The sequence below is a fragment of the Solanum dulcamara genome, chromosome 12 (genome assembly GCF_947179165.1).
Source record: "Solanum dulcamara chromosome 12, daSolDulc1.2, whole genome shotgun sequence".
Classification (NCBI taxonomy): Eukaryota; Viridiplantae; Streptophyta; class Magnoliopsida; order Solanales; family Solanaceae; genus Solanum; species Solanum dulcamara.
In genome coordinates, this window is record NC_077248.1 from 67,371,294 (window position 1) to 67,654,137 (window position 282,844).

At 38.4% G+C, this 282,844-nt stretch overlaps 18 protein-coding genes and 1 long non-coding RNA gene across 25 annotated transcripts; 14 read left to right on the forward strand and 5 right to left on the reverse strand.

Annotated features, from left to right (window-relative positions):
- The first annotated feature begins 1,253 nt into the window (after positions 1 to 1,253).
- LOC129877878 (putative 4-hydroxy-4-methyl-2-oxoglutarate aldolase 3) lies at positions 1,254 to 4,287 on the forward strand. Its single transcript, XM_055953411.1, has 2 exons — positions 1,254 to 1,427; positions 3,579 to 4,287. The coding sequence occupies exons 1-2, from the start codon at positions 1,317 to 1,319 to the stop codon at positions 4,086 to 4,088; spliced, it is 621 nt and encodes a 206-aa protein (XP_055809386.1). The 5' UTR covers positions 1,254 to 1,316; the 3' UTR covers positions 4,089 to 4,287.
- An 82-nt stretch (positions 4,288 to 4,369) lies between these two features.
- LOC129877877 (COP9 signalosome complex subunit 6a-like) lies at positions 4,370 to 13,781 on the reverse strand. Its single transcript, XM_055953410.1, has 9 exons — positions 13,465 to 13,781; positions 13,107 to 13,195; positions 7,359 to 7,452; positions 6,991 to 7,052; positions 6,816 to 6,894; positions 6,582 to 6,674; positions 6,137 to 6,237; positions 5,805 to 5,860; positions 4,370 to 4,806 (listed from the first exon to the last, which is right to left on the reverse strand). Exons 1-9 carry the CDS (start codon positions 13,727 to 13,729, stop codon positions 4,725 to 4,727), a joined length of 921 nt encoding a protein of 306 aa, XP_055809385.1. The 5' UTR covers positions 13,730 to 13,781; the 3' UTR covers positions 4,370 to 4,724.
- Positions 13,782 to 15,397: 1,616 nt separating this feature from the next.
- LOC129876337 (peroxisome biogenesis protein 5) lies at positions 15,398 to 27,009 on the forward strand. Its single transcript, XM_055951747.1, has 15 exons — positions 15,398 to 15,772; positions 17,263 to 17,391; positions 17,472 to 17,628; positions 18,062 to 18,255; positions 19,270 to 19,518; positions 20,150 to 20,272; positions 21,125 to 21,289; positions 21,852 to 22,048; positions 22,566 to 22,812; positions 23,698 to 23,782; positions 24,473 to 24,582; positions 24,888 to 25,112; positions 25,709 to 25,774; positions 26,285 to 26,379; positions 26,472 to 27,009. The coding sequence occupies exons 1-15, from the start codon at positions 15,659 to 15,661 to the stop codon at positions 26,548 to 26,550; spliced, it is 2,235 nt and encodes a 744-aa protein (XP_055807722.1). The 5' UTR covers positions 15,398 to 15,658; the 3' UTR covers positions 26,551 to 27,009.
- A 203-nt stretch (positions 27,010 to 27,212) lies between these two features.
- LOC129876338 (probable protein phosphatase 2C 6) lies at positions 27,213 to 32,290 on the reverse strand. Its single transcript, XM_055951748.1, has 5 exons — positions 31,857 to 32,290; positions 30,259 to 30,636; positions 28,751 to 28,868; positions 28,396 to 28,619; positions 27,213 to 28,267 (listed from the first exon to the last, which is right to left on the reverse strand). Exons 1-5 carry the CDS (start codon positions 32,139 to 32,141, stop codon positions 27,629 to 27,631), a joined length of 1,644 nt encoding a protein of 547 aa, XP_055807723.1. The 5' UTR covers positions 32,142 to 32,290; the 3' UTR covers positions 27,213 to 27,628.
- Positions 32,291 to 34,571: 2,281 nt separating this feature from the next.
- On the reverse strand, positions 34,572 to 39,598 carry LOC129877105 (cold-responsive protein kinase 1). Its single transcript, XM_055952587.1, has 7 exons — positions 39,350 to 39,598; positions 38,108 to 38,231; positions 37,852 to 37,967; positions 37,540 to 37,750; positions 36,293 to 36,530; positions 35,529 to 35,679; positions 34,572 to 35,217 (listed from the first exon to the last, which is right to left on the reverse strand). The coding sequence occupies exons 2-7, from the start codon at positions 38,175 to 38,177 to the stop codon at positions 34,828 to 34,830; spliced, it is 1,176 nt and encodes a 391-aa protein (XP_055808562.1). The 5' UTR covers positions 38,178 to 38,231; positions 39,350 to 39,598; the 3' UTR covers positions 34,572 to 34,827.
- A 3,526-nt stretch (positions 39,599 to 43,124) lies between these two features.
- LOC129877283 (uncharacterized) lies at positions 43,125 to 52,758 on the forward strand. Of its 2 annotated transcripts, none has more exons than XM_055952759.1 (9): positions 43,125 to 43,235; positions 43,340 to 43,439; positions 43,567 to 43,747; positions 49,609 to 49,681; positions 49,784 to 49,963; positions 50,748 to 50,845; positions 51,104 to 51,192; positions 51,345 to 51,518; positions 52,434 to 52,758. In XM_055952759.1, the coding sequence occupies exons 1-9, from the start codon at positions 43,193 to 43,195 to the stop codon at positions 52,603 to 52,605; spliced, it is 1,110 nt and encodes a 369-aa protein (XP_055808734.1). In that variant the 5' UTR covers positions 43,125 to 43,192; the 3' UTR covers positions 52,606 to 52,758. The 2 variants fall into 2 exon arrangements, with proteins under 2 accessions (XP_055808734.1, XP_055808737.1); XM_055952762.1 differs by lacking the exon at positions 52,434 to 52,758 and adding an exon at positions 52,122 to 52,407.
- On the forward strand, positions 43,821 to 49,601 carry LOC129877284 (uncharacterized). The gene is made up of 3 exons (XR_008763512.1): positions 43,821 to 44,397; positions 44,485 to 44,886; positions 48,171 to 49,601. It is a non-coding gene; the product is annotated as an uncharacterized LOC129877284 (long non-coding RNA).
- Positions 52,759 to 56,916: 4,158 nt separating the features above from the next.
- Positions 56,917 to 58,643, reverse strand: LOC129876557 (uncharacterized). The gene has a single exon (XM_055952015.1). The coding sequence runs from the start codon at positions 58,382 to 58,384 to the stop codon at positions 57,236 to 57,238; it is 1,149 nt and encodes a 382-aa protein (XP_055807990.1). The 5' UTR covers positions 58,385 to 58,643; the 3' UTR covers positions 56,917 to 57,235.
- Positions 58,644 to 65,635: 6,992 nt separating this feature from the next.
- Positions 65,636 to 73,463, forward strand: LOC129876999 (BTB/POZ domain-containing protein At1g04390). 2 transcript variants are annotated; one of them, XM_055952476.1, is made up of 8 exons: positions 65,636 to 65,785; positions 67,372 to 67,498; positions 68,190 to 68,697; positions 68,783 to 68,916; positions 69,006 to 69,451; positions 69,681 to 70,805; positions 71,256 to 71,408; positions 72,290 to 73,463. In XM_055952476.1, exons 1-8 carry the CDS (start codon positions 65,667 to 65,669, stop codon positions 72,747 to 72,749), a joined length of 3,072 nt encoding a protein of 1,023 aa, XP_055808451.1. In that variant the 5' UTR covers positions 65,636 to 65,666; the 3' UTR covers positions 72,750 to 73,463. The 2 variants fall into 2 exon arrangements, with proteins under 2 accessions (XP_055808451.1, XP_055808452.1); XM_055952477.1 differs by having other exon boundaries at positions 69,681 to 70,795; positions 72,290 to 72,428.
- An 847-nt stretch (positions 73,464 to 74,310) lies between these two features.
- On the forward strand, positions 74,311 to 79,422 carry LOC129876501 (serine/arginine-rich splicing factor SR45-like). Its single transcript, XM_055951953.1, is given in 13 exon segments — positions 74,311 to 74,630; positions 75,496 to 75,570; positions 76,192 to 76,280; positions 76,825 to 76,871; positions 76,964 to 77,044; positions 77,145 to 77,310; positions 77,390 to 77,624; positions 77,698 to 77,763; positions 78,195 to 78,308; positions 78,636 to 78,655; positions 78,658 to 78,702; positions 78,816 to 78,856; positions 79,096 to 79,422. Coding segments are annotated over 12 exon segments (1,194 nt in total). The 5' UTR covers positions 74,311 to 74,409; the 3' UTR covers positions 78,851 to 78,856; positions 79,096 to 79,422.
- A 1,769-nt stretch (positions 79,423 to 81,191) lies between these two features.
- LOC129876327 (uncharacterized protein At4g15545) lies at positions 81,192 to 85,769 on the forward strand. The gene is made up of 10 exons (XM_055951739.1): positions 81,192 to 81,571; positions 81,658 to 81,726; positions 83,521 to 83,574; positions 84,070 to 84,133; positions 84,280 to 84,351; positions 84,436 to 84,693; positions 84,882 to 84,927; positions 85,014 to 85,092; positions 85,201 to 85,313; positions 85,393 to 85,769. The coding sequence occupies exons 1-9, from the start codon at positions 81,275 to 81,277 to the stop codon at positions 85,291 to 85,293; spliced, it is 1,032 nt and encodes a 343-aa protein (XP_055807714.1). The 5' UTR covers positions 81,192 to 81,274; the 3' UTR covers positions 85,294 to 85,313; positions 85,393 to 85,769.
- Positions 85,770 to 87,826: 2,057 nt separating this feature from the next.
- On the forward strand, positions 87,827 to 92,049 carry LOC129876046 (ubiquitin-NEDD8-like protein RUB2). Of its 2 annotated transcripts, none has more exons than XM_055951335.1 (3): positions 87,827 to 88,075; positions 89,935 to 90,194; positions 91,718 to 91,795. In XM_055951335.1, exons 1-3 carry the CDS (start codon positions 87,983 to 87,985, stop codon positions 91,752 to 91,754), a joined length of 390 nt encoding a protein of 129 aa, XP_055807310.1. In that variant the 5' UTR covers positions 87,827 to 87,982; the 3' UTR covers positions 91,755 to 91,795. The 2 variants fall into 2 exon arrangements, with proteins under 2 accessions (XP_055807310.1, XP_055807309.1); XM_055951334.1 differs by having other exon boundaries at positions 87,832 to 88,075; positions 91,760 to 92,049.
- A 3,178-nt stretch (positions 92,050 to 95,227) lies between these two features.
- LOC129877613 (transcription factor MYB58-like) lies at positions 95,228 to 96,456 on the forward strand. Its single transcript, XM_055953138.1, has 3 exons — positions 95,228 to 95,445; positions 95,607 to 95,736; positions 95,826 to 96,456. Exons 1-3 carry the CDS (start codon positions 95,307 to 95,309, stop codon positions 96,235 to 96,237), a joined length of 681 nt encoding a protein of 226 aa, XP_055809113.1. The 5' UTR covers positions 95,228 to 95,306; the 3' UTR covers positions 96,238 to 96,456.
- Positions 96,457 to 96,646: 190 nt separating this feature from the next.
- Positions 96,647 to 99,823, reverse strand: LOC129877612 (uncharacterized). Its single transcript, XM_055953137.1, has 6 exons — positions 99,518 to 99,823; positions 99,376 to 99,442; positions 98,381 to 98,573; positions 97,450 to 97,523; positions 97,192 to 97,347; positions 96,647 to 96,930 (listed from the first exon to the last, which is right to left on the reverse strand). Exons 1-6 carry the CDS (start codon positions 99,726 to 99,728, stop codon positions 96,807 to 96,809), a joined length of 825 nt encoding a protein of 274 aa, XP_055809112.1. The 5' UTR covers positions 99,729 to 99,823; the 3' UTR covers positions 96,647 to 96,806.
- Positions 99,824 to 101,162: 1,339 nt separating this feature from the next.
- LOC129877850 (nuclear cap-binding protein subunit 1) lies at positions 101,163 to 123,919 on the forward strand. Its single transcript, XM_055953385.1, has 19 exons — positions 101,163 to 101,318; positions 101,398 to 101,457; positions 102,998 to 103,054; positions 105,859 to 105,930; positions 106,577 to 106,639; positions 107,232 to 107,408; positions 108,422 to 108,553; positions 109,789 to 109,855; positions 112,611 to 112,810; positions 113,264 to 113,334; positions 113,516 to 113,600; positions 118,515 to 118,583; positions 118,725 to 118,843; positions 119,587 to 119,725; positions 120,205 to 120,702; positions 122,025 to 122,324; positions 122,435 to 122,613; positions 122,752 to 122,863; positions 123,597 to 123,919. The coding sequence occupies exons 1-19, from the start codon at positions 101,235 to 101,237 to the stop codon at positions 123,702 to 123,704; spliced, it is 2,592 nt and encodes an 863-aa protein (XP_055809360.1). The 5' UTR covers positions 101,163 to 101,234; the 3' UTR covers positions 123,705 to 123,919.
- A 532-nt stretch (positions 123,920 to 124,451) lies between these two features.
- Positions 124,452 to 129,516, forward strand: LOC129877081 (DEAD-box ATP-dependent RNA helicase 36). The gene is made up of 6 exons (XM_055952561.1): positions 124,452 to 125,227; positions 125,525 to 125,847; positions 126,811 to 127,014; positions 127,096 to 127,177; positions 128,268 to 128,366; positions 129,022 to 129,516. Exons 1-6 carry the CDS (start codon positions 124,628 to 124,630, stop codon positions 129,172 to 129,174), a joined length of 1,461 nt encoding a protein of 486 aa, XP_055808536.1. The 5' UTR covers positions 124,452 to 124,627; the 3' UTR covers positions 129,175 to 129,516.
- A 567-nt stretch (positions 129,517 to 130,083) lies between these two features.
- Positions 130,084 to 135,821, forward strand: LOC129876621 (glyceraldehyde-3-phosphate dehydrogenase GAPCP1, chloroplastic-like). Its single transcript, XM_055952103.1, has 14 exons — positions 130,084 to 130,305; positions 130,563 to 130,648; positions 130,756 to 130,823; positions 130,920 to 130,958; positions 131,149 to 131,249; positions 131,919 to 132,031; positions 132,117 to 132,216; positions 132,312 to 132,458; positions 132,552 to 132,612; positions 132,714 to 132,811; positions 132,941 to 133,083; positions 133,178 to 133,261; positions 135,299 to 135,388; positions 135,516 to 135,821. The coding sequence occupies exons 1-14, from the start codon at positions 130,243 to 130,245 to the stop codon at positions 135,568 to 135,570; spliced, it is 1,248 nt and encodes a 415-aa protein (XP_055808078.1). The 5' UTR covers positions 130,084 to 130,242; the 3' UTR covers positions 135,571 to 135,821.
- Positions 135,822 to 137,104: 1,283 nt separating this feature from the next.
- LOC129877661 (metal tolerance protein 9) lies at positions 137,105 to 139,570 on the forward strand. Of its 3 annotated transcripts, none has more exons than XM_055953185.1 (6): positions 137,105 to 137,493; positions 137,810 to 137,896; positions 138,011 to 138,256; positions 138,332 to 138,412; positions 138,823 to 139,053; positions 139,145 to 139,570. In XM_055953185.1, exons 1-6 carry the CDS (start codon positions 137,293 to 137,295, stop codon positions 139,487 to 139,489), a joined length of 1,191 nt encoding a protein of 396 aa, XP_055809160.1. In that variant the 5' UTR covers positions 137,105 to 137,292; the 3' UTR covers positions 139,490 to 139,570. The 3 variants fall into 3 exon arrangements, with proteins under 3 accessions (XP_055809160.1, XP_055809159.1, XP_055809161.1); XM_055953184.1 differs by having other exon boundaries at positions 137,107 to 137,518; positions 137,810 to 137,922; XM_055953186.1 differs by having other exon boundaries at positions 137,404 to 137,493; positions 137,810 to 137,922.
- Positions 139,571 to 149,402: 9,832 nt separating this feature from the next.
- On the forward strand, positions 149,403 to 188,152 carry LOC129876184 (protein FORGETTER 1). Of its 2 annotated transcripts, XM_055951534.1 has the most exons (32): positions 149,406 to 150,040; positions 153,019 to 153,084; positions 153,580 to 153,753; positions 153,828 to 153,958; positions 154,176 to 154,252; positions 154,864 to 155,045; positions 155,193 to 155,270; positions 160,357 to 160,489; positions 166,072 to 166,132; positions 166,207 to 166,288; positions 166,976 to 167,104; positions 167,217 to 167,360; positions 167,519 to 167,618; positions 167,695 to 167,820; positions 168,477 to 168,550; positions 168,646 to 168,818; positions 168,935 to 169,028; positions 171,522 to 171,619; positions 171,694 to 171,829; positions 172,043 to 172,149; positions 172,369 to 172,464; positions 172,557 to 172,644; positions 172,756 to 172,876; positions 180,095 to 180,206; positions 180,282 to 180,405; positions 180,473 to 180,550; positions 180,627 to 180,745; positions 183,610 to 183,663; positions 183,793 to 183,895; positions 185,035 to 185,163; positions 186,978 to 187,089; positions 187,813 to 188,152. In XM_055951534.1, the coding sequence occupies exons 1-32, from the start codon at positions 149,606 to 149,608 to the stop codon at positions 187,857 to 187,859; spliced, it is 3,783 nt and encodes a 1,260-aa protein (XP_055807509.1). In that variant the 5' UTR covers positions 149,406 to 149,605; the 3' UTR covers positions 187,860 to 188,152. The 2 variants fall into 2 exon arrangements, 1 of the variants encoding a protein (XP_055807509.1); XR_008763331.1 differs by lacking the exons at positions 183,610 to 183,663; positions 183,793 to 183,895; positions 187,813 to 188,152 and having other exon boundaries at positions 149,403 to 150,040; positions 186,978 to 187,088.
- Positions 188,153 to 282,844: the final 94,692 nt, after the last annotated feature.

Below are 282,844 nucleotides of genomic sequence, written 5' to 3' on the forward strand. Positions count from 1 at the left end.
TTTATGTGAAAATCATGCAGATGAATTTTAGATCTGTCACGTGAAATAAGTTAAGTATTAAAAAATAAAGATATTAAATTGATTGAAAAATTACTTTTTATATAAATTTAATTTAATTGATTGGTGCCAATAATTCTAACTTAAAAAGTTAAATAAAATAAAATAATAAATTATAAAATTAAATCGAAGAGTACAAATTGTAGTCCAACCCTTCCCTTCTATTGGAAAAAGTGAAGAATAAAAGGGGCTTGTGGTTATTGAGAAAGGATTATCCTTTTTCCTAAAGAAAAAAAAAAAGATTTACTCACACAAAATTTGATTGTGAAAATTAGTCATAAAATAGCAGAAGATTTGCAGTCCTGAATCATATTTTTTTTAATGAATTCTACGAAAACTTCAACAAGTTAATTTTTCCAATTTGTCTCGATTATATTATCTAATTATTATGTAAGATTTGTAATATATAATTCATATTTCCACTATGCATATTCTAACATTGTCATTCTTAAATCTAAGATAGAAACAAAATATCTTAATTTCAATTCATATTCACACAAATATCCTTGACTAATAACACTTTTGTTTGTTCAGTTATTAATTGATTACAATGGTGAACAATTGTAAATATAACATTAAACTAGTGAAAGTCAACTTAATATTGCAAAAAAAAACAGAGATGTTTAGTGTGAAATTCTCTCTTTTAATTTGTTTATATTCAACTCTTTGGAGTTGTGATTCTAGAATAAAATTTTTAATTTTTTTTTAGGAATTCGTAAAGAGTTGATTACATTCTATCTCTAATCTTTTTCAATTTATGAAAATTTTTTAAATTTGGTGGAATCCGGATACATCTCAAAACGTTCTGATACATCATTCAATGTCCTCGATACATCGCTTAAAGTATGTATCCTATAGAAAGTGATGTATTCGATCGATACATTGCGTAAAGTAATGTATTTATCCGATCGATACACCACATAAAATGATGTATCCGAGAATATGAGAGAGTAGAAAGTTTTATAATATTTTCAAATGATAGGAAATTTTAGAGAATACGATAAAATAAGTTGTGTATTTACATAATTTTTCTTCTTCTATTTCCTCTTAGATTAAAAAAAATGAAATAAAATAAAATTGTGGCTATGCTGAGCCTCTTATTTTATCTATTTCCTTTTTTAAAACTCTATCTAAATATTTCTGTTAAATAAAAGGGAAAATTAAAATAAAAAAATAAAAAATAGGGAGTGTGAAAATTGAAAATTTGTTGATGAGTGGCACAATGACCAACAAGATATGAGAGATGCCATCGTCACTGTATGAACAGTGATGTTGGATTTTTCTCTCTCTCTATATATATATATAGTAGATCTACTTTGAAATTTACAACAAAAGCTCCATTCTTGAATTTCATAAAAACTCTTTTAAAGGTAAAGTTTTTCTTCTTTTTTTTTTCTTTGTTGCTTTATATGGGTGTTTATTATATGTTTTGTTTATTAGTTTGATTATCGGTTTTGTGAATTCTGATAAATAAGAAACCAAATTTGGGTTGAGGTTAAAATTCTGAAATTAGCAAAGGTCACACACACACAATTTTTTGTTTAATAAAGGAATAATTACATCTTTGCGTGGTGGGATTGGAGCTCTCTGCAATGTGACTTATGACTAATAGGCTACCATTTTCATTTAGTTGCCTTTTAACTTCAGAATTGTAGTTGTTATTTTTCTTATAATCCTGATTTCCGGCCAGCTAAGGCTGAACTCGGATTTGAATGTTATGAGTTCGGAAATAGCCTATTTACTTTCATGAGCTAGGATAAGGTCTGCTTACACCATACCCTTCTAAGACTCCACCTAGTGGGATAACACTAGATATGTTGTTGTTGTTGAGTTCGAAATTCTAGTTTTCTTAGGCTAGTGGGATTTAAATTAATAATTTGTACATATTTAGTGGATTTTTTATGAAAAAGTATAGAGTTTGAACAAAGGTTAACTGCACTCTAGCTCCTCCCTCTGCCTGCTGCCTCTCGCCTTCCACCAACACAGGTATCGAATAACTATGTTGTTTGGACTCGTCAAAAATGTTGCAGGATCCTCCAAAAGTAGTGCCTTTTTTGAAGGATTTGATACGGGTGCGATAACATTTTTAGAGAGTCTGAGCAACATAGACCGCTAACTTTGTCCATCAAGCTTGAACAGAAGGAAAAAATCAACTAGTGTTTTTGTCCTCACTAGAATTTAAATATCAAAACTTATGATTCTCAACTTGCTTCATCGATTATAGGCCACACGCCGTAGTTGTTATTCTTATCTGCATGTTTTGTTGCTTGTGGGGAAAAGCGCAGTGGTCTTCTTATCTGCTTCTGGGGAAAAATGCTCACTTTACAAGCAAATGCTGATTCTGCTTGCTTAATGCCAATGGAGTGTCTCTTTAATGGTAGTTTTCTTGTATAGACAGCCAGTACCATAATTTAGACAAATGGGAAATACAATATATATATATATAGCAGTGAGATGTACTATCCGATCCCTTATTTTGACTCATCGAAAATCTATCTTTTGAATGCAGAGAGTTATATCTTGCAGAATGCCAGCTGAAATTAGATTTCTTGATGTTATTTCCAATATGAATCTTGCATTGTACGTATTAATCAACTGCAGTTCTCACGGAGAACCTATAGATGTTATCAACCATTTCCTTACATTCAGTATTGGACCATCCATAGCAGTAATATCTGTCCTTCTAAGTTATTCAGTTATTCATTTTGGTGATAACCTTGTTCTAGACGATCTTATTATTGGTAGAAGGGTATAAGTTTGTTTCACATCATCCTGAGCATGCGTCATGCAATTTCGAAGGATTTTCAGGAATAGGAAATGAAATTAGGAAGCTGATTTCATAGTAGAATTAACAGATTCTAGATATAATTTTACAAATTACTGGTTGCAGTAATCTTTTAACCATGTTCAACCTTTTCAATCATATGCACTGCCTTCTTATGTTAGAGTTTTGCTTGCTTTTGCCTTACTGTTTAGGCCCTTGAATAGATTTTTGTCAAAATACTGATTCTCTTGTGTCAACTGCCTTGTTTTATATTTGCTGTTATGCCGATATTTATGGGTTCTGGCTACTTATAGTTGATTTACATGAAGAGTTTACACACGGTCTCAACGTCTTTCTGGCTCCTATGAGTCCTATCTTAGCAGATTTACACTTTTGTAATGAAGATATAACTTTAGTTCTAACAATTCTTTTGTTCTGATTCGTCCTTCTGACTTTTGCTCTTCAAGCTGACAACTTAAGATATGATAACATCAATAGGACTGTACAAATATATGTTTTCAGGCCAGCCACATGATAGATAAACGATGCAATAATAACTACCAACCAAGTTGAGGTCGATTATAATATCAATCATGTCGCTCCATTTACCTACTCTCATTCTCAGGTCAATATGGAGAATAAAATAAGTAACAGAAATTCTCTGCATCTTTTTACTGACATATGATAGATAATGGCTGCTGGGAAAGAAAATGAACTAATTCAGTTACTAACATTTTACAGTTTTCAATACTTACAGGAGAATAACATGGCTTCTTTGGCAACAGCAGAAGTGTGTGATGTGAATGCAGGGCATCTGTCAAATGGCGATCTACGAGTTTTGCCACCAATCTTCAAGATATATGGTCAATCCCGAGCTTTCTCCGGTCCCATTACCACCCTTAAGGTGTTTGAGGATAATGTGTTGGTTAGGGAGCTTCTTGAAACTAGAGGTGAAGGTAGAGTCCTTGTCATAGATGGTGGAGGGAGCATGAGATGTGCTCTGGTAGGAGGGAACTTGGGACAACTAGCCCAGAATATGGGTTGGGCAGGTATTGTAGTTAATGGCTGCATTCGAGATGTAGACGAGATTAACGGCTGTGATATTGGTGTTCGTGCATTGGCATCGCACCCTCAGAAATCAAACAAGAAAGGCCATGGCGAAAAGCATGTTCCTATTTACATCGGATGCATGCTGATTCGCGAAGGAGAGTGGTTATATGCAGATAGTGATGGCATCCTCGTATCAAAAAACGAATTATCGGTCTAATTTTGAGAATCATGAAGTTATCTGCTCCAGCTCGTCTTTAGATTTATCATCAAAGCCATATAGCAGGTAGAATTCTTGTTTTTCGTCTTGTTCTATTATATAGTTTCATTCAATGTAATCTAATAAGGGCGTACCAATTACTATTTTCATAACTGGGTGACCTTTTGTACCAAATATATGTTCGTGTTTCATACTTGAACTATTGAATGTTCGTGTTTCCTACTTGAACTATCACAAACTATTTATCAAAACACATCTCGAAGCTGAATAGAGTAAGCCTCAATTAGCTCATTTTCTTAGACACAAAATTCTCTATATGCTCTATATTATATTACGACAAATGGAATAAATCCTTACACACAAGATGTTACTACTACAGGGAAGGAAGCAGGAAAATGCCATAGTGCTTAATTAAAAGCTTCTCTACCCAAAAAAATCTGCATTTTCTACATATCTATGATAGCACCACAAGAATCAAAGAAAATGAGTAGACTAACACTAAGGAGAAGCAAAAGAAAAATGAAGCTACTAAATGATTCCTATATCCTTATGAATGGGATACCTAAACTCGCCGATGCTGTAACTACATAGGGAAAGAAATGGCACAAAAAGGCAATATTGGAGATATATTAACTTTCAGATAAAAGCAGTTCTCCCGCCCCTCCTACTATGCCGTTCATATGCAGTGTTGAATTTGTCAACCAACTCGTTCATTGTACTGCAACGATGAAAACAGAAAAATATTAGATCCTGTTATATTTGATTCTTTATAAACGGGATTCAAACAAACAAAAAATATATACAAGAGATGGCCAAGGGAACCATTTTTCCTGCTTGTCAATAAATATAACTAACAAAACTCCTACCAGCTTAGGCTACCCTAAGCTTATATAAGGTATCTTGACTGAAAACGAAAACTTGTCGTCAAAAAAAAGGCAATCAATCAGAAAAAAGAAAAAATATGGAAATAGTGGGCTGTTCAAAACCGAACCGAAATCAAACTGAAAAAAAGTTATTAGTTTATCGGTAATGGGTTATTGGTTTAGCGATTTCGGTAATGATTTTAAATTTTTTTATTACGGGTTATCGGTTCTTGACGGTTTAAGATTTTTTCTTAACAGGTCAACCGATAACCCGATAGCAACTTAATAATTTATATTTATTACCATTCGATATATAAAGTCCTTCACTTAGGGTTTAGTTTTCATACTTTTATTTCTTGCTGTCTCAAACTCTTGATTGTTATACAATGTTTTACATTTGCTTTTGAGCAAGACGCAATTTATCAACTCATGTGCATGGTTCATTTGGTTTAATTTTTTTTTGTATCAAATCTTAACTGTTAAACCGATAACCGAACCAATAATGATCAATAATCGATAAACCGATAACCAATAAGCTAATATCTTAATGGTTCTATAACGGTTTGGCATGTCTATAAGCCGATAACTGATAAACTTCAAAATCGAACCAAACTGACCGATACGCAGCCCTAATCTTAACCAAATTCACAGGACACCTCAATTTTATTCTGTATTCCCACTTAAACACAATGCAACTTCGAAAAAACCATTATTATCTGAACTTTAGCTCTATTATCTACACAATAATCTTGGATATTTCTTTAATAACAATGAAAAGGAGAAAAAGGGGAAGAAGAGTTGACTACTTTTACAAACTCAAAAGCATTAGTGCAAGAAGCCTTAGACATCATACCTAGAGCAGTTGGTGAACATGGCAAGGTAACAAACTAACAATGTGTCATTATATTCCTGCACACAAGAAAAGAACAAATGAAGTGATAGAATCAGAAAGTGGCAAAAGCGGATTGGTGCACCTAGAACAAACATGAAAATTTCTGGTTAGCAGTTTCCACCCAACATTCAATTACATTGTAACTATTTGAAGCTGATGAAGGTTTTATTAGAGAAACTCTTTAAAAATATCCTGTAATAAACATTTCCACCTCCAAAGGAAAAAAAGAATACTAAATAGGCAACATTACTATAATCATATGAACTCCAATAACAAGGTCAAAGAACACCTACCATCAAGAAATCATCTCGAAATTTCTCCGACTCAATTGTTGGCAATCTTCTTAAAAGACTGGAGACCTGCCTGAGCAATGAATTCTCACAAGGAATTTCACCTACACTCACAGCAGGGAAGACATTAAAACTCTAGAGCACTGCACCATGAAAAAATATTCTCTTCCATTTCCATGTTAATTGTCGAAAAAGTTTGTGACACTAACATTCTCCAAAAGCAGTTTCAAGTAAAGATACATTCTGCTTGACTAGGATAGTTCATGAGGCTAAGCATCTTAGACTTTCAGATGCAAGATATATATGTTAGCCTGTATCCAGGTTTTATCTAAAACTATATTTCAGTTTCTCCCAGTAAATTTGAAAGCATCTTTTCCACTATAAGTATAAGGAACTTCTTCGACAATCAACTAGAATGTAGCTTGAACTTCTAGCCAAAACTGGATACCTTTTTGCATAGCAAGAAGATAATGATGTAGCACTCTAATTCTGCTGTTCAGCATCTTGATGGCACTATGTGTGCCGGTAAGGTGTGCAGCCACTGCACAAATAGAACTAATAAATAAATAATAGACAAACCTTGCCACTAAAAAAGTTAGGGCAACGGTAAATCATTCTACTTTGTATAAAGCATCAATAAAAGCTGAAGCTTTGCGAAGACAAATGAAGTGAAGGTGCTCACACTGAGTTGCAGCAGAGCCTCCATCAGATGGCTTAAGATGTGCAACATGATCAACAGATATCCGTTCAGCTTCAACGGTCTAGTAAGAATCAGGTATTGCAAGTGGGAACGAATTTATTAGATGTTCTGAAGAATTTGTGGAAAAAAATGATATGATAAATGAATAAGGAGATACCTCGATTGTGTAGCTTGCTTGGACAAAAATAAGCTGTGGGATGCCATCAATGATGTGCAACTCTTTGAGTATCAATAGATAGTTTCAAACCCAAAAAAAGGAAACCAGTAAATTCTCATTGTATCAGTAACTTTAGGAGCACAAAAGATGGACACAAGAAGATATTCTAATTGGAAGTTCTGCAAAGTTTATGAGTCATGGTTTCGCACACAAGGCATAAAACCCAAAATCATTTGACAAATGGTGAGAACAATAATGAGGGCCGTGGTGGAAGGCTCTGTATAAAATATGTTATCTGCCACGCAGAAAGGAGATAATACAAGCAATATGACAGAGCATCAGTAATATGACAAATAATATATACACACCACTTTCATAGATAGTGATTGGCAAGTCCTTCTGTGCATGATTGATAGAAGGATTGAGAAGAACGTACAAAGGACTTTCATTGATATCCATCAACTGATACAACAAAATATGCTAGTGTTATGCCTTGACAAAAACTGAAGGGAAAAACCAATGCTCTATAGGAAAAACAAATGTAGATTATTCATCTAGAGGGAAGAATAAAATTATACTTGAATCATGGGCCTAGATGCCATTCTCAACACATTCTAGAAAAGGAGATGTTATAACAATTTAAACTAATAAGATATCACAAGCTGGACCTAGTCACCAGATTATAGGCAGCTAGTATCACACAAAGAACAAGTATGCATCAAAGAATTCAGAAGATCTCAAGGAGAATACAGTTGAAAATATGAAAATTGAATTAGCTTATAGCATTCATTTTTTAAGAAACATACAGCACACATGTAGCTCATTCCCCAATGCACAGTCTGCACAGAGTACAAAATATTCCTCAGGCTTTTGAGTGTCAAGACAGCTTATCCACCTGGTATGGAGTTTGGATTGTATATGCTGCTTCAATGCTTTGATAGAGGATGCTTCCAGCTTATAGATTGAAAATTTCAACAATTTATTATTTTCAGCCTTTTCCAGAGTTCTGGGGAGGTTTTTCCTCGTTTACTCCTTGGCTGCTTTTCCGTCACATGGTTATTTGTACCTCACACCGTCGATACATTTCTCTATGATCAGTAAGATCATCACAGCCACTTTCCCTGTATCGACCCTTTCGGAAGGATGCCACTTCTTTTAAAAAAACTAATATAATACTTGCGATATTTGAAAATTTGCACTTGTAATTTAAGGAATTGTATTGGGGTATTTACATAATATACTAATTATAATTACCTATAACTTGATAAAGGGAGGTGAGATATATATATGTATGCATTTGGGCAGCCAACATACTTTTGGGCAGACACCTTTCCAGCTGTGTTAAGTGATATATATCACTTTTGTAACATATGTTTTCACACTTAGTCTATAAAATTCATTTTGCTAAAGGCTAAGCAACCTTGAGAACTCTCTCATAACCATCTTAGTCCACAAAAACCACATGAAAAACTTGTTCAGTTTGGCTGAAACTCAAGACACGCCCTACCTTTTGGTAAGTAATCAAAATCTGTTTTTGAACTATGAAGTGTTTAGTATTGTTAGCATATCTCGTTGTGTAGAAATCTGTTTCAAGTGAATAAATACGATTTGGAAAGCTAACACATATACCTACAACTCTTATATTTATGTTGAAATCTAAATTTGTTGTTATGTATTCAAAAAAGGAGACGCAATATAGGACAAGTTTTGTCCAATTTTCCGATTTAGAAATCCCCTAGGTTCAACTTCTAGTGTTATGTTCAACTTCTAGTGTTTTGATTATATCTTTTTGTACAAAACATATTTTGCGGTGATTCTTCACTCTTTGCAACCTTAAGGCATATACTTACATCTTTTATAACAACATAAAGTATACTTTTGACTTTTCAAAACTAAGTTAAAAAAGATGAGATACTGGGATTGGCCAGATTTACTATTTTGGGAACATAGTGTTATTTATAGCAGACTTGGCTTACTTTTGATGATAATTTTGTTTTATATCAATATGATGGAGCTACTAGAAATTAAAGAGGGTATTCAATTGTGTTTTCAAGTTAGTATATACTTGTGTACAAGTTGAGGAACTTGATACGCTATTTGACCTACGGTTTGGATTCTTGAAGTTGTGTTTGACCATTTGTGTGCTAAAAGGCTAAGGTTTGTGCCTCTCATGTGTGGTTTGCGAGCTATTGCATAGGAGTGGGGGTTTTACCCTGTATGCACCAAAAGGGCACCGGCTATAGATTTCCCTTGTCATAAAAAAAGGCTAAGGTTTGTGTATAACTTTGTACTTATACTCTTGTTACCTACCGGTATATCTGAAAAGTTATCTTGGTACCTTGGTTAATTCTTGTTACTTTGTATGGTCGTGTTGGTATCCTTTGAGACTTGCAAGGCACTTGTTTAACTCGTCCACTTGGACGAATTGATCGATCACTTAGCATTCTTGTTGAGACTTTGTCCTTCTTGTAGCTATGACTTTGTCACTATAGGCATGCCTCTTGATTCGGATCTTTTTGACATCTTGACTCTAGATTTTTTATTCATCTTAAGTATGGAAGTTGTCCATTTTAAGTACAAACTCGAAAGCCATTTTTAATATGGTTCTTGGTTCTCTTGATTATTGTGTTTTGACCCTTCTTAATACAGGGCTTCGATCCTTCTTGATACTTGATTATGCTTGGCGTGACGGCATGATGTACATATTGGGCGAAACTGATTATTTTACCTCTTGAAATGGCGCTATGAGCTTTCTTTACACTTGAATCTTTAAATATCGAACTTGATATTCTTGACATGCTTGTTTACTTGATCTATTTATATATGTTTCAATTGAGCTGCCCACAACTTGAGAAAGGTAAATCAAAGATCTAATGGCTCCAAACCTATAGTTTTTACACCACTAAGTTTTATGCTTAGTGATAGTTGTTTCTATTGTAGGAAATGTCCGAGAATAGAGTTTTTGGGAGCTTTATGGAATATCACATTTGCATAAAAGCATCTATATTTTGTATGCATATGATCCAAGGGTTATACATTTATATATGTTTTTGAAGGCTAGTTTGATCATGACACCATGCTTTGTAACTTAAATTTGGTGTCATGTTTTGTTGTTTTGGGGTGTGTAAACCCAAGTCTTGTAATGTACTATATTAACTATTTGTTTTGGATGTTTGTATAAAGCATGAATCAGTGAATATTAACACTCAAAAGTTTGGTATTAATTTACAATGTAAACTTGTAATAGTATGGAACAATGCATGGAATCTCGTAAGCCACTTGCTTATTTATTTTGAAAGGTAATTCCTCCATAAATCGAAGCTCTTACTTTGTTTAAACCTGAGATCAAATGAATTTCTAAATGAAATTATTTATACTTTTAACTATTTTGAATGGGCCTAATTTCGCTACTAGATTATAATTAAAATGTCTTATGTAAAGCTAATTTTAAATGTCACAAGTATTATATTAGTTTTCTTTTTAAGAAGTGGCATCCTTCCGAAAAGGGTCGTTACAAGTGTTGGCTAAACAAGATTATCATCAAAAGTAAGCCAAGTCAGTGTAAATAATACTATGTTCCCAAAACAGTAAATCTGGCTAGTCCCAGTACCTCATCTTGTAACTTAGTTTTGAAAAGGCAAAAGGTAAAACTAAACTCTATCGTTCATGAAAAATGTAGGTATATGTCTTGAGATTGCAAAGAGTCAAGAATCACCACAAAATACGTTTTGTACAAATTATAATCAAAACACTAGAAGTTGGACATAGGGGATTTCTAAATCGGAAAACTGGACAGAACTTGTCCTATATTGCATCCCTTTTTTCTAATACATAAGATCAAATTTAGATTTCAATATAAACATAAGAGTTGTAAATATATGTGTCAGCTTTCCAAATCATATTTATTCACTGGAAACAGAGTTCTACACAACAAGATATGCTAACAATACTAAACCCTGCACAGTTCAAAAACAAAATTTTGATTACTTACCAAAAGGTAGGGTGTTTCTTGAGTTTCAGCCAAAGGTAAAAGTTTCTCATGTAATTTTTGTGAACTAATATGGCTATGAGAGAGTTCTCAAGGTTGCTTAGCCTTTAGAAAAATGAATTCTATAGAGGAGGTGTGAAAATATATGTTACAAAAGTGATATATATCACTTATCACAGTTGGAAAGGCGGCTGCCCAAAAGTATGTTGGTTACCCAAATGCATATTATATCACCTCCCTTTATCAAGTTATACATAATTATAATTAGTATATTACATAAATACCCCAATACAATCCCTTAAATTACAATCGCAATTTATGGTAAGCAAATTTTCAAATATTGCAAAATTTCTAAGTTCCTCTAGTTATCAAGGAATGTTCTATCGATATTTTGGGGTGTTACATCCCCCCCCCCCCCCGAAGAACATTCAAACACTCTGATAGAGGCTAAGTGGTGAGGATACCATTAGCCAAGAAAGAACTCCTAGAAAGCGCAATCCTATGGTATCTCGTATATATATATATATATATATCTAGAAGGCCTATTACTTTTCCGGGGATATGGGTGTCGGCATCTTTTACTCAGCATGCTATTGATATCTTACCCTAAGGATGACTTATCAAAGAAAAACTGCATTCCCATAGGAATAGATGGGCAGAATGTTTCTTTATTTTTACAGATATTGTGAAGTATTAGCGTGTATACTCCATGTAGTGTCCAAATTCATATCCTATTCTCAATTTCTGCAACTTCACTTGACCGAATATAAACAAAACTAACAATAAAGGCATAGCACATACCCATGTCTAAGATACATAATTCTTCTAGTTCACAAACATAGCCTCCTAAAAAGCATCATATTTAAACAATTAAGCCTTACATAGCTACTACTACATTTAATATCTAATGGTTGTAGTAGTTGACGACCTTAGTGTAGACAACTAAGTAGTTCATCCAATAATTGGGAGGCAAACCCATTCCGTTTTTCTCTAAGAGAGATATTCACTTGACAGGAATGAATACATGCACACCAGATGGATGGACATTAAAGTCTAGAATCTAGATGATGAAGAATCAAAAACATAAAAAGATGGTTATAACATGCAGAGTTAGTGCTCACTCTCACCTCTCAATTACTGAGCAAACACAACCAAACAGAAAAGAGAAAAACACAAGAAATAACTTGAATATGAGGCGATACTTCCTTCCCAATTCTATCACATAATTGTACATTCTTTCCATTTTAGGGCGTCAAATTCAGTTAACTATACCATTCAAATTTTGTTGTGTTCTTTTCTTTTATGAAACTAACTTTTCAACTTGTTTATAGGAAAAATCGTTATTTCGTTTAACAATTGAATTTGTGAAAAGAGGTCATAGGCAAGTGTGTTAAGGCCGATCAAGTTCAGTCCCTTTAGGCTAAAAGGACCAAAGCTGTGATTTAATTCAAGAATAAGATCTTCCCAAAGAAGATGGATAGTACATGAGGGGGGGGGGGGTATTAAAGTCTTTCATGAGAGATACTTAAAAAGGGGAAAAACAAGTTAATAACTACAAGCTTCTTGGGATTTTTTCTGATGTCTTCTATTATCTGCAAAGTCTCCTTTTATAGGTGTAAAAACTGAACCTTCGCCTCAATGTGAAACGACGGCAGGCTTGAGTACTGAAAAAGTTATCTCATAGCACGAGCCTATGCTCAAATGCCTCGCTTGAATTTGATTGGGACATGTGGGCATGCAGATAGAGATTGATAGTTGGGCTCCAAGGTTAATTATGATGGCTTCCAAGTGTAAAGTGGTCTTCTCTGGGTGAGGCTTCACTCGGATGTCCGGATACGAGATGTCCTGCTAGAGCAAGTGTCCAAGGCTACTTGTACCATACCTGGGAGAATCTTCTCGGTTCTCCCCCGGATCGCCCGGAGATGTTCCTTCGTATATTCGGTCTCACCACGTGTCAAGGTGTGATTCACTCTTTCCGCTAGATCCGATATTGCCCCATACACAACTATTAGTTTAATATTTCATTTCACCACCAAAAATGTAACATCTAAGTAAAAAAATGAATTCCATATCGAAATGAACTTATGCATTTGATAAGCACTACTTTAAGCAAAGAAAAAGAACTCACAGCTCTGTGACTGTGCATGTCTGATTCCTGAGCATCACTTCCTGTTGAATACCATCCCAATATATAGAAATTTGGAAACACCTTCTTATCTGCTCCAAATTGCCAACATTAGTATACCAATTATATCAACAAAATAATCCAAGGAAACTTAGATGGAGTGGAAAAAATCTAACATCACTTTGTTGGAGCTGTTTTCCGCCCATATATTATTGTTTAAGAGAAAAAACAATGAAAATATATCATCCAAGCGCAACTTTAAGAGAAAATTTGTTTATGCAATAAGAGAAATCGTCCAAACTCCACCTAATTCTCCTTGCATAGATAGAATCATAACATTTTAAGGAAAGAATAAACTGACAGAGTTCCTGCTTCTTCTCTAGGAAGGCACGGTCAAGGGATTGAGTGGATGGATCATAAAGAAATTCGAAGCTGTTGAAGATCTCAACAGTTCGTCCTCTCTGTACGCCTATGACGCAACCAAATACCCTAGGCGGTTGCGGAGGGGAATCGGCACCGCTGTTGACGATGAACTGAGATTTGACCCGAGTGTAGTGATCGGATATGTTGAGTATAACGAGCGGGTGGAGCTTGAACGTTAAGCCGCTGCTGGATGATGACGCCATTGTAGAACTACTCTTTTTACTCTTTGGTGGAGTCGATTGTCGAAGAAAGTGATAATTACACCTTGTGGATGGTTTTTAGTATTGCATTATATTGTTAATTTAAATATATTATTTATTTAAATTTTATTATATTATATTATTTAAATTTATCGGTAATGATGAAAAAACTTACTTTATGTAACAACTGATTTGATACGTTCGATCGTTATCTTAATATTTTCTTATTATTTTATTTTTATTTATTATTTAATAATTATATTTCATTTTTTACCTTACCTTTTTACAGTAACTTTATTCCGTAACCTATTTTTCTTGTAAGTTTTATCATTCAAATCATGGATGTGTGACATTATGTAACGATGGAGAACGATATAACAACTATCCAAACAAAGTGTATAGTCCTATATAGACGTGGCTCAATAGAATACGATGCTTATCGCATAACTAATACATGTATTATCTTGGTTATGGTAGAAGAAATAACTAATTATTGTATGCATAATTAATACTTGCATGAAAAAGACATAATACTAATATATACATGACTCTAGCCAACTATGAAATGACCTAGAAGAGTGTAAAAGAACATTGAATTGTTAGTGATTGAATAATGATTTGATGGGTATAATGACTAGAATACAATTTATAACTAAATGTTAAGAATAATTTTTTGTGAAACTTCAACCTCACGAAGACTCTCGGTTATTCATATGTGTATTTATTGACTAACTATGGTTGTTAGAGATACAAACACTATTTATAAATTGCAGTTGATAAGTGTAGATATCATTTATCGATGTTTCATTACACTTTCATAACTTCTTATTGTCACGAATGAAATGATGTTTTCTCAAATAATTATATGCCCTTTATTCAAAATCAAGATGAACCAATACACGAAGGAATGCAATATAAATGAGCCCTTGTAAGTATTAATAACAAATGCTACTTACAAGTTAGAATTCATTGATCGATTATTGGTCAAAATCAAATTAATTTAATTGATTTTAAAATTATTAAGATCAAATCAAATATAATTATGTACATTTATCTATTTGGTTATCAATTTTAATTCGATTGTTTTGGTTATTAATCATACATTAAAAAAATAAACAATTCATTCAAAACGAAAAATAACTAGAATGATTGACGTTACAAAACTTTCGATCATTGAATTTACTATGAATAACACTTCACAAATTCACCACTTTTAAGCTAGATAACAAAAAATAGGACACTCTCAATTCGATCAAAAGCTATCACAAACACACCCACATACATGAAACCAACGAAAATAAACGTTCTTCTTTTCATTTAGACATCCATGTCTATTCGCAAACAAGTAGTCAGTAGCAATTCACCTCATTGTTTGTTTTAAGACTTTGTCGAGGAGCAATTCACCTCATTATTTATTTTAAGACTTTTTACTTTCATAATAAATTATAAATAAATTTTTTATTATGTATATATAATTATAAAAAATATATATATAATTTATTGGTTCAATTCAATTTATTTTTTTAAATCAAAATCAAATCAAATAATACTAATTTTTAAATATATAAAATCAAATCAAATCAAAATCAATATAATTCGATTCTTATCCAAATCGTAAATTTCACATTTACAGTCTAGTGTATTTTATTTTTTATAGGGCCAATGACTAGAGGCTAGAGCTGCCGGTCACATTTCCCAATAGGGGATAGAAACGACCAAACCCAAATCTCTGGCCATCACAAATATTAATCACGACTCCCTTCCTTATATAGCCCCACGCAATCACTACACAACAAAATTCACACCTCCCCGCCCTTGTCCTCACCGTCTCCTCCGTCGACCCTCGTCTTCCTCACCGGCGGCACCATCTCTTCGTCCTTCAATTTTGTATAATAACACAGAGTAAAGAGGGAAGAAAACTCGATCAAAGTCATGGCGATGAGAGACTTGGTCACCGGTGCTCCCAGTTGTGGCGAACCTTCTTCTTCTTCTAATCCACTTGGTGCTCTCGCTAACGCACTCATCGGCTCTTCATCTAAGACTCAGGTACCTCACAACTCTTTATTCCTTCGTGAAACAGCTTATGAATACTGAATTCCGACCGAAATAAATGTATATTATTGGAATTAAGATGATGTTGTACTTGATTGATTGATGTACAATCTCATATTGTTCATCCATGTCTTTCCAGCTACTTGTTTGTTTACGTTTTTCCTGTAAATTGCTAACAAATTAGTTCGATTTGCTAATTGAGTTGAGTTTAGTTGTTGAAGCACCTATAGATTCTCAACGGAGTAAATCTCGACAAGGTTGTTGTTTAAAGCTCTGGTATTTTTGAAGCATATAAGCAAGCAGCTTATTAATACTGATGAATTCAGAGTGAAATGGATGTATATAATTGGGATTAAGATGCGGTTTATTTATTGATATATACAGTCTCATACACGAAGAATTTCATTCAAAAATGTTTTTCTAGCTGTTTGTTTGTTATGTATTTCCTTTAAATTGATGAAGAGTTAGTTTGGTTTCTAATTGTGAACCTGTGTGGATCTTTATGTAGTTGAGTTTGGTCCACTTTAATAGGCACATCATTTTTTCTATAGCTTGAAGCACCTATAGATTCTCAGCTGAGAAAACCTCGATAAAGTTATTGTTTGATTGCTCTTCGGATAATTCATGACCGGGAAGTGATTACTGTGCTAATTTTGAAGCATACAAGCTAGCAGCTTATTAATACTGAATTAGAGGAATAGATATATATTATTGTGATTAAGGTGCAGTTGATTGATTGATTATTTGATATCCAATCTCATACATGAAGAAATTCGTTTACATGTGTTTTTTCTAGCTGCTTGTTTGTTACATATTCCTTTAAATTGCTTACAAATTTGTTCGACTTGCTAATTGCGTATCTGTGCAGATGAGTTTAGTCCATTCTAATAGGGACACCACACTTCTTTCCAATTACTATTTAGATAGAGCTATACAAAACTAGTATGCTACTCACGTTGCGAATAACTTAAATCAGAGCCTCCGTGGTTTGATTGTCCACCTCTATTATTCATGGGAGAATCAAACTGATGTTTGGAAGTCACTCCTCTTCTTCCTTATTGGTGTGTGGAGTACACATCGAGCTTGATGTCTTTTCTACTAATCCATTAACTTAAAAGTTGTGATGGTTTAATACCAAAGGCATTTATTACCTGGTAGTTTTGCTGGTTAAAGGTAGCAAGTACCAATGTAATAGTTGAGATGTGTGCAAGCTAGCTCAGACACCTCCTTTATCCTTCCAAAAAAAATAATCTGAAGGAATAGGCGTCCCTAAACGTCTACTCTATACTAGCATTAGCATAGTTGTAAATTGTATTGGTTACACAGATGCATCTATATTGAACAATTTTGTGGACAGAAATAGCCGGAGAAGGACACAAATTTAAGTTTGGATGGCTTAAATGACATTTCAGGGTCAAGGTGTATTGTGTGTGGCTGTGTTATGGACTTGCATTAACTTGATTAATGATTCATCTCTCTTACAGGAAAGGCTAAAAGAGATCCCTACATCAGTAAGTACATCGTCCAATGGCAACTTCCTTGCGGGTGTTGAAGAACCACTTGTCTCACTTCCAGGATCAGAGTTTGAACATCCACTTCAGCCGAATATTCAGGTTAATGTATACAGATGCTTGTTGGTTGAGGAGGTATCCAACTTTGAGTGTATTACTCACTTGTAATACAACTTTCTCAGGGTTCCCAATTCCTTCAAGGGTTTCGTTCTGCAGATCAAAATAGGCTCGCTGATGCTTGGGATGAGATACAAAGGCCTCAACTTCCTTTTGCTCATGGAAGTCAGAACGTGACAAACATCCCTTTGGAGCATGCCCGGCTTCTACCAGATTTGAATGGTAACTCTGAACATTCTCTTCAATCGTTACGTGTATTTGTCAATATGGCACTGAAAAACTGTAGTAAAAGACCCCGGGAGGAGGGGGGAATCATACCCTTGATGAAGGATACTCATATTTGATTGTTGAAAAGCCTATACCAGTTCATTTATTGTGCTTCAACTTTTCAAAGGACATGATAGATATCCATATCTTCTACCATCTAGGTAAAAGGCACATTTGAAAAAAGGATTGAACTTGTTTCTATGGCATTTCACATTTCCAACTTGGTGCTTTCCTTTTATTGTTGGATAATTAGTGAGTATCAATAAGTTTATGTGGGTGGTGATTGCAAATATGTGTGAAGAAAAAAGTAAGTATGACGCATGAGGAACTAATTTCTCAAACTTTGTTGTATGTTCATATGAGTTTGAATGTCTTTTCCCCAATCTAGGGCCTCCACAACAAGTATTGTCAAGCTTTCTGCACTCGTTTGTCAACAGTAGTCATGGTGGCGTTCCGTTTCGTCCTGCTTCACTGCCATTATTGGGTTTATCAGAAGGTGACAAGCAATGCATACGGGACCGTAGCACGATCATGGCCCGGCATTTTTTTGCTGATAAAAGTGAAGACTTCATAAATGGACAGGTTTGCTTTCTAGCTATGTAATGCTACTCAATTAATGACACGGAGGTACTAACATTCAGTCTTAGTTTCCAAACTATTTTAGATGTCCATGAAACAAAAATCCACCACTCTAGTAACAAATTTGACCTTTTTTCGAATTGGAAATCTGATATGGTATTAAAAGGAGACACTGGTTTTGAATGAAGATACAAATAATAACTATCTCTTCTGTCTGGTTGTTCAAAATAAATATCCAAAACAAAAAAGTAGCTTATGTTCTTTGGTGATGTGATGTGTGAATAATGACGTTTGCGAACTGTATTTTCCATCCACTAGAATTCATTGTTAGTTGTCAGATTTTCTATATGCATTTGCTAAGTGATAGACTTTCCGAACTTGTCGCAGTTACTAAAAGTCTAGTCTCATCTCTTTTGAAAAGGAAATTGATACGGCATGGAATATGGTTCCACTTGCGCTAATGTGGGTTGTTTGGAGAGAGAAATAGGAGAGCTTTTGAAGGTGTAGAGTCAAGTTTTTCTCAGTTAAAAAAGCAGTCTTTGTTCCCTTGTTTTCTTTTTGTGCTCATAGAAAGTCCCTTGTTGTATAGAGGATTGGGTGGAGTTTGTAGATAATTATATCTTTTTGTTAATTCTCTCTTTTTGGGATATGTCTTGTATACGGTCGTTATGGCCATGTTTATGAATGAAAATTATTTTACTTTGATTAAAAAAAGGAGGAAATTGATAGACTTTTCATAACTGTAACTAGGAAATCCAAACAGATGTGAGGACCGAGAAGATTGTGTATTGGTGTTTATGAGCAAGAAATAAAAATAATTGTTGTTTCAATTCCACAGACAGAATACTATAGTTTGACGAGCGAGTGGAAAGAGTGTTGTTTCAACTGTACTGTGTTGCTTTGGTCCTTCAGTTATTCAAATGTGCCAAAATACGTCTGTGCTCTCTGTTGTTTATCTATTTTGTCTTCCTATAACTATTGTATAACTAACCAGTAACCAACTGTCTTATTCATCAGGTTAATGCTCTATTGTCTTCTTTAGAAATTGATAATCATGTTAGGGCAAGGGGCCCTGTGCCTGGAAGATATCCCGAGCTTGAGGAGTACTGGAATGAGTCATTAGCTATGAAACCTGCGCCTCATGTTGCAGATGGATGGATTAATGAGTTTGCACAGAACCGAGTAGGACATGCTGACCCAAATGCTTGGGTCCAATCATTTGAACAACAACATGGTGCTAATGGCTGGGCATCTGAATTTGAGCATGTAAGAAAGTTTTGTTGAACTCTTGTATAAGATATAAGGTGGAGTTGCATTTTTGTCTAGAGGAGAAATGAAAAAGGGAAGAATCTACCTTTATGAATATTGTCATGCTCGGTGGAGATAGATTCATCATAGAATAATTTGAATCTTTACTGAAAAACATCCCGTATAATTTGGATATGAATTCTTTTAAGCTGTCAGAATAAACTTCTGAACAAAATGCATCCAAGCAGAGTAGAGAGAACAGTTTTATGTAGATGGACACACGAGGGTGGGGGGTGGGGGAGAGAGATCATGCTAATTATGTTTAGAGCATTTGTATTCTATAACAGTTATGGTCTAAAGCATCCTTTATATAGAAGCAAGAGAGAACATACATGCACTCCTACACGCACACAAAATCATGGAGAGAGGAGAAGCACAGACTAGCCTGTATTCAAATATCAGGGAGAATGCACAGAGAACACGTTAAGGCTAATTGTGTTTCATCTTTTAATTTGATGTGGCTGATATAACAAACATGTCAGAGGGACTGATGATGTCTGCTACCTCTCTCTCCAGTTTCCCTTTACCTCACTCTCATCTTTCTTTGTTATTTGTTGTTGTTTATGGATACAATTTTTAACAATTGTAGGAACAATCCCAACTTGGAATGGTTGGTCAAATGAGAGGTGCAAATATTCCCAACCTAGCAGCCATGGAACAAACACGTATGTTGGCCCACACATTAGCTCAAAACAATGACCCAAAATTTCAGGTTTTGTGCTAGTTCTTAATATGATTGTTTTTTTATATTTGCTTGAATAAATGTTGTCATTCTTCTGTGCGCACTATGACCGGTTATCAACGCATGTGGGGTAGTTGGGACCACCCGCAAGTTAAGGGCATAGTATATTGCCAGAACTGATCAACTGTTAGGTTCATCATGATTAATCGACATGTCACCTTTCATTTTCCTTTGCCTTATTAAAAGCTTCATATGTCTACACCTTCTTGTGCATGGAATGGGGACGTCTGAAGTGTTGTGACATTACAATAAAGTCATGCTTTTGGCAAACTGTATTTTATGTGTTTCCCATTCCTTTCTTTCAAATTGTCCACCAAATACAGGATGGAATTATTCTCCACCACTTCTTCCAGCACCTTAACAGATCTGCTGTATGCTCAGGCATTTACCAGCTGGTCTCTGTTAAACTGAGGAACAAAAACCACTACTGTGAGGAGTGAAGAAATACATGATTGTTTGTCTCTCCTGCCTCATTGCACAACAAGCACCTAGAAGCAATTTGAAATCCCGTTCTTTGCAATATCCCATGACTACAAACCTCCTTTTCAGGCTTGGGATTGGCTATGTGAGCTACCTCACACAGGTGGCGTTCTGCCTGTATCAGGACATGGTGACTACTTACTATAAAGTAAATCAGAAACTGATTGCTAACCTGAACCATCACAAGGGACATACTTCCTATCTAATGAGGATTGTTTAACAAATTGAGTAGAATATATCGAGTGGAGGAGATGTCAGCTAAATATTTCTGTTCATTTTTCTACGTCTGCTTATTGCATTTGTACCTGCAGTAGTATATGACTACTTTAACAATTCATGTAGAATTCCAAATTTCTCCAATTTGTATCCAAGATGAGTCGTGGTGAAATTTCTATTGAAGAAAATCAATTCAAGCCTGCTACAATTTCTTCTGGGGATTGGGCAGCAGAATATGAACAGCAGCATAATGGAGGTCAAGCATGGGCTGACCAGTTTGCACACGAGGAGGCAAGTACAAGTTCATTGCATGTGTTGATTTTCTTTTTTTTGGATGTACGGATTAAAGCGTTGAATGTGTTGATCTTATCCTAGAAGTTGTGGGTGCATTGAATGTGTTGATCTTATCCCAGAATTTGTGGGTTATGTCTCGTCTATGATGAGTATGAGATGCGCTCTGTTAAAAGGGCAGCCCGGTGCACTTAAGCTCCCGCTATGCGCAGGGTCCGGGGAAGGCCCGACCACAAGGGTCTGTTGTACGCAGCCTTACCTTGCATTTCTGCCAGAGGCTGTTTCCAAGGCTTGAACCCGTGACCTCCTGGTCACATGGCAGCAACTCTGTTGAACCTGGAATTTTCTCACCTGTGATGCTTTGAGCTAATCTAAGCTTACTATTTCTTCTTGCTAATAGACTTATAAATTGTTGACTAGTTTTGCGGCAGTTGTTATTACTCTGTGTGGAGAACACCTAATACATGCGGTTTGAAACATGATTTTGGTTGCTGAATTTCCTTTAACATGTTATGAGGATGTCCTTCCACATTGATGTGTACACTTCTTCTGTTGTTTTCAGCTTTCTCGTGGACCACAAGGGTGGGTGAATGAGTTTTCCGCTGAACGTGAGCAGCATGGATCTGTAAATGATGAGTGGGTAAGTGAATTTTCAAAGTTGAATGTGAATGATGATTGGGCAGATGAATTTGGGCGTCAAGTTGCCGAAGGAGCGTTTGGTGAAACCTCTGCTGATGGCTGGGCAGAGGCTTATGATGAGTAAGTTTAGCAATACTCGAGAAAATATGAATTATCTGGTATTCCATTCTTGATAATATATGAGACTTTCCAAATACTAATTTCTGTAACACTTTATTTTTATTTTTTCATAGTATGAGTTTCCAAAATGAGCCCATGAATCACTTGTTTTTAAAGAATCTCTCCTATTATTTTGTTCGTCTTTTTCTTGGTGATATTATGCTTTTCATCCATCATGTCTCATGTCTGTCTTTTCTTGTTCTTTACCTTTTTTTAAAAGGAAAATATTTTTTGAAAAAAGGGGAACTCTATGCCCCTCCTCCTTTATCCCCTAAAATCCCTGACAGTACCTATCTCTTTCTGAGGCTTTCCCCCTATAATTTCCCCTTTTTTTCATTTTATCTTTTTTTACCAGTCTTTACATGGCAGAAATTGGCAATTCTATTCATATATGTTGTTTCTTTTGCTTTTTCATACCACTATGCAAGGCTCATGCATTTCCCTGAATTATGTGCTTAGTTTTACCATTTCCCAACAGGTATATGAACGAGCAATCTGCTCTCAAGCAGCAATCAGACGCATCAAGGGGAGTTTATGTGTTCTCTGATCTGAACCCTTATGTTGGTCATCCTAACCCTCTAAAAGAAGGGCAAGAATTGTTCCGTAAGGGTCTCTTAAGTGAAGCAGTTCTTGCTTTGGAGGCTGAAGTCTTGAAGAACCCTGAAAATGCTGAGGGTTGGAGGTTACTTGGCATAGCACATGCTGAAAACGATGATGATCAGCAGGTTAATATTAGTTTACTCATTCTTCATTCACTAATCTTTCTGCGTCTTTTTTGAATCATTTCCATATGTGTATTAACTGCAAAAGGATCAAATTCCTGCGAGTGTTTGATGAACTGTAACTGCATTTCTATTCTCTCAGTGTTTCAAATTAAAGACTTCCTATGCCAAGAAGAGGTTATAAAACATTGACTGCTTGATTACAATACAAGGTCTTTTCATTATTAGTTATCTAATCTTTTTTTCAGATTTTGCTTTAGCAGTTTTGATACAATCCGGAAGCCTCCTCTAGGTATCCTGAGATAGTTTTTTAAAAAAGCCTAAATAGCCTGTCTGGTTCTTGTTGAATGATAAAGTACCGTACATATGATTAGATAACATTGTAAGAAGGGTTCACCAGCAAGTTTTTGATCCTTTTTTCTTGATACAAGTTTACCTTCAATTTATTTGTTGGGTTGCCAAATGGTATTTGGCATAAAAGACCCTTGAATCTACTGGAGGTTTCCCTGAATCAAGCTCAAGCCATTTATCTGTTCTACAATTTTGATTCTTAATCTCTATTAGACCATCTTACCAATTGAACTTGTGAGTTTAGTTGTTTCACTGTTATAATGGTCTGTGATGCCTGAAGAATTGTGTGAATTGAGTTGTCCCATCTTTTACTGTTTGAATAGAGATCACCTTATACTGAAAATAGTTGATTTCCTAAGTAGCATTAATCATTTCATTTTTTGAAGCAAATGTGAGGAGTTGGTGCTGAAACCAATGCAACAATGATGCATGTTGATATGCTTAATGGTTCTGAGTTCTTTTCTGTCTAGAGTTCCTTGAGTAAAATATGCTCAACTGAATTTGTTGGTAAGGCATAACATCATAATCTATTCACAGGCTATAGCTGCTATGATGCGGGCACAGAAGGCTGATCCCGCAAATCTGGAAGTTCTTCTCTCCCTTGGAGTAAGTCATACAAATGGTAAGTAGTTAGTTCGATAGAGATTTCTTATTAATTCAAGTGAGAAATTGTGGTGGATGAGCCTAATTTTGATAAGTGAGGGAAGCATAGTAGAAAGGACCATCCACCTTCACACGGGAGCAAAGTGGAAAAAAGGCCACCGTTGACTCTTGGACGGGAGGGTCTGGGGTTCAGATTTTGAAAAAAAATAAGATCAGCCTAAATTTTTATAGGATACTGTTTTGATGGGGCTTGGAGCTTCTGCTATGTTTGAACTTTAGTGCTGCTACTTATGTTATATAGGTTCCTAGTAATGATTGCTAAATGTAATTTAGAAACCTCATAAATAGAAGAGCAAGAGTATTATTGTTTAGTTAATTTGGTCATGTTATTATGACGTGAGGCATTGAGGCAACTTTGTTTGATTGGGGCTTTAAAGTTTGATCACATTGGCATTATCATTTGGTCCTCTAGATTTGTTTCTTTTTGTAGCCTCAAACTGAGTTTTGAAATGTTTGCTCCATGATAAGTAAACAGCATATTGGGCAATGGACATTCTCCTGAGGAACACAACAACATCAAGAGAATGATTCTTTTATTAGATTTTGTAGTTATCCCGATTTTACATGTAGTCTGTAATTTTTATTTGTAAGGATTATTAATTCTAGCTTATTCAAAAAGATATTATTTTCCTTATTTGTAATTGTCCAGAACTGGAGCAACAAGCTGCATTGAAGTATTTGTATAGTTGGTTACGCCACCACCCAAAGTATGGGAGTATCGCCCCTCAGGAGCAGCCCGTTTCTTTCTATCATGCTGATGTAAGACTCTTTATTTAGCTTCTCTTCCTACCTTTCCCCTCCTGTCTTCTTCTTCCCACCTGAGGTGGATACGAAGCTGAAGTATACCAATTGCTGAATGTTGTTAAGGGTTATTTAAACGCGAAAGTCCTAGAATGTAACTCTAGTTTTCGCTATTGTGGCCAATCTACTCATTCCGGCTCTTTCTTGCCTTTCTTCTTCGTCCTCTTTTTCTTTTGTCGGGATTGGAGAATGGAAGGAGGCTATAGCATAGGACTTGTAAATGATGGGCAACTGACTGGGATGTTTATTTTTATGTGATACAGGTAGCTAGATTGTTTACAGATGCAGCTCAAATGGCACCTGACGATGCTGATGTACACATAGTACTTGGGGTGTTATACAATCTATCAAGAGAATATGACAAAGCTATAGAGTCTTTTAAGACAGCATTAAAGCTCAAACCTAGGGACTACTCACTCTGGAATAAGCTTGGTGCAACACAAGCTAACAGTGTGCAGAGTTCTGATGCAATATTGGCTTATCAGCAGGTATTCTTCATTCACCTAATGAATACTCATTTTCCTCTATTTTGGACATCCGATGGTGAATCTGCCTGGATATGTTACTTTGTTGCTTATTTACAACCTTAAAAGAAGTCACCTATGATTTGCATATTGACCCTGCTAATACAAGTTTACTTCTATAACAATACCGTTAGGGAGTGTGTGCATATTGTTAGCGCTAACTCTTTGCGATTCTTACAATGTAACTGCCCCGGGATTGATAGCAGTATGATAGTGTGTTGAAATGAAAGATATTACCGATTAGATGAGCTTGTTGTGGCTATCGAAACTATATCTTGTAAAGACGTGTTTGAATGTTTCTTATTCACTTAGATGTGTACTTGAACTCCTTGTAGATGTATTAGTCCTATAGAGCAAGTATATAGTCTTAGGTACGGAGCTGTGACTTTTACTGTTTTGAGATAAGGAGAAGTTTTTGGTAGATCTCCACCATTAGTTTTTGTCACATATGCTGGCTTCTGCTTTTGTATCATCCATCTTCTTTGTGTGTGCATATATCCATATCTGTAGATTTGTCTGAAGAAAAATTGTTTTATTGACATTTCAATTTTAATTCTCAGGCGCTAGATATAAAGCCTAACTATGTACGTGCATGGGCAAACATGGGCATCAGTTATGCCAACCAGGTGATATTCTATGCCTTTGGAAGTCATAAACCACACTTGTAGCACGTTTATATGTGTTGTCAGGTTACACTTCATCCCCAAGTTAATAGTAGTAAGCATGTTTTTCAAACTTTGGTTGCTATTCTGGTATTATCTGCGCGGTTGATCAGATCATGTGGTACCATCTGTTTATTGCTGTTCTAGATGAATTCCTCATAATCCTGTGCTGATCAGTGCAGAAATACCAATCATGAAGTTGTTTCACCCATCCCCCCCCCCCCCCCCCAAAAAAAAAAAAAAATCTAATCGTGAAGTTGTTTTATATCAATAGTCTCCCAGAGCCAAAGAAGGCAAAGAGACATCTGATTGCAACATTCTCTCTCCTATTCCAGACTGTTATTCGCAATGCAATGCTGTGTTCTGTTTTCATCTAAAAAAATAAAATTTCTTTTATATCTCAAAGCCCAATTTGTTGCAATTGATTATTGAAGTGCATGGCGTATAATTTCAAACATATTCTTTTGCATACAGGGTATGTATGAGGATTCCATCCGTTATTATGTCCGGGCACTAGCAATGAATCCCAAGGCAGACAACGCCTGGCAATATTTGAGAATATCTCTGAGGTACAACATCACATGATGGAAATTCCATATGTTGCTGTATTATATTGCAGTTTCATTAACTGAGTTTTTTTATGTCCTATTTTGTTTGGCAGCTGTGCATCTCGAAATGATATGTTGGAGGCATGTGACTCGCGGAATCTTGATGTTCTTCAGAAGGAGTTCCCTCTGTGATATACATTGGGCTTAAAATGCTGATATGAGAGTAGAAGTGTTCGATTTCCCTCTTGTTAGAGAATACCAAGATTCACATCCTCTTTAGTCTTGTGAACTTGATTTGCATAATTATATTCCCTGCTTTTGTAGCTCATTGGATCCCTCAATGCCTGCAAGCTATAATATTGTTTATCCCCTTGAGATCAGAACTTAGAAGGTCAAGCATCACAAGAGAGTGAAAATTAAACCGGACTTGACAATGGTCCGGAACTAGCATAGAGTCAAAATTATACATCTGCCATCATTCAGTCATATTGTATTGTAGGAATGACGATGTAATGTAATGAATAATAAACTTTTGAGAAGGTGGGTTGGGTGGGGGTTAGAAGATATAAAGCTGCAAAGAGAACATAAATAAATGTAATAACTACCAGTGTAAAGTTGTCACGTCTCGTGAAATGTCATTTCCTTGGGAAATTCGTTGGTTCTTTCCTGTTATTTGGGAGTTGACGAAAACCTTCACCAAGCCAAAAGAGTTCTTCCATTTTGTTGTTCAAAACACACCAAACTGAAGTGTTAAAATGTTCCAAAAGTTGCTCTTTTTCGATATTTAAAATACAGGATCAATGGCCAGAAAAACAAAGATATGCACTACCAGGAGTGAATCAGAAGCCCATAGCTGAACAAAAGGAAATCAATTGAAGTAGATATGACGAAAAAAAGGGAAAAGGAAAGCAATACTACACAAACAAATACTAGTCATTTCCTACTGAGCCCGGTACATAAATTTAAGCAGCAAATCCAACTTTTCCTACCAAAAAGAATTGGCAATTTGGACAGTCCACAAGAACAACAATCCGTCACTTTAGGCCTATGTTGCTCGACTCTTCAAAAATATTGTTCAGATGTGTCGGATCCTTCAAAAGCTACCATTTTTTAAGGATTCAGAGCGGAAGCTGCAACATTTTTAGAGGGTCTGAACCCATCTAATTTGACAATTTAACTGAAAAGCTATACTATTACACCTATCAGTTTCATTTACAGAATCTTTGACAACAGCAGCAGGGGATACCAATGACATCGAGGAGTTGATGTCTCATAACCATTTTGTTCTCCAACTGGTAGACCTTTTTTCAGCAGATAAGAATCTAGGAAGACTAAGAAGACTGTTAACCCTGGTAATTCCCTCAAGGGCCGACCATTCATCATCTTGTGCAGTTGAGAGGAACTCAGCAATACTTCTCTTAGACTGGCCAAGACCCTTATGCAGATGTTGTTCTTCCTGTGACTCAACGACTGGAACTATCTCACTGTCAGCCTTGGTAGTACTGAGATCTTCATGACCGGCAGTCTGAGAAGTTGAAATAGCTTCAGTATTTGATCTTCCAACATGTCCATATATAGTATTTGTGTTGATTTCCATTTCAAGGGAATTTTTCAGCTTAGTTTCCACTTCAGGGGAGTTTGTCAGCTTCTTTATATCTATAGTATTTGTCTTAATTTCCGCTTCAGGGGAATTTGTCAGCTTATTTTGGCATTCTATCATCTTGACATCAAGTACAGGTGTGGAGTTTAGGTAAAGACATACTACAGCACAGTCATCATTCTTTGATGTTGGATATTTTAGCCTCCATGCTCTGGTAGCACAGTCAACAAGAGCTCGGCCAGCTGTTGCACGACTAGGAGCAGAGGCCACAATATCCACAGCTTCCTTATTAGAAAGGACATCCCAAACCTACATCGCGAAAGCCAAAATATTGAGAAACATAAAATGTAAAAAATGTGGTATAACAAAGAATAAGATGTTGTATGTTTTCTGTATGATTGAGAGAGGATTAAACAACATGAGATAAAGAAAAATACCCCATCAGTTGCAAGGAGGACAAATTCATCCCTTTCAGTAATGTGGTGATAATACACATCCGGTACAGAAATTAACCCAAAATCTTTGAGACAAAAATCACCAAATGCTCTGGCCATTGCCAAACCTGGAGAGTCACAGTTCGGCAACCACACACGTGCAACTTCTGGCTCATCTTGCAGTGCAAAAACCCTTCCTTTACATTTATGGATTCTAGCAGCTTCTCCTACAAGAGGAAGAAAAAAACTACTGAGTTCAAACAATTGAAATAAATTTAAGTGATTTCAGCTTCAGCTAATGTGCACTGCATGTGTTGGGTGGGGCGGGGAAGAGAAAGAGATAGACAGACAAACAGACTTGGAAGATTAGGCTTCAAATCTACTGTCAACTGTACAGCCATTAAGGACTTGTCTTTATCTCTTGTCGCCAAAACTGCTCTCGAGTCACCAACATTACCAACAAATATATCCTGGCCCTGAGGACATTCAGAAGATTGGTTATTATCCTCTTTAAAGAAGCTAAGAAATTAGTGATGCAAATAGAACCATGCTAAAGCAGAATCATGTGCAAACCTTCCCACTCAATCGTTATTATTTTCTGAAAGTATAATGTTTCAACATCATATCCTGGTCAACAGAGATATTCATCAATCCAAAATTCTACATGACTTCACATAAATGCAAAGTCACGAACAGTTGATTAAGGATGAATCACAAATTAAATTCTAAATAAGTCAGGACAAAAACTAATTAAACATGCAATATGATGTGCAAGGTAAAGAAAAGGCCCTGCATTCTGACAGTAAGTGAGAAGCACTAAAATGCACTCTCCAGTTTACAAGAATATTATTGGAATACATATACCGGTCATAAAACATGAATTCAAAACAGTAAACTTATTCTGGAAAGATTAACAATGATAAGAAAAAAGCTCACATCAAACACTCTGTGTAGTAGTTCATCTTAAGGTGCAAGTCACTAAGACTATTTACAGCATCATGCTGAATGAAATCTTGCCCAGTTCAAACAGAACGTGGAAGAAGAAGCATACTGTAAGAAATCATCAAACAGAAAGAGAGAGGAACTTCTATAGAATGAAGGTCCTCCTCTATATAGTGAACTCCATCTAATGTTGATTCATAATACCAGTGTGTAAGGGGTCTTTAAATGTAAGGAAAAGAGAAGGCGAATCAATAAACTATGGCTTCATGTTTAATCCAACCTATGCAGCATAGAATGGACATCAAAAAAGAATATTTTCTTTTTCAGCCCAAAGAAAAAAAAGACAAGTAAAAGTGATAGGCCAATTATAGGTGAGTAAAATGGTTCTTTTACTGTCAGCTCATACTATAAAGTACTAAATGCTATTCAGCCAGTGCAAGCACAAATGTCGCCTTGGAGGATGATCTGGAAGACTACAGTCCCAACAAAAGTTGCCTTGTTTGGTTGGTTAGTGTCTCACAAAGCATGTCTAATGCAAGAAAATTTGACGAGGAGGGGCTGGATGATGAGCAGCAGATTCTATTTGTGTGAGAAAGCTTGTGAATCTAGGGATCATATTTTTGTGCATTGTGAATTTACTTGGCAGGTATGAACCATGTTCATAGCTAACTTTGGCATAACTAAGATTTTGATACTGAACGACTTACTAGAAGAGATATCTGGTTGCAACATTCTCTCTCCTATTCCGAACTTGTCGCAGTTACAACATTGCAACATAATAGGTTCGCTGATGCACAATGATTCAAACCATGCATATCAGACAAGTATGGACCACACTGCTTTTCCAGCCTCAATGAAGTTACACTAGTTTTAAATGCATCAATTCCAGCTGAAGCTAAAAGAAACCAAGATTATGGTAACTACCTGCATTACCAAAGTAACAGCAGTTGACCCGCTACAGAAACAGTCAATTGAGGGGTGTAACTTCAGTTCCTTATCCATTGATCTAAAAGCCCTTAATATTGACCTCTTAATTTGCAGATGGATTTCTGGGAATTTTTCATTGTTCTCAGCTTCCACTGATTCGACCAAATCATCATCCACGATGTCATCAAAATGTAAGCCTCCATTAGTATTTCCATTCTCGGATACAGCAATTTGATCACCACAGGATTTAGTTTCCCACTCTGATCGCAGCAAAATTGGAAGATAATCTCGAACTTTACTTGCAACCATATGACCATGAGGACCATGCCCATCAAATACCCCACATAGGGTTGTATCGCTTCTCGAACAATAATTCTATTGTAGAAACATTCCAACCAAGTCATAAACTGACCCAATAGACAAGAGCAAATTAATTTATCGTTTTTCAAATAACAGATTAAACAAAACACAAGAGATAATAACTATGTTTTTTTAATTGGAGAAGATAACATGTTCCAGTGTATTATAAGAATCTTCACCACAAAGTTTGTGCTGGAAACCAAAGGAAGTGTTTACAGCAAAAATTAAAATTACAATCCTTGCTCTTCTTACAAGGATAATAACTATATTTCCTAATACATAACTTTTGACGCTCAACAATGTTAGCAACGAGATGAAGCAGAACTCAATTAAAATTCCGAAGATGGCCTGGGGATAAAGGTCTTCGAGCAACTACCATTTGGTATAAGCAGTAAAGTTGTTTTGCTAAGACAGCTATCCCAACTAACGAATCAAAGGAGCATAGGAACAAAAAAGCATGGGTAGACAGTTAAAAGATTCAACTTTTAGATTCATGACGTCCAACATAATGCGGTCTTTGCTGCCACAATCCAAAAGCAAATAAAAAGGTACTACGAGAAACAGAACAGTCTGGAAATTTGAAACGATAAAAGCTAAAACAAAACTCAAGAACCAAAGGATGCTACTTAAAGGGAGCTCATGCCAAACTAAATAGAGAGAAAAAAAATATCCATCACAGGGAAGAAAAAATAAATTCAAATTGATCCTTTTTCCAGATTATTCATCATTTTGCTCTTCCCTAATCAATCTTTGACAAGCTCCTACGAAGATTCAACTCTTGACACTAAGTGGTATTCCAATTATGACAGCATAGGCGGTGTAAAGTCTGGAGAGGGTAAGATGTACGCATCCTACCTTTGTAAGGTAGAGAGATTGTTTCCGCTATACCCTCGGCTTAAAAGGGTATAATTTTAAGCATACATATCAATCTAATTCATATTCGACACTAAGTATCACCAAAATTCGATTTCTACATACACATTTAGGTGTTAGGTAACAAATAGCAGATTGACATTTACACTCAAGGGTACATCCAGACTCCATACTGGTGGGATATAACGGGTACGGGTTGTGAACCATGACTTCTCAAGTTCAAATACCAGCATAGAGACAAAACAAAGTTACCTGGTGCTTGTTGCTAGTCCGAACACCGCGATTGTCGAAAAAAATTTAAAAAATGAGGAAAAATAACACACATGCACCATTTTATGATCCATGGAGTTAAGTAAACAAACCTCCCAAATGATCATGGCATCTTGATTGATACCTTTTTTTCCTTGCTGAGTATATAAACAACCAACATTACTAGCACCATTCCCAATTAACCTTCCCGGAATCTGCTGAAGCCCTCTCTCTTCAGCTCCTCCTCCGCCGCCGCCGCCGCCACTCAACTTGCTGATAAATGTACTGAAATCACCATTAGAAGAAGTGTTCTTTCTCAACTTCAAATCAATTTTTTTACTCTCATTTTTACTATCACATTTTCCCTTCCCTTTACTTGAAGAATAACAAATTCCCATTTTTTTCCCTCCAAAAACAAAAAAAAATCTCAAAATTTAATACAAAATCTCAATTCACATTCTGATAATCAAAATTGTTACAGAAACCCTAGAAATCAACGAAGATCCAATGGAAAAAAATAAAAAAATTACAGCTAAAAAAATCAGGTGAGGGCGTAAAGTATAAGTAGGTATAAATTTTATGAACTGTTTATATAATATTAAATTTGCAACCATAGGTTATATAAATAAATAAATAAATTTATTTTATTTTGTTTTTGTTTTGCTTTTTTGCAATAAAATATTGAGTTGGTCGTGTGTGCTGTTGAAAAAGTTACTATTTGAAATTGAATGAAATTTGGAATTTTGTTCTTTGGGTCCTTAGTCCAGTCCGCCATTTATTTATGTTTTAAAAATTACAAAGACGTCCTACTAGTTTATGTATTTAGGGAAACGTCCTTTTTATATTTTTAGCTTGACATTTTGCCTCCTCGCTTTTATAATTGGAGATGATAATCGAATAACTTTTTTTTTTCTTCTTTAGGTGTTGTTACGTGGATATTATGTAAGTAAATTATTGACGTGATCTATATATATAGCGATTGTGGAATCTTATGAAAAAGGCGTAATGGCAGACAGATAAAATAACTAAAATAGTAAAAAAGATCAGAGACGAATTTAGCGGGAAAAAAAATTTATACTTATTTTTGACGAAGGAATAGAGAAAGGGACAGGATTGCGGATGTTAGAAATAGGCAGTCATATATAACTAAAAACATTAATATTTATGAATGATCGGGATTAAAATGTCAATTGATAAGATGAACCTATAAAATATTTTAAGTTTATTACTAATGTTTATTAAAGTTAAGAAACGAATTTTATATGCTACATTTTATGGTCTATTTTGATCATCAAATCTATTACTCTTAACATTTATGTGAGTATAAAATCATAATATATAAATATAAAGAAAAGTTCTTTTTAAATTGACTAAAATATGTTATATCCCATAAAATTTGACCTAATCAATCTATTATTATATGTCATTGTAAACTATGACAACTTACTTTTCGGTCTATCTTCAAAAATAAAGAAGGTTTAGATATTGAAATCCGATAACTCAAAAAAAAATTATTTTATAAGTGAATTTAAGATTTATTTATATATACTATATAAATTTCTTAATATAATTATAAATTTTAAATTAAAATTATTCAATTCTATCGAACTTATAACTACACACCACTACAGACTGAGTTGGCAATATAATTTTGTAATTACTACTATGTGATAAAGAAATTAAAGTATACAGTGCATGACAGCAAGAAATAGATCATTCAATGCATATTATTATTATTATTATTATAAAATAAAAATATGGTTCTGAGACAGCAAGAAGAGTGTCGACAAGAGAATCTATCAAGAGACCCGACTGACCTTATAACAAACAGAGAATCCAAGGACCCAACTTAGTCATGCCCCACATTGTTTTTTTTTTCAATCAAAGTATTTTAAAAAGTTACAGAGTCAAGATTTTAAATTTTATGAAATTTGAGGTCAAACAAAATTGATTTTATATATATATATATAAATAATTGAAATAATAATAAATTATTAATTTGTGATTCAAAAACTTCAAAAAATCGATGTTTGTCCTTGAGAAACAATTAGTGTCATTTATAGAAAATCACGGGATTCATAAAATTTGTGATCGAACAGAGTCAGTCAGATATATTTCAAAAATTTCATGAACTAATACACAAAAAAAACTGAGAAAAATTGTAAATTTCCGACTCAAAAATTCCAAAAGAAAGCGACTTATGTCCTTAAAAAACAATGAATATCATTACTAGATCGTCATGAATGCAGCCACAAAATTTGGGATCAAACAAACTCGATCGGACAAATTTCAATGAATTTCGATCGGACAAATTTCAAAAAATTCATTGATTAGTCTATATAATCCAAACTAATCATTTTGAGATTAAAAAGAAGGTAAGAATTTGAGCTTTATATTGATTGATGATAAAAGCTTATAAGTAAATTGTTCAACTTTAGTAACACGGGGACTGCTATACAAATAGCTAATGAAAATTTATTTTTTTAAAAAACATAATACAGACCCTGCTACTTTGTTATAAGAAATTGGTACACTAAATTTACTGCTAAAACATAATGATCACTTAAAGCTACTTTTTTCGATCGATAACAACATAATCAGTGTAAGCTCACTATTGGAGTATAAAAAGGATGTGTGTACGCAACCTTATCTTACCTTAAATGAACCTAGAGACTTTTTTCGATAGATGCTCAAATGGACACACAGCAACTTTGATGAAGATTAAAGATTAAGGTACAAAATACCCTTGACAAATTGTCCTTTTTTGGTAATGGCAGGTTTCAAAATAATAAATATATATGATATAATACTAATAAATAGAAAATAGATTGATAAGTTTACCAACTAGAGGAAATTACATTTCTTGAATTCAACACCTCAAATTTACAACATAAACTATTTCTAACAACATGTGAACAATTTACATATGCTGATCAACCCAAGATACAAGAAAGAAAAAAGACAAGTACAGAGGGGAAAAAAAGGAAAAGAATAAAACAAAGTTGAAAGTAATATTCAACAAAATACAAACTATTTACCTCCCTCCACCACTCCAAAATTTTCGAATTCATTGCAAAATCTAGCTCAAATGCTTTGATCATATGCAACAGTTGTGAACGTAGAGTTACCTTGAGAAGAACTCGTGGATGGTAAAGTTGTCGAATTGTCTGAAGATAACACATAATCATATGCTGCATTAATTTGTTCAGGGCGAAGTTTAGGCGCATTATTTTTAATCTTGAGATCCATGAAATCAGAGATCAAGCCTGGTTTTGTTATCTTATTGCCATCGACAACCACCTCACCGGTAAGCATCTTGAGAATAGTAGACATGGATGGCCGCAGCTTTAAGGCATCTTGAGTGCAGAGGAGACCAATCTTCAAGAACTTGCAGGCCTGTTCAGCATCAAAATCCCCGTCTAGAGACGTGTCTACTAGCAATACCAGCTCCTTTCTTTCATAAAGTTGCCATGTCTGTAACACACACACACATGAAAATAATTAACCACAGCTTTCAGCATATTCATTTAAAGATTATAGACACAAAAAAGAAGAGAAGCAAAGAAAATGATTCATTCCTCTTTTATGTTCTACGTTGATCTTGCAGTGAAGATTTTCGTTGTCACGTGGAAATTTCATATTCTTCCAAAAGATTAGTTTTACAGTTTGTGAATTCATGAATCATTTAGTATCAAGTTTCAGTTTTGTCTTGTGTTCTCACCATATGCAATGCAGCAATCATGCAATCCTTAAAATGAATGTATCTATGGTTTGAAAAGTCATACCCTTTCAAGGAGATATTGTTCATCAATAGGTAAACGTGAGTTTGTGTTGCATCTTCCAGTGACGATTTCTATCAGAAGAACACCATAACTGTAAACATCGGATTTACGTGTTGCCTGGCCTCTAATTGCATACTCTGGTGCCAAATACCCACTGGAAAAAAGATGTGGATTTGAGTGAATGAAATTAGATACTCACTACTCAGAGTATTCAGCAGAAAAGAGCAAGTAAAATTGGGGAAAAAGGAATGTGATGATAGAAGAAAAACTGGAGTAAGTACATGGATTTTCTTAACAAAAACTACTATAGCAATAGCATACGATTATATTGAACAGCAAGTAACTTGATATGTCTTTTTTAATGGTTAGTTGTTCATAGTATTCCTTGGCTGATTTACATATAAGAATTTAGTCAACTCTATAAAGGTGAAACATATAAGTATTTGCATAACGCAAATCGATAAGTCACATAGAAAGTAGATTCAAGCAAGGTGATATTACCATTATTACCTAAAAAGTAACATGCTATTTCATGAAGCAGCCAAGAACATATCAAAGGTCCAAGAATCAAGTTATAAGAGGAACATTGATTTCTATTAGGAGTTGTCTGAGACATAAAAAAATATACTATTCAATTCCTTTATTCACATCAACATCGATCTAAAAAATTGTACTACTAGCATGCTTTTGAACATGAACTTGAGATGGAATTTGAGAACAGTATGACAAGAAAAGAAATCAGCAGAATTTGCAGATAGGATTCTTACATGGTTCCTGCCACGCGTGTACTAACATGAGTAGCATTGGGGGGAATGAGCTTTGCCAAGCCAAAATCTGAAATCTTGGGCGTCAAGTCTTTGTCAAGGAGAATATTACTTGCTTTGATATCACGGTGAATGATATGTGGCTTCACTTGCTCATGAAGATAAGCTAGCCCCTTTGCAACTCCAATGCAAATTTTAGTCCTTGTTCGCCAACTGAACTGGATGCTACTGTGTCCTCCACCTGTATGCAAAATATCCAGAAGAATTAGATTTGAGTGTTTAATGATAGAACTACAATGAACTAGAACATTTGTATAACGTGATTAGAGGATAATGTTTGTTTATTACAATAACATATCCAAATGATATAACTCAACCATTTCTACGGTCCATGGAGTGTAGAGGATAGGGAGGGAGCCACTTATAGCACAATCTTATTTAACCCTCTTGAAGTATTGGTTACTGAAGTAGCGCAAGATACTTGAAATTGTGGAGCTTTTAGTATAACTCAAGTTATAACATAGTAGTGGAAACAATATCAAGCATTTCACCTAATCTAAAGCTGATAGGAATTGGAACAACGTGTTTATCTAGTTTGCCTTCACAAAATCACATCAGGAATCTGTATGAATTGATTGACAATATAGAAATCACAAGGAGCAAGAGATAAAGCGACAGAATTCTTCAAGATTCAGTAGGGACGACAGAATCATTTCACTCATTTAACAGATAGATTATTCAAGTCCATGCATTCTACATCAACTTTATGCTGATGAAGTGCATAACACTCCTTAGTCTTCTCGACTTTTTCAAACATCTAGTTACAAGAGGTCATCTTGATAAACACTCTTCTTAAATCCCCACCCCGTCCACCCCACAAAGAAAAAAGAACACCTTGCTTAAGGACAACTTTAAATGCATTTGCCATGTTATAAGCATAAAAGAGACTCCAGTCAAACATTTGAAGATGATGATTGACACAATCATCACGAAACACTAATTGGCTCTTGCTACAAACAAGAAAAAGGTTATTCGGCAATGCAATTTGTTAATTTGTTAATGTAAGAAATTAACAATTAGCTTAAAAAAGAAAGAAGTTTGCACCCATCCAACAGTGAAAATTAGGTTCAGGTTCACCAAAATAGTAGAGCTATACATACAAAGGAAGATAAACTGACATAATATTAGGTCTAAAACACTTAGTGCAACATCTAAAAGTACAGCTGAAAGATCCAGAAAAATAAAATTACCGAGAAGCGTTTGAGCAAGGCTGTTATTTTCAAGATAGTTGTAGACCAATATCCTGTGATCATCTTCTATACAACAGCCATAGAGTTTGACTAGATTTTCATGCTCAACGTCTGAAATTACTTTAATTTCTGTCAAGAACTCCCTGACACCCTGCTTTGATTCACTTGAAAGAACCTTTATAGCAGCCATCTTTCCACTTTTTAGCCTTCCCTGCTCGTAGCATCGTATAGTAAAAATCCATAAGACTTCTTAAAGACATAATATTTGAACCACCAATTCATAACAAGGTAGAAGGAGACAGTTGTCATTACCTTATAAACAGAACCAAATCCACCCTCTCCAATTTTATTCACGGGACTAAAATCATCTGTGGCCATTCTTAACTGCTTATAGGAGAAAAGAGTGACGTTCTTGATGCCAGAGAGCTCTGTTGTGAATCAACTTATTAGAATATTTTCAACATACAGAACAAATTATACGTGGTATACAAAAAGACAAAAGACTGTTGAATGGCACAAATATTAAGAACATCCAAAAATTGTATAAATGGCGGACCTTAGTGCTTACCATCATCAAATTTGGATGCATGCCTAGTTGATGAATGATGTTTTCTACGGAATAAAGGAAAGCAAGCCATAACTTTAGTATGCACCAATGACCTTCTGTATATGATATAAACCAAAATCAGAGCCTGCAAAATTAAAGAAAAACCTCACTGTAACTGCCCAATAAATGGGAAAATCATAGTTTATTGGAAAAGCATTACTATATAAAAGGATAGCATAAAAAATCATGATTTTAACATGGGTATAAGAGGGTTCTTCATGCCTAAAAGAAGTCGGGCAGCGCAAACCAACATCAACTTTGAGGGGGAAATTAAGTCCAAACTGCTTATTGTAGTTAAGTGATTTAAGCTCAGATTTACTATTCTTTTGTTAACTTGTAATTTACGGTAAATCTTCAGAAACAAACTATAGTGAGATGCTCATTCATGACAATGGATGCATGTTTATGTCAACCCATCCTCAATCGCTTTCCTCTAAAGCTACGATTTGTTTTGTTCTTTCCTTCTTCAATCCAAGCAAAAGGATTTCTGCTCAGTTTATCAACTTGACAGGGCATGGAATGTTAAAGAAACAGACCTTTAGTCTAACTCAACCCGGAAAGGCTAGCTCATGACACGTGGATTTCCCAAGACCATATAAGGAGACCACTTTTACCCTATCTACAACCAAAGTGGGACTATTTTGATTTGGAAGCACACAAGGCTAGAAGAAATGCACCTAAGAATGGCTACTGTCATCAAAGCATCATGATTACTTTCCAATAAAATGTTAACTCAAAGCAAATTGAGGACACAACAACAACAACATGTTAAGTGCAATCCCACAAATACAGAAAATATAGCATATACACAATCATGGTTTATATAATTGGGCAGAATCAACCTAAAAGCTGACTTTCAAGGCTCATGTTGAAAGTACTCTCAGCTCAATATTTGTTTCAAAATCAACCCCAATAAAATCCAAAAAAAGAAAAACAAGAAAAATACGAAGAAGAAATTTAGCAGCCCAAATTACAACTATGAAGTCCAATATTTGAAGGGATTTTCATAAAGATTCAAACTTTGAGAAAAAAACAACTAAATAGTGACATCAAATAAGCCCTTTTTTGCAATTTCTACAGAAAAGATGAGAGAATCAAGATTCATAAAAGAACAAAAAGAATACTTTAAAAGGAAAAAGAGGAAAACCCCATCAAAGAACAAGTCATTAAGAAGCAAAAACATATAACTCAGATAAAAAATACCTCAAAATAGCAGAAACAAAAACAGGTGATCTTGCTGTTTTTTGGGTTGGTTTTTTTTTGGAGGTTTCTGCACTTCCCAAAGAAATGAAATGGGATAATCCCAAGAATCTTGATAGTCTTATGGAAGTGTTTTAGAAGGAAAAATTCTTGTTCACACTAATAATTGCAGACACGCACCAAAAATAGTACATTGTACGCAGATGAAGAAGGAAGACTTTATCTGGTCATATGAGGCTACGAGGAAAGTGAAATTTAACAATACGTAACCTTGGGCTTACTAGTCAAATAAATTTAATTTTGCATCAACAAAAACAATATGTGTCGCAGTCTGGATCTTATTTTGTATCTCATCAAGTTAAATAAATTGTTTTTGATATAATCTTATCTTAAGTAAAATTATTTAAATTGAAAATGAGAAATAATCTTACTTAATTATAACTAAAATCGAAATTTTGTATCTTAAAGTTGTCTTTTATTTGCTAATCGAATGCATGTTATCTTTTACCAACATACATTAATTTTATAAAATTTTAAAACCTCATAATAGTAATTACTCCTAAAAAATATTTTAATTATGTAAGTCTTACCAAATTAGTTGCCATCAAGTTGCCCATCCGTTAGTAGTTGTTGGCATAGCCATGTCAAATATTTTATATGGTGCCAACACGTGTCTGGGACCCATGGACACACCTAACTTAATAAAATTGCATTAAAAAAAAGTTAAAAAATTAAAAATATTTCACAAATCAAATTATTTCGTGAATTAATTTTTTATTGATCATCTATGATTTTATTGTTATCAAAAATTCTCTCTATCTTTTAAGATAAGAATAATATTTGCATACCACACTCACACTTGTAAACACTAAATATTTTATTGTTATTCATGATTTTATAGTATGTGCTCTTTTTCAAAATTGTTTTAATTATATTATCCTTAGAGAGAAGTTTTTGTAGTAACTAAAAAATATTGACCAAAATATCAATCTTTTAAAAATTGAATTTAGAATTGAGCAAAAAGAAAATTTCAATAATCATTGTTCTAGCTTATACTTCTTATTATATAGTAATATATTATATACATGATCAAATTTTTTGTCTGTAGAGAAAAAGACTATTCACACTTGAAATGAAATATATAACAGTAGTTGCAACTTGCAAAGTGAATTGATTACAATTTGAGGGCTATAAATTTTCAAAAGTAAGCAACTTGATTAAAATATTGGTAGTTGACTAAGCCTATAAAATATTTTTTTATTCTAAACAGCCTCTTTAATCACTTTATTCTTAAGACATTATGTCAACAATTACAATTTCTTAAATGACCAACTAATGGCAACAATAATGACCAAACTTCAAAGTGACATAAGTTTAATTTTAGCATGTACGTAATTTGACATTTTTGAATCAAGAGTTTCAAAATTGTGGAATTTTTTCAGGCCAAATTAAAAAATTGAGACTTTTTGACTATGTAATAAATCCAATTTCAGTTAGTAATATGTATGAAATAGGAAAATTATGACGATCAAGATAGGATAACATAGAGTCATAACATAAATCATTCAAACTATTATTTTTTTAACCCGGAGCTTTCACCTATTTTACTCTTTTGGTGATTCGAACTCATAACATTTGAATAGAAAGTGATGGGTCCTTATCAGGAGCTTCCACCTATTTTGCTCTTTTGGTGATTCGAACTCATAACTTTCTAATCGAAAGTAATGGGTGTTTACCATCCGAACAACTCTCTCTTGTCCAATCATTCAAACTAAGATCTCATTTGTTTGCACTTAATGGAGGTCTGAATCCTAATCAATCAGATTCAGCCCATTAAGTGCGTTTGAATTTTAGGTCTGAATCTCAATGACCATTAAGTTCATTTATTTCTTTTTTTAAAAAACCTTTAATGAATCTGAAAAGATCTAAACAAATCAAATCTGTAGGAGAGTCTTAACAACATTCAGACTTATTAAATATGATTAAAAAAAATAAGGTCTCGCCTCTCTGTTCTAAATAAGGTCTCGCCTCTCTATTTTTTGTACGACTTTGCTCTCACCGCTATAAACTTTCTTCCTCTCTTTTCTCAATCAAACACTAATATTTCCTCTTGAACCGGTAAGTTTTCATAACCTTTATAGATATTTTTTTTAATATTAACAAATTTTATAGGATGTATTGATGTTTGCCAAGAACTCTTGTTGCAATAATATTTTTGGTGGATTGATGTTTATCAAGTTTCTGAGTGAAAAAATACTAGCTATGATTTGTATACATATTTGAGGTTTCTTATTAGAAATTGATCTTAGGCCATTAATTTTATTAATAATCTTTGATCATCAAATCTACTTGTGAAATTACACTAGATATATTATTGTTGTTGAACTATGTACATATTTGAGGTGTTTTATTAAAATTTTGATTTAGGCCACTAATGTTTTTGAGATTTTGTATGATCAAACCCTCTGTGTATCGTTGTTGAACTATCTTTGTTTAGTTATTTGTTGTTGCATCTGTTCACATGTTATATTTATTATATTTTATATTTCAACTATGGAACAATCTAGTGAAAATTCAATAGTGATTTAGAAGAATTTGGAGGTAGGTAAGATTTTTTTAGAAAATTGTATTTAAACAGGAGATTTGGAAGTAGCTTGAAGCCAGACTCATGGAATAAGGTTAAAATAGTTTTGTTACCCAAAACAGAAGAAGAATCTTTATGATTATCAAAAAATAAAAAATAACAAGCTTGATTGCCAATAACTTTATATATGATCCAACAATCAATATTAGTCAGATGTCTAATAGTGAGTGGGATGGGTATATAAATGTTGGTATTATTTAATAAATTTTTTTCTTCATTTTGTTGTAAAAAAAATTCAATTTCCTATGCACATTCAGTTATTAAAAATAAACAGTCTTAATCATTCAATGTTCAAATCTAGAATCCACATTTAATATTCAGATGTGTATTCAAATCTAAACATCTTGATCTTAACGTACATCTTAATATTCAGATACTTATTCAGATTCAGACCTCTGAATTTTAATGTAAACAACTGTGGAAACAATTGAAGCCTAACTCTTCATCTTTTGACTTATCCTTAATAGTGATCATCTATCATGCTAATTTCATATGAATTAATATTGAGAACTATATGTCCATCACTTCATCAATTGCTTCGAAAATGAAATAAAGATTCCTTTTTATAAGAGGATTCAAACTTAAAATGGCGCGATTAAGATTCAAACAAATTTTGAACACATTTTACCATTATATTAAAAATATTTCCTTATGTCAAGAAAAGTTAATAGTTTATGTACAAACCTCCTTCTCTCGCTAGCTCTGTTCTTGCTTATATGGATATATTCACAATTCTTACGTGAACAAAAATCTTTATTTAAGTAATAAAATACAAAAAATTAAAATTGTGTATGAATGAATGAATTTCACCTTTTTTATGGGCTATATGTCTTGCTTCTCCCCCATACCCCCTTTCAACAATGATTATCATGGCCTCCAAGAATCCTCGTTCGACCTCTGAGGATCCGTCAAGTTCTCTAATCTAGAATAGCCAAAATAAAAGCAGGAGCCTCCTCGGATTCGTCACAAACACAACATCCTAATATTTGAAGAATATGATACAATATCAAACAATATTAAGACATTAATAAAGTTATTTTAGAAGAGCATTTAAAGCACAAGGCACTCCCCCCCCCCCCCCCAAACCAAGTATATGGATGTGGATAAATAACAAATGCTACTTTTTCAATCATTTATTCTTTAATTTCTATAATATATATATAATTTCTCCCTTTCTTCCCTTGGTATTGGAAGAAAACATCATGGCAAGTGTTGCTGCCAAAGTTGCCGTCATTGGTAGTGGAAGTAAGCACCCCACACCCCACACCCCCACCTCCCACACACAAAACATAAACCAAAATTATGAATATTTCTGTGTAAACTGATCAAAAGGGGTTCTTTTTCCTCAGTTTCAGGAGCTGTTTGTGCATCCACTTTAGCCAAGAATGGAATTTCAGTAACCCTTTTTGAATCTGCAAGAGGCCCAGGTGGACGTATGTCTCAAAGAAGGTAATGGGGTTTCTTCTTCTTTTTTTTTTATAAAATTTTTCATGAATTATGTAATGGGGTTTTCTTATTTATGAAAATTTTCATGAATTATGTAATGGGGTTTCTTAAAAATCGAATCTTTAATTAGAGAAATGACAGAAGATGGAAGGGAGCTGCATTTTGATCATGGGGCTCCTTATTTCTCAGCTAGTAATCCTGATGTGTTGAGACTTATTTGCGAGTGGCAATCAAAGGGACTTGTTGCTGAGTGGAAAGAAAAGTTTGCTACTTTTGATTGTGCCTCTAAGCAATTTCTTGAAATTGAACAGGTTAATTATTTCTACTGTTTCTAGTAGTTTTGTTTTGTCTTCTTTGTATGTTCTGGAATATGCTGACTGAAAAAGCTGAAGACAGAGATGAGAAATTTTCTGTGTTCTTTTCATTATTTTGTACACCTATTTATACATGAGAGAAGCAAAGCTTTTCCTAAAAAGAATTCTACCAGCTGGAATTCCATCTACTATACATTCTAGAAGCTAAATAAAAAATGCTTCAGCTGATCCTTTTTGCTTTGCTTTAGTTTCTTTTAGTTTCTTCATCTGAGAGCTTCTCTTTTTCTGTGAGCAAACCAGAGGTAATGTTGATAGGATTGACATTTTGGGATGAAATTCCAACACCCCCCCTCAAGGTGGAGGGGAGTCCGACGACACCCAGCTTGCCCATAGCAGAGTGATGAGAAGGGCCGGATAAGGGCTTAGTGAAAATATCTGCCAACTGGGAAGAAGAAGGAACAAAACACAGTGAAATAAGACCGGACAGGTATTGTTGGCGCACAAAGTGACAGTCCAACTCAACATGCTTAGTCCGCTCATGAAAAACAGGATTTTTTGCGATGTGAAGAGCTGATTGGCTATCTGAGTGCACCGGAACTGGAAGAGACGGTGGAGCGGATAGATCATCAAGCAAACGAACAAGCCAGGTTAGTTCTCCAACAACCCGACGCATAGAACGATATTCTGCCTCAGCGGATGATAATGATATTGATGATTGTTTCTTTGATTTCCAGCTAATCGGAGACCCACCAAGGGTAATATAGTATCCACTAATAGAACGACGAGTATCCGGGCAAGACCCCCAATCGGAGTCACAATAAGCCAATAGTTCAAGAGAAGGATTGGTGGAAAAGAATAGACCCTGTGCTGGAGCTAGTCTAAGATACCTAATAACTCGCAAAGCAGCCAAAAAATGAGGCAATCGTGGTTGCTGCATAAATTGACTAAGATGCTGCACCGTGAACGAGAGATCAGGACGAGTGTGAGTTAGGAAATTCAATTTTCCTAACAATCGTCGATAAACAGTTGGTTCGAGAAGCAAATCACCCTCATCTGAATTCAGCTTGATGGTAGGATCCAAAGGGGAATTTGCAGTAGCTGAAGTTTGTGAGTCAAATTCACTCAATAGTTCCAAAGTAAATTTCTTTTGACTCAGGATGATCCCCTGTTTTTCTCTGATGACTTCCATCCCTAGAAAATAGTGAACTTCCCCCAAATCTTTAACCTTGAATTCATTATCTAAAAACTGTTTGAGATCATTCAACTCACTAGGATTGTTACCCGTTATTAGAATATCATCAACATACACAGCCACAATTGATATGAGATCCCTCTCTTTTTTATAAAATAAAGAGTAATCATTTAAAGAAGAAACATACCCTTTAAAATTGAGCGCAGCTGTTAGTCTGGAATACCATTGTCTGGATGCCTGTTTCAAACCGTAAATAGATTTTTTCAGTTTGCAAACTTGATTAGGAGAAGAGGGTTGCATCCCTGGAGGAAACTTCATGTAGACTTCTTCTAACAATTCTCCATGGAGAAAAGCATTGTTTACATCTAACTGAAGAATTTCCCAATTTCTCTTTACTGCAACAGCAAAAAGGGATCTGATAGTAGTCATTTTAACAACGGGAGAAAAAGTTTCATTATAGTCAATTCCCTCCCTTTGAGTATCCCCTCGAATCACAAGTCTAGCTTTGAGTCTCTCAATACTCCCATCAGATTTATGTTTAACTTTGTATACCCATTTGCATGGTAATGCCTTGTGACCTGTTGGGAGTTCCATAACTTCCCAAGTCTGATTAGATATCAAAGCTTCAAATTCAGTCAACATCGCCTGCTGCCAGCCAGCATGTAGTGAGGCCTGGGCATAACTGGTTGGTTCTGTGACAGAGGAGATGGAGTTTAACAAGTTCTGATTAGAAATAGAAAGGGCTGAAAAAGGTAGAATAGATGGCTGAACAGGTGGAATAAAACAAGAAGAAGTGAGTTGTGTGAAGCATATTGCATTACACACATAATCACTGAGATAAGAAGGCTTTTTAATTACTCTTCCAGATCTGGTAGCAGGAACTATAGTGGTAGTAATAGTAGGTGCGAGTAAAGGAGTATGATGAATAGGAGCAGAAGAAGTGATAGGAGAGTGAGGATCCATTGTGTTTGAAGATGGAGTAGAAAATTGTTCTGATGTTTGAGGAGATGGACATTCATCTGTCCAAACATTATGATCAAAAAAATAATCAGAATGTAAAAAATCAGAATTGATGTAATCTTGATCTTGAGGATAAATAGGAAGAGGGGGAATAGGAGTAGAGAAAGGGAAGATAGATTCATGGAAGATGACATTTCTAGAAAAAATGATTTTTCTAGTGTGAAGATCCATGACTTTGTATCCCTTTTTCCCCATAGGATATCCAAGAAAGACAGCTTTAATAGCTCTAGGTTCCAATTTATTCCTGTGAGCTGATAATGTGGAAACAAAACATAAACACCCAAAAGTCCTTAAAAAAGTATAAGAAGGTTTCATTTTATGAAGAACTTCATAGGGGGTTTTAAAATGCAAGGCACTGGAAGGGAATCTGTTGATCAAGCTTGTAGCAGTAAGGACGCAATCTCCCCAAAAGATAACAGGAACTTTGGATTGATGCATAAGGGCTCTACATGTTTCAAGAAGATGCCTATGTTTTCTTTCTACAATCCCATTCTGTTGGGGTGTTTCTACACAAGACGTTTGGTGTAGAATTCCTTGAGTTTTGAAAAAATCAGAGGTTAGAAGACTAGTTCCCAATTCTAAAGCATTATCAGATCTAACGACTTTAACTTTGGTATTAAATTGTCTTTCTACCATATGAAGAAAAGATTTAAGAGCAAAGAAGGCATTACTCTTGTTAGATAGCAAATAAGTCCAAGTACCTCTACTAAAATCATCTACAATGGTTAAAAAATACTTAAAACCATCATAGGTAGGAGTTTTGTAAGGTCCCCAAATGTCAATGTGAACTAAATCAAATATGGACTTTGACTTAGTTGAACTTGAAGCAAAAGGTAATTTACTTTGTCTTGCCAAGGGACAAATATTACAAGGAAGAGTAGAATGAGATTGTAAATTAGAGGAAATAAACTGAATTCTTTTCATTGATGAATAAGGTAAGTGACCCAATCTCTTGTGCCACAAAGTTACATCATTCCTATCTATTACAGAATTTGAAGAAATAGAGGAAGCAACATTCTGACTAAAAACTGAAACTGGAGTACTAAGGCACCATCCTTGATCCCTCTTAGACTTACATGAAGGAGATTTGAGGAGATAGAGCCCATCATGACAATTACCAAGAACCTGAGGCCTCTTCATTGAAGGGGCCTGTAAGAAACAAGCAGCGGAAGAAAAAATTAGATGACAATTATACTGAGTACAAACTCTTGTGACAGAAAGGAGATTATAATTGAAATCTGGAACAAAGAGAACATTTTTTAGCACTAGATTAGGCAAAACTCTTACAGTCCCTTTGTGTGTTACTGTTACCTTGTGAGAATTTGGTAGATTAACAGTTAGAGGTTTAGGGAAAGGAGTGAGATCAGAAAAAATAGAAACATCAAAAGCCATATGTTGAGTAGCTCCTGAGTCTATTATCCAGGAATTGAACTTTATATGAGTAAAACAAGAGAGGAGGTTATGAATAGAATTAGTTATACCAGAACACACTACATTGTTGACAGCAGCTTCTGCTTCTGAGATTGAAGGTCCTGATTGTCCAACTTTGACCTGTTGAAGAAGATGAATAATCTGACTGAACTGTTCCTTTGAGAATTGTTGATTGTTTCCCTTACTGTCGCTATAGTGATTTTCCTCTGCTAGGACTGCATTACTGTATGCTTCTCCTTGGCTTGTTCCATATATCTTCTTTGATCTAGTGAATTTGAAATCTGCAGGAAATCCCACGATTCTATAACACTTGTCTAAAGTATGTCCAGGTTTCCTGCAGTGTGAGCAGATCAGAGTGTTCTTTCTTCCATCAGTTTTTCCTTTTCCTTTGTAATCATAGTTTCCAGCTCTCTGAATAGTTTGATTTACAACAGAAAAGGAAGATTCTCCAGGGTACTGATGGGTCACATAAACTTCCCTTTGTTTCTCATCCTGAATTAGCATAGAATAAGCCACATTGACACTAGGCAAAGGAGTGATCATGAGGATGTTTCCCCTAGCAGAGGCATAAGCTTCATTTAAACCCATAAGAAAGTGAATAAGTCTCTCATCTTGCAAAGACTTAGTGAGTTTATCTTTTCCACCACAGTTGCAATTACAACCACACCTCATATTTTCATTTAAAGTGTCTAGTTCATCCCATATTCTCTTTATTTTTGTAAAATAACCAGCTATATCACTTGTACCCTGAACTAAATCATTCAGTTCTTTTTGTAGGTGGTAAAGTTTTGCTCCATTTGGTTGTCCAAACCTATCTTCTAGGTCTGTCCAGAGGTTCCTTGCAGTAATGGAGTATATGACACTAGAAGAAATCTCTTTTGAGAGAGAATTAAGAAGCCATGACAAAACCATGTCATTACACCTACTCCAAAATTTGAAATCTGGAGAATCTGAAGCAGGTGCAACGCAAGTCCCGTCGATGAAGGCTATTTTATTTTTGGCCGAAAGGGCAATGAGGACTGACCTACGCCAACCTCCATACCCTGTGCCATCAAAACTGGTATTGACCAAGTTCATCCCAGGATGATCTGAGGAATGCAGAAAATAAAGGTGGCTGGGATCTATAGAAAAAGATCCAGCACCTTTAACTGCAGAGGTTTCTTCCTCTATAGCCATGAAGAAAGCAGAAAGAGAATGAAAAGCAGATGAGCAATTTTTATCTAACCTGCTCTGATACCATGAAAAAGCTGAAGACAGAGATGAGAAATTTTCTGTGTTCTTTTCATTATTTTGTACACCTATTTATACATGAGAGAAGCAAAGCTTTTCCTAAAAAGAATTCTACCAGCTGGAATTCCATCTACTATACATTCTAGAAGCTAAATAAAAAATGCTTCAGCTGATCCTTTTTGCTTTGCTTTAGTTTCTTTTAGTTTCTTCATCTGAGAGCTTCTCTTTTTCTGTGAGCAAACCAGAGGTAATGTTGATAGGATTGACATTTTGGGATGAAATTCCAACACTGACTGTTATGATTTGCTAATACTTTGAAGACTATATCTGTGTAGATTGTGTTTTGCCTGCTTTCTTTTACTTTTTTTTGTTTATTAAGTACTATTCTTCAAAATGAGTTTTTGATGGATTAGTTGGTACTTGGTAGGTTGTGTTCACATTGTTAATATTTTAAGAAACACGTTCTTTTTGACTATGCATGTGGATTGCTATAGTTTATAGGTATATAGATTTATTTGATTCATTCACTGGAGGAAACTTTTATGCACATGTCATAACTAAGGGATTATTCAATGTTGTCAGCAGTTTATCTTTGAAAGTTCTGAATAAATGACGAAATTAAGATTATTGAGATAAAGAGTATTAGGTTATGTATGGAATCTAGCTATTAGCAGTGATATTGAGTTACCGCTACTCGTCTTATTATGTGGTTTATTTTTGGAGGGTATGTCACGAAGTGTTCTTATGCCTTACCTCGCATAAAAAGGTCAGGCGGCTTAATTAAGCGTCTGCAGTTAGTATATGGTGTTGAGAGAACAACTTAAGTAAAATGTCGTGAAATGGTAAAAGTCAATGTGTTTCCTCTATGGAAAATTTGCATTTTACTGTGGTTGCAATTTAATATTAGCACATAGCCACAGGGTCACATGCATATAATAATGAGGTTTTACTGGTAGTGTTGTTGCTTACTCTTATTTTAATATAGGAAGATTTGGACAAGAAATATATCGCTGTTCCAGGAATGAATTCAATTTGTAAATCATTATGCCAGGAGCCTGGTATGCGACTAATATTACTGAATTTCATTCTTTGAAATGTTTTTTCACTAAGATGAACTACTATGGTATATTTACTTTTTTTTTTCTATTTGAACTATGTAGGAGTTCAAAGTAGGTTTGGGGTAGGCGTTGGGAGGTTGGAGTGGTTGGATAATGAAGATTCATGGTCATTGATGGGTTTAAATGGTGAAAGTCTTGGTTACTTTAAGGGAGTGGTGACATCAGACAAAAGTACATTTTCAGAAAGGTTCACTAATGTAACAGGGAAACCTGTACCTATTGGTAAGACATATCTCTACATTGTTTTGTTGGTTAATAATTTCATTGGGTTGACCTTATCACCTTAACGGTTAGTTGATTACAGTTGCATTTTTTCAAGACCTACATAATAAAATGTGTAGTTGTCCTGTGAGATATGTCACCTACGTCCCACCAGTTTCTTCGAGTCTTTTACTCGTTCATTGACAATCTGCTGGTGTGAACTTTCCTTCTTTTAATGGCTCAGGCTCTAGCAAGATAAGTCTGAATAGATTATCTAAAAGATCAGGTGTATGTGTTGTCAACTGAGGTCAAGAAGGGATGATATGAGAGTTTATGTTAGGTGGCTGTGCAAATATGCGAGTCTAATACTATACAGCATACTCAAATAATAGCCTTTTTTGTTTTTATCAAAACTGTCCATATGCTTGGAGATTATGGACGGCCATTGTATCAAGTTGTTGCGACATCTTTCTGATGATGTTATTTACTGAGTTTGTTTATATTCAAGCGTCGCCACTCCTTGCTTTTGTGTTACTGCTACATAAACTTTGCCATGCAGAACCTTTCAGCATCTGTTCTTTTATACGTTAAGCTCATATTGACATATATCTATTCATACTGTTGGTTTGTTTGTCGCTGTTTTACTTTAATAATGTTGGCATTCGTTGATAAGTTAACAAGATTTGCATTTAAGCAGACAATTACTGTATCATGTCTAATTTCTTTTCCAGTAAAGATATGTAACCTTTCTTCAATCAAGACATGTCAGCAACTTTATCTATTAGATCTTTCTTCTTTCATGTAGACATGGGAAAATTTCCAGAAATACCATTGAAGATGACAGAAATTCCTGTTAATCCTTGCTTTGCTCTCATGTTGGCGTTTGAAGAGCCTTTGACAGAGGTAAGATGTGCTCTTTAACCATGGATTTCATTTTGGTGAAAGTCGGAAATCTTTTAGCAGACATGCTAGTGCTTCCCCCACCCCACCCACACACCACAACAAGAAAGAAAGAAAGTAATCCCATCACTTGATCGAAATAATAAGTGGTTTTTTTCCTATTTAGCCTACTAGCTGATACTGTTGACAACAACTTGTCTTAATGGCTATCATACCTGAAATTTCCTGATGGAATATGTCTCTCTTCCTATCATATTTGAGATACCAATACGAGGCTTCTCATTCAAGAGCTCAAAAGTTCTACATCGGGCATTCTGTGACAGCAGCAAGCCAGGGCGTCCACGCAATAGGTATATGTTGTTAATGAGCTGATCAATATTGTGTTTGACAGAAAAAAAAATTGATGCAGTAGATGAATATTGTGAGGAAACTTGAACATCGTATTTCCACCTATACTATTGCTGTATTTGATCATGTTGTTCATTTCTTTCCCCCAATAAAGTGAATGCTGGGTGTTGCACTCTACGGCGGAGTATGCTCAGGATGTTATTGCCCAGACAGGGCTTCAGAAGCCTTCCAGTGCAACATTAACGAAAGTAGCTGAAGAATTATTTCAAGAATTTCAAAGCACAAACCTCAGTATACCTCACGCTTTTTTCAAGAAGGCTCATCGATGGTTGGTATCTAACATATACACATGCTCATTTTAGTTTCAAATTTTGTTAGCTGCATGCATTCCTTTATTTGAAACAGACAAAAGAATATTATTAAAAATTTACAGACGCGACATTTCTTGTGGGGAATATGCTCAATGACCATAAACAATGTCTCAAGTTTCCTGATAATCGTACTGTTGCTTGGCATATCCATTTGGTAGTTTAGAACTCTTCTAAAATATCCTAATAAGGCCTAACAAGCTATTCAATCACCTACCAGAACCAATTATAGGTTATATATACCTAGCTGTGAATAATCACTACTTTATCGACTTATTCTTTGAAAATTCTCGCTTTATATTGTTTGGGGTTGAGGCTTGGGTTTCCTTTTTGTATTTTTTTTCCCGGTCCCTGCTTAGGATTGGTGGGACTGTGCCTGTAGTGTACTTCACATTTTGGGAAATATCATGACATTATCAGAATACTGATTACTTAAACCCAAATTCGATGATACTATAAATTTCATCATTGTACACCCAAGGGTGTGGCCTGGATTGGTGACTATGGTCTGAATCTCGGGGAGAGATAAAAAAAAGTTAGCTGATATCATTCCTTCAGTCTAGGCCATGAGACCAAGTTACTCGGTATCTATATTAGGAGGAAGATACACGTACATGATGGAATAGTGGAGGTAAGTTTCTCAAGCTAGTCAAGACACAACCATTATCCAGAAAAGAGGGGGAAAAACATAAGATTTTAACATCACTGCAAGTTAATTCTAATGAGGCATCAATTAAATCTGAATTATATCATCACTATTCCGCCCTCAAAAAACAAATAGAATGAATTATTACGACACCTTCCTTTCCTTTTGCCCCTTGTTGTTCTTACATTTCATGTCATATTTATGTCTCTATCGCGTGTGAATCTATTAGGGGCAGTGCATTCCCAGCAATAAGCGTAGCAGGAGATGAGAAATGCCTTTGGGACGCGAAGAAAAGGCTGGCAGTATGCGGAGACTTTTGTGTTAGTCCAAATGTTGAAGGGGCTATCATTAGTGGCTTGGCTGCTGCTGCAAAATGTTCTGAAGTTCTCTGTCGCTTATAATAGAATCACATATTTTCTGTGTATCATCAAATAGTCATTTTACTGGTTTCATTATACTTTGACTGAGATTATAAAATTGCAACAGAAACCAGAAATAAACTGTCATTCTACTAAATTTGTCCAATATTCATATTTGACACTTACAGAGGTTAATTTCAAGTGTTGTAAGCTATACTAAGGAATTTTTGTTTATGTGAGATTTGTTTAGGATGACACATGTGTATGCGTAGAGCTGTATAAGTGGATGGAAAAGATGCAATCAATTTGGATTCTTGTTAAACAAAAAATTGATGATCACATACATGTAGTGTCCTACTTATATATGTTTCAATTGAGCCAAAAAAAAATTTGGCTCAATCCATAGATAGCCCTTTAAAGTTGGCACCAATTTTTATTTAGACATCTCAATTAGGCTATTTTCATTTTAGACACCACATGTCATGTTTTGTTGTATCATTTTAATACTTTTTTTTTATAATCAGCAAAAATATATAAGAAGTGTGTGTTAAACACGCGAATGACATGTAAAGTGTCAAATCAAATGATTGTCATTTGTGTATAAAATAATTCTTAAATAATTAATTTTGAGAATAACAAAAAGTAGCCAATGGATTGCTAACACATGGCATCTTTGTCCACATAATTTTTTTTTAACCAATTAAAAAAACTACTTATTTTGCGGCCTTCTATTGTCTTCTTCTCTAAAATACCTATTTTGCAGACCCCCCCCCCCCCCTTCTTGAGCTTCTCAATCATATACCAAATGCAGTTCACAAGACATAAAATTTCAACTTGAACATATAACATCATCTGATATTTATAATATCTGTAAAAATATCAAATCTTGAAATTGAAACTCTTACATAAAAATTTAATTTGAATCAATTCAAATAGAAGCAACCTATCAAATCATTCCTCACAAAATAATAAATTTCAAAGAGGAACAAAGCTAAACCGTGGATTCGGATTCTTTCAAATAAATAACAAAGCAGCAAAATTGAATTGAAATCATCAAAATTAACTAGGAAAAAAAACACTTACAATGAAGCAAAATGTGAAAGCCAATAAAGGTAGAAGCATGAAAAAGGAGAGAGAAAGGGATCTTAGGAAAGTTGAAGGAATCAAAAATCAAATATATTCTCATATGCAAACATTACATTCCTTCGAGAAAGAATCTCATGATTATTTTTACATTTAAATCTTAAAATAAGTCTCTTCCTATATTTTTAAAACATTCACCATGAATTGAGTTAAGTTTGAAAAAATAGTGGTTGAAAAATGAGGGAGAAGATGAAAAAAATAATTAAAAATTGACTAAATAAAAATTTTTCACTCGTGCATAACGAGTGTATTACACTTTCTATTTTATGTAATCAAAAACCTTAAATAAAATGTTTAAAATAAATAAAATTTAATTAAAATATCTAAATAAAAATTAATTTCAATTTTAAAGGAGATTATCAACTTTTTATACTAGTAGTTTACAAAGAGAGGAACAAATATTCAATACTATAATGTGTTCTTTGCAACCTCTTGTCGCTGCTTTTAATTTGTCCCCTGTGATATATATATATATATATATATAAAGAGCCAAAGACAGTTCAATTCACTGTGCAGTCACAATATACAAATAAAAAATTAAATAGGAAAAGACAAAAGAAGCAGATTCATAAAATCATTTCAAGGCACGCTGGAGCTGTCTAGCTAAGACTTTGAACTGCACAAACTTTAATTTTTTCGTCTCATGTCCAACACATTCTGAACCCTTTTAAATTCTGTGTTTTTTTTATTATTATTTTTTAATTTCTTACCCGATATACAAAGCCAATATTAAAGCCATAAACTAAATTTGTATCGCGCACTGTAGGATTCATTTGATGATGACGCTTCCAACATAATTTTTTCTATAGCCAATATTCAAATCTGAAATTTTTGATTAAAAATGAAGCAATCTTACCGCTGCACCATAATTTATATTGATAAATTATGTGTTTGTTGCTTTGCAAAGATTATATATTAACCACTCAGATCAATCATTTCATCACGCCATAACTATGTTGTTTACCTTCTTAAAGTGAGTCCATCAAATGTTATTCACTTACTATTTTATTTTTGTAATAACTCGCAGATCACACACACAAAAATTAATTCCGTACAGCGGCCAACCCTTAGTTGTTGTAGGCAAGGATTTTTGAACCTGAGAACTTTGTTATAAATGTCCCAAGGCAAAACTATCTGAGTCACCTCTGCATTTCTTGTTCCGAACATATGGTGTAACACTTTTTTTTTTCTTTTGTTTGATATTTGATATTCATAATAATTATACCAGATTAAATTTAAATTTACGATTCAAAGTCCCTCATTAAGGAAAAGTGCTCCAAGAGCGTTCAAATCTAAAAACGGTAACTCTTTATTTGAAATGACAGTTAATTAATTGTACACAAACGGCAAGCAGTTATTTCTGAGTTGAAAAAATAAAATGGTCCAACACATCATTTATTTCACAGTTGCAAGTACGTTGGCCAAGACATTTTTACAGTGATCATTCATTACAATGGACCGTATATATAACAGACACCACATGAATGATCAATAATGATAAAAAACATCAATCATGCAAACAAATTATATAAAGGAACTCTGATTATTGAAATACATTCAGTACGAACTATCGATTATTAATGTAATCTTTTTCTATAGTACAATTTAAAGTAACGACAGTTTAACTTCAAAAATTATTCTGTGTCTATGTATGTTTGCCGTTTGAAGCAAGCATGTTTTAGCGTTAAACAAGCACCCAACCTATATGCAAATAGTTATAAGAGCTTTCTTGTAACCTCTTAGTGATCCGTCAAGTTCTCAAGTGTAACATAGTCAAAACATAGCAGGATTTCTCATTATATTTTTTATTTTCTTTTTTTACTTGGAGTTCTTGATAGGACTGGTCCACTAATTCATAATTTATAACTAACTCAAAATACATATATTTTTTGCTCAATTTTTTCAAAATAAATAAAGGAGCGGCTGCCCCAAAATATGTAGCCAAGTGGTTATAAATTAAATTTAGAAGTGAGAACCATAACTGGTAAAGTTGTTGCCATGTGACCAGGAGGTCACGGGTTCAAGCCTTGGAAACAGCCTCTGGCAGAAATGCAAGGTAAGGTTGCGTACAATAGACCCTTGTGGTCGGGCCCTTCCCCGGACTCTGCGCATAGCGGGAGCTTAAGTGCACCGGACTATCCTTTTTTTTAAGTGAGAACCATAATTTCAGGAGACAAATTTGGTAGCTAGTCAGGGTCTGCAAGTATGTTAGTTACGAGTGAATATATATATATATTATGCAGAAATTAATTATTCTTTCTTCTATTTTTTTACATAAAATAATAAATAATTTTTTTTATATATTAGTTATGCGCATTTTTAAATTGTTAATCAAATGTAGTATTAAATTTAGAAAGAAATATTAAAAATACCTCCGAACTTGGCGTAAATTATTTGTTTCGTCCCTGAACTATTGATAGGCTTAAAAACACTCCTCAACTTGAAAACCTAAGCTTACACCCCACCCATTTCATACACCAAAATATGTCATTCACGCGCCACACGTGAAAAATTTAAGTTTAGTTCGTCAACATGAGTAGTGTTTTTAAACTTGTCAATAGTTCAAGAACGAAATCAATAATCCGCATCAAATTCGAGGGTGTTTTTGATACTTCTCTCTTAAATTTATTCATAAATCACTTATTTCTTTATTATTAATTATAATTATTTTTTTATATACTTTTAAAATTTATAAATTAAATAAATAAAAATAAACATCTAACAAAATGCTCGTTGAGATATGGGCCGGGCGGGTTGATGGAAAGGGGCAGAGACTGATGCCAAAACTATGGAAAAATTACTTAATTGAGTATTTTTTAAAAATTAATTATTGATTTTGACGAAATTTTTTATTTATTATAATTTATAGCAATATATAGCAATATTATGATAAATATACACTTGTATTAAAAGTGAATTATGCATACAATATAAATGTATTATAAGTATTTTAAAATATATATTATGTTTGTGTAGTAAGAAATTAAAATAATGTATTATAAATTTATTAAAGTATGTGATAAATGTATTATCTATCTATAAAACTTGTATTATATATGTTTTATAAATAATTATCTGCAATATGTATTAAAACTGTATTATAAATATATTATAAGTGTTCACTGGAAAAAAAAATTATTGCTATAGATAAATATTTTTTTTAATATTGTATATTTACGTAAGTTTCCCAAAAATAATGCATGACCCGATTAAACAATGCTACAGTTGTCAAGCAAGCAAAAACACGTGCTTCCCAACACCATCATCATACAAACTGAAAGAAAAAATTTATTCAACTTTTTCTAAAAGCACTGAATCACAGAATTGATTCCATAGCTTTCAGGTAAAGAAAGAAACACTTAAATTCAACAACACTAATACTAGCTTTCATCATCATTGTTAGTTATAGCGCTAAACGAAGAAAATTATCCATGTAATTAAACAAGAGTTAATTCCCTGCATATTTACATAATCCATGTAACTGAAATTGTTCTTGAAAGTTGAGGATTACATTACCAGGCAACTTCATTCATTCTTTGATTCGATCGGTTCTGTTTGGCCTGTTGTTACTATGGTGTTTCTTGTTTACAGCTCCGCTGTCTTTTTTCTGATGCGAAGAAGAAGAAGAAGAAAACAGAGGAAACCCAAATACCCCAGATTTAGAAGAACCTCTAAGAGAACTGCATACTGGAACATTCAGAACCGTAGTAACACGAACATTAGCTGAATAAGACCTTTCCACGCCGCCTCCATGTTTGTATCTAGGTCCACCATTGAAGCTGCTTGGACTACTTGAGCTTCTTCCTAAGTTGTGGAAAACTATCTTCCCTGAAGAATTCATGCGAGGACTATCATCAACGGAGAGACCCCGTATAGTACTTGTTGAATCAGCTGGTTGTCTGTGTATTGGACTTCCAGCTGCCAATCTAGTGGGGATAGGATTTTCTGACGATAGAGCTCGATGTTTTACTAATCGTATTCTAGGAGGATTAGGATTACTTGGTTTATCAGAATCAAGGGAAAGCCTAGGAAGATCATCGTGTTCATGGCCGGAAGAGGAAGACGATGAAAGAGATAATCGGGAACTAGAAATTGATATGGACTCGTTATCTGTATCCTTATTGAGCAACGGAAGGTTAAGAGACGAGTCATCAGTGGAGGATGATTTTGAGCTGAGATTGAGGAAGTTCTTCAGAGATTTATGAGCGTTGGAGCTATTGTTTTGAGCTTCGTGCTTATCATTAGGAAATTTCTTCAAGCCTAGAATCTCCCTCCACCGACTAGAACACCTTGGAGCTTTCGGAGAGAATAGATACGGGTCCGTACGAGAAATCTCATTATTTCTCATACGAAGTTTCGGCGTCTCCGGCGACCTAACACCGGCTGATGTAGACGCAGCCACCGGACGAACCGTCGGGAGTAGCTGAGGCACGAGTTTTCCATCAGAGAAAAGCTCATCCGCCGGTAACATTTTCACCGGATCTTCAAGTCGAAACTCGAAATCCACCTTTTCATTGACGGAAACTTCCGGATCTAATACTTCCGGCTTATCCTCAGCTGTTTTCTTCTCATTGAAGATTCTAGAACTCAACCAGCCGTAGGACTTGTACTTTTTCGGAGAACAATCGAGAAAATTCTCCGGCGACATACCGACGTTGTTTACGCAAGCTGAAGCCATTGATTTAGTTGCTTCAGTGAGTGAAAAAAAAAACAAAGAAAAAATACCCAAAAACAAACTCAAATTTTGCAGTTGTATAGAATGCCGAGCAGCTTCAAATATATGGAGTTGCAGAGAGAAAGCTAACTAGCTAGGGTTTAGAGAGGGGTTGTGAAATGTGAATATTATGGAGTTTCGTTAAAGCTAAGCATAGCATGTCCATTAATGAGACATCACTAAAGATAGATGCACATTAATCGTCTCGTTTAAAATTTTTACTAAATACATATAGAATTAATGTTCTAATCAATAAATATAAAGGGCAGTCCGGTGCACTTAAGCTCACGCTATGTGCAGAATCTAGGGAAGTACTCGACCGCAAAGGTCTGTTGTACGCAACTTTACCTTGCATTTCTGCCAGATGCTATTTCCAAGACTTGAACCCGTGACCTCCTAATCACATGACAATAACTTTATCAGTTAGATTGACTGTTCGAAATTTGTCTAATGAATAAATATGAAAATGTATAATTGGTTGGCTCATTCGGCATATCATGGCGATTTGGACACCATTTTGCATAAGTTAGATTGCCTGTTCGAAATTTGTCACCTATATTTTTGTCAACTAAAAATGAAAATGATGTTGCATCAAAGGTTAATTGATGTCACGCAATATCATCTCATGTGAAAATTTTACTAAATAAATATAAAATTGATGTTTTAACTAATAAATATAAAATTCTATAATTGGTTGGCTTGTTCTGCAGACCATGGCGATTTGGGCACCACTTTGCATAAGTTAAATTGCGAAATTTGTCACCTATATTTTTGCCAATTAAAAATGAAAATGATGTTGCATCAAAGATTCGAACTGGAATCACACTCCGCTGGTGAACTATAAAGATCTGTTTAAATATATGATAGTTTTTCTAGGTATTTACATATATATATTGAATTCTTTTCGAAGTTAACGTGTATTCTCAATCCATCATGTGGGTCCGTCTTTGAGTAGTGTAGTGTAGTAGTAGACAATTCGATGCACAACTCATTTCATATTCATATAAATTTTTTTAAAAAATTACATTTCAATGGATATATGAACATGAAAGTTTGATAAAGGATCGCACTTCAAGAGATATGATATCGATAATTTATCATGAAAAATAAACTGTCATAGGAAAATATAATTCAATGAGGAAGGAAAGACGTGATAAATTAATATAACAATTAGTTGAAAAACGTTACCTAGCTATGTTAATACGCAATAAGTTTCCTACTAAAATTAATGCATGATTTTATCTCAATTCATGATGTTAAGTGTTGGATTAATTTTCCTACTAAAATTAATGCAATCCTCTCATTTAATTAGATCATTAATGTTCGGAAGAAAACTTAAATATGTTATCAAATTTTGAGAAATTTTTTATTTATATCACCGTTAAAATTTTAACTCATTTAATTTATTTTTGTTTGAGAAAAGGTTTATTCATAAGATTATTTATTAACTGACATGTCATAGATGAGTTAAACTTTTAACGGATAACATAGATAAGCATTTTTTCAAAATTCGATGGACATATTTAAACCTTTTTCCTTTTAAAAAATAATTTAATTAATGATGTGGCAAAATCGTAATTGACCACGTGTAAAAATTAATTTTTCAAAATCGAAAGTATTTTCAGTTAACAAATAATGACATGGATAAGTCTTTTCTCAAATGAAAATAGCATGAATAAGCTAAAATTTGAATAGATGACATAAATAAACTTTTTCCGTAAGATTTGGTTCAAATACTAATATAATTAAAGTAAATTAATTGAAAACAAAAGACTATTAATTTTACATCTTTAATTTTTATAAAGTTAATGGGTAAATAATATAATTATGTCTTACATATATTTTTACATGCCATTTTTAATTAAAAGTTTCTCTATTCGAATTCTCAAACTCGAAATCTATGTGAATATGATCAAATCATTCATTAAAATATGGATAAATTACATTAATAGTATGGTGGGGGAGTCGAAATGTGGATATTTAGTCAAATAAAAGGATGTAATTTTTATTTTATTTTATTTTAAAAGATGGAATAACGAAGAATACAAAAATGAAACTAAAAAGAAAAAAAAAATTAACATAATTAGAGGAGGATGGCTCTCGGAAGTATCTGGATGGTGAATATAAAATATAAATGACAGTGCTGCCATAATTTATTTATTTATTTATTTTGGTTATAATAAATTTAAATCAACGTGCTATGGAATAATTTTACCCTCTATCCAAGATTTTTTTCCCCCAATTTCGAGGTAAATCTTGCATCGTATCTCATGTCTTCAAATCTTGTTTGTCATAAGAAAATTATTTTAATATTTGACTAGTTTAATACATATTTTTACATTTGAAATAAAATTAATTTCATTCTTTAATAGTTGATGCATTTAAAATCATAAGTTTTTTTTTTTGAAAAAACTAACCTTTTTAAAATTTATGCTTGGTTAAATAATATCATATCCAAAAAGATAAAGTATTTATAAATATTGAACTATTTTAACATGTACAAATACTAAAGTTCAGTAATTGTAATACTAGTTTGATATTCAATAATGGTAAATACAGAATTTGGTATTTGAAATTGTTAGTAGAACACTTATTTGATTATCATTACAAATTAAATAATTATTTTTACTTTAAAGAGTTCAAAACTTTTCAAGTACTCCCTACGTTACTATTTTATTGTCACCATTTTAAATTTTACGCTCCTTAAAAATCTAGGTAAGTTAACTATTATATTCTTATTTAGTGTTTTCTTGGAGTCAAGTTTTTAATTAATGAACATGAGTTATAATTTATTTTAATTAATTAATTTGATCAATGAACATGAATTAATTACTTAATTTTTTTTATGTTGGTGAAAGACACATTTTCAAGGCTAACTGCTCTCACGAGTAAAATAGGAAGGCTGTCATATATGCATTAATTTTATGAAATAACAAGTACTCAAAGAATATCTATTTTTAATAAGAATTACATACAAATAAAAATGGAGGGAGTACAAACATAGCCATTCATAACTTTCTTTTTTTAATTTTTAAACTTGAGACTATCATTTATGCATTAATTTTGTGAAATAATAAGTACTCCTTTATTTCATATTAATTGAATTTCTAAGGTAATGCACACATATTAAGAAAAACATTTAAGGATAAAATTTGAATTATATTTTTCCCTATTACCCTTTTGTTTAATCAGCCCTATAAAAATGATTAAATATAAAATCATAAATACAAATAGTCTCTTATTGAAGTATAACTTTATAAGTAGTGTAGTTTACCTCATAGAAAATTATAAAACTTCATTAATGCAAAGGATAACATGAAAAAATATTCAAACATTTCTCTTGAATTTTGAACAATTCAACTATCTTGAATAATAAAAAAAAAATCTAAAAATTTAATTAATATAAAATAAAAAAATATTAAAAAACATATAATTTTAGTAAATACGATATATAAATAAAAATGGATAGATACAAACATAGCCACTTATAACTTTCTTTTTTTAATTTTGAACTTGAGAGCATCATTTGGATAACGACTTGTAAAGTGTTGGAAAAGACTACTTTTCACTTGTACTTTGTCTTTTTTGTGCTTTTCTTGAGCCCGTATGACAAATAGTGACCAAATACAGATAATTTAACATACAATTGTCACCTAAAATACTGTTACCTAATCCACTACAAATACAATAGTTGATATTATGATAGCGTTTGGCCTTAAAGTAGTTTTTTAAAAAAAATTAGGAATTTATGTTTGTTCTAATAATTTGTAATTACTTGATAAATATTATCAATAAAATTCCCAAGTTCTAAAAAAAATAGAATTTGAGAAGTTTTAAAAATTTAAAAATATCCCTAAATTTTTATATTTTATAAAAATATCAATCATTTATTAATTTTAACTATATATTTATTTACCAATTTGCTCCATTAATATGATCAACCAAGATTTTATAAAAAAATAGTTTGTTATTACCTCCTCCGGAAAAAAATAGTTTGAGTGACAAGATTTGCAAAAAAAATTATTTTTAATTCGATTAATGTATTGCTCTTATCAATTATGTTATAAACTTTTTTTTAACGGAACATGTTTATTATAAAATGATAATACAAAGTTATGGTATTTTAAATAATTTTTAGAACTTACGAGTATAAAATAACATTTTTTAAAATTTCATCAAAACTTGGAAAAACTTGGGGCCAAATGAATAGTGCAATTTCACCAAAAATTCTCCAAAAAATAACTTGTCAAGAATATTTGGAAATTTGGAGCCAAACAGGGTCTATATTTGTTATAACAAAAAAATTAGTATTTTTATTTATAATAATCAAATAATTAAAGATTTAAATATTAGATAATATTATAGATATATGATAATCAATCTATGTATTATAGAGAAATTTGATTATATAATTTAGAATATAGATATTACTTGGTCCTAACCTAACCATCTAATCTAACTATTTATGATTTCATATCAAGTTTTTACTTTTTCTCACTTTAAATGTGTTTAATAAAAAGACGCAAGTACAATAGTAGTGATTGAGATTTTTCAATAGACTATCAATTTTCATATTTCAAAAGTAAAAAAACAGCACAACTATGAAAATTGAAAAGTCAGTGTTCAATTTAATTCAGTTGAAATCATTATTGAGGAAAGTCTAACTAATCATTTAATTTAATTAAGAATAGTCATTCATAATTTTCTCCTTACTTCTGTGGAATAGAGAGAATAAGAGGGACAAAGTTAAGAAATAGTTACCCAAAAAAATATTATGGGAGGGGTAAATTAACAATAACTTTTAACACATGTTATTAAATATTTCAGTGTATTTAAAAAATGCATTAACTCTGTCTATTATTAGCACTTTGTTTGATACATTTTTTAGCCTTAATTATACACTCTATTGTATATTGAGGTATGTATTACTAATACATGTATCACTAATACAGTAATATAAAGGATTTCAACACATGCATTATATTGATTAATAATATAACTACCCCTCAAATCCATCTCAAAATGTTTTCTATTTTCCAAAACTAAAGAGTGTGGAGGGTATTTTTGTAAATATTTTTATTTTATTTTATAAAAGTTAAGCAAGGCTTGTTATTTCTAACACATAAAACGAAATAATATATAAGAAATAATGTAATGATAACTAACATCAACATTATTAATACACTAATTTAATCAATTTTCTTATACATTCTGCCAAACGACCTTTTGAGTCTGTTTGATTGACTTATTTTAAGTGTTTTTAAATAGTTTTGTAATATTTGAACATTTTTTTTTAAAAAAAAAACATTAAGCATTTTTTTAAAATTAAATTATAAAAATAAATCAGAAGTCATAAGTTATAAGTCCGTCCGAACAAACTTTAAATGATATTGGCCAAACTTGATCCATAATTCGAATTCAACAAATGCCTTTTATCAATGACATTTCAGAAATTAATAAATGTCTGTGTATGTGCATGCAAGTTAGTATAATTATTATTATACTTTAAATTGATTTGAAATAATTATTTACAAAGATCAATTATCACTAATAGTACTATATGATAAAACTTTTAAGAGTCGCTTGGTAGAGTGTATAAAAATAATGTTAATATAGTTATTAGTTATGCTTGCATTAACTATACATATAATATTCTTATGCATTATGTGATTTGGTATATTAAAAATAACATGGATTGCATAAAAATATTTATTTATAAAAAATATTCTCAACAATTATGGTGGAAAACATGTCAAAAGGATTTTAAGGGGTAATTAAAACCATGCTAATACATGAATTAAATCCCCTTGTATTAGTAATACATACCTTAATACACAACAGAGTGTATAACTAATGCATAATATATATAAAAAAAATTAAATATAGTATTACTAATAATTGAGTTAATGTATACATTATTTTTGCTTATACACTCGACCCCTTAGATAAGTAATGTGGCCATTAATGCTAACATTGACGAAAACGAACAAGGTATTGGATTGGGCTTTTTGTTGCTGTTGATGAAAAAGCCTACTACGTGAAGCCCAAATTCAGCTGGAAATTACTGGACTTATCATCCAAAAAACATTGAATGTGGCACTTGCTAATTCATCAAATATTCTTCATTGCCATATAAATACATTATTATATTTTGAAAACAATATATTCTGTATTTTACGTTGCACACAACTATTTATAGTGTATTTATCGGTGTTTTAAAAGGCATTTATGGGGCGAGCTTCAGAGTAAGGCATAAACAAAATGTATTCGAACAATTAGTATTTAGTAGGAGCGACGGCATTGTGAGGTCTAAGTTTCATCAGTCCAGTTGTATGTTTAAATGTTGGACCTATTTTTGTTTGGGCTAAGCCGAGTAAACACTCTCCTAGATTTAAATTAATATTGCTAAATAAGTACTTAAATTAAAACTAAAAAAAACATAACATTCAACTTGTAGTTAATTTTAAGAAGTTGTTCTTTTCAGTTTTTCTACTATTTAGCTGATCAACTTAAAGTCATTTTATGTTTAAAATAAATCAAAAAAAATAATTAAATTTGTTTGAATTAACTTAGAAAAATTTACATAAATATACTATATTAAGAAAATATTTTTCATTGATAGCAATAATATTTTTTTCATTGGACACTTATAATACAATTTTAATACATATTAGCGAGAATAATTTATAAAACTCATATAATACAAGTTTTATTTATGGATAATATATTTATTACACTTATAATACATTTGTGTCAATTTTCTTACCAAACAAGTATAATATATTTTAAAACACTTATAATACATTTATATTGCATGCATAATGTTAACTAGAGAAGGTAGTTAGGCAAGCTATCATGATCAATTAAGCTAACTAAGTTTATTAAAAGTTAGTTATGATTAGTTCTATAATAGCTTCTAAATATAATCTATAAATACACATCCTATTCATATTGGATGAGTTAACATGATCTAACTCAATAACTATTTTCTCTCGTTAGTTTCTCTTCTCTTCTCTCTTATTTTCTCTGCTCGTTCATTACTTTACAAGCTCCATCAATGAAGTTATCACACAATTTACTTTTAATACATGACTCATATATCATAATATTACTATATATTACTATAGATAATAATAAATAATAAATATTACTTTGTAAAATAAATAAATTGGGCGATCCTTTTAGCGATTACAAGTACAAATTGCGCGTGTTTTTTCTCAATTGAAAAACTTTTGAGTTTGCAGAAATGAGGTCATCTTCTTCTTCATCATCGTCAAAGCAAGCTGCAGATAACAGTCGTGGTATTAATGGTCACATCTTAACCCTTCATCAGCGCCTTTACAATGCTCTCAATCTCGGCACTAGGTAAACATAACTTCATATATTTTTCTTATAAGCTTTTTCTCTTACAGTATTGAAATGTGTTGGGTCCTGATTAGGCGTAGATTGATGATTCTTATGAATTATTGGGACTCCGATGTTTCTGTGAGATTTATTTTTCATACAAATAGTAATGTATTGAATCGAAGCTCCTAGAGCTTTGGTTTGGTTCAACTGCACGGGATGTGTCGGTGAACCTAAGTGTATGGGCTCATTATCTGCTGAGTTTCCAAGCTGGAACAATAGATTTTTCGGTCATAAATATAGTAGTGAAATCGGTTTTGGATTTCTCGTCAGCTTTTATTGCGAACGTTACACTGTAAGGAATCACAGGGAAGAAACAATGGCCTTGGAAGCGAGTTTGAGAAATAATGGTACCTCTCGAGGTGGCTATTGTAACAAGATGCTTGTTTGACTAGCTAGAAACGTTGCACTGAGCAGCAGATCGTTGAGCCGGTCTGTTGGGCAAACAATTTTGGCTATAGCCAAAGGTAGGAAAACACACAAATCGTAGGCAGTAAAGAAATTAAAAGGAATTTAAAATTCTGAAGCCTAGTAAGCATATTATTTGCCCCATTGAGTTGTTCCAAGCTAAAGAATTCCTGCAGACTCTCATTGTCAACTGCATATATATTGCTTCATCCAGTATCCCCTCAGTGTTTGTTGGAGCTGCTGAACCCTTCTTTTTTTTTTAGTTATCGAAAAGGGTTCAGCAGCCTATTGCCACTGCTTGTAATTCGATTAAAAGAACAAAATGGACAAACAAGTCTGTGCATTGGCAAAGGGGAAATTGCCAATTTGATTTGTTTGAGGGTTGGGCGTGAAAGGGGAAGTTATTAGGCTATAAGATAGACTTAGGAAAGTTAATTAAGGGTAAAAGGTCAAGAATAACCTTTTGGGAACATAAGAAGACCATAAAAATAAAAGAAAACAACCTTTTAATAAATTCCGTTGGCCAAATCATCGATCTGGAGGTCTCCTCGCCAAACTATTCAGCGTGTCGCTGAAAGGGTGCTTTAGATCGCCAAAATATTGTGAGTCTGAAGGTTTTCAGGCCAATTCAGTGATGTAGTTCGGCGATACACCGAACTATTCGGCGAGTCACCGAAATGATAGGTGAGCTCGCCGAATTTTTCAGTTCGGACATGCTCCAGTAAAACAACCATAACTTTCTACTCTGAACTTCAAATGATGCAAACTTCGCGGCGTTGGAAAGAAGACTCATAGATCTTTAATTTGATAGGTCATGGTCACCTAACTCTTTATATGATGAGAGATATAGTCATTTGAAGTTGACCATTAGACGAACTTATGCAAAGCCGATAGAAATGTTTTGAATTTGACTTGATTTTAGAGATCCCTTATGACCCTAAACCACATCTAATAAACTTCAAACACTTAGGAATTGATCCTAACACATATATACAATTAGAATACGCATATGAAGAATGGTTCGGGTCTTAGCTTAAAAAATTTCGGGGTGTTACATGATAACTGCATGTTTCTATTGGGGTGACAATTATTCGAATATGACACATCATATTCTTTACTAATTTGCTAGTTTCTTGTAGATATTGCGATGACAAGGGTCAAAAGTGGCATTATTCTGATATTGAGATACAAAGACTTGTGGTTCGTTCAGTTGATGCATTTCTTGATAGTATATCTGCTGAATCATTACAACACCAAGTTGTGAAGGTAATTCGTCTTCCACCTACCAATCTTGTATAAATTTGGAGAGCACTTAATCTCGTATTTTTATCATGTGGATCGCCTATTATCTGTTGGTAAGAACGTGCAGGAGATGGCAATGAAGTGCGACTTGGAGATGCATCATGTTCATGCATTTTTTTTATTTTGCCTTTGTTATGCAAAAGATATTTTATGGAAAACTTTAGCCTTCCTGAATAAATTTAACTGGAATAATAGATCCATGTGATGAAAATCACACTGAAGGGCAATCCCAGTGCTGCTATGTGCATCTGGACCCCCTCTATTTACAAAAGAGAGTGATGAATTTAGGTTGTCTTTGAAACAGCGAACTTTGATGTTAATTTTCCGATTGTGATACCCAACCTCGTAGATGTGAATAAGGATAATTAGACTCCAGATATTTGATTTCTTCCGATGAAAAGCACATAGTTGCGAGTATTTTAACTTGTAGATACTGGTACTTATAGAAGAACCTTCTACCAATACTTGCCTTCTCACTATTTACCTTTTTTTCCTTTTAAAAGCATATATCGTAAGTAATTCAAATTCGCTATTTTATTTTTTGGAAGGCAATATAGACTTGACTGGTACTATTTCCTGTTAGTTGTGTGTATCTCTTGCACGGATCAACCTGTTTGAATAACTTTCTACCTCCGGTATTTTCTTTCCACCCCAGGAATCAGTTGGTGACATTGTTGGAGCTGTAGGAAGTATTCTAGCATCAAAAAGTGAAGCCACAATGAGATTGGCCTCAGATGTAGCTGTAAAGATCATCCGCATGATACCAAGTTCAATGCTTCAACCTCACTTTTCCAATCTCATTCATCCTTTATCATCCTTGTTAAGTTTCCGGCAATTACGAGTCGCCATATCTTGTGCCTCTGCCTTGAATTTGATTTTATCAAATCTGAGTTCTAAAAGAGAGAAAGAAGTTTGGGAGATCTTAAAAACCACAAATGTGGTTGGTGATCTGGTTGAGAATGTAAAAGGATACTCCATTGAAAATAAGGCAACTGAGTATTTCCAAGAGATGGCTTCTCTGCTAAGTAAAATTTTGTGGCATTGGCCTCCTTCTCGTTTTCATGTTTGGACCGATAGGAAATTGTTTAGTATCTTAGATACTGTCAAGCTCAACCCTGATTGCTCCATCAGAATTGCAGTTATGCAGCTATTTTCTGCTTTAGGTAATCATATATCCTGCAAATTTTTCACCTTTCTTCTCTCTGTGCCTTAAGAGTCATGGTATTGCATTCTTACTTTTGGTGGCAGCTCTATGTGGCAATGGAACTAATAAGCTTTTGGAGGATAAGGAAGGTCTTGTAAAAATCATGGTGGACAGTTTGGACAGTTCAAACCCGTATTCCGTCCAGATAGAGGGATTAAGACTTGCTCAATGTTTAATGGTAGCAATTGATACTAACTTTATCCTTTATCCTGTTTAGGAGCTCAAGTTTTTTTCCTTCGCTTACATTGAAATATTTTAATTTCTCAGACAAGTGAACAAGGATGTTCAAAAGTTATTAAATTATCTTGTGAGCCCCTTGTGCAAGCCATTATTACCTTAATGAGTAACTGGAGTTTGGATGCTGGAAAGCTTGCTAAGTGCCAAATGTCCGTACTAGTCGAGGCATGCCGTTTAGCTCTGATCACTCATTGGGAAGGGGACCACCACTTCTATTTTTGGAAGGCAGGAATTGATAGGGTTCTTTTTAGACTTATCATTGGAAATTCTGACACAACTCAGCAGTCTCTACATAGCTCATCTCTACAAGAACAAATCATCAAGTTAGAAGAGGTTTTTGATACAGAGGCTCTTCTTCCACTGAGACCATATGTTTGGGATATCCTCGGATGCCTTGCAGCAAATTGTATGGAAGATTTCTTTCCCAAGATGCATGGAAATGAGACTGTTTTTGATGTTCTCGTTGTTTGTGCATGGTAATCGAACCCAAGATCTTGGTACAATTTCAATTTTCTTCAAGTTTATCTATATACACACACATACATCACATGTACACATACATATTATATTACATAGATATATGTGTGTATGAAGTTATTTTGTTTACAGCATGAAAAAATGTAGAATCTCCTAGCAAGTGTATTGACATGAAACATTTTCCCTAATCACCGTGCATGTGCTTCTGTTTGTTTTTGTCTTTGAAAGCTTGGCCTTCGTGGACTCTATCCTCACCTCTCGCCAAATTTCTCAAGGGAGTGTTTGTCATTCTTCAGAGTGTGAACCGGCTTCTAGAGCAGTCCTTATGATGATTTATTCTCCCAGCAAGTACATTTCTTCCAAAGCAAGATTCATCCTATCTGAAGTTCTAGCACTGAAGGGAAAGGACTACGTGGGATATTTACTGGATAGTTTGAAAGCCGCATCTTGTGAAAACAGGTTTGGAATACCGACTAATTTTAGACTTGTCATAAGCTTGACAAGTCTGGCATGTTATTCAGCTCTGCCAATGTATCAGAAGCATGTAATTCAGCATGGAGGAATAGACACGCTGTTGAGGTTCATTAGTTGGTGGTTAGACAATCCTGTCCATCTAAATAGATCTAGTGTGGCTTCTCATGTGCAAAACCTTTTCAGTGAACGGACTTGTTGCTGGCCTTCTTCAGAAGATTGGGAAGGTGAAGATATGCTTTTGCTTTTTGGACTTGTGGCCCTTGGTGAATTGATAAATGCAGAAAATCGCTGTGGCATCTTTCATAACCGGATGGAATTGCGAGCTGCTTTTATAAGAGACCTCCAGGATATCTGTATAAACAATTCTTACTCTGGACCACGATGGTACGCTGCCTATATTCTTCGACTTCTTGGATTATATGGTTTTCCAAGTAAGTTTGGGAGAGCATTTCGGGAACTCCTTACTGACAATGAACATTCTGATGTGGAACTTATAATTAAAAATCAGGAACCCATGCGTGTCCATGGTGTTATTCTTCTGGTTAGATGCCCATCATTGTTACCTCCTGAAGAATTGCTTAAAGAGAAAGCATTTGATCCTTCTTTTAAGCAGGATTCAGATTCATGCAATAGGTTAATCACCAAAGTTCGCCTCTCAGCTCATGTTGATTGTCAGTCATTGACAAAGTTACTAGAGTATATTTATTCGGGATCCTTTGAAGCAGGAGAAGACCTTGTGAAGAAGTTGAAAATTTTAGCCAAACATTGCAATTTGCAACCTCTAGTACATTTGCTCTGTGGAAGGAATCCGAAATGGGGAACTCCATTCCCAAGTTTTGACTTTACCTCTGCTCTTGGGCCAGCTAGACGTAATTTTTCGTATGAATCCTTTTTCACAATTCATTTTGGGCACTCGTATGTCATGTTAGACTTAGAGACAGTGTTTGTGTCTTTTTGGTTTAAATTCTCTTCCAGAACTCATTTTCAGGCATTTTTATGTTGGGGTGGATGCACTGAGTTGTTTTGTCTTTATGTAGATACAATGGTTTATTTGGCATGAGTCTGTTCACTGGCTAACAGCCTGTAGACTTTATAAATGGATAACATTTGAATCTATATCCTTAATGTGTGAAGTATGTTATAGATAAATGCTAAAGATTTCCTAATATGAGCTGTTGGAATTTTTCATTGACTTCTCTACTGTGTTAGCTATGTAGAAACATCTGAACGTGTTATAACTTTTAAGCAATATGCTTTTTGTATCTTAATTTATGCTTTTTGGAAAGTCTAAGATATGACAATTTTTGCCCTTTTTCTTTTGGAAATCAGGGATATTATTTTGGAGGCTGAAACTTCCGGACCAAGTAATCAGGACTGCAGTTCTTGCTCCAGATCTGTTTTACACCTGCATGTTCACAAAGTTATACTGTGGCCAAGTTGTGAATACTTACGGGCCCTCTTTCAGTCAGGAATGCAAGAAAGGTATTCCAAATAGGTTGCTTTATCATAATATGGATTCATAGTATCTCCAAATTTATCTGACAAGCTGGGATGAAAATAGTGTGTTCAAAGATCAAATTTTATCCTTTGAGTTTAGAGTAAGTTGACGTGTAAATATATTCTGTTTCTTATCCCTCTTCCAGTGTTCCATCTCTTTTCCTATCAAAAATATGATTTGAGAAACCGCTTAAAATTCTTGTAAGAGGAAAGTTTGAGCTACCCAACTCATAGCTCAACCTCTTGAGGTAAATATACTGCTGTCACATGCCTACCTCCTCCCAACCCACAATTCAAGAGGAGAGAAGTGCAGAAAGGAGAAATGTGGGAGGAATTAACAATGGGTCCATCTGCTTTGCTAAAACAATTTTGGGCTGTGGACCTCTCCATCCTTGCTGCTCTGCAAGCATCTAGTCATGTCTTTTTGTTTTGGGATCACACTTGCTACAGTAATTCCAAATAGCTACCATGTATATGATGGTAACGACTAGAGAATTGTAGCAAAGCTTGAGCACTAGGAAGCATACTTTTTTCTGTCCAAAATTTCCTTGTATACATGTTCAGATTAATTACATGTGGAATCAGCTGAAGTGTCATTTGGCTAAAGGTTGTGAAGCATATGATAGTGGCTCTAAAGAATTTTTTTTGACTAGAAATGATTATGGATTTGTTGAGACTATTTTCTCCTGTAGGCACAGATGCTAGGTTTGGTATTTTTACTGAACCTAGTTCTACCAAGTGCCATATGATTCCGTTTTCTAAAGTTTAGAAGTAGTTTTGTTTCTTTATTTTTGTTGCTACATATCTTTCTCCCCTTTTCTCCCAAATGTTTAGCTGATACTTAAATTTTTTTGGTTTTGTTTCAGCCATTCATTGACCATCAAGGTGCCAGTTTGTTGGGATTCCTTGGTTAAGTTAGTCAGCTGGTTCTATTCTGGTGAGTTGCCTAGACCAATATTTGGCTGTCTATGGGATAATCTGAGCAAGGAGGAAAAGCTGCACGAACTCGAGCCCTATGTAGAACTATGTTCGCTTGCTCAATTCTGGCTCTTAGAAGACTTGCATGACAAATGTTTTAGATTGATTGTATCCATTTTGGATTCCTGTCAGTACTTGTCTATAAAAATTATCCGGATGGCTGCTAACCTCAATCAGTGGAAGCTAGTCGAAGTTGCAGCAGAGTATCTAGCCCCTATGTATCACCATCTACGTAACTCAAACGAGTTTGATGCGTTGGATGAGCATCTCATTGAAATTATCCGTGCTGCCTCTGTTAAGTTTTCTCAAAGAAATGGACACTTACTCTCATTGACGCGATGTTTCTAGTCAGATTTTAGATAATACTACTTTTTGGACACGGACAGCATACTTTCCAGGCTTTGACAAGAATCAAGATTGGTTGGTTAAGGTGTTTAGTAATAGCTTGAAGGATGTGATGGCCATACTTCACTATCTGTCCCCTCAAGGTATTGCAAGCAAATGGCTTGATTTAGTCTGTCGAAGTCTTCCAACTCAATCAATCAATATTTAACAAGCAGTCATGATCGATTCTCAGCAACCGTGTGTTTGTGCGGATATTGGAACTTCTCTACGAGAAATATACATAGATGAGTTTTACATTGTACAGCTCTGTATCTGTCAGTGGAAAAACTTGTTTGGTGGTAGACCTTGCTCAGTTTTGCTTGGTAGAGAGCATATTTTTTAGAGGAGCTTTGATTCAGTGCGGATAGAAGCCTAAGCATTCATGCATATTTTGCTTCCCCTGCTTTGATTATACAAATTCATCTGTTGTGAGACGAAATTACGCGTGGTGTTAGACCTTGTTCATTTTCGCTCAACCAGAGTAAGGAAACATCATTTGAGTCATTGCCCCTTGTTGCTGTCCCTGCTTTGATTGTATATACCATAGTCCACATTAAGGAACTCAGACAATGTATATATAATGGCTAGTGTGCTGATCTTTGTTGTGTGTCAAAATTTGCTGTGTATGGCTGTCATTAAGTTGATTTCCTATAATTCAAGTTTAATTTCTCATCCGATGTCCGAAACCTTTTTTTGACTGTCATTAAGTTATGATTTCCTTTAATTCAAGTTTTTTTTTTTAATTTCTCATCCGGTGTTCGAAATCTTTCCTCAAGAAAGTTGTCTCTTAACTATCTCGAACTTTTAAATTTATGTTACTTGCTGTATACAACACGTGGACTGTATTGCTAATCTTTACGACTCAAAAGTTTCAACATTGTGTGATATGCTAATATTAAACACTTTTTAATTCTGAGTTGTAAAAACAGTGGCAGAGTAATGGAATCAATTTTTTAGTGAAAAGTTTAATGCTAAAAATTGTATAGATAATGATAAACATAGCTATTTACAATTTTAAACATCGGCACCTAATAGTGTTACCTTTTGACGAATTAAGAATGTTGAGAACGTGAAGTTTCAGCTTCATATTCTAGTAGATATAAAGATATTAGGTGGTTTCTTTTTATTTGTTCAAGTTTTGATAAATAAAGCTAATAATTAATTGAATTACATATGATATAATTAAAATTAAAAATATCTCGTGATATTAGTCTAAATGTATACTAACAATTAGTCTAATTGTGTATAAAATAATAGATACTCGTAAAATTAGTTGATGTTGGAGGTTTCAAATTTGAAACCTCTTGTCAGCAAAAGCAATGGATTTGCCTTCTGGATTGAACTTATCACACTGAGCTTGCCTAGTGTGGGTTAACTCTCTTGTGTGGTTTGCGGGATTTTATCCGTGCACATCCAAATAATAGCAACGGTGGATTTCCTTCCTCCAAAATAAAATAAAATTATAGTTAATGCTCTTTGGATCAGTTTACCTCAACAGCCCACTCGGCCCATTTTATTTATTTTCTCTGCCAGAAGCAGATAACCTTTTGCCCAAATTTACTCCCTCGACGTTTCTCTCTGGTGTTAGGGTTTATCACTGGGGGTTTCTGAGTAAGCTGTTCCAATGGCGAAACCAGGCCGAGGCCGTGCGGCTTCACCGTCAGGCTCGTCTTCTCGTTCTCGTTCCCGGTCTCGCTCTTTCACTCCTTCAGACTCTCACTCCTCCAGTTCGCGTTCTCCATCTCGATCTAGATCTCGCTCCAGATCAATTTCTTCATCTTCTTCTGCTTCCCGCAGTGCAAGTTCTCGTAGCCCCAGCCCACGCCTTCCTGCTCATCGTAGAAGGTTCTACACTCTCTCTTTCAAATATCTAGTAGTTGCATAATGCAGTTTTATAGTCATTTTTAGCTTATTTTCCTGTTTTAACGTTATATTCGTTGTTTAGAGATTTGTATGCTAGCTAAACGTCTAGTGTCGGTGAGTTGACTGACAAACTATAGAGTACTGAATGGTACGGGCCAAATTTATAGTAATGATTCGTATAACCAAACTCAACTTCCTTGAATTGAGGTATAGTAGTTGCTGTTGTTGGTTAATGTGCACCTGGCTGCTCGAATTATGTTAGATTCACAAGGGTTTATGACATTGAAATGTTTAAAGGTTGTCATGCTGCATTGCATGTTTAGCATGCTAAAGTTCAATCATGTTGATGATTCATTAGGAGTGTTTGGTTATTGCATCCTTAGATATCTTAGCTGGTTAAAGTTTTCACATATTTGAAATCAGTAGTTAGAAGAACATTATTAGGCACTACATCTTTCCAAATTTGGGTATATTGGGCATAGAGTAGCATGAATTCGCATTAAAATTGCTAGTTGCTTTTGCTGTTGCTAAATCTGAGTTTCGATTGTTGGCCGGTTAGATGTAGAGTGGATAGAGATTCTGTAATTTTGCATTCCCAATGTTATATAGGTCGAGAGGCTAGTTTGAGGCTTATAAGATATCCTCTGTGGTTGGCCTTGATTTTGTCATCATATATTTTTATTTATTTGTTATTGAGCTTAGACAGGTTGGACTAGCATGAAAATTTCTTGAAATGTTGCTGTTCTTTTAGTTTTCCATCTGGAGAAATAGCTAAAGTTCTGCTCCAGTCTTCGTATTTCTGAATGATCCTAAACCCTATCTTTTGTTGTTAATATGGTTTTGTTAGCCCTGCTGGAGTATCTAAGCGAGGCCGCTCACCACCACCACCCCCAGAGTCTAAGAAAGCTTCTCCACCTCCAAGGTAATGTTTGTTTTTTAAGCTGAGATCGGACTTCGGTTTATTCATGCAATAACTACATACAAACCTCTTCCAATAACATCCCAATTTCTGTTTTTTGGGGGAATTGCTCTCTTTTTCTTTGTTTTTCTCCTCTTCCAAATGAAAATAAACATACACAAGGTGGTTGGAATATTATGAGCCACTTTGAATGTGGACTCGCTTGCATTCATCAAGATCTGTTCTTGGAGAAGCATTGCAGCTGACCAGGATTGTTCAATAAATGATTTCAAATGTCCTTCAGTCTCTTTCCATCACAAGCACTTACATAGACGCGTTTGCTAGTGGTGCAACATTCAGCTATGCGTCACCCCTTCTACCTCTGTTGTCTCATGGTTTGATGAATGATGTCACAGTCAGAAAACAAATGACTGACCTTCATTTGTTGGAATTTGATTGTCTTTCTCTTTGCAAAATTATTTTTTTGGTAGGCGGGACAAAACGTATCCATTTTGGATGAAGTTGGTAAAGCTAGATACTAACACCAAATATCTTTTGATAATGCAAAAATGTAACTGCATATAGCACTTTTGATGGATGCATATATAGGCTTTTTGATGTGTAACACTTGGGATTTGATTCCAGGAAAGTATCTCCTATACCTGAGTCGCGTGTGATTCATGTGGATCAGCTCAGCAGGAATGTCAATGAAAACCATTTGAAAGAAATATTTGGTATGTTCAGCACTTCTTTCTGATCACTGAAGTGTTTATTTGCTTAAATTGTAGAAATTCTAGTCTGAGCTAAATAGTCCATTATATCAGGCCCATACCGAAGAACCTAGCCGAACTGAAATTCAGTTCGGTATTTGGTATGCACCATGGGAAGAACTGAACTCCCACCTCTAGTTTGACCCATTATTGTGAACCTGTTATCACACCATAAAGGTCCAACCTTTTACTGATAGATTCTCTTCATTCTGCTTATGTAGCCAGTTATATGTCATACGTTCTAGTCTAACCCTGTTATTGCAAGTTAGTAACAGTTCAAGTGAAGATAAAAAAAATTAACTGTTATTTTGGAAGCCTGGGTATGCTTGGTATCCTCATGGCGACTTAAGTGGGTAAACGGGAATTAAAGAATGGAACAGAATTGCTCTGAAAATAGAATTCCAGGCTTACAGGAAATGTTTGACTGATGCCATCGGTAATTTGATGTTGCTCTGTCCATCTCATGATCATCATGATGGTTAATGTCTCCAACTTTTCCTTTTTGCAGGTAATTTTGGTGAAATTCTGCATGTGCAGTTGGCCATTGATCATGTTGTAAGTTAACAAGTGCCATATCATTAGACGGTGTACAACTTATGTGAATTTTTTTCCTTTTTCCTTTCTAATATAAGAATGATATGTTGCAGGTTAATCTTCCAAAAGGGTTTGCTTATGTTGAGTTCAAGACTAGAATTGATGCTGAGAAAGCCCAACTACACATGGATGGTGTATGGTTTTAAGATTTGTACATTCACTTGGTAACTGTATCCAATCATTTTTTTTTTGAAATGGGGAATTAACTAAAATGTTTCGTTGGTGTTAATGCAGGCACAGATTGATGGTAAAGTAGTTCATGCCAGGTTCACCCTACCAGAGCGAAAGAAGGCTGCCTCACCTCCAAGGCCTGTTGCAACTTCCTCAAGAAGAGATGCTCCAAGAACTGATAGTGCTTCTGTTGATGTGGAGAAAGATGGACCAAAACGGCAACAAGAGTGTATGATATCCTTGTTATATTAGGGTGTTCATTTGCTGTATGATGCATTGTTTAATCTGGTGTACTTTGATATAATCAGTATCTCCTCGTCGAAAACCTGCCTCTCCCCCTCGGAGGTCTCCTATAGGACGAAGGGGATCTCCTAGACGTGCGCCAGATTCTCCTGTTCGTCGACGTGTTGACTCTCCTATTCGCCGTCGAGCAAATTCTCCTTTTAGGCGCGGCAGTCCACCGCCCCCAAGGAGGAGGCCTGGATCTCCCATTAGACGCCGTTCACCATCCCCTCCACCAAGACGTCATCGGACACCTCCAAGGTTGGGAATTTCACATTTGCTTTTGAAATCTTGGAATTTAGATGTGGACCTTTACTGATTAAGTCTTCAGCAGGGGCTCTCCCAGAAGAATTCGTGGCAGTCCTGTTCGAAGACGTTCTCCCCTTCCGCCAAGGCGACGGTAAATTAGCATTTTGATTTCATAAACTTGAATAGCTGAAGTAAACCATGAAAATATCTTCTCCTTTGCTCCATAACTAGAAAGTCCTTTAATGATTTGTATAATTCTGTAGCTTGTAGCGATAAACCTGATGTTACATACTTTAAAGAGGTTTTTGTAATTGTTAAACCTGTGTGGTAGCTTAGATATGTGATAAATATATACTTATAATGATGTTGAATAGTTGATTTCTGCCATCAGTTACTGTCAAAACAGTGTTTTCCATGATGGTGGCAATTGCTTTTCTAGCTAGTAGTTGCAGTACTTGTTATGTTAAAAATATAGTTAACTGTAGCCTGAACTATTTAAACAGCTTTTTGTGTTAACTAATGTATGTTTATAACTGACAGTGGTAGTTCATGCTATCTTTGTCTCCTTGTCTTTGTTTGTAGTTCTCCACGACGTGCTAGAAGTCCACCCAGAAGATCTCCGGTTGGTCGTCGGTCTAGCCGTTCACCTATTAGGAGGCCTATCCGGTCACGATCAAGATCCATTTCTCCTAGGCGGTAATGCATAATTTTGGGTCATCTTTATCACTTAAATGTCTAGTGGTTAATTTTAGCAAATTTTGTGTTGTATCTTTGAATTACTGGTCTGTTGCTATTTTTGTGGTCTGTAGTTTTCCTTTTATGCCTCTATTACTCATTTTAAACTTGCTTACTTTTTGGCACTTCCTACGCTGCATGTTCTGATGCCTGGTTTCTTTCTCTTGGGTGTATTTAATCTCCACGACCAAAATATCAGAGAACATAACGCTATTAAATTTCTGAAAGAATGTCATTTTACTGATTATATGATAAAACAATACTTATTTGTGAATGCTTCATGTATAGGGGAAGGGGTCCAGCTGCAAGACGTGGGAGGTCATCATCCTACTCTTCTTCTCCCAGTCCTCGCAAGGTCTGTGTTTGTGTATCTAAATTAACAATCTTATCCTTTAGATTGATTGTTTTTTTCCTTTGGGTCAACCCATTAGATTGTTTGATGTGGATATAATTTGCTTATTGTTTTAGGGACCCCGCAAGATTTCAAGGAGTCGCAGTCCTAGAAGAAGGTGGGTTCCGTGTAATCTCTTACTATTGTTTTGGATTCTGGATTCTTGCTTTAGTTAATCATTCATATCGTAGGTTTTTCCTTGCACTTGGAGAAAGCTGAACTCTAGAGCTAAGACTCTTTGCAGACCGTTTTGCAATTTGAATATAGAAATGGCCGATTTACCGGAAAACGACTGAGAATTATGTTTGTGTTGTTATGTTGTCGGATATGATATGCTGGTGCTTTATGAAAATGCAGGCCTTTAAGAGGGAGGAGCCCCAGCAACAGTAACAGCAGCAGTTCGCCTCGGAAGCCCTAGGTTTGCTCTTGCAAGGAATCCCGACATGGACGCTCCTTAATGGATGAGCTTTGTAATCTTAATTCTGCTGGAGAAAGAAGTCCATTAGGACACACTGCACCTCACTTGATTATTTCATTTGAACGTATGAATGTGAATGCTTTTAGTGATTGTATACTATTGTCCAAATTCACATTATTTTGTTTAGAAGCATTGCTGTTCTGATGATGTCTTCCTACGACAGTTTAACATATAATTGAAAATGTAGGAAGAGAAACATCAGAAAATGATCCTTGGTAGCAATATTGTCTAGGCTTCCATGCGTTAAAATTAACCAAAAGTTAAAAAGTTAATCTGCCTAACTGTAAATCTCTTCTCGTGTCAGCACTTTTAATTTGATTAATTACTTTACATTATTACTTGCATGTTTTCTTAACTTAAAATACTTGTTTCAAAATAAGAACTCCTCCATTCTATCTTCGTTGTTTGTTCTTAGATACATTTTAATCATTTAAGTGAAGAAATGATTGCCATCAATTAAATTTGTGTTTAAATTATACGGGTGAATTGTGTAATTTGATGATTAACACTTTGCTTCTATAATTGGAATGAGTTGTTAGCCGAAGCGATTGAGAGTAATGGTGACTCGATCTATTGATTGACAATTTGACATTACTAATCCAAAACAGTCTAGGAAAAAAAAGTAGTAGAGGTGCCAGAAATATCAGATAGTAATAAGACATTAATTATAACAACATAAAAAGATAGTCAAATTACAAAAAATAACATATAGTGCCAAAAATTAAAGAACAAATAACTACATGAGCAATATTATAATTACTGGTAAGGGTGAAGAACAAGACGCAGAACGTACTGCTACCTAGTAACCTTCTATCTCGATTCGTGCCTTCCACAACCTCCTATCTTAAGGATTTATATTTGCATTGACTTAATAGAAAATTAACATGGTTAAATTTCATACCATTATGTATTAGTGACATATACCTATATGATTGGGGCAAGTTACAAATTTGACCGATTGATCAACAACAACAATAACAACATATCTAGTGAAATCCCACTAAGTGGGGTATGAGAAGGGTATAATTTATGCAGACCTTACCACTACCTCAAGGGGGTAGAGAGGTTGTTTCTGATAGACCCTCGGCTAAAGTGCATCAAACTCCAGTACAAGAAGAAGAAAAAAATGAATAAACATAGTCGTTAATAAGAAAAGCAATATATAGTTTACAAGAAGGAACAATAACATCAGCAAATAGTGTGATAATTAGAACACAATAAATAACATATGACAATAACTACAAGGAACCTTCGCAAAGCAAAACAACACTCCACCCCTACTAACCTTCTACTCTAATACAAGACCTTTACTCCTTATCTAGAGTCATTTCCTCGGTAATCTAAATTTGCATCATATCCTGTCTAATCACCTCCCCCTAATACTTTTTCGGCCTACCTCTATCCTTCCGCGTACTCCCTACCACCAGCCTCTCACTCCTCCTCTTCACATGCCCAAACCATTTCATTATCTCTTCCCTCATCTTTTCCGCCACAGAGGCCACTCCACCTTCTCTCGAATAACCTCATTCATAATCTTGTTGCTTCTAGTATGTTCACACATCTATCTCAACATCCTCATCTCCGCAACATATATTTTTTGAACATGTGAGTTCTTGACCTATCGATCGAAAGTAAATAAATTTACTAGTCAAATGTATAAAAATCATATATATTTTGTCGGCTATTATTTTGATGGTAGTAAAAATCTCATTTTATTTTTCACTATTGGTAGGTAAATAGTCAATTTAGAAGTACAGTGCTAGCATAGGGTCCATAGGCCCAAAGCGGACCAAACCGAAAAGGACGCTTAAGCTTTGGAGGGAAAACCAAAAATAAATTCAAACCCAGAAATGAGACAAACCACCGTAAAGCGGTTTGATTATTAATTAAGCACTTTTAAATTTAAATAAAAAAGCACAAGTCAAACGGAATCAAATTAATTTAATTAATTCCAATTAACTCATTGATAACCTCATTTCTTCTGTTCCAGCTCTCCATTGTATTCTCCGTAATCCAAAATTTTCAACGTTCAGCGTTAGGGTTTTTGGAAATTCAGAGATGTCGCTGACTAGCAGCAGCGATAGTAGTCGGAGTGCCGGGCCGGACTTTCATCTTTCCGATGAAATACTCTCCGTCATTCCGACGGACCCTTATGACCAGTTGGATCTTGCTAGGAAGATTACTTCCATGGCTATAGCCTCTCGTGTTACCAAACTGGAGTCGGAGACGGGGAAGCTTCGTCAGAAGCTTCACGACAAGGATCGGTTCATCGTGGAGCTCCAGAAAAAGGTCTCTCAGCTTGAGCAGGCTTGTCATGAAACTGAATCGCGGTTGAAATTCACTTGTGAAGATAATGTACTGCTTGTCTTTTCATTTCTACCTCTTGCATTTGTTTGGAATGAAAAGGCCTTAATCTTACTTTTTTGGAAAAAAAATGACAGATGAAGCTTACGAAGGAGAGGGATTCATTGGCTATGACAGTAAAGAAAATGGGGCGAGATTTGGCAAAGGTGATAAACTAGTTATCTCTTTTAAACTTGTGTTGTTGAACTCATGCTGAATTATTGGAATTTTGTTCTGGACATCGAAAAATGTCTTAATTTAAGCTACGTTGTTTGATGGTCTTTTTAAGAGGTTTATGCTTTAATTAGTGTTGGGTTAATGCTACTGCTTGGCACTCCATCTGTCTTATTTTATAGTAATGTAATATATACGTCAAATTAACATTTTAAGCTCAACATACAGTGTATATTGCGCTTAATTTGGCGTTTATATCATATTAGTGATAGTGAAGAGAATGTTATAGTAATAACTGGAAAGCTAATTTGATTGAAATATCACCACACCAAAATTTAAGTTTGAATACTTTGAAAAATTTGAATTCTATGTGAAAGTTACAAAATTACACTACTGTTATATGAATGTTTTCAAATATGTTGGGATGTCCTAAAATGTAAAGACTATCATGTAAGTTGGTACAAAGAGAGCACTGTTTCTTGAGGGAATTTATATCCCTTATTTAGAAGATATATTTGATTTTCAAGTAGATGACTATGCAACCTCTATTCAGGGGAAACTAGTAGATTGATTTTCTATGCTGCTGTGCCCCTTATGTTATTTTTACTAGGTTATCTGATGAAAGTAAGACTTGTTACATCGAGTTCAACTTAATTGGTTGAACTTTGAAGTCCCTTGTTCCAATGTGTTGGACTCCCTCTGATTTTTCATAGGCATTGCTAAAAACATTATTTTCTTTTTGGCATGAAACCTAAAGTTACTCTAACTAGGTTCTATGAAGAAAACAAGATTTTTCTACCGGCTTAGACCTTTTGATAAATCCAAAGTTGCTCAACAGGCTGAGGTTTAGGTCTTGAGCTTAGAGCGTAGGCTCAACAATATGAAGAGAGGGGAATCCACGGGTTATGAGAGAAGGCTCAGCAGGTTTAAGATCATGCCTGGAGCAAAGAGATTTGGTTCTACAATTGGAAGAGTAGATTTGTAGTTGAGAGAGAAGGCTCAGCAGGATAAGGAAGAATGGGTCTGCGTTTGGACCCCGTTGTAATGAATAACAAGGAAAGAACAGTGCATGATAAAAGTAATGAGGTTATTAGGGAACGCAACCCAATGCGAAGTATCTTTAAAGCTTAGCCCACTGGCCCATTTTCAAGGCTGTAATAGTCATACCTCCATCATTCTTAGATTTTCCTATCCCTTGAACCAACTATTGGACCAAAAGAAAGTTATCAATAGCACTGGTGCTATGTATAAAACTACATTGGAAGGGTTTGAACAATTTGTCACAGGTACAATTAACTTTTGGCCAAGACTTTGGTCATTATTCTATAATCATCAATCACATTAGACTGAGAAATGGGCCTAAATTGGCGTATATAGTGAGAATTTTCCACCTTAGAGATAAGTGATTCAGGTAATGTTATGCTCTTCCTCAAAGCAGCCAGATCCATAGTTTGGTGTATGAGCTGATAGACCTTCCCATTAAGAATGGCATTATTGTTGTATTAGTTCTTGTTAATTACCCGTGTCAAATTCCATATCTCTATCTTGTGATGAGAAAGCAGTCTCACCTTTCAATTTTCTTACTACTTTGTTGGGAGCCGCATCCGATGATAGAGTCAGGGCATTGTAGGAGAAAGGGATTTGTCAATATATCCTCAACCTGACGTAGTGGTTTCCATGGCTCTGACTGTTTGATTGGAATCTTAGTTATAGCTTCCGCCTCTACTATATCATTTATTGCTTACTTTCATTGCAGTGGCATAAACTAGCTTTCTTTATTTTGGCAGTTGGAAACTTTTAAGAGGCAATTGGTGCAGTCTCTGAGTGATGATAATTCATCTGTAAGATTTCAGAATCTTAATATCTTCGCATTTCATTTTGGGAAAATCATGAAGAGAGTAACTTAGGGCCCATTGGACATACAATTTTTCCTTCTTTTTTTCTCAAAAAACTGTTTGGTCTTACATTGTTGTCAATTTTTCACTTCAACTTGAGGTTGAGTCTTTCAAGTTTGAAAAAGTGGTAGTAAATCTTTTTCCTGCACAAAACCTCAACATTTTTTCAAGTTAAATGAATGTACAAACAACACAACTCCAACTTTCAAATACCCCTTTTCAACTTAACTTCAAAATAGTACTTTTTGCCAAATATCATCAAATTCATGTCAAAATGCCTGCTTAAACTTCCTAAAAGATTTTTTTGTTTATAATGCTGGAATTCAAATATTTGCGCTAGTCACATTTCTGACTTCTTGTAGCAGTAGAGCAAGGCCATTTTCTTTTTCTGTTCTGTGCTTCCGCTAGACTGAACTGCCAATCTTGTTTCTGCATCTTCAGCAAGCTGAAACTGTTGATATTGGGACTTATGACCAATCTACCCATAAGGCCTATTCTGTAAAGGGTAAGTCTTGGCTTCAATTTATGTATTTCCTCTGATGTGTTCATCTGGTCATGCACAAGATTTTATGTCACACTTTTGGCTTCTTCAAGATGTGGTATTCTATCTTTGACGTTCTAAAATTTGGTTTTGATAATTATATCCTGCAGAGGAGGTGAACAGCTATGCAGTACACCATTCTTTTAGTGGTTCTATGGACAGCACAGTAATTAATGATGATGGTATTTGCACATTAATTTTGCTGCTTCTTATAATATCATAATGTAGCAAAAGAAGTTAATTCTGTTCCATTTCCTTGGATCCAGCCTCAAAGCGAGCTTTGCAAAGATTCTCCATGACACCTTACATAACACCGCGTCTTACTCCAACTGGAACTCCCAAAATAATCTCCACTAGTGCATCTCCTAGAAGATATTCTGTTGCTGGATCTCCTCAGAGGACATCTGGCGCCAACTCTCCAACACACTCTCAATATGAGGGACGAGGTTCAATGTCATCTTTTTTCCCGTCAAGTCAACAGTCATCAGCAGCTAACTCTCCTCCTAAGGCACGCCCATTGCCAGGTTCCTACTAACTGACTTTTCAATTTTCTTTTTGTGAGTTTCGCAAATATTACTTCTATCTGCTGTATTGGACTTATGGTGTTGCACATTTACAAAGGCATTCTTGCTTGAGATCTTTTTGAAAAATCATGTTACTGACTGGTTTATGTATGATCCTCTAATCTGTTTTCCTTATTGCAAATTACTAGGTCAAACTCCTCGAATTGATGGGAAGGAGTTCTTCCGACAAGCTAGGTGGATAGCTAAACTACTTTCTTTCTGTATAATTTTTTTAGTAAGGAAGGATCTCACCTGACAGTATCTGCATGTTGTTTATGTAGGAGTCGTCTATCCTATGAGCAGTTCAGTGCATTTCTGACCAACATTAAGGAACTAAATGCACAAAAGCAGTCGCGTGAGGTGATGAGCGTTATTCGTTGCATTAGCTAGCATCCTATGAATTCCTCCTATTTGTCTACTCAATAACTGAATGCTTTCTCTTATTCCTTTTTGCATTTATAAATTTAGGAAACTTTGAAAAAATCAGAAGAGATTTTCGGGACGGATAACAAAGATCTTTATCTGTCATTCCAAGGTTTGCTTAACCGTAGTGCTCGGTGAAAGCAATGGATTAAACACAGGTATGTGTGATTTCCCATCGTATAAACTTATGGCGACATTTTGTGTCTAAAGTTGACCAAAGGCATGGGAAATTTTCAGAGCTATGGTCCAACTTTAGTACAAGCACTTCAAAAACAGAACCAGCACTAAGAGACCTTCTTCACCGCAGAAGAGTGCTTAGGGAATGCAGAGTATGCTCCAGCTGATGAATGATTGATGTCAAGTTACATTTTCACTTTTTCATAGACGCATTTTGTAAATTATTGCTTTTTTCTTTCTTTCTTTCTATTTCATCGTACTACATCTGAAAGCAGTGGGATTAGCAGATGACAACTTGTATGAGTTTCCAAGTGTATTTCCTTCTTTTTCCGCCAACAGGTTCTCTCTCTCTCTCTCTCTTTCATGCGTGCACACACGCACACTCCAACAGGTTTGTAACTCATTTACAGTGAAATGAATATCAGCAGTATTGCCAATGTGTTGTTTGCTGTAGATATGAAACAAAAGTACTGTTGTTGATGTGTTGTTCCCTTCAATCTTCATGTATGGATTTCTACGCTTGTCTGACTGAGAATGAGTACTTCCGACATCCAAAATTAGAGAACATTCAAAGTAAATGTTTTGCTGTATAGTTATTACAAGTGAGCCACACGATATCATGCAACATACGACAATTTTTAAGTGCAACAAATGTAAAGAAACTAATCTTGGGCCTAACCCTAACCCTTAAAATGAGCTTATGAGAGGAGGATTGTTCAAGTCTATTTAATGTGAGACTCTTCAACACCCCACTTTAGGATATTTAGTGGGTGGTCAATTTAAGTTGGGGCCATCATTAGTTTAACATTAATTAGGATGAATCATGCTCTAATATCATGACAAATTAGGTTTTTGAGTCTAATTCAAACCCCAAAAATAAATTTAGAGGGAGAAGGATTGTCCAAGCATTATAAAAAATTCAGGATTTTTTATTTGGGGTTCCATTGTTCGGTCTAATGCGTGCACGTTCATGAACTGGGGTATTTCCACCCCCACAACTGTTTGTGAAAGGAAACATAAAGGAGAAGAAGGTGGAGCGTTGGCATAAGATTGAATTTCTTGTAGAAATACAATGTAAAATTGTGTAGAACAAAGTCCAATATGTGGTATTCATGATGACTTTTACTTGTAGCTAGACAAATAGCACATTCGGAGAATTTTGCGACGTGTTTGGCTATGTAATTGAACTTTGAAAACGACTTGAGCACCTTCTTCTTCAAACCTTTATTAGCCGAAGGTAACGAAAAGATGGATTTTCTAGTGGCTATGATGGAGATCCATCAGATCCAGGCACAACGAGCAATAACGACAAACCAAAAGGTGAAGCAAACACCATTGTGGTGAGATACCGGACTAGCCAGGGATGAAACTGGAAAATTTCAATAAGCGGAGATTTACACATGTCTCGCGCACATTATTGATGTGTTTGACACGTTATTGATGTAAATGATTATATGTTTCTAATTTTTATCAGTGTATATGTATATGATAAAATATACGCATGTATTGGAGATCTACGTATGTATCTGACATGTTATTGATGTATCTGACACATCATTGAGTTAAGATTATACGTATCTAGTTTTTATCAGTGTATCTGATTAAGTGTATATGTATCTGACTATACACATGATTCTGAATAAGAGTTCATGAATCTAAGTTAAGAAGTCTAAACTTAGTGAATCGCCAAAAAAGAAGAATTTTAATTGTTTTGATTTTTTAGGAGCTATGGTATGTCCTCTAAAATCGTTACCTGTGTGATTTTTTTCTTAATTAATGACTTTCACTGATATCTCTTAATTAGACACACTCATACTAATTGATATGTATATGTCTTACATGTATCTCAGATACATGTATTTGGAAGAGGCAAATACACGTATTCGAGGCCTAAATATGATAAGAAACGTTATGTTGCAAACTAACGTGAATAGTGGGATTGTGTAAGTTACCCGAAAAAAGAACCCACAAATTTTGGCATAATACATACACTATCTTTTACCTTGGCCTCGACAGTAGTAGACACTTAAGTTATCATAAAGTTAAACACGTAGATACATACATCTTTGACAAATTATGTGAGATTTGTCACTAAGGACATGTATCTACTTGTGCACCCCAATTACTTAATAAAGTTATGTTCTTGTATTGAATAGTTTCAAATTGTTTCCGAAGAGCTAAAAACTAATCAAGAATATAGATCTTTTAACCATATACAAAACCAAAATAAAAAAGGCAATAGGTTAAACAAACAATCTTATTTTTGTTTTTTCATAGAACTCGAAATCTCTCATTAAATATAAGAGTCTGCTTGGATAAGTTAAATTATTTTATTGGGCTTATTTTAAACACAAAATGAATTTAAGTTAGTAAATTAATTATTCAAAAAAAACTGGCTCATAAGCTAATCCAAACAGGCTCTAAAAATGTTACACTAATGTATCACAAGTTACGTTGTTAAATAGTGTCTTGTTAGCTTAAGGAGGGGGAAAAAAAGGAATATATTTGTTAGGGTCAGAAATTTGTTTGTTTTGGGGCCAATAGAATAGAACAAATAAATTGGGGCCCGTTTCTATTCTTATTCTTCTTATTTCATCCCAATTGCTTAGCGTAAAAGGAACGAGTTCCGCTCTGTTTGTGTAGATCAATCATGCAGATCTTTGTGAAAACCCTAACCGGAAAGACTATCACGCTCGAGGTGGAGAGCAGCGATACCATCGACAATGTCAAAGCCAAAATTCAGGTTTTTTTTTTACTTAGGGTTTTGAAATTTTCGATTCTTCCTTATTAAGATAAGATTTGCTTGTTGTTTCTATATTTTTCCTTTCGATTTTTGTGGGGTGGGGTGGGGTGGGGGGGATTGATGATTCATATAATAGCTCTACGTGTTTGGCAGTTCATTATGTTCTTCTGGGATTTACAAGTTGAAACTACCAAATTCACGTGATGTTAAAGATTAAGTTTGCAAACGATAGAGAGAAAGTCTTTCTAGAGGCAAAAGATTTACTATAAACTGCAATTCAGTTTGATTAATGTGATTTATTGCTTGTAAGTTGCATTCTCTTAATGGGATTTACACATTTATGAAACTCCCATAAAATAACACATCTTATGGTGATTTTGAGCAAAAAATTCCAGGCCACAGCTATACAAGAAAGGGGGGAGGGGGGGGGGGGACATTGAAAAGTGATAAAAGAATGTATTATCATCAATTGCTTGCACACGAGCAAAAAAGAAAGAACGGAAAAGTTCTGCATTGGCAGAGTTGGAAATACATAGAAGGAAATTCAATAAGATTATTGAAATTAATGAGTTAATTCCCGAGGATAGCTTACCGAGGACATGACCTTAGATAGGAGGGTGTGGAGGACCACATTAGGGTAGAAGGCTAGTACATAGTCTCGTTATTCTTCCCTATTCGTAGGCGCATTAGCACATTACAATTTCTTGTGCTCTCATTTCTGGTATTTCTGTTATTATTTATTACTTGCTGTACTTTGATTACTCTATTTTATCTGCGACGCTTTTGTTATTTAGTTTCCTATATCGCTTTGAATTTTTAACCTTATCTGACCCCTTTTTATGCTTTTTTTAAGCCGAGGTCTCTCGGAAACAACCGTTCTATCTTGGTAGGAGTAAGGTCTTGGTAGGAGTAAGGTCTGCGTACACTCTACCCTCCCCAGACCCCACGTTGTGGGATTTCATTAGGTTGTTGTTGTTGTTGTTTAGTTAATTTCCTAAATGGTCACCCAAGTTTTGGGAATTGCTTTCAAATATCACTTTTGTTTCTTAGGACAAAAATATCACTCAACTATCATTGTTTTCCTCAAAAATACTTAACACCTCAAAATCCCCACCAGTACTCCCGACAATCGAAGTAGGACTTATCGAGCAGATAAAAATTGCTGTCACTGGCTTCGTTGTCATCCTCCAGTAAAGGCGGCCGGTACTCCCGTCAAACTCATTTAACTAAAATTATAATCTTATTAATTTTTTTTAAAAAAAATACATTGTTTATTAAGAAGAAATTTTCAGTTCTTTTAGCTTGGACGGGGCCATTCGTTACGGAGGGAAAAGGATAAGGTGTATCCAGATGCTAGAGATCTATGCTCGCTAAACCATGTTTTTTTTTCTATTTTTAAGGCTATGAGGGACCTGATCAAATACAGCTCAGCCTTTTGCTTAGTTTTTTTACTTTCTAACTAGTTTATTTGAAGTCAACCTTAATACTGTAAGATATGCGCATTACCAAAATATGACCTCTAAGAAGACCTACGAAATGTAAGAGTCCACCATAATCACAAGGAAAACCTCTTATCTTTGAATTATACGGGCCTTGTCAAAGCTATGGTCTTTGAATTACAATTGTACATACATCAATTGCCTAAAATATGTTATTTGCTGCATGTTGTATGGTCAAGTGTTGCCTTCTGTTTAGTTTTCTCCCTTCTTCTGCTATATCTGCCCTGACCTATCCTGGGTTTGTCCACTTCTCTTCTGTAGTATTTGTTAGTTGGCATTAGTGCAGACATGTAACTGTCAATCCTGTGTTCTTTTCATTTTACTTAGAGCTGACAAGTTGATGGATGTGTTGCTTACCAGGATAAAGAAGGCATACCTCCTGATCAGCAGAGACTGATTTTTGCTGGGAAACAGTTGGAAGACGGTCGAACCCTGGCTGATTATAACATTCAGAAAGAATCAACTCTTCACCTTGTTCTGAGGCTCAGAGGAGGAACTATGATCAAGGTGAAGACTCTCACTGGAAAGGAAATTGAAATCGACATTGAACCCACTGACACCATTGATCGTATTAAGGAACGTGTCGAGGAGAAAGAAGGAATTCCTCCTGTCCAGCAAAGGTTTGTATTTCTTCTATTTCATTCAAATTGTATACACTAGATTTGTGGTTTCCAGTGTTGTTTTTTCTCCCTTCCCCATGCCATACTGCTTCCTTTCCCCCACACTATGAGACTAAATGATCAGTGATGATGTATGTGTGATGATCTGTGCCTGACCTACAAATCTTTTTTGGAATTCTCTGTAAATCTTCTCTGCAGGTTGTCATGTTTATGTTCCCTGGTATTTCTAGCGTCGTAATAACTGTACAATTTTTAAAGTACTCCTTGTAAGGACTTAAAGTCTTCTATTATGCAATGATCTACTATGCCAATTTCCTTAATTGTAACCATCCGTTGCGTAGACCATAGTTGTGTCAATTGAATGCCACATATGATTTGGTTAGATGCAGTATATTTAAGGATAAAGGGAATGTGAAACCCTCGTGTCCATTTTGAGGGGATTTTGGAATATACAATCACTCTGTTGTGTGGTTTACTTGACAGCATAAAATTAAAGACTTAATGACTTGGAATATATATCAGCAAGTTCTTAAAAAAAAACTGGTTGTGCTGTAAGCTTAAGAGCATTGTAAATATTCAGCAGGTCTTGCATCTGCAATCCTGCTTAAGACATCTTCTAGAAAATTCAGCAGATCTGATGAACTTTATAGATCTTGCATCTGCATCTGCTCTTAATCTGCAATCCTGCCGAAGACATCTTCTAGAAAATTCAGCAGATCTGATGAACTTTATAGATCTTGCATCTGCATCTGCTCTTATTAGTTCTCTTCCTATTTCTGGTGTAAAATTTCATTATTTTTTTTTTGGGGATAATCATGAAATCCTTGGGGGCTAGTGGTGTTACGGTTTGAAACTTGATCGATAATGTTCTGCCTCTCTACCCTTCTCCACTTAAATACTAGGCTTTTGTCTTTGGCAGGATTCGAACCCAAGACGTGCACCTAACCCCACATCTATATTGCACTCTTACCACTAAACCAAAGCCCTAGAAGAGACATTCAATTCTATTTTTATTCTTTTGAGAGAGATTGCTCTCAGTCTTGGCTTCTTAAAAGGAATTTCTTGCAAGTAGACTGTTAAAATGCAGATTGTTATAATAATTTGGACAGTTTTGCTTCTTCCTTTTCTTATCAGTTACAGTGAACGCCAAAAAAGAGAATTATATGAGTAAGCCCCCAGTCTGTGTGCTCATATCTTATCTGATTGAAATAACAGAAAAGATGAAACTCTCTTCATTAACAATTTTGGCAGACTTTTTGTTGTCTATCAGTATTGTTATATTACTATAGTACATCAGGATATGGCTTTTACTGGAATACCATTTCTTAGTTTATGGAAATCCATGGTATACTAATTGAGATGTTCTAGGATTTCACCTTCATCTTATGGGCAGAAGGTGAACAGTGGCTCGGAGATATTGAAGTTGTTGATATGTCTATTTTTGTGAACTACCTACCCAATTTATCTTTATGCTATGTGATACAAGTTGTGTGTTCATAGTTTGTTGTTATTTGTGTTGGCAGTTTGAGACTGGATATACCCTTTGTACTTTTGGTGTAATGCAGGCTTATCTATGCTGGAAAACAGCTAGCAGATGATAAGACAGCTAAAGACTACAATATTGAAGGCGGTTCTGTTCTTCACCTTGTTCTTGCACTAAGGGGTGGCAGACTCTAGGTTGCACTTAGATGTCCTGTCTTTATTCCATGAACTTGGGATGAACATTTCTTCTCTTACCCTTTTTTGGTGATGTACGATTGGAATAAACAGGAAAACTTGTGGTTGAAAATTTCGTGATTGTCTGCCCCTTATGTTGAATTCAGAGTTAATTTGCTATATATGGTTTTTTTTCTTTTCCATTTCTTGCTTCAATGTCAGGAGGCTTTTTACTTCCTTTAAATATGCACATAATTGCTCATGCCTTCTTGTGAGAGACTAATCAAGCTTTACCAATGATTCATTCCCTCTTCCATCATTGTCATAGCTGTTGGTAAAGACATTGGATTCTTTAGCAGCTTGTCAAATAATGCTGCAACCATAAAGAGCTGCGGCAACAAAATTTTGTCAAACATGGTCTCATTTTTTCTGCCGTCCTTTCACCTATTTGGATTCTACCTAAAAGATATAAATTGGAGCCTCCCAATTCAAAAGTAGAGCAATCTTGATAGTGCACGGATCCGTTTACCTGCCAATGTGTGAACACTTTGAAATTCTCATGTGCTTTCAAGTTCAAACCACCAAATTCACGTGATGTTAAAGATTAAGTTTGCACACCATAGAGAAAATGTCTTTTAGAGTCTATGATCGGTTTAAAATCGAATTGAAATCGAAATCGAAGAAATAAAGTTATGAGTTTATTGATAATGGGTTGTTTATTTAGCGGTTTTTGTGATGGTTTAGATTATTTTTATTATTGGGATATCGATTTTTAACGGTTTGAGGTTTTTTCTTAACGGGTTAACCGAAAATCCAATAGTAAATTAAATAATTATATTTATATCATATGATATATAAAGTTCTTGTTTAATTTCATACTTTAATAATTTTGTCAGTCTCAAAGTCTCAGTTATTCTACAATATACGATGTGATAGTGTTTGTTTTTAAGCAAGATGCAATCTGTCAAATCATAGTATGATTTATTTGGTTACTTTAATAATTTTGTCAGTCTCAAAGTCTCAGTTATTCTTCAATGTACGATGTGATAGTGTTTGCTTTTAAGCAAGATGCAATCTGTCAAATCATAGTATAGTTTATTTGGTTTGTTTCCGTATTTCTAAATGATTTTCAATGAATATATTTTTGTGTCAAATCTTAACAGTTAAATCGATAATCGAACTAATAATGGTTTTATAACGATTTGACATGTCTACAAATCGATAAGTCAACTCGATAAATTTCAAATCGAACTAAACCGACTGATATATATCAGAATGTGATTAGCTTAGTTCAGTTTGATGAATGTGATTTATTGGTAACACCATCTCCCATGTGTCTGTTATATCTGTTCGTATTAGTTGCTTGTAAGTTGATGCGATTTACACATTAATTTTGAGCAAAATACGTGTAGTTGATTTATTTGCGAATCAGACACAGACATAGATTTAGCAATATTGTTTTTAATTATAAGCACTTAGGCTAATATAGTATTAAGAATACTTAATTAATGTATACTATAAGAGGAGCTTGAAAATATATATACACACACGTGGCAACACAAGTTTGATGCGTGTCAAATATTACGTGCCTTTTGTCAGCTGCTCACCCTCCTAACCAAATTCAATACATTAAATAACCACATATATATATAGTGCTCATGTAATGCATGCATGATACAGATACTATTATAATAATATTATATTTCGTGTAATCCTCCAAAATAAAATATATAAAAAATTATGCATATATAATTTTGTTTTTAAAAAAATTATTTATGATAGAGTCTCGAGTCAAATGTTATGTTTATTTACAGAACTTCGATGAAAAGTATACCAATATTATTAGTACTAGTATATGACTGGGTGTATGATTAGGAAATGGCATTAATTGTGATGGTTCCCAAGTCCAACTATAGGTGACTTTTTATCAAATTTACAAATCCACTATGCTTAGATTAATCATATCGTGTCATCGTGTCATAGAAAAACACAAATTGCAAGTGACACGTCAACTATATTAGGCAAAAAATAATTAATAATATTAAGATGTGGCATTTTGTGTTAACCCAAGTGGCAACTCCCTACGATAGCAGGCTCCTTAAACTATTTTAGTTATATACAATTTTTTTATAAATCGAGCACATCATATCTAAAGCTAGACAATGCAAACAATGCCGTAATTCAAAAAAAGAAGAAGATTAATCTAAAAACAATATTGGCATATATATATATATATATATATATATATATATATATACACAAACACAAATGAGGCAAATGCTAAATGCATGCTGCTTCTAATTCCTTATCCATTTTCATTATTATGTTTAATTAGTATCATTTTAGAATTGTGAAACCGCCTGGCCTATGCATGTTTTTTAATAATTAGAGTAGATGGTCATTCGGTCATTTTAATTATCAAAAAAAAACTATTCGGTGTATATTTTATGTATAGAATGTATAATTCATGTATAAATAATGTATATTAATGGTATAGTCAGTGTATATTTTCTATGACTTTTGACAAGCTATATTTTATAATCACTATATATTTCCTATAATTTTGGCTATTTTTTTATGTAAATAAAAAATGACTATATTTGTTGTAAACTAATTAGTTTATTGTATATATTTAAAATTATTTTTTTAAAAAAAAAAACAAAAAACAAATCCATAATGTACTACTGTATATCACATAATTTAACTTTTATTTTCAAATGCTTCTTCACCTTAGCTTTCTGTTTTTCATTAAAAAACAAAAAAAGAACAACACAACTTTACCACTAGATATGTGAAAAAATAAAGGAGTAATATTTCTACAAAAGGGACAAAAAAGATATAAATATATTATTTTCAACGCTTTAGGAAATCTTTACCAAACTAACTGTGACAATATTATATAATTCACTGTGTGAAAGGATATGTCCACTCTTGGTCTAATGTAGGTAAGAAAATCAACTCTAATCTTTCTAAACTATATAATATATATGTTTTAACACGTGTTCTTCTTTTGATTTCAAAAGACAACAACATACCATAAAATCTAGTGGGATTTAAAAAAGATAGAATGTTATGTAGAGAAATAGCAATGACGTTGTTTTTTGAAAGACTCATCAAAGTAATAACTAAAAGAAAAAAGTGATAAACTAATGAAAATGATAGTATTAATAGAAAATGCTTGATTTGTTAAAATAAACAAGTAAAAAATAATAATCTATTTATAATATAAGGATCAAGTAAAATGAAACTGAGAAAGTAGCTGTGAATATCTAGGGTCCATATGAAATTCTTGGGAGGACCCCACTCCTTATTAGACATCTTAGCTATAAAGTTATATATATATATGTGTTGGTTCATGAGAAAGAAACCAACATAACATATATGTGAGTTGCAAAGGATTTATAAGAGATTAGTTGATCATATAATATATACAGAAATAATATTGTGTTAAATAGAATGGGTAAAGGAAGAGCAGCTTGTTGTGACAAAACTAAAGTGAAGAAAGGGCCATGGACTACTCATGAGGATTTGAAGCTTATTTCTTTCATTCAAAAACATGGCCATGCCAATTGGCGTGCCCTTCCTAAACAAGCTGGTACTTATCTATATATTCTCCCTCAATGGTTTTATATGTTGTAGCGTAGCGCGTTTCATTAGTTTTATTTATTTATCTTTTGTGATCGATATGATTATATTGCTATAATTTTATATTCAGTGTATAGAAGTTTAACTCATTATTATATCCTGTGTGTATAGGGTTATTGAGGTGTGGGAAGAGTTGCCGGTTGAGGTGGATTAACTACCTAAGACCTGATGTAAAGCGAGGGAATTTCACCCCACAAGAAGAGGACACCATTATTAACCTACACCGGTCTTTTGGGAACAGGTATATTATATTGTATGTATTAACACACGCATGATTGATTTAAGTTATATATATGTCGAGAAATTAATTTCACATATATGTATGTGTAGGTGGTCAAAGATAGCATCTCATTTGCCAGGAAGAACAGATAATGAGATTAAAAATGTATGGAATACGCATTTGAAGAAGAGATTAGTAGTGATGAAGAAAGAGGAGTATAATTCTTCTTCATCGTCAACTTCAACAAGTAGTCATGAAGGGCAATACATGGATAGTAGTAGCACTACTTTCTCTCCCACTTCTTCCAAGGCCAATGATCAAGTGATTGACTTTTGGGAATACATGTTGGATACTAGTAGTACTCCTACTAGTATTAATAATTTGGACAGCTACTCCAAAATGGCCACTATAAGTACTACTAGTGAACATCATCCTCAGCTAGCAGATGAATATGAATGCCAAAAGTGGTTGACATACTTGGAAATTGAACTAGGACTAACAACAAATAACCAACAAGAATAACTTCATGCAACTCTAGTCTCTCTATAGAGTTTTATACACCATCTGTGTATGTAAACAACGTTAAATTTACATATACTAGCAATGTATATTACTTGAGGAGCTAGGAGTAATATTTAGTACCTAGCTAAGTAGCACAAAAATTCATCGTAAGTTCAGCTAGAAATAATAAATAAAGGCATGTGTGCATGTTCATATAAATACAAGTCTCAGTTTTGGTTATTTCTGTTGCTAGCTATATAGTTGTAACTACTACGATGATGATGCATGAAAAGTTGAGATTCTTACCATCTTCAAATAACAAACTATGGAGTAGCTAGTAGTTCACTGGCATAACGAAGAATCATCAAATATAAATACATTGTTCTAGGTCCTCCTAGTGATGTTATCATCTTAGAATTTGAACAGAGTATGTCAAATCTGGGATTGTATAAACAATATCAATGTCAGTATCTCTCTTCTTTTAATAGACAAACAATACCAATTGATCTGATCAAGTCAATTTCGGTATATCTTTACAAGTCATGGATACATGATATCAAGTCTCATTTCGGTAACACAAAAATCCTGTCCTATCTTTTGAATAAGAATATCAGCATGGGAGCTAGTGGGCGATTTACCGTATGTAGTTTGCAACAGTTCCAACTCTCAACCGGTAGTCTGGAAGCAAAACCTTCAATCTTCTCAAACTCCTCCCTACATGATAAGCAAATGTAAATATGTATCTAACATAGTACTATAAACTAAACCCATTGCAAATAGAATACCATTACACACGTGATAATCTTACAAATACTTTCCTTATACAGAGGTCATTAGGAAAGTTAAGCTTTTCCAACTTACCTAATCAAGATGCTTGAACAGTTGAATGTATAGTCAGCAAGTGGATATACAATGACTCTCAAACAACAGATGGGAACTTTCAGCTGAAAATGAACATAAGGTTCAAGAATTTACCTCCCACCCGGATGGCCCACATAAGTTACAATGCTGATGAGTCCGCCAGGTGCTAAGATTCTCTTAGCAGCCTCTAATGCAAGCACAGTTGTTTCAGACCTGGTAATGATCTTTTTGTCACCTCCAGGAAGGTAACCCAAGTTGAAAGCAACTAACCTGACACAAGCATGGTGCAAAATAACTGGACGCAATCATTCGGATGCTACGATCATTCAGAATTTAAGTCATTAACATCCTTTAATTGAGAAACAACAATACCTTACAGCCACATCATTTGGAACAATGTCCTCCATTTGACTATGAGACATGACAAATAGCTCAACAAGTTCTTTCTGCATGAAGAACAGCAGATGTACTTCAAATGTATGTATAACTGATGAAATGGGAGAAAAACTATCATTTTGAAAGAAAGTAAATTAAAGAATTGTCAGAACAATGGTCATTACAGAAGCTGCATTTGAAAATAATTAGTAAGGAGAAATAGTTGAATGTCAAGAAAAGAAAACAAGTGCTGCCATTTGACTCTTTCTGGATGCTCAATCCACTTTATCACATGTTCAAGAACTATAATGAAAATGTAGAGGGCATCTAGCCCACAAGACATTGGCAAGGAGAGTTAAATCCATTCAGCCATGTGTGAGCACTAATGAGATTGGGTCTTGCAAACTTCCTAATGAAGTCTTATGGTAAGCCTCGCTGTTCCATAAGCACAATCGTGAATATTTAAACTACATCTTCTCCCAGTTGTCTTTGGACTAAAAGAGGCACAAACGTAGAGATCCCTGCATAGGTTAAGTTTAGTATAACAGACTATCATTAGTGACGTTTGCCTGGTTCTGGTAATTTTGGAGTTGGAAGTAGAGTTACCAGACAAGATGTCGAAACCTGTCTTTTGAAGTGGGAAAGTGGAAGTTAGGGCTGAGACCAACTACTTCAGACTTTTAGGCTGGTGTTATATCTTAGATTTGGATTTTTATACAATAAGAGCAAGCGACTATATGCTATGTGCTTATAGCATAAGGTATAGATAGCTTAAACCAAACAGAGTGACAGCTTTATGGAATAATGCATCCAAACCACCATTCTATCTAGCTTACGGCTAAATAGTTGGGATGGTCTATATGTTGGTATCATCATCGGTAGTCTTCATTAATTAGGCCCCGAGATACAAAATAAGCAGCAGCAGTACCTCATCTGGACTAGCAAACTGGTCCAGTAAGGATGAAGTGCTTTCTAAAGCAATTTTCTGAACATCCATGCCATAAACTCGACCTTTCTGTGTCTGATCAGCAACCAGTTTCAACAGTGCCAAGGTATCGTAACCATTTCCACAGGTGGCATCAACAACTGCATCCCCCTTCTGAACAACATGCTTCCAGACACTGCCAGAAAAGGAGATAATACGCTAATAAAATTATATAATACCCTTGGTGTTACCCAAATAGAGAAAGAGGTAAGCGATCATTTGTAGTCTACTATAGTCATACAGCTATAAACTCAAAACAAGGCAATGCATTTAAGCTTTAACTTGTATATCTCTAATAATTGTAAAAAAGAAGCATTCGCTGAGACATTTTAGTAGTCAAAAGTTAAATATACAGAGTAAGGAACTTTTGAACAGACTTAAGAGTTCAGAATTCTAATTGATTAGCTGAAATATATAAGAAAAACGCAACCAAGATAAATTAGTCACAAGCAATTTACCACCTTTATTATTGAAAACACTTCATTGGAATATACAGAGTAAGGAACTGTCAAACAGACTTAAGAGTTGAGAAATCGAAAATATATAAGACACACACTAACATGAGAAGTTAATTACAAGGAATTTGTGAAGTTTATCACTGATAACACTTCATTTCGAATATACACAGATCATATACATCTAGGATTCGCTCAGAGAAGATAAAAGACAAAAGGGTTAATCCCAGAGAGCAATTTCTCTCAGCATAAAGGAATTACTCTTGTTTGGAAGTAGGTTCAAAATCGTGCCTTTCTTGATGACAAAAATGGTCTCTCGTGTTGGGAAGTAGGATCATGTTTGCAAGTATAAATCTCTACGTAGTAATATATATCACTATGACATAAAGAAATAAGAAGTATTTTGCACATTGCATGGAGGAAAATGTACCCAATTAACAATGAACCACAAAAGTAATTAGCTCTGAAGAAAAAGGGACCTACTAGTGAGCAACTTCAGTTGCTTTTTTTCTCCCAAAAACATATTCCACCATTACTTGCTCCATAGACCCTGAGCAAAAAATTAACAACCACTGGATGAAATCTGCAACAATCAGTGTGAACAATCTGTGGAAAAAGCGGAAACCTGAAATTGGGGAGTCGCGGCATAAAGGGGTCGACCAAGAACTGTTGGGTTCAGCTACTGAAATGGAGGCTCCATTGAGCTCCGACGAACACGCAAATGCTCTTGTATTTGTGTTGGGTGAGAACAGTAATGGAGGAATACAGTATTTCAGGTTCCATTCGGATTTCACCATTCTCCGACCTAAAACCGAAGAATATGAATAGAGTTTCATTTGCAGCGACTCCACAGACACTCTACGGCGTTGCCGGAATAAACTCGAAATCACACTACCGGCATGTTAAGGCAGCGTTTGTATAAAAGATATATATGGAATATGTCAATAAATTTCATTTTGATATTGTAATTATGTTACGTTTGAATTGAGCAGTTGAACATATGATAAAATGCTCATATTTTTTATTTAATTTTTAAAGAAATAAATTATATTTATTATCAAATCTTTATTGGATAGATCACATTTATTTAATTACGCATATCAATTTTAATTAAAACAAGTCTGAGATTTACAATTTATTGAGATTAATGCATATAATTAAAGGGGATATTATATTTTAAATCATTAGTTTATCTACTAAATGAGCACTTGAGAAGAGGAACATCAATTAATCTATTGAGTTGAATGTAAGTTGCATTCAGCTTGATGGATTACTTCTGCACCAGATAGTTCTCAGCCACAAGGTTGTCTGAGAAACAATAATTTGAGTAACATTAGGTGTTGTGATTAAAAAGAATAATTTAATGGCGTTGGTATTAATAAACTGAAGATGATTGACAAAGCAAAAGAAGTTCACTTGAATGTCAAGAGAGCATAAAATTTTACAAATTTGTTGACGCCCGAGTAAAATTTTTGATATGTAAAATGTCTTACATTAACCCTCCTATGCTATTAATCTGGATTGTTTTAACAATTAGATATCACTCGTCAAAGCATTGTAATTTGAATACTTTTGTGGATAAAATTAGACACTTATATTATAGATAACAATTAGTATTATATTTGTGGTCAATTAGATTACAATTCGTTTTGTGTAGAATACAAATTTTGATCTATGCTGAAGTTGTTTTTATGAATCATTCACATTTTAATTTATCAAGTGCATTTGTCTTTTTTTATCGTCATTTATTTAATTGAGTATATTAGTTTATTTATATCGTATTACTGATTCATAACATTAATAGACATTTTGATTCATTTAAATTATTAAAAAAACCTTTTACTAGTACAAAACGATCAATCAATGATCCACCCCAATCATATTATAAATAAACAAATAGGCTAATGTTCATTTTCTTTATAAATAATAATACTACAGTTAAATCATTATGACTGATAAAATATATATGAAATATTAATTTAGTTAAAAATATCAAAATACATATCTATAAATTTATTAACTCACAATGAATAAGAAAGATATAGCAATACTATAAATGATCGGATATAAAACACTCGTAAAAAACATCTTCTTTTGACGTATTCTTATGCATTCAAAGGGAATACATGCATATATTTAAATTCTCAAGTTTCATAGTTTAGTTGGTGAGCCAAACAAGCCGTAAAACATTTTTCGGAGCTTGATTTGATTCGGGTCGGGTCTTTTGTAAGAGTATATGAGTGGGAGTGAAGCCCAGTAGTGAGTACAAAACCCTGCCCGCCTTCCTTTTTTCTTCATTTCATCAGTTTCGGTCGTTCGCTGTTGCAATTTGTTTGTAAGGAATGAGCAGTTGGAGAAGCTTGCTTTTGCGTCTCGGCGAGAAGTGCCCTGAGTACGCCGGAAATGCAGACTTCAAAGATCAAATTGTCAGTACTCTACCCTTCTTCTTCTGCTGTTGTTCCCAATTCAAGCGGTTTGAAATTCTCATCCTTTTTGGTATTGCAGGATTCATGCCATAGTGTGGTTCGACGAGAAATAGAGCATTCTGGAGACGATGTTTTCCCAGTAAGAATCTCATTCTGTTTCTTAATACTCCCCGCAACCTCTCTTGCTCAACTCTTCTTTTTCTTTTTCTTTTTGTTTTGATAATTGAGTGAGTTAGTTGGATTTTGCTCGTAAGTTAGAAAGTATGAGCATACGGTTTCAGGTAGTGGCAGAACTAGTGAGATGCACCTAATCCATACTTCACGTTCTGTGTCCTTACCATTCAACCAAAAGCCCTAGGGAGGACTGCCTTTTATTGTATTGTTGTTGTGTATGAAGCACCATCCTAGTTTCTGATTCATCTCCTTTTCTCCTTCGTGATGTATCAAATTGAGCATGTGAATCTAGTAGCATGGGGCAAATATTGTGGTAATCAACCCTATACTTTAGAGTTTAGACCACATGTATGTAGAATGGGACGGGAGATCAAAAAGGTTTCTCCTTCCTGTAATGACCAAATATGCTGTGATATTAGAAAAGAAATGGTCTGTGTGCCCCCAAAAGAAACGTCCACGTGAAATTTCTGTTCCTTCTCCATAGGCTTGTTATATGTGAAATGTTCTTGCTCAGCTGCTAGGCTGTTATCCTATTGGTTATCATTGGTTCAAATAATAGTTAGATGTTGATGCAAAAATGAGGAAGTTGGATTCAATGCTACTGGAACTGCAGATGAGGTCCAAACTTCAATATATTTAAAGCAATTGCGTTTCAGACTGTATGGTTTCAATTTAAGCATCTTCTGCAACAATAACAACCCAATACGATCCCACAAGTGGGGTCTGGGGAGGTTAGTGTGTACGCAGACCCTAAATCCACCTCATAAAGGTAGGGGGTTGTTTCCGATAAATTTAAGCATCTTCTGCGTTAACATAAAAAACTTTGGATTAGTTTCTTATGTGTAATAAACTAAACTTATAAAACTGTCAACTCATCCCCCACTCGGCAGATCTGCTAGTTTTGATAAATTTCAAATGGATACTTTTTACCTATCAAACAAAAAACTAGTTTTGATAAATTTTCCTGGCATATTGACCTGTCTTAATAATACAGTGCTTTTGGCATTATCTTTTCATTGGGGTGTATTCATATAAAGTAGCTGAAGATTTCGGCCTTTTGGCTCTCTCAAGTGTGTCCCATCACTCTCTTCATTGAAGGGTTATCCCCCTCTCCAACCCACTTAGAGGCCGTTTGGATTGGCTTATAAGCTGTTTTCAGCTTTTTTTGAGTGTTTGACTGACCAACTTAAAGTCATTTTGTGCTTAAAATAAGCCCCAATAAATAGTTGGGTTTATTTGGATGAACTTATTTTAAGCAGTTTATAAGTTGAAAATAACTTATAAATCAAAAAAAAAAGTTGGCCTGCACCTACTTTTTTTTTAAACTTATAAGCAGTTTTCAACTTATAAGCTGCTTAAAAATAAGTCAATCCAAACAGGCTATTACAGTAATAGTTTTGCACTATTGCCATCACTAATCAAGAGTTATGCTTACAAGGAGTCTTAGTGTTATACTATGGAATTGTGTACTGAATTATGTACTTTATTTCCCCATACCTCGGCAGTTCCTTCTTCAGTGTGCTGAGCAATTGCCTCACAAGATACCTCTGTATGGAACACTGGTAAGTTATCCTACATCGCCCTTTTCTCGTTTGAGTTCTGTTTAGTGCATGATTTTCCTTCTTGATCCTTATGTCTATCCTCTTATTTGTCTTCTTCACATACTTATGAATGTGTATGCGGTGATGCCATATATAGACAATTGATAGTCAATAAATCTATGTTCTTTAAAGGGACATCGGTTCAGCATTCACAATTGAAGCTTAAGAAAAATGTACAGCTGATACAGTTGTTGAAACATTTTTCCAGCAAGGCTCAAGGTTCTTTTGGAAATATGTATTTTGATTCTGCTAGTCAGGGATAGACATACTGTAGATGAATCAGGAAAATGATCCAATGGGAAAATATGATTTTTTAATGAAGTAAGAATATTAATAACAAAAGGGCGTTAGCTTGCATGTATACAAGAAGTATTGTTTTGGCAAGAAATTCTATACATAATTGGATAATCAATAGATTTTTTTGGAAAGAAATTCTATGCATGTTAGGGGAAGTGAGTCTCAAAGTATTGTTTCCACACCACCGATGACACCAAAAACTCACCCTACTCCCCTTACTCACCCGTAAAGATGTATTCTCATTGAACTCTTGCCGTCCTTTTTAAATATTCCTCCGCCCACAACCGTTTGGGAGTGGGGCATTTTTAGTCCTCCCCCCCCCCTCCAAAGCCCCATACTTCTCCACAATCACCCTTACCTCTACCTCAAATCTCCATAACCACTTTCCAAGATGTGCCTTATCATAGACTCACTTTCCCTAACCATGTGTAGAGTTTCTTTCCATGTATACACTTTCCTAGAAGTGCCACCGTTACCGGGAAGGCCTAAATGTTCTTCAACACCTTGTCCTTTACAGTAGCCCAAAACCGCTGAAAGAATGCCAGAGTGAAACAATCAGGTCCTGGAGCTTTATCTCCCACACAACTGTCGACCGCCTCCTTCACCTCCTTTTCCCCACCACTCATTCTAGTCACCCCTTTTTTCTTCCCCTATTTGATTAAATTCTAATTCCCACAATCTAGGTCTCCATCCCGCCGTCTCCTCCTTAAAAGGAAAATATGATCTAGTACCAGGCTCAAATGTTAGTGTCAGTTACATTTTTCCTTTAATCTTTTTAAATTATACATAGGGCAAAAGGGGAGGGGATCTTTTGGTGGTACATACGATTGCCCTGATCGACTTAGATGGAAATGAATAGCAAAGGAATTGTTTCGGTAAAATCTGTTTACTGGAACCTGAATCAGAGAGCCCCTATTAAGGTAAATTGGCCTTGGAAACAAGTTTGGAAAGTAAAAATTCCAATGAAGGCGTCTTGCTTCTTTTGGTTGGTGATTAGGAAAGCATGCCTAACTCAAATCAGCTTACAAAGAAGAGGTTTTTTGATTTGTTCAAGATGTCTTTTATGTGACCTGGAGGTTGAGAGCAATGAACACCTCTTTTTACACTGCAAGACAACTATAAATCAGTGGCACATGTTCTTTTGTATTTTGGGGATAAAATGGGTAATACCTAGTTCTACTTCTGGGCCTTCAGAGCAGATGGTGGATTGTAGGGTACGGAGGAGGATTGGTGGAAGATCATCCCTGCTTGCATCTGGTGGAGTGTGTGGAAAGAAAGGAATTCTAGATTTTCTGAAGGCACTAGCAGTTCTATCCATAAAATTAGGATAATTTGCCTTAGTTTTTTTTTTTTGGTGTAAACAAAGTATATGGGGGGGGGGGGGGGGAGTAAGTGACGTAGTTGATTTAATTGACAATATATCAGAATATAGGTTTCTGGAAAGTGGTCTTTTGTACCTTTTGGTGGTTTTTGTAAAGATCTAAACTTAGCACTATTTTTTGGGGTGTCTAAATTTTGTTTAATAGAAATACAATTGTTACCTTCCTCAGGAAAAGGGGGAGGGATATGAGTGAGTGGATTACAAGGGGATATGAGTAGGGGTAAAGTGTTGTCCTGTCTTGCGAGGTTTAGTGCCTGGTGTAGTACTAGTTGTGCACTTGCAGTTCTTGCCATATGTTGTTTATTGTATTTTGATTATCACGCTATTTTGCTGTTGTTATGTTTCACTCCGGTAGACTTTATATTGCTTTGCTTATTAACCATCATGTTTTCTCCACTGTTTTTTTCTTCGCTTTTTTGGGATTGATGCACTTGAGCGATGGTCTTTCGAAAACAACCTTTCTACCTCCACGAGGTAGTGATAAGGTCTGCGTACACTCTACCCTCTCCAGACAGTACTTTGTGGGATTTCAGTGGGTATGATGTTGTTGTTGTTGTTGAGATCAGACGCGCTCCATCTAGGTGGAAGCTTGGTGGGGATCGGACCCCACCATCAGGGCTACCATGTTTCCTTAGCCCTTATTTCCCCAGCCCAACTATATTTCTTATCACAAAGAATCTGTATAGGTTTATTTATTTATGTGGCTACTCTCACATCAGGGCCTGTGCCGGGCAGGAGTCTATATTTTCATTCCGTGTAGGGCTATTTGAAATTTAGAGAGCTTCTTGTTTTATGATTCCCCTTAGTTGTCTTACAATCAAGATTATTGGGCTATGGAAAGAGATGGTTTTCAAATAGAGTTAAAAGGATATATAAGATTCATACAATTGACTTAAAGCAGCGTTGGGTGGGGTATATTTGATTAATTGATCAATCAATTCATGTATTGATATATTTTACATTTCGCATTACATGGTTATTACTTCCGCTTATTAATTTTACAAATGTTTCCTTTTTACTTTTTATAATTGTTCTGTTATTTTCTTCCCCCCTTCTCTCTGCATTTACCATATATGTCTATCTGCAGATAGGCCTTTTGAATTTGGAAAACGAGGAATTTGTCAGGAAACTAGTGGAGAGCGCTCAAATTAATTTACAGGTCAGCAAGCCCCAATATTTGGTTATTCTTGAACATTGGGAATAGTGGTTTTGCCTTTCTGGAAAAGATTATTTTGTGATAAATGAAAGTGGCATTTATCTTGATTTTGCATCTTTAAACTCCATATCTGTTATTGCATTCAGCTTAAGTCTTGGTACCCTGAGGTTATCTGCAACATTATTGTTTTTTTACACTATAAAATCAACTTGCCAGACTGGATTCATTCTTTTAATCTTCTTCTTACCTTTTCACTAATATTGCAGCAAACCGGTGCTTAAATATTTAAAATATGGTACGCAAAGGCAGTTCCAGGATATGAAATCTATGGGTTCCTTTAGTAATCTCAAATTAATGTAAAATGATAACTGGGTTCAGAATCAAATATTTATAAATTTTTAGTGGATGTTTTAATATATATTGTATACAGTGTATGGGTAGAAGCTACTGGTTACCCCTAGTTTTGATGCTTAGAGAGTTCTTTTGTTTATATGCTTTTGGTATTTCCATCGCTTTGTTGAAGAAGTGGTGTGAGAGGAGTTAAAGGAAGTTCCATCAATGTTAATTTTGCAGTCAAACTTGTAATATAGGCTTGTATTACTCTGGATGAGGTGTCCTTTTGACAATTGCTGTTTTCCTATCGTTTCAGGATGCATTGGAGATTGGACAGTGCAACAGGATCCGTATATTGATGAGGTTTTTGACTGTTTTGGTATGTTCTAGGAATCTGCTACTTTTGCTGCTTTGATGTTATATTCCAACTAAAAATCCTCTGAAGTTTGTCCATTCTGATCTTTATTTGAGTTTGAAAACTTTGTGGTTTGAGAGCAGGGTGTTTGGTGGCCTTTTGGTTAAGGTGTGGAGATATTTGGAAAAGAATGGAAGTACGCATAAAGTACATTTACCAAAGTTATCATCTGTGATTCCTATCTTTGTTGGTGAAATTATCCCGGCATTCAGACATTCCTCAAGACCAAGTTCATTCATAGCCATAATTTGCATCCTTCCCTCTCTCTGCAACTTTTTTATGATTTTACTCTATCAGTTAGGATTGAGTGCGACATTCGAACATCAAAGTGACTTTTTTTTTGTATTGGACTCACCCACAATATTATCATCAAATTGAGTTCATTCGCTTCTTTACTCAGTTTCTGCTTAAACTGAAACCTTGCATCACATTTGCTTGTGTCCTCACAGACAATTTTGAGTATGATCTGATGTAGCAAGTTAATTGGTAGACGAAATCGTCCTGTTTCTTGTACTTTCAATTGTTAGTGAGTTTAATATATGGTTTGTGTTGTTAGATGTGCAGCAAAGTTATCCAACCGAGTGCATTAGTGGTTGTTTTCGAAAGTTTATTATCATCAGCTGCGACTACTGTGGACGAAGAAAAAGGAATTCCCTCTTGGCAAGCACGTGCTGACTTCTATATTACTTGTATTTTATCGTGCCTTCCTTGGGGTGGAGCTGAACTTGTTGAGGTAACAATATGCACTTGATCAAAATGCCAAACCTTTACAATTCTTGCCTATTGGCTGACAAGTTTTTTTTTCCTGCTTCTACTTTTTCTGGTTATTTTCTTTTTCTTTCTCGAATCAGAACGAAAAATGTATGAATCTTAGAGATTCTTCATAGCGAGGCCTTTCTGCTGGTTTCCTGGAGCCAAAATTGTAACTAAGCTTGAACTGCTCATGTTGGGGTAGGCAGATTAACTAGGGAAAATTATCCAAAAAAGGAATTAGGTAAAATATTTATGGCAGTATCCCAAGTATTTTGACATTGAGGCGTAGTTGATTGATCTCAAAATTAAGACATCTGTTAAAAGGTGCAAAATGTGGGAATGCATTTCTTTTTCTGTTGCTTACACTTGTAAGTTCATCACACATACATTTTTTTTTTGGAAATGGTAAATATTTCATTACACATTGAGTTAGGGTTATATTGTTGTTTATGAGTATATACTGCATACTTGTAGATGCCTGAAGTCATGATCATGAAGGCTTTGAGGCTTGTGCCTCAGCTTATTATTATTGTTGCTGTTGTTGTTGAGATATCCCCGAGGAGTCAGTGGCGCTCGGTTCCAAACTCATTGGATAATGAGCCTGCCCCTCCATGCTTCTCTACTTTTATCTGTTACGGGGTTTGAATTGTGACGCTTGCCTAATTCACACATCACGCGGGTGCTCTTTCCACTAGCGGGAGGTTTTATATTGTTTCATTGTCGTTTGCTTGGTTCTTACCGTCAAATTACTTTTTTGTTACGAAGACTTTGCCTGAGGAGTAACTGAAAGTGTCTTGAAGACTGTCAACCATTTTGGTTTTTGTGCATTCACAGAGAATATATAAATTTTCTTGTTATATTTGTGGTTTTCTTTTAGTTTTGTAATGCGCCAATTTCTTCTTTCCCTTTACTAAATCATATGTTTGCTTTCTTCTTATTTACTTCATCCTTCTCAGCTAAAGCTGAATTACTACCTCTCATGTCCATTTTCAGCAAGTTCCAGAGGAGATCGAAAGGGTTATGGTTGGCGTAGAAGCCTACTTAAGCATTCGAAGACGTGTGTCTGACGCTGGGGTTTCTGTCTTTGAGGATATTGAAGAAACCAATAATGCTGTCAATGAGAAGGTATATATTTGTAATAGATGTGAAAATCCGTTTATGTTATACTAGCTTTTGTGTCTTTTCACTCTCTGGTTATTTTTTTCCTTTTAAGACCTTCAACATCATATAGCATATGTTATCAATCATGGCATTAGTATCATAGAGACAAAAGTTCAACATTAGTGGGTGCCATGAATTTCTTATCTATATACTTGTCCCTTGAACAAATACAATTATCAGCATCAATTCAAAGATGTAAATTCTTCATTTGTTCATTTTCTTTTGTTGTTTCTGCTTTAATTTTATTTTACATCAAGCAATTATGAACCCTTTCAACATATCCCTACCGTAATCAACTCTCTTCCTCTATGAATTTGCCAAACTGAATGAGCCTTCTCTAAATTGATTGATCCAAAAGCTGCATTATCGGACAAAGTGATGATGCCTTGTTGTAAATCTTTTCTATTTGGGATTTGTCACATGCAGGAACCGTGGATGGTTTCATACAAGCTTCACTCCTTATGAATAGAACCCTGTGATCCTCTTGAAAATAAATCACCTTCTCCCATCTTTCTAAAGAAAAGAACTTAGGAATAAGGTGGAAACTTTGCGAATGTGATTCATTGGTGTTCACAAATAGTTTTTTTAACAAGTTTCACTCCTCATGAATAGGATCCTGCTTTATCATTTTGAAATAAATCACCCTTTGCCTTCTTCCGAAGCAAATAATTAAAGAAAAAACAATGAATTAAAGGAAAAAAGTAGGAACTTTGGAACCATGCCCTAGTGGTGTACACTGAATTGACACCAGGGGCAGCTCGGTGCACTAAGCTCCTACTATGCGCAGGGTCCGGGGAAGGGCCCGACCACAAGGGTCTATTGTACGCAACCTTACCTTGCATTTCTTCCAGAGGCACCCTTATCTGAAAAGGAAATTACTGAAAAAGAACGTGATTGAATGTGTATGACGTGGTGTCTGATTGTTGTCAGTTGCCAGTTTGAGTACAACTTGAATCAATGTGTAGCCTTGGGTTTGGTGTCTCTACTACATATAGTATCCTTTGTGGTTCTTGATGTTTTTTCTCATAATATTATTGGATGGACTTGAGTGATAGAAATTGCTAAACATGAGAGATTCTCCATATAAGCTTAGTGAAGATGATCTTAAATCAAAATAGTCTGTTGCTCCCATCCCTCATCATTTATTTGTCTATGCAGCAGTGTTTGTACTATTAAGAGCTGAAATATTTGATCTACAGGATTTCTTGGAGGATTTGTGGTCTCGAGTTCAAGATCTTTCTAATAGAGGGTGGAAACTTGATAGTGGTATTCTTACTTCTTATATCTTAAATTTGTTTTGATCCTTTCCACTGTCAACATTACAAACTGTTCCTCTATTGATAAAGAAAAGCTTTCCACTGTCAACATTACAAATAATGACTATTCTTTCTTCAGTGTTTTCTTCTTCTTTACTTGGGTTTCATACACTTGAGCCAAGGGTCTTTTGGAAACAACCTCTCTATCTCCATGAGGTAGTGGTAAGGTTTGCGTACACTCTATCCTCTCCATACCCCACTTAGTGGGATTTCACTGGGTATGTTGTTGTTGTTGTTGTATTGATAAAGAAAAACTGTCTTTTGTCTTCTCCAACGAAGGCAAAACACTCGCCCAAGAAAGAATGGGAGAATTAATGGATATGAATCATCCATTTCTATTGTTCCTTACGTAAACCATATCTTTGAATTCATCTAGGGATGTAAAATGAGCTACGCTAAGAACTCATCGTTGATGGAGTAGAATATCGTGTTTGAGAGATATGCGTTTTCCATAGATTGGACCCAAATGGCTAGTGATTGCTGTCCTAAACCTAAGAGATGAGAGGACTTCGGGTTGACTCTTGGATAGATATTATAATTTTCTTTCTGTCGAAAGGAGAGATTATGTTTTGGTCTTGAGAGGAGGCATTAGGATTTCAGTCCTGCCATTTCTTCTATACACCTAAAAAAGGTAGTTCGGTGCACGAAACATCCCGCGTTCACACTACGTCCAGGGAAGGGACGCATCCCAAGGGATTGTGATGTAGGCAACTTACCCTGAGACAAGCATCAATAACTATTCCATAGCTCGAAACCATGACTCACGGGTCACACAGAGACAATTTTAACGTTCTTCAATATATTTATTGATTTTCTTTTTTGTTTTTCGAGGTAAGTGAACCCCAACATGTGCTGAATATGTACTAGTTCTTCTACTTTTTCTTGAGCTCGATATGAAGATCAGGTAGGATTGGAACAATATATTAAAGAGAGTAGGCGAGGCCTAGATTGATTTTGTGAGCCTTTTGAGCATATCATGACTCATGGGTGTTCTCACATTGGTGAGGGAACATGTTATTGTCTCCATATTATCTTGGGCAGTCCTCACTTCATGTGCTAGCTTTTGAGATTGAGTTAGCTGCAAGGTGAATTTCTTTACAGTAGAGGTTTAGCTCCAGTTGAAGACATTCATAGTTGGGCCTTCTTGAGCTTGGGATGGGTAGCTGGGCCAAGCCGTGCCCAAGTAGCTTGCTGGATAATCTTGGTTCACATGTACCCTTACTCCCGTTACCGAGGGAAAAATGTAAATTTAACCTGAATAGGGGTAATTATCCAATCTTTATTCCTTACAATAAAATTTGACACTATGTTCCCTTGATTGTTTGGTAGGTCATGTCTTGTCAATTAGCGTTTTATCAGGTTAATGATAGTTCTTGTATTATGCTAATAATTTGATGTTGATGGTTGTCAACTAACTATGGATAAAAATTGCTTATACCTTGATTTTCAAACTCTCTGTTGCTAAAATAGGAAATTCTTATATTTGCTTGTACGTAGTCTAGAGTTTGTGTATATTAAGTTAATGGAAGTTCTTGTATTGTGCTAGATGAATTTGACATTGGTGTTTACAGCGGTTTCCAACTAATTGTGGATAAAAGTTGCATATACCTCTGTTATATATCTTTTCGTTTCTAAAATGAGACAAATGAATTGTTGTAGCCTTGAGTGTTTCTTTGATAAAGTTGTTATTGAAGTGATATGAAACATGAATCATGCTGAATAAAGATCCGATGGAATAACTGATGAATAGCGTTAGTGAGTGTTAAGCCCACTTGAAGAGGAAGGTCTAGTGATTTGGTATTTTGATCCTTTTATATCCCAGTGTTTTGGACGGCGAAAGACGGCAAGGGTCTGCCTCACATTGAGTGACAAAGCGCTCGCCTTTTTGAATTGAGGCGTCAATTAATACCAAAATCTTAAAATATTTAATTGCATATATAAATAGCCAAAATCTCAATAGCAATAACATATATTAGCAAACATTTGAATTCAAAAACTAATAGTAGATACTAAAAGTCTAGAACTTGAATGACTCAATAATTCATAAGACTAAATTGAGTCGCCTTTTTGAATGTCGCCTCGCCTTGGCTGTAATAGGCGAAAGGGCTTCGCCTCGCCTCACCTCGCCATTCGCCAAAGGCGCAAAGACGCTCGCCTTTGAGAACACTGTTATATCCTTCTCTTTTTTAGAACAGAGGACTTCATTTCCTTTGATCTTTTTTTGAATTCAAGAGTTTGGACATGATAAACGTTGTTTGTTGTAGCACTATATTTTGTCTGCCTGACATTAAAGTGAGCTTTTTATCTGTCTTTCCTCTTCTACTTTAGTTTATGCCTAGAAGCGGACAGGGAACAGTTTCTCTGAAAATGGGTGTGAACATGAATGAACAATTTTTTTGTACCAAATAGGTTTTTGATTGTAATTCAGTTCTTATATGGAGATTCAAGTTTACTCTTTTAAATTGGAGAGATGGACTTGAAACCGATACTAGGCTATTGTTTTAACTTGATTGTGCAATTTGACTTCTTTTAGTCAAGTGTGAACTTTGTCTTCTGCATATCTGGACTGTTTGAGCATATATACTTGCTCTTAACGCATGTCTTTACAATTCTTTTTTCTCTTTTCCATTATGAATTTAATGTTAAAAGTGTGGCAGTTTATCTTGTTTTGAAGTTCATTTTCTTTTTTATTTGGAAAAAAATAGTTCCCAGACTGCACCTATCTTTCGAGGCACAGCTGGTTGCTGGTAAGTCTCATGATTTGTCTCCAGTAAGCTGCCCTGAGCAACCAGGTCCTCCTGGAGCTTTATCTGGAATTGCCTTCGGCAGACAAAAGCACGAAGCTGAGTTGAAATATCCTCAAAGGATAAGGAGGCTAAATATATTTCCTTCAAATAAAACTGAGGTAATTGATTAGTTTATATTTTGATAATTGAATTGATCCTAGCATAGTAAAACATGGTGGCTGATCCGTTGATAGAGGTCTGGATTTGCATGTATCCAGGCGTGTTAGATATGGAGTATGTTCATATTTTTTTGTATTTTTAGTCTTCTTTTTTGTGCTGCCAGTTCTCCCTAGAATCTTCCCTCTCGCGTTCATCCTCCTCTCAGAAAATCTTCTACCAATTGTCGCAATATATCAGTGTATATTGTGTAATTGAAGGGATTTACTTGGCCTAATGGCTACTATAGAGCCTGCATGTTGGAGTTTAGTCAACACTAGTTAGTTTCTATGAACAACTTGGTTTATGTCGATGATACATTGTTCAAGAGTTGAACTTAATTTTTGGGGATGCGTTACTTTCACTTGTTATTTTTACTTGCTGATCTTGCCTTCTCTTTTTGTTATGAATGGCAGGATCTTCAACCCATTGATCGCTTTGTTGTGGAAGAGTATTTGTTGGATGTGCTTTTCTTCTTGAATGGATGGTTTGTTGACTCTCCTAATTTTGGTTCCATTAATTTTCAGTTCATTGTGTTTGGGTGTAGGGTTTAGGGTTAGAGGTGCGCTTGTGTATCTATGCTGCGCCTATTTGCTGTGTGCTTTTGTAGTATATGCTGAACTTGATGATTTTTCTTATTCCTTTTCTTTTCGGTTGATGCAAGCTAGTCGAAAGGAATGTGCTGCGTACATGGTTGGGCTGCCCGTACCATTTAGATATGAATATCTTATGGCTGAGACAATATTCTCTCAGGTAAGAACTGTTGCAGTTGCTTAGTTATAAAGGAATTTTGGTCCCATGATATTATATCTTTTCCAATCAATCTGATATGGCATCAGCCAATATAGAATAAAGACTTGTAATAGGTGGGCTTAGAGAATATGAAACTTTAGCAATCCTATTTTCCTTCCTTTCTTAGTTACTTGTTGTCATAGCTCCTAGACACCCCACCCCCTCTCTTTCCCTCCCTTTTAGAGCCTGTTTGGATTGACTTATCGTAGGCGTTTTAAAGACAAAATAGCCTTTAAGCACTTTTGTAGTGTTTGGATAAGATAAGAAGTGTTTTTTAAGCACTTGTTTTCAAGTCAAAAGCCATAGTTTAGGATTCCTAACTTATGCCTTATGCTTATAAGCTATAAGTTATAAGCCCATCCAAACATGCTCTTATACATTATATATATAGGTAACTTCTGAATTTTCTCCCTAGTGACTAATCCAGATAAATAACTTGTAGTGCCATCACCTTCCTCTTCGTATGCTTCCTAATTCATGAATATTTTGCACATCTCAATTGGTTTTGGTATATAAATGTTAAGTCTTGCACCACTTTGAACCAAATTAATGTCCTAAACAACGGAGAAGGGTCTAAAATGCCCTCAACTATTCGAATTGGTACAAAACTACCCTTCATCCACCTTTCGGCCCCCAAATACCCCTGCCGTCAACCTTTTGGCTCAAAAATACCCTCGATATTAACCCTTTGGCTCATATTTGCCCTTATTTTTAACAACTCCCCTAACGTAAAATCATTAAATATTTAGTTATTATGTTGCCTAATCTAATTGGTCCAAATTTAAACTATTCTCAAATAAATAACAAAAATCACATATAATTCATATTTTGACCTAATACGCTTGAAAATAATATTCAAAATATTAATTTCAAGATATCTTTCTATTGGTCTATTTTAGATTAATACCCAATTCATTATAACCCAATTCATAATTGGGGATCCATCTAAAATCCGCGCATGAATGACCATTTAAAAAGATATTATTATATTTTATTAACATAAAATTTTCTATTAATTATCCAATTGTTTTGTTCATTTCCTCTTTTTATTCTTTTTTAATCTCTTATTCTTAATTAGGATATCAGAGACTCAAACTTGAAATGAACCTAGATGTTCATATTCTTTTAATTTATATTATTATCATGGTGGGGTAAGGGTTGGGATAGGAGAAAAGATTTTTTTATTCGTTTATTTTGAATTTTGGGTACACACAAAAGAAAAGATGCTATTAAATTATCTTCTATAGAACTAATTATTTCTATATGAATGTCTTCATTATTTTTTTCCTTTTTTCTCCCTTATTTTGTCATAAGTTTTTAAAAAATAAAATATAAAATTGTGGACAAGATTCCAAGAAGAAAAATAAGTTTTTAAAAAATAAAATATAAAATTATGGACAAGATTCCAAGAAGGAAAAAAAAGTGGATGAGAGATGAAGTGAAGAAGTGGAAGGTGATTTTACTATTCAATGTATAAGGGCCTAAAATATCCTTGAACTATGGGATTTGGTACAATATTGCCCTCCCATCCACCTAATGAGTGTGGGCCGTTAAAAATAAGGGTATTTTTGAGCCAAAAGGTTGACGTCAGGGGTATTTGGAGGCTAAAAGATGGACAGAGGGTAATTTGTACCAATTCAAATAGTTGAAGGGCATTTTAGGCCCTTCTCCGCCTAAACAAATGTTGAAGCTTTCTTACTCATGGTACACAAGTATTGCAATATAATCATTCTTCCTCCTCTTCCGCTCACCTGCACAAAACCCCACAAGAAAGCTAGTGTCTCCATCACAATAAAAAGAACAACAGAGATGACCTGTCTGTCTTCTTTTTGGGCCAACTGCCGTGCACCTCAGCTAGTTCCACGGGGTATGCCACGTCCCGAAATATCCCTTATACGTTACTGGTACCCAACTAACATTACATGCTAGGCGAACCAGCTCATACCATGCATGTAGCTTTTAGTCAAGACTCAATCGAAATAAATGCAAGTTTCATCACTCCAATAATTAAATATGAATAGTTAATGACCCAATTGTTCCATAAGTATTTGCAACAATAATAAAATGAAGGAACAAAACTCTAGCCCAACATCCCACACTAAACCAAGGAGCATCTAAATGAATTTCAGAAAGACTCAAAGTCGGGTCTGATAACTCCTTTTTGGGAGCCACCACGAACAATGCGGCGGCTCACCTCAACTACTGGATCAACTATAATGAACTCATCGGCTACTAGCTTCATCCTCAACAACATCTGCATGGACATGCAGGTAAGGAGTTAGAAAATACAAATACACTCTGCACAGGAACTATATCATTACATAATATCTAACGAAGTCCAAATAATTGTTTATCAAGAATACTATATATTCAACACAATTCACACTAAAGACTTGTCATAAATGAAAGTTAAAACAATTAATCAACACTATGAGTCCCCGACAGCATACAAAGCGCAATTATATCAAAGAGCTTACACAATATCCAGTAATGTCAAGAAGCATATAGAATGCTCAAGGAAAGTGGGTATGGAGGTTTGGGTTGGAGGAAAGTGCTTTTTGGAGGGGGGTTGTAGCGGAAACATATGGGCAGATGGAGGGAGTTTGGAGGACTAGAAACATTAATAACTCCATTTGGGTGTGGGTTGTGGAGGAGTATTATGAAGGGGTGGGATGATTTTGTGGGCATATTGGAGATGGTAGTAGGATCAATTTTTGGGCTCAGAAGTGGTGTGGGGAGTACGAGTTGAGGGAAGCCTGTTCAAATATTTACCTTGTTTCCTGCCAATGACAGATGACAGTGCAGCAAATCCACAGATCTCTTGAGGGGGGTCTCCACTGGCAGTTAAGATTCAAAAGGAACCTTCAAGATTGGGAGATTGGAGAAGTTCACTGTTTCATTGAGCTATTTATGGGCTAGGAACTCCTAACAACTTATTGGATGTATGGTGATGGAGGGAGAGTGGTGATGGCCTATTCACTGTTAGCTTTTATTATAGTGAGTTACTAGTGAGAGATGAATGTACCTTCCCTCATGACTTTATTTGGATTACTAGAGCATTGAGGAAGGTATGCTTCTTTGTTTGGTTGGCTGCAAGCGGGTTGATGTTTACAGCTGAAAACTTGAGGAAGAGGAGGATCACTTATGTCAGTTGGTGCTTTATGTGTAAGAGTGCAGGTGAGAATGTTGATAATCTTTTATTGTCTTGTATGGTTGCTAATCGGTTATGGAGGGTGGCCCTAAACTTGTTTCGAATGTAGTGGGTGATGCCGGGCATCGTGAAGGAGGCTTTGCTAAGTTAAGACTCATAGGAGGGGGGAGAGAAGCCTAAGAGCAAGGAGTGCTGCTTCCTTAGGAATTTTTTGGGTCATTTGGAAAGAGAAATAGGAGGTCATTTGAAGGGGTGGAAAAAGAGTTTTGAAAGTTGCAAAATTTTATTTTGTCTGTAGTTTTTTTGTGTACTTACGAGTCCCTATTTATATAGAGGATTGGATCTCTTTTGTTGAGAATCATATCTTGTTGTAGGTTCTCTTCTTTTGGAATATAGCTTGTATGCGGGGATTCCCCAATTGTTAATAAAAGTATTTACTTTTATTTCCATAGTAACAATTTCCTTCTTGATAGAGGCGAAGTACATTATTGTGAACCAGTAGAAGTGCTCGAGTAAAGCACCTCCTATGTGAGTCATCAAAGTATTTGAAAATGGAGGGTGACGTATCCTCTAGCGGAAGCAAAATGTCTATCTTAGAACTCTTTAGTCACATTAGAAGATAAAAGTGGTGAAAATGGTGTTTTCTTTCTGTTTTTTAGAGGATAGCTGTAAGACCCACATTATCCCATGCATTATTTTTTTGGACTGAACATTTTGAATTTCAAGTGCATATATATGCTTTTCATATCGGATCAAAGCAAGATATCCTTCTTATGCTTTCTGGAATTTTAGTGAATATTTTAGTCACTGGGGTCTGGTGTCCAGGATATCTGCTTGTAACTTTATTTGCTGCACATTTGGATTAAGGAATGCTTGTTAGTTGTTATAGCCATGACTTTGAGCCCGTTTGGATGGGCTTAAAAAAAGTAACTTTTATGTATGAAGTACTTTTAGAACTTTGAAGTGCTGAAAGTTATTTTTATAAATAAGCAGTTGAGTGTTTGGATAAAAGTGCTTATGTTGAAAATAAGTGTTTGAATTTTAGGGTTAAAAGAATAAAAATGGTAGTTTGGGAATTTAGTTAAAATATAAGGGATATAAAAGTAATTTCCATGGTCAAACAAAATAGCTTTAAGCATTTAGAAAAAAAAAAGTTAGAAATCCTAACTTTTCATTTTTGACTGACTTTAAGAACTTTATGGCTTAAAGTTAGGATTAGGCAAACACGTCCAAAAGCTAAAAAAGGGCTTTAAGTTGGTTTTGACCAACTTAAAGCCAATCCAAACGGGCTCTTTCTCATCTATTGCTTTCAGAAGAGAAATATATGTAAATTGCTGCACGGAAACTTTTTTTATTTGAACTGGTAAAAGCTAATTGCTGCAGTTATACTTGCTAAAGGTTATTGGTTTTATACCTACAGACCTTAACTCTGAGAAATCATATCTATAGGCGCCTCTTGTAGACACCGTTTCTGATGGCCATCACCTGAACAGGCAGAGTTGGACCTACATTTAGGATGAAGAACATCTAGTTATTTTATTCTCTTAAGGGGCTAAGTTTTACATTACCATACCAAGCATAGAAGAAGTAGAACCTTATTATTGATAGTGTGTATTCTCAGTTTACCTTTTGTTCCTTAGGATGTTGCTTATTTCATCATTGAGGCATGATAACTTTACGGGAGCTTCTTCTTCGTCTCTCCTGATATCTTTTAAATCTTGCAGCTTCTCTTGTTACCCCAACCACCATTCAGACCAATATATTACACATTGGTTATCATTGATTTATGCAAGGTAATCCATTACCTTCTTGGAGTTGTAAGCTAATTACATATATGTTTCATAAAATTCCTATCAACTGTTGCGGAACTCAAAATTTCCATTTCAAGATGTTTCCACTAATTAGTCCTCTTGATTGCGTGTTTCTCGTTTTAGGCTTTGCCAGGGGCCTTTCCGGCAGTAATAGCTGGAGCTGTCCGTGCTCTTTTTGATAAAATAGCAGATCTAGATATGGAATGCCGGACACGTCTTATCCTTTGGTTCTCACATCATTTGTAAGTTGAAATACTACAGTTTTGAGGGATGTTCCATTATTCACAGCAAGCTCTTGTTGTTAACAGTTAGGCCAGTAATGGCTCATTGCTTTCATGAAGAGTTTACTTGATGTTGCTCAAGTGGCATACTATGGTTACTTATTGGTGTTTTAAGCTTATTTGCGGTAGTTAGTGTTAATTCTGAATTAACTGTTACCTTCTACCTCTTTTGATGTTGAAGTGTGTGATCATCTTTAGATGAGATGGTCACACATTCAACATGGTATCGTAGCTAGATCTATTCCAATTCATGGTTTGCTGGATGTTATGCCCCATATTATATTGTCCACGCTCCAGATGTCTAGTCTTGGGTGTGCGAGGGGGTGTTGAAGTCCCACATCAGTTACGAAAATTGACCTCCTTATGTAGTCCTGGGCATTCCTCACCTCTGGAGCTTGATTTGGGGGTTTAGTTAGTCCTAAGATCTATCTTTTAACTTGGTATAGAGTAGGTAGAGGTTCTGGGTTCGAGTCTCACTACCAGGCTCCAGCCATTAGAAAAAAATGAAAGACAATTTCCATGTGCTTGACTCATGAAAAAGAATTAAGCCTGGAAGTGAGGGGGCGTGCTGAAGAGATTATTAAATATTTAAAAAGTGTGCTCTCTAACAACTTAAGAATTTAGATGTGATGGTCACACTCTTTAACAATTGAGTCATGTTTATGTACAAACAATGAGATCACTCTGTTTGAAATGTGTTGCAGGTCAAACTTTCAATTTATCTGGCCATGGGAAGAATGGGCACATGTGTTAGATCTCCCAAAATGGGCTCCACAACGTGTGTTTGTTCAAGAGGTTTTGGAAAGGGAAGTCCGTCTTTCATATTGGGACAAAATCAAGCAGGTATCTGGTTACATTGTTGAAATACGAGCTTATTGCAGATTGTTTTTGAGTTAATTTTGTCATTTAAGTTCCTCAAATGAGTAATACCACACTAATGGGGTGCTGATACTTGTATTTGACAAATCCAAAGACTGAATTGCATGAAGTAATAGTGAATAATCTGTATTCTATGATACTAATGTTACTTCTATGAGTATCAATTTAGAAGTAGATATACTGTAAGTTAAAGTAAAAGGTTTTTGCTTTTATTTGGGCTGCTTTTTGAAGTACTATTTGTACATGTTTTCTGGAAAAATATTTTTAATATAATCTTTTATTTTACCTCTATATATCATTAGATAGTTTTTTAGATGGAGTAAACACTAGAAAGAAGTTAGTGATCTCGTCTCCTTTTTCTTGGGAGGAATTTATAATCTATTTTCTTATGCTTCTTTTAATGCAATTTATTTTATATTTCTTCTTTCATTCATTTTCTATAGAGCATTGAGAATGCGCCTGCATTGGAGGAGTTACTTCCGCCAAGAGGTGGACCACAATTTAAATATAGTGCGGAAGATGGTACTGATCCAACTGAGCGTGCACTTTCTTTAGAACTTAAGGACATGGTGAAAGGTAGGAAAACTGCCCGGGAAATGATTTCCTGGGTAGAAGAAAATGTTTTTCCAGCCCATGGTTTTGATATTACCCTCAGAGTTGTTGTTCAAACACTTCTTGACATTGGATCCAAAAGCTTTACTCATTTGATTACTGTCTTGGAGAGATATGGCCAAGTCATTGCAAAGATGTGTAATGATGATGATCAACAAGTTAAGCTGATTACTGAAGTAAGTTCTTACTGGCAAAACAGTGCTCAAATGACAGCTATTGCCATTGACCGGATGATGAGTTATCGGCTTATATCTAATTTGGCCATAGTGAGATGGGTTTTCTCTTCACCGAATCTTGATCAGTTTCATGTTTCTGACAGTCCATGGGAGGTAAATCACCTTATTTAACTAGTGCGAAGTCATTTACTTATGGGCATATTCATTTTCATTCTCTTCTTGAAGATTTAAGCGTATGTTCGCTTGCTAAAACTTACCCCACGTACTTTTTGCATTGATGTGCTTTGTAAGCTCTAGTTTCTAAGTAATATAGACCCCTCCAACTTGCACAGATTTTCCTTTTACACACCGTCAATACATGAGCGACATTGTACACACACATATATTGTAGCTAGTACCCGATGGTTTTACCTTGGACACATTTAAGTTTGGAAGTGCATGACACGCCAATGCCAACAGGACACTTGTGATTACGTTTGAAAATTGCTAAAGAGCACTCCCTTGCTCGTAAATTTATTAGTTACAATTGACCCCATTTTTTTCTTGCAAAATTACCATCTTCCCTCTCTACCACTCCTTGCTCTACAATAGTTACGTCTTCCTCTTCTGTGACTGAACTTCCCAGGTTTACAAACAGATATAAGCTTTCTTTTTGTTCTTGTATGTCGAAGATTCGCTCTTACATCTGGTCATGCCTCCCAGTGCAATAGAAAAGTAATATGGTCAAAAGGCTTTTAGTTGGCTTATCTTGATGTCATCTTCACAGTTGGATGCATTTCTATGGTTCTTTGTTTATGTGGGTTTCTGGTCTGAAAGAGTGAATAGATGTCAATAAAAATATTGGGGTCTTTTGTCTTTTCTTGATTTGGAGGATGTGATCAAGGTTTTGGTGGTGGTAGAGGCTCGGGAGAAAGGAATGGAAGAGGGTGTGGAACTGGTATGGAGTAGGTGTAGACCACTCGATCAAAAAATAAGAAAATGAAAAAGGTTTAGACCATTTGATCAAATTTGAACCGTTGAATTCGGCTCAGATTCTTTAAATTTAGCCTTTCAGAAACTAGAAGTTATGGGAATAAACGCACCTGCTATGTGGTGAAATTGTGGGGTATTAGTTATGGATTTTGCAAGTAATGGCGTGTATAAGATTTGCCTGTGTATTTAGGGTGTGTAAAAGGAAATTCCCTAAGTTTGTATGGGGTTGGTTGGGGTGGGGGAATCGTATGAATTAGCCCTCATTTGTAAGTTGGGAACTCTTTGGGGCTCAAATGTTTTTATCCTTTCCCCTTATTGTTTTTTCCCCGTTCTGTATTTTAATGGAAACCTGTAATTTGTTGTCTTGCCTGATTATTGTGATACACAATTGGGTTCCCTCTGCATTACTAGTTTCTTTTTATTTTTCCTCTCCAGCACTACTTCCGGCATTGTTATGATCTAGTTTGAGTTATGAACCATGATTAAGTGTTTTGTGGCTGTAGATCCTTAGGAATGCTGTCAGTAAGACGTATAATCGTATTTCTGATCTGAGGAAAGAGATTTCATCCCTTGAGAGAAGTGTTGTCTTGGCAGAAGGAGCTGCAGCTAGAGCCAGAGAAGAGTTAGAATCTGCCGAGTCTAAGCTGAGTATGATAGATGGGGAACCTGTTTTGGGTGAAAACCCTGTAAGAATAAAACGGCTGAAATCATATGCTGAAAAAGCAAAAGAGGAGGAGGTATCTGTTCGTGAATCTTTAGAAGCAAAGGAAGCTCTTCTTGCTCGAGCAGTTGATGAAATTGAGGTATTTTATGTTGGTCATGGATATAGATAATAAGGAAATTGACTTGTATCATATCTGAATATCTTGGATCTGGAATGAGGGTTCAAGTGCTGACAAATATATTGTTACAGGCTTTGTTTCTTTCACTGTATAAAAGCTTCTTGACTGCTTTAGCGGAACCCCTTCATGATGCATCCAGAGATGGAACCTTGCGGCCCTCTGGTCAGGCAGATGCAGATGATATGACCATTGACCGTGAAGATTCTTCAGTAATGGAGTTAGACAAGGATGACGAAAGACCAAAGAAAAGGTGATGTATCCATTAATTATACTCTTCATTCTGATGTTTCTATAGGACGAGATTTTATCTTATGTTGTTCTTTCTTTTGGTTTCCTTTTGTCCTTTATGATTTTTAAATTATTTCTCTCTTATGTGGGCGAGTTACAGCCATCCTAATGGGAGCAGAGAAAGAAATGGCTATAATCTTGATGAAAAACAGCAATGGTGTTTAACAACTCTGGGTTACCTCAAGGCCTTCACCAGGCAATATGCTTCAGAGGTAATTGCTTGTCATGTAACAATTACCATAACTGACCTATTTCTGCCTATTTTGCTCAGACTCTTTTTAAAGTGTTGATGGGTGTTTGTCGGATCCTCCAAAAACAGTGTATTTGTGGAGGATCCAAGCTACATAGATGATACCTGCTAAGACTAGTTTTGTCAGCCAAAGTGATGTGTGAGCCCTTTTCTTGTGAAAAAAATGCCTAGAGTTGTGGTGAAAAGTGAAAAGAATAGGAGGGGGTTCAAAATAATGCTAAATAGAGTGCATTAATAATTCTTGTATTAGTTATGCTTGCATTAATTATACATAGATTATTTCTTATGCATTGTGTGGTTTGGTGTATTAAAAATAGCCTGTATTGCATAACATATTTATTTACAAATATATCATCCACAATTATGGTGGAAAAGATGTAAAAAGGATTCTGAGGGGTAATTGGGTCTTTAACCATGCTAATGCATGCATTATGTCTCTTTGCATTACTAATACCTAGAAATCCATGGTATTAATAATACACACCTTAATACACAATAGAGTGCATAAAAAAGTGTACCAAACAAGGTTTTACTAATACACATAGCTAATGCATGCATTATTTTTGTCAATACACTCTATCAAACGACCCAAGAGAATCCAATAACTGCAGCTACTTAAAGTGTGCTGCAACCTGCAACATAACTGTTACAATTTGTTAGCCTGGTTTTTGTTTAATTTGTTTGGTGATGTACAGATATGGCAGCATATTGAGAAGTTGGATGCGGAGGTACTAACTGAAGATACTCATCCTCTGGTTCGAAAAGCTATATACTGTGGCCTGCGAAGACCTTTGGATGAATGATTTATAACGTTGCCAGTTTCTTTTTATTTTCTTCTTTTGCTTGTTCCTGATGAGTTTTGTTGGTGTATCATGAGTATTAGATTTTGTTATGTAGATCAGATGTTCAATGTAGAAATAGTTGGAGCAAAAACAAACAAGAGTATTAGGAAAAATCATGTTTTATTCATACTATTGAATTCGTTTCGTTTAATGATATGGAAACTGGTTCACCCTTATGTCTTAGCATTTTTGGTGATCTTCGCTCAAATGTAATTCTCTGTCTTTATTTTCTTAAGAACCCAAATTTTTATTAATTTGATTAAATCATGACATAAACGAACAAAGACGATGAAATAGTAGCCAGGTACGAGACCAACATAGTATGAGACAGTGCCTACAAGTAATTAGAGTAATTATAAGATGCAGATGGATGCTACATCATTAGTGACCGCACCACAAGTACACGGCGTGGCTATAAATTTGAGTAGTCTCATGTATTTTCGTTAATTTTGTCACAATTTTTTTGTGTGACATTTATTCGTAGCCTATCGTAGTTTGAAGACTATTATCCTATACATAGTTTATGTCTGAGATTATATATGTCTAAGAAACATAATTGGGATCGTTTGGTTGGAAAGAAGTTATCCAAAAATTATTTGTGAAACGACTGTATTTCATTTTTCAAATCAGTATTTGGTAGGTACTTATGTCATAAAAACCAAATGGACTTATTTTGGGCTTTTCCAGATCCAGCCCATTAAATAGAGCACTGAATGCTAAAAACAGCCGTCTTCCGTCTCTGTCTCCGGCACTGTCCAACAAGTTAGCTTTGATAAAAGTCTCGGCTCTTCTCTCGCAGCTTTCAATCTTCTCAGAGTTTAGGGTTTATCAGAATTTTTCCTTGAAGCCCAAAAAACAGTTACCCTAATTGAGCTCTGTATACAATGGAATACGAAGAAGCTCAGGTGGATCAAAACTTCCCCTTATTCTCCCGGAAAACTAAACCAACCACCAGAAAATCCCTTCCTGCTCCAACCTCCATTGACGAAAACCCCAAGAAGCTTGACAAGGAGACCAACTCTAGTCCCACCCCTAGTCACATCACCTTCTCCGACTTAGGCCTCGCCGGGTGGGCTGTCCAGACCTGTAATGAACTGGGTATGAAGAAGCCCACGCCGGTGCAACACCACTGCATTCCCAGAATACTCTCCGGACAGGATGTGTTGGGCTTAGCTCAGACCGGTAGCGGAAAAACAGCAGCATTTGCATTGCCCATTCTTCACCGTCTAGCTGAAGATCCATATGGAGTGTCCTGTCTTGTGGTTACTCCGACACGGGAGCTTGCTTTTCAACTTGCCGAGCAGTTTAGGGCTCTGGGATCCTGCTTGAATTTGCGGTGTGCCGTGATTGTGGGAGGAATGGATATGATAAACCAGACCAAGACTCTGATGCAAAGACCCCATGTGGTGATAGCAACTCCCGGAAGGATTAAGGTTCTCATTGAACAGAATCCTGATATTCCCCCAATTTTCTCCAGAACTAAGGTATAAAAGCTCTTTTCAATTCTGATGTAATTATTTTCTGCATCGAGATACTATAATGTGAGGTCAATGGAGGATTTCTCTAGAATTCCATTATTGTAGCTAAAGAAGCTTTTCTTGAGAGGAAAGAAAAAAATGTAGATGAACTAATGAACAAGGTTCAAAGGGTACATTTTTAAGGAGATTCCATTTAAAGGTGTCTGTCGAAAGATTTGGATAATTAGTGCACTTTCACAGTACTGAAATGCCCAGAATGTATCCTTTCCATTTGTGAACTCTTATCTGTATGTTGCCTTTCAGTTCCTCGTCTTGGATGAAGCAGATAGAGTTCTAGATGTAGGGTTTGAAGGGGAGTTAAGAGCAATCTTTCAGTGCTTGCCGAAGAGTCGACAAACTCTTCTGTTTTCTGCAACAATGACTAGCAACCTACAGACGCTACTTGAGCTCTCTGCAAACAAGGCATATTTCTATGAAGCATACGAGGGATTCAAGACTGTAGAATCACTTAAGCAGCAGTACATTTTTATTCCCAAAAACGTGAAGGATGTCTATCTGCAATACATTTTATCCAAAATCAAAGATATAGGTGTTCGCTCTGCAATCATTTTTGTTTCCACCTGCAGGTAGAATTTTTTCTGAAACCCTACAGACTCAATTTACTAATTAAATTTTTATTCTGTAGTCATACAATAGACTAAAGCTATGGTGGATATAGAAAGATGTTCTCAATAAAGAAGTCTTAGTTCTATCTCAGGAGATCTTTTCTTGAGTATTATTCAACTTTAAGCTGGCATTCACCTGCAAAACAACAAGAAAGCAAAAGTAAAGGATTACCATGAGGGTTATCTTGTCAATCCAAATAAATATTGAACAGTCACATGCTTTATTTGGGTGCTTTGAGTAGCTTGCATGTATGATAGGGTAATCAAAGTATTATCTCTCAACATTGTTCTTTTGGTGGTAACTATGCATAGGGTTAAGAGCTTAATTATTGATTGATGATTGTGATTGTAGCTTATGTGAAGGTCCAATTGTGATGTTGAAAGTTTCTTTTGTTTTTGTGACTCTGACCTCTCTCTCTTGGCAAATAATATGCGCATTGTTCTGTTCTTTTCATTTTTTCTGATTGAATATCTCTTGCTGATAAAAGATAAGATAGGATTTATATAGTCATTGACTAATTGGGTGTAGAATATAAAATGGGTACTCTGATCTACCGAAACCAACAACAACAACACACCCAGTGTAATCCCACGAGTGGGTCTGGAAAGGGTAGGATGCACTCAGAGGCTATTTCCGATTCTACCAAGACCAACTATTTCACCAAAAACAATAGATGAAACAAAAAAGATCTTATCACACTTCTAGCATGTATTCACTAATCTGGAAGGTTCTCGTATACCATTAATTCCAATTAGTGAAAGTATGTGCAGCACTAAGCTATGTAAACTAATTTCGAACAAGTATCATAATCTGTAGAGGTGACAGTACTCATTGATGCTTAATTTATTAATCTTAAAAAAAAAGAAGGAACACCCTGTAATGCTTTTCTGACATTCACAGTTCTGTTTTACTATTTTGACTAGGAGCTGTCAACTTTTGGGTTTGTTGTTGGAAGAACTCGAAATTGATGCTGCCGCATTGCATTCATACAAGTCCCAGTCACTGAGGCTTTCTGCACTTCATAAATTCAAATCTGGGCAGGTCCCAATATTGGTTGCTACTGATGTTGCGAGTCGTGGTTTAGACATTCCAACCGTTGATCTGGTGGTAAATTATGACATTCCAAGGTGTGAATATGATTGGATGTTTCCATTACAAGTTAATCTAAAAGAGTTTAATGATATAAATGTAGCGATTGTTTGCTGCAGGTATCCACAGGATTATGTTCATCGTGTTGGACGTACTGCAAGAGCTGGACGAGGTGGACTTGCTGTCAGCTTTGTTACTCAGGTGAGAAGTCTTACTGAATTAGCACTATCTAAAGCCAATACCAGCCCTTTATTCTCTTCTTCACATTTTCGAAGTTGTTGCCTGAGCTTGCCATGAGCATCCTCCAGATGACTGCACTGTTCCTTCATTTTAGTTGATCCACGGGCTTCCTGTTGTCATCATCCATTTCCAGTAGCATTCATAATTGTTTCTCAGCTCTTTTCTTGCTTTGGCTCTCCTATCAGCTTCTGATGACTTTTTCTTCTGTGAAGTCTCTGCAAATTTCCTTAGCCTCTCAATTTCTTGTTTGATGGAATGGATATCTTGTTCTTGGTTGATATTGGTTCCATTAGCACCATCTAGGGCCAATGCTGACTGTCTATTCTCTTCACATTTTCAAAGCATTTCAGCATAGTCAGCACTCGGCACGAAGCTTTTCAATTTAGCTTAAATGGTTGACAGTGTCTCCTTTTCCTTTAGTTTTGACTCGATTGCTTCGTAGAGTTGTTGCGTGACATCAAGCTTATCTTCTTTCCGAGTCAATTCATGAGTGAGCTTCTTTACTTTCAAATTTGCCTCCTGATTTTTGGTTAGTAGCTCATTGTGGGTTCTTTTCAAGTTTTCGGATGCAACTTGGCTTTACTTTGATAGCGAGTTTGTCCTGAGCTTTTCAGTCTCAAGCTTGGCATCATCTGGTGCTTCATGTCGTGTGTCCCTTTCATCAATCCACTATAAGATCTACCAAAAATACCTGACAGTTAGATTTTGGGTCGTAGTCCATCCAAAAAGGGAGAAGAAAAGAAGTGGTGTTTAAGTTGGAATGAAGAAATTGAATTGACAAACCTTCAGTTGTAAGACTCTGTTGCTAATAGTGTGATTCAGTATTAGTGCTGCTTTTGTCTGAGTGAAGTCATTTCCTCTTCCTTTTATTTTTAGTCAAGCTTACTTACCCATATCACGGAAAAGGTGTTAGGGATATGACAATAATGATGTTTGCTGCGTTTTTATGAATGTTTTTCTTTGTCTTGGGACTAATCAGGAACTTCTAGGACTTGAAGCTTTTAAAGTTTCTTTTCTTTTGTTTGCTTAGTTTAAAGATTATTTCTTGCAGAATGATGTGGATCTCATTCATGAAATAGAAGCCGTGCTTGGGAAACAATTGGAGAAATTTGATTGTAAAGAGAATGAGGTGCTAGATGATATCTCAAAGGTAAGACAGATCCCTTCTTTTACCTTTTTTGGAAAAGTCTGGTCAATTTAATAAGTTTAGAATATGTCATCATTTATCAGTTTTCACGTGTTGAATACCTTAAATTACCTGTATTGGATACTTCTACGCAATGAGTATCCCACAGGATTAGAGGGTGTGTTTGGTATGGCAGAAAATATTTTTGAATACCTGTATTGAGTACCTTGATGCAATGACTACCCAACAGACTTAAAAGGTGCATTTGGTGTGGCAGAAAATATTCTTGAATACCTGTATTATATATTTTGATGCAAGGGTGTGTTTGGTATGACAGAAAATATTTTTCAAAACATTAGTTATTTTCTGATATTAATACTTCAGGGAAAATATTTTTCTCCGAAAGAGGGAAAATGACTTCCTTTACTTTAGGTGAAAATCATTGTTTTTCACAACTATCACATCTCTCTTAGATTCATATCTTTGCCTTAACCAACGGTTATATTATTGTCGTTCTTTTGTACTCAAAATTTCATCAAAGCTCTTGTTATTATTATTGATAATTAAAATAATTTCCGCTCTCCGACGAAATACACCCAAAGTGTTTAGTACTAATTTTAGATTCCTTCGATTGGTTGAAATTCTTACAGCTTGACGTGAATTTTTGTGGCATTTGAAGGTTTACAAGGCAAAGCGTGTTGCATCAATGAAGATGATGGATGATGGGTTTGAGGAGAAAGCAGAAAGTCGTAAAGCTCAGAAACAGAAAATGCAAAACGAGAGAAAGGGAAGGAACAAAAAGCAGAAAAGAGAGAGGGTAGCAGAAGTTTGAGATGTGCTATAATTGTGAATAGTGGGAGAGTTTTAATTTTGCACAAGCGGCTGCAAAAGGAGTTTTTGAGTTTTTTCTCCACTCATCAGCCAAAAAGGATAGAATTTCTACCTTCAAGTGAGGACCGTGGAATGTGGACCTCTCTTTTGGGAATGAATCTGGTCGACTCTTGTAATGTTCCTAGTTGATACTTGCGAATCTTTGACTATTTGGAAATCTCCTCATGAATTTTGAAATTTTAGACAAATTGTAGATGACCTGGAGCCTGGAGGTGCTCGCAAACCGAAGTCCAACATTTCTGTGATAGTTTGTAAATAGAAAATGTAAGCAATTTTGAGTATGGACAGTCAATGTACTAGGTATAAATTATGATAGTTAGAAAGTAGAATTATTTTGCGGATGCAAGTTGTAATTTGTAACATGCAAATCCAACATCCACCCCCACCCCCCGGCACGTGTTGGTGGATGCTTTCAATATACACCAACACGTGTTAGTTTACACGCGACTTGCTTTCCTTGTTTCTGCCGCCTCTCCTACCTATCTATCTGGCTTTCAAAGTGTATAAAAATAATGTTATATTTTTAATACACATTACCAATCAAATGGTGTTTTTGGACTTAGTTGTTTACCAATCAAATGGTGTTTTTGGACTTAGTTGAATACAACTCCCACATGAGAAACATGAGTTTTAATCCATCCGCATTTGAAGTTGACAAGTCAAAAAAGGCAATTAAATGGACAGGAATGCTAGCCCAGTCAACGCAGATGCTTATTCGGCCCGGCCCATTATGGACTCCTCGGCTATTCACTTCCCCCTCTCTAGTCAACGCAGATGCTTATTCGGCCCGGCCCATTATGGACTCCTCGGCTAGTCACTTCCCCCCCTCTCTTCCCTCGGTTAGGTGTGTAATGTAGAATACAATACTCAACAGAGGCCAGCTTATTATTCTTAAGAATCTCCGCTCCCGCAACGCTACTTGTCATTTTACTAGTAATATATATATTTTTTTCTTTCTTCAAACTTCTCTCTAGGGTTTTTTGCATAGAGAGATTCACCAAGCAACACAATGGCTTTCTCTTCTCTTCTCAAACCTACCGCCTCCCTTGTTCGACCTACTGATCGCTTACAGGTAAAACACTAAATATAACTAATATGCTCTTATTTAGATCCCTCTTTCATTTTCGTCAACTTTGTTTACTCTTGCGTTTTTCATAATCTTTTACCACTCGATCTGAAATCTATGCTTCAGCTGCATTTGATTTTTTTTTTACATTGTACATAACCTTCCTGTACAGCAACGACAAGGCATATCAATTGTCCTTGTGATTTTGATCAAGTTTATCTATTAATTAATGGAAGCTTTTGACTTTTTATCAATCTGTTCAGGCATCATGTCCGGGTCTTCATTACAGTACCAACTCTGTCAAATTACAAACCGATGCTCTCTCAGTCATGCAATCTTCCTCCTTACAGTTGAGTCAAAAACCATTCTCTTAATTGTGTTTTTACTATTCTCCACTCCCCGATAAATGAAATGCAAACATTTTTCATTAGCTGATATAAAATTGTAAACTTGCAGAAAATCTGGTGCCTGCAGCATTCAACCCATCAGAGCAACTGCTACGGAGTTGCCTCCAACAGTTCCAAGTAAGGCTTCTTATAATTCTAACTTTAAACCTTGTGTGATTTAATGATCAAACGGACCGGTTGCTCAGATGCTTGAATTTGTTTGGTATTGCTCAGGGTCAAAGACCGGTGGGAAGACGAGGATTGGTATAAATGGTATGTTTCTTTGTTTTGCTTTGCTCTGTATTACGTATTTTTCTAGGTTACAGAGTTGAATACATTAGCAGCTTCATTTCTGATGTCTCTCAATTTTCTGTCCCTCGTAGAAGTTTATCAAGTTTCTTGTGTGAACATATACAGTTAGTTACCGCAGTAAATACATGTCTAAGATATTAAAGCCTTGCAGGTTTTGGACGTATTGGAAGATTGGTATTACGAATTGCAACATTCAGGGATGATATTGATGTGGTCGCAGTTAATGACCCATTTATTGATGCTAAGTACATGGTAAGAATATATCCCATGAAAATATGGTGTTTGATTCTGCATGAAATTGGAATTGATGGAGAAAGTCCCCCGGTATATAAGCTCGTAAAGAAATATTGCATTGCTAGGACTTCTGCTGATCTTATTATGTCAAACTCAAGTATTGACACCTACCTTAATAGGAAGGGTTTCCAAGTGAATGGACTTTCCTGATATAAATAAGGATTCATTTAAAAAGCACCGTCATTAAACAAATAGTTGACACCGTCTCCAAACAACTAGAGTGGTAAAAATGGCAACCCTAGCTTATGATCTGCAGATCCTTATTTTGTTTTTGATTTTGTTTTTGTATGTATGAATCACTTCCTCCTCCTCTTGTGGTCTCTATTTGATGCTTTCATCTTCTGATGGAGCCACACCTTACTTTCTGCAAAATAACTCCATTCTCTGTCACTCTTTAAGAATTTCTGTGAGAAGGTTTTTAGCCTTCTAAGGTATGGCTGACAAGGGAGGGATAGCCTAGTAATGAATTAATGAAGAGTCTCTAGTTGTAATTTATCACCAAGGGAGCAAAGTGAGAAAGGTCATTGTTATGCTCCTGCACAGGGGTTTTGAGGAATAGAGTTTATCATATCAAAAGAAGAAAAACCTTCGCTTAATGATGTAACATTTTCTGTTTGTTCATTTTAGGCCTACATGCTCAAGTATGATTCCACTCACGGAGTCTACAGTGGATCCATCAGTGTCCTGGATGACTCTACTTTGGAAATCAATGGAAAGCAGATTAAAGTCAATAGCAAAAGGTATGGTAGTTAAGTTACAAGTAAAGCAATAAAATAAATCAAGTTAGTTTATTGCTATCACTCATGCAAATTTCTCTTGATGCAGGGATCCTGCAGATATTCCATGGGGTGATTTAGGTGCAGATTATGTTGTTGAATCTTCTGGTGTCTTCACAACTGTTGAGAAGGCCTCCGCACATAAGAAGGTTGAGAAAATGCCATTGATTGCGTTAAATGCTCTTTCTTTGCCCACCTTATTCATACAGCTCTTCGTGTTGATACTTTTTGATTGATTGTGCAGGGTGGTGCAAAGAAGGTTGTAATCTCAGCACCATCAGCTGATGCACCTATGTTTGTGGTAGGAGTGAATGAGAAAACTTACAGAGCCAACATGGATGTTGTTTCTAATGCTAGCTGTACTACCAATTGCCTTGCTCCCCTTGCCAAGGTTTGACTTAAGAACTGGCTTAATTGAACAGGCATACATGATTTTCTTGTTGTCCACTTTTGAGGGTCTTTACCATGCTGTTGTTCATTGTAGGTGGTTCATGAAGAGTTTGGCATTGTTGAGGGATTAATGACTACTGTGCATGCAACAACAGGCATGTCTCTTCTTGTTTAACACATGCGTAAACTATTTCCACCTTCTCCTTTGTTTGTTTTCATTCTCCCTATGTTGAATTTAAATTGATGTCATGGTCAGCTACCCAAAAGACTGTTGATGGGCCATCAATGAAGGATTGGCGAGGAGGCCGTGGTGCAGGACAGAACATCATCCCTAGTTCAACTGGTGCTGCTAAGGTATTACATAAGTTCTAAACATATTGTTTACTTTTTCTGTTTCTCTTTTCTTTTTTTTGTTATTGGGGCGGGGGGAGAGGGGCAAGTTCATGGTTGTGATGGAAGACAAATATTCCTTTTTGATTATAGGCAGTAGGAAAAGTTCTGCCAGAATTGAATGGGAAGCTCACTGGAATGGCGTTCCGTGTGCCAACACCTAATGTCTCTGTTGTGGACTTGACTTGCCGGCTAGATAAAAATGCTTCTTATGATGATGTGAAAGCAGTGATAAAGTATGCCTTCTATATGCTCTATACATCTGGCTCTTGTTTTATGGACAATTGTGTTTTTGGGCTACTTTGCCTAACTTTGCTCGCTTTGCTCTAGGTATGCATCAGAGGGTCCACTTAAAGGCATTTTGGGTTACACAGACGAGGATGTTGTCTCAAATGATTTTGTTGGCGATTCCAGGTAGATTTGCTCATTCTTCTCTTTTGATCTCTAACACACTAATCTTAGGGAATATGGGTCGTGCACCTACATGCCTTTGAGGCTTTTACACTATTATAGGGAGATCTAGTGTGCTTCAGAAGTTGATATTCTCTGACTGCTTCCATATATCTGTTTCCTGTTTCACCTTTGACCAGATTAAATGTAAAACACGTTAATGGCAGTGGAGAAATTATCACTCCATTATTGCCCCTGGGCAGATGTGCTGCTCAAAGAGTTTCAGTTTCATGAGCCCAAAAGAAAGCTAAAACAAAAAAAATCAAAAAATTCTGTAAAAACAAATTCACACGCACTCTGTAGTCCTTTTCTTGAATATGTTTCTGTAAAATAATTCATGATCTGCCACAAGGGCTTTTGTGTAGTGGTGCTAAGAGCACAACAGTTGATGTATGGGTTTAGGCGTATGTCATGAGTTTGAACCCTGCTGTAGTCAAATTTGGGTATTTAAGTGGGTAAGAGTAGAAGAGGGCAGGCCAATTATTGACTGAGTCTCGAACCTTGCACCGCTAGCCCTCGGGAATTTCTCGGTTTGAAATAATTTATCTGTGATCTTAACTTCTCATTCTAAACCTTCATAAAAGGTGGTCACAGTGAAACACTACTGGAGGAAAGCAAGATATGTCCTGCTATGTGCGGAGATTGTTAGTGGAGTTGCATGACAGTTTGTTCTCTTTTTCTACTCTGCGGAAGGGGAATATTTCTTGCTACAGCTCATTAAATTATGCATGCAAGCAGAACGTTTGTCGTCTTTAAAAGTTGGCTTAGATATGGAAGAGGACATAGGTTGATATGCTCTCCTCTTCTCGGCTACATAACTAAGGAGGATATGATGATATGGGTGCTTGAACAGGCTCATCGGAATGGAGGAGGATAAATTATCTGAGTTTCTGGTGCTCTTGTATTAGACACTTTTGACCTTCATCTGAATAAAGGATGATGAAGTAATATCTGAGCTTCTGGTGCTCTTGTATAAGACACGTTTTACCTTAAGGGGTTGTTTGGTAGGATGTATTAGAGAAAATAATACATTATTAGCCTTGGTATTATTTATTACTTTGTTTGGTAGTGTTTTCAAGGTATGTATAACTAATACATCCTATTCAGTAGTATTATATGGGGGTGTATAATTATAGTAGCAACCCATAGTGTTAGCATTATTAGGGTTATCATACATGGATGGTTAAAGACAGAATTGTCATTGAATACACCAAACAATGGATGAGGAAAAATTCTAGGAAAAGATGGTGGAAAATCATCCCACACTGCATATGGTGGGATGTATGGAAAGAGAGAAATAGCAGAAGCTTTGAAGATAGGTCCAATTCCCTTCATAAAGTTAAATGGAATTGTATTGTATCTTTTTGCTTTGAAGATAGGTCCAATTCCATTCATAAAGTTAAATGGAATTGTATTATATCTTTTTATTATTGGTGTGAAGAAATAGAAATAGATGAATTAGAACTAGTAGATTTGTTAGGATCTCTGTAAGTAGCTTCTTCTTACTCTCTCTTTTTGCTTCTTTTTGAAGGTCTCCATCATATCCTTAATGCTGAAGAATACAACATTACCAATTTCAAAAGAAAAATAATGTTAGTATAACTAATCCCAACAATATTAATAGACCTTATCAGTACAATAAACCCCAGTGTAATAATATTTTGGAGTAGCCAATATCTCAACTTTTGCTGAATAAACAACACATGCTTTAATATGATGCCAGATTGATTTATTAACAATAGAAAATTCCTCCTAAAAAGTAACGGCACTTGTATGAGTTAGTCATTTGGCAATGCTTTCATTAAATGGTACACTAAAAGTATAATTATCCAAAGAAAAAAGAAGGGTGGTACTATAAACTAAGCACACAAGTATTAGAGGATAGTGCCGTGTAGTATACAAGTGGACAGAATGCAAATTGTTTTAACTGTGAATGATATACTACTTCAACTGCTGATTTGAAGCTATGCTGAATTATTAATTAATTGATCTGATATGTAGGTCGAGCATATTTGATGCTAAAGCTGGTATGGGCCTGAGCAAATCATTCCTGAAGCTTGTCTCCTGGTATGATAATGAGTGGGGTTACAGGTAAATCTCTGAACCAATTATCCCCGACAAGAAAATAGGCAGTGACAAAAAAAGAGTTGAAACCTTGTCCATACTACTATAGCACAGAACTGTTGACAAAGTTGTACTGTACTTTAAATCTTTGCAGCAACCGAGTGTTGGACCTCATAGAACACATGGCGTTGGTAGCAGCCACCAATTGAAATACAAGATAGGAGCTACTGCAGAATTTAGCGCAAGCAACAATTTGTATTTGAAAAAGTTGTGGAGTTATAATGCTCCGTTTTGGTTATGGATTGAGTTTCATTACTGTCCTATTTGAGTTTAAAATAATGAAACAGTTGGACATGTATGATTATATACGTGTTTTCATATGGATGTAATTTTGTACACTTGCTGCTATGGAGAGGTGGCAATTTTTTTGCCTTAAAAGGAGAGCATAAAATTTGCATCAGGCGTTGCATTATTAGAGAAAATAGAGAAGAACTTGCCTATTATGCTAAGTGTTAACTAAGTACATTTGTTATAACCTCATCCAGTTAACTTGCCTATTGCTGCCAAACTTAATAGATGACATCTAACTGTTGCCAAACTTAATAAATGATATCTAACTGCTGCAAGTAGGCTCTTGATTCTCTGATTTATCATGTTCTAGGAGTTTGTCACGGTGAAGGCTTGAGTTATCAAAAGCTAAATAGTTTAAAAATAAGTGTTTCTGATTTGTACTCTACTTGTAATTGAAAAAAATCTCTAGTATTAGTGCTGCTCCAACTTGTACTTTAATGAAGCACTTGGACTAGGAAAGGACAAAAAACACACAAGATTAGTGCGTATTCTTTTTTCACTTTCAGGCATTGTTTTTTAATGTATAATGGAGAATGACGCAGCATAAAGCAAGTAAAAGAAGAGGAAGACTGCAAGATTCATGCAGCAAAGCTTTGAGGAGTAGTTCGGTTTTGTTGCCAATTATGTTTGAGTGCCACGTACTCCGTATTTCTTACATGATAAGACATACTAGCAGTTGCGAAACAAGTATTTTAAGTTTGTGGATTCGAAATTCTACTCCAGAATTTTAAATTAATAATATATACATTATACCAACAAATTTCTTGAGATAAATAAATAATTTTGACCAAATTTATTGAGTCTGGTCAAACCATAATTCATATACTAGCTCCGCCTCTGGTAGCAGATAAGACATACCAGCACTCTAGCAGAAATTAAACTACTGCCAGTACTATCACTTTGTCATTATTGAAGAAGAAAGAATCCAACTTAAATTAAAACTAAACAGTCACTAATGACGAGTGAGGCTATTACTTAAGTGGTTAATCACCTTCATTATCTACCGAGTAAGTTGAAAGTTCGAGTCATCGGAGTGGGGAGAGAAAACAAATGGTCACTCATGCAGTATCATGTGGCTCTGCGCTGTTGGCCAACGTCTTAAGAAATTAAACGGATGTGAATAGATGACTCTTGTCGTGGTGCAATGGAGTAGTTATCAAATGCATGATGACTGTCAAGTGTCAAGTAAATCAATTTCTTATCCTATTCTATAGGCGCATGCGGATTTGGACGAACTAGCTAATAAATTAATGTATAAATATTAAATTTAAGATTCAATTAAAATCGTCATTGTAAAATTGAAAACTCTTACCATTGAAATTTTTGATTCAACTTGTGACCATACTAACATGCACTAGGATAAGTTAATTTATTTTGTAAATATTTTAATGCCTTTTCTTTTCCTGAGGTATTTGACACAACATTCCAACAATTATAACAACTGATTTTATCATAAATAAATTGTGGCAAACAAAAAGCATGACATGATGACTCCTACCATATAAACAGAACATTATTACTACATTTTAGAAGCAGAGGAACTAATTGTTGAATATCAGTACGTAACTACTACTCTAAACATGGAAATCAGTCGGAGTAATGTTGGTGGCGGCAGCAATGACGGCCCTTTGTACGACAGTTTTAGGACGGAACTGCTGTCTCCGGCTGCTCAGGCGGTGGTTGATCAGATTCAGTCTTCATCTTCGGCGTCATGGAGGCTTAACGTTAGCGAATTTCATCTTCCGGAACGCCGCCGCTCCTCCGATCATCACTACTTCAGTGTCCGTCGTCTACTTCCTACTCCCAGTATGTATATGTAATATTTCGCAATCTCTCAATTTATGGGGCACAATTCGAATTTTGAGAGTCCGATTAATTTGAATCTCGAAATCTGAAAGGTGCACATAAATTGGGACAGAAGGAGTATGATATATCCCTCAGTACTTGTCTTTTAAAGCCATTTTATATATGTATGTAAACATCTTCGAGGAAAATGAGCAATTTTTTCTCTCTTTGAACTAGCTTTTAGGGCGAGTACATTCATATAATAAATTCATTTTTCTAGTCTCAATTTCTGTTCTATTTTGTGATTTATAGGGAAACAGGGCAAAATTGCTGAATACTACAAAAGGCAAGAAAGGCTGGTTGAAGGATTCAATGAGATGGACACTATTAATGAATCTGGTTGTTTACCTGCAAGCCTAACTGAGGTTTCTTTCTTGTTAATTGATCGAGAAGGAGTTCGTCCGTGTCAGAAATTAACTCTTTAACTCTTGCAATCATTGTGTACTTTGTCAGGACGAAATGAAGCAGCTTGCTAAGAGTGAAAGGATGGCTATTCATTTATCAAACATGGCAAATGTGTTCCTTTTCATTGCAAAAATCTATGCATCTGTTGAGAGCAAATCTTTGGCTGTTATCGCATCAACGTTGGATTCCCTCTTAGATCTCTTATCAGGGTTTATTCTGTGGTTCACTTCTCATGCCATGAAAAATCCAAACCAGTATCACTATCCTATTGGGAAAAAGAGGATGCAACCTGTGGTGCGTGATCACTCAGTTTAAGCCATTTGTTCTGTTGTTGTTGTTTTTAAAACTCATTTGTTGCTATTTGTTCAGGGTATTATTATTTTTGCATCTGTAATGGCAACACTAGGATTACAAATACTGTTCGAGTCTGCAAAAGAACTCATAAATAAGGTATGTCAATTGCTGAGAATGAATTTTGCACCTATATATGGTTATGATCATAAAGTTTTGAAAGTTTGAATTTATATTTCTGGAATAGTGTTTCGGTGCTGTAGAGTTCAATTGTTAAAATGTCCTTTCTCCATGACAAATATAGAATGAATCATCGACATTTAAAAATGCAATTTATAGGAAACAAAAGGGTGAAAAGAGGTGTTGCGCTTCTACTGAAATGAAGTTGTCAAGCCAAAGATGCTTACAAAAGATAAATTAGGCAACTGTGTTTGTATATATATATATGTACCAATAAAAAGGGACTGTTTTTGGCACTTTTAAATATTGCAATTTCACTAGCAACTGCATTACACTTGACTTGTTAATCTGCATATGTTGTTTGGATGGTTCTATGCGTATGAGATCAGTCTCGCCCTGAGATGAACCTTGAGAAGGAAAAATGGACGATTGGGATTATGGTCTCGGTCACAGTGGTCAAGTTTCTGCTTATGGTCTACTGTCGAAGGTTCAAAAATGAAATCGTAAGAGCCTATGCCCAAGACCATTTCTTTGATGTCATCACCAACTCAGTTGGATTAGTGACTGCTGTCTTAGCAGTCCGATTCTACAGGTGGATTGATCCTACGGGAGCTATAATAGTGAGTTCACAATCACAACTTTAAATTATTGTAAGACATTGTTTCACGCTGCTGATAATGTTAAGTGTTTATCTATGTTTTGTATTTTCAGATAGCTGTGTACACAATTAGCACGTGGGCGAAGACGGTGGCTGAAAATGTCTGGTCACTCATTGGAAGAACAGCTCCGCCAGACTTTCTTACGAAATTAACTTATCTTATATGGAATCATCATGAAGAAATCAAGCACATTGACACGGTCAGAGCATATACTTTTGGCGTGAATTACTTTGTGGAAGTTGATATAGTGTTGCCAGAGGACATGTTTTTGCACCAGGCACATAATATTGGTGAAACACTGCAAGAAAAATTGGAGCAACTCCCTGAAGTTGAGCGAGCTTTTGTCCATATAGATTTTGAGTTTACTCACAGGCCAGAACACAAAATCACAGTGTAATAACATACAAGACTGGTTTCATCAAGTATCCTTACTCAAAATAATATTCATGTTCATGAGTTGAATCTATGAATTATTCAAGATCATTGGCTTAGTCCAAATGAAAGAAATAATCTGCTTAAGTTTCTTTGTTTGATAAGGTAACAATTTTATTGGGCAATAAAAACAATTGTAAACAAGAAGTATACCAAAAAGTAGAAAGGTTACTAAACAGAATGATTTTCTACAAACAATCTTATAAACAAAAAAAAGGGAATATCATGGGTGCATCAAAAGGAATGAGGGACAAAAGGCAACTCTTTAACTTGATAAAACTCATCTCTACACCTTTAAAAGCTCTCATATTTCGTTTTCTTCACACAAACCCACATAAGTGTGCGCAAGCTGGGCCACCCGACCTCTTACACATAAAACAACAATGGATTTCCCATCACAACCTATAAGGCGTCGAATCAACAAAGGATTTCCCATCACAACATTAAAACCATTGGCCAATGGATGTGAAGGTGATCAATATCTTCACCCGACCTCTTACACATAAAACACCAACTAACATAAGTGATTCTCCTCTTTCCAAAGTTCTCAGGCGATTTTCATCAAGATCTCCCCCTTCACAGCTTTCACGGAACTTTAGGATCCAAATCGAGAGAATTTGCTCAAGTTTCTCTGGTTATTGTATGTCACATATTTAATAATTTCCGTTGTCTGGTGAGCCACAATTTTGATCACACGGACTAGGAGTACTTGCTATTCATTCAGATTTTTGGTGAGTCCACAATTTCGCTCGTGGCCTCCGTTGATTCTTTTATTACTATACTAGATTTTGGGTTGCGTCTTGAATTAGTTATATTTTTTCCTCATACAAGCTTTCATAGATAGACACTTGCACTGGCAATATTATTGTATAAGCCATTGCTTCACTTATTTGGCATGTTGTCATGCTTAGTTGGCACATATATTATCATTTTCGATTTATATATGTTGATTAGTTCGTATAATTATATATACTAGTTTAGTGATCAAAGTGCGCATGTACCTTATCTGTCAATAAATATTATAGAAAAAAAGACTCAGATATAGACTTCATCATTACTCAATTGTCAAATTACTTGTAGTTATTTTTTTCTAATAATTCGATACTAATTCACCACTAAATAGAATAAGCGATAAATTTTAACTTATTGTTTAACTTTTCGTCGATAATTCATATTTCTTTAGCTATGAGATATATATGTTAATATATCAAAGAATAGTGAGATTTTTCATTTGTTAAAATTATGAACTTCTGCAATAAATTATATTGTTCATAAATATTCAAAGAAAGGCAAAAATAGTACACGAAATATAGGCATAAAAAGTAAGAAATTTTACATCGATAATACTAATACTAATGGATAGTATAAGTTTTAAAAAACCCTAGCAATTGTTAAATCAAAAGTCCGCAAGTAAAATTTCCTGCTTTTTATGCAAATATTTCGTGTACTTTACTAAATATTAAAGGTTAGAACTTTTAATATAGTTTAAATAAGAAAAGATTTAATAAGCAAAATTTTATTCATTTTTAAGTACTAAATATAAGGAGCTGTTACCTATTGCAAATAAATAAAGATATAATAGCTAGATACCTTAATAAACAAAACCTTTTACCTTACGAATTTATTAAATATTTAGGAATTGACCAATTATTTTAGGATTTGTATAATAGTGAAATTTTAATATCATTAAAATGATAATATAATAATTGAAGGAAAATGGTGAAAAATTGTCTAAAGCGAAGCCTTTTAATGAAGGGTAAAAAGTTCAATCAATATTTTAAGGGTCTTCGTGCTTTTAATATAGTATATAGATTATTTTGACTAAACTATGCTAATCAGTTTAAGTAATAGAAAAATAGGGTAATGTTAGAATATTCTGTCTTTATAATGTGCTTTCGATGTGGTAATGTAGCATCGAATGCATGTTACGTTAGGGTAGGATTTGAGATATGATATAGAGATTTTAAAAAAAATTGTAAGAATATAATTAGACATGATGTAAAATTACGTTAACTTAGTACATGCCCCTAAATAAAAAGATACGAAGGTGAATGATTATGATTGAATGTTGTGGCAATTTAGGTGGAGAGACAAGGGGCTAGCCCATCTCTTCTCTTTCTCTATATTCAGTAACATGTAGTTTATTATTTTTTAATGTGTTATGTGTTAAGTGGAGTGTCCACATATTAAGTGGAATGTCCACTACATAATATATTAAAGTGGGGCCCACTAAAAGTGGGCAGCCCACTAATTATTTTCTATCACTAATTTTTTTATATATATTGCCATGAATTGGCAATGTAAGGGTGTAGAGACATCCCTTCTCAATTCTCTTCTAACTTGCTCTTATTTCCTTCCTCTTAAATTATTAAGTTAAGCTCAGTTTTATAACACGTTATCAGCACGAGGCTTCGGCTTTTTGTTTTTGAAGGTAACAAAAGTGGTAAGAGTTTTATTTAATTTTATTTTTATAAAATGGCAAATATTTCCAAAATTGAATTTACTGGTCTTGATATCTCTGGAAAAGGCTACTCATCATGGGCACTTGATGCCGAAATTCATTTAGAATCAATGGGTCTGGCAGACACCATTAAAGATGACAATATGGCATCCAATCAAGACCGCGCTAAAGCCATGATATTTCTCCGTCACCATCTTGACGAGGGGCTAAAATTACAATATCTTATATTAAAAGACTCCCTTAAATTGTGAAAAAATTTAAAAGAAAGATATGACCACCTGAAGTTGGTCATGCTTCCACAAGCTCGTCATTATTGGCTAAATCTGAGATTAATGGATTTCAAAAATATAACTGAATATAATTCTGCTTTATTTAGAATTATAGCTCAGTTAAATTTATGCGGAGAAGAGATCACTGAGCAAGATAAACTTGAAAAGACATACTCCACATTTCCACCCGCGAATATGCTCCTGCAGCAGCAATATCGCGAAAAAGAATTTAAAAAATATTCTGAATTACTTTCTCACCTTCTTATTGCTGAAAGACATAATGAACTATTAATGAAAAATCATGATAGTCGGCCAGTTGGTTCTTTGCCACTCCCTGAAGTGAATCAGGCAAATTCTAACCAACGGGAAAGAGGCCATGGCCCCAGTCGTGGTCGTAGTCAAAGAAAAAATTTTAATCATGATGCTCGGCTGACACCGAGAAATAACCAGCAATATAAAAGGCAGGGTAAAAAGCCAGAAGCTTTACCGAAGAATAATTCAGAAACAATATGTCATAGATGTGGAGGTGTGGGGCACTGGTCGCGGATTTTCCGGTCGTCAAAACGTCTGGTTCAGCTATATCAGGCATCGTTAAAGAGGGCAGAAAATAATCCAGAGACAAATTTTATCTTTGAGGACAATATTGAGCCCATGCATCTGGATGTAGCTGATTTCTTTAATTTTCCAGAGGTAAATATGAATGTTGATAAGTCCGATAATATTTAAACAATTCTCTTTGTTGTTGTATGTATTAAATATTATGTTTGTATTTTTCTAGATCCGTGTAATAAAATAAAATTTTGTATAATAAATTATGTATTAATTATAATATTTACTTTCTTTCTTTGTGAAGAAAATATGGAAATGCCTCAAATCTTGTTTGAATCAATGATAAATCACGAGGATATTTGTGTAATTGATAGTGGAACAACCCATGCTATATTTAAAGACGAGAAATATTTTTCCAATTTACTTAGAAGAAAAGATAATGTTACTACAATTTCTGGTAATTCAAAAATGATAGAAGGCTCCGGAAGAGCTACTATAATTCTGCCTAAGGGAACAAAAATTATTATAGAAGATGCACTATTTTCTTCTAAATCCCCAAGAAACTTGTTAAGTTTTAAAGATATCCGCAGAAATGGATATCATGTTGAGACACTAAATGAAATAAATATTGAATATCTTGGTATAACCAAGAGTGTTTCAGGCCAGAAATATATTTTGAAAAAATTACCAACTCTGTCATCTGGCCTATATTATGCAAAAATTAGTGCAATTGAAGCACATATGATCGTAAACCAGAAGTTTACTGATCCAAATACATTTGTGCTATGACATGATCGAATAGGTCATCCTGGATCAATAATGATGAGACGAATTCTTGAAAATTCAACTAGACATCCGTTAAAGAACCAGAAGATTCTTACAAATGATAATTTTCATGTGCTGCTTGTTATCAAGGCAAATTAATTGCCAGACCATCGACCTTGAAGGTTGGCATCGAATCTCCTGGCTTTTTAGAGCGTATACATGGAGATATATGTGGACCTATTCATCCACCTAGTGGATTGTTTAGATATTTTATGGTCCTAATAGATGCATCATCTAGATGGTCTCATCTGTGCTTATTATCATCTCGCAACCTAGCGTTTGCAAAGTTGTTAGCACAAATAATAAGATTAAGGGCGCAATTCCCAGATTATCCAATTAAGACCATTCGCCTTGATAATGCTAGAGAATTTACATCCCAAGCTTTTAATGATTATTGCTTATCAATTGGGATAAAAATTGAACATCATGTTGCTCATGTTCATACTCAAAATGGCCTTGCAGAGTCATTTATAAAGCGCCTACAATTGATAGCAAGACCTTTACTAATGAAAACAAAATTGTCAATTACTGTTTGGAGCCATGTTATCTTACATGCAGCAGCACTTGTACGTCTCAGACCGACACATTATAATAAATACTCTCCGTCACAATTAGTATTTGGTCATGAACCAAATATAGCCCATTTAAAAATTTTTGGTTGTGCGGTATACGTGCCTGTAGCACCACCACAACGTACAAAAATGGGCCCTTAACGAAGGTTGGGCATATATGTTGGGTTTGACTCACCCTCCATAATTCGATACCTTGAACCTTTGACTGGAGATTTATTCACTGCTCGATTTGCAGATTGTCGGTTTGATGAAATAATTTTCCCGCCATTAGGGGGGAGAAAAAGGAACCCGAAAAAGAAAAAGAAATTGCGTGAAAAGTTTCATCACTATCACATTTTGATCCACGTACCCGCACATTTGAACAGGAGGTCCAGAAGATCATCCACTTGCAGAAAATAGCAAATCAAATGCCAGATGCATTTACTGATTTAAAACGGATAACTAAGTCACATATCCCTGCAGTGAATGTACCTATCCGGATTGATGTCCCAAAAGGACGATCTACAAGTATCATAGCTTCTGAATCCCAAACACGCCAGAAGCGTGGTAGACCGTTGGGTTCAAAGGATAAAAATCCTAGAAAGAGAAGCGTGAGAAATAATAAAGATGATACTACAAAAGAACCTCCTGAAGAAGGTCAAGATTTGAGTAATCTTGATATTCCTGAAGAAATCAGTGAACCCGAGACTCAAGTAAATGAAGAACTTTCAATAAATTCTTTCGATGATGAGATAAATTTAGATCGATCTAAAATCACGGTTGATAATGTTTTTGCATATAATGTTGCACTTAACCTCATGCAAGATAGTGAAAATCTTGAGCCTAAATCTGTCGAAGAATGTCGACGTAGATGTGATTGGCCAGAATGGCAAAAGGCAATTCAATCAGAATTAGACTCACTTGCTAAACGTGAGGTTTTTGGACCTGTAGTCCAAACCCCTGAAGGTGTAAAACCAGTTGGCTATAAATGGTTTTTGTTAGAAAACGAAATGAGATAAATGAAATTGTAAGATATAAGGCACGCCTTGTTGCACAAGGATTCTCTCAAAGACCCGGAGTCAACTATGAAGAAACATATTCACCGGTTATGGATGGAATAACATTTCGATATCTCATCAGTTTAGCTGTACATAAAAATCTTGAAATACACCTAATGGATGTGGTTGCAGCTTACCTTTATGGTTCACTTGATAATGAAATTTACATGAAAATCTCAGAAGGATTAAAATTGCCTGAAACATGCAAAAAGTCTCGGGAAGTATACTCAATAAAACTCCAAAGATCATTATATGGTCTAAAACAATCAGGGCGCATGTGGTATAATCGCCTTAGTGAGTACTTGATAAATGAAGGCTATATAAATGATGTCATTTGTCCATGTATTTTTATTAAGAAAATGGAATCAGAGTTTGTTATACTCGCCGTTTATGTTGATGACATAAATCTCATTGGAACCCCTGAAGAGGTCCAAAAGGCAATTGAATATCTAAAGAAAGAATTTGAAATGAAAGACCTTGGAAAGACAAAACTTTGTCTAGGTCTGCAAATTGAATATTTAGCAGACGAAGTTTTTGTCCATCAATCTGCCTACACTGAGAAAATCTTAAAAAGATTTTACATGGACAAAGCACATCCATTAAGTACTCCAATGATTGTTCGATCACTTGAAGTGGAAAAAGATCGATTTCGACCTCTAGGAGAAGATGAAGAAATTCTTGGTCCTGAAGTACCATATCTCAGTGCTATTGGTGCACTTATGTATCTTGCTAACGCAACTAGACCTGACATAACATTTTCTGTTAATTTGCTAGCAAGGTATAGTTCATCCCCAACGCGAAGGCATTGGAACGGTATCAAACATATTTTGCGATACCTGAAGGGTACTATTGATATGAGTTTGTTTTATACTAACAAAGGTTACGCAGACCTTATTGGTTATGCAGATGCAGGTTATTTATCATACCCACATAAAGCTCGATCTCAGACAGGCTATCTGTTTACACACGGAGAAACTGCTATATCATGGCGATCTACAAAGCAGTCTATAGTTGCTACTTCTTCAAATCATGCTGAAATAATAGCAATTCATGAAGCAAGTAGAGAATGTGTGTGGTTGAGATCGATGATACAGTTCATCAAAGAAAGATGTGGTCTGGAAAATGATGTTAAAGTACCCACAGTTATATTCGAAGATAATACCGCATGCATAGCTCAATTGAAAGGTGGCTTCATAAAAGGAGACAGAACGAAACATATTTCACCAAAATTATTTTTCACACACGATCTTCAGAAGAATGGTGAAATTGATGTACAACAAGTTCGTTCAAGTGATAATCTTGCAGATTTATTCACAAAGGCATTACCAACATCAACTTTTGAGAAATTAAGATATAAAGTTGGAATGCGCCGTCTCCAAAATATCAAATGAAGTTTTCATCAGGGGGAGTAAAATACGCGCTGCACTCTTTTTTCCTTAACCAAGGTTTTGTCCCACTGGGTTTTCTTGGTAAGGTTTTTAATGAGGCAGCAATCAAGGCGTATTACCAGATCTGTGTACTCTTTTTCCTTCATTAGGTTTTTCCCACTGGGTTTTTTCCTAGTAAGGTTTTAACGAGGCACAACATCAGAATAACTTAGTATATTATTTCTTGTAAAGTGTTTTTATGTAAACACATTACACGTGGACATCCAATGGGGAGTGTTAAGTGGAGTGTCCACATGTTAAGTGGAATGTCCACTACATAATATATTAAAGTGGGGCCCACTAAAAGTGGGCAGCCCACTAATCATTTTCTATCACTAATTTTTCTATATATATTGCCATGAATTGACAATGTAAGGGCGCAGAGACATCCCTTCTCAATTCTCTTCTAACTTGCTCTTATTTCCTTCCTCTTAAATTATTAAGTTAAGCTCAGTTTTATAACATTATGTTGTTTGTTGATTCATTTTTTTTTGTATTCAGATATTTTATTATTCTTTTTTGTTTTTTTGCAATTCTACTCTGAATAACTTTTCTTTTGAGTCGAGGGCTATTCATAATTAATCTTTCTATTTTATCCTCTGCAAACTTCACTTATTATATTACATTGAATATTTTATTATTGTTGAGTTATCAACTAGATTTACCGTCATCATTTAAGTTGTTAGATTATTTTACAATAGCTACATGAATTTATTAAAATTTGCCACGTATATAAAGCAACATTAAAATTAAAACCCGCCAGTTTTATTTAACAATTCAACCCATCTGACCGATTAACCTGTTCCCTATAGCTCATTCATGAAGTTCTATCATTAGATCAACTTCCTTTACTATTCTTTTTTGATCATGATAAAAGATCATTTTTATATTGTTTTAGTTTAATTTCCAACTTGAAAAAGAGTTGACCAAATTCTCTTAGATATCAACCATAAAATAACACTTTACCTAGATTTTATTTTTGTTTTTTTGTTAGAGAACCAAAATATAAATATAATTCTTTTTAATGTCTTACTTCTATATTATTTGTCTTTTCATCACTCAATTCATGTTGATTTCTAAAAATAAAATAAAATAGAAATGATATACTTACCCGTATGAGCCCGTTTGGATAAGCTTAAAAAAGTAACGTTTATGTATGAAGTGTTTTTGGAACTTTGAAGTGCTGAAAGTTATTTTTATAAATAAGCAGTTGAGTGTTTGGATAAAAGTGTTTATGCCGAAAAATTGAGAAAAATAAGTGTTTGAATTTTAGGGTTAAAAGAATAAAAAGGGTAGTTTGGGAATTTAGTTAAAATATAAGGGATATAAAAGTAATTTTCATGGTCAAAGAAAATAACTTTAAACACTTAGAAAAAAAAGTTAGAAATCCTAATTTTTCATTTTTGGATGACTTTAAGAACTTTATGGCTTAAAGTTAGTATTAGACAAACATCACAATAAGCTAAAAAAGGCTTATAAGTTGGTCAAACCAACTTATAAGCCCATCCAAACGGGCTCTATGTCTCTTTTATTCCTAATTGTTGTTATTTTCTCCTTTTCTTTTATAGTTTGATTATTTAACTCACACAATATCGATTTTGGGATTACTATTTAAATTATTATTTTTATGTGAAGTCTGGATTAGGCAGTCCGGTGCACTAAAGCTCCCGCTATGCGCAGGGTCCGAAATTATTATTTTTATGTGAAGTCTGGATTGATAAAATGATTTTTTTTAAAACTTTAGTATCATAATTACCAAGAGTTATTGGTGGGAATTACACAATTCTAATATCGTTTTATGTTTATTAGCTTGTATAATTACAATTGTAAATTATATTTTAAAAGTTATTTAGGAATTGCAAAATCCTAGCAATCAGATAAGGGATAAGGAGATACCATTGGGGTGACCCATTGGTTTGGACTTGAGACTTTCATGTTGGAGGTCTCAAGTTCGAAAACCCTTGCCAACAAGGGATTTGCCTTATGGGTCGGGCTTACATCAGACTTGCTTTTCGTGCTGATTACATCTCTTATATGTTTTGTGAGCTATTGCATAGAAGCGGGGGGTATTACTCTGTGCGCACCCAAAGAATATCTATTGTGGGTTTTCGTTGTTGTAAAAGAAAAGAGAGAAGGAGATAAAATCGCGAGTTCAAGCTCTTAAAAACCGAATCAATGAGTTAGGCTAGTGGGATTAGGTGGGTTTCGATTTTAATATTAATTTATACATGTGACAAGTTTAAAAATGCTCCCGTTATGAATATTTTATTTGATGGGGATGTCCATTAAATGTAGTCTCTTCATCTCCCCATTACTATTCACAATTATATTCCACCTCTTTCATTATCTCTAATCTTAATGCCATGTCTCCAACATTCTTCATAGCCTTTCTCCTTATTGTCATGTTTATGACATTCTCTTTATCTACCTCTACATAATTCTATAAATTGAGAAACGAAGTCATATTATAAATACACGCTAAAGATAGAAGAAAGCTCTTTTTTTGATCTCTATATACTTTGTCTATATTATGTTTCTTATTTTATATTGCTCTATTTTATAAAACAAAATTCCATGATTATTAATTCTCAAATTTTACCATATTTGATGTTTTTGTTCCCAAAACCAACGAAAAAAAAGGTTTAAGGATATTTTTAGACAAAAAAATTAAGAGAGGACAGTTATGTGTCATTCTGAATACATTAGTGGTAACTTTAGCCCTTTTCCGTTCTTTTATGGACCAAACAACTCAAATATAAACTCATCCCACTCGCCGGAAGCGGGAGCATGAATTAAGGGCAAGCCAAACCTCACCGGACATCGCCGGCCTCCTCCGCCCGCCGGCTGTTAGTTGACGGAATTTCTATTTTGTTATCGTCAATTACTGTTACCACTAGTGTACCATTTCAGTGATTTCAAGTTTGTTAATAATAATAATAATATGGGACAGCCGAGTCCTTCAGTTACTCTTCCATCTCTACCACCACCGCCGGCGAGTAGTTCTGATAGTGCGGGAGGTTGCCAAGTTCGATGTGCTGGTTGCAAGATGATTTTGACAGTCGCTTCGGGACTGACAGAGTTTGTATGCCCTACCTGTCAATTGCCGCAGATGCTGCCTCCCGAACTCATGCCTCAACAACAGCGCAGCAGTACACTGGCTCATGGCATTGATCCTACCAAGATCCAGTTACCCTGCGCTCACTGCAAGGCCATACTCAACGTCCCTCACGGCCTCTCCCGCTTTTCCTGCCCTCAATGTGGGATCGACCTTGCCGTTGATATATCTAAGATTAGGCAATTTCTTCCTCACTCATCTCATCCTGCTGCTTTCCGCCCCCCTGCGCCGCCACCTCTGCCTCAGGAAGAAGTCAATGAGGTTTTCAGTCAAAACTCATCCTCCTTCCCAACCCCATTTTATTCTATTCTTAAGAAACATAACCAAAATTTGAACGCAATGGTTGTCAACTTCCCCACTTGTGGGATTACACTGGGTTGTTGTTGTAAATGGTTTTCAACTTTCATAGCAGTGTTCGTGGTTCCTTTTCTGCCACGATGAGACTAGTACCTATTGGATTTCTGCCTATATAGTAGATGTTGAATTCCTTTGGCTTCTTTGTGTGTTTACTTTCTTTATTTTGAATCCCCTTAGTGAAGATAGTGGCTCAACAACTTCTCTAACATACCAATCTATTACATATCTTTGATGTTCATCCCTGTAAGGGTGGTGTAAAAATTGGAAAGAATGCAAGGACCCTCCGATGGAATGAACATGGGAGGTGAGGAAGTATCATTTAGTCAAGTGGGAGATCGTGGCATCTCCTAGACTAGTGACAAGGGATTTGATGGTGTTCAATAAAGCATTACTTTGAATATGGAACATTCATTGGAGAGTAGAGTGATCTTCTGCCCATTTGGGAATTTTCCTCTCCCCCACAACTTTTTCAGCTGCCCCAATAATGTTCCTAGTAACACTCTCAGTTGAATTGAAAGAAAAAGAGCAAAGTTCCCACAGAGACTCTCCCCTTCATGCTAAGACTTCCCTTGTGTTCCTTGGCATAGACCACCAGATACCCCTTAGGTTGATGAAATTCTACCCAACCTCTTTTGTCCAGACTAAGCCTTCTTCTCTTGTAGTAAAGTCTTGGAACTGTTCAAGAATGTTATATGATTCTGTCAACCTATCAACCTCCCAGTCATTTAGAAGTCTCCTAAACCTGAAATTCCACCCCAGGTTATCCCTCAACTCCTTGACTGTAGCCATTATCTGCAGGTTCAAATTGTACAAGTCAGGGAACATAGACTTCAAAGTATGGTTGCAGCCCAGATATCCTCCCAAATAAGGTCTTCCCTCCATTACCTACCTTGATTTTGGAGTTACTAATGAGTTTGGGCCACAAGTTCCTAATAGATCTCCATACACCAGTTCCATAAGGATGTATTACTGTCTTGCTAGTCCAGAAATCCTCCATTCCATATCTTGTCTTGATGGTTTTTTGCCATAGGGATTGCTCATCAGAATTCAGAAGCAAATCTCCACAACCATTTCAATAGGGGTGTTGGGATGTGCCGATAAATGTATATTATGATATATAAAGTATCTATCTTAATTAGCTAAAGCTATTGAACTAAAACTAATAAAATTTAATTCCGTATAAACACCCAGTATTTTATTCATAAGATCTCTTGTGCAATAGCAAAACATTCTCATATTTTATATGACTCATATATATACATTAACCCAAAAATCAAACCACATACCCAACCAATCTATACTTCTCGCTTCGGTCATAGATGTATTCAAGGCACCCGAGGTAAGTTGACCAAATCCGGTGTGGATCCCACACCCACAGCCCTGTTGTGTCGACATGGAGTCTTTCCTCTGACATAAAAATCCTTTCAGATTTTTTTAACTTTTCCCCCTTTCAGAATTGTGTTGTCAAATGATCAGTTATCAATATTGTCCTTTGTAGGTTTAGTGATAGTTATTGTTTCCTCTAATCTAGATTCTAACAGTGTATATTTTATGGGAATCTCTATATGTACCCTGTGATGCAAAATTTTTTGCTTTTTCTGATGATCAGGTAAACAATTTTATTTCATAAACTAAAAGGCCAAAATTGTCCGTATTCAAGAAGTATACCAAAAAGTATAGGTTCTTTACAAAAGACACCCAATCCTGTATAGATCCTGGTAGCCTGATGTTGATGATACCCAGTCAGAAGCAAAAACTCGATTTCCGTATCCAACATCTATCTGGTTTACCAATGCCCACAAATTATCTCTAGCACATTGGATCAATTCAACATTAACTCATAAGAAAGAAAAGCAAAAATTACACATAAAATTAATTTAGTGTTAACATCTAAGAATTTCTTTAGAGACACCCAAACGGAAACAAAAGAAAAAATTAACCTTTTGGGAAGAGGGGGATGCATGGAGAAACTGAAAAAACTCATAGAGAGTTGACAAAAATATGAATCGAACGCTGAAAATAAATAATAACAGACAACACTGTGTCAAAGAGGAAAACAACATGACCAATAAAGATCAGGTGTATCGTGTACTGGAAACAGTTGACCCTCACCATAACACTATTGATCTTCAGCAAAATCGATCAATAAGCACAAACTAATTTAGTGTTAACAATTGCAACAACTTCTTGTTGAGGAATTTTGTATCCTCTGCTTAAAAAATCAAATAGTATAAGAATTAGTGACAGCAAAAAATAAAGATGTAAGTGAGAGAGTAGAAATAGAAGAAGGCACCATATAAATTCTACTATACAAAGAACCATCCACTGAAGAAGGAAAAAAGAAGCAGAAGGAAATGGGAAATAAAAAGGTAAACGCATGTCACTCAAAAGAGGAGAATGAAGTGTGTATAAGAGGAGAAAAGATATTCAGTACCAAAGACATATGTCCAAGTGTGATAAAAAAAGAGTTAGGTTCAAGTGTATAATTCAAGTGTACAATTTACAATACTTTGGGTACATTTTCCCAGTGCAATGTTCGTACATCCCCTTTGTAAAATATTTGTTACTTTTGGTACAATTGTGCAATGCAGTGTTCATCCTCCCCTTCCTCATTTATATATAGTAGAAAAGTAAAAATCTAAGTAGCATTTTCCATATCACCAGAATAGTGGTCTAATGAGAAAGGTTGTGCTCAACAATTAGGAATTATGGAACAATTTTTGATGGATCAGGCACAATTATTGCAAACTCTTCTGGTTCAAATATTTCTGCCACTCTCTTCTGATCAGATGATGTGTATACACCAATTGACCTTATTTATCTCGTATAGGAAACTTTGTTTCATATTTTTCAGTTCTCTACCTTGCATCGTGATGCTTCAGGTGGCCATTGAAGTAGAACGTGAAGAAGACGAGGGTGGCATGGTTGGAGAAACTTTTATGGACTACGTATGTTTTCTTTGCAATCTCAGCTTTTACTCCTAGTAGTGTAATTGTGGGAGAAATATGTGTTTGCCCTTCAATTATTTTTATTATGTAAAATTCTGTAATGTTGGAGAAGAGAGAACGGGAAAACATGAAAGATCTGTGATAATGGCTGTAGAGAATGGGAGATTGGAGTAAAGAGAGATGGGTATGTTACTTTTGTTACAATGAATTTATTAACTGTTCAAATTTCTTTGCTTGTAAGGTGATTGTAAGCTTATCATTGGAGAAACTTGTGACAACGTTTCGTGGATGCCAACTCCAAGAATCCCCTAACCCCCCCCAACCCCCCTCCCCCCCAACCCCCCCAAAAAAGCTCCAAGAATCTCCTCCTCTCCCTATATGTGGTAGCACATAATATCATCATTGATTATAACCTTTTGAGATTTTCATGTTAGTATGTTTCAAGTTGATGGTTGATCCTCTTCATAATTGTTTTATTCTCCTGATTCAACACAGCGGCCTCCCAAGCTATCTATTGGACCTCCGCATCCTGATCCTATAGTGGAGACATCTTCCTTATCTGCAGTACAACCACCTGAACCCACCTACGATCTTACAATCAAAGAGGACTTGGAAAGCTCAAAAGCATTGTCCTGCCTGCAAATTGAGACATTGGTTTACGCTTGTCAGGTTGCTATTCTACCTCATGTTACTCGACTCTGTTAGTAGGCTCTTACCTTATGGTTACTGTTTTCCTGTAACAGAGACACCTTCAGTTCCTTCCAAATGGTACTAGAGCAGGATTTTTTGTAGGTGATGGTGCTGGCGTGGGGAAAGGACGGACAATTGCTGGACTAATATGGGAGAATTGGCACCATGATAGAAGGAAAGCATTGTAAGTTCTCAAATAAAAGAAGTGCATTATTGTACTTACCACTTAAAATAAGTGCATTATTGAATCTGAACCTATTCTAACATCCATTTCATGGTTGTCTCCTTGTTGCTAAAATGATGGCTGTGCTCCTAAAGGATCTGTTTTTCTTCGTTTATGATCAAACACATTTTAGTTTCTAAAATTAATTTAATTGTTTACTCATAATGCTTTTCCCCAGGTGGATCTCTGTTGGTTCGGATTTGAAATTTGATGCAAGACGAGACATGGATGATGTGGGCGCTATCTGTGTAGAAGGTAGTTAGTGAGAGTCTTCAATATTGTCTCACGTTAAATGCTGCATGTGATCTACCTATTCCTTTCTCTGTTTGTATATGTTAGTATGTGCTTTTGTGTTCGTTGATGCTTACCTATTCCTCAAGCTTTTGAAGTTTAAGGGGTATAAACTGCAAGCACCTTTGTGCTTTCAATGTTCTTGTTTCTGGGAACTGGAGAGATCAACTGATAACTCTGGGAGCCTGGATAGAGGCTGCTGCAATGAGGCGTTAACTACTCTATTTGAATCGAAGAAAAGGAAATACCGATAAGATGTTGACTTTGTAGTTTGGGACAGTGATGAATATCTTTCTATATTTGTTCTTGGGCTATCTTTAATTTTGGGTCAATTCATGATGTATATGTACCACATTCTACTGTTTTCTGAGGTGGGCTTGTACCTGTCGCATACAATGAATTGGTTTTGTTGGTGGAATGCTACTTAAGATTTTTATGAGTTATCAACTGTAATGTATGATATGGTGAAATAATGTATGGGTTTTTATGCAATTTTTCCTTTTGTCATTTACGATTCCAAATGGTTAATGACTGAATCTATTTTGTAACTGGAAATTTATAACTTTCTCTTGTAGTGCATGCTTTGAACAAGCTACCTTATTCTAAGCTTGACTCGAAGTCTGTTGGCGTCAGGGAGGGAGTTGTTTTTTCAACATACAGCAGTCTGATAGCATCTTCAGAGAAAGGTCGGTCCCGTTTGCAGCAGCTTGTACAGTGGTGTGGGCCAGAATTTGATGGTCTCGTCATATTTGATGAGGTATAATTTTCCTTTTGGACCAAGTTCGGTATAGTTTGCACCAAGAATTGTATCCTTGTAATGGATTCTTATCAGTTGTGCAAATTCTTGAAAGAATGAGACATCCAATTTGTTGCACTTAGCTATACTTTTATTGTTTATTTGTAGTGTCACAAGGCAAAAAATTTGGTCCCTGAAGCTGGGGGACAGCCAACACGAACTGGTGAAGCTGTACTTGAAATCCAGGTTTGTTTTTCAAATTGAGTCATTGAATTTCGGTATGATGTGGTTTCCACCCAAATTGAGTCATGAATCTCATGTTGTCAAAAAATAATAATAGGCGTCTTATAAGTTAGTTAAATAAAAACAAGAAACATGTGTTATTTATATTTGAAAAGAGCGAGCCTTATAAGTTATAAGTTAGGCAAGTGAATGCATATAATACAGTGGAAAGAAGTTAAGCTGAAGATTTGCACTCTCAAAAGCAAGTTAAGATCTCTTCCCTGCATTATGTCTTAATCCCCACCCCAAACCCAAGAAAACAAAAGAACAGCTGGTGGAAAGCCATCCTCGGCATCAACAGTTTCTGGATCCAGTTGTTTTACTTGCAGTTGGAGGTGTACGTCTCATCAAAAAAAGTTTGTGAAAGTTGATAACTTGTGATTAGAAGCGCTAGTATTTTGACTTGAAATATACTTTCAAACTGTTTTTTCTATATTTCACTTGAAGTTCATATAGTAAGGTTCAATATTTGTTAATATTCATGGCCAAACGAGCATATACTGAAATAGTATTTATCCTCATACAAACCCAACCTTTTGGAGTTCTAGATTACGTCTGCTGTCTGTATTTCCTCTTTCTTCTTCCCCATTCTCCTTTGATCAGGTAAATAAAATCTTCATCGAAGTTTGGGCTAGAACAAAAGTGTCCATATACAAGAAGTATACCAAAGAGTAGAAAGCCTACATAAAAAAATGATTTTCTACGAAAGACACCCAATCATCTATACAACAAGGAACTTCATGGGTGCACCAAAAGTAAATAAGGGATATGAGGCTACTCCTCAACTAAACAAAACTCATATCTATCACTTCAAAAGCTCTTCTATTTCTGCCCTTTGTCTAAAGATGTGGTGCCACGAGATATTCGATTTGAGAGTACCTTCTCATTGGGGCATGCCGGCAACCTTGCGGCTGAGAACTCTCCAAATAATCCACATGAGTGCAAGTGGAGCAACAAGTCCATGCCCCGTGCCTTTTCCTCCTATCCCCACAATTCCAGCTGAATTTTTTTACAGTGTTTGGTATCACACACAAAATATCAAACCAACAAAGAATTTCCCTCATGGTTCCCAACTGTCACACTTTAGTAGATGACATATTCAAGAATTTCCCACACTATTACAGGGTTGTATCTTCTTTTGTAGATGACATATTGCTATCCTGTGTTACACATGGTTCCCAACTGTCATATTTGAGGCAGGTACTCATATGGTTCCAGGCCTCAAGATTAGTTATGAGAGAATTTATGTGTTATTTTATACATGTATTAGTTATGTAGGTTTTAGTTATTCATGTATTACTTATTCCATCTTGTATCTTGCATAAAATAATACATAGATTCCTTCATAACTTATACATGTATTAGTTATGTAGATTTCTAAATTGCAAACCAAATATCGTATTAATTTTATACATGAATAACTTACCTCCTAACCAACTACCAAATGACTCCTTAAGATTTATAAATTAAATTCTATAATGAAATATTCTTTTTGTCTCATTTTATAGTTATGGTATTTGACTGTGTACGATTTTTTTCTTAAATTTATTGTCCAATACATGCCTTAGATATTTGTGCGACTTTAAACATAAAAAGTAGAAGGTTTAAAATTTAATTATTTTTAAATATAAAAAGCAACCTTTTCGAGACATACTAAAAATGAAAGTGAATATTAATTATTCTTAATTTCTTATATTACATATAGTTTTGTGATACATTTTTAATCATAACTATAACTTAGGTGCAATCGTGTTCTCCTTTTTGAAATTTTAATTTATAAGTTAGTTGTACATGTACAATAAATTAAAGCATCTAAATCAATTTTAGAAATTACCCTTGACACTTGGGCACAGGTGTTACTCCACTAGTATATATATGTATATGTATATATACTACTTTATATAAATTTAAATGTATTTATTATTATATTAATAAAATATTGGAAAAATCTTAATATAAGCAAAAAAAATCATTATGTGATAATTTTTTTAAAAATATTTAAAGTAATAAATAAACATAGTATTTTTCATAATAAAAGGGCAGCCCGGTGCACTAAAGCTCCCGCTATGCGCGGGGTCTGGGGAAGGGCCTAGCCACAAGGGCATTTCTGCCAGTGGCTGTTTCCAAGGCTTGAACCCGTGACCTCCTGGTCACATGGCAACAACTTTACCAGTTACTCCAAGGCTCCCCTTCAGTATTTTTCATATTAGGAACTATCTAAATTACAAATTAAAATTATACATCAATAAAAAATACTCAACCAAATAATAATAATAAAAACTTGTTCCACTATCTTATTATCACTAATCAGATTGAGATGTATAGGGGCTTCAATCATTCTCTCAGAATACAAATTGGTTATTTTGATTAATTAGAGGAAAACATTAAATTTAGATTTAAAAAATAACAAATATATGAAGATCAAAGAAAAAGGGATGATAGAACAAAAAAATAGATCTGTGGAAAGAAGCTAGACTATAGTACTGTAGTCATCATTAAAGCATAATCCTCGTCTCTATGTTCAAAACTAATGTTTCCACAATTCAATCTGTAAATTGAATGAAGAGAAATCTTTGCTACATAACCGTGAATTTATTACCGAAAACTGATGAAAAATCAACTCTGAAATTTAAATCACAAAGTCAAAAACTATGTCTAAAAGCTCAAAAACATTGGATTTTTCTCTGGAGAAGGATGCGTTGAGTGCTTGAAGGAAGAGCACGTTGCCAATAGCTGGAGAGAAAGATAAGGTATGGGGGGGGGGATCATTTTGCAGGAAAAGAAAGTAGCTTTACTTTTCCAATAAAAGCGCGTGTGTTTTAGAGTCTGAATGGTATTAAGACTGCTGTAGATCCGATTCATTCAGATGTATTCAAACCTATTAGATGTTTTAAAAAGAAAAACAAATGCACTTAATAGGCTGAAGTATGAACCATTCGGATTATGACCTCCATTAAATGCAAATAAATGAGGCCATAGATGGACTAATGGAATGATTCTGACAAGGGTCCAAGTTAGGGTAGGACAGTTAAAATGCCCTGCCAGTTTGGGTTGAATCTATGATCTAGATTTGATTATTTGAAAAATAGGAGGCTGGCTCGAAGAGTGGAAGCTAGCGATGTAGATGATTTGAGGCGATGGCTCACATAACAAAGGAGGGATAAGTTTAGTATGCTATCTCACATTTTTTTTGGTTGAAAAAGACGCCCAGGTCCCAAGGTTGTTATCCTATGGTTCTCTAATGTTAAAGGAAAAAAGGTGGTCCGCCTCTTCATAATTTTAATTCAAATGCGACAAATGTGTTTTCTAGTGCCACATGCCAATGCCGTGGGAGAAGGATTTAGCTTTTATAACAGATATGGGCCAGTTAGATATCTTGGGCCAAAAATAGATTTAATATAGGAGCCTCAAGTAATGACCATATGTTAAACAGATTTCAGGAGCAAAGAAATCCTAATGACAGAAACACTCCTGCAATTAGCAATAAAAACAGACTAGCCCAACCTAACTCAGCCCAACCTTATGAGGTCGTGGGCTAACTAGGGCTATGCTTAATAGCAACAACATACCAGTGTGATCCCACAAATGGGGTCTGTGGAGGGTGGGGTGTACACAGATCTTACCCCTATCTCTGTGGTGTAGAGGCTGTTTTCAATAGATCCTCGACTGAAGTGTTTCCAAAACACGTTTGAGAAATACACAGAGTAAAATAGTTATGGTGAAAATGTCTGAGGAAAGAAAGTATTGACAACAAACGTAGTAAAGGTAACCAAAGTAAAAGAAACAACTATATGATAATGATAGAATAATAATAAATCTTCAATATGCAGATGACACCTTAATTCTTTGTGGTGCTGACGAGGATCAACTCAGAATCCTGAGAACTATTTTGGTTCTATTTGAAGGCGTTTCTGGTTTACATATAAACTAGAAAAAGAGCCACTTATACCTAATCACTGCAGTACCTAATATGGAGGGTTTGACTATGATTCTGGGTGGAGAAGTGGGTGCACTGCCTACCACTTATCTGGGGAGGTCTTTAGGTGCCAAAGCAAAGTCCAAGAATATCTGGAACACAGTGATTGATAAGTGTGAAAAGAAGTTAACTAGGTGGAAATCACAATATTTGTCACTAGGAGGTAGAGTCACTCTCATAAATTCAGTTCTGAATGCACTCCCAACATATATGATGTTTATCGTAGACAAGCTTAGAAGGGATCTCCTTTGGCAAGGAAATAAGGACAAGAAAGTAATCCATCTAGTCAAATGGGACAAGGTTCTTGTGGGGAAAACGCATGGTGGATTGGGCATCAGAAACCTGAAGCTTCAGAGTAAGGCTCTTAAATTGAAATGGTTGTGGAAGTACTCTCAAACACCTCAATCCCACTGGAGTAGCATTATCAAAGCAAAGTATGGTAAGGAGAACAAATAGAAGTCTAAAAGATCTTTTCCCCAACATTCATGGGCTGACCGAATATATTCCTTTAACATGTATAGTATATCTTGATCAGCTTTTCCCTGTTGGCATATATAGTTTGATGTTTTATTACTTAATGAATGGATGGATACAACAACATACCTGGTGAAATCCCACAAAGTAAAAAGGAAAGAAGGTTAGCTAACCCTAGCATGAAAACTGCTTTGTCCTAAACTTGATACCCTTAGTTGTACGTTTTACCATAGGATTGTAAAACCTTTATCTAAGATTTCCTCTTAACGGAATCCTTAAGTTATCCCAGCCTTTGAGTGGTATAACCTCCATGAGAAGCTAGAGAACACAACCTAGTCTGATCAACATTAACACCTGCAATATCCCATTTAGCATGTTTATATACAGTAAAAGCTTGTCCTTTCTAATATGTTTGCATAATCATTGAATACAGTTGCTATGTTGGGTTTATTTTTTGACCCATACATTATTGGGTCATTATACCTGCTGGTCCTGATATCTGCTGCACATGAACAACTATTATGATCGATCAAATTAGTTTTTCTTTTCTTGTTTTCTTGGTAAGTTAGATTCATGAGCTAGTTGCATTTTGTATAACAGGCTCGTCTTCCTCAAGCTCGTGTTGTTTATTGTTCAGCAACTGGTGCTTCCGAACCTCGCAATATGGCCTACATGGTTCGCCTTGGGCTTTGGGGAGCTGGAACTTCTTTTCTTAATTTCCGTGACTTCTTAGGTTAGCCTTCTGATTGCTAAACCTAATTGTTTCTTAGCATAGTTCTTTTTATTTTAAAAATAACATTGATCAGTAAGCAAGATACATTATAGAATGAACAGAAAAAAAAGCACTAAAGAGGTGCTAACCTGCACTAAGGAGGTGCTGGTATTTTTAGCATATTTTTATCTATGCTTATTATTATTAAAAAAGTCTGATCATGATGTTATAACTAGTGAGTCATCTTACTTTCAGTGACTTCTAAAAGTAATTTTATTCTAATGTACGAAATGCTTATATCTTACTCATCGCGGCACAAGAAGCAAGAGAAAAAGGTAGGAACTTGATGATAATATATGAGTGGTTGTGTTATGCAGTGATAGAGTATTGATTGCTTTATCTGCATCTAGAAATGCTAAAGTTAATACTTGTCTGCTTATTTTTCTCAAAATAAAAGTTAATACTTGTCTTCTTGTGTGGCTAGTGGGAATATCATAGTTGAAACTAAATGTTGTGGTTAGTTCAGCAATTCTTTGTGGAGGAGGTGAACAAGTATATCTTAATTACTTGTTGAGAGAGCTATTAATCTAGTGTTTAACTAGGCAGCTAGGCTTGTGTCCATACTTTAATATGAATTAGCTCACGCCTTTTCAACTCAAACAATGGAGTTATTGGCTTCTCATCGTTTTGTTTTTTGGACAAGGCATGCATGGGGAATTTTAATTTTGCTTTTCCTCCACCTGAATGCATGAGACAAAGACTATAAATATAAATATGTATAAGAGATGTTCCAGAGAAATAACTAAAATTTGAATCGTGTTTAAAATAAGAGAAGAAGAGAGAAGAGGATTTGGGGAATTAGTTGCTTAATTATTCCCTCAAGCTATTGGGTTTAAATAACCTTTACAAGGAGTACAATATAAGGAAAGAGAATAAAAGAAATAATTACATTCCTACAAAATCTCTTAGAATTTGGGAAGCTTTCTCTATTTACATAATATTTTCTTTTGCCATATTTATCACTTAACTCAAGCTGAAGCATACATATCATACGCTCCTAGCGTGCCACAAATATAGTCAATTCTGGATCCTCAAAAGTAATTTTGTGAAGACAAGCAAGCTGGTGCTTTTAGTTGTCAAAACTCGTTACAATGCAGCCCAGCCTCAATTTTCTGCCTAATAAAATGACAATCTATTGCTATGTACTTCATCCTAAAATAAAACATTGGATTTGAAGCAATATGTATTGCTGCTTGATTGTCACAAATTAAATTCATTGGTTCAACTCCGTAAGTCTTCAATTCTTGAAGATGTCTTAGCCAAATAAGCTCACAGGTAGCCAAAACCATAGCTCAATATTCAACTCTTGTGCTTGATCTAGCCACAACATCTCGTTTTTTAATTTTCCAAGATAGTAGATTTCCTCCGATTAGAATACAATATCATGAAGTGGACCGTCGAGAGGGAGATCCTGCCCAATTTTGCATCAGAGTACCCACCTATGTGTACATTTCTCTTGTCTTCGTACAATAAACCTTTCCACAAAGAGCCGTTGACATATCTTAGGATGTGAATTACTGCATTCCAATGACTATCACAAGGTGATCGGAGAAATTGGTTAACCACCTAAGTTGCTTGTACTCTTCAAAAACAGAAAAGGATCAAATACACCCATGTACTATCAAAAATAGTTTAACTATATCCCTTGTTATACTTTCGGTGCAAATATACCTTTTCTGTTATACTTTTCGTCCAAATAAATCGCTTTTATACTTCGGCACAAATTTGTCCTTAATTTTGACGGAGGGACACGGGTCAAGCTTATAATCAAATGACCCACCCCAATTTTAAATACCCAATTTTGTAGAAACCTACCCGTTAATCGGACCCGAACCATTTTTTTCTTTCATCTTCTTCTCCTTGCAATACCCAAAGTTTTAAAACTTGCTATTTCATGGTGAATTTCATTTTTTTTCATACTTTTAAAAAGATAAGAAAAGTTTTATTCTTGGATGCATTCTTTTGCTCTCTCAGCTTCTGCATTCCACTGATCTTCATTCAACTCCTCAACTTTCTTGCTTCTTCCTCTTAATTTCCTTACCACTTTGATTCCTATTGTAAATATACATACATGTAAAGGTTAATTCAGCAATAACATAAAATAAAGACTCGGAAATTACCAATATGGAGATAAAGAGAAATCGAGACAGCAACAATCATCCATTTTTTCGAGGAGTTCGAATGAGGAATTGGGGGAAATCGGTGTCAAAAATTTGCAAGCCGCGTAAGAAATCACAAATTTGGCTCTAGACTTCCAAATCAAGAAATGGCAGTTAGAGCTCATGATGTGGCAACGTCAAGCATAAAAGGTAATTCAACTATTCTCAACTTCCCTGAACTGGCCACTTTACTTCCTAGACCAGTTACACTTAGCCTCTGGGATATTCAAGTAGTTGTAGCTAAAGCAACAACAATGGACAAGTTTGATAATTCTATGTTCGTCGGCGAGGGTGGCAAAGGATATGGGAAGGGTTTGGTGGGTTTAGAAGTTGTTGCGTTTTGAAAAATTTGAAAAGAAATTTAAAATTCACCATGAGAACAAGCTTTGAAGCTTTGGGAATTGAAAAGAGAAAGTAGAAGATGAAAAGAAAATAGGCCGGGTCATGTTAAATGAGTGGATTTCTAAAATAATTGGGTATTTAAAAATGGGGAAGGATCATTTGATTCTAAGCTTTCCATGTGTCCTTCTGTCAAAGGTAAGTACAAATTTTTGCCTGAGTATAATGGGAATGGTATATTTGGAGCGAAAGTATAACAGGAGGGGTATATTTGGACTGAAAGTATAACGAAAGGTATATTTAAACTATTTCTGATAGTACAGAGGTATATTTGGTCCTTTTCTGCTTCAAAAATGCCACCATCTGCGTGACGGATACTCGCAAAGTAGCCACAACATTTTTGAAGAGTTCAAACAAAATCACCAACCACACTAACAACAAATGAGATGTCTGGTTGTGTGATCGTAAATAAGTTGAGTTTGCCAACAAGTGTCTGTATTTACTTGGATTCTTTAAATGTCTCTTTGTCCTGAAACAAGTTTAGTATTTGGTTCCATGGGAGTGTCCACATATTTGCATTCAATATACTAGTGTCTTCCAAAATATCTAAGACATATTTTCTCTGTAAAATGACAATGTCACTAACAGACTATGCCAACTCAATGCATAGAAAATATTTTAGCATGTCCAAATCCGTAGTCAGGAATTGACTTGAAAAATGTTTGCTTAAGTTGGCAAATACCTTCATGATCATCACTTGTAATAACAGTATATCTATATAAACAACAAGGAAGGTATGTTTGCCATGAGATGAATACCGAGTGATCAACTTCCATCCGGATCATTCCAAATGGTTGGATAATAGTTCAGAAATGTCCAAACCATGCTGTAGAGACTGATCAATGAGGTGGATAAACCATGCTCTTCAAAATTAGCTTGTAATGCCTCTTTTTCAACATTTGTGGTAGTTGGATGGTTGCTAATATTTTCTCCATTATTCAGTTTATGCGTCTCGGAAACAGCCGCCCTACCTTTCAAGGTGGGGGTTAGGTCTGCGTACACTCTACCCTCCCCAGACCCCACATTATGGGATTATACTGGGTTTGTTGTTGTTGTTGTTGTTATTCAGTTTATGCGTCTCTTTGATTCTATTAGGCTGAACTGTAGCCTCTTCATGTACTACAATTAGGTCAATGTGATTATATCTCTGGTGAGCATTAGCAGTCTAGTGGGAAAAGTTGGTGTTTCTGTCCCCCTCCTTGAGCCATAAAGCCCTTGATCTATGTCTTTAGGCCACTTCTTCGTTCTTTAGACACCCTTCATATTCTATGAACAAATTGGCTTCTTAGCACTTTCCTCCTCTGTCAATGCTCTATTATCCAAACTAGAATCTAGTTCAGCCATCTGGCTAAGTAATTTATTCTTTTGAAGCTTCAGATTGCCCTTCTCTATTCTTTTAGCTTTCCTTTGAGATCTTTGAGTTTACAGGCTAGAATGTAATCTGGTTTCCCAGAAAAGGCAAAATCACTCCACAAGTTACGAACTCTATCAACAAAACCTCCTGAGTTTAACCACCAATTTTCAATCTTAAAATACGACTTAGATTGTTACCAATGTCCACAGGAGAGCAATTGGAACATGATCTGAAATCACTCTCTGTAAAGTAGATTGCTTCATGTTACTGAACTGGTTATTCCATTCTGTGGAAACCAATATCCTGTCTATTCTCGAGGCAGTGGTATGATTGCCTCCTTTAAACCAAGTGTAAGTACCACCATCTAACTGTAAAATCAATGAGCTCCCTATCCTCTATACAGTCTGAAAATTCCTCCATATCTCAAGTTCTCCTAACACAGTCCCTTTTTTCATAGGGGAATCTACACACATTAAAGTCACCACATATAGCCCAAGGTCCCTCCATGAGACCTCTGACATCATCTAATTCCCCCCATACCAATCTTCTTTCCAATTTCCTATTAGGAGCATAAACACCAGTGATATGACATTCAAAATCACTTAACTAGGCCTTGAAATTACAAGATAATATGTAAGCTCCAACCTGTAAGATCTCCCCTTTCCATAGTCCCAAAGTAAAAGAATTCCACCTCTGTTTCCTCTAGCTTCAAGACATGCACTTATGATCCATATCCCTGCCCAAAGGTTCTTGATGGTATCCTGCTAATTCCCCTCTAATTTTGTTTCTTGGAGGCAAACTATGTCTGCCTTCCAATCTTGAACTAAACTCTGCACAATTCTCCTATTCCCAAGTCATTTAACCCCCTAACATTCCACGATATCAATTTGAGCTTCATTGGACATACTGTAGACTCCTCTTCCCCTAAGATCTTTTCCCCTTACTTTTGAATTTAACATCAAAGGTGATAGATTCTTTAACTCTTGTCTTCCTTTAAACCTGGTTCTTTAAATATCCATTGTTTGCTCCATTCTTCTTGTTTCCCTACATGCATCAATCTGCTTGGGAAGCTCAAGTGCTTCCTCGTCATGACACTGAAAATCTACTCCAAACATCTTGTGTAGTTTGAGTAAATTTTGCTGAACCCACACTGTAGCCTTCATCTCCTTATCAAGTAGAGATTCTTGGTGATGAATAAGAAGAGGTTCGACCTCTTGAACACCCCAGATTTCCCTAGTGTTAGCCATCTTCAATTGTGAATGTTGATTCCCAGAAGCAATTGTTTGGTTAAAATAAAAAAGTGTTTTTAATCAAATTGTTTTAAAGCCAAAAGCCATAAATTAGAATTCCTAACTTATGGCTTTCAGCTTGTAAGCCAAAAGCTATAAGCTCATCCAAATAGGCTCTTAATAAGATCTGGATGATTAAAATTAAGACGTTGATTAGGTGCAATACAAATGAGACTTTAGACCATTGGTTTTCCTGATTAAAAAATCAAATGAGGCCTAAGACTGCCTTTTATGATTTTTTTTCTCAAGTCCTATTTTAATATGTGGTGGTTTAAAATGTAGATGTCTAAAACATTCTGAAGCTGATTTTTTTTTACCCCTTTTTCTCTTTGGATATTACAGGTGCTATGGAGAAGGGTAGTGTGGGGGCACTTGAACTTGTTGCCATGGACATGAAAGCAAGGTTTTTTCTGGGCTATCTATGTCTAAGTTATCAAGTCACTCTATCTCTATACTATTAACCTCTTGATGTCTTAGGGGTATGTATGTGTGTCGTACGCTTAGCTACAAAGGTGCAGAGTTTGAAGTTGTTGAAGTACCTTTAGAGGCCAAGATGCAGGTATGATGTGTTTTTTATTGGATGATGATTGAGAAGATGTGATTTCTTGCTCACATTGGTCCAGAATGAAATCACACTAGTGCTATAAGGTGTGAGAATTGTATCCGTCTTCATAAATTGCAGCGGCTGAATAGTGTCAGACCTAGGTGCTTAGATGCCTTGCATTAGAGCTTTGTATTCCTCTAATGGGAGCATGTGAGTCTTTATTCGGTCTGGCTTGATTCTGATGTCATTTACTGCTTTGTATTTCTTAATACGATAATTTCCTGTGGGGTCCATAATTTTATGGACCCTTGAAAGAGAACAAAAGTAACAATGTATTTGGTCTTTACCGTGCAGACAATTTTTTCAAATATGCAGTTGGTGTTTTGATACTTCATTTGTCTATTTTATGCTTCAAATCGGGAAAGTGCATTTTTACTTCTTTAGCTTATCCATGGGCGAAGAGATATGAAGAATTGAAATTGCCAATATATTCTGCCTCTTTCTTCGTGAATTGTGATAGTAATTTTTTACTTTAAGCTTCAGTATGCTTGATTTTTCGAATATTTTAAGGAAGTATGTGCTGCTTTGTTGGTGCATACCCCTGACCATAATGAAAATCTTTCTTTATGTTTGATAACCAAATATTCTTATTTTTCTGTTTGGGCATTTTGTCCATTTGACTTTCATTATATTATGTTTCAGGACATGTATAAAAAGGCTGCTGAATTCTGGGCAGAGCTTAGAGTGGAATTGCTGTCAGCTGGTGCATTTCTCACTGATGATAAGCCCTCATCTAATCAGCTCTGGAGACTTTACTGGGCTAATCATCAGGTTTAAGATCTCCATGTTTTGTGGCTCAAAAGCTACTTTTTGCAAAAAATGTCTTTATGTTATAACAGATATACATCTCAGTTACCTCCTTTTTTTCTGTTCTAAAATGTAGCGCTTCTTTAGACACATGTGTATCTCCGCTAAGGTGCCTGCAGTAGTTAGAATTGCAAAGGAAGCATTGACTGAAGGTAAATGTGTGGTCGTAGGCCTTCAAAGCACTGGAGAAGCAAGAACTGAGGAAGCTGTTTCAAAATATGTAAGTCACATGTCTTGCATCATGTTTCTTTTCTCTGTATTTACATGTATCTACATTTTCTGAAATACTTCTTTTATTCAGGTTTGGAAATAAGCTGAGTCATATATGAAATTTGTGTTCCTTAACCTATCTTCTTGTGTTTCTTGATATCTTGATAGGGTCTTGAACTTGATGATTTTGTTTCTGGACCTCGTGAGTTGTTACTTAAATTTGTAGAAGAGAATTATCCATTGCCTGAAGAACCTGAACCAATTCCTGGTATGTGCATCTATAATGGCTTTGTGTATCTTCCTCCTATGGCATCCCGTTTGCTAACTTTCTAATTCATGCATAGATGAAAGTGTCAAAGAGCTTCAGCGAAAGAGACACTCTGCAACACCTGGTGTATCATTTAGAGGGAGAGTGAGAAAAGTTGCTAAATGGCAAACGGGTGATCAGAGGAGTGATGAAGAATCGGATAGTAAATCTCTTATCCTTAAATTCTGTTTTTTCCGCTGTGTCAATTATGCCTTTCTCTTCCAGTTGAGTAATTTGGTATTTGAGGTCAGCTGGCAGTAATTTGCTATGTATCACGTTTTGCAGTTCAGCTGTTAATTAATTTCCAATGAATTTCTTGCAATTAAGGAAATTTTGGGAAATAACTTCCTTCCATGTCCAAAATTGATGGTTCTATATTTATATATATGCTAAAACTTTTCAGATTCAGTATTGATACTAGGGTGGTGGTGGTGGTTATTATACATGCATTTAATTTCTTATAGTATGTATGCATGCAGCTATGTGTAATATGATATAAGCTCTGCGTTCATCTTCAAAATGTCAAGACCTCTGGATCTTTTTGAAGCCCTCTGGTTGTAGATGATATATTTTTGCTAGAAATAGATTGAACTCTACACAACAATTTTGTAATCACAGGATTCACTACTAGTGAAGGTTCCATAGACATAATTATTTCTTCCCTCTTTAACAGTTAAGGTTTTGAAATTGGATTATCTATTGAAGTTATCCCGAATTCTCTTAGCATTGTTATAATTTGCAGAGTAAAATACATGATGCTTCATAGAGTTTGCTCTTGGCATTTTTCTCGCTGCTGATTTTTTTTTAAAATAAGTACAGCTGATTCCGAATATGAATCTACCGAGTCCGATGACGATGAATTTCAGATCTGTGATATTTGTAATTCGGAGGAGGTACTAGTCTCTGAATCTTGACGCTTCTATTTCTCTTGGTGAGTTTGGTTCTTTTGTATTGATCTTCCTACTGCTATCGGTGGTCATCCAATTAGGAGAGGAAAAAATTGCTCCAGTGTTCCTGTTGTAGCCAACTTGTACATCCGGCATGTTTAGTTCCACCTGTTGTGGAGTCAGTTTCTGAGGATTGGTGTTGCCATTCTTGCAAGGAAAAGACAGATGAATATATACAAGCACGACATGCCTATGTTGCTGAACTATCAAAAAGGTGGAACATGTGAAAATGTGATTCTTGTCTGATTATGTTCAATTTTCGCTTCATCATAGATCATCTCAGTCAGTGTTTGTGGAAGGTTCAAAACTAACCACCTATGTGATGTTAAGGTATGAAGGAGCTCTGGAGAGAAGGTCCAAAATTTTGGATATAATTCGTTCTTTGGATCTTCCAAACAATCCGTTGGATGATATTATTGATCAGGTTCTTCCTATTCTTTATTGGTAATCCCTTCTATGTGTTGTGTCCCTCTGTGTACTTCTAAAAAAATGTTAAATATGGTTAAGCAGACTAGCACAAAGATTATACCTGGTTATATCCCCATTCCCCTAAAACCAAAATCGAATCCCAGACTTTCTATACCCTGTAACAGGGTTTCAGCATCATTTACCAAATCCATTTTACACCCCAACAGGAGATTAAAAAGGTACAGTCAGATTTCATCTGTTTAACACCCCAACTGGCAGTGCCGTCTTGTCTATCAAAACACCTTCCATTTCTTTCCCTCCGGAGACACCACCATATACATGCTAGTATTATGATCCATGTGGTCTTCACTACTTTTTGCAGTCCTGCTCCAGCACATAGGGTGCTCAGTGTACTTTTTCCGAATGTTGTGTTGTTTAAAGTAAAACATAGTAGAGAGTGGTTCTCTTTATGGCTTCATGTTTTTAGGTGTTTGCACTTTAATTTTGGATATAGGTACTTTGACAGTCTTTTCTACTCAATTAAAAAAAAGGGAAGAGAAACAGTCTTTCAATTTAAATGATTATGACTAGACAAATTCGTCAATCTTGTAGAAAAAATAAACTAGGTTCATCTCAAGTGCATGAATTTATTTAATTCATGTATTGGGAAATTTATGAGGATGCATATATGATTTTGTTCATGAAGTAGCCAATCTAAAAAGTTTTGTACTAGACTAGGTGCTGCTAGAAAAGTTCTATAGATACCTAGGTATTACAGCCATTTTATGTAAGCAAGTTAGTGAAGTAAAGAAGAATTATTTCCCACTTGTCTTCAAAGAGAATTTGAGTTATTTGAGCGTCCTCTCCTCCCAAATTTCTGATATTTGGTATCAGAGACACTTGTCTTGAGGGACCTTTGTGGAATCCCAATTTGCAAAGATTTGAAAGAATGAGTCTTCAAAAGTTATTCTGAAGGATTTTGCTGACGCCATGGAGCCCAACAAGAGTGTCAACCCTGCTGAAGTAGTTGCACAACAGCGAATCTTGAATAGACAGGTAACAAATGATACTGCTGCCATGAGAAGATGTACATGAAAATCTACACTCTTCTGTCAAAGGATTAGTGAAGAGATGTCTCATAAGGAAAAGATGAAGATGATGACAAAAATGATAATGATGAGGAGAAGATATGAAGATGATTTGAAGGATGTTCAGGTCGGTGCAAGAGTTATTTGATCTTTGAATTTACGATTTAATTTTGTGGTGGTTGTTGATGAGTCCAAGGGTTTGGACATCATGGCCATAGATGAACTTAAGAGTTATTTGATCTTTGAATTTACGATTTAATATGTGGTTGTTATTGATGAGTCCAAGGATTTGGACATTATGGCCATAGATGAACTTATTGGATCTTTGCAATGAAGAAAGATCAATCATCAAAGAAGTCGGAACAAGAATTTGAACTAGCTTTGCAATCAAAGCTTTCTTTGAAGGAGACTCCCCATCAAAGAGGCCATGGACATGGATGAGATAGAGAAAAATCTAAGAAAGAAATCGAGCTCAAATTTTTGAAGTAACAAAACCAAGTTGTGGATGCCTCTACAAGCCTTAAAGATTGACGTCTTCCAAAATACTTTTGGACTGATGAATCTAGTTTAAAGGAGAGTGTTGAAAAAATAAACTAGATTCATCTCATGTACATAAATTTCTTAGTTCATGTATTAGGAAATTGATTAGGATGCATATATGATTTTGCTCATGAACTAAGAAAAATAGTTTGGAATTAAATTTAGGTACATCTACTAGACTAGGTACATGCTAGAAAAGTAATATAAATACCTAGGCATTATAGCCATTTTGTGTAAGCAATTTGAGTGAAGTAAAGAAGAATCATTTCCTCACTTGTCTTCAACGAAAAATATGATTGATGGAGAGTGTCCCCCCCCCCCCCCCCCCAAAAAAAAAAAAAAGGAAAAAAATGAACACCTCCACAGTCCCTCTCAATTATACAAGGCTCTTTTCTCCACACTCATACACAACATCACATACCTCTTCAAGATCCTGTAGCATGCACCATCCTTTCTCCCTATAGCCATCGGAACCAGCCTACTTCCAGCTCTCCTGTCCCCAAACTAATGTAGCCCCCTTTGGTCTCCCTATTCCACTCTTCTGGCATACCTCCTTCATCTTCATTCTCTTTTGTCCTTATCCTCCTCCCTTTTTTCCGGTATGTTTTGTAGCTCCTACTATCCACCTTACTACTCAACCTACATTTTAGAAGGGGAAAGGGTTAAATTTACAACTTTACTTTTAAAAATAGTTTATATTTGGCCTTCGTTATGCTTTCTGAACAAAGGACTAAAAGACAAGTTATTTTTAACTTGAAGAAAGATTCTTTGCACCCAGTTGCAAATTTCGAGGCATTGCGAGATTCCACATTTGCACCCAACCAAGCGCTTCTTGGAGGTATTATATAATCACAGATTTACATATTTCAAGTCTTATGCAGCTTGGGGGCCCAGAGAAAGTGGCAGAAATAACAGGGAGAAAAGGCATGCTTGTGAGGGCCTCTAATGGAAAAGGTGTCACCTATCAGGCGCGAAATACGTGAGTTTGCTATGTTTAAATCAAATTATAGATCTATTTTTCTCATTAGGCTTAGCAATTTTTTCTTGCTTCAGGAAGGATGTAAGCATGGAAATGGTCAATATACATGAGAAACAGCTCTTCATGGAAGGGAAGAAGCTGGTAGCTATAATATCTGAAGCTGGATCAGCTGGTGTTTCTCTGCAAGCTGATAGAAGGGCTTTAAACCAGGTAGCTTTTTGGTTTTTTGTTTTCATCATTTAATGCATGGCCACTTCAGTGAAGATAGTAAAAGATATCATCTCTTATATGTATATATATATGTGTGTGTGTAAATGTACTAGACATACTCTTTTCTATATTTATCTTCTGATCCTTAATGGATTAGCTGCTTTTGATAGTTGTTTTCTGATTATGTTGTTTGAATTCCTTCCCTTGTGTCAGAGAAGAAGGGTCCATTTGACTCTGGAGTTACCTTGGAGTGCTGATCGGGCAATTCAACAGTTTGGAAGAACTCATCGCTCAAATCAAGCTTCAGCACCTGAGTATAAGTAGGTACCGTGTCTGGTTACATGTGAATAATGGTTGTGCAATAAGATGGCAAACCTGGTTTAACAAATTGCCATTGTAACTATTTGATGGCGTGCCTGGAGTGTTACAAGTTGCTATTAAATATGTTTTTCGTACTTGCCAGAAATTAATTCCCCTGTATAAATCACTTGTTTCATATTTTGCACATATGATATTTTTCTCTCTCTCAATATATACAGGCTACTATTTACTAATCTTGGTGGTGAACGGCGGTTTGCATCCGTTGTCGCCAAGAGACTTGAATCACTTGGGGCACTGACTCAGGGAGATCGTCGGTGAGTGCGATATTGCTTAGCATATGTTGCAAGTCTGATTATGATAACATGCAAAGTGTCGGCTCTTTTCAATTGTTCTGGATATATTGCAGAGCTGGACTATCTCTTAGTGCTTATAACTACGATAGTTCCTATGGAAAAAGGGCCCTTGTGATGTTGTATAGAGGGATCATGGAGCAGGTGTCTTTGACTTTTGCTCGATACTGTCATTTTTTATCTTGTATTCCATTCATTTCCCACTTTAGCATGTATGTGTACAAGTGAAAATTCAACATGCTAAATGGTTTGCAGGATCCTTTGCCACTTGTACCACCGGGTTGTTCTGCTGATATACCAGATGCTATACAGGATTTTATTTTGAAGGGGAAAGCTGCACTTGTTTCTGTTGGAATAATAAGAGACTCAGTTCTTGGTACTACATTTAGTTTTTAAAATGAATCAATTGACAGAATTATTAGTGGAGCAAAATGCATGCTAGCATAAGAAGTTTACCAGGGCTATCTAAGTCATCACAGCCTCTTGATCAAGTATCTATGACTCTGGAAAACTTCTTTAAGCAAAAAAAAAAAAAGGAAGTGTAGAGGATGTCCTGTTAAACCATTCGATTAAAACTTAATGGCTACTTGCTCATTGTATCTGCCTGCTATACATGAAGTTCTTTTGGCTTTCAATTGGATTAGTACGGTATGGTCTAGTCCCCTTTCTTGTACTCCCTCTGTCCACTTTTACTTGTCGACTGTACTATGATGTCCACTTTACTTGTCCAGTTGAAAATCCAGAGAACTTGTCACTTAGTTCCTTATTGTCCCTTATTATTAACTATAGTTGTTTCCCAAAGCATTGAATTCATTATATTTAAATGGTGATGTAGTAAAATTCTTATTCTATTTTTGCTCCTTAAGAGGTGTGCCAAGTCAATACTAGCCAAGTAAAAATGGACGGAGGGAGTACTTCCCTACAACAATAACTTTGTCTCAATACCAACCAAGTTGTTGTTTGCTATTTGAATCCTCATGTTTCTGAATTAAATTAATAATAGGCCAACAATTTACAAAACAAAAACTAAAAATATTAGAAGCTCTTTATATTTCGTACTGGCATAAAAAATTGTAATAGGGATAGATAATTGCTATAAAGCATAAGACCTAAGGTAAACATATTAACATGACCAAAAAAAATTTCAACTAATCGGTATTTGCCTATTTAAGCTTTTTTCCCCATTGTGCCCTATCTTTTGCAGTCTGCATTGATTCCAAGTGACTATTGGTTTTTCGAGACAACTTTCTTTCATGAGATTTTAGGTCTACCTTGGCCAGTCTTAAAATCTTCCCTCACCGCGGTTTCACATGTGCTAAATAGTGCATCTAGAGGTCAATTGAAAACGTGATGAAACCATCTCAAGCGATGTTCTCATATTTTATCCTTAATATGTGTGGTCATTTTTAATCTTGTATAATCTTATATGTCTGCACATCTATCCTAGAATTCCCATTTCTGCGACATCCATCTTGTGGATGTGCAGGACTTTAGCAGTCCAACATTCACTCCATACAATATTGCTAGTCTTATAACCATTTGATTCTCGTGTAACATTTTCATTTATCATTCTTTCTCTTGAAAAACGAGCGTAGATATCTAAATTGTTTGCATTTAAGCTTGAATTTGTTTTAGATTCACCTCAAGTGAGGATTGACTCCAGAGGCAAGCCTCCATTTTAGCTATGCCATACCAATATGATGTGTGACATCATCGTTAATTTCCCTATTTCCTTGGATTAAAAACCCAAGATACTTAAAAGTTTTTCTCTTGGGGATAACATGTGTATCAATCCTCACTTCCATGCATGCCTCATGCGTAGCATTACTGAATTTGCACTCAAGTATTTTGTTTTAGTCTTGCTCAACCTGAATCGTTAGACTATAGAGTTTGTCTCCAAATCATCAACCTAGCGATGACTCCGTCGTGAGTCTCTTTAGTCGGTAGATGTCATCTGAAAATAACATACATCATGGCATCTGACCTTGAATTTGTCATGACAATCATCCATCAACAGGGCAAATAGAAACGGGCTAAGCATTGATGGAAGTGCTCTCTCCCCTACTGTTTTTATCCGGGTCTTGGCTCCATCATACATGTCCTTCATCACCCTAATGTAAGCCACTGTTACACCTCGAGTCTTCAGGCATCTTCATAGGACTTCCTTGGGACTTTGTTGTAGGCTTTTTCTTGGTCAATGAACACCATATGTAAGTCCCTCTTCCTTTCCTTATATTTCTTCACCAGTCTCCTACAAGATAAATGACTTTGTAGTTGATAGCCTCAACATGAATCTGAACTTGTTCTCAAAAATGGACACACCCCTAGTCTCCACCATCCTTTCTCAAACTTTCATAGTGCGGCTTAGTAGCTTAAAACCTTTGTAATTGTTGCAGTTTTGGATATCACCCTTATTCTTGTACTACAAAATCATTGCTACTTAAAAATGTCATTAAACAACCGAGTGAGCCATTGCATACTTGCCTTGTCTGTGCTTTTCCAAAATTTCATTGGAATCTCTTCTGGTCTGTTCTCTCTCCTCTCGCTCATCCTACAATTAGCACCCTTAGCCTCCTTAGCCTTAATACACCTACTATACCCAAAATCTCGATGTCCCTCAAAGTGCTCCAAGTAAACCAACGCAATATCTTTGTCCCTTCTTCGTTCAAGATTTTATGGAAGTTTACTTGCCATCTTCGTCTAACGAGTGTCTTTCATCAGCACTTAGCCTTTCATGTCTTTGATACAATTCACTTGATCCATGTATCGAGCCTTCCTCTCTCTCACCTTGGCGAGCCTGTTCAACTTCTTATATCCGCCTTTTCTCCCCTAGTTCAAAATACAAGCATTCGAAAGCTGCTCTTTTTGCCGTCCTAATCGCTCACTTCACCGCCTTCTTATACCTTTCCTTATTTGTCCACTTTTCCCCCTCATCCTTCCTCTCAACTAACTTTGCATAAACAACCTTATTTGCTTCCGCTTTGCCTTTGACTTCTTCATTCCACCACCAATATCCTCGATGACCACCGAAGTTACCTGTCGAAACCCTAAGCACCTCTCTAGCTGCTTCCCTAATGCAACTAGTTGTCCTACCCTTATGTTGTTTGCATATTCACTGCTCCCCAAGCTCCCTCGCAGTCAACTTCTCCCCCATCTCCCCTGTCAGGGGTCAAGCCAGCCTATTTGATCCTTTGCCGGTCATACAAATTCCTTTTCATCCTCTCCCTCTTAATCTTCAAGTCCATAGCCAAGATCTTATGTTGGGTAGTAAGCAGTGTTCTGAAAGGTGCTCGCCTCTCGCCCAAGGCGACATGGCAAGGCGAGGCGATGGCTTGTCTCCTTTTCTCTGCGTGGCGAGGCGAGATCCAAAAGACGACGCAAGGCGACAGAATTGCGAGAGGCTACCAGGCGAGGCACGGCGAGAATGGCGCGCCATTTGTATTTTTTTTAAAAAAACGAACTGATTTAATAATTAAAAGAAACATATTAGTTTTTTTTTGGTTATTTTGACAAATCTGCAGTCCTGCACTCTATTCTCTCCTGCGAGAGACAGCCGCGATCCTGTTCTCTCCTTCGCAGTTCGCACAAGTCGCGACTTTCTCCAGTTCTTGTTTCTTCTTTCTTCTTCAGCTGCTCAAATATCAACTCTCAACAGGTACGTTTCAGTCTTCATCTTCAGTTCTTTTTTTTTCCTTCTCTTCTTCTTCTTCTTCTTCTTTTCTTCAGTCGACTCAGCAGTCAGCAGAGTGCTCTATTTTTCTAGTGCCCTGTTTTTATATTTTTGGACTTTAGAGCTACTGAGTACTGAGTCACTAACTGTAACTGCAATGAGCAATCTGCCAATAGTTTTTTAATTTTTTTTTTAATTCTTCTATATTTATTTTTATCATAAATAATTAACATAGTATTTATTTGTCCATAAATAGTTATTTTTTAAAAAATAATAATTTAATTCTTCTATTTTTATTTCTGCAATAATAAATTTAATTTTATACTAATTTTGATAATCTTGAAGAAGAATAGACTTTTAGAGTTCTAGTATTGTTTGTCAATTGTCTTATGAATTATTAAATCATTCAAGTTCTAGATTTTTAGTATCTACTATTAGTTTTTGAATTGAAATATTTGCTAATATATGTTATTGCTACTGAGATTTTGGACATTTATATATGCAATTAAATATTTTAAGAATTTGGTATTAATTGGCGCCTCAATTCAAAAAGGCGAGCGGCGAGCTCCGCGTGGCGAGGCGGGCCCTTGTCGCCTTTCGCCGTCCAAAACACTGGTAGTAAGATTCTCACTTGGGATAACCTTGTTGTCCCTACAAAGGTCTCTATCGCCATTTCTGAGGAGTAAGTAATCTATCTAAGCCTTCTAAGGTAACAAAATGGTCCTCCTTCGGAAAATACGAAATAACTATCATTAACTCAAAAGCTTTAGCAAAATCCAGGATTGTCTCTCTTCCTCCGTTTCTATCCCCCAAACCAAAGCCTCCATGCACATCATCGAAATCACTTGAAGTTGCCCCGATGTGACCATTGAAATATCCACCAATGAATAGCTTCTCGGTTAGCGCTGTACCCCTCACCACCTCGTCCAAATCCTCCCAAAAGTGCTACTTGACCTCCTCAGCCAAGCCCACTTGCGGGGCGTGTGCGTTAATAAAGTTCAAAGTAAGCTCTCCATCGACTATCTTGATAGTTATCATGATCCTTCTAACCTCCACCACTTGCTCCCTTAGGTCCCCATCTACTAAAATGCCTTCTCCATTAGTATCCCTCGAGTCTCCTAAGTACGACAACTTAAACCCGTCCACCCACCGACCATTTGGTCTCCTAGACACACACAATATTAATCTTCATCTTCTTGAGAATTTTCACTAGCTCTATGGACTTCTTTGTCGATGTCGCTATGTTCCAAGACTCCACTCTCAGCTTGGAAGAACCTTTAACCCACTTACCACTCCCGCCCCTTGCCCCCAGCCCCGACCGAAGATATGGCTCTAGTCTACCATCGTTCACCAGAATTGCTAAAGTAAATGCAAACTAATCGGTTATAGAATAATCAAGTGTAAAATTATTAAGAGCACAATAATCACACACGAAAAAACACAAAAAATAATAATAAAAAATGGGCAACTTGTAAATCAAAAACTCCAAATCTAGATAGTGATAGACTGATAGCCACGCAATACAAGGAAGAAATAAAAGAAGCAAACTGAAGGATACCAGATCAAAGTAGGAGCCAAAAATGTAGTAATATTTACGATGGTGCAGCAATAAATTCATGAACCCAATATCTGATTTAAGGAAATCAGTTTACAATCAAGTAACTATAAGGGTCTGTGCAATCTGTTAAGGAAAGAAAAGAACGGAGGTGGTGGATCGTACTTGGGAGTCGATAGGAATAGAAAAACTACTTTGGGCAGGTTTGCCGAAATCCGACAAGGTCTGATGTACCCCTTGGTCCAACGGGCACCGGGATGGGGTCGCTGGATTCTTGTTGATCGGTGTTGACAGTGCAACAAAAAAAAAGAGAGGGGGAGAGAAAGGGATAAAGAAAGAGGGGCTGGGGAAATCATACGTGGTCGCCGGTGGTGGAGGGTTGTCGTCAGGGCAACGACGTGCAATGGAGAGTGGTGGAATTATTTTATTGTTTTGCTCTAGAGAAAGAGAGAGAACACTAGGATAGAGAGGGAACATTAGAGGGGTAATATTGACAGTGAAACATCTTAGGATATGATAGGTTGTCTGCATAAGCTAATGTTTTCCTTGTAAGGAGGCAGGGGAGGACGTGGATCATATTCTGTTACATTGTAAGTTAGCCACGAGGTTGTGGTGTGATATCTCTAGATAGTTTGACGTCTCATGTGTAATGCCACGATCTGTGAAATAGTTGATGTTCAACTGGAAGAGCGGAGCTAGGAGATGAAGGTACAAGTCGTGGAATGTTACTCTTGTCTTAATGTGAGTCATTTGGAGAGAGAAATAAGAGGGTTTTGAAGGGGTAGAGATGAAATTTGGTCAATTAAAGAGTAATCTCCATTTCCTTATTTTTCTTTTAGTGCACCCATGTAGTTCTTGATTGTATAGAGGATAAAGTGTCTTTTAGAGAGAACCATATTGTGTGTAGCCTCTATTAAGATGAAATGTTTCACTTGGTTGGTAACCAGCAGAGCTTGCCTGACACATGATGCACTTCAAAAGAGGGGAAGAATTATTGCCTCGAGATGTTATCTTTGCAAAGAGGCCCTAGAAACCGATAGTCATTTGTTCCTCCACTGCAAGGTAACAACAAAAGTATGTGCTCTATTCACCAATTTAGCTAGCATTAATTGGATTATGCCAGAACATACAGCAGACCTACTAAGTTTTTGGGTCAGAAGGGGAGGTACCAAGAGCCAGAAGAGGTGGTGGAGAACAGTACCAGCTTGTATCTGGTGGATCATATGGAAGGAGAGAAATCAGAAAATTTTTGTAAGGAAAGAATGCACTATAGAGAAGATTAAGTGGAAAGTAATTACCACTTTAGGTTTTTGGTGTAAAGAAATGAATATAGAAGAAGAAATTCAAGTAGTGGATTTCATAGGAGCTCTGTAAGTTTTCCTATTTTCTTTTGTTTGTTCTTTCTATGTAATTAACACTTTTGGAGGTGGCCAGCATAGCCCTTAATGCTGAGGAATACAAAGTTACTAGTTTCAAAAAAAATATTGTGTAGGTCTCTCCTTTTTTGGTATACCTGTTGTATACGGCCAAGTTGGCATTGTTATTATTAATGAATTCTTTTTCTTGATTTAAAAAAACACCATAGTCTCATTTAATCTCACCTCAGTCTCACTCTTCTTATGCTGACTAACTTGCAGTGCAGAACCCTTACTCCCCAGAGTTTTTCGTCATAGTTCAAACTTTTGGTTGACACTCTTACTAGTTTATTCAATTATCACAATATCATCAACAAATAGAATACCCTTGGGACCTCATCTTGTATTGTATTGGTTAGCTCACCCATAACTAAAGTAAATAAGCAGGGGCTCAATGTTGACCCCGGGTGTAAATCCACGGGATGGAAAACTCCTTTGAGTCTCCTATTACTGTTACACCACTGATGGCTTCTTCATACATGTCCTTTATGGCATTTATATATTTAGCATGACTTCCTTTCTTTTCCCACACCCAACAAAGAACCTTTCTTGGTACTCTTATCAGATACTTTCCTCTTTGAGGTTTTATAATTTTAATAGAAGGCCACACAAGCTGCCTGACTAAGTGGTGTTTGATTTTCTTTGCTTAAAAATGAACCTTATAATTTGCTTTCTTTAAGTTGGAGGGCTTTTGCTTGAGACTCTTAGGAATTTGTAGCTTCTATGCCCGCACACATGCTTGTGCATACATTCATGCATCTTAATTGCCAGTGGTGTTTGTTCTTGTTTCGTTGACTTGGTAGCAAGAATTATCGTCCATTGTTGAAAGCAGCTAAAATTGCCTTCTTAAAAGAATAGTCAAACTTGTTTGTGTTTGGTGACTACTATTTCTGTGTTTATCCTCTCGTCCCAAACTTACCCTTTTTCCACTCTTTGCTTTTGTTGATTGTTAAGGTAATGGAAAGGACTCTGGAAAGCTTTCTGGCCGTATAGTTGATTCAGACATGCATGATGTTGGGCGTTTCCTTAACAGGCTCTTGGGGTTGCCACCTGAAATCCAAAATAGGTCTAGTCTCTAACAATTTAAATATTGATGCTTGTTATCCATGTCTATAATAATACAAGTTTTTTTTGAATTCAGGCTATTTGAGTTATTTGTCAGCATTCTTGATCTTTTAGTTCAGAATGCACGCCTTGAAGGACATTTAGACTCTGGAATTGTTGACTTGAAAGCTACCTCTGTTGAACTACAAGGGACGCCAAAGGTTACGCTGTTCCTATTTTCTCTTTGCTTTCTTACATAAACTATCTTGTGACATCAATGTATTACAGACTGTTCATGTTGACAACTTGTCCGGGGCTTCAACCATATTGTTCACTTTTACATTGGACCGGGGATTGATGTGGGAGGTATATTACCATTATAAACTTGATTAGATAGTTACCGTCCAATTTTGCTTTGTAACCTTTTATTCTCTACCTGTAGTGTGCTTATGCGTTGCTTGAAGAGAAGCAAAAGGATGAGTCTAGTTCAACTAATAATGGATTCTATGAATCCAAACGAGAATGGTTGGGAAGACGACATTTTTTATTAGCATTTGAAGGGTATGGAAATTCTTGGTCGGTAGTTTTCTATTTCTGTATGTTGATAAATTGGTTTGCAAGTGCAGTCAACCTAATTACACTTGGTTTAATGCACCAGATTGTATTTCTTTTGCATACACAATGAATTATGTCTAGATCAGTCAACTACCTTTCAATCCTGTAGAATTTTGAGAGCCCGTTTGGATGAGCTTAAAAAAAGTAACTTTTATGTATGAAGTGCTTTTAGAACTTTGAAGTGCTGAAAGTTATTTTTATAAATAAGCAGTTGAGTGTTTGGATAAAAGTGCTTATGTTGAAAATAAGTGTTTGAATTTTAGGATTAAAAGAATAAAAAGGGTAGTTTGGGAATTTAGTTAAAATATAAAGGATATAAAAGTAATTTCCATGGTCAAACAAAATGGCTTTAACCACTTAGAAAAAAAAGTTAGAAATCCTAACTTTTCATTTTTGACTGACTTTAAGAACTTTATGGCTTAAAGTTAGCATTAGGCAAACACGTCCAAAAGCTAAAAAGGGGCTTATAAGTTGGTTTGACCAACTTAAAGCCTATCCAAACGGGCTCTGAGAAAGAAGAGAAGGCTTCATTGTATTTCAGTACATCCAATGAGAAGGGGTATTTATACAAGTAAATCCTAACTAATTAAGGAAAGGCAATCAATTACAATAAATTCTATCCTTATAATTACGCTAGGAAAAGGAAAAATTAAGTTTCCGAGTGTTGTTATTTTCTTCCATGTGATGCCTAAGGGTACTGCAAGGTTCCTTTACAAAGTCCTTTTATGAGGCCATCATGTTTTTTCCTTTGACTCCTAATATCGTTGCTTATAGGTGAAATATTGTTTAACTTGCAAGGTAGGAATCATTCTTAGTTACAGGCGACTTGCTGTTAATTATGTTAAGACATTGATTACTTTTGCTAGATTCTACAAGGAATTAGCACCCTGACAAAACATTAGCTTCATAAGTGTAGAATTTTTTGATGAAGTAATTAGTTCTATTGCAGGCATCAAGTAGATGCATAATAGTTACAAAAGCAAAGTAGCAAAAAGTCAGCTCTCCTTTACATTGTTAGTTAAGAGTCAAGGAGTTGACAAAGTTAAGTGTAGAATTTGAGCAGGAAAGAAGAAAAGACTTCTTTGTATTCAATATGTCTTTACATTCCACGAGAAGGGGTATCTATAAAAAGTGAATCCTAACTGATTATGGAAAGACAATAAACTACAATAAAAGAAAATATTGTATTCATATAATTACGCTAGTAAAAGGAAAAAATAAAGTCACCTTAAATCATGCTAATTAATTAACACAATCAACAAATCCTAATCCCAAATCAGATGGTCTATATGTATGGATTTATATCCTTTCCCCTCTATCCAAGCCCATTTACCTGTGCATAGCGGGGGTTTAGTGCACAAGGTTTCCCCTTAATACAACTTTAGGATTTTCTATATCTCACTCTTATGACTTTTGCTACACGGATAACTAGTTTAATCCCAACTAGTTGGTAGATCTTATATAGATCCATTTTTTTTATATTTAGCTAAGTACACATTTATTTGCAGAAACTCTAGGTTTTGTATTTTCTTTCCATGTGATTTTCTGTCTTCCTCATCTAATTTTAAGACCTTACATAATCATATTCTACGTAGGATAACTAAACCATCTCTTGCTATCTTCTCATTTGAGCCTCTATTGTTGCTGCTTATATCTGTTATATGTATGTGATCATTGTAATCTTGTCCCATCTTTAATTGATTGTATATCTATTTTAACCTTCGCATACAACAACATTCATCTATGTTAACATTATTAGGCATCTTCCAATCTCATCATGTACCCTCATATAGAATTTTATCTAATCTTCATGTTATTACTTTGATGAAGAAATAATTTAATGGGAAGACCCCATTATACAAAGCATACAAAAGAGGAGAAAATAAGGTTTTTTTTTGAAAACTAAGAGAAAATATGGTTTTCAACGAGTGGCATTCAGTCAACTAACCTAATAGACCTCGTGGGCGGTGTGTATGCAAAAAATTCACAAAAAAAGAAGATAACCCTTTAACTTTACAAATTCATTTTCTTACTCAGGCGCTAGACAACTTTGAGTTTAGTTCTTTCGTGTGTTTGGGATTAATTGGGTCATGCTAAAGAGGATCTTCTGACACTTTGGGGATGCCTTTCTTTCATGAGATATTGTTACTGTGTGTGAGAAGCTCCTTCAAAGAAATTTTTTAAGGAGGGGATGAATTTAGTTCCATTAGTAGAGTTGTAGACAAGATGTTGTACCACAAAACAAGGGGCCTACAAATCAAAATTCTCTATTCTCGATAGATGTTTATGTTTGTTGGCATTCTGGTGTAAACTAGAGGATGTACCTTTGTATATTCCTCCCTACTCCTACTTATCCTAAAACCCTTACTCGCTGTAGTTTCAACTTTTCGTTAGTTCCTTGCTTGTTTCATCAATCAACACAATATTATCTACAAACAATGTGCACCATATATACAATGTGAAACTTTGAAGTAAAAAATGTACCACTCAAGCTTTCATGTAGCAATTTAAAATTTTCGTATTAATTGGAAAGATACGTAGAATGATGTTTCTCTTGCTGCCTACTTTCACAACTAAAAATATCATGAATTATTGTGGGAGCTGGAGGTATCTCTTATTTCCTATATGTTGGTTCCAACTAAGTGCAGGCTCATGCATGGTCTAGGTCTTTATCCTGTAGTTGTATTTTTTTCGTCTTAAATGTTCAATTTTGAGTTCTTTGAAGCATGCAATGTTAATTTTTTTTTCATATAAGTGCCTTTGGTACAAATGCTCGTGAATTTGATCTTTCTGTTTCGTGATTGTTCCAGTTCTGCTTCAGGAATGTACAAGGTATTTCGTCCTACTGTTGGAGAGGCCCTTAGGTACTAAAGGCTTTTAATTTAGGCTTTAGGTTACCTTCTTCGTTTTAGGAATTGACTGCTTTATCCTCTGCACCCTACCCTATCTTCCGCTTCCTTGTGTATGCCTTACTTAACACTCTCGATGTTTAGGGAGATGCCCCTAGTAGAATTGAAAGACAAGTACCGGAAACTATCATCCTTAGAAAAGGCTCGTCGTGGATGGGAAGACGAATACGAAGTTTCATTGAAACAGGTAAAATTCTTTATGATCATAGCTTGCAGGATACCCTGATGAAAAGTGTACTGGGAAGCTTCCTTGGTTTTTTATGTGAAAGGACATATAGTCTTATCATAATTATAGAATCAGCATTCTAGGGTGTTTTCTGCATCCTACTTTCACTTATAAACTAGTCCCTTAATCATTACTATAAATCTTCTCTGCACAACTTCTTGTGAATTGGTCATCTAAGAGCAAATAAAACTCCCATTGAACTTCAAGTTTTGCTGCCCTGATATGGGAGAGTTAATCTGATAGAAAAAAGACCTGGGCAAAAAGGAATAGTTTAAATTGCTTCATTGAGAACTATTAATTCCCATCCTCCTTTTTGACATAATCTCTTCTAGAATAGGAACTAGTGTAGGATTTTCAGCAGAATTCAGTATTTCCTGGGGACCTGATGAGGAGAAGGCTAAAATCTATTCTTGAATTGAGAGAACTCAAAGGCTTGAATGCATGAAGAGGAGGAAAGACAATGATGTACACTGCTGAATAAAAATATTGACCTTGCTAAGTAACTTTGTATTTGTGTTTGTGGAGAGTACTAGGTAGGATGTGGATTGAGCTGGAATATTTTTTAGGTTTCAGTGTATAGATTTTGTATATAAGCTGTTATGTCTTGATTTGAACAGATGCATCCCTCCTTATAATGTGTTTCTAGTATACCTTTATTTGCCCGTAAATAGTTAAAAATAAAATAAAATTAGAGCAATTTGATGTGAAGCAAACATATAGTCTTTTTTTTTTTTGATTACTGTGGTTCCGAGCCAGCTTGTGCTCACCTCGGCTATTTCAACGGGGTATCTACTATCTCCCACCATCACAGCTACTGTGTAATTCTTTCCATCAAGGCTTGGATAGATGGGAAGTGAAGCAAACTTGTACTTTCAACACGAAAATGTCGATTCCAGCTAGGCTTCATAGAAAAGAAAACAAGAGGATCACCTTTCAAAGTTTCTAGCAGGCCATGATTGTTAGTAAAAGGAATGCTCAGAGAGGGGGCTTGCCTGATTACTGATAATGAAAATATCCTTGTCGTATTTGGGAATTGGTTGTTTCTGATATTTTTGCAAGCATCAGATGCTTTCAGAACTCACTCTGGGTTTTATCTGCAGTGCATGCATGGCCCGAACTGTAAGCTTGGCAGTTTCTGCACAGTCGGTAGAAGAGTACAGGAAGTGAATGTGTTAGGTGGGCTTATACTTCCTGTGTGGGGAACTGTTGAGAAGGCGCTCTCTAAGCAAGTAAGATATTCTTCATTCATTTGTTTACCAATATCATTTTCCTATATTATATTCTCTGATATACCTTGGAGATGTGTTACACTAGGGATACATGAGCTGAGAAAGCCAAAAAGATAACTCATCTTTTTCTTCTGGATGACTATCTAACAATCCATGAGTGCTAATTTCGACTAGGAATATGCAAAAAATAGAGAGTATCTCGTGATACACAAGAGCTGGAGAAAGTCTGAAGATAAGAAAGTTTATAATGAATAGAGTTCAGAATCACTCTCCTTTTGTGATTAATTAATTGGTCTTTGTCATATGAATTTCATTTGTCTAAATTTCGATTTTGATTTTGATATCCCTATTTTGCCATTTTGTGGCATTAATCTAGACTCTAACCTGAGAGCAGTTTTAGCTACAAGGAGCTCAAAAAGGTGGGAGATTTACTAGACTAGTTTAAAAATGGTGTCTGCTCAGAATAAATAAAGACTGTGAACATCTTCTCTTACGGCTACTAGAGTTTGTTGCATGCCCATTGAAACATCTTCTCTTCTCTCATTCAATAATATCCAACCAAAAGCAAAAGAGTAACAGCTTTCCACAATTTTTGTACTTCCTTTGGTACTGGATATCCTTTCCACATTTTGTAACATCCGGCCACTGTTAGGCATAGTCAAGTGGAGCTCCTAGAGGTCAAGGAAAGCATTCCTCAATTGACTAGCTATCGTACAGTGAAGAAACAAGCATGTCTTTGTCTCTTCCTTCTTACTACTCATGTGGTATCTGTAGCACAAAGTGTAAGGCTACTTTTTGAATCCTGTCCAATGTCACTAATGCCTCCCTGGTTGCTAGTCGGCCAATTGGATTTCACTGAAAAACTGTCCTCTGTTTTTTTTCCTGTCCTCTGTCAATTGATCAACTTGAGTCTGGATTTCTACCCAACCTCTCATGCCTATTCACTAACCATATTTCCCAGTCATTACCTCAGTCTTGAGTCCCAACATTATAGTTGATTATGAAGCTCTTATGTTGTTTGCAATTGTGTATTTTTCATCTTACAGCCTATGTTGCTTGGACTCTTCAAAAATGTCAACGGGTGCGTGTAGAATTCTTCAAAAGTAGTATATTTTTTGGAGAATCCCACACGGGTGCGGCATCGAAATTGAAGAGTTCGAGCAACTTAGCTTACAGCCACGTTAAACAAATCTTGGAGTTCTAAACTCAGAGGTGTTCGTCCATCAAACCAACAAACAATTTCTAGGTACCCCACACCAACATGACCATGTCTCCATCCCTACTGTTTTCATAAATTTGTGGCTGATTCATTTTAAATGGTTATCTTCTGATCTGAAGGTTCTGGGTTTTGGCTCTTCACTTTTTCCCTTGACATGTACTTTTTCCGTTTTTCATTATGTAAAATAACACAAGTGAAGTTACCAATGGATTAGATAACACATCGTGCCAGTCTTTGGATGGAAACACTTGCTTGTAAATTGAGTTGATTTATCAAGGTTCAACTACAGTATTTTAACTGTCAAATAGCAGTACCATTATTTCCACACAAAAAGGGAGTTTGAAGGTTTAGAGTGAGAGAGCTCAATCTGAGATTTTGAGATTTTCCAATGCAATAGAAGTTTTTCTCAAGATCGTCTGTGCTTTATTTCTTGCATAGAGAAAGATATCTATTTTTAAAAGGGTCGTTGCACCAAACTCACTCGTTTATTGGTTTTAATTATTGTTAGGTACAGGCTCGCCAAAGAAATCTATTTTTAAAAGGGTCGTTGCACCAAACTCACTCGTTTATTGGTTTTAATTATTGTTGGATGCAGGCTCGCCAAAGCCATCGAAGAATTCGCATTGTACAGATTGTAACAACTGCTGACAATCAACGGATTGTAGGGTTGCTTATACCAAATGCAGCAGTAGAAGCAGTGCTTCAAGGTTATATTCTTGATTCTCTCCTTTCTCAATTTTATGGTTGTCTTCCTCCATTAAGTAATGGGCCACACGGCCAACTTGAGAGCTGAGGGTTTGATTCCTTGTGTCAACTGTCCCAAATTGGGGGAGGGATGGTTTATTTGTCTACTTAAATGATTTTGGTTAATCCTCACTTCATGAGCTATCTTTTTAGTTGAGTTAGGTCCAAGGTCTATTTCTTAACATGGTATTAGAGGAAGTACCATCCCTGTTATTGTGTTTCCCAATGTTGGGCTCCCATTTTATGTTATCCATGTTCTAGTTGGCATGCATGGGCGAGGGAAGGGTTGTCTTTCTTCTTATATGACTTTGGGTAATCGTCACCTCATGAGCTACCTTTTGGGGTTGAGTTAGGCCCAAAGTCTATTTTTTAGCACCTCTAGACATGCCCTCACGTCAATTGGCATTTAATAAGAAAAGTTTCATTACTCTTGCCATTTTATCTTGCTGGATTGCAACCAAAATAATATCTTGTTGGAACCATCTTTTGTGCATGTTTCCCAGGTGACACATCCGCAATAGTAATGTTTTGTTTGTAAATTCAGAGTGCTATAGTGATTGATTCAGTAAAATCCATTATTCTTCACTTGTCTGGTTGCCTCACTATTAAGACGATAACTGCTATATTTTGTTAATGATATGCCTTTATTTGTTAAATATGATTCGTGTTGGAACTTTTGATTGCAGATTTGGCATGGGTTAAAGATGTTGACGAATTAAAGAAGTGCAATTAAGGTTTTTTGTGTTGCAAATTTTTTTGGAATAGCCTGGCAATGTGCTGTTGTCTTTATACACTTTCAGAAAGAAGCTATAGCCCCTGCATTTTATGGTGGTAGAGAAGCAGTCTTAGTTACAAGGTCCATGGAATGAGATTGAGCACTCTCGCATAGCTCTCAAAATTCTTTTTGCATCATTTTTTTTGGATATCAATTCCTTGTAAATCAGATTTAAGAAAGATATTATTTTCCTTGATCAATTTAATGGAGAAGGTATAAATGACAATTTAAATTTGGGAAAACAACACCTATACATCAAAAAGGAAAAGCGGCGAAAATCATATTCACCTCCCAACTTTGCTTTTAAAATCAAATTCCTCCCTCAACTTTGAACAATAATCAAACTCTCCCCTTTATCCTATGCATTATCCATTTGACCTTTGTTATATCACATTTATTTAATCTCTCTTTATATTATATATAATTTATTTTTTAACATAGATATATAACATTATAAGTGGAGTAATATTTTTAAGAATTTATCACAAAATTTAATATTATTCTTATGGCCATTATTTCAATATAATATGCATTAAGTGTGTGTATATGTATGCATATGTGTATTTTTTCGTTTCTTCACTCTTTTAATCCATGCGTTTCAAATTACCCGACTCTTTTTGATATATATGACATCCCTTAAAAAAATTAATTAGAGGTGTATTTTATTAAACTAACATTATTAACAATATTTTGAAACTTTCTATTTGACTATTACTACTTTATCAGTTATTTAATACTAAGGGTAAAAATAAAAGATTTTTTTTTTTAATTTCATAAATTGGACAAGTAAATTAAAATAACTATTTTTAGAATGAGAGTCAAGTAATATAAACGGCGATGAGTATTCTCTTCTATAAATAAACAAGTTTTGATTGACATTGATAGAGTATTACATAAATTATAATCTAAAATAATTTAAAATCTAAATAATACAATCTTTAAAAATTTGTTTTTAATTAAATTATTTGTTTGTATTTCCTACATTGAAATATATTTGTATAGTTATTATTCTTTGCTATTTTCACTTTTATCAATAAATATTGGAGTTTTGATTATTATTAATAAAATTAATTTTTTTCATTATGCTAATTTACTTCATTATAGAACATCATTAACTTATCCGTTCCCCAAGTTGTTATGGATGCCACTATAGAAGAATCCAAGAAAATTCGACTCGGACCCCCGGCACCTAAAAAATTTGTGGGCTAACACAAATGAAAAATTGGCAAAATTGCCTAATTTTTATTGCGTCGCCAATAAAATGCTCCTAAGCCCCTCTAAAGCGCTGCTAGGGCTACTGGAGTCGATTCCCAGGTCGTAACAGACGCTACTATGGAAGAATACAAGAAAATTCGATCCGGACCCCCGACACCTAATAAATTCATGGGCTAACACACAAAATTTTTTTGTCAAATCGCTTAATTTCTGTTGCGTCAGTAATAAAATACTCCTAAACCCCTCTAAAGCACCACCGGGGCTACTGGAGTCGTTCCATAAGTCGTTATGGACGCTACTACAGAAGATTCCAAGAAAATTCGACCCGAACTCCCGACACCTAAAAAATCTGTGGGCTAACACACACGAAAAATTGGTTAATTCCTCTAATTTCTATTGCGTCGCCATTAAAATGCTCCTAAACCACTCTAAAGCGCTGCCGGGGCTACTAGAGTCATTTTCTAGTCGTTACGGACGCTACTATGGAAGAATCCAAAAATTTCGCCCCGAAACCCAGACACCTAAAAATCTTGGACTAACACACAATAAAAACTGGCAAAATAGCCTTATTCCTGTAGCGTCGCCAATAAAATCTGTCTAAAGCCCCGCTAGGGATACTGGAGTCGTTCCCCAGGTCATTACAGATGCTACTATGGGAAAATCCAAGAAAATTTGATCCGGACTCTCGGCACCTAAAAAATCCGTGGGCTAACACATAAGAAAAACTGGCAAAATCGCCTAATTCAAATTTATCGCAAATAAAATGCTCCTAAACCCCTCTAAAGCACTGCCGGGGTTACTGTAGTCGTTCTTCAAGTCGTTATGAATGCTACTATGTAAGAATCCACGAAAATTCGATCCGGACCCCTGACACCTAAAAAATCAATCGGCTAACACATGAAAAACTGGAAAAATTGTCTAACTCATGTTGCCTCGCCAATAAAATTCTCCTAAACCCCTCTAAAGTGTTGCCGGATCTACTGGAGTGGTTCCCCAGGACGTTACGGATTCCACTATAGAAGAATCTAGGAAAGTTCGACTAAGACCCCCGGCATCTAAAAATATCCGTGGGCTAACACACACGAAAAAGTAGCAAAATTGCCTAATTTTTATTGCGTCACCAATAAAATGCTTCTAAACCCTCTAAAGTGCCATCGGGGCTACTAGAGGCGTTCCCTAGGCCGTTACAGACGCTACTATGGAAGAATCCAAGAAAATTCAACCTGAACCCCCGGCACCTAAAAAATCTATGGGCTGACATACATGAAAAATTGGCAAAATCATCTAATTTCTGCTGCATTGACAATAAAATACCCCAAAACTCCTCTAAAGCACCGTCGGGGCTGCTGTAGTCGTTCCCCAGGTCGTTATGGATGCTACTATGGAAGTATCCAAGAAAATTCGACTGGACCTCGACACTTAAAAAATCTATTGGCTAACACACATGAAAAATTGGTAAGATTTCCTAATTTCTGTTGCGTCGCCAATAACAAGCTCCTAAACCCGTCTAAAGTGCCGCCGAGGGTACTGATGTCGTTCCCCAGGTCGTTACGAAAGCTAATATGGAAGAATCCAAGAAAATTCAACGAGGACCCCCATCACTTAAAAAATCTGTGGGCTAACATACACGAAAAACTAGCAAAATTGTCTAATTCCTATTGCGCCTGAAATAAAATGCTCTTAAATCCTTTTAAAGCACCATCGGGCTACTGGAGTCGTTTCCCAAGTCGTAACGGACGCTACTATGGAAAAATACCAGAAAATTCAACCTAAACCCTCGGCACCTAAAAAATCTGTGGGCTAACATACACAAAAAACTAGCAAAATCACCTAATTTCTGCTGCATCGCAAATAAACTACTCCTAAACCCCTCTAAAGCACCGTTGGGGATACTGGAATCGTTCTCCAGGTCATTATGGATGCTACTATGGAAGAATCCAAAAAATTTCACCCGAATCTCCGACATCTAAAAAATCCGTGGGCTAACACACATAAAAAACAGGTAAAATCGCCTAATTCTAGTTGCGTCACCAATGAAAAGATCTTAAACCCCTCTAAAGTGCCACTGAGGATACTAGAGTCGTTCCCCAGGTCATTATAGACGCTACTTTGGAAGAATCCAAGAGATTTCGACGAGGACCCCCAACTCCTAAAAAATTCGTCGGCTAACATACACGAAAAACTGGCAAAATCGCGTAATTCCTGTTGCGTCTCTAATAAAATATCAAATCGGGTCAAGTTATACTTGATAGTGATACGAACAGCTAAGCCTTATTTGGCCACCCCGGAGCAACTGTTCATGGCCATTATTGTAACACCCCAAAAAGTTTTTTTTTGGCAAATACCTAAATTTTTGATTTAGAGTATTTTGATAGTAAGGATATATTTTATGTTTGCACTTCTTGAATGTGAACTTGATGACATTTAAACTTGTTGAAAGTGTTATGGTGTAGTTATATAAACTACTCCTACTATGATTATCTTTTTAAATTATTAAATGGACTAGATATTTACAAAAGTGGGGAAACTTCCTTTTTTGTTATCATTTATTTTCTCATTTCTTTAAGTTTCTATCCTTTCCACCTTATCCTCTCCACCAACCCTCCAATTTCGTTTTTTCTTCAAGAAATACAGAAACCAAAACCTCCCTTCTCTCACATATTCATCCACCAAATCGATCATCAAGACTTTCCTTGGTTGATCCCCAAACAAACTCCACACGATTGAGGTAAGCTATAAACCCGTTTTTGGAATTGACTGTTGTTAGTGTTTTTAGCATAATCTCTTATATAAAGCTTTGTTTTAAGTGATTCAAGATGTTCTAGAAAGATATTTCATATGTTTACAACTTTCGTTCAGCTCTCAAAACTCAACTCTTCATGTATTTACTTGAAACTGGGCGAGGAAGTATATGGCAAGTGCTGTCCAGAATTCTGTTTATGCAAACTCTACTTGTACTGCTGTTAGTGTTTTGACGATATCGTTTTGTACAAAATGAATTTTGAGTTTATTTCTGTTGGGTTGGAAACTAAAGACATAGATCTACAAGTTTGGTGAAGGGTATAAAGTCCATTTTTGCCGTTTTAAGTTCCCAAACTTAGATACAACTGGACAAGTATGTCTGTCCAGATTTTTGATTTTCAAAATTTATCATGTGTACCTGTTAGTATTTTGGGGGTATAGCCCACTGATTTTTAGGTGCCGGGGATCCGGGTTTATTTTTATTAGATTCTTCCATATAAGTGTCCTTAACGACTTAGGGAACGACTCCAGTATCCCCGACGACATTTTACAGGAGTTTGGAGCATTTTATTGGCGGCGCAACAGGAATTAAGCAATTTTTCTAGTTTTTCGTGTGTGTTAGCCCATAGATTTTTAGGTGCTGGGGGTCCGGGTTGTATTTTCATGGATTCTTCCATAGTAGCCTCTGTAACAACAAACGACCTAGTGAACGACTCTAGTATCCCCGACGACTCTTTAGAGTGGTTTATGAGCATTTTATTAGCGATACAACTGGAATTAGGCGATTTTGCCAGTGTTTCGTGTTTGTTAGCCCACATATTTTTTAGGTGTCGGGGGTTCGGGTCGTATTTTCTTGGATTCTTCCATAGTAGAGTCCGTAACGACCTGGAGAATGACTCGTGTAGCCTCGGCAGCGCTAAAGAGGGGCTTATGAGCATTTTATTGGCGCCACAACAGGACTTAGGTAATTTTGCCGGTTTTTCGTGAGTGTTAGCCCACTGATGTTTTAGGTGTCGGGTTGAATTTTCTTGGATTCTTCCATAGTAGCATCCGTAACAACCTGGGCATGACTACAGTAGCCATGACAACGTGTTAGAGGGGTTTAGGATCATTTTATTTGCAAGACAACAGGAATTAGACGATTTTGCTAGTTTTGCGTATGTGTTAGCCGATAGATTTTTTAGGAGCCAGGTGTCCAGATCGAATGTTCTTGGATTCTTCCATAGTACCATCCATAACGACTTGGGGAATGACTCCAATTGCCCTAGCGATGCTTTGGAAGGGTTTAAGAGCATTTTATTGGTGAAGCAACAGGAATTATACGATTTTGCCAATTTTTCGTGTGTTAGTCCACAGATTATTTAGGTGCCGGGAGTCCTGTTTGAATTTTCTTGGATTCTTCCATCGTAGCATCTATAATGACCTTGGGAATGACTCCAGTAGCCCCAGCGATGCTTTAGAGGGGTTTAGGAGCATTTTATTGGCGACGCAACAGGAATTAAGTGATTTTGCCAATTTTTCGTGTGTGTTAGCCCACAAATTTTTTAGGTGCAGGGGCTCTGGATCAAATTTTCTTGTATTCTTCCATATTAACATCCATAACGATCTGGAAAATAACTCTAGTAGGCCCAGTGCAGCTTTAGAGTGGTTTAGGAGTATTTTATTGGTGAGACAACAAGAATTAGGCGATTTTGCTTGTTTTTCGTATGTGTTAGCCGATAGATTTGTTAGGAGCTAGGTGTACGGATAGAATGTTCCTGAATTCTTCCATATTAGCATTTGTAATGATCTGGGGAATGAATCCAGTAGTCCCAACAGCTCTTTAGAGGGGTTTAGGAGTATTTTATTGACAACGCAACAAAAATTATGTAATTTTGCTAGTTTTTCATGGATGTTAGCCCACAGATTTTTTAGGTGCCGAGGTCCGAGTTAAATTTTTTTGGATTATTCTATAGTAGCGTCCGTAATGATTCTAGTTGCCCAAGCAGTGCTTTGGAGGAGTTTAGGAGCATTTTATTGGCGAAGCAATAGAAATTAGGAATTTTTTCCAGTTTTTCGTGTGTGTTCGCCTACAGATTTTTTAAGTGCTAGGGGTGCGGTTCAAATTTTCTTGGATTCGTCCATCGTAGTATCCATAATGACCTTGGGAAGAACACCAGTAGCGCCAACAGTTCTTTAGAGGAGTTTGGAAGCATTTTATTGGCGATGCAACAAGAAGTAGGCGATTTTGCTAGTTTTTTCATGTGTGTTAGCCCACAGATTTTTTAGGTGGTTGGGTACGGGTCAAATTTCCATGGATTCTACCATATTAGCATCTATAACGACCTGGGGAATGACTATAGTAGCCTTGACGGTGCTTTAGAGGGGTTTAAAAGTATTTTATTGACGACGCAATAAAAATTAGGCAATTTTGCCAGTTTTTCGTATGTGTTAGCCCATGGGTTTTTTAGGTGTCGGGGGTACGAGTCAAATTTTCCTGAATTCTTCCATAGTGGCATTCGTAACGACTTGAAAATGACTCCAGTAGCTCCGGTGGTGCTTTGGAAGGGTTTAAGAGCATTTTATTGGCGTAGCAACAACAATTAGGCAATTTTGACAGTTTTTTGTGTGTTAGTCTACAGATTTTTTAGGTACCAGGAGTTTGGTTTGAATTTTCTTGGATTCTTTCATCGTAGCATCCATAACGACCTTGGGGAGAACACCATTAGCCCCAGTGTTGCTTTAGAGGGGTTTAGGAGCATTTTATTGGCGACGCAATTGGAATTAAGCGATTTTGCCAGTTTTTCGTATTTGTTAGCCCACAGATTTTTTAGGTGCAGGGGGTCCAGGTCAAATTTTCTTGTATTCTTCCATATTAACATTCGTAAATACCTGGAGAATGACTTTAGTAGCCCCGGTGGTGCTTTAGAGGGGTTTAGGCAATTTTTCCAGTTTTTCGTGTATGTTAGCCCACAGATTTTTTAGGTGTCGGGGGTTTGAGTCAAATTTTCATGGATTCTTCTATAGTGGAATCCGTAAGGACCTAGGAATGACTCTAGTAGCCCCGGCAACACTTTAGAGGGGTTTAAGATCATTTTATTGGTGAGGCAGAATGAATAAGGCAATTTTGCTAGTTTTTTCGTATGTGTTAGCCGATGGATTTTTTAGGATTCAAGGGTCCGGATCGAATATTCTTGGATTCTTCCATAGTAGAATTTGTAACGACCTGGGGAATGTCTCCAGTAGCCCCAGCAGCGCTTTAGAGGGGTTTAGGAGCATTTTATTGGCGATGATACAAAAATTAGGCTATTTTACCATTTTTTCGTGTGTTAGTCCACAAAGTTTTTAGGTGTCGGGGTTCTGGGTCAAATTTTCTTGTATTCTTCCATTGTAGCATCTGTTACGACCTGGAAAATGACTCTAGTAGACCCAGTGGTGCTTTAAAGGGGTTTAGGAGCATTTTTTTGGCGACGCACCAGGAATTAGACAATTTTGCCAGTTTTTCGTGTGTGTTAGCCCACAGATTTTTTAGGTGCTGGGGGTACGGGTCAAATTCTTCTTAGATTCTTCTATATGAGCATCCATAACGACCTGAGGAACTACTCTAGTAGCCCGACGGTGCCTTAGGGAGGTTTAGGAGGATTTTATTGGCGACGCAATAGAAATTAGGCAATTTTGTGAAATTTTTGTGTATTTTAGCCCACTGATTTTTTAGGTGCCGAGTGTCCGAGTTGAAATTTCCTTGATTAATTCATAGTGACATCCGTAACGACCTGTGAAACAACTCTAGTAGCTCCGACAGCATTTTAGAGGGGTTTACGAGAATTTTATTGTGAGACAACAGGAATTAGGCGATTTTGCCAGTTTTTCATTTATGTTCGCCGATAGATTTTTTAGGAGCCAGGGGTCCAGATCGAATGTTCTTGAATTCTTCCATAGTAGCATTTTCAATGACCTAGAAATAACTCCAGTAGCCCCAACGGCGTCGCCAATAAAATGCTCCTAAACCACTCTAAAGTGCCGCTGGAGCTACTAGAGTCTTTCTCTAGGTCGTTACGGACGCTACTATGGAATAATCAAACAAAATTCTACCCGGACCCCCGACACCTAAAAAATCTGTGGGGATAACACACACAACAAACTGGCAAAATCGCCTAATTTCTATTGTGTCGCCAATAAAATGCTCCTAAACCCTTCTAAAGCGCCTTCGGGGCTACTGGAGTCATTCCCTAGGTCGTTACGGATGCTACTATGGAAGAATCCAAGAAAATTCAACCGGACCCCCGGCACCTAAAAAATCGGTGGGCTAACAAACATGAAAAATTGGCAAATTCGCCTAATTCCTATTTTGTCACCAATAAAATGTTCCTAAACCCCTCTAAAGCGCCTACGGGGCTATTGGAGTCATTTCCTAGGTCGTTACGGATGCTACTATGGAAGAATCCAAGAAAATTCGACCTGGACCCCTGACACCTAAAAAATCTGTAGGGCTAACACACACGAAAAACTGACAAACTTGCCTAATTCCTATTGCATCGCCAATAAAATGCTCCTAAACCCTTCTAAAACGCCGTCGGGGCTACTAGAGTCAATCCCTAGGTCGTTACGAACGCTACTATGAAAGAATCCAAGAAAATTCAACCGGACCCCCGGTACCTAAAAAATCGGTGGGCTAACAAACACAAAAAAATGGCAAAATTGCCTAATTCCTATTTCATCGCCAATAAAATGTTCCTAAACCCCTCTAAAGCTCCTCCGAGGCTACTGGAGTCGTTCCCTAGTTCGTTACGGACACTACTATGGAATAATCCAAGAAACTTCGAACCGGACCTCCGGCACCTAAAAAATCTGTGGGCTAACACACACAAAAAACTAGCAAAATTGCCTAATTGCTATTACGTCGCCAATAAAATGCTCCTAAACCTTTCTAAAGCGCCGCCAAGTCTACTGGATTCGTTCCCTAGGTCATTACGGATGCTACTATGAAAGAATCCAAGTAAATTCGACCCGGACCCTCGGAACCTAAAAAATCCGTGGGATAACAAACATGAAAAACTGGCAAAATTGCCTAATTCCTATTGCAGCACCAATAAAATGCTCCTAAACCCATCTAAAGCGCCACTGGGGCTACTGGAGTCGTTCTGTAGGTTGTTACATACCATACTATAGAAGAATCCAAGAAAATTAGACTTGGACCCCTGACACCTTAAAAATCTATTGGCTAACACATACGAAAAACTAGCAAAATCGCCTAATTCCTATTGCATCGCCAATAAAATACTTCTAAACCCTTTTAAAGCGCCACCGGGGCTACTAGAATCGTTCCCTAGGTCGTTACGGACTCTATATGGAAGAATCAAAGAAAATTCGATCCGAACCCCCAGCACCTAAAGAATTTGTGGGCTAACACACACGAAAAACTGGCAAAATTGCCTAATTCGAATTATGTCGCCAATAAAATTCTTCTAAACCCTCTAAAGCACCGCCGGGGCTACATGAGTCTTTTCCTAGATCGTTACGGATGCTACTATGAAAGAATCCATGAAACTTCGACCCGAACCCCTGGCACATAAAAAATCTGTGGGCTAACAAACATGAAAAACTGGTAAAATCTCCTAATTCCTATTACTTCGCAAATAAAATGCTTCTAAACCCTTCTAAAGTCCCATCGGGGCAATTGGAGTCGTTCCCCAGGTCGTTATGGACGCTACTATAAAATAATCCAAGAAAATTCGGCCTGGAACCCCGGCACCTAAAAATTCCGTGGGTTAACACACACGAAAAGCTTGCAAAATCGCCTAATTCCTATTGCGTCACCAATAAAATGCTCCTAAACCCCTCTAAAGCACCGCTGGGGCTATTGGAATCGTTCCCTAGGTCATTACGGACGCTACTATGTAAGAATCCAAGAAAATTCGATCCGAACCCCTTAGCACCTAAAAAATATGTGGGCTAACACATACGAAAAACTGGCAAAATCGCCTAATTCGTATTATGTCTTCAATAAAATGCTCTTAAACCCCTCTAAAGTACCACCGGGGCTACTGGATTTATTCCCTAGGTTGTTACCGACGCTACTATGGAAGAATCCAAGAAAATTTGACCGGGACTCCCAACACCTAAAAAATATGTGGGCTAACACACACAAAAAATTGGCAAAATCGCCTAATTTCTATTGCGTCGCCAATAAAATGCTTTTAAACCCCTCTAAAGCGCCACCGGGGCAACTAGAATCGTTCCCTAGGTCGTTACAATCCAAGAAAATTCAATCAGACCCCTGGTACCTAAAATATCCGTGGGCTAACACACACAAAAACTGGCAAAATCACCTAATTTCTATTTCGTCGCCAATAAAATGCTTCTTAACCCCTCTAAAGCGCCTCCGGGGCTACTCGAGTCGTTCCCCAAGTCGTTACAGACGCTACTATGAAATAATCCAAGAACATTCAATCGTACCCTCGGCACCTAAAAAATCTGTGGGCTAACACACACGAAAAACTAGTAAAATCGCCTAATTCTTATTGTGTCGCAAATAAAATGCTTCTAAACCCCATTAAAGCACCGCCGAAGCTACTGGAGTTGTTTCCTAGGTCGTAACAGATGCTACTATGGAAGAATACAAGAAAATTCAACTCCGACCCCAGTTACATAAAAAATCTGTAGGCTAACACACACGAAAAACTGGCAAAATTGCCTAATTCTTATTTCGTCGCCAAAAAATGCTTCCAAACCCCTCTAATGCTCCCCCAAGGCTACTAGAGTCGTTCCTCAAGTCGTTACGGACGCTACTATGGAAGAATCCAAGAAAATTAGACCTGGACCCCGGCACTTAAAAACTCCGTAGGCTTACACACACAAAAAACTGGCAAAATCGCCTAATTCCTATTGCGTCGCCAAGAAAATGCTCCTAAACCCTTCTAAAGCGCCGTCGGGGCTACTAAAGTTATTCCCCAGGTCGTTACGGACGCTACTATAAAATAATCCAAGAAAATTCGATCTGGACCCCCGACACCTAAATAATCTGTGGGCTAACACACACGAAAAACTAGCAAAATTTCCTAATTCTTATTGCTTCGCCAATAATATGCTCCTAAACCCCTTTAATGCGCCTTCGGGGCTATTGGAATTGTTCCGTAGGTCGTTACGGACGCTACTATGTAAGAATCTAAGAAAATTTAACCCGGACCCACGGCACCTAAAATATTCGTGGGCTAACACACAAAAAATTGGAAAAATCACCTAATTCATATTGCGTCGCCAATAAAATGCTCTTAAACCCCTCTAAAGCTCCGTCGGGGCTACTAGAGTCATTCCCGAGGTCGTTACAGACGCTACTATGGAAAAAACTTAGAAAATTCGAACCGGACCTCCGGCACCTAAAAAATCCGTGTTTTAACACACACAAAAACTGGCAAAATCACCTAATTCCTATTTCATCACCAATAAAATGCTCTTAAACCCCTCTAAAGCACCGCCTAGATTACTGGAGTCGTTACCTAGGTCTTAACGTACGATACTATGGATGAATCAAAGAAAATTCAACCAGACCCCCGACACCTAAAAATTCTGTGGGTTAACACACATAAAAAATTGGCAAAATTGCCTAATTTCTATTGCGTCGCCAATAAAATACTCCTATACCCCTCTAAAGTGCCACTGTGGCTACTGAAGTCGTTCCATAGGTCGTTACGGATGCTACAATGGAAGAATCCAAGAAAATTCAAATTGGACCCCCGGCACCTAAAATATCTGTGGGCTAACACACATGAAAAATTGGCTAAATTGCCTAATTCTTGTTGCATTGCCAATAAAATGCTCCTAAACCTCTCTAATGCACCTCCGGGGCTACTGGACTCGATCCCTAGATCGTTACGGACGCTACTATGTAAGAATTCAAAAAAATTTGACCCGTACGCCCGACATCTTAAAAATCCGTGTGCTAGTAAACATGAAAAACTGGCAAAATCGTCTAATTCCTATTGCATCGCCAATAAAATGCTCCTAAACCCCTCTAAAGCATCACCGGGGCTACTGGAGTCTTTTCCTAAGTCTTTACGGATGCTACTAAGGAAGAATCTACGAAATTTCGATCCGAACCCCCGGCATCGAAAAAATCCGTAGGCTAACACACACGAAAAATTGGCAAAATCGCCTAATTCCTATTGCATCGCCAATAAAATGCTCTTAAACTCCACTAAAATGCCGCTAGGGCTACTGGAATCGTTCCCTAGGTCGTAACGTACGATACTATGGAAGAATCCAAGAAAATTCAACCGGACCCCCAGCACCTAAAAATCCATTGGCTAACACACACAAAAAACTGGCAAAATCGCCTAATTCCTATTTCGTTGCAAATAAAATTCTCCTAAACCCTTCTAAAGCGCCTCCGAGGCTACTCAAGTCGTTGTCTGAGTCGTTATGGATGCTACTATGGAATAATCCAAGAAAATTTGACCTGGACCCCCAGCACATAAAAAATATTGTGGGCTAAGACACACGAAAAATTGGTAAAATTACCTAATTCTTGTCGCATCGCCAATAAAATGCTCCTAAACCCCTTTAAAGCACCGCTAGGGCGACTGGAGTCGTTCCCTAGATCATTACGGACGCTACTATGGAAGAATCTAAGTAAATTTGACCCGAACCTTCGGTAGCTAAAAAATCCATGGGCTAACACACACGAAAATTTGGCAAATTTGCCTAATTCCTATTGCCTCGCTAATAAAATGCTTCTAAACCTCTCTAAAGTGCCGCCGTGCTACTAGAGTCATTACCTAGTTCTTTACGGACACTACTATTGAAGTATCCAAGAAAATTTGACCTGGACCCCTGGCATCTAAAAAATATGTGAGCTAACACAAACGTAAAACTGACAAAATCGCCTAATTTCTATTGTGTCGCCTATAAAATGCTCCTAAACCCCTCTAAAGAACTACCGGGCTACTGGAGTCGTTCCCTAGGTTGTTACAGATGCTACTATAGAAGAATCCAAGAAAATTAGACCCGTACCCCCGGCACTTAAAAAATCCGTGGACTAACACACACGAAAAACTGGTAAAATTGCCTAATTACTATTGTGTTGCCAATAAAATAATCCTAAACCTCTCTAAATGCCGCTGGAGCTACTGGAGTTGTTCCCCAGGTCGTTACAGATGCTACTACGATAGAATTCAAGAAAATTCAACCCGGAACCCAGGCATCTAAAAAGTTTGTGGGCTAACACACACGAAAAATTGGCAAAATTGCCTAATTCCTATTGCGTCACTAATAAAATGCTCATAAACCACTCTAAAGCGCCGCCGTGGCTACTAGAGTCATTCCCTAGGTCATTACAGATGCTACTATAGAAGAATCCAAGAAATATTCGACGTGGACCCCCGGCATCTAAAAAATTCGTGGGCTAACACACACGAAAAACTAGATAAATCGCCTAATTTCTATTGCGTCGCCAATAAAATAATCCTAAACCCCTCTAAAGCACTGCCGGAGCTACTGGAGTTATTCCCCAGGTCGTTACGGACGCTACTACTAAAGAATACAAGAATATTCAACTCGGACCTCGGCACCAAAAAAATTCATGGGCTAAAACACACGTAAAATTGGCAAAATCGCCTAATTCCTAATGTGTTGCCAATAAAATGCTCCTAAACTCCTCTAAAGCACCGCCGGGGCTACTGGCGTCATTCCCTAAGTCGTTACGGATGCTACTATGGAAAAATCCAAGAAAATTTGACCCAAATCTCCGGGACCTAAAAAATTTCTAGGCTAACACACACAAAAAACTAGCAAAATTGCCTAATTTCTATTGCATCGCCAATAAATTGCTTTTAAACCCGTCTAAAGCGCCACCGGGGCTACTCGAGTCATTCCCCAAGTCATTACGGACGCTACTATTGAATAATCCAAGAAAATTTGACCTATACCCCCGGCACCTAAAACATCTGTGGGCTAACATACACAAAAAACTGGCAAAATAGCCTAATTCTTATTTCGTCGCCAATAAAATGCTTCTAAACCCCTCTAAAGCTCCCCCGGGGCTACTAGAGTCATTCCCCAAGTTGTTACGGACGCTACTGTAGAAGAATCCAAGAAAATTAGACCTGTACCCCCGACACTTAAAAATTCCGTGGGCTAATACACACAAAACACAGGCAAAATTGCCTAATTCCTATTGCATCGCCAATAAAATATTCGTAAACCCCTTTAAAGCACCGCCAGGGCTATTGGAATCGTTCCCTAGGTCGTTACTGACGCTACTATGAAAGAATCGAAGAAAATTCGACCCGAACCCCCGGCACCTAAAAAATCTGTTGGCTAACACACACGAAAAACTGGCAAAATTGCCTCATTCATATTGTGTCGACAATAAAATACTTCTAAACCCCTCTAAAGCACCGCTGGGGCTACTGAAGTCGTTCCTTAGATTGTAACAGATGCTACTATGGAAGAATCTAAGAAAATTCGACCTGACCCCCGATACATAAAAAATCCGTGGGCTAACACATATGAAAAACTGGCAAAATCGCCTAATTCCTATTGCGTCGCCAATAAAATGCTTCTAACCCCTTCTAAAGCACCATCGGGGCTACTGAAGTCGTTCCCAGGTCATTACAGATGCTACTTTAAAATAATCCAAGAAAATTTAACTTGGACCCCCAACACCTAAAAAAATCTGTGGGCTAACAAACACGAAAAACTGGCAAAATTTCCTAATTCTTATTGGATCGCCAATAAAATGCTCCTAAACCCCTTTAATGCGCCTTCGGGGCTACTGAACTCGTTTCCTAGGTCATAAAAGATGCTACTATGGAAGAATCCAAGAATATTCGACCCTTACCCCAGGTACATAAAAAATCTGTGGGCTAACACACACGAAAAATTAGCAAAATTGCCTAATTCTTATTTCGTCGCCAAAAAATACTTCTAAACCCCTCTAATACTCCCCCGAGGCTACTAGAGTCGTTCCCTAAGTCGTTAGGACGCTACTATGGAAGAATCAAAGAAAATTAGACCTGACCCCCAACACTTAAAAATTCTGTGGGCTAACACACACAAAAAACTGGCAAAATCGCCTAATTCCTATTGTGTCGCCAATAAAATGCTCCTAAACCCTTCTAAAGCACTGTTGGGGCTACTGAAGTCGTACCCCAGGTCGTTACGGACGTTACGATAAAATAATCTAAGAAAATTTGACTTGGACCCCCAGCACCTAAAAAATCTGTGGGCTATCATACACGAAAAATTGATAAAATTTCCTAATTCTTATTAGATCGCCAATAAAATACTCCTAAACCTCTTTAATGAGCCTCCGGGGCTACTGAACTCGTTACCTAAGTCGTTACAGATGCTACTTTGTAAGAATCCAAGAAAATTCGACTTATTCCCCGACACCTAAAAAATCCGTGGGCTAATGCACACGAAAAACTGGAAAAATCACCTAATACCTATTGCGTCGCTAATAAAATACTCTTAAACTCCTCTAAAGCGTTGCCGGGGCTATTGGAATCATTCTCTAGGTCATTACGGATGCTACTATGGAAAAATCTATGAAAATTCGATCCGAACCCCCGGCACCTAAAAAATTTATGGTTTAACACACGCGAAAAATGGCAAAATCGCTTAATTCCTATTTCATCGCTAATAAAATGCTCTTAAACCCCTATCGCCGGGGCTATTGGAGTCGTTCCCCAGGACGTAACATATGATACTATGGAAGAATACAAGAAAGTTCAACCAGACCCCCGACACCTAAAAAATCTGTTTGCTAACACACACAAAAAACTGGCAAAATCTCCTAATTCCTATTGCGTCGCCAATAAAATGCTCCTAAACCCTTCTAAACTATCTCCGGGGCTACTTGAGTCATTCCCCAAGTCCTTACGAATGCTACTATGGAATAATCCAAGAAAATTCGACCCGGATCCCCGGCACCTAAAAAATCTGTGGGCTAAGACACACGAAAAACTGGCAAAATTTCCTAATTCTTGTCGCATCGCCAATAAAATGCTCCTAAACCCCTTTAAAGCGCCGCCAGAGCTACTAGAGTCGTTACCTAGGTCGTTACGGATACTACTATGCAAGAATCCAAGTAAATTCAATCCAAACCTTCGGTACCTAAAAAATTCGTGGGCAAATTTGGCAAATTTGCCTAATTCCTATTGCATCGCTAATAAAATACTCCTAAACCCCTCTAAAGCGCCGCCATGCTACTAGAGTCATTACCTAGGTCTTTACGGACGCTACTATTGATATATCAAAGAAAATTCAACCTGGACTCCTGACATCTAAAAAATCTGTGGGCTAACATACACATAAAACTGGCAAAATCATCTAATTTCTATTGTGTCGCCTATAAAATGCTTCTAAACACCTATAAAGCGCCACCGGAGCTACTGAAATCATTACCTAGGTCGTTACGGACACTACTATAGAAGAATCAAAGAAAATTAGACCCGTACCCCCGGTACCTAAAAAATCTGTGGGCTAACACACACGAAAAACTGGCAAAATTGCCTAATTCTTATTGTGTCGCCAATAAAATGCTCCTAAACCCACTAAATGCCGCCGGAGCTACTGGAGTTGTTCCCCAGGTCGTTAAGGATGCTACTACAGAAGAATATAAGAAAATTCGACCCGAACCCCAGACATCTAAAAAGTTTGAGGGCTAACACACACGAAAAACTGGCAAAATTTCCTAATTCCTATTGCATCGCTAATAAAATGCTCCTAAACCACTCTAAAGCGCCTTCGGGGCTACTGGAGTCGTTCCCTAGGTCGTTACAAACGCAACTATGGAAGAATCCAAGAAATTTCGATCCGGACCCCCGGCACCTAAAAAATCTGTGGGCTAACACACACTAAAAACTGAAAAAATCGCTTAATTCCTATTTTGTTGCCAATAAAATTCTCTTAAACCCTCAAAAGCGCCGCCGGGGCTACTGGAGTCGTTCCCCAGGTCGTTACGGACGCTACAATGGAGGAATACAAGAAAATTCGACCCGAACCCCTGACATCTAAAAAATTCGTGGGCTAACACACACGAAGAACTGGCAAAATTGCCTAATTTATATTTCCTTGCAAATAAAATGCTCTTAAGCCCCTCTAAAGCGCCGCCGGGGATACTGGAGTCATTCCCCAGGTCGTTACGGATGCTACTATAGAAGAATTTAAGAAAATTCAACCCGGACCCCCGGAATCTAAAAAATCTATGGGCTAATATACACAAAAAACTGGCAAAATAGCCTAATTTCTATTATGTCTCCAATAAAATACTCCTAAACCCCTCTAAAGCGCCGCAGGGGCTACTGGAGTCATTTCCTAGGTCGTTACGTATGATACTATGGAAGAATCTAAGAAAATAAGACCTGGATCCCCGACACCTAAAAAATCATGGGCTAACACATACAAAAAACTGGCAAAATTGCCTAATTCCTATTGCGTCATCAATTTAATACTCTAAAACCCTTGTAAAGCTTCGTTAGGGCTAATGGAGTAGTTCCCCAGGTTGTTACAGAGCTACTGTGGTAGAATCGAAGAAAATTCGACCCGGACCCCTGGCACCTAAAAAATCCATGGGCTAACACACACGAAAAACTGGCAAAATTGTCTAATTCCTATTGCATCGCTAATAAAATGCTCCTAAACCACTCTAAAGTGCCTTCGGGGCTACTGGAGTCGTTCCCTAGGTCGTTACAAACGCTACTATAGAAGAATCCAAGAAATTTCGACCCGGGCCCCCGGCACCTAAAAAATATGTGGGCTAACACACACTAAAAACTGGAAAAATCGCCTAATTCCTATTTCGTTGCCAATAAAATGCTCTTAAACCCTCAAAAGCACCACCGGGGCTACTGGAGTCGTTCCCCAGGTCATTGCGGATGCTACAATGGAGGAATACAAGAAAATTCGACCCGAACCCCTGGCATCTAAAAAATCCGTGGGCTAACACACACGAAGAACTGGCAAAATTGCCTAATTTGTATTTCCTTGCCAATAAAATGCTCTTAAGCCCCTCTAAAGCGCCGCCGGGGCTACTGGAGTCGTTCCCCAGGTCGTTATGGACGCAACTATAGAAGAATTTAAGAAAATTTAACCCGGACCCCCGACACCTAAAAAATCTATGGGCTAACATACACAAAAATCTGGCAAAATAGCTTAATTCCTATTGTGTCTCCAATAAAATACTCCTAAACCCCTCTAAAATGTCGCAGGGGATACTGGAGTCATTCCCTAGGTCGTTATGTACGATACTATGAAAGAATCTAAGAAAATAAGACTTGGATCCCCGACACCTAAAAAATATGTGGGCTAACACATACGAAAAACTGGCAAAATTGCCTAATTTGTATTGCGTCACTAATTCAATACTCTAAAACCCCTGTAAAGCTTCGTTGGGGCTACTGGAGTAGTTCCCCAGGTCATTACAGAGCTACTGTGGTAGAATTGAAGAAAATTTGACCCGGACCCCGGCACCTAAAAAATCCATGTGCTAACATCATGAAAAATGGCAAAATAACCTAATTCCTATTGCATCGCAAATAAAATGCTCCTAATCCCCTCTAAAGCACTATCCGGGCTACTGGAGTCATTCCCTAGGTCGTTACGAATGTACTATGAAAGAATCCAAGAATATTCGTCTTGGACCCCCGGCACTTAAAAAATCTGTGGGCTAACATACACAAAAAATAGGCAAAATCGCCTAATTCCTAATACGTCGCTAATAAAATGCTCCTTAACCCTTCTAAAGTGCCGTTGGGGCTACTGGAGTCGTTCCCTAGGTCGTTACAGACGCTACTATGGAAGAATCCAAGAAAATTTGACCCGAACCCCTGACACCTAAAAAATCTGTGTGCTAACAAACAAGAAAAACTGGCAAAATTGCCTAATTACTATTGCATCGCTAATAAAATGCTCCTAAACCCTTCTAAAGCGCTGCCAGGGCTACTAAAGTCATTTCCTAGGTCGTTACGGATGCTACTAATGAAGAATCACAGAAAATTTGACATGAACCCCTGGCACCTAAAAAATCTGTGGGCTAACATACACGAAAAAGTGGCAAAATTGCCTAATTTTTATTGCATCACCAATACAAAATCCAGAACTCTTGTAAATTGCCGCTGGAGCTACTAGAATCATTCCCTAGGTCGTTACGGATGCTACTATGGAAGAATCGAAGAAAATTCAACTCGAACCCACGACACCAAAAAAATACGTGGGATAACACACACAAAACACTGGCAAAATCGCCTATTTCGTATTGCGTTGCCAGTAAAATGCTTCTAAACCCCTCTAAAGCACTGCCGGGGCTACTGGAGTCGTTCCCTAGGTCGTTACAGAAGCTACTATGGAAGAATCCAAAAAACATTGACCCAGACTCCGGTACATAAAAATTCCGTGGGCTTACACACCTAAATAACATGCAAAATCGCCTAATTCCTATTGCGTTGCTAATAAAATGCTCCTAAACCCTTCTAAAGCACTGCCGGAGCTACTTGGGTCGTTCCCCTGGTCGTTACGGACGCTACTATAAAATAATCCAAGAAAATTTGACCTGGACCCCCGGCACCTAAAAAATTTTTGGGTTAACACACACGAAAAACTGGCAAAATTGCCTAATTCTTATTGCATCGCCAATAAAATGCTACTAAACTCCTCTAATACGCCTTCAGGGCTACTGAAATCGTTCACTAGGTCATTCGGATGCTACTATGTAAGAATCCAAAACAAATCGACCAGGACGTCCGACACCTAAAAAATTTGTGAGCTAAAACACACAAACAACTGGCAAAATCGCATAATTCCTATTTCGTTGCCAATAAAATGCTCTTAAACCCTCAAAAGCGCCGCCGGGGCTACTGGAGTCTTTTCCTAGGTCTTTAAGGATTCTACTATGGAAGAATGTAATAAAATTCAACCCGAACCTCCGGCATCTAAAAAATCTGTGGGCTAACACACATGAAAAATTGACAAAATCGCCTAATTTCTATTGCGTCGCTAATAAAATGCTCTTAAATCCTTCTAAAGCGTCGCTTAGGCTACTGTAGTAGTTCCCCAAATCGTTACGGACTACTATAAAATAATCCAAGAAAATTCGACCTAGACCCTGCCACCTAAAAAATCTTTGGACTAACACAAACGAAAAACTAGCAAAATTGCCTAATTCATGTTGCGTCGCCAATAAAATGCTCTTAAACCCCTCTAATGCGCCTCCGGGGCTACTGTAGTTATTTCCTAGGTCGTTACGGATGCTACTTTTGAAGAATCAAAAAAGATTCGACCCGTACCCTGACACCTAAAAAATCTGTAGGCTAACAAACACAAAACTGGCAAAATTGCCTAATTCCTATTGCGACGCCAATAAAATGCTTCTCAACCCTCTAAAGCACCACCGAAGCTACTGGAGTCGTTCCCTAGGTCGTTACAGATGCTACTATAGAAGAATCCAAGAAAATTCGATCCATACCCACGGCACATAAAAAATCCATAGGCTAACACATGAAAAAATGGAAAAATTGCCTAATTCCTATTGCGTCGCTAATAAAATGCTCCTTAACCCTTCTAAAGCGCCGTCGGGGCTATTGGAGTCATTCCCTAGTTTGTTACGGATGCTACTATGTAATAATCCAAGAAAATTCAACCGTACCCCCGGCACCTAAAAAATTTATGGGCTAACATACATAAAAAACTGGCAAAATCGCCTAATTCCTATTGTGTTGCTAATAAAATGCTTCTAAACCCTTCTAAAGCGCCGTCGGGGCTACTGGAGTCGTTCCCTATGTCGTTATAGATTCTACTAAAGAAGAATCGAAGAAAATTTGACCCGAACCCCCAGCACCTAAAAAATCCTTGGGCACACACGAAAAACTGGAAAAATTGCCTAATTCCTATTTTGTCACCAATACAATACTCCAGAACCCTTGTAAAGCGTCACCGGGGCTACTGAAGTCGTTCCGCAGGTCATTACGGATGCTACTATGGTAGAATCCAAGAAAATTTGACCCGAACCCCCAGCACCTAAAAAATCAGTTGCCTAACACATATAAAAAACTGGTAAAATCGCCTAATTCCTATTGCGTCGGCAATAAAATGATCGTAAACCCTTCTAAAGCGCTGCCGGGGCAACTAGATTTGTTCCATAGGCCGTTACGGACGTTACTATGGAAGAATCTAAGAAATTTCGACTAGAATCTTCGGCACCTAAAAACTCTATGGGCTAATACACACAAAAAATTGCAAAATGGCCTAATTCTGTTGCGTCGCCAATATAATACTCCTAAACCCCTCAAAAGCACCATCGAGGATACTGGAGTTGTTCCCCAGGTCGTTACGGATGCTACTATGGAAAAATCTAAGAAAATTCGACCCAAACCCCTGGCACCTAAAAAATCCATGGGCTAACACATACGAAAAACTGGCAAAATCGCCTAATTCTTATTGCATCACCAATAAAATACTCCTAAACCCCTCAAAAGCGTCATCGGGGATACTAAAGTCATTCCCTAGGTCATTACGGACGCTACAATGGAAGAATCCAAGAAAATTTGACCCAAACCTCCGGCACCTAAAAATTCTGTGGGCCAAAACAAACAAAAAACTGGCTAAATTGCCTAATTCCTATTGCGTCGCCAATAAAATACTCCTAAACCCCTCTAAAGTGCCGTCGGAGCTACTTGAGTCATTTGCTAAGTCAGTATGAATGCTACTACGGAAGAATCTAAGAAAATTTGACCCAAACCCCTGGCACATAAAAAATCCGTAGGCTAACACACACGAAAAGCTGGCAAAATCGCCTAATTCCTATTGCGTCGCCAATAAAATGTTCTTAAACCCTTATAAAGCGTTGTCGGGGCTACTGGAGTCATTCCCCATGTCGTTACGGATGCTACTATGGAAGAATCCAAGAAATTTTGACATGGACCCCTGTCATCCATGGGCCAACAGACATGAAAAACAGGCAAAATCGCCTAATTCCTATTGCGTCGCCAATAAAATGCTCCTAAACCCCTCTAAAGAGCCTCTGGGGCTACTGGAGTCCGTCCCAGGTCGTTACGGACGCTAATATGGAAGAATCCAAGAACATTTGACCCGAACCCCCGGCACCTAAAAATTCAGTGGGCTAACACACACGAAAAACTGGCAAAGTTGCCTAATTCCTATTGCGTTGCCAATAAAATGCTCCTAAATCCCTCTATAGCACCAATGGGGCTACTGGAGTCGTTCCCCAGGTCGTTACGGACGCTACTATTGAAAAATCCAAGAAAATTTGACCTGGACCCCCGACACCTAAAAATTCAGAGGGCTAACACACACGAAAAACTGACAAAATTGCCTAATTCCTATTGCGTTGTCAATAAAATGCTCCTAAATCCTCTAAAGCACCAACGGGGCTACTGGAGTCGTTCCCTAGGTCGTTACGGACGCTACTATGGAAGAATCCAATTTTTTTTTACCCAAACCCTTGGCACCTAAAAAATCTGTGGGCTAACACACAATAAAAAATGGGAAAATCTCCTAATTCCTATTGTGCCGCCAATAAAATGCTCCTAAACCCCTCTAAAGCACTGTCGGGGCTACTGGAGTCGTTCCCTAGGTCGTTACGGACGCTACTATGGAAGAATCTAAGAAAATTCAACCCGGACCCCAGCACCTAAAATATCCGTGGGCTAACACACACGAAAAAGTGGCAAAATTACCTAATTCTATTGCGTCGCCAATAAAATGCTCCTAAACCCTCTAAAGAACCACCGGGGCTACCAGAGTCTTTCCCCAGGTCGTTAGGACGCTACAATGGAAGAATCCAAGAAATCCAAAAAATCTGTGGGCTAACACACATGAAAAACTGGCAAAATCGCCTAATTCCTATTGCGTCTCTAATAAAATGCCCCTAAACCCCTCTAAAGCGTCGCCGGGGCTACTAGAGTCGTTCCCCAGGTCGTTACGGATGCTACTATGGAAGAATCCAAGAAAATTTGACCTAAACCCCTGGCACCTAAAAAATCTGTAGGCTAACACACACGAAAAACTAGCAAAATCGCCTAATTCCTATTGCGTCGTAAATAAAATGCTCCTAAACCCCTCTATAGCGCCGCTCGGGCTACAGGAGTCGTTCCCCAGGTCATTACGGACGCTACAATGGAATAATCTAAGACAATTCGACCCGCACCCCCGACACTTAAAAAATCTGTGCGCCAACACACACGAAGAACTAGCAAAATCGCCTAATCCCTATTGCTTCGCAATAAAGTACTCCTAAACACATCTAAAGCACCTCCGGAGCTACTAGAGTCTTTCTCTAGGTCGTTACGGACGCTACTATGGAATAATCAAACAAAATTCTACCCGGACCCCCGACACCTAAAAAATCTATGGAGATAACACACACAACAAACTGGCAAAATCGCCTAATTCCTATTGCGTCGCTAATAAAATGCTTCTAAACCCCTCTATATCACCGCCGGGGCTACTGGAGTCGTTTCCCAGGTCGTTACGGACGCTAATATGGAAGAATCCAAGAAAATTTGACCCGAACCCCCAGCACCTAAAATATCCGTGGGCTAACACATATGAAAAACTGGCAAAATCGCCTAATTTCTATTGTGTCGCCAATAAAATGCTCCTAAACCCCTCTAAAATGCCGCCGGGGCTACTAGAGTCGTTCCCCAGGTCGTTACGGACGCTACTTTAGAATAATCCAAGAAAATTCGACCCGGATCCCTGGCACCTAAAATATACGTGGGCTAACACACACGAAAGAATGGTAAAATTGCCTAATTCCTATTGCATCGCCAATAAAATGCTCCAAAACAACTCTGAAGCGCCGCCGGGGCTACTAGAGTCGTTCCACAGGTCGTTATGGACGCTAGTATGGAAGAATCCAAGAAAATTTGACCCGAACCCCAAGCACCTAAAAAATCCGTGGGCTAACACACAATAAAAAATGGCAAAATCGCCTAATTCCTATTGCATCACCAATCAAATGCTCCTAAACCCCTATATAGCGCCGCCGGGGCTACTGGAGTCGTTCCCCAGGTCATTACGGACGCTAATATGGAAGAATCCAAGAAAATTTGACCGGGACCCCCAGCACCTAAAAATTCCGTGGGCTAACACACACGAAAAACTGGTAAAATCGCCTTATTCCTATTGCGTCGCCAATAAAATGCTACTAAACCCCTCTAAAATGCCGCCGGAGCTACTAGAGTCGTTCCCCAGGTCGTTACGGATGCTACTTTAGAATAATCCAAGAAAATTCGACCTGGATCCCTGGCACCTAAAATATACGTGGGCTAACACACACGAAAAAATGGTAAAATTGCCTAATTCCTATTGCATCGCCAATAAAATGCTATTAAACCCCTCTATTGCGTCGTTGGGTCTAGTGGAGTCATTCCCCATGTCGTTACGGATGTTACAATGGAAGAATCCAAGAAATTTTGACCCGGACCCCTGTCATCTGTGAGCTAACACACACAAAAAACTGGCAAAATTGCCTAATTCCTATTGCGTCGACAATAAAATGCTCCTAAACCCCTCTAAAGCACCAACAGGGCTACTGGAGTCGTTTTCTAGGTCGTTACGGACGCTACTATGGAAGAATCCAAGAAAATTTGACCTGGACCCCCGGCACCTAAAAAATCCGTGGGCTAAGACACACGAAAAACTGGCAAAATCGCCAAATTACTATTGCGTCGCCAATAAAAGGCTCCTAAACCCTTCTAAAGCGCCGCCAGGGCTACTAGAGTCATTCCCCAAGTCGTTACGGACTCTACTATAGAAGAATCCAAGAAACTTTGACCCGAACCCTCGTCACCTAAAAAATCCGTGGGCTAACACACACGAATAACTGGCAAAATCTCCTAATTCCTATTGCATCGCCAATAAAATGCTCCTAAACCCCTATATAGCGCCGCCGGGGCTACTGGAGTTGTTCTCAAGGTCGTTACAGACGCTACTGTTAAATAATCCAAGAAATTTCGACACGGACCCCTGGCACTTAAAAAATCCGTGGGCTAACACACACGAAAAACTAGCAAAATTGCCTAATTCATACTGCGTCTCTAATAAAATGCTCCTAAACCCCTCTAAAGCGCCGCCGGGGCTACAAGAATCGTTCCCAAGGTCGTTACGGACGCTACAATGGAAGAATCCAAGAAAATTCGACCCGGACACCCGGCACCTAAAATATCTGTGGGTTAACACACACGAAAAACTGGCAAAATTGCCTAATTCCTATTGCGTCTCTAATAAAATGCTCCTAAACCCCTCTAAAGCGCAGCCGGGGCTACTAGAGTCATTCCACAGGTCGTTACGGATGCTACTATGGAAGAATCCAAGAAACTTCGACCCGCACCCCCGACACTAAAAAAATCTGTGGGCCAACACACACGAAAAACTGGCAAAATCGCCTAATCTCTATTGCGTCGCAATAAAATACTCCTAAACCCCTCTAAAGCACCTCCGGGGCTACTGGAGTCGTTCCCCAGGTCGTTACGGACGTTAATATGGAAGAATCCAAGAAATTTTGACCCGGACCCCTAGCATCTGTGGGCTAACACACACGAAAAACTGGCAAAATTGCCTAATTCCTATTGTGTCGATAATAAAATGCTCCTAAACCCCTCTATAGTGCCGCCAGGGCTACTGGAGTCGTTCCCAGGTCATTACGGACGCTAATCTGGAAGAATCCAAGAAAATTTGACCCGGACCCCCAGCACCTAAAAAATCCGTGGGCTAACACACACGAAAAACTGGCAAAATCGCCTAATTTCTATTGTGTCGCCAATAAAATGCTCCAAAACAACTCCGAAGCGCCGCCGGGGCTACTAGAGTCGTTCCACAGGTCGTTATGGACGCTACTATGGAAGAATCCAAGAAAATTTGACCCGAACCCCAAGCACCTAAAAAATCCGTGGGCTAACACACAATAAAAAATGGCAAAATTACCAAATTCTATTGCATCACCAATAAAATGCTCCTAAACCCCTCTATAGCACCGCCGGGGCTACTGGAGTCGTTCCCCAGGTCATTACGGACGCTAATATGGAAGAATCCAAGAAAATTTGACCGGGACCCCCAGCACCTAAAAATTCCGTGGGCTAACACACACGAAAAACTAGCAAAATCGCCTAATTCCTATTGCGTCGCCAATAAAATGCTCCTAAACCCCTCTAAAATGCCGCCGGGGCTACTAGAGTCGTTCCCCAGGTCGTTGTGGACGCTACTATAGAAGAATCCAAGAAAATTTGATCCGAACCCCCGGCACCTAAAAAATCTGTGGGTTAACACACACGAAAAACTGGCAAAATCACCTAATTTCGATTGCATCGTCAATAAAAAGATCCTAAACTCCTCTATAGCGCCGCCGGGGCTACTAAAGTCGTTCTCCAGGTCGTTACGGATGCTACTATTGAAGATTCGAAGAAAATTCAACCAGGACCCCAGCACCTTAAAAATTCGTGGGCTGACACACACGAAAAATTGGCAAAGTCGCCTAATTCCTATTGTGTCGTAAATAAAAATCTCCTAAACCCCTCTATAGCACCGCCGGGGCTACTGGAGTCGTTCCCCAGGTCTTTACGGATGCTACAATGGAAGAATCTAAGAAAATTCAACCCGCACCCCCGGCACCTAAAAAATCTGTGGGCTAACACACATGAAAAACTGGCAAAATAGCCTAATTCCTATTGCATTGTCAATAAAATGCTCCTAAACCACTCTATAGCGCCGCCGAGGATACTGGAGTCATTCCCTGTTCGTTACGGATTCTACTATGAAAGAATCCAAGAAATTTCGACATGTACCCCTAGCACGTAAAACATCTGTGGGCTAACACACATTAAAAACTGGCAAAATTTCCTAATTCCTATTGCGTCTCTAATAAAATGCTCCTAATCCCCTCTAAAGCGCCGCCGGGGATACTGGAGTCGTTCCATAGGTAGTTACAGACGCTACTATGGAAGAATCCAAGAAAAATCAACTCGGACCCCCGGCACCTAAAATATCTGTGGACTAACACACACGAAAAACTGGCAAAATCGCCTAATTCCTATTGCGTCGCCAATAAAATGCTATTAAGCCCCTCTATAGCGACGCCGGGGCTACTGGAGTCGTTCCCCATGTCGTTACGGATGCTACTATGGAAGAATCCAAGAAATTTCGACCCGGAGCCCTGGCATCCGTGGGCCAACACATACAAAAAACTGGCAAAAACGCCTAATTTCTATTGCGTCGCCAATAAAATACTCCTAAACCCCTCTAAAGCGCCTCTGGGCTACTGGAGTCATTCCCCAGGTCGTTACAGACGCTAATATGGAGGAATCCAAGAAAATTTGACCAGCACCCCCTGCACCTAAAATATCTGTGGGCTAACACACACGAAAAACTGGCAAAATCGCCTAATTCCTATTGCATCGCCAATAAAATGCTATTAAACCCCTCTATAGCGCCGCCGGGGCTACTGGAGTCGTTCCCCATGTCATTACGGATGCTACTATGGAAGAATCCAAGAAATTTCGACACGGACCCCTAGCTTCCGTGGGCCAACACATACGAAAAACTGGCAAAATTGCCTAATTTCTATTGCGTCGTAAATAAAATTCTCCTAAACCCCTCTATAGCGCCGCCGGGGCTACTAGAGTCGTTCCCCAGGTTGTTACGGACGCTAAAATGGAAGAATCTAAGAAAATTCGACCCGCACCCCCGGCACCTAAAAAATCTGTGGGCTAACAAATACGAATAATTGGCAAAATCGCCTAATTCCTATTGCGTCGCCAATAAAATGCTCCTAAACCCCTCTATAGCGCCGCCGGGGCTACTGGAGTTGTTCCTCAGGTCGTTACGGACACTACTATGGAAGAATCTAAGAAATTTCGACACGGACCCCCGGCACGTAAAAAATCTGTGGGCTAACACACAAAAAACTGGCAAAATCGCCTAATACCTATTGTGCCTCTAATAAAATGCTCCTAAACCCCTCTAAAGCGCCGCCGGGACTACTGGAGTCGTCCCTAGGTCGTTAATGACGCTACTATGGAATAATCAAAGAATATTTGACCCGGACCCCGGGCACCTAAAAAATATTTAGGCTAACACACACGAAAAACAGGCAAAGTCGCCTAATTCTTATTGCGTCGCCAATATAATGCTCCTAAAACCCTCTAAAGCGCAGCCAGGGCTACTAGAGTCGTTCCCTAGGTATTTACGGACGCTACTATGGAAGAATCCAAGAAAATTTGACCCGAACCCCCGGCACCTAAAAAATCCGTGGGCTAACACACATAAAAAACTGACAAAATCACCTAATTCCTATTGCGTCGCCAATAAAATGCTCCTAAACCCCACTAAATTGCCATCGGGGCAACTGGAGTAGTTCCCCAGGTCATTACGGATGCTACTTTAGAATAATCCAAGAAAATACGACCAGGATCCCCGGCACCTAAAATATCTGTGGGCTAACACACATGAAAAACGGGCAAAACAGTCTAATTACTATTGCATCGTAAATAAAAAGATCTTAAACCCCTCTATAGCGCTGCCGGGGCTACTGGAGTCGCTCCCCAGGTCGTTATGGATGCTACTATTGAAGATTCTAAGAAAATTCGACCCGGACCCCCGGCATCTAAAAAATGTGTGGGCTAACACACACGGAAAACTGGCAAAATCGCCTAATTCCTATATCGTCGTAAATAAAATGCTCCTAAACCCCTCTATAGTGCCACCGGGGCTACTGGAGTCGTTCCCTAGGTCGTTACGGATACTACTATTTAAGATTGCAAGAAAATTCGACCCGAACCCCCGGCACCTAAAAAATCTGTGGGCTAACACACACGAAAAACTGGCAAAATTGCCTAATTCCAATTGCGGCGCCAATAAAATGCTCCAAAACCCCTCTATAGCGCTGCCGGGGCTACTGTAGTCATTCCCCAGGTTGTTACGGACGCTAATATGGTAGAATCAAAGAAAATTTGACCCGGAACACCGGCACCTAAAATATCCGTGGGCTAACACACACGAAAAACTGGCAAAATCGCCTAATTCCTATTGCGTCACCAATAAAATGCTCCTAAACCCCTCTAAACCACCGCCGGGGCTACTAGAGTCGTTCCCCAAGTCGTTATGGACGCTACTATGGAAGAATCTAAGAAAATTTGACCCAAACCCCCGTCACCTAAAAAATTCGTGGGCTAACACACGAAAAACTACAATGGAAGAATCCAAGAAATTTCGACACGGACTCCCGGCACGTAAAAAATCTGTGGGCTAACACACACAAAAAACTGGCAAAATCGCCTAATTCCTATTGCGTAGCTAATAAAATGCTCCTAAACCCCTCTAAAGCACCGCCAGGGCTACTAGAGTCGTTTCCCAGGTCGTTACAGATGCTAGTATGGAAGAATCTAAGAAAATATAACCCGAACCCCTGTCACCTTAAAAATCTGTAGGATAACACACATGAAAAACTGGCAAAATCGCCTAATTCCTATTGCGTCGCCAATAAAATGCTATTAAACACCTCTATAGTGCTGTCGGGGCTACTGGAGTCATTCCCCATGTCGTTATGAATGCTACTATGGAAGAATCCAAAAAATTTCGACAGGGACCCCTGGCACGTAAAAAATCCATGGGCTAACACATACAAAAAAATGGCAAAATTGCCTAATTCCTATTGCGTCGCCAATAAAATGCTCCTAAACCCCTCTAAAGCGCCGCCAGGGCTACTAGAGTCGTTCCCTAAGTCGTTACGGATGTTACCATAGAAGAATCCAAGAAAATTTGACCCGGACCCCCGGCACCTAAAAAATCCGTGGACTAACACACACGAAAAACTGGCAAAATTGCCTAATTCCTATTGCGTCGTAAATAAAAATCTCCTAAACCCCTCTATAGTGCCGCCGGGGCAACTAGAGTCATTCTCCAGGTCTTTATGAACGCTACAATGGAAGAATCTAAGAAAATTCAACCCGTACCCCCGGCACCTAAAAAATCCGTGGGCTAACACACACGAATAACTAGCAAAATCGCCTAATTCCTATTGCGCCGCCAATAAAATGCTCATAAACCCCTCTATAGCGCCGCCGGGGCTACTGGAGTCGTTCTCCAGGTCGTTACGGATGCTACTATGGAGGAATCAAAGAAAATTTGACCCGGACCCCCGGCACCTAAAAAATTCGTGGGCTAACACACACAAAAAACTAGCAAAATCGCCTAATTCCTATTGCGTCGCCAATAAAATGTTCCTAAACCCCTCTAAAGAGCCTCCGGAGCTACAAGAGTCGTTCATAGGTCATTATGGACGCTACTATGGAGGAATCAAAGAAAATTTGACCAGGACCCCCGGCACCTAAAAAATTCGTGGGCTAACACACACAAAAAGCTGGCAAAATCGCCTAATTCCTATTGCATCGCCAATAAAATACTCCTAAACCCCTCTAAAGCACCGCCGGGGCTACTGGAGTCGTTCCCCAGGTCGTTATGGACGCTACTATGGAAGAATCAAAGAAAATTTGATCCGAACCCCCGGCACCTAAAAAATCTGTGAACTAACACACGAAAAAATGGCAAAATTGCCTAATTCCTATTGTGTCGCCAATAAAATGCTCCTAAACCCCTCTAAAGCACCGTCGGGGCTTTTGGAGTCATTCCCCAGGTAGTTACAGACTCTACTATGGAAAAATCCAAGAAAATTTGAGCTGGACCCCCGACACCTAAAAAATCCATGGGCTAACACACTCGAAAAACTGACAAAATCGCCAAATTCCTATTGCGTCGCCAATAAAATGATCCTAAACCCCTCTAAAGCGTAGCCAGGGCTACTGGAGTCGTTACCCAAGTCGTTACGGATTCTATTATGGAAGAAACGAGGAAAATTTGACCCGAACCCCCAGCACCTAAAAAATCTGTGGGTTAACACACACGAAAAACTGGCAAAATCGCCTAATTCCTATTGCGTCGCCAATAAAATGCTCCTAAACCCCACTAAAGCGCCGCCGGGGCTACTGGAGTAATTCCCCAGGTCATTACGGACACCACTTTGGAATAATCCAAGTAAATATGACTCGGATCCCCGACACCTAAAATATCCGTTGGCTAACACACACGAAAAATGGCAAAATTGCCTAATTTCTATTGCATCGCCAATAAAATACTATTAAACCCCTCTATTGAGCCATTGGGGCTAGTGGAGTCATTCCCCATGTCGTTACGTCGCTACTATGGATGAATTCAAGAAATTTCGACATCGACCCCTGGCATCCATGGGCCATCACACACGAAATACTGGCAAAATTACCTAATTCATATTGCGTCTCTAATAAAATGCTCATAAACCCCTCTAAAGTGCTGCCGGGGCTACAAGAGTCGTTCCCCAGGTCGTTACGGACGCTACAATGGAAGAATCCAAGAAATTTCGACCCGAACCCCCGGAACCTAAAATATCTGTGGGCTAACACACACAAAAAAGTGGAAATATTGCCTAATTCCTATTGCGTCGCCAATAAAATGCTCCTAAACCCCTCTAAAGAGCCACCGGGGCAACCGGAGTCTTTCCCCAGGTCATTAGGACGCTACAATGGAAGAATCCAAGAAATTTCGACACAGACACTCGGCACGTAAAAAATCTGTGGGCTAACACACACAAAAAACTGGCAAAATCGCCAAATTCCTATTGCGTCACTAATAAAATGCGCCAAAACTCCTCTATTGCGCCGCCGGGGCTACTGGAGTCATTCTCCAGGTCGTTACGGACACTACTATGAAAGAATCCAAGAAATGTCGACACGAACCCCTGGCAAATAAAAAATCTGTGGGCTAACACACACGAAAAACTGGCAAAATTGCCTAATTCATATTGCGTCTCTAATAAAATGCTCATAAACCCCTCTAAAGCGTCGCCGGGGTTACAAGAGTCGTTCCCTAAGTCGTTACGGATGCTACAATGGAAGAATCCAAGAAAATTCGACCCGGACCCCCAGAACCTAAAATATCCGTGGCCTAAGACATATGAAAAAGTGGAAAAATTGCCTAATTCCTATTGCGTCGCCAATAAAATGCTTCTAAACCCCTCTAAAGCACTACCGGGGCTACCAGAGTCTTTCCCCAGGTCATTACGGACGCTACTATGTAAGAATCCAAGAAAATATGACCCGAACCCCCGGCACCTAAAATATTCGTGGGCTAACACACACGAAAAACTGGCAAAATCGCCTAATTCCTATTGCGTCGCCAATAAAATGCTCCTAAACCCCTCTAAAGCACCTCCGGTACTTCTAGAGTCATTCTCCAGGTCATTACGGATGCTAATATGGAAGAATCCAAGAATATTTGACCCGGACCCCCAGCACCTAAAAAATTCGTGGGCTAACACACTTAAAAAACTGGAAAATCGCCTAATTCCTATTGCGTTGCTAATAAAATGCTCCTAAACCCCTCTAAAGCACCGCCGGGGCTACTGGAGTAGTTCCCTAGGTCTTTACGGACGCTACTATTGAAGAATCAAAGAAAATTTGACCCGAACACCCGACACCTAAAACATCCGTGAACTAACACACACGAAAAAATGGCAAAATTGCTTAATTCCTATTGTGTCGCCAATAAAATGCTCCTAAACCCCTCTAAAGCACCGTCGGGGCTTTTGGAGTCATTCCCCAGGTAGTTACGGACGCTACTATCGAAGAATCCAAGAAAATTTGAGCTCAACCCCCGGCACCTAAAAAATCCGTGGGCTAACACACTAAAAAAACTTACAAAATCGCCTAATTCCTATTGCGCCGCCAATAAAATGATCCTTAACCCCTCTAAAGCACAGCCAGAGCTACTGGAGTCAATCCCCAAGTCGTTACGGAAGCTACTATGAAAGAATCCAAGAAAATTTGACCCGAACCCCCGGCACCTAAAAAATCCGTGGGCTAACACACACGAAAAACTGGCAAAATCGCCTAATTCCTATTGCGTCGCTAATAAAATGCTCCTAAACCCCACTAAAGCACCGACGGGGCTACTGGAGTAGTTCCCCAGGTCATTACGGACACTACTTTGGAATAATCCAAGAAAATTTGACCCGGATCACCGGCACCTAAAATATCCGTGGGCTAACACACACGAAAAAATGGCAAAATTGCCTAATTCCTATTGCATCGCCAATAAAATACTATTAGACCCCTCTATTGTGCCGTTGGGGTTAATGGAGTCATTCCCCATGTCGTTACGGATGCTACTATGGAAGAATCCAAGAAATTTCGACAAGGACCCCTGGCATCCGTGGGCCAACACATACGAAAAACTGGCAAAATCGCCTAATTCCTATTGCGTCGCCAATAAAATGCTCATAAACCCCTCTAAAGAGCCTCCGGGGCTACCGGAGTCGTTCACAGGTCGTTATACACACAACTATGGAAGAATCAAAGAAAATTTGACCCGGACCCCCGGCACCTAAAAACTCAGTGGGCTAACACACACGAATAACTGGCAAAATCGCCTAATTCCTATTGCATCGCCAATAAAATGCTAATAAACCCCTCTATAGCGCCGCCGGGGCTACTGGAGTCGTTCTCCAAGTCATTACGGACGCTACTATGGAAGAATCCAAGAAATTTCGACACGGACCCCTGGCACGTAAAAAATCCGTAGGCTAACACACACGAAAAACTGGCAAAATATCCAAATTCATATTGCGTCTCTAATAAAATGCTCATAAACCCCTCTAAAGCGCCGCCAGGGCTACAAGAGTCGTTCCCTAGGTCGTTACGGATGCTACAATGGAAGAATCCAAGAAAATTCGACCCGGACCCCCAGAGCCTAAAGTATCCGTGGGCTAAGACACATGAAAAAGTGGAAAAATTGCCTAATTCCTATTGCGTCGCCAATAAAATGCTCCTAAACCCCTCTAAAGAGCCACCGGGGCTACCGGAGTCTTTCCCCAGGTCGTTAGGACGCTACAATGGAAGAATCCAAGAAATTTTGAAACAGACCTCGGCACGTAAAAAATCTGTGGGCTAACACACACGAAAAACTAGCAAAATTGCCTAATTCCTATTGCGTCGCTATTAAAATGCTCCTAAACCCCTCTAAAGCACCACCGGGGCTACTGGAGTCGTTCCCCAAGTCGTTACAGATGATAGTATGGAAGAATCTAAGAAAATGTGATCCGAACCCCTGGCACCTAAAAAATCCGTGGGCTAACACACATGAAATACTTGCAAAATCGCCTAATTCCTATAGCGTCGCCAATAAAATGCTATTAAACACCTCTATAGCGCCGCCGGGGCTACTGGAGTCGTTAACCATGTCGTTATGGAAGCTACTATGGAAGAATCCAAAAAATTTCGACAGAGACCCTTGGCACCTAAAAAATCCATGGGCTAACAGACACAAAAAACTGGCAAAATCGCCTAATTCCTATTGCGTCTCTAATAAAATGCTCCTAAACCCCTCTAAAGCACTGCCGGAGCTACTGGAGTCATTCCCAGGTCGTTACGGACGCTACTATGAAAGAATCCAAGAAAATTTGACCACCCGGCACCTAAAAAATATTTAGGCTAACACACACGAAAAACTGGAAAAATTGCCTAATTCCTATTGTGTCACTAATAAAATGCTCCTAAACCCCTCTAAAGCACAACAAGGGCTACTGTAGTCGTTCCCCAGGTTGTTACCGACGCTACTATGGATGAATCCAAGAAAATTTGACCCGAACCCCCGGCACCTAAAAAATCCGTAGGCTAACACACACGGAAAACTTGCAAAATCGCCTAATTCCTATTGCATCGCCAAAAAAATGCTCCTAAACCCCACTAAAGCGCCGCCGGGGCTACTGGAGTAGTTCCCCAGGTCATTACGGGCGCTACTTTGGAATAATCGAAGAAAATTCGACCCGGATCCCCGGCACCTAAAATATCTGTGGGCTACCACACACGAAAAAATGGCAAAATCGCCTAATTCCTATTGCGTCGCTAATAAAATACTCCTAAACCCCTCTAAAGCACCGCCGGGGCTACTAGAGTCGTTCCCCAGGTCGTTACGGATACTTCAATGGAATAATCTAAGAAAATACGACCCGCATACCCGGCACCTAAAAAATCTGTGGGCTAACACACACGAATAACTGGCAAAATCGCCTAATTCGTATTGCGTCGCCAATACAATACTCCTAAACCCCTCTAAAGCGCCGCTGGGGATACTGGAGTTGTTCCCCAGGCCGTTACAGATGCTACTACGGAAGAATTGAAGAAATTTCGACATGGACCCTCGGCACGTAAAAAATCTGTGGGCTAACACACACAAAAAACTGGCAAAATCGCCTAATTCCTATTGCGCCTCTAATAAAATGCTCCTAAACCCCTCTAAAGTGCCACCGGGGCTACTGGAGTCATTCCCTAGGTCGTTACGGATGCTACTATGGAAGAATCCAAGAAAATTTGACCCGAAACCCTGGCACGTAAAAAATCCGTGGGCTAACACACACGAAAAACTGGCAAAATTGCCTAATTTCTATTGCATCGCCAATAAAATGCTCCTAAACCCCTCTAAAGCGCAGCCGGGGCTACTGGAGTCATTCCCTAGGTCGTTACGGACGCTACTATGGAAGAATCCAAGAAAAATCGACCCGGAACCCCGGCACCTAAAAAATCCGTGGGCTAACACACACGAAAAACTAGCAAAATCGCCCAATTTCTATTGCATCGTAAATAAAATGCTCCTAAACCCCTCTATAGTGCCGCCGGGGCTACTGGAGTCATTCCCCAGGTCGTTACAGACGCTAATATGAAAGAATCCATGAAATTTCGACAGGGACCCCTGGTACGTAAAAATTCTGTGGGCTAACACACATGAAAAAATGGAAAATTGTCTAATTCCTATTGCGTCTCTAATAAAATACTCCTAAACTCCTCTAAAGCGCCGCCGGGGATACTGGAGTCGTTCCCTAGGTAGTTACGGACGCTACTATGGAAGAATCCAAGAAAAATCAACCCGGACCCCCGGTATCTAAAATATCTGTGGGCTAACACACACGAAAAACTGGCAAAATTGCCTAATTCCTATTGCGTCGCCAATAAAATGCTATTAAACCCCTCTATAGCGCCGTCGGGGCTATTGGAGTTGTTCCCCATGTCATTACGGATGCTACTATGGAAGAATCCAAGAAATTTCGACATGGACCCCTGGCATCCGTGGGCTAATACACACGAAAAACTGGCAAAATCGCCTAATTCCTATTGCGTCGCCAATAAAATGCTCCTAAACCCTCTAAAGCGCCACCGGGGCTACGAGAGTCGTTCCCCATGTCGTTACGGATGCTAATATGGAAGAATCCAAGAAAATTTGACTTTTACCTCCAGCACTCAAAATATCCGTAGGCTAACACACACGAAAAACTGGCAAAATCGCGTAATTCCTATTGTGTCGCCAATAAAATGTTCCTAAAGCCCTCTAAAGCACCATCGGGGCTACTGGAGTCGTTCCCCAGGTAGTTACGGACGCTATTATGAAAGAATCCAAGAAAATTTGAGTTAGACCCTCTGCACTTAAAAAATCCGTGGGCTAACACACACGAAAAACTGACAAAATAGCCTAATTCCTATTGCGTCGATAATCAAATGCTCCTAAACCCCTCTAAAGCGCCGCTGGAGCTACTGGAGTCATTCCCCAAGTCGTTACGGACATTACAATGGAAGAATCCAAGAAAATTTGACACGGACCCCAACACCTAAAAAATCTGTGGGCTAACACACATAAAAAACTGGCAAAATCGCCTAATTCCTATTGCGTCGCCAATAAAATGCTCCTAAACCCCTCTAAAGTACCGCCGGGGCTACTGGAGTCGTTCCCTAGGTCGTTACGGACGCTACTATGGAAGAATCAAAGAAAATTTGACCCGAACCCCCGGCACCTAAAAAATCCGTGAACTAACACACACGAATAACTGGCAAAATCGCCTAATTCCTATTGTGTCGCCAATAAAATGCTCCTAAACCCCTCTAAAGCACCGTCGGGGATTTTGGAGTCATTCCCTAGGTAGTTACGAACGCTACTATTGAAGAATCCAAGAAAATTTTAGCTGGACCCCCGGCACCTAAAAAATCCATGGGCTAACACACTCGAAAAACTCATAAAATCGCCTAATTCCTATTGCGCCGCCAATAAAATGATCCTAAACCCCTCTAAAGCGCAGCCAGGGCAACTGGAGTCGTTCCCCAAGTCGTTACGGATGCTACTATGGAAGAATCCAAGAAAATTTGACCCAAACCCCCGGCACCTAAAAAATCCGTGGGCTAACACACACGAAAAACGGGCAAAATTACCTAATTCCTATTGCGTCGCCAATAAAATGCTCCTAAACCACACTAAAGCGCCGCCGGGGCTACTGGAGTAGTTCCCCAGGTCATTACGGACGCTACTATGGAATAATCCAAGAAAATTTGACCCGGATCAGCGGCACCTAAAATATCTGTGGGCTAACACACATGAAAAAATGACAAAATTGCCTAATTCCTATTGCATCGCCAATAAAATATTATTAAACCCCTCTGTTGTGCCGTTGGGGCTAGTGGAGACATTCCCTAGGTAGTTACGGATGCTACAATGGAAGAATCTAAGAAAATTCGACCCGCACCCCCGGTACCTAAAAAATCTGTGGGCTAACACACAAGACTAACTGGCAAAATCGCCTAATTCCTATTGCGTCGCCAATAAAATGCTCCTAAACCCCTCTATAGCGCCGCCGGGGCTACTAGAGTTGTTCCCCAGGTCGTTACGGACGCTAATATGGAAGAATCCAACAAAATTTCGACATGGATACCCGACACTTAAAAAAGCTGTAGGCTAACACACACAAAAAACTGGCAAAATCGCCTAATTCCTATTGCGCCTCCAATAAAATGCTCTTAAATCCCTCTAAAGCACCATCGGGGCTACTGGAGTCGTTCCCTAGGTCGTTATGGATGCTACTATGGAAGAATCCAATAAAATTTAACCTGTACCCCCGACATCTAAAAAATATTTAGGTTAACACACACGAAAAACTGGCAAAATCGCCTAATTCTTGTTGCGTCGCTAATAAAATGCTCCTAAACCCCTCTAAAGCGCAACCAGGGCTACTGGAGTCATTCCCAAGGTCGTTACGGATGCTACTATGGAAGAATCCAAGAAAATTTGACCCGAACCCCCGGCACCTAAAAAATCCGTGGGCTAACACACACGAAAAACATGCAAAATCGTCTAATTCCTATTGCATCTCCAATAAAATGCTCCTAAACCCCACTAAAGCGCCGTCGGGGCTATTGGAGTAGTTCCCCAGGTCATTACGGACGCTACTTTGAAATAATCCAAAAAAATTCGACACGGATCCCCGGCACCTAAAATATCTATGGGCGAACACACACAAAAAAATGGCAAAATTGCCTAATTTCTATTGCGTCGCCAATACAATACTCCTAAACCCCTCTAAAGCACCGCCGAGGCTACTGGAGTCGTTCCCCAAGTTGTTACGGATGCTACAATAGAAAAATCTAAGAAAATTCGAACCGCACCCCCGGCACCTAAAAAATCTATGGGCTAACACACACGAATAACTGGCAAAATTGCCTTATTCCTCTTGCGTCTCCAATAAAATGCTCCTAAACCCCTCTATAGCGCCGCCGGGGCTACTGGAGTCGTTCCCCAGGTTGTTACGGATGCTACAATGGAAGTATCTAAGAAAATTCGACCCGCATCCCCGGCACCTAAAAAAACTGTGGGCTAACACACACGAATAACTGGCAAAATGCTTATTTCCTCTTGCGTTTCCAATAAAATGCTCCTAAACCCCTCTATAGCAACGCCGGGGCTACTGGAGTCGTTCCCCAGGTTGTTACGGATGCTACAATGGAAGTATCTAAGAAAATTCGACCTGCACCCCTGGCACCTAAAAAAACTGTGGGCTAACACACACGAAAAAATGGCAAAATCGCCTAATTCTTATTGTGTCGCCAATAAAATGCTCCTAAACCCCTCTAAAGCACCGTCGGGGATTTTGGAGTCATTCCCTAGGTAGTTACGGACGCTACTATTGAAGAATCCAAGAAAATTTTAGCTGGACCCCCGGCACCTAAAAAATCCATGGGCTAACACACTCGAAAAACTCATAAAATCGCCTAATTCCTATTGCGCCGCCAATAAAATGATCCTAAACCCCTCTAAAGCGCAGCCAGGGCAACTGGAGTCGTTCCCCAAGTCGTTACGGACGCTACTATGGAAGAATCCAAGAAAATTTGACCCAAACCCCCGGCACCTAAAAAATCCGTGGGCTAACACACACGAAAAACGGGCAAAATTGCCTAATTCCTATTGCGTCGCCAATAAAATGCTCCTAAACCACACTAAAGCGCCGCCGGGGCTACTGGAGTAGTTCCCCAGGTCATTACGGACGCTACTATGGAATAATCCAAGAAAATTTGACCCGGATCACCGGCACCTAAAATATCTGTGGGCTAACACACATGAAAAAATGACAAAATTGCCTAATTCCTATTGCATCGCCAATAAAATATTATTAAACCCCTCTGTTGTGCCGTTGGGGCTAGTGGAGACATTCCCTAGGTAGTTACGGATGCTACAATGGAAGAATCTAAGAAAATTCGACCCGCACCCCCGGTACCTAAAAAATCTGTGGGCTAACACACAAGACTAACTGGCAAAATCGCCTAATTCCTATTGCGTCGCCAATAAAATGCTCCTAAACCCCTCTATAGCGCCGCCGGGGCTACTAGAGTTGTTCCCCAGGTCGTTACGGACGCTAATATGGAAGAATCCAACAAAATTTCGACACGGATACCCGACACTTAAAAAAGCTGTAGGCTAACACACACAAAAAACTGGCAAAATCGCCTAATTCCTATTGCGCCTCCAATAAAATACTCTTAAATCCCTCTAAAGCACCATCGGGGCTACTGGAGTCGTTCCCTAGGTCGTTATGGATGCTACTATGGAAGAATCCAATAAAATTTAACCTGGACCCCCGACATCTAAAAAATATTTAGGTTAACACACACGAAAAACTGGCAAAATCGCCTAATTCTTGTTGCGTCGCTAATAAAATGCTCCTAAACCCCTCTAAAGCGCAACCAGGGCTACTGGAGTCATTCCCAAGGTCGTTACGGATGCTACTATGGAAGAATCCAAGAAAATTTGACCCGAACCCCCGGCACCTAAAAAATCCGTGGGCTAACACACACGAAAAACATGCAAAATCGTCTAATTCCTATTGCATCTCCAATAAAATGCTCCTAAACCCCACTAAAGCACCGTCGGGGCTATTGGAGTAGTTCCCCAGGTCATTACAGACGCTACTTTGAAATAATCCAAAAAAATTCGACACGGATCCCCGGCACCTAAAATATCTATGGGCGAACACACACAAAAAAATGGCAAAATTGCCTAATTTCTATTGCGTCGCCAATACAATACTTCTAAACCCCTCTAAAGCACCGCCGAGGCTACTGGAGTCGTTCCCCAAGTTGTTACGGATGCTACAATAGAAAAATCTAAGAAAATTCGAACCGCACCCCCGGCACCTAAAAAATCTATGGGCTAACACACACGAATAACTGGCAAAATTGCCTTATTCCTCTTGCGTCTCCAATAAAATGCTCCTAAACCCCTCTATAGCGCCGCCGGGGCTACTGGAGTCGTTCCCCAGGTTGTTACGGATGCTACAATGGAAGTATCTAAGAAAATTCGACCCGCACACTCGGCACCTAAAAAAACTGTGGGCTAACACACACGAATAACTGGCAAAATGCTTATTTCCTCTTGCGTTTCCAATAAAATGCTCCTAAACCCCTCTATAGCAACACCGGGGCTACTGGAGTCGTTCCCCAGGTTGTTACGGATGCTACAATGGAAGTATATAAGAAAATTCGACCTGCACCCCCGGCACCTAAAAAAACTGTGGGCTAACACACACGACTAACTGGCAAAATCACCTAATTCCTATTGCGTCGCCAATAAAATGCTCCTAAACCCCTCTATAGCGCCGCCGGAGCTACTGGAGTTGTTCCCCAGGTCGTTACGGACGCTAATATGGAAGAATCCAACAAAATTTCGACACGGACCCCCGACACGTAAAAAATCTGTAGGCTAACACACGCAAAAAACTGGCAAAATCGCCTAATTCCTATTGCGCCTCCAATAAAATGCTCCTAAACTGCTCTAAAGCACCGTCGGGGCTATTGGAGTCGTTCCCTAGGTCGTTACAGATGCTACTATGGAAGAATCCAAGAAAATTTGACATGGACCCCCGGCATCTAAAAAATATTTAGGCTAACACACACGAAAAACTAGCAAAATCGCCTAATTCTTGTTGCGTCGCTAATAAAATTCTCCTAAACCCCTCTAAAGCGCAGCCAGGGCTACTGGAGTCGTTCCCAAGGTCGTTATGTACGCTACTATGGAAGAATCCAAGAAAATTTGACCCGAACCCCCGGCACCTAAAAAATCCGTGGGGCTAACACACACGAAAAACTGGCAAAATCGTCTAATTCCTATTGCATCGCCAATAAAATACTCCTAAACCCCACTAAAGTGCCGTCGGGGCTATTGGAGTAGTTCCCCAGGTCATTACGGACGCTACTTTGGAATAATCCAAGAAAATTCGACCCGGATCCCCGGCACCTAAAATATCTGTGGGCGAACACACACGAAAAAATGGCAAAATTGCCTAATTTCTATTACGTCGCCAATAAAATACTCCTAAACCCCTCTAAAGCACCGCCGGGGCTACTGGAGTCGTTCCCCAGGTCGTTACGGAGACTACAATGGAAGAATGTAAGAAAATTCGACCCGCACACTCGGCACCTAAAAAATCTGTGGGCTAACACACACGAATAACTGGCAAAATCGCCTAATTCCTATTGCGTCGCCAATAAAATGCTCCTAAACCCCTCTAAAGCGCCGCTTGGGCTACTGGAGTCATTCCCCAAGTTGTTACGGACGCTACAATAGAAAAATTTAAGAAAATTCGACCCGCACCCTCGGCACCTAAAAAATCTGTGGGCTAACACACACGAAAAACTGGCAAAATTGCCTTATTCCTCTTGCGTTTCTAATAAAATGCTACTAAACCCCTCTATAGCGCCGCCAGGGCTACTGGAGTCGTTCCCCAGGTCGTTACGGACGCTACTATGGAAGAGTCCAAGAAATTTCGACACGGACCCCCGGCACGTAAAAAATCTGTGGGCTAACACACAAAAAAAACGGGCAAAATCGCCTAATTCCTATTGCGTCGCCAATAAAATGCTCCTAAACCCCTCTGTAGCGCCGCCGGGGCTACTGGATTCGTTCCCCAAGTTGTTACGGATGCTTCTATAGAAGAATCGAAGAAAATTTGACCCGAGACCCTTGGCACCTAAAAAATCCATGGGCTAACACACACGGAAAAATGGCAAAATCGCCTAATTCCTATTGCGTCGCCAATAAAATACTCCTAAACCCCTCTAAAGCACCGCCGGGGCTTCTGGAGTCGTTCCCCAGGTCATTACGGATACTACAATGGAAGAATCTAAGAAAATTCGACCCGCACACCCGGCACCTAAAAAATCTGTGAGCTAACACACACGAATAACTGGCAAAATCGCCTAATTCCTATTGCGTCGCCAATAAAATGCTCCTAAACCCCTCTAAAGCACCGCTTGGGCTACTGGAGTCATTCCCCAGGTCGTTACGGACGCTACTATGTAACAATCCAAGAAAATTTGACATGGACCCCCGGCACCTAAAAAAACTGTGGGCTAATACACAGGAAAAACTAGCAAAATTGCCTAATTCCTATTGCATCTCCAATAAAATGCTCCTAAACCCCTCTATAGCGCCTAATTCCTATTCCCCAGGTCGTTACGGATGCTACTATGGAAGAATCCAAGAAATTTCGACATGGACCCTCGGCACGTAAAAAATCTGTGGGCTAACACACACGAAAAACTGGCAAAATCGCCTAATTCCTATTGCGTCTCTAATAAAATGCTCCTAAACCCCTCTAAAGCGCCGCCTGGGCTACTGGAGTCATTCTCCAGGTTGTTACGGACGCTACTATAGAAGAATCCAAGAAAATTTGATCCGGACCACCGGCACCTAAAATATCCGTGGGCTAACACACACGAAAAACTAGCAAAATTGCCTAATTCCTATTGTATCGCCAATAAAATGCTCCTAAACCCTTCTAAAGCGCCGCCGGGGCTACTGGAGTCGTTCCCCAGGTCTTTACGGAAGCTACTATGGAAGAATCCAAGAAAATTTGACCCAGACCCTCGGCACCTAAAAAATCCGTGGGCTAACACAAACAAAAAACTGGCAAAATCGCCTAATTCCTATTGCGTCGCCAATAAAATGCTTCTAAACCCCTCTAAAGTGCCGCCAGGTCTACTAGAGTCGTTCCCAAGTCGTTACGGACGCTACTATGGAAGAATCCAAGAAAAATTGACCTGGAACCCCGTCACCTAAAAAATCCGTGGGCTAACACACACGAAAAACTGACTAAATCACCTAATTCCTATTGCGTCGACAATAAAATGCTCCTAAACCCCTCTATAGTGCTGCCGGGGCTACTGGAGTCGTTCCCCAGCTTGTTAAGTATGCAACTATCTAAGAATCCAAGAAAATTTGACTCGGACCCACGGCACCTAAAAAATCTGTAGGCTAACATACACAAAAAATTGGCAAAATCGCCCAATTCCTATTTCATCTGCAATAAAATGCTCCTACACCCCTCTAAAGCGCAGCCGGGGCTACTGGAGTCGTTCCCCAAGTCGTTACGGACGCTACTATGGAAGAATCCAAGAAAATTTGACCTGTACCCCCGGCACCTAAAAAATCTGTGGGCTAACACACACAAAAACCTGGCAAAATCGCCTAATTCCTATTGCGTCGTAAATAAAATGCTCCTAAACCCCTCTATAGCGCCGCCAGGACTACAGGAGTCGTTCCCCAGGTCGTTACGGACGCTACTATGGAAGAATCTAAGAAAATTTGACCCGGACCCCCGGCACCTAAAAAATCTGTGGGATAACACACACGAAAAACTGGCAAAATCGCCTAATTCCTATTGCGTCGCCAATAAAATGCTTCTAAACCCCTCTATAGTGCCACCGGGGCTACTGGAGTCATTTCCAGGTCGTTACGGACGCTACTATGGAAGAATTCAAGAAATTTCAACACGGACCACTGGCATGTAAAAAATCCGTGGGCAAACATACACGAAAAATTGGCAAAATCACCTAATTTCTATTGCGTCTCTAATAAATTGCTCCTAAACCCCTCTAAAGCACCGCCGGGGCTACTGGAGTAATTCCCCAGGTCTTTAAGGACGCTACTATAGAAGAATCTAAGAAAATATGACCCAAACCTATGGCACCTAAAATATCCGTGGGCTAATACACGAAAAATTTGCAAAATTGCCTAATTCCTACTGCGTCGTCAATAAAATGCTCCTAAACCCCTCTAAAGCACCGCCGGGGCTAATGGAGTCGTTCCCCAAGTCGTTACAGATGCTACTATTGAAGAATCCAAGAAATTTCAACATGGAACCCTGGCACATAAAAACCAGTGGGCAAACACTAAAGAAAAACTGGCAAAATCGCCTAATTCCTATTACGTCTCAAATAAAATGCTCCTAAACCCCTCTAAAGCACCGTCGGGGCTACTGGAGTCGTTCACCAGGTAGTTACGGACGCTACTATTGAAGAATCTAAGAAAATTTGACCCGGACCCCCAGCACCTAAAAAATACGTGGGCTAACACACGAAAAACTGACAAAATCGCCTAATTCCTATTGCGTCGCCAATAAAATGCTCATAAACCCCTCTAATGCACCGCCGGGACTACTGGAGTCATTTCCCAGGTCGTTACGGATGCTACTATGGAAGAATCCAAGAAAATTTGACCCGAACCTCCGGCACCTAAAAAATACGTGGGCTAACACACACGAAAAACTGACAGAATCGCCTAATTCCTATTGCGTCGCTAATAAAATGCTCCTAAACCCCTCTAAAGTGAAGCCAGGGCTACTGGAGTCATTCCCCAAGTCGTTACGGATGCTACTATGGAAGAATCTAAGAAACTTTGACCCGAACCCCCGGCACCTAAAAAATCCGTAGTCTAACACACACGAAAAACTAGCAAAATCGCCTAATTTCTATTGCGTCACCAATAAGATGCTCCTAAACCCACCTAAAGCGCCGCCGGGGCTACTGGAGTAGTTCCCCAAGTCATTACGGATGCTACTTTGGAATAATTCAAGAAAATTCGACCTGGATCCCCGGCACCTAAAATATCCGTGGGCTAACACACCCGAAAAAATGGCAAAATTGCCTAATTCCTATTGCGTCGCCAATAAAATACTACTAAACCCCTCTAAAGCACCGTCGGGGCTACTGGAGTCGTTCCCCAGGTCGTTAAGGACACTACAATGGAAGAACGTAAGAAAATTCAACCCGCACCCCCGGCACCTAAAACATCTGTGGGCTAACATACACGAATAACTGGCAAAATCGCCTAATTCCTATTGCGTCGACAATAAAATGCTCCTAAACCCCTCTAAAGCGTCGCCAGGACTACAGGAGTCGTTCCCCAGATCGTTACGGACGCTACTATAGAAGAATCTAAGAAAATTTGACCCGGACCCTGGTACCTAAAAAATCTGTGGGATAACACACATGAAAAACTGGCAAAATCGCCTAATTCCTATTTCATCTGCAATAAAATGCTCCTACACCCCTCTAAAGCGCAGCCGGGGCTACTGGAATCGTTCCCCAAGTTGTTACGGACGCTACTATGGAAGAATCCAAGAAAATTTGACCTGTACCCCCGACACCTAAAAAATCTGTGGGCTAACACACACAAAAAACTGGCAAAATCGCCTAATTCCTATTGCGTCGTAAATGAAATGCTCCTAAACCCCTCTATAGCGCCGCCAGGACTACAAGAGTCATTCCCAGGTCGTTACGGACGCTACTATGGAAGAATCTAGGAAAATTTGACCCGGACCCCCGACACCTAAAAAATCTGTGGGATAACACACACGAAAAACTGGCAAAATTGTCTAATTCCTATTGCGTCGCCAATAAAATGCTCCTAAACCCCTCTATAGTGCCACCGGGGCTACTGGAGTCATTTCTAGGTCGTTACGGACGCTACTATGGAAGAATTCAAGAAATTTCAACACGGACCCCTGGTACGTAAAAAATTCGTGGGAAAACATACACGAAAAATTGGCAAAATCACCTAATTTCTATTGCGTCTCTAATAAATTGCTCCTAAACCCCTCTAAAGCACCGCCGGGGCTACTGGAGTAATTCCCCAGGTCGTTAAGGACGCTACTATGGAAGAATCTAAGAAAATTTGACCCGAACCTATAGCACCTAAAATATCTGTGGGCTAATACACGAAAAATTTGCAAAATTGCCTAATTCCTACTGCGTCGTCAATAAAATGCTCCTAAACCCCTCTAAAGCACCACCGGGGCTAATGGAGTCGTTCCCCAAGTCTTTACGGATGCTACTATTGAAGAATCCAAGAAATTTCGACATGGAACCCTGGCACATAAAAAACCAGTGGGCAAACACTAAAGAAAAACTGGCAAAATCGCCTAATTCCTATTACGTCTCAAATAAAATTCTCCTAAACCCCTCTAAAGCGCAGCCAGGGCTACTGGAGTCGTTCCCAAGGTCGTTATGTACGCTACTATGGAAGAATCCAAGAAAATTTGACCCGAACCCCCGGCACCTAAAAAATCCGTGGGGCTAACACACACGAAAAACTGGCAAAATCATCTAATTCCTATTGCATCGCCAATAAAATACTCCTAAACCCCACTAAAGCGCCGTCGGGGCTATTGGAGTAGTTCCCCAGGTCATTACGGACGCTACTTTGGAATAATCCAAGAAAATTCGACCCGGATCCCCGGCACCTAAAATATCTGTGGGCGAACACACATGAAAAAATGGCAAAATTGCCTAATTTCTATTACGTCGCCAATAAAATACTCCTAAACCCCTCTAAAGCACCGCCGGGGCTACTGGAGTCGTTCCCCAGGTCGTTACGGAGACTACAATGGAAGAATGTAAGAAAATTCGACCCGCACACTCGGCACCTAAAAAATCTGTGGGCTAACACACACGAATAACTGGCAAAATCGCCTAATTCCTATTGCGTCACCAATAAAATGCTCCTAAACCCCTCTAAAGCGCCGCTTGGGCTACTGTAGTCATTCCCCAAGTTGTTACGGACGCTACAATAGAAAAATTTAAGAAAATTCGACCCACACCCTCGGCACCTAAAAAATCTGTGGGCTAACACACACGAAAAACTGGCAAAATTGCCTTATTCCTCTTGCGTTTCTAATAAAATGCTACTAAACCCCTCTATAGCGCCGCCGGGGATACTGGAGTCGTTCCCCAGGTCGTTACGGACGCTACTATGGAAGAATCCAAGAAATTTCGACACGGACCCCCGGCACGTAAAAAGTCTGTGGGCTAACACCCAAAAAAAACGGGCAAAATCGCCTAATTCCTATTGCGTCGCCAATAAAATGCTCCTAAACCCCTCTGTAGCGCCGCCGGGGCTACTGGATTCGTTCCCCAAGTTGTTACGGATGCTTCTATAGAAGAATCGAAGAAAATTTGACCCGAGACCCTTGGCACCTAAAAAATCCATGGGCTAACACACACGAAAAAATGGCAAAATCGCCTAATTCCTATTGCGTCGCCAATAAAATACTCCTAAACCCCTCTAAAGCACCGCCGGGGCTACTGGAGTCATTCCCCAGCTCATTACGGATACTACAATGGAAGAATCTAAGAAAATTCGTCTCGCACACCCGGCACCTAAAAAATCTGTGAGCTAACACACACGAATAACTGGCAAAATCGCCTAATTCCTATTGCGTCGCCAATAAAATGCTCCTAAACCCCTCTAAAGCACCGCTTGGGCTACTGGAGTCATTCCCCAGGTCGTTACGGATGCTACTATGTAACAATCCAAGAAAATTTGACATGGACCCCCGGCACCTAAAAAATCTGTGGGCTAATACACAGGAAAAACTAGCAAAATTGCCTAATTCCTATTGCATCTCCAATAAAATGCTCCTAAACCCCTCTATAGCTCCTAATTCCTATTCCCCAGGTCGTTACGGACGCTACTATGGAAGAATCCAAGAAATTTCGACATGGACCCTCGGCACGTAAAAAATCTGTGGGCTAACACACATGAAAAACTGGCAAAATCGCCTAATTCCTATTGCGTCTCTAATAAAATGCTCCTAAACCCCTCTAAAGCGCCGCCTGGGCTACTGGAGTCATTCTCCAGGTTGTTACGGACGCTACTATAGAAGAATCCAAGAAAATTTGATCCAGACCATCGGCACCTAAAATATCCGTGGGCTAACACACACGAAAAACTAGCAAAATTGCCTAATTCCTATTGCGTCGCCAATAAAATACTTCTACACCCCTCTAAAGTGCCGCCAGGTCTACTAGAGTCGTTCCCAAGTCGTTACGGACGCTACTATGGAAGAATCCAAGAAAAATTGACCTGGAACCCCGTCACCTAAAAAATCCGTGGGCTAACACACACGAAAAACTGGCTAAATCACCTAATTCCTATTGCGTCGACAATAAAATGCTCCTAAACCCCTCTATAGTGCTGCCGGGGCTACTGGAGTCATTCCCCAGCTTGTTATGGATGCAACTATCTAAGAATCCAAGAAAATTTGACTCGGACCCACGACACCTAAAAAATCTGTAGGCTAACACACACAAAAAACTGGCAAAATCGCCCAATTCCTATTTCATCTGCAATAAAATGCTCCTACACCCCTCTAAAGCGCAGCCGGGGCTACTGGAGTCGTTCCCCAAGTCGTTACGGATGCTACTATGGAAGAATCCAAGAAAATTTGACTTGTATCCTCGGCACCTAAAAAATCTGTGGGCTAACACACACAAAAACCTGGCAAAATCGCCTAATTCCTATTGCGTCGTAAATAAAATGCTCCTAAACCCCTCTATAGCGCCGCCAGGACTACAGGAGTCGTTCCCCAGGTCGTTACGGACGCTACTATGGAAGAATCTAAGAAAATTTGACCCGGACCCCCGGCACCTAAAAAATTTGTGGGATAACACACACAAAAAACTGGCAAAATCGCCTAATTCCTATTGCGTCGCCAATAAAATGCTTCTAAACCCCTCTATAGTGCCACCGGGGCTACTGGAGTCATTTCCAGGTCGTTACGGACGCTACTATGGAAGAATTCAAGAAATTTCAACACGGACCCCTGGCACGTAAAAAATCCGTGGGCAAACATACACGAAAAATTGGCAAAATCACCTAATTTCTATTGCGTCTCTAATAAATTGCTCCTAAACCCCTCTAAAGCACCGCCGGGGCTACTGGAGTAATCCCCAGGTCGTTAAGGACGCTACTATGGAAGAATCTAAGAAAATATGACCCGAACCTATGGCACCTAAAATATCCGTGGGGCTAATACACGAAAAATTTGCAAAATTGCCTAATTCCTACTGCGTCGTCAATAAAATGCTCCTAAACCCCTCTAAAGCACCGCCGGGGGTAATGGAATCGTTCCCCAAGTCGTTACGGATGCTACTATTGAAGAATCCAAGAAATTTCAACATGGAACCCTGGCACATAAAAAACCAGTGGGCAAACACTAAAGAAAAACTGACAAAATCGCCTAATTCCTATTACGTCTCAAATAAAATGCTCCTAAACCCCTCTAAAGCACCGTCGGGGCTACTGGAGTCGTTCACCAGGTAGTTACGGACGCTACTATTGAAAAATCCAAGAAAATTTGACCCGGACCCCCGGCACCTAAAAAATACGTGGGCTAACACACGAAAAACTGACAAAATCGCCTAATTCCTATTGCGTCGCCAATAAAATGCTCATAAACCCCTCTAATGCACCGCCGGGACTACTGGATTCATTTCCCAGGTCGTTACGGACGCTACTATGGAAGAATCCAAGAAAATTTGACCCGAACCCCCGGTACCTAAAAAATACGTGGGCTAACACACACGAAAAACTGGCAGAATAGCCTAATTCCTATTGCGTCGCCAATAAAATGCTCCTAAACCCCTCTAAAGTGCAGCCAGGGCTACTGGAGTCGTTCCCCAAGTCGTTACGGATGCTACTATGGAAGAATCTAAGAAACTTTGACCCGAACCCCCGGCACCTAAAAAATCCGTAGGCTAACACACACGAAAAACTAGCAAAATCGCCTAATTTCTATTGCGTCGCCAATAAAATGCTCCTAAACCCACCTAAAGCGCCGCCGGGGCTACTGGAGTAGTTCCCCAAGTCATTACGGACGCTACTTTGGAATAATTCAAGAAAATTCGACCTGTATCCCCGGCACCTAAAATATCTGTGGGCTAACACACCCAAAAAAATGGCAAAATTGCCTAATTTCTATTGCGTCGCCAATAAAATACTACTAAACCCCTCTAAAGCACCATCTGGGCTACTGGAGTCGTTCCCCAGGTCGTTAAGGACACTACAATGGAAGAATGTAAGAAAATTCAACCCGCACCCATGGCCCCTAAAACATCTATGGGCTAACATACACGAATAACTGGCAAAATCGCCTAATTCCTATTGCGTCGCCAATAAAATGCTCCTAAACCCCTCTAAAGCGTCGCCAGGACTACAGGAGTCGTTCCCCAGATCGTTACGGACGCTACTATAGAAGAATCTAAGAAAATTTGACCCGAAGCCTGGTACCTAAAAAATCTGTGGGATAACACACACGAAAAACTGGCAAAATCGCCTAATTCCTATTTCATCTGCAATAAAATGCTCCTACACCCCTCTAAAGCGCAGCCGGGGCTACTGGAGTCGTTCCCCAAGTTGTTACGGACGCTACTATGGAAGAATCCAAGAAAATTTGACCTGTACCCCCGACACCTAAAAAATCTGTGGGCTAACACACACAAAAAACTGGCAAAATCGCCTAATTCCTATTGCGTCGTAAATAAAATGCTCCTAAACCTCTCTATAGCGCCGCCAGGACTACAGGAGTCGTTCCCCAGGTCGTTACGGACGCTACTATGGAAGAATCTAGGAAAATTTGACCCGGACCCCCGGCACCTAAAAAATCTGTGGGATAACACACACGAAAAACTGGCAAAATTGCCTAATTCCTATTGCGTCGCCAATAAAATGCTTCTAAACCCCTCTATAGTGCCACCGGGGCTACTGGAGTCATTTCCAGGTCGTTACGGATGCTACTATGGAAGAATTCAAGAAATTTCAACACGGACCCCTGGTACGTAAAAAATCCGTGGGCAAACATACACGAAAAATTGGCAAAATCACCTAATTTCTATTGCGTCTCTAATAAATTGCTCCTAAACCCCTCTAAAGCACCGCCGGGGCTACTGGAGTAATTCCCCAGGTCGTTAAGGACGCTGCTATGGAAGAATCTAAGAAAAATTGACCCGAACCTATAGCACCTAAAATATCTGTGGGCTAATACACGAAAAATTTACAAAATTGCCTAATTCCTACTGCGTCGTCAATAAAATGCTCCTAAACCCCTCTAAAGCACCACCGGGGCTAATGGAGTCGTTCCCCAAGTCTTTACGGATGCTACTATTGAAGAATCCAAGAAATTTCGACATGGACCCCTGGCACATAAAAAACCAGTGGGCAAACACTAAAGAAAAACTGGCAAAATCGCCTAATTCCTATTACGTCTCAAATAAAATGCTCCTAAACTCCTCTAAAGCACCGTCGGGGCTACTGGAGTCGTTCCCCAGGTAGTTACGGACGCTACTATGGAAGAATCCAAGAAAATTTGACCCGGACCCCCGGCACCTAAAAAATACGTGGGCTAACACACACGAAAAACTGACAAAATCATCTAATTCCTATTGCGTCGCCAATAAACTGCTCATAAATCCCTCTAATGCACCGCCGGGACTACCGGAGTCATTTCCCAGGTCATTACGGACGCTACTATGGAAGAATCGAAGAAAATTTGTTCCAGACCCCCGGCACCTAAAAAATACGTCGGCTAACACACATGAAAAACTGACAGAATCGCCTAATTCCTATTGCGTCGCCAATAAAATGCTCCTAAACCCCTCTAAAGCGCAGCCAGGGCTACTGGAGTCGTTCCCCAAGTCGTTACGGATGCTACTATGGAATAATCTAAGAAACATTGACCCGAACCCCCAGCACCTAAAAAATCCGTAGGCTAACACACACGAAAAACTAGCAAAATCGCCTAATTTCTATTGCGTCGCCAATAAAATGCTCCTAAACCCACTAAAGCGCCGCCGGGGCTACTGGAGTAGTTTCCCAAGTCATTACGGACGCTACTTTGGAATAATTCAAGAAAATTCGACCTGGATCCCCGGCACCTAAAATATCTGTGGTCTAACACACACGAAAAAAATGGCAAAATTGCCTAATTTCTATTGCGTCGCCAATAAAATACTACTAAACCCCTCTAAAGCACCGTCGGGGCTACTAGAGTCGTTCCCCAGGTCTTTACGGACACTACAATGGAAGAATGTAAGAAAATTCGACCCGCACCCCCGGCACCTAAAAAATTTGTGGGCTAGCATACACGAATATTTGGCAAAATCGCCTAATTCCTATTGCGTCGCCAATAAAATGCTCCTAAACCCCTCTAAAGCGTCGCTGGGGCTACTGGAGTCGTTCACCAGGTCGTTACGGACGCTACTATGGAAGAATCCAAGAAAATTTGACATGGACCCCCGACACCTAAAAAATCTGTTGGCTAACACACACGAAAAACTGGCAAAATCGCCTAATTCCTATTACGTCTCAAATAAAATGCTCATAAACCCCTCTATAGTGACACCGAGGCTACTGGAGTCGTTCCCCAAGTTGTTACGGACTCTACAATGGAAGAATCTAAGAAAATTCGACCCGCACCCCCTGCACCTAAAAAATCTGTGGGCTAACACACACGAATAACTGGCAAAATCGCCTTATTCCTCTTGCGTCTCAAATAAAATTCTCCTAAACCCCTCTATAGCGCCACCGGGGACACTGGAGTTGTTCCCCTGGTCGTTAAGGACGCTACTATGAAAGAATCCAAGAAATTTTGACACGGACCCCTAGCACGTAAAAAATCCGTGGGCTAACACACACGAAAAATTGGCAAAATTGCCTAATTCATATTGCGTCTCTAATAAAATACTCCTAAACCCCTCTAAAGCACCGCCGAGGCTACTGGAGTCGTTCCTTAGGTCATTACGGACGCTACTATGGAAGAATCCCAGAAAATTTGACCCCGACCCCTGGCACCTAAAATATTTGTGGGCTAACACACACGAAAAAGTGGCAAAATTGCCTAATTCCTATTGCGTCGCCAATAAAATGCTTCTAAACCCCTCTAAAGAGACACCGGGGCTACCAGAGTGTTTCCCCAGGTCTATAGGACGCTACATGGCAAAATCCAAGAAATTTCGACACGGAACCCCCGCACGTAAAAAATCTGTGGCCTAACACACACGAAAAACTGGCAAAATCGCCTAATTCCTATTGCGTCTCTAATAAAATGCTCCTAAACCCCTCTAAATCGCCGCCGGGGCTACTAGAGTCATTCCCCAAGTCGTTACGGATGCTACTATAGAAGAATCCAAGAAACTTTGACTCGGACCCCCGGCACCTAAAAAATACGAGGGCTAACACACACGAAAAACTGACAAAATCGCCTAATTCCTATTGCGTCGCCAATAAAATACTCCTAAACCCTACTAAAGCACCGCCGAGGCTACTGGAGTAGTTCCCCATGTCATTACGAATGCTACTTTGGAATAATTCAAGAAAATTCGACCTTGATCCCCGGCACCTAAAATATCCGTGGGCTAACACACACGAAATAATTGTAAAATCGCCTAATTCCTATTGCATCGCCAATAAAATGCTCCTAAATACCTCTATAGCACCGCCAGGGCTACTGGAGTCGTTCCCCAGGTCGTTACGGACGCTACTATAGAAGAATGTAAGAAAATTCGACCAGCATCCCCGGCACCTAAAAAATCTGTGGGCTAACACACACAAATAACTAGCAAAATTGCCTTATTCCTCTTGCGTCTCCAATAAAATTCTCCTAAATCCCTCTATAGCGCCGTCGGGGATACTGGAGTCGTTCCCCAGGTCGTTACGGACGCTATTATGAAAGAATCCAAGAAATTTTGACACGGACCCCTGGCACGTAAAAAATCCGTGGGCTAACAGCCAAGAAAAACTGGCAAAATTGCCTAATTCATATTGCGTCTCTAATAAAATGCTCCTAAACCCCTCTAAAGCACCGCCGAGGCTACTGGAGTCATTCCTCAGATCGTTACGGACGCTACTATGTAATAATCCAAGAAAATTTGACCCCGACCCCCGGCACCTAAAATATTTGTGGGCTAACACACACGTTAAAGTGGCAAAATTGCCTAATTCCTATTGCATCGCCAATAAAATGCTCCTAAACCCCTCTAAAGAGACACCGGGGCTACCGGAGTGTTTCCCCAGGTCTTTAGGACGCTACAATGGATGAATCCAAGAAATTTCGACACGGACCCCCGGCACACAAAAAATCAGTGGGCTAACACACACGAAAAACTGGCAAAATCGCCTAATTCCTATTGCGTCTCTAATAAAATGCTCCTAAACCCCTCTAAAGCGCCGTCGGGGCAACTAGAGTGTTTCCCCAGGTCTTTAGGACGCTACAATGGAAAAATCCAAGAATTTCAACACGGACCCCTCGCACGTAAAAAATCTGTGGGCTAACACACATGAAAAACTGGCAAAATCGCCTAATTCCTATTGCGTCTCTAATAAAATGCTCCTAAACCCCTCTAAAGCGCCGCCGGGGCTACTAGAGTCGTTCCCCAAGTCGTTACGGATGCTACAATGGAAGAATCCAAGAAAATTTGACCCGGACCCCCGGCACCTAAAAAATACGTGGGCTAACACACACGAAAAACTTACAAAATCGCCTAATTCCTATTGCGTCGCCAATAAAATGCTCCTAAACCCCACTAAAGCGCCGCCGAGGATACTGGAGTAGTTACCAAAGTCATTACGGATGCTACTTTGGAATAATTCAAGAAATTTTGACCTGGATCCCCGGCACCTAAAATATCCGTGGGCTAACACACACGAAACAATTGTAAAATTGCCTAATTCCTATTGCGTCGCCAATAAAATACTCCTAAACCCCTCTAAAGCACCGTCGGGGCTACTGGAGTCGTTCCCCAGGTCGTTACGGACACTACAATGGAAGAATGTTAGAAAATTCGACCCGAACCCCCGGCACCTAAAAAATCGGTGGGCTAACACACACGAATAACTGGCAAAATCGCCTTATTCCTCTTGCGTCTCCAATAAAATTCTCCTAATCCCCCTATAGCGCCACCGGGGCTACTAGAGTCGTTCCCCAGGCCGTTACAGACGCTACTACTGAAGAATCTAAGAATATTTGACCCGAACCCTCGGCACCTAAAAAATCCGTGGGCTAACATACGAAAAACTGGCAAAATCGCCTAATTCCTATTGCATCGCCAATAAAATGCTCCTAAATACCTCTATAGCACCGCCAGGGCTACTGGAGTCGTTCCCCAGGTCGTTACGGACGCTACTATAGAAGAATGTAAGAAAATTCGACCTGCATCCCCGGCACCTAAAAAATCTGTGGGCTAACACACACAAATAACTAGCAAAATCGCCTTATTCCTCTTGCGTCTCCAATAAAATTCTCCTAAATCCCTCTATAGCGCCATCGGGGATACTGGAGTCGTTCCCTAGGTCGTTACGGACGCTATTATGAAAGAATCCAAGAAATTTTGACACGGACCCCTGGCACGTAAAAAATCCGTGGGCTAACAGCCAAGAAAAACTGGCAAAATTGCCTAATTCATATTGCGTCTCTAATAAAATGCTCCTAAACCCCTCTAAAGCACCGCCGAGGCTACTGGAGTCGTTCCTCAGATCGTTACGGACGCTACTATGTAAGAATCTAAGAAAATTTGACCCCGACCCCCGGCACCTAAAATATTTGTGGGCTAACACACACGTTAAAGTGGCAAAATTGCCTAATTCCTATTGCGTCGCCAATAAAATGCTCCTAAACCCCTCTAAAGAGACACTGGGGCTACCGGAGTGTTTCCCCAGGTCTTTAGGACGCTACAATGGAAGAATCCAAGAAATTTCGACACGGACCCCCGGCACGAAAAAAATCTGTGGGCTAACACACACGAAAAAGTGGCAAAATTGCCTAATTCCTATTGCGTCGCCAATAAAAAGCTCCCAAACCCCTCTAAAGCACCGCCGGGGCTACTAGAGTCATTCCCCAAGTCGTTACGGACGCTACTATGGAAGAATACAAGAAAATTTGACCCGGACCCCCAGCACCTAAAAAATCCGTGTGCTAACACACACGAATAACTGGTAAAATCACCTAATTCCTATTGCGTCATAAATAAAATGCTCCTAAACCCCTCTATAGAGCCGTCGGGGCTACTGGAGTCGTTCCCCAGGTCTTTACGGATGCTACAATGGAAGAATCTAAGAAAATTCAACCCGCACCTCCGGCACCTAAAAATTCTGTGGTCTAACACACACGAAAAACTGGCAAAATCACCTAATTACTATTGCGTCGCTAATAAAATGCTCCTAAACCCCTCTAAAGCGTTGTCGGGGCTACTGGAGTCGTTCCCTAGATCGTTACGGATGCTACTATGGAAGAATCCAAGAAAATTTGGCCCGGACCCCTGCACCTAAAAAATATTTGGGCTAACACACACGAAATAATTGTAAAATCGCCTAATTCCTATTGCGTCGCCAATAAAATGCTCCTAAACCCCTCTAAAGCGCAGCTAGGGCTACTACAGTCGTTCCCCAGGTCGTTACGGACGCTACTATGAAAGAATCCAAGAACATTTGATAGAACCCTCGGCACCTAAAAAATCTGTGGGCTAACATACACTAAAAACTGGCAAAATCGCCTAATTCCTATTGCATCGCCAATAAAATGCTCCTAAATACCTCTATAGCACCGCCAGGGCTACGGGAGTCGTTCCCCAGGTCGTTACGGACGCTACTATAGAAGAATGTAAGAAAATTCGACCAGCATCCCTGGCACCTAAAAAATCTGTGGGCTAACACACACGAAAAACTGGAAAAATCGCCTAATTCCTATTGTGTCGCTAATAAAATACTCCTAAACCCCTCTATAGCACCGCTGGGGCTAGTGGAAACGTTCCTAGGTCGTTACGGACGCTACTATGGAAGAATCCAAGAAATTTTGACACAGACCCCTGGCACGTAAAAAATCTGTGGGCTAACACACATGAAAAATTAGCAAAATTGCCTAATTCCTATTGCGTCTCTTATAAAATGCTTCTAAACCCCTCTAGAGTGCCGCCGGGGCTACTGGAGTCGTTCCCTAGGTAGTTACGGATACCACTATGGAAGAATACAAGAAAAATCGACCCAGACCCCCGGCACCTAAAATATCCGTGGGCTAACACACACGAAAAATTGTAAAATCGCCTAATTCCTATTGCGTCGCCAATAAAATGCTATTAAACCTCTCTATAGCGCCGCCGGGGCTACTGGAGTCATTCCCCATGTCGTTACGGACGCTACTATGAAAGAATCCAAGAAATTTCGACATGGACCCCTGGCATCCGTGGGCTAACACACACGAAAAACTGGCAAAATCGCTTAATTCCTATTGCATCGCCAATAAAATGCTCCTAAATGCCTCTATAGCACCGCCGGGGCTACTGGAGTCGTTCCCCAGGTCGTTACGGATGCTACTATAGAAGAATGTAAGAAAATTCGACCAGCACCCCCGGCACCTAAAAAATCCGTAGGCTAACACACACAAAAAACTAGCAAAATCGCCCAATTCCTATTGCGTCCCCAATAAAAGGCTCCTACACCCCTCTAAAGCGCAGCCGGGGCTACTGGAGTCGTTCCCCTGGTCGTTACGGATGCTACAATAGAAGAATACAAGAAAATTCGACCCGCACCTCCGGCACCTAAAATATCTGTGGGCTAACTCACACAAAAAACTGGCAAAATTGCTTAATTCCTATTGCGTCGCTAATAAAATGCTCCTAAACCCCTCTAAAGCACCACCGGGGCTACTGGAGTCGTTCCCCAGGTCGTTACAGATGATAGTATGGAAGAATCTAAGAAAATTTGATCCGAACCCCTGACACCTAAAAAATCCGTGGGCTAACACACATGAAAAACTGGCAAAATTGCCTAATTCCTATTGCGTCGCCAATAAAATGCTATTAAACACCTCTATAGCTCCGCCGGGGCTACTGGAGTCGTTACCCATGTCGTTATGGACGTTACTATGGAAGAATCCAAAAAATTTCGACAGAGACCCCTGGCACCTAAAAAATCCATGGGCTAACACACACAAAAAACTGGCAAAATTGCCTAATTCCTATTGCGTCTCTAATAAAATGCTCCTAAACCCCTCTAAAGCGCCGCCAGGGCTACTAGCGTCGTTCCCCAGGTCGTTACAGACGCTACTATGGAAGAATCCAAGAAAATTTGACCCGGACCACGGCACCTAAATAATTCGTGGGCCAACACACACGAAAAACTGGCAAAATCGCCTAATGCCTATTGCGTCGCCAATAAAATGCTCCTAAACCCCTCTAAAGAGCCTCCAGGGCTACTGGAGTCATTCCCAAGTCGTTACGGACGCTAATATTGAAGAATCAAGGAAAATTTGAACCGGACCCCCGGCACCTAAAAACTCCGTGGGCTAACACACACGAAAAACTGGCAAAATTGCCTAATTCCTATTGCGTCGCCAATAAAATGCTCCTAAACCCCTCTAAAGCACCAACGGGGCTACTGGAGTCGTTCTCCAGGTCTTTACGGACGCTACTATGAAAGAATCCAAGAAAATTTGACCCGGACCCCCCGGCACCTAAAAAATCCGTGGGCTAACACACACGAAAAACTGGCAAAATCGCCTAATTCCTATTGCGTCGCCAATAAAATGCTCCTAAACCCTTCTAAAGCACCGTCGGGGCTACTAGAGTTATTCCCCAAGTCTTACTTACGCTACTATGAAAGATTCAAGCAAATTTGACATGGACCCCCGACACCTAAAAAATCCGTGGGCTAACACACACGAATAACTGGCAAAATCGCTTAATTCCTATTGCGTCGCCAATAAAATGCTCCTAAACCCCTCTATAGCGCCGCCGGGGCTACTGGAGTCGTTCCCCAGGTCGTTACGGACGCTATTATGAAAGAATCCAAGAAAATTTGACCACGTGGCACCTAAAAAATATTTAGGCTAACACACACGAAAAACTGGAAAAATTGCCTAATTCCTATTATGTCACTAATAAAATGCTCCTAAACCCCTCTAAAGCACAAAAAGGGCTACTGGAGTCGTTCCCCAGGTTGTTACCGATGCTACTATGGAAGAATCCAAGAAAATATGACCCGAACCCCCGGCACCTAAGAAATCCGTGGGCTAACACACACGGAAAACTTGCAAAATCGCCTAATTCCTATTGCATCGCCAAAAAAATGCTCCTAAACCCCACTAAAGCGCCGCCGGGGCTACTGGAGTAGTTCCCCAGGTCATTACGGGCGCTACTTTGGAATAATACAAGAAAATTCGACCCGGATCCCCGGCACCTAAAATATCTGTGGGCTACCACACACGAAAAAATGGCAAAATCGCCTAATTCCTATTGCGTCGCCAATAAAATACTCCTAAACCCCTCTAAAGCACCCCTGGGGCTACTAGAGTCGTTCCCCAGGTCGTTACGGATACTACAATGTAAGAATCTAAGAAAATACGACCCGCATACCCGGCACCTAAAAAATCTGTGGGCTAACACACAAATAACTGGCAAAATCGCCTAATTCGTATTGCGTCGCCAATACAATGCTCCTAAACCCCTCTAAAGCGCCGCTGGGGATACTAGAGTCATTCCCCAGGTCGTTACGGATGCTACTATGGAAGAATCGAAGAAATTTTGACATGGACCCTCGGCACGTAAAAAATCTGTGGGCTAACACACACGAAAAACTGGCAAAATCGCCTAATTCCTATTGCGCCTCTAATAAAATTCTCCTAAACCCCTCTAAAGTGCCGCCGGGGCTACTGGAGTCATTCCCTAGGTCGTTAAGGACGCTTCTAAGAAAATTCAACCCGCACCCCCGGCACCTAAAAAATCTGAGGACTAACACACATGAAAAACTGGCAAAATTGCCTAATTACTATTGCGTCGCTAATAAAATGCTCCAAAACACCTCTAAAGCGCCGCCGGACTACTAGGGTCATTCCCTAGGTCGTTACGGACGCTACTATGGAAGAATCCAAGAACAATCGACCTGATTTCTATTTCATCTTAAATAAAATGCTCCTAAACCCTTCTATAGTGCCGCCGGGTCTACTGGAGTCATTCCCCAGGTCGTTACGGACGCTAGTATGAAAGATTCCAAGAAATTTTGACCCAGAACCCCGACACCTAAAAATCCGTGGGATAAAACACGCGAAAAACTGGCAAAATCACCTAATTCCTATTGTGTCGCCAATAAAATGCTCCTAAACCCCTCTAAAGCACCGTCGGGGCTTTTGAAGTCATTTCCCAGGTAGTTACGGACGCTACTATGGAAGAATCCAAGAAAATTGGAGCTGGACCCCCGGTACCTAAAAAATCTGTGGGCTAACACACTCGAAAAACTGACAAAATCGTCTAATTCCTATTGCGTCGCCAATAAAATGATCCTAAACCACTTTAAAGCGCAGCCAGGGCTACTGGAGTCATTCCCCAAGTCGTTACGGACGCTACTATGGAAGAATCCAAGAAAATTTGACCCGAACCCCCGGCACCTAAAAAATCCGTGGGCTAACACACACGAAAAACTGACAAAATCATCTAATTCCTATTGCGTCGCCAATAAAATACTATTAAACCCCTCTATTATGTTGTTGGGGCTAGTGGAGTCATTGCCCATGTCGTTACGGACGCTACTATGGAAGAATCCAAGAAATTTCGACATGGACCCCTGGCATCCGTGGGCCAACACATACGAAAAACTACAAAAATCGCCTAATTCCTATTGCGTCGCCAATAAAATGCTCCTAAACCCCTCTAAAGAGCCTCCGGGGCTACTGGAGTCGTTCCCCAGGTCGTTACGGACGCTACTATGGAAGAATGTAAGAAAATACGACCCGCACACTCGGCACCTAAAAAATCTGTGGGCTAACACACACGAATAACTGGCAAAATTGCCTAATTCCTATTGCGTCGCCAATAAAATGCTCCTAAACCCCTCTAAAGCGCCGCTTGGGCTACTGGAGTCATTCCCCAAGTTGTTACGGATGCTACAATAGAAAAATTTAAGAAAATTCGACCCGCACCCCCGGCACCTAAAAAATCTGTGGGCTAACACACACGAAAAACTGGCAAAATTGCCTTATTCCTCTTGCGTTTCCAATAAAATGCTACTAAACCCCTCTATAGCGCCACCGGGGCTACTGGAGTCGTTCCCCAGGTCGTTACAGACGCTACCATGGAAGAATCCAAGAAATTTCGACATGGACCCCCAGCACGTAAAAAATCTGTGGGCTAACACACAAAAAAAACGAGCAAAATCGCCTAATTCCTATTGCGTCGCCAATAAAATGCTCCTAAACCCCTCTGTAGCACCGCTGGGGCTACTGGATTCGTTCCCCAAGTTGTTACGGATGCTTCTATAGAAGAATCGAAGAAAATTTGACCCGAGACCCTTGGCACCTAAAAAATCCATGAGCTAACACATACGAAAAATGGCAAAATCGCCTAAATCCTATTGTGTCGCCAATAAAATACTCCTAAACCCCTCTAAAGCACCGCCGGGGCTACTGGAGTCGTTCCCCAGGTCATTACGGATACTACAATGGGAGAATCTAAGAAAATTCGACCCGCACACCCGGCACCTAAAAAATCTGTGGGCTAACACACACGAATAACTGGCAAAATCGCCTAATTCCTATTGCGTCACCAATAAAATGCTCCTAAACTCCTCTAAAGCGCCGCTTGGGCTACTGGAGTCGTTTCCCAGGTCGTTACGGATGCTACTAAGGAATAATCCAAGAAAATTTGACATGGACCCCCGGCACCTAAAAAATCTGTGGGCTAATACACTGGAAAAACTAGCAAAATTGCCTAATTGCTATTGCATCTCCAATAAAATGCTCCTAAACCCCTCTATAGCGCCTAATTCCTATTCCCCAGGTCGTTACGGATTCTACTATGGAAGAATCCAAGAAATTTCGACATGGACCCTCGGCACGTAAAAAATCTGTGGGCTAACACACACGAAAAACTGGCAGAATCGCCTAATTCCTATTGCGTCTCTAATAAAATGCTCCTAAACCCCTCTAAAGCGCCGCCTGGGCTACTGGAGTCATTCTCCAGGTTGTTACGGACGCTACTATAGAAGAATCCAAGAAAATTTGATCCGGACCACCGGCACCTAAAATATCCGTGGGCTAACACACACGAAAACCTAGCAAAATCGCCTAATTCCTATTGTATCGCCAATAAAATGCTCCTAAACCCCTCTAAAGCACCGCCGGGGCAAATGGAGTCGTTCCCCAGGTCTTTACGGATGCTACTATTGAAGAATCCAAGAAATTTCAATATGGAACCCTGGCACATAATAAACCAGTGGGCAAACACTAACGAAAAACTGAGAAAATCGCCTATTTCCTATTACGTCTCAAATAAAAGGCTCCTAAACCCCTCTAAAGCAGCGTCGGGGCTACTGGAGTCGTTCCCCAGGTAGTTACGGACGCTACTATTAAAGAATCCAAGAAAATTTGACCCGGACCCCCGGCACCTAAAAAATACGTGGGCTAACACATACGAAAAACTAACAAAATCGCCTAATTCCTATTGCATCGCCAATAAAATGCTCATAAACCCCTCTAATGCACCGCCGGGACTACTGGAGTCATTTCCTAGGTCGTTACGGACTCTACTATGGAAGAATCCAAGAAAATTTGACCCGGACCCCCGGCACCTAAAAAATACGTGGCTAACACACACGAAAAACTAACAGAATCGCCTAATTCCTATTGCGTCGCCAATAAAATGCTCCTAAACCCCTCTAAAGTGCAGCCAGGGCTACTGGAGTCGTTCCCCAAGTCGTTACGGATGCTACTATGGAAGAATCTAAGAAACTTTGACCCGAACCCCCGGCACCTAAAAAATCCGTAGGCTAACACACACGAAAAACTAGCAAAATTGCCTAATTTCTATTGCGTCGCCAATAAAATACTCCTAAACCCCACTAAAGCGCCGCCGGGGCTACTGGAGTAGTTCCCCAAGTCATTACGGACGCTACTTTGGAATAATTCAAGAAAATTCGACCTGGATCCCCGGCACCTAAAATATCCGTGGGCTAACACACACGGAAAAATGGCAAAATTGCCTAATTTCTATTGCGTCGTCAATAAAATACTACTAAACCCCTCTAAAGCACCGTCGGGGCTACTGGAGTCGTTCCCCAGGTCGTTAAGGACACTACAATGGAAGAATGTAAGAAAATTCAACCCGCACCCCCGGCACCTAAAAAATCTGTGGGCTAACATACACGAATAACTGGCAAAATCGCCTAATTCCTATTGCGTCGCAAATAAAATGCTCCTAAACCCCTCTAAAGCGTCGCCAGGACTACAGGAGTCGTTCCCCAGGTCGTTACGGACGCTACTATGGAAGAATCTAAGAAAATTTGACCCGGACCCTGGTACCTAAAAAATCTGTGGGATAACACACACGAAAAACTAGCAAAATCGCCCAATTCCTATTTCATCTGCAATAAAATGCTCCTACACCCCTCTAAAGCGCAGCCGGGGCTATTGGAGTCGTTCCCCAAGTTGTTACGGACGCTACTATGGAAGAATCCAAGAAAATTTAACCTGTACCCCCGACACCTAAAAAATCTGTGGGCTAACACACACAAAAAACTGGCAAAATCGCCTAATTCCTATTGCGTCGTAAATAAAATGCTCCTAAACCCCTCTATAGCGCTGCCAGGACTATAGGAGTCATTCCCCAGGTCGTTACGGACGCTACTACGGAATAATCTAAGAAAATGTGACCCGGACCCCCGGCACCTACAAAATCTGTGGGATAACACACACGAAAAACTGGCAAAATCGCCTAATTCCTATTGCGTCGCCAATAAAATGCTCCTAAACCCCTCTATAGTGCCACCGGGGCTACTGGAGTCATTTCCAGGTCGTTACGGACGCTACTATGGAAGAATTCAAGAAATTTCAAGACGGACCCCTGGCACGTAAAAAATCCATGGGCAAACATACACGAAAAATTGGCAAAATCACCTAATTTCTATTGCATCTCTAATAAATTGCTCCTAAACCCCTCTAAAGCACCGCCGGGGCTACTGGAGTAATTCCCCAGGTCGTTAAGGACACTACTATGGAAGAATCTAAGAAAATTTGACCCGAACCTATGGCACCTAAAATATCCGTGTGCTAATACACGAAAAATTTGCTAAATTGCCTAATTCCTACTGCGTCGTCAATAAAATGCTCCTAAACCCCTCTAAAGCACCGCCGGGGCAAATGGAGTCGTTCCCCAAGTCGTTACGGATGCTACTATTGAAGAATCCAAGAAATTTCAACATGGAACCCTGGCACATAAAAAACCAGTGGGCAAACACTAAGGAAAAACTGGCAAAATCGCCTATTTCCTATTACGTCTCAAATAAAATGCTCCTAAACTCCTCTAAAGCACCGTCGGGGCTGCTGGAGTCGTTCCCCAGGTAGTTACGGACGCTACTATGGAAGAATCCAAGAAAATTTGACCCGGACACCCGGCACCTAAAAAATACGTGGGCTAACACACACGAAAAACTGACAAAATCGTCTAATTCCTATTGCGTCGCCAATAAAATGCTCATAAACCCCTCTAATGCACCGCCGGGACTACTGGAGTCATTTCCCAGGTCATTACGGACGCTACTATGGAAGAATCCAAGAAAATTTGACCCGGACCCCCGGCACCTAAAAAATACGTGGGCTAACACACACAAAAAACTGACAGAATCGCCTAATTCCTATTGCGTCGCCAATAAAATGCTCCTAAACCCCTCTAAAGCGCAGCCAGGGCTACTGGAGTCGTTCCCCAAGTCGTTACGGATGCTACTATGGAATAATCTAAGAAACTTTGACCCAAACCCCCGGCACCTAAAAAATCCGTAGGCTAACACACACGAAAAACTAGCAAAATCGCCTAATTTCTATTGCGTCGCTAATAAAATGCTCCTAAACCCCACTAAAGCGCCGCCGGAGCTACTGGAGTAGTTCCCCAAGTCATTACGGATGCTACTTTGGAATAATTCAAGAAAATTCGACCTGGATCCCCGGCACCTAAAATATCCGTTGGCTAACACACACGAAAAAATGGAAAAATTGCCTAATTTCTATTGCGTCGCCAATAAAATACTACTAAACCCCTCTAAAGCACCGTCGGGGCTACTAGAGTCGTTCCCCAGGTCTTTACGGACACTACAATGGAAGAATGTAAGAAAATTCGACCCGCACCCCCGGCACCTAAAAATTCTGTGGGCTAACATACACAAATAACTTGCAAAATCGCCTAATTCCTATTGCGTCGCCAATAAAATGCTCCTAAACCCCTCTAAAGCGTCGCTGGGGCTACTGGAGTCATTCACCAGGTCGTTACGGACGCTACTATGGAAGAATCCAAGAAAATTTGACATGGACCCCCGACACCTAAAAAATCTGTTGGCTAACACACACGAAAAACTGGCAAAATTGCCTAATTCCTATTACGTCTCAAATAAAATGCTCCTAAACCCCTCTATAGCGCCACCGAGGCTACTGGAGTCGTTCCCCAAGTTGTTACGGACGCTACAATGGAAGAATCTAAGAAAATTCGACCCGCACCCCCAGCACCTAAAAAATCTGTGGGCTAACACACACGAATAACTGGCAAAATCGCCTTATTCCTCTTGCGTCTCTAATAAAATTCTCCTAAACCCCTCTATAGCGCCACCGGGGACACTAGAGTCGTTCCCCTGGTCGTTAAGGACGCTACTATGAAAGAATCCAAGAAATTTTGACACGGACCCCTGGCACGTAAAAAATCCGTGGGCTAACACACACGAAAAACTGGCAAAATCGCCTAATTCCTACTGCATCGCCAATAAAATGCTCCTAAATACCTCTATAGCACCGCCAGGGCTACTGGAGTCGTTCCCCAGGTCGTTACGGACGCTACTATAGAAGAATGTAAGAAAAATCGACCAGCATCCCCGGCACCTAAAAAATCTGTGGGCTAACACAAACGAAAAAGTTGCAAAATTTCCTAATTCCTATTGCGTCGCCAATAAAATGCTCCTAAACCCCTCTAAAGAGACACCGGGGCTACCAGAGTGTTTCCCCAGGTCAATAGGACGCTACAATGGCAAAATCCAAGAAATTTCGACACGGAACCCCCGCACGTAAAAAATCTGTGGGCTAACACACACGAAAAACTGGCAAAATCGCCTTATTCCTCTTGCGTCTCTAATAAAATTCTCCTAAACCCCTCTAAAGCACCACCGGGGACACTGGAGTCGTTCCCCTGGTCGTTAAGGATGCTACTATGAAAGAATCCAAGAAATTTTGACACGGACCCCTGGCACGTAAAAAATCCGTGGGCTAACACACACGAAAAACTGGCAAAATCGCCTAATTCCTATTGCATCGCCAATAAAATGCTCCTAAATACCTCTATAGCACCGCCAGGGCTACTGGAGTCATTCCCCAGGTCGTTACGGACGCTACTATAGAAGAATGTAAGAAAATTCGACCAGCATCCCCGGCACCTAAAAAATCTGTGGGCTAACACAGACGAAAAAGTGGCAAAATTGCCTAATTCCTATTGCGTCGCCAATAAAATGCTCCTAAACCCCTCTAAAGAGACACCGGGGCTACCAGAGTGTTTCCCCAGGTCTATAGGATGCTACAATGGCAAAATCCAAGAAATTTCGACACGGAACCCCCTCACGTAAAAAATCTGTGGGCTAACACACACGAAAAACTGGCAAAATCGCCTAATTCCTATTGCGTCTCTAATAAAATGCTCCTAAACCCCTCTAAATCGCCGCCGGGGCTACTAGAGTCGTTCCCCAAGTCGTTACGGATGCTACTATGGAAGAATCCAAGAAAGTTTGACCCGGACCCCCGGCACCTAAAAAATACGTGGGCTAACACACACGAAAAACTGACAAAATCGCCTAATTCCTATTGCGTCGCCAATAAAATGCTCCTAAACCCTACTAAAGCGCCGCCGAGGCTACTGGAGTAGTTCCCCATGTCATTACGGATGCTACTTTGGAATAATTCAAGAAAATTCGACCTGGATCCCCGGCACCTAAAATATCCGTGGGCTAACACACACGAAATAATTGTAAAATTGCCTAATTCCTATTGCGTCGCCAATAAAATACTCCTAAACCCCACTAAAGCACCGTCGGGGTTACTGGAGTCGTTCTCCAGGTCGTTACGGACACTACAATGGAAGAATGTAAGAAAATTCGACCCGCACCCCCGACACCTAAAAAATCTGTGGGTTAACACACACAAATAAATAGCAAAATTGCCTTATTCCTCTTGCGTCTCCAATAAAATTCTCCTAAACCCCTCTATAGCGCCGTCGGGGACACTGGAGTCGTTCCCCAGGTCGTTACGGACGCTATTATGAATGAATCCAAGAAATTTTGACACGGACCCCTGGCACGTAAAAAATCCGTGGGCTAACACACAAGAAAAACTGGCAAAATTGCCTAATTCATATTGCGTCTCTAATAAAATGCTCCTAAACCCCTCTAAAGCACCGCCGAGGCTACTGGAGTCGTTCCTCAGATCGTTACGGACGCTACTATGTAAGAATCCAAGAAAATTTGACCCCGACCCCCGGCACCTAAAATATTTGTTGGCCAACACACACGAAAAAGTGGCAAAATTGCCTAATTCCTATTGCGTCGCCAATAAAATGCTCCTAAACCCCTCTAAAGAGATACCGGGGCTACCGGAGTGTTTCCCCAGGTCTTTAGGACGCTACAATAGACGAATCCAAGAAATTTCGACACGGACCCCCGACACACAAAAAATCAGTGGGCTAACACACACGAAAAACTGGCAAAATCGCCTAATTTCTATTGCGTCTCCAATAAAATGCTCCTAAACCCCTCTAAAGCGCCGTCGGGGCTACTAGAGTGTTTCCCCAGGCTTTAGGACGCTACAATGGAAAAATCCAAGAAATTTCGACACGGACCCCCCGCACGTAAAAAATCTGTGGGCTAACACACACGAAAAACTGGCAAAATTGCCTAATTCCTATTGCGTCTCTAATAAAATGCTCCTAAACCCCTCTAAAGCGCCGCTGGGGCTACTAGAGTCGTTCCCCAAGTCATTACGTATGCTACTATGGAAGAATCCAAGAATATTTGACCCGGACCCCCGGCACCTAAAAAATACGTGGGCTAACACACAAGAAAAACTTACAAAATCGCCTAATTCCTATTGCGTTGCCAATAAAATGCTCCTAAACCCCACTAAAGCGCCGCCGAGGCTACTGGAGTAGTTACCAAAGTCATTACGGATGCTACTTTGGAATAATTCAAGAAATTTCGACCTGGATCCCCAGCACCTAAAATATCCGTGGGCTAACACACACGAAAAAATTGTAAAATTGCCTAATTCCTATTGCGTCGCCAATAAAATACTCCTAAACCCCTCTAAAGCACCGCCGGGGCTACTGTAGTCGTTCCCTAGGTCGTTACGGATACTACAATGGAAGAATGTAAGAAAATTCGACCCGAACCCCCGGCACCTAAAAAATCGGTGGGCTAACACACACGAATAACTAGCAAAATCGCCTTATTCCTCTTGCATCTCCAATAAAATTCTCCTAAACCCCCCTATAGCGCCACCGGGGCTACTAGAGTCGTTCCCCAGGTTGTTACAGACGCTACTACTGAAGAATATAAGAATATTTGACCCGAACCCTCGGCACCTAAAAAATCCGTGGGCTAACGCACGAAAAATTGGCAAAATCGCCTAATTCCTATTGCATCGCCAATAAAATGCTCCTAAATACCTCTATAGCACCGCCAGGGCTACTGGAGTCGTTCCCCAGGTCGTTACGGACGCTACTATAGAAGAATGTAAGAAAATTCGACCAGCATCCCCGGCACCTAAAAAATCTGTGGGCTAACACACACGAAAAAGTGGCAAAATTGCCTAATTCCTATTGCGTCGCCAATAAAATGCTCCTAAACCCCTATAAAGAGACACTGGGGCTACCGGAGTGTTTCCCCAGGTCTTTAGGACGCTACAATGGAAGAATCCAAGATATTTCGACACGGACCCCCGGCACCAAAAAAATCTGTGGGCTAACACACACGAAAAAGTGGTAAAATTGCCTAATTTCTATTGTGTCGCTAATAAAAAGCTCCCAAACCCCTCTAAAGCGCCGCCGGGACTACTAGAGTCATTCCCCAAGTCGTTACGGATGCTACTATGGAAGAATACAAGAAAATTTGACCCGGACCCCCAGCACCTAAAAAATCCGTATGCTAACACACATGAATAACTGGTAAAATCGCCTAATTCCTATTGCGTCATAAATAAAATGCTCCTAAACCTCTCTATAGAGCCGTCGGGGCTACTGGAGTCGTTCCCCAGGTCTTTACGGATGCTACAATGGAAGAATCTAAGAAAATTCAACCCGCACCTCCGGCACCTAAAAAATCTGTGGTCTAACACACACGAAAAACTGGCAAAATCACCTAATTACTATTGCATCGCTAATAAAATGCTCCTAAACCCCTCTAAAGCATTGTCGGGGCTACTGGAGTCGTTCCCTAGATCGTTATGGATGCTACTATGGAAGAATCCAAGAAAATTTGACCCGGACCCCTGCACCTAAAAAATATTTAGGCTAAGACACACGAAAAACTGGCAAAATCGCCTAATTCCTATTGCGTCGCTAATAAAATGCTCCTAAACCCCTCTAAAGAGCAGCTAGGGCTACTAGAGTCGTTCCCCAGGTCGTTACGGATGCTACTATGAAAGAATCCAAGAAAATTTGTCCCGAACCCCCGGCACCTAAAAAATCTGTGGGCTAACATACACTAAAAACTGGCAAAATCGTCTAATTCCTATTGCATCGCCAATAAAATGCTCCTTAACCCCACTAAAGCGCCGCCGGAGCTACTGGAGTAGTTCCCCAGATCATTACGGATGCTCCTTTGGAATAATCCAAGAAAATTCAACCCGGATTCCCAGCACCTAAAATATTCGTGGGCTAACACACACGAAAAAATGGCAAAATTACCTAATTTCTATTGCGTCGCCAATAAAATACTCCTAAACCTCTCTAAAGCACCGTCGGGGCTACTGGAGTCGTTCCCCAGGTCGTTACGGATACTACAATGGACGAATCTAAGAAAATGCGACCCGCACCCCCGGCACCTAAAAAAATTGTGGGCTAACACATATCAATAACTGGCAAAATCGCCTAAATCCTATTGCATCGCCAATAAAATGCTTCTAAACCCCTCTAAAGTGCCGCTGGGGCTACTGGAGTCGTTCCCCAGGTTGTTACGTACGCTACTATGGAAGAATCCAAGAAAATTTGACATGGACCCCCGGCACCTAAAAAATCCGTGGGCTAATACACACGAAAAACTAGAAAAATTGCCTAATTCCTATTGTATCTCCAATAAAATGCTCCTAAACCCCTCTATAGCGCTGCTGGGGCTACTGGAGTCGTTCCCCAGGTCGTTATGGACGCTACTATGGAACAATCCAAGAACATCCGAGACTGACCCCCGGCACGTAAAAAATCTGTGGGCTAACACGCACAAAAAACTGACAAAATTGCCTAATTCCTATTGCACCTCTAATAAAATGCTCCTAAACCCCTCTAAAGCGCCGTCGGGGCTACTGGAGTCGTTCCCTAGCTTGTTACGGATGCAACTATGGAAGAATCCAAGAAAATTTGACCCAGACCCCCAGCACCTAAAAAATATTTAGGCTAACAGACACGAAAAACTGTCAAAATCGCCTAATTCCTATTGCGTCGCCAATAAAATGCTCCTAAACCCCTCTAAAGCGCAGCCGGGGCTACTAGAGTCGTTCCCCAGGTCGTTACAAACGCTACTATTGAAGAATCCAAGAAAATTTAACCCGAACCTCCAGCACCTAAAAAATCCGTGGGCTAACACACAATAAAAAATGGCAAAATCGCCTAATTCCTATTGCGTCGCCAATAAAATGCTCCTAAACCCCTCTATAGCGCTGCCGGGGCTACTGGAGTCATTTCCCAGGTAGTTACGGACGCTAATATGGAAGAATCCAAGAAATTTCGACCCGGACCCCCGGCACCTAAAAAATCTGTGGGCTAACACACATGAAAAATTGGCAAAATCGCCTAATTCCTCTTGCCTCACCAATTAAATGCTCCTAAACCCCTCTAAAGGGCCGCCGGGGCTACTAGAGTCGTTCCCCAGGTCGTTATGGACGCTACTATGGAAGAAACCAAGAAGATTTAACCCGGACCCCTGGCACGTAAGAAATCCATGGGCTAACACACACAATAAACTTGCAAAATCGCCTAATCCTATTGCGTCGCCAATAAAATGCTCCTAAACCACTGTAAAGCGCCGACGGGGCTACTAGAGTCGTTCCCCAGGTCGTTACAGACGCTACTACTAAAGAATCTAAGAATATTTGACCCGAACCCTCGGCACCTAAAAAATCTGTGGGCTAACACCCGAAAAACTGGCAAAATCGCCTAATTCCTATTGCGTCGCTAATAACATACTCCTAAACCCCTCTATAGCACCGCCGGGGCTAGTGGAAACGTTCCTAGGTCATTACGGACGCTATTATGGAAGAATCCAAGAAATTTCGACACAGACCCCTGGTACGTAAAAAATCCGTGGGCTAACACACATGAAACATTAGCAAAATTGCCTAATTCCTATTGCGTCTCTTATAAAATGCTTCTAAACCCCTCTAGAGTGCCGCCGGGGCTACTGGAGTCGTTCCCTAGGTAGTTACGGATACTACTATGGAAGAATACAATAAAAATCGACCCAGACCCCCGTCACCTAAAATATCCGTGGGCTAACATACACGAAAAATTGTAAAATCGCCTAATTCCTATTGCGTCGCCAATAAAATGCTATTAAACCTCTCTATAGCACCGCCGGGGCTACTGGAGTCGTTCCCCATGTCGTTACGGACGCTACTATTGAAGAATCCAAGAAATTTCGACATGGACCCCTGGCATCCGTGGGCTAACACACACGAAAAACTGGCAAAATCGCCTAATTCCTATTGCATCGCTAATAAAATGCTCCTAAATACCTCTATAGCACCGCCGGGCCTACTGGAGTCGTTCCCCAGGTCATTATGGATGCTACTATAGAAGAATGTAAGAAAATTCGACCAGCACCCCTAGCACCTGAAAAATCCGTAGGCTAACACACACAAAAAACTAGCAAAATCACCCAATTTCTATTGCGTCCCCAATAAAATGCTCCTACACCCCTCTAAAGCGCAGCCGGGGCTACTGGAGTCGTTCCCCTGGTCGTTACGGATGCTACAATGGAAGAATACAAGAAAATTCGACCCGCACCTCCGGCACATAAAAAATCTGTGGGCTAACTCACACAAAAAATTGGCAAAATTGCCTAATTTCTATTGCGTCGCTAATAAAATGCTTCTAAACCCCTCTAAAGTACCACCAGGGCTACTGCAGTCGTTCCCCAGGTCTTTACGGACGCTAGTATGGAAGAATCTAAGAAAATTTGTCCCGGACCCCCGGCACCTAAAAATTCGTCGGCTAACACACACAAATAACGGGCAAAATTGCCTAATTACTATTGTGTCGCCAATAAAATGCTATTAAACCCCTCTATAGCGCCGTCGGAGCTACTGGAGTCGTTCCCCAAGTCGTTACGGACGCTACTATAGAAGAATCCAATAAATTTCGACATAGACCCCTGGCACAAAAAAACACCGTGGGCAAACACTCACGAAAAACTTGCAAAATCGCCTAATTCCTATTGCGTCTCAAATAAAATGCTCCTAAACCCCTCTAAAGCACCACCAGGGCTACTGGAGTCGTTCCTCAGGTCGTTATAGATGCTACTATGGAAGAATCCAAGAAAATTTGACTCGGACCTCCGGCACCTAAAATATCTGTAGGCTAACACACACGAAAAAGTGGCAAAATTGCCTAATTCCTATTACGTCGCCAATAAAATGCTCCTAAACCCCTCTAAAGCGCCGCCGGAGCTACTAGAGTCATTCCCAAGTCGTTACGGACGCTACTATGGAAGAATCCAAGAAAATTTGACCCGGACCCCCAGCACCTAAAAAATCCGTGTGCTAACACACACGAATAACTGGCAAAATCGCCTAATTCCAATTGCGTCGTAAATAAAATGCTCCTAAACCCCTCTATAGAGCCGATGGGGCTACTGGAGTCGTTACCCAGGTCTTTACGGATTCTACAATGGAATAATCTAAGAAAATTCAACCCGCACCTCCGACACCTAAAAAATCTGTGGTCTAACACACACAAAAAACTGGCAAAATCGCCTAATTACTATTGCGTCGCTAATAAAATGCTCCTAAACCCCTGTATAGCACCGCCGGGGCTACTGGAGTCGTTCCCAGGTCAGTACGGACGCTACTATGGAAGAATCCAAGAAATTTCGACACGGACCTCTGGCACGTAAAAAATCTATGGGCTAACACACACGAAAAACTAGCAAAATTGCCTAATTCCTATTGCGTCTCTAATAAAATGCTCCTAAACCCCTCTAAAGCATCGCCGGGCTACTAGAGTCATTACCTAGGTCGTTACGGACGCTACTATGGAAGAATCCAAGAAAAATCGACCCGGAACCCCGGCACCTAAAAAATCCGTGGGCTAACACACACGAAAAACTAGCAAAATCGCCCAATTTCTATTGCATCGTAAATAAAATGCTCCTAAACCCCTCTATAGTGCCGCCGGGGCTACTGGAGTCATTCCCCAGGTCGTTACAGACGCTAATATGAAAGAATCCATGAAATTTCGACAGGGACCCCTGGTACGTAAAAATTCTGTGGGCTAACAAACATGAAAAACTGGAAAATTGTCTAATTCCTATTGCGTCTCTAATAAAATACTCCTAAACTCCTCTAAAGCGCCGCCGGGGATACTGGAGTCGTTCCCTAGGTAGTTACGGACGCTACTATGGAAGAATCCAAGAAAAATCAACCCGGACCCCCGGCACCTAAAATATCTGTGGGCTAACACACACGAAAAACTTGCAAAATTGCCTAATTCCTATTGCGTCGCCAATAAAATGCTATTAAACCCATCTATAGCGCCGTCGGGGCTATTGGAGTTGTTTCCCATGTCATTACGGATGCTACTATGGAAGAATCCAAGAAATTTCGACATGGACCCCTGGCATCCGTGGGCTAATACACACGAAAAACTAGCAAAATCGCCTAATTCCTATTGCGTCGCCAATAAAATGCTCCTAAACCCCTCTAAAGCGCCGCCGGGGCTACTAGAGTCGTTCCCCATGTCGTTACGGACGCTAATATGGAAGAATCCAAGAAAATTTGACTTGTACCTCCAGCACTCAAAATATCCGTAGGCTAACACACACGAAAAACTGGCAAACTCGCGTAATTCCTATTGTATCGCCAATAAAATGTTCCTAAAGCCCTCTAAAGCACCATCGGGGCTACTGGAGTCGTTCCCCAGGTAGTTACGGATGCTATTATGAAAGAATCCAAGAAAAATTGAGTCAGACCCTCGGCACCTAAAAAATCCGTGGGCTAACACACACGAAAAACTGACAAAATCGCCTAATTCCTATTGCGTCGATAATAAAATGCTCCTAAACCCCTCTAAAGCGCCGCTGGAGCTACTGGAGTCGTTCCCCAAGTCGTTATGGATATTACAATGGAAGAATCCAAGAAAATTTGACACTGACCCCAGCACCTAAAAAATCTGTGGGCTAACATACACGAAAAACTGGCAAAATCGCCTAATTCCTATTGCGTCGCTAATAAAATGCTCCTAAAACCCTCTATAGCGCCACCGGGGCTACTGGAGTCGTTCCCCATGTCGTTACGGACGCTACTATGGAACAATCCAAGAAACTTTGACCCGGACCCCCGGCACCTAAAAAATCTGTGGGCTAACACACACGAAAAACTGCCAAAATCGCCTAATTCCTATTGCGTTTCCAATAAAATGCTCCTAAACCATTCGATAGCGCCGCCGGGGCTACTGGAGTCGTTCCTCAGGTCATTACAGACGCTACTAATTACTATTGCGTTTCAAATAAAATTCTCCTAAACCCCTCTAAAGCACCACCGGGGCTACTGGATTCGTTCGCCAGGTCGTTACGGACGCTATTATTAAGAATCCAAGAAAATTTGACCCGGAACCACGGTACCTAAAAAATCCGTAGGCTAACATACACAAAAAACTGGCAAAATCACCTAATTCTTATTGCATCCCCAATAAAATGCTCGTACACCCCTCTAAAGCGTAGCCAGGGCTACTGGTGTAATTCCCCAGGTCGTTACAGACGATACTATGCAAGAATCCAAGTAAATTTGACCCGAACCTTAGGCACCTAAAAAATCTGTGGGCTAAAGCACACGAAAAACTGGCAAAATAGCCTAATTCCTATTGCATCGCCAATAAAATGCTCCTAAACCCCTCTAAAGCGCCGCCGGTGCTACTGGAGTCGTTCCCCAGGTTATTAAGGACGCTACTATAGAAGAATCCAAGAAAATTTGACCCAGACCCCCGGCACCTAAAAAATTTGTGGGCTAACACACACGAAAAACTGGCAAAATCGCTTAATTCCTATTGCGTCGCCAATAAAATGCTCCTAAATGCCTCTAAAGAGCCATCGGGGCTACTGGAGTCGTTCCCTAGGTCGTTACAGATGCTACTATGGAAGAATCTAAGAAAATTTGACCCGGACCCCTGGCACCTAAAAAATCCGTGGGCTAACACACACGAAAAACTGGCAAAATCACATAATTCCTATTGCGTCGCCAATAAAATGCTCATAAACCCCTCTAAAGCACCGCCGGGGCTACTGGAGTCATTTCCCAGGTCGTTACGGACGCTACTATGGAAGAATCAAAGAAAATATGACCCGAACCCCCGGTACCTAAAAAATCCGTGAACTAACACACATGAAAAAATGGGAAAATCGCCTAATTCCTATTGTGTCGCCAATAAAATGCTTCTAAAGCCCTCTAAAGCACCGTCGGGGCTACTGGAGTCGTTCCCCAGGTAGTTACGGATGCTACTATGGAAGAATCCAAGAAAATTTAAGCCGGACCCCCGGCACCTAAAAAATCCGTGGGCTATTACACACGAAAAACTGGCAAAATCGCCTAATTCCTATTGCGTCGATAATAAAATGCTCCTAAACCCCTCTAAAGCGCCGCTGGAGCTACTGGAGTCGTTCCCCAAGTCGTTACGGACATTACAATGGAAGAATCCAAGAAAATTTGACACGGACCCCCAGCACCTAAAAAATCCGTGGGATAACACACACGAAAAACTGGCAAAATTGCCTAATTCCTATTGCATCCGTAATAAAATGCTCATAAACCACTCGATAGCGTCGCCGGGGCTAGTGGAGTCGTTCCCCAGGTCGTTATAGACGCTACTAATTACTATTGCGTTTCAAATAAAATGCTCCTAAACCCCTCTAAAGTGCCACCGGGGCTACTGGATTCGTTCCCCAAGTCGTTACGGACGATACTATTAAGAATCCAAGAAAATTTGACCCGGAACCACGGTACCTAAAAAATCCGTAGGCTAACATACATAAAAAACTCGCAAAATTACCTAATTCCTATTGCGTCCCCAATAAAATGTTCTTACACCCCTCTAAAGCGCAGCCAGGGCTACTGGTGTAATTCCCCAGGTCGTTACAGACGATACTATGGAAGAATCTAAGTAAATTTGACACGAACCCAGGCACCTAAAAAATCTGTGGGCTAACGCACACGAAAAACTGGCAAAATAGCCTAATTCCTATTGCGTCGCCAATAAAATTATCTTAAACCCCTCTAAAGCGCCGCCGGGGCTACTGGAGTCGTTCTCCATGTTGTTATGGACGCTACTATAGAAGAATCCAAGAAAATTTGACCCAGACCCCCGGCACCTAAAAAATCTGTGGGCTAACACACACGAAAAACTGGCAAAATCGCTTAATTCCTATTGCGTCGCCAATAAAATGCTCCTAAACGCCTCTAAAGAGCCACCGAGGCTACTGGAGTCGTTCCCTAGGTCGTTACGAATGCTACTATGGAAGAATCTAAGAAAATTTGACCCGAACCCCAGGCACCTAAAAAATCTGTGGGCTAACGCACACGAAAAACTGGCAAAATAGCCTAATTCCTATTGCGTCGCCAATAAAATTATCTTAAACCCCTCTAAAGTGCCGCCGGGGCTACTGGAGTCATTCCCCAGGTTGTTACGGACGCTACTATAGAAGAATCCAAGAAAATTTGACCCAGACCCCCGGCACCTAAAAAATCTGTGGGCTAACACACACGAAAAACTGGCAAAATCGCTTAATTCCTATTATGTCGCCAATAAAATGCTCCTAAACGCCTCTAAAGAGACACCGAGGCTACTGGAGTCATTCCCTAAGTCGTTACGGATGCTACTATTGAAGAATCTAAGAAAATTTGACCCGCACCCCTGGCACCTAAAAAATCCGTGGGCTAACACACACGAAAAACTGGCAAAATCACATAATTCCTATAGTGTCGCCAATAAAATGCTCCTAAACCGCTCTAAAGCACCGCCGGGGCTACTGGAGTCATTTCCCAGGTCGTTACGGACGCTACTATGGAAGAATCAAAGAAAATTTGACCCAAACCCCCGGTACCTAAAAAATCCGTGAACTAACACACATGAAAAAATGGGAAAATCGCCTAATTCCTATAGTGTCGCCAATAAAAATGCTCATAAAGCCCTCTAAAGCACCGTCGGAGCTACTGGAGTCGTTCCCCAGGTAGTTACGGACGCTACTATGGAAGAATCCAAGAAAATTTGAGCCGGACCCCCGGCACCTAAAAAATCCGTGGGCTAACACACACGAAAAACTGACAAAATCGCCTAATTCCTATTACGTCTATAATAAAATGCTCCTAAACCCCTCTAAAGCGCCGTTGGAGCTACTGGAGTCGTTCGCCAAGTCGTTACAGACATTACAATGGAAGAATCCAAGAAAATTTGACACGGACCCCCAGCACCTAAAAAATCCATGGGCTAACACACACGAAAAACTGGCAAAATCGCCTAATTCCTATTGCGTCGCTAATAAAATGCTCCTAAAACCCTCTATAGCGCCACCGGAGCTACTGGAGTCGTTCCCCATGTCGTTACGGACGCTACTATGGAAGAATCCAAGAAACTTTGACCCGGACCCCCGGCACCTAAAACATTCGTGGGCTAACACACATGAAAAACTGGCAAAATCGCCTAATTCCTATTGCGTCGCCAATAAAATTCTCCTAAACCCCTCTAAAGCGCCGTCGGGGCTACTGGAGTCGTTCCCCAGGTAATTACGGAAGCTACTATGGAAGAATCCAAGAAAAGTCAACCCGCACCCCCGGCACCTAAAACATTCGTGGGCTAACACACACGAAAAACTGGCAAAATCGCCTAATTCCTATTGCGTCGCCAATAAAATGATCTTAAACCACTCTAAACCGTCGCTGGGGCTACTGGAGTCGTTCAACAGGTCGTTACGGACGCTACTATGGAAGAATCCAAGAAAATTTGACATGGACCCCCGACACCTAAAAAATTTGTGGGCTAACACACACGAAAAATTGGCAAAATCGCCTAATTCCTATTGTGTCGTAAATAATATGCTCTTAAACCCCTCTATAGCGCCACCGGGGCTACTGGAGTCATTCCCCAAGTTGTTACGGACGCTACAATAGAAAAATCTAAGAAAATTCGACCCGTACCCCCGGCACCTAAAAAATCTGTCGGCTAACACATACGAATAACTGGCAAAATTGTCTTATTCCTCTTGCGTCTCCAATAAAATTCTCCTAAACCCCTCTATAGCACCGCCGGGGATACTGGAGTCATTCTCCAGGTCATTACAGACGCTACTATGAAAGAATCTAAGAAATTTCGACACGGACCCCTGGTACGTAAAAAATCCATGGGCTAACACACACGAAAAACTTGCAAAATTCCCTAATTCGTATTGCGTCTCTAATAAAATGCTCCAAAACCCCTCTAAACACCACTGAGGCTACTGGAGTCATTCCCCAGGTCGTTACGGACGCTACTATGGAAGAATCTAAGAAAATTCAACCCGCACCCCTGGCACCTAAAAAATCTGTGGGCTAACACACACGAAAAACTGGCAAAATTGCCTAATTTCTATTTTGTCTCTAATAAAATGCTCCTAAATTCCTCTAAAGCGCCGCCGGGCTACTAGAGTCGTTCCCTAGGTCGTTACGGACACTACTATGGAAGAATCCAAAAAAATCGACCCGGACCCCCGGCACCTAAAAAATTCGTGGGCTAACACACACGAAAAACTAGCAAAATCGCGTAATTTCTATTGCGTCATAAATAAAATGCTCCTAAACCCCTCTATAGCGCCGCCGGGGCTATTAGAGTCATTCCCCAGGTCGTTACGGATGCTACAATGGAAGAATCTAAAAATATTTGACCCGTACCTCCGGCACCTAAAAAGTCTGTGGGCTAACACACACGAAAAACTGGCAAAATCACCTAATTCCTATTGCGTTGCTAATAAAATGCTCCTAAACCCCTATAAAGCACCGCCGAGGCTACTGGAGTTGTGCCCCAGTTCGTTATGGATGCTAGTATGGAAGACTATAAGAAAATTTGACCTGAACCACCGGCACCTAAAATATCCGTGGGCTAACACACACGAAAAACTGGCAAAATAGCCTAATTCCTATTGCATCGCCAATAAAATGCTCCTAAACCCCTCTAAAGCACCGCCGTGGCTACTGGATTCGTTCCCCAGGTCGTTATGGAAGCTACTATGGAAGAATCCAAGAAAATTTGACCCGAACCTTCGGCACCTAAAAAATCCGTGGGCTAACACACACGAAAAACTGGCAAAATTGCCTAATTCCTATTGCGTCGTAAATAAAATGCTCCTAAACCCCTCTATAGCGCCGCCGGGGCTACTGGAGTCGTTCTAAAAGTCGTTACGGACGCTACAATGGAAGAATCTATGAAACTTCGACTCGCACCTCCGGCACCTAAAAAATCTGTGGGCTAACACACACGAAAAACTGCCAAAATTGCCTAATTCCTATTGCGTCCCCAATAAAATGCTCATAAACCACTCGATAGCATCGCCGGGGCTAGTGGAGTCGTTCCCCAGGTCGTTACAGATGCTACTAATTACTATTGCGTTTCAAATAAAATGCTCCTAAACCCTCTAAAGTGCCGCCGGGGCTACTGGATTCGTTCCCCCAGTCGTTACGGACGATACTATTAAGAATCCAAGAAAATTTGACCCGGAACCACGGTACCTAAACAATCCATAGGCTAACATACACAAAACACTCGCAAAATCACCTAATTCTTATTTTTTTTTTTTTTTTTTATGGGAACAGACCCTACACGAGGCTCCCACCTCTCGTGCACAGTCAGGGGTTGAGCAACACCCCCAAGCCTTAACATAAATAACAAAAGTAAAAATACAAGGAGGGGGACATAAAACCTTACCTCTGATCCTATGTTGGTTCATAAGTCGGCTAACCTACTAAGGTCGGCTAACTCATCCCCGGTACAAAAAAGGGGGCTAACTATAACTAGAAAGCAGTAAACCTATGAGAGGACTCCTCCCAGTACAAATCGGCTAAGAAAGCATAAATGAGGGAGACTCTCCCCTTCCATGAGAATATAATAAAGTAACCTACACTAGTCCTATTCAAATATGCTACGACTCAGACATAGCTACATTGAAGAAGAACAAGTATACGAAACTTCTATCTCACATGGGATGGGAAAATTATCATCATCTTTGCCTTTTTAAGCCATATCATACCAAGTAGGTCCAAAGGAATTATGTAGCCACATCAAAGGCAGGAAGCAGCTAAGGAGGATGAAAGAATAGGAAGTAAATGGAGCCATAGCAGCCAGCAGCCTTGGGGTTGTTGTTGTTAAGGAAGCTGAGGGACAGAGAAGGTGTACATTGCAATTTGTATGTGGTGCAACCCTGACTTGAGCAGTTGGTTGGAGAGTGTGTCATGCATTTTGGATGGTTCCAGTACTGTCGAGGGTGATCAGGGGTACTCCTGTACCTGCACACCCACAAATATAAAGAGGTTCCAATAGTCTTGGATGCAAGGATGTTGTTGCATGAATGGAAGGAGTGCATCCGGAATGTAAGGACTGCTGAAGGGAATAGATGAGGCCCCTACATGTGGGTCTGTTGTCTTCCTTTGTTTGAGGCTTTGTAGACCTGCACAAGAAGTAGCAAAGGACCCAAACAAATATGGAAGCTATTGCAGACCTGTATGCATCTCCTTGTTGCTTCCAAAGACAAAAAGCAAATAGCTGCAAGATTCTTGTGATGCTGAATTGTTGCTGCAGGTATCTCATAAGAGAAATTGGCCTGGATGAAGGGCTGATATGTTGATGAATTCTTAATATGGTAGGCTGCTGTCTCCATGTTATTGCCTTTTATTTGCCAAGGTGCCCCAGATGCTATTGTGCCTACATATAGACCATCAATAGAATACAAACATCCAACCAAATAGAATAACCAGTAAGGGCCATATGAAGTCCTCTTAGTGGGGATTTTTGATTTGATGGTTGTATTTGTGATGACCTCTATGTAGTTGTTGTTAAGGCCAGTTGATGTATCTTGGAAGGCTGTTGTGATCAGGTTCAACTTTGTTGTGATCAGGTTCAACTTCTTGGAGTACCTGCACAGATAAACAAAACCAACAAACTACACAACCAAAGAATTCTGCAATCTGCTGTAGCCATTACTATTAACTTGTATTTGTTCCTTGTGTGCTACTAGTTGGAGTTGTTGCTGGAGTGTGTTGCTGTTAGAGATATTAAAGAATGTGGATGGCAAGCTGAAGGTGCTGCTCCATCGAAGCCCCAGGTTATTGCAGCCCTTATAGCAGATCCAAAGAGGGTCTACATAAAGGGATGAGGAAGAGCAAAACCAAAAGCTGTAGTGGATGCTATGGGATTGCTTCTGTGGAGTCCTGGTGAGCATCTCCAACTTGTTCTGATGGGATAGCTCCCCAGTTGTTGATGTACCTAAACAAAAACATTCAAACAAAAACAAGCAACCAAACAAACACAAAAACCAGGAGGGAATTGCAATTCTGCACAATCCTTGTGTAGGCCTCTTAGTGAAGGTATTTGTTTTGGTGGTTGTATCTGTGATGTCCTCTATGTAGGTGTTGATGTAGGTGTTGATAAGGCATGTTGATGAATCCATCCTGCCATCTGCAGCTACAAAACAAACAAGAACCAGCAGGAAAGGGATTGCACAAGGTAGCATAGGGGGGGAATGGATAGGCTGCTGTAGGCTTGTGTGCAGCTCCAAGTTGCTTTCATAGTAGGAGAGGTTAAGGAGCTTGTTGGAGCAGGCTTCACATAAAAAAAGTCCCTTCCTTGTGATCTGGTTCAGCTTCTTTGTGTATGGCTCCCCAGTAGTTGTTGCACCTAGACAAAAACAATCAACAGAATACAGGCAACCAAACAAGTACCAAAACCATGAGGAGCCTCCAGTTCTGCACAATCCTTTTGTATCAGTCTTGGTGAGTCTTGTATCAGTGGTGTCCTCTATGTATTTGTTGTTAAAGTATGTTGGTGTATATCTCCAACTACCTGCAACTACACAGCAAATAAACAAAGACAAGAAAGAAGAAGGACCTGTATAGGCTAACTGAAAAGCATGGATTTTGGAGCCTGTTAGGATTTTCAAGGTCGCTCGCCTAACGTCTCCACTTATCCATTTGAGTTGAAACTTCATGAGGTATGCACCTATAGCCTTTTCTTTATACTTGTAAGATTTGAAGGCTTTTTTCCCAAGTTGGAGCTTCCAAATAGCAAAATTTTCTCTCTTTAGGCTTAAGACAGCTGATTGTTTCAAGGTCGCTCGCCTAACGTCTCCAATCATCCGTTTGAGCAGAAACTTCTTGGGCCTTGTCAAAAGAGTATATGCTGCAATCCTGCAAAGTTTGGATGCCTTGGTGTATGCCCTCATGCTGCAACACACCCTGCACATCTTAGCCTGCTGAAGCTTAGATGTTGCAGGGGTGGTGGAAGTTGTATTTGAAGTTTTCTCTATGTATTTGTTGTTAAAGAAAGTTGTTATATCACTCCAGCAACCTGAAATAATACAACAAACAAATCCAAGTAAAAAAGAACTTGCACAAACTAGCAATAAAGAAGGGACCTCAGTAAGAGCTTTGGAGACTGTTATCTTTTTCCAAGTCGCTCGACTAACGTCTCCAATTATCCGTTTGAGCTGAAACTTCATGAGGTTTGCATATATATCCTTTTCTTTATCCATGCAAAGTTTGAAGGCTTGATTCCCATGTTGAAGGGTCCAAATTACTGAAGGCCCTCTCTTTAGTCTTAAGAAAGCTAAATTTTTCAATGTCGCTCGCCTAACGTCTCCAAATATCCATTTGGACTGAAAATTCTTGGGCCTTGTCAATATAGTATTTTCTGCAACCCTGCAAAGATTGGAGGCCTTTGGACAGGTCCATATGCTGCAACTCACCCTGCACATGCTGCCCTGTAGCCAGCTTCTTGGTGCCTTCATATTGGAATTGTTCAGTTGTATGTTGTTGCAAGTTATCTTTAGGAGGAGAGCATTCCATATGATCATGTCCTTAGAGTACCTGCACCTACATACAAGTACAAGGACAAAAAGGAGAAAGAGAAAGAAGAAAGGTTCTATTCTAATCCTAACCTGTAAAAGAAATTTGGTTATTCTAAGAAAGCATAAAACAAGGGAGGTGTTCCCTTTTACCATGGTCCTAACTATAGAACCTTCAAATTGATTAAAGCTATGCATAGAATATGTAATTTGAAGAGTAAGTTGGACCAATGAGGCTGAAAGGTCATGGTGGCTTCTTGATTCTCTTAAGCCTTCTTCTTCTGACACTACTATAGAAGAATCTCAGAAAATTCGACCCGGACCCCCGGCACCTAAAAAATCCGTGGGCGAACACACACGGAAAACTGGCAAAATCGCCTAATTCCTATTGCGTCGCTAATAAAATGCTCCTAAACCTCTCTAAAGCGCCGCCGGAGCTACTGTAGTCGTTCCCCAGGTCGTTACGGACGCTACTATAGAAGAATCCTAGAAAGGTCGACACAGACCCCTAGCACGTAAAAAATTCGTGGGCTAACACACACGAAAAACTGGCAAAATTGCCTAATTCCTATTGCGTCTCTAATAAAATGCTCCTTAACCCCTCTAATGCGCCGCCGGGACTACTGGAGTCGTTTCCCAAGTCGTTACGGACGCTACTATGGAAGAATGGAAGAAATTTCGACCCAGACCCCTGGCACCTAAAAAATCTGTGGGCTAACACACACGAAAAACTGACAAAATCGCCTAATTCCTATTGCGTCGCCAATAAAATGCTCCTAAACCATTCTAAAGCACCGCTGGGGCTACTGGAGTCGTTCCCCAGGTCGTTACGGACGCTACTATGGAAGAATCCAAGAAAACTTTAACCCGAACCCCAGGCACCTAAAAAATCTGTGGTCTAACACACACGAAAAACTGACAAAATCGCCTAATTCCTATTGCGTCGCCAATAAAATGCTCCTAAACCATTCTAAAGCACCACTGGGGCTACTGGAGTCGTTCCCCAGGTCGTTACGGACGCTACTATGGAAGAATCCAAGAAAACTTTAACCCGAACCCCAGGCACCTAAAAAATCTGTGGTCTAACACAAAATCGTCTAATTCCTATTGCTTCGCCAATAAAATGCTCCTTAACCCCTCCAATGCACCGCTGGGGCTACTGGAGTCGTTTACCAGGTCGTTATGGACGCTACTATGGAAGAATGGAAGAAAATTTGAACCGAACCCCCGGCACCTAAAAAATCTGTGGGCTAACACACACAGAAAACTGGCAAAATTACCTAATTCCTATTGCGTCGCTAATAAAATTCTCCTAAACCACTCTAAAGCACCGCCGGGGCTACTGCAGTCGTTCCCCAGATCGTTATGGACGTTACTATGGCAGAATCCAAGAAAATTTTACCCAGACCCCCGGCACCTTAAAATTCCGTGGGCTAACACACATGAAAAACTGGAAAAATCGCCTAATTCCTATTGCGTCGCCAATAAAATGCTCCTAAACCCCTCTATAGCGCCGCCGGGGCTACTGGAGTCGTTCCCCAGGTCGTTACGGACGCTACGATAGAAGAATCCAAGAAAATTCGACACGGACCCCTGGCACGTAAAAAATCTGTAGGCTAACATACACAAAAAACTCGCAAAATTATCTAATTCCTATTGCGTCCCCAATAAAATGCTCCTACACCCCTCTAAAGCGTAGCCAGGGCTACTGGTGTAATTCCCCAGGTCGTTACGGACGCTACTATAGAAGAATCAAAGAAAATTTGACTCGGACCCCCGGCACAAAAAAATTCGTGGGCTAACACACACGAAAATCTGGCAAAATAGCCTAATTCCTATTGCGTCGCCAATAAAATGCTCCTAAACCCCTCTATAGCGCCGCCGGGGCTACTGGTGTCGTTTCCAGGTCGTTACGGATGCAACTGTAGAAGAATAGAAAAAAATTCGACCTAGACCCCTGACACCTAAAAAATCTGTGGGCTAACACACACGAAAAACTGGAAAAATCATCTAATTCCTATTGCATCGCTAATAAAATGCTCCTAAACCACTCTAAAGCACCGCCGGGGATACTGGAGTCGTTCGCTAGGTCGTCATGGACGCTACTATGGAATAATCCAAGAAATTTTGACCCGGACCCCCGACACCTTAAAAATCCGTGTGCTAATACACACGAAAAACTGGCAAAATTGCCTAATTCTATTGCGTCGCCAATAAAATGCTCCTAAACCCCTCTATAGCGCCACCGGGGCTACTAGAGTCGTTCCCAAGGTCGTTACGGATGCTACTATGGCATAATCCTATAAAATTCGACATGGACCCTTGACACGTAAAAATTCTGTGGGCTAACACACACGAAAAACTGGCAAAATCGCCTAATTCCTATTGCGTCTCTAATAAAATGCTCCTAAACCCCTCTATAGCGCCGCCGGAGCTACTGGAGTCCTTCCCCAGGTCGTTACGGACGCTACTATGGAAGAATCAAAGAAAATTCGACCCAAACCCCCGACACCTAAAAAATCCATGGGCTAACACACACGAAAAACTGGCAAAATCGCCTAATTTCTATTGTTTCGCCAATAAAATGCTCCTTAACCCCTCTAATGCGCCGCCGGGGCTACTGGAATCCTTTCCCAGGTCGTTACGGACTCTACTATGGAAGAATAGAAAAAAATTCGACACAGACCCCTGACACCTAAAAAATCCGTGGACTAACACACATGAAAAACTGGCAAAATCGCCTAATTCCTATTGCGTCGCCAATAAAATGCTCCGAAACTACTCTAAATCACTGCCAGGGCAACTAGAGTTGTTCCCCAGGTCGTTACGGACGCTACTATAGAAGAATCTCAGAAAATTCGACCCGGACCCTCGGCACCTAAAAAATCTGTGGGCTAACACACACGGAAAACTGGCAAAATCGCCTAATTCCTATTGCGTCGCTAATAAAATGCTCCTAAACCTCTCTAAAGCACCGCCGGAGCTACTGTAGTCGTTCCCCAGGTCGTTACGGACGCTACTATAGAAGAATCCTAGAAAAGTTAACACAGACCCCTGGCATGTAAAAAATCCGTGGGCTAACACACATGAAATCTGGCAAAATCGCCTAATTACTATTGCGTCGCCAATAAAATGCTCCTAAACCCCTCTATAGCGCCGCCGGGGCTACTGGAGTCGTTCCCCAGGTCGTTACGGACGCTACGATAGAAGAATCCAAGAAAATTCGACACGGACCCCTGGCACGTAAAACATCCGTGGGCTAATATACACGAAAAACTGGCAAAATCGCTTAATTCCTATTGCGTCTCTAATAAAATGCTCCTAAACCCCTCTAAAGCACCGCTGGGGCTACGAGAGTCATTCCCCAGGTCGTTACGGACGCTACTGTAGAAGAATCAAAGAAAATTTGACCCGGACCCCCGGCACAAAAAAATCCGTGGGCTAACACACATGAAAAACTGGCAAAATAGCCTAATTCCTATTGCGTCGCCAATAAAATGCTCCTAAACCCCTCTATAGCGCCGCCGGGGCTACTGGTGTCGTTTCCAGGTAGTTACGGATGCTACTGTAGAAGAATCCAAGAAAATTTGACTTGAATCCTCGGCACCTAAAATATCTGTGGGCTAACAAACACGAAAAACTGGCAAAATTGCCTAATTCCTATTGCTTCGCCAATACAATACTCCTTAACCCCTCTTATGCACCGCCGGGGCTACTGGAATCCTTTCCCAGGTCGTTACGAACGCTACTATGGAAGAATAGAAAAAAATTCGACCTAGACCCCTGACACCTAAAAAATCTTTGGGATAACACACGAAAAATTGGAAAAATTGCCTAATTCCTATTGCGTCGCCAATAAAATGCTCCTAAATCACTCTAAAGCACCGCCGAGGATACTGGAGTCGTTCGCCAGGTCGTTACGGACGCTATTATGGAAGAATCCAAGAAATTTTGACTCGAACCCCCGACACCTTAAAAATCCGTGGGCTAACACACACGAAAAACTGGCAAAATTGCCTAATTCCTATTGCGTCGCCAATAAAATGCTCCTAAACACCTCTATAGCGCCACCGGGGCTACTAGAGTCATTCCACAGGTCGTTACGGACGCTACTATGGCAGAATCCTAGAAAATTCGACACGGACCCCTGACACGTAAAAATTTGTGGGCTAACACACACGAAAAACTGGCAAAATCGCCTAATTCCTATTGCGTCTCTAATAAAATGCTCCTAAACCCCTCTATAGCGCCGCCGGAGCTACTGGAGTCCTTCCCTAGGTCGTTACGGATGCTACTATGGAAGAATCAAAGAAAATTCGACCTAAACCCCCGACACCTAAAAAATCCGTGGGCTAACACATACGAAAAACTGGCAAAATCGCCTAATTTCTATTGTTTCGCCAATAAAATGTTCCTTAACCCCTCTAATGTGCCGCCGGGTCTACTGGAATCCTTTCCCAGGTCGTTACGGACGCTAGTATGGAAGAATAGAAAAAAATTCGACCCAGACCCCTGACATCTAAAAATTCCGTGGGCTAACACACACTAAAAACTGGCAAAATTGCCTAATTCCTATTGCGTCGCCAATAAAATGCTCCTAAACTACTCTAAAGCACCGCCGGGGCTACTAGAATCGTTCCCCAGGTCGTTACGGATGCTACTATGGAAGAATCCAAGAAAATTTGACCTGGACCCCCGACACCTTAAAAATCCGTGGGCTAACACACACGAAAAACTCGCAAAATCGCCTAATTCCTATTGCGTCTATACTAAAATGCTCCTAAACCCCTCTAAAGCGCCGCTGGGGCTACTGGAGTCGTTCACAAGGTCGTTATGGAAGCTACTATGGAAGAATCAAAGAAAATTTGACCTGGACCCCCGGCAACAAAAAAATCTGTGTGCTAACACACACGAAAAACTGGCAAAATCGCCTAATTCCTATTGTGTCGCCAATAAAATGCTCCTAAACCCCTCTATAGCGCCGCCGGGGCTACTGGAGTCGTTCCCCAGGTCGTTACGGACGCTACTATGGAAGAATCAAAGAAAATTCGACCCAAACCCCCTACGAAAAACTAGCAAAATCGCCTAATTCCTATTGCTTCACCAATAAAATGCTCCTTAACCCCTCTAATGCGCCGTCGGGGCTACTGGAATCCTTTCCCAGGTCGTTACGGATGCTACTATGGAAGAATAGAAAACAATTCGACCCAGACCCCTGACACCCAAAAAATCCGTGGGCTAACATACACGAAAAACTGGCAAAATCGCCTAATTCCTATTGCGTCGCTAATAAAATGCTCCTAAACTACTCTAAAGCACCGCCGGGGCAACTAGAATCGTTCCCTAGGTCGTTGCGGATGCTACGATAGAAGAATCCAAGAAAATTTGACACAGACCCCTGGCACGTAAATAATCCATGGGCTAACACATACGAAAAACTGGCAAAATCGCCTAATTCCTATTGCGTCTCTAATAAAATGCTCCTAAACCCCTCTAAAGCGTCGCTAAGGCTACTGGAGTCATTCCCTAGGTCGTTACAGACGCTACTATGGAAGAATCCAAGAAAATTTTAACCCGAACCCCAGGCACCTAAAAATTTTGTGGGCTAACACACACGAAAAACTGGCAAAATCGCCTAATTCCTATTGCTTCGCCAATAAAATTCTCCTAAACCCCTCTAAAGCGTCGCTGAGGTTACTGGAGTCGCTCCCCAGGTCGTTACGGACGCTACTATGGAAGAATCCAAGAAAAGTTTAACCCGAACCCCAGGCACCTAAAAATTTTGTGGGCTAACACACACGAAAAACTGGCAAAATCGCTTAATTCCTATTGCTTCGCCAATAAAATTCTCCTTAACCCCTCCAATTCGCCGCCGGGGCTACTAGAGTCGTTTACCAGGTCGTTACGGACACTACTATGGAAGAATGGAAGAAAATTCGACACGGACCCCCGGCACCTAAAAAATCTGTGTGCTAAAGCACCGCCGGGGCTACTGGAGTCGTTCCCTAGATCGTTACGGACGCTACTATGGCAGAATCCAAGAAAATTTTACCCAGACCCCCGGTACCTTAAAAATTCGTGGGCTAACACACAAGAAAAACTGGCAAAATCGCCTAATTCCTATTGCGTCGCCAATAAAATGCTCCTAAACCCCTCTATAGCGCTGCCGGGGCTACTGGAGTCGTTCCCCAAGTCTTTACGGACGCTATGATAGAAGAATCCAAGAAAATTCGACACGGACCCCTGGCACCTAATAAAATCCGTGGGCAAACACACAAGAAAAACTGGCAAAATCGCCTAATTCCTATTGCGTCGGCAATAAAATGCTCCTAAACCCCTCTATAGCGCCGCCGGGGCTACTGGTGTCGTTTCCAGGTCGTTACGGACGCTACTATAGAAGAATCCAAGAAAACTTGACCCAAACCCTCGGCACCTAAAAAATCTGTGGGCTAACACACACGAAAAACCGGCAAAATCGCCTAATTCCTATTGCTTCGCCAATAAAATGCTCCTTAACCCTCTAATTTGCCGTCGGGGCTACTGGAATCCTTTCACAGGTCGTTACGGACGCTACTATGGAAGAATAGAAAAAAATTCGACCCAGACCCCTGACACCTAAAAATTCCGTGGGCTAACACTCACGAAAAACTGGCAAAATTGCCTAATTCCTATTGCGTCGCCAATAAAATGCTCCTAAACAACTCTAAAGCACCGTCGGGGCTACTAGAGTCGTTCCCCAGGTCGTTACGGACGCTACTATGGAAGAATCCAAGAAAATTTGATCCGGACCCCCGACACCTTAAAAATCCGTGGGCTAACACACACGAAAAACTGGCAAAATTGCCTAATTCCTATTGCGTCACCGATAAAATGCTCCTAAACCCCTCTATAGCGCCACTGGGGCTACTGGAGTCGTTCCCAGGTCGTTACGGACGCTACTATAGAAGAATCCTAGAAAATTCGACACGAACCCCTGATACGTAAAAAATCTGTGGGCTAACACACACGAAAAACTGGCAAAATCGCCTAATTCCTATTGCTTCTCTAATAAAATGCTCCTAAACCCCTCTATAGCGCACCGGAGCTACTGGAGTCCTTCCCCAGGTCGTTACGGACGTTACTATAGAAGAATCAAAGAAAATTCGACCCAAACCCCCAACACCTAAAAAATCCGAAGGCTAACACATACGAAAAACTGGCAAAATAGCCTAATTTTATTGTTTCGCCAATAAAATGCTCCTTAACCCCTCTAATGCGCCGTCGGGGCTACTGGAATCCTTTCCTAGGTCGTTACGGACGCTACTATGGAAGAATAGAAAAAAATTCGACCCAGACCCTTGACACTTAAAAAATCTGTGGGTTAACACACATGAAAAACTGGTAAAATTGCCTAATTCCTATTGCGTCGCCAATAAAATGCTCTTAAACTACTCTAAAGCACCGCCGGGGCTACTAAAGTCGTTCCCCAGGTTGTTACGGATGCTACGATAGAAGAATCCAAGAAAATTCGACACGGACCCCTGGCACGTAAATAATCCATGGGCTAACACATACGAAAAACTGGCAAAATCGCCTAATTCCTATTGCGTCTCTAATAAAATGCTCCTAAACCCCTCTAAAGCGTCGCTGAGGCTACTGGAGTCGTTCCCCAGGTCGTTACGGACGCTACTATGGAAGAATCCAAGAAAATTTTAACCCGAACCCGAGGCACCTAAAAATTTTGTGGGCTAACACACACGAAAAACTGGCAAAATCACCTAATTCCTATTGGTTCGCCAATAAAATTCTCCTTAACCCCTCCAATTCACCGCCGGGGCTACTAGAGTCATTTACCAGGTCGTTACGGACACTACTATGGAAGAATGGAAGAAAATTCGACCCGGACCCCCGGCACCTAAAAAATCTGTGTGCTAACACACACGGAAAACTGGCAAAATCGCCTAATTCCTATTGCTTCGCCAATAAAATGCTCCTAAACCACTCTAAAGCGCTGCCGGGGCTACTGGAGTCATTCCCCAGGTCGTTATGGATGCTACTAAGGAATAATCCAAGAAAATTTGACCCGGACCCCCGGCACCTAAAAAATCCGTGGGCGTTCACAAACGAAAAACAAGCAAAATCACCTAATTCCTATTGCGTCGCCAATAAAATGCTCCTAAACCACTCTAAAGCGCCGCCAGGGCTACTGGAGTAGTTCCCTAGGTCGTTACAGACGCTACTATAGAAGAATCCAAGAAAATTCGACACGGACCCCTGGCACGTAAAAAATCCGTGAGCTAACAGACACGAAAAACTGGCAAAATCGCTTAATTCCTATTGCGTCGCCAGTAAAATGCTTCTAAACCATTCTAAAGCACCGCCGGGGCTACTGGAGTCGTTCACCAGTCGTTACGGACGCTACTATAGAAGAATCCAAGAAAATTTTAACTCGAACCCCAGGCACCTAAAAAATCTGTGGTCTAACACACACGAAAAACAGGCAAAATCATCTAATTCCTATTGCTTCGCCAATAAAATGCTCCTTAACCCCTCCAATGCACCGCTGGGGCTACTGGAGTCGTTTACCAGGTCGTTATGGACGCTACTATGGAAGAATGGAAGAAAATTTGAACCGAACCCCCGGCACCTAAAAAATCCGTGGGCTAACACACACAGAAAACTGGCAAAATTACCTAATTCCTATTGCGTCGCTAATAAAATTCTCCTAAACCACTCTAAAGCACCGCCGGGGCTACTGCAGTCGTTCCCCAGATCGTTATGGACGTTACTATGGCAGAATCCAAGAAAATTTTACCCAGACCCCCCGGCACCTTAAAATTCCGTGGGCTAACACACACGAAAAACTGGAAAAATCGCCTAATTCCTATTGCGTCGCCAATAAAATGCTCCTAAACCCCTCTATAGCACCGCCGGGGCTACTGGAGTCGTTCCCCAGGTCGTTACGGACGCTACGATAGAAGAATCCAAGAAAATTCGACACGGACCCCTGGCACGTAAAAAATCTGTAGGCTAACATACACAAAAAACTCGCAAAATTACCTAATTCCTATTGCGTCCCCAATAAAATGCTCCTACACCCCTCTAAAGCGCAGCCAGGGCTACTGGTGTAATTCCCCAGGTCGTTACGGACGCTACTATAGAAGAATCAAAGAAAATTTGACTCGGACCCCCGGCACAAAAAAATCCGTGGGCTAACACACACGAAAATCTGGCAAAATAGCCTAATTCCTATTGCGTCGCCAATAAAATGCTCCTAAACCCCTCTATAGCGCCGCCGGGGCTACTGGTGTCGTTTACAGGTCGTTACGGATGCTACTGTAGAAGAATAGAAAAAAATTCGACCTAGACCCCTGACACCTAAAAAATCTGTGGGCTAACACACACGAAAAACTGGAAAAATCATCTAATTCCTATTGCGTCGCTAATAAAATGCTCCTAAACCACTCTAAAGCACCGCCGGGGATACTGGAGTCGTTCGCTAGGTCGTCATGGACGCTACTATGGAATAATCCAAGAAATTTTGACCCGGACCCCCGACACCTTAAAAATCCGTGTGCTAATACACACGAAAAACTGGCAAAATTGCCTAATTCTATTGCGTCGCCAATAAAATGCTCCTAAACCCCTCTATAGCGCCACCGAGGCTACTAGAGTCGTTCCCCAGGTCGTTACGGATGCTACTATGGCATAATCCTATAAAATTCGACACGGACCCCTGACACGTAAAAATTCTGTGGGCTAACACACACGAAAAACTAGCAAAATCGCCTAATTCCTATTGCGTCTCTAATAAAATGCTCCTAAACCCCTCTATAGCGCCGCCGGAGCTACTGGAGTCCTTCCCCAGGTCGTTACGGACGCTACTATGGAAGAATCAAAGAAAATTCGACCCAAACCCCCGACACCTAAAAAATCCGTGGGCTAACACATACGAAAAACTGGCAAAATCACCTAATTTCTATTGTTTCGCCAATAAAATGCTCCTTAACCCCTCTAATGCGCCGCCGGGGCTACTGGAATCCTTTCCCAGGTCGTTACGGACGCTACTATGGAAGAATAGAAAAAAATTCGACACAGACCCCTGACACCTAAAAAATCCGTGGACTAACACACATGAAAAACTGGCAAAATCGCCTAATTCCTATTGCGTCGCCAATAAAATGCTCCGAAACTACTCTAAATCACTGCCAGGGCAACTAGAGTTGTTCCCCAGGTCGTTACGGACGCTACTATAGAAGAATCTCAGAAAATTCGACCCGGACCCTCGGCACCTAAAAAATCTGTGGGCTAACACACACGGAAAACTGGCAAAATCACCTAATTCCTATTGCGTCGCTAATAAAATGCTCCTAAACCTCTCTAAAGCACCGCCGGAGCTACTGTAGTCGTTCCCCAGGTCGTTACGGACGCTACTATAGAAGAATCCTAGAAAAGTTAACACAGACCCCTGGCATGTAAAAAATCCGTGGGCTAACACACAAGAAAAACTGGCAAAATCGCCTAATTCCTATTGCGTCTCTAATAAAATGCTCCTTAATCCCTCTAATGCGCTGCCGGGGCTACTGGAGTCGTTTACCAGGTCGTTACGGACACTTCTATGGAACAATGGAAGAAAATTCGACCCAGTCCCCGGGCACCTAAAAAATCTGTGGGCTAACACACACGAAAAACTGACAAAATCACCTAATTCCTATTGCGCCACCAATAAAATGCTCCTAAACCATTCTAAAGCACCGCCGGGGCTACTGAAGTCGTTCCCCAGGTCGTTACGGACGCTACTATGGAAGAATCCAAGAAACTTTTAACCCGAACCCCAGGCACCTAAAATATCTGTGGTCTAACACACACGAAAAACTGGCAAAATCGCCTAATTCCTATTGCTTCGCCAATAAAATGCTCCTTAACCCCTCCAATGCGCCACCGGGGCTACTGGAGTCGTTTACCAGGTCGTTACGGATGCTACTATGGAAGAATGGAAGAAAATTCGACCC

Bases quoted from the DNA above. Each gene is read 5' to 3' on its own strand.
- LOC129877878 (XM_055953411.1), top strand. From the start codon at position 1,317: ATGAACAGTGATGTTGGATTTTTCTCTCTCTCTATATATATATATAGT. The intron at 1,428-3,578 runs GTAAAGTTTTTC...CAATACTTACAG, and splicing joins TCATAAAAACTCTTTTAAAG to GAGAATAACATGGCTTCTTT.
- LOC129877105 (XM_055952587.1), bottom strand. From the start codon at position 38,177: ATGGCTTGCTTTCCTTTATTCCGTAGAAAACATCATTCATCAACTAGG. The intron at 37,968-38,107 runs GTAAGCACTAAG...GATTCACAACAG, and splicing joins TGCATCCAAATTTGATGATG to AGCTCTCTGGCATCAAGAAC. The intron at 35,218-35,528 runs GTATGACTTTTC...TGTGTGTTACAG, and splicing joins AACAATATCTCCTTGAAAGG to ACATGGCAACTTTATGAAAG.
- LOC129876046 (XM_055951334.1), top strand. From the start codon at position 87,983: ATGCAGATCTTTGTGAAAACCCTAACCGGAAAGACTATCACGCTCGAG. The intron at 88,076-89,934 runs GTTTTTTTTTTA...GTTGCTTACCAG, and splicing joins ATGTCAAAGCCAAAATTCAG to GATAAAGAAGGCATACCTCC. The intron at 90,195-91,759 runs GTTTGTATTTCT...GGTGTAATGCAG, and splicing joins ATTCCTCCTGTCCAGCAAAG to GCTTATCTATGCTGGAAAAC.
- LOC129877661 (XM_055953184.1), top strand. From the start codon at position 137,293: ATGGAAATCAGTCGGAGTAATGTTGGTGGCGGCAGCAATGACGGCCCT. The intron at 138,257-138,331 runs GTGCGTGATCAC...CTATTTGTTCAG, and splicing joins AAAAGAGGATGCAACCTGTG to GGTATTATTATTTTTGCATC. The intron at 138,413-138,822 runs GTATGTCAATTG...GTATGAGATCAG, and splicing joins CAAAAGAACTCATAAATAAG to TCTCGCCCTGAGATGAACCT.
- LOC129877283 (XM_055952759.1), top strand. From the start codon at position 43,193: ATGGCAAGTGTTGCTGCCAAAGTTGCCGTCATTGGTAGTGGAA. The intron at 49,964-50,747 runs GTAAGACATATC...TCTTTCATGTAG, and splicing joins AGGGAAACCTGTACCTATTG to ACATGGGAAAATTTCCAGAA. The intron at 50,846-51,103 runs GTAAGATGTGCT...ATCATATTTGAG, and splicing joins TTGAAGAGCCTTTGACAGAG to ATACCAATACGAGGCTTCTC.
- LOC129877081 (XM_055952561.1), top strand. From the start codon at position 124,628: ATGGAATACGAAGAAGCTCAGGTGGATCAAAACTTCCCCTTATTCTCC. The intron at 127,178-128,267 runs GTGAGAAGTCTT...TATTTCTTGCAG, and splicing joins CTGTCAGCTTTGTTACTCAG to AATGATGTGGATCTCATTCA. The intron at 128,367-129,021 runs GTAAGACAGATC...TGGCATTTGAAG, and splicing joins TGCTAGATGATATCTCAAAG to GTTTACAAGGCAAAGCGTGT.
- LOC129877612 (XM_055953137.1), bottom strand. From the start codon at position 99,728: ATGAAACTCTATTCATATTCTTCGGTTTTAGGTCGGAGAATGGTGAAA. The intron at 98,574-99,375 runs GTAGGTCCCTTT...CTTTTCTGGCAG, and splicing joins GCAACTGAAGTTGCTCACTA to TGTCTGGAAGCATGTTGTTC. The intron at 97,524-98,380 runs GTACTGCTGCTG...TTCTTCATGCAG, and splicing joins AGTTTGCTAGTCCAGATGAG to AAAGAACTTGTTGAGCTATT.
- LOC129876337 (XM_055951747.1), top strand. From the start codon at position 15,659: ATGGCGATGAGAGACTTGGTCACCGGTGCTCCCAGTTGTGGCGAACCT. The intron at 21,290-21,851 runs GCAAGTACAAGT...TGTTGTTTTCAG, and splicing joins ACCAGTTTGCACACGAGGAG to CTTTCTCGTGGACCACAAGG. The intron at 22,049-22,565 runs GTAAGTTTAGCA...ATTTCCCAACAG, and splicing joins TGGGCAGAGGCTTATGATGA to GTATATGAACGAGCAATCTG.
- LOC129876327 (XM_055951739.1), top strand. From the start codon at position 81,275: ATGTCGCTGACTAGCAGCAGCGATAGTAGTCGGAGTGCCGGGCCGGAC. The intron at 84,134-84,279 runs GTAAGTCTTGGC...TATATCCTGCAG, and splicing joins TAAGGCCTATTCTGTAAAGG to AGGAGGTGAACAGCTATGCA. The intron at 85,093-85,200 runs GTGATGAGCGTT...TTATAAATTTAG, and splicing joins CACAAAAGCAGTCGCGTGAG to GAAACTTTGAAAAAATCAGA.
- LOC129877877 (XM_055953410.1), bottom strand. From the start codon at position 13,729: ATGGCGTCATCATCCAGCAGCGGCTTAACGTTCAAGCTCCACCCGCTC. The intron at 7,453-13,106 runs GTGAGTTCTTTT...TTGTTGTATCAG, and splicing joins ACATGCACAGTCACAGAGCT to TTGATGGATATCAATGAAAG. The intron at 6,675-6,815 runs GTGAGCACCTTC...CTATTTGTGCAG, and splicing joins AGGCTCTGCTGCAACTCAGT to TGGCTGCACACCTTACCGGC.
- LOC129876184 (XM_055951534.1), top strand. From the start codon at position 149,606: ATGGGACAGCCGAGTCCTTCAGTTACTCTTCCATCTCTACCACCACCG. The intron at 153,754-153,827 runs GTTGCTATTCTA...TTCCTGTAACAG, and splicing joins CATTGGTTTACGCTTGTCAG to AGACACCTTCAGTTCCTTCC. The intron at 169,029-171,521 runs GTTCTTCCTATT...AGTCTTATGCAG, and splicing joins TGGATGATATTATTGATCAG to CTTGGGGGCCCAGAGAAAGT.
- LOC129877613 (XM_055953138.1), top strand. From the start codon at position 95,307: ATGGGTAAAGGAAGAGCAGCTTGTTGTGACAAAACTAAAGTGAAGAAA. The intron at 95,446-95,606 runs GTACTTATCTAT...CTGTGTGTATAG, and splicing joins TGCCCTTCCTAAACAAGCTG to GGTTATTGAGGTGTGGGAAG. The intron at 95,737-95,825 runs GTATATTATATT...ATGTATGTGTAG, and splicing joins CACCGGTCTTTTGGGAACAG to GTGGTCAAAGATAGCATCTC.
- LOC129876557 (XM_055952015.1), bottom strand. From the start codon at position 58,384: ATGGCTTCAGCTTGCGTAAACAACGTCGGTATGTCGCCGGAGAATTTT.
- LOC129876338 (XM_055951748.1), bottom strand. From the start codon at position 32,141: ATGGGAATTTGTTATTCTTCAAGTAAAGGGAAGGGAAAATGTGATAGT. The intron at 28,869-30,258 runs GTAGTTACCATA...GAATGTCCTCAG, and splicing joins CTGTTACTTTGGTAATGCAG to GGCCAGGATATATTTGTTGG. The intron at 28,620-28,750 runs GTCTGTTTGTCT...TTCCTCTTGTAG, and splicing joins TTTGAAGCCTAATCTTCCAA to GAGAAGCTGCTAGAATCCAT.
- LOC129876621 (XM_055952103.1), top strand. From the start codon at position 130,243: ATGGCTTTCTCTTCTCTTCTCAAACCTACCGCCTCCCTTGTTCGACCT. The intron at 130,649-130,755 runs GTTGAGTCAAAA...GTAAACTTGCAG, and splicing joins ATGCAATCTTCCTCCTTACA to AAAATCTGGTGCCTGCAGCA. The intron at 132,613-132,713 runs GCATGTCTCTTC...TGTCATGGTCAG, and splicing joins TACTGTGCATGCAACAACAG to CTACCCAAAAGACTGTTGAT.
- LOC129877850 (XM_055953385.1), top strand. From the start codon at position 101,235: ATGAGCAGTTGGAGAAGCTTGCTTTTGCGTCTCGGCGAGAAGTGCCCT. The intron at 122,325-122,434 runs GTATTTTATGTT...ATATTGTTACAG, and splicing joins GAGCAGTTGATGAAATTGAG to GCTTTGTTTCTTTCACTGTA. The intron at 122,864-123,596 runs GTAATTGCTTGT...GGTGATGTACAG, and splicing joins CCAGGCAATATGCTTCAGAG to ATATGGCAGCATATTGAGAA.
- LOC129876999 (XM_055952476.1), top strand. From the start codon at position 65,667: ATGAGGTCATCTTCTTCTTCATCATCGTCAAAGCAAGCTGCAGATAAC. The intron at 68,917-69,005 runs GTAGCAATTGAT...TTAATTTCTCAG, and splicing joins GACTTGCTCAATGTTTAATG to ACAAGTGAACAAGGATGTTC. The intron at 69,452-69,680 runs GTAATCGAACCC...TGTCTTTGAAAG, and splicing joins GTTCTCGTTGTTTGTGCATG to CTTGGCCTTCGTGGACTCTA.